At 44.4% G+C, this 288,358-nt stretch overlaps 5 protein-coding genes, 2 long non-coding RNA genes and 1 other non-coding gene across 14 annotated transcripts; 3 read left to right on the top strand and 5 right to left on the bottom strand.

Moving 5' to 3' along the window:
• The first annotated feature begins 81,476 nt into the window (after nt 1–81,476).
• KCNE2 (potassium voltage-gated channel subfamily E regulatory subunit 2) lies at nt 81,477–173,403 on the top strand. Of its 2 annotated transcripts, XM_021935532.2 has the most exons (3): nt 81,477–85,178; nt 93,486–93,561; nt 172,845–173,403. In XM_021935532.2, the coding sequence occupies exons 2-3, from the start codon at nt 93,559–93,561 to the stop codon at nt 173,226–173,228; spliced, it is 387 nt and encodes a 128-aa protein (XP_021791224.1). In that variant the 5' UTR covers nt 81,477–85,178; nt 93,486–93,558; the 3' UTR covers nt 173,229–173,403. The 2 variants fall into 2 exon arrangements, with proteins under 2 accessions (XP_021791224.1, XP_021791225.1); XM_021935533.2 differs by lacking the exons at nt 81,477–85,178; nt 93,486–93,561 and having other exon boundaries at nt 172,355–173,403.
• Nucleotides 158,705–163,217, bottom strand: LOC108584896. The gene is made up of 2 exons (XR_001900477.3): nt 163,123–163,217; nt 158,705–160,270 (listed from the first exon to the last, which is right to left on the bottom strand). It is a non-coding gene; the product is annotated as an uncharacterized LOC108584896 (long non-coding RNA).
• A 4,414-nt stretch (nt 173,404–177,817) lies between the features above and the next one.
• On the top strand, nt 177,818–203,225 carry SMIM11A (small integral membrane protein 11A). 6 transcript variants are annotated; one of them, XR_002520830.2, is made up of 5 exons: nt 177,818–177,933; nt 182,059–182,169; nt 188,373–188,539; nt 202,566–202,632; nt 202,882–203,045. XR_002520830.2 is itself a non-coding variant. In XM_021935534.2 (4 exons), the coding sequence occupies exons 2-3, from the start codon at nt 182,158–182,160 to the stop codon at nt 188,535–188,537; spliced, it is 177 nt and encodes a 58-aa protein (XP_021791226.1). In that variant the 5' UTR covers nt 177,818–177,933; nt 182,059–182,157; the 3' UTR covers nt 188,538–188,539; nt 202,566–203,225. The 6 variants fall into 6 exon arrangements, 5 of the variants coding, with proteins under 5 accessions (XP_021791226.1, XP_009200559.1, XP_003895575.1 ...); XM_021935534.2 differs by having other exon boundaries at nt 202,566–203,225; XM_009202295.4 differs by lacking the exons at nt 202,566–202,632; nt 202,882–203,045 and adding an exon at nt 200,183–200,667.
• On the bottom strand, nt 200,591–201,644 carry FAM243A (family with sequence similarity 243 member A). Its single transcript, XM_003895527.4, has one exon. It carries the CDS (start codon nt 201,543–201,545, stop codon nt 200,790–200,792), a length of 756 nt encoding a protein of 251 aa, XP_003895576.1. The 5' UTR covers nt 201,546–201,644; the 3' UTR covers nt 200,591–200,789.
• Nucleotides 203,226–206,869: 3,644 nt separating the features above from the next.
• On the top strand, nt 206,870–208,796 carry LOC108584786. Its single transcript, XR_004183379.1, has 2 exons — nt 206,870–208,176; nt 208,555–208,796. It is a non-coding gene; the product is annotated as an uncharacterized LOC108584786 (long non-coding RNA).
• Nucleotides 208,797–221,228: 12,432 nt separating this feature from the next.
• SMIM34A (small integral membrane protein 34A) lies at nt 221,229–227,417 on the bottom strand. The gene is made up of 2 exons (XM_003895525.5): nt 226,407–227,417; nt 221,229–222,318 (listed from the first exon to the last, which is right to left on the bottom strand). The coding sequence occupies exons 1-2, from the start codon at nt 226,411–226,413 to the stop codon at nt 221,906–221,908; spliced, it is 420 nt and encodes a 139-aa protein (XP_003895574.1). The 5' UTR covers nt 226,414–227,417; the 3' UTR covers nt 221,229–221,905.
• A 21,189-nt stretch (nt 227,418–248,606) lies between these two features.
• KCNE1 (potassium voltage-gated channel subfamily E regulatory subunit 1) lies at nt 248,607–261,614 on the bottom strand. The gene is made up of 2 exons (XM_031665716.1): nt 260,628–261,614; nt 248,607–251,602 (listed from the first exon to the last, which is right to left on the bottom strand). Exon 2 carries the CDS (start codon nt 251,550–251,552, stop codon nt 251,163–251,165), a length of 390 nt encoding a protein of 129 aa, XP_031521576.1. The 5' UTR covers nt 251,553–251,602; nt 260,628–261,614; the 3' UTR covers nt 248,607–251,162.
• LOC116274791 lies at nt 258,049–258,176 on the bottom strand. Its single transcript, XR_004183565.1, has one exon. It is a non-coding gene; the product is annotated as a small nucleolar RNA SNORA11 (small nucleolar RNA).
• Nucleotides 261,615–288,358: the final 26,744 nt, after the last annotated feature.

Below are 288,358 nucleotides of genomic sequence, written 5' to 3' on the forward strand. Positions count from 1 at the left end.
CACTGGGTCACAGCAAGGCCGTGTCTTGGGAGAAAAAAAAAAAAAAAAGTTTTAAGTGGTTTTCATGGTACCTCAAGGCTCTTCTGCCTGCAGGACTGACTGCTGTGCAGGGCTCTGGCCCTGGAGTTTAGATTAACAGCAGGAAGCCTCTTGTTTACATGGATCCACATGGCTGCAGCTTCCTAGCCAAGGGACCTCAGGACAGGACAGTACATGGTTCCGTTCCTGGTTGACGCTCCAGTTGGTGCTGGCTGTACCTCAGGTTGCCTGAGTTTTAGCTATATGTTTGAAAAAGTGATGCCCTAATGATCCGCTCTAGAAATAAGGTAGAGAGAATCAGCAAATAGGGTTTTTAAGTTGCTCAAACATCTCTCCGTAGATTATCACATTTACTGCTTGGGCAGATTTTTTATCTATTTTATTTATTTAGAGACAGAATGTCATTCTGTCTCCCAGGTTGGAATGCAGTGGTGTGATCACGGCTCACTGCAACCTCCGCCTCCCGGGTTCAAGTGATTCTCCGGCCTCAGCCTCCCCAGTAGCTGGGATTACAGGCGCCCGCCACCACCCCAGGCTGGGCAGGTATTTTTATTATTAGCCCCATTAAAAAGTTTTTTTATTGAGATGCAATTCACATAACATAAAAGTAACCATTTTAAAGCATGCACAATCCAGTGGCACTTAGTACCTTCACGATGTTGTGCGACCACCTCCTCTATCTAGTTCTAAAACGTTTTCATCACCCCCAAGGGAAACCCCATGCCCATTAAGCAGTGACTTCCTATTCTCCCTACCCCCAGCCCCTGGCAACCACTAGCTGTGTTCTGTCTCTGTGGATTTACCTGTTCTGGATATGTCACACAAATGGAATCACAATATTTCATCACATATTGTGTGGGGCCTTTTGTGTCTGTTTTTATCACTTAGCATGTTTTCCAGATTCATCCATGTTGTAGCAAGTGTCAGAATTTCCTTCCTTTTTTATGGCTGGGTAATATTCCATTTTCTTTATTCATTCATTGATGAACACTTGGATTGTTTCCACTTTTGGCTCTTGTGAATAATTCTGCCTTGAACATTTGTACACAAGTATCTGTTTTGGGTACTTGTTTTTAATTCTTTTGGGTATATGACTAGGAGTGGAATTGCTGGCTCATAGGGTAATTCTCCATTTACCTTTTGAGCCTCATTTAAAAAGTGAGGAGTCTGAGGCTCAACATAAATTATAAGTTGTCTAAAGTCACAGGAGAAGTATATGATGGGCCTGGCATGGTGGTTCATGCCTGTAATCCCAGTACTTTGGGAGGCCGAGGCAGGCCGATCACCTGAGGTCAGGAGTTTGAGATCAGCCTGGCCAACATGGTGAAACTCCATCTCTACAAAAAATACAAAAATTAGCCAGGCATGGTGGTGAAGGCTTGTAGTCCCAGCTACTCAGGAGGCTGAGGCATTAGAATTGCTTGACCTCAGGAGATGGAGGTTGCAGTGAGCTGAGATGGTGCCACGGCACTCCAGCCTGGGCAACAGAGCAAGACTCCATCTCAAAAAAGAAAAAAAAATGTATGACTGAACCAGGATGAGGAGCTGGAGTTCATACTACCTTCATTCAAGGGCCCTGACTGCCACGAACAGCATTCATTCACTCATCAAACATCTGGTGAGGGCCAGGACTGCCTTTGTGGCAGATTTAACCATAGCTTTCAGAAAGGAGCTTCCTAATGCAGTCACTGCAGGAGCAAATAAAACAAGGGGGCTATTTTAAATCAAAAATCAACACGACTGGCTCACACATAAATTCCATTAAGCCAACACACTATTTGAACATGCTGCTGAGCCAGGCGTCTTCTGTCTTGCTGCATATTTTAACTGCAAGGTGGCCATTTCAGCCCTCACAATAAGGTCCAATCCCCTTAGTTCTAATTTCCTGCCACCTTCTGCATTTCTTTTGTTCGACCCTGGGGGTGGGGGAGTACTGACTTGGTCCAGAATCACTGTCGCAATTGGGATTTGTGAAAGTCACTGCAGAAAGAGAATTTAAGGGGTTAAATGCCAGGGACAGGAGAGAGTAAGGTCCTGGTTTCAAATCCAGCTTAACTGGGGGATGGGGGAGATTAAGAGGAGGTGGGGAAGGGGGCAGGGTTTAGCTTGATAATCTTATTTTGCTGTCGTTTCTGGGGGGATTTTACAATGAAGAGGTAAATTCTAAGGTCTGCTGTCCACTGTTCCCTGCTCCCTGGCGCACTTTCCGTGCAGCGAGGGGACGTCCAAAGGCTGCAGCAGAGCTGGGTTAGAAAACAGGCTCCCACCCGCCCTCCACTCCCCTCCCTGGCCCCGCTGACCTGATTAATCAGAGCCCTGCAAAGCCCACTGAGGAGGGCTCCCTGGCTAATCTCATCTCCGCACCCACGCGGGGACAGACACCTCCGCTCGGCCAATGAGACGCAATTCTGCAAGCTCGGCTGAGCGGTGGAAAATTCCATGCGCTTGGCGCTGCCCTCGGTGGCGGCCCCTGGTGGGATCGCGCGCTCGGAATGCTGCAGCCTGGGGCCGCCAAGCGGCCACCAGCTGGGGAAGAGCAGAGCGAAACCGCCCGGGGTCCAGGCGTTTTGCCACGAGTCGCCGCGCGACAAGTTGGGGTCTCCCTCGTTCTCCCACCTCTCCGCACCAAAAGCTCTTGAAGCAAATCAAAGAAAGCAGGCGATGCCTGTATCATTGCGGAGTAGGGAATGGAGCTGGGGGACAAATGGTGACATTCTCCCTCCCTCCGTGTGTGTGTGTGTGTGTGTGTGTGTGTGTGTGTGACAGAGAGAGAGAGAGAGAGAAAGAAAAGAGAGAGACAGAGGCCACAGCCCTCCACCCCCACGCTTGCCCACCCAAGTTATAAATCCTGCCTGTAATTGTCCCCCTGCCTCCACCAGGCTTTCAACCCAGAAATTGTGGGGGAAAATGAAGGGAGGCACCTTTCTAGATCAATCCACCTGTGAACTGTGGTGCCCTTTTAGAAGTGGCCGGTGGGTCCTAGAGAGCAAAGGGTGATGAGTTCGCAAAGGTGTACGAAGGAGACCTAGAACAGCAGTCAAAACCAATGGAGCAAAACGGGTGCCATGATTCAGAGACGCACAGAAAATTCCAGGGCCACCGAGGAGGGACACGTTGCGCATTCTGCCAGCGCGGGGGAGGAGGGGATGGAGGCGAGATGGAGGATAGGACTTAGCCAGGCAGGGAAGGGGGAGGCGCCCCGAGCCTGCGTTCCAGTCCCCGGAGCTAGGGCCACAGCTTTTCCGCGAGGTTGGGCTGTGTTAGGAAATCCTATCTTTCTTAACTCTGCGTGAATTATAGCAATACCTCCCTATTATTTCAGAGGATCCAGGCCTGTTTCTGCTCCTTGCAAATGTGAAAGAACCTGGTGAACGCAGTCCAAAAATTTAGAATGCAACCTGGTGCACAGCAATGGCTGCTTCTGCCATCTGCATCCGGCAGGGGTGGGGAACTGGGGGCCCTAAGCTATCCGGTAGGAGGGAAGAGAAAGAAAGGGGGAAATACAGGTTCTTCTTAAAACAAAGTAGGACGCTTCAGCAAGAATCCACGGAATGGAGAAGCCCTAAGGTTAAGTCCAAAGCCCTGAGGTTTAGTAAACAAAGCCCAGCACTTGGGACCTCAAACCTGGATGCCCCGGTTCTGCTAGTGACCAGCTGAAGGTCCTGGCGAAATCTCACTCTTCAGAGTCTTAGTTTTCGCCTCTGTAAAATCAAGGTCATAACCGTTTCTGCCCCATCTAATCAAGTAAGGTCATTGATGAGACCCAAATAAAATAAAACTACATCTATGAAACAGCAAAGAAATATAGGGAAATATTTTTCATCCATGTGCACAAGCAATGTAAAATCTATGTTGTTTTAGTTCGATTAACTTCAAGAAAGAGCCCCAGCTAAATTAATCCATTAACAATACATATATTAATGTATTCAGTAAATATTTATTGAGCACCTACTAAATAGCAGGCACTGTTCTGTGCCTGGAGGTATACACAGCTGAACAAAACACAAAAAGCTCTGCTCTTAGAAAGCTTAGAGTGGAGGAGACTGGTGATAAAATAAATAGGAAAAATCTTTTTTTTTTTTTTTCCTACTTTTAGGCAGTGGTAAGTGATATAGAGAAAAATAAAGCAGGAAAGGGGGATGGGGGAACGTGGGGGGAGAGTGCTTTCGAATAGGGTGATGAGGAGGCCTCATGGAGAAGGTGCTCTTTGAGCAGAGACCTGACAGGGAGATGAGGGGGTGAGCTCCATGGATTTCTAGGGAAGAACATTCCAGAAGTGTACAGCCAGCAAGTGCAGTGGGTCCGAGGGGAGATGGTGGCCTTTCCTGTTGGAGGAATAGGAAGGCTGGCACTGTCCCTGGAGGGGTGTGAGTGACAGAGTCAGAGGCTGATGGGGGGGCAGGTCCTGGTAGAGTTTGTAGGGCCTTGAAGGTGACCTAAAGGGCCGACTTTTGCAGTGAGTGTTCCTGACAGCTGGGGGGGCACGGCTGAAGCTCTGCCTTGGGTCTTACCTAACTGTAAGGCAACTCCAGTTTTAGCTTGAATCCTAGCAGGGAACTAACAAGCATTTATTGGAAGGCTAGCTGTGTGTTCTTGGCTGCGCTAGGAGCTCTGTGAATATCCAGCGATGTAACACGGATCCTTAGCTTTGGGGAGGCCACAGACTTGCTGTGAATAAAATTTATCTGCAAAAGGCATTTAGTGACCAATGCAAGACTCTTTGTGTCACTTGCTGCATTGTGTGGAGGGCCTAGAAACATGAGGAAGCCTGGAGTTTTGGGAACCCCAGGGACACCTAGGACTGTGCTGGGATCATGGTAGGTGCTTTAATTGTTTGTGAACAGACTGAGTGATTCTGAGTTGCATACTCAGGGAGCTCTTCGTGGTTAATTAAGTCCTTTTCCTACCCAGGCCCAGGTGGCCAACAGCCCCTGGCAGCTGCACACATGCTGGTCAGTGTTGCCAACGCACAGCAGGGGCTGCTGCAGATGGTCCTTCAGCCACAGGGTGATAAAAGGCCTCCTGAAGAAGTAAATGACCCTGCTGGTTGCTATATGGAATGTTTCCCCCAGGGAAATTAAAAAATGGAATCCAACGTCCAGGCCTCAGCCTCATGTCTTTAATAGGCTGGTCAAGATCCTGGGGCCAGGGCCTAGGGCAGCTGCTTCCTGCTGGAGAGGCCAGTTTCCTTTCCCAGTCTCTGATCCTTCGCAGTTTTGTAATCCTGCTTGAGACCTCTCAACTCTCACCAGGCGAGGAAGGTGATCTGGGATAGGGAAATGACATGAAGTCAGTTCAGAAAATCCCACAATGCCTTGTCACCCAGAATCCTTTGCAGAGCTGGCTGGCTGGCCCCGGGCTCCCTTTCCGCCGCTCTAGAATGCAGCAATGGTGGGCTCCTTTGGGGGCCATCTAGAAGGGCCCTGCCCCTGGGCACCTGCCTCCCCACTGGGGAAGACCGGAGGCTACCTCGCAGCCCTGTATTTCCAGCTCTGGAACTGCCCTTGACTTCACTGGACAGGCCTGAGCAAGTCGTGTAACCTTCAGGGACTCAGCTATGCCCACCCCAGGCTCTGTGAAACCAAGACAACCTCACGTGCTCAATTCCTCAGCTCTGCGGGAGCCAGGCTGCTCTGGGGTAAGGAGAGGGAAAGAGAGGGATATTGTCCTATGCTTCCTTCACATAGCTGAACGTTTTATTTATTTAACTTTTTGGATAAGTAATGCATTGTATGGTTAAAAAAATCAACAAGTATGAGATGTTACACAGTGAAAAGTGTCCTTTCCCATCTGCTCAATTCTTTCTTTCTTGTTTTTTTTTTAATTTTAATTTTAATTTTTTATTTTTGAGACAGAGTCTCAGTCTGTCACCCAGGTTGGAGTGCAGTGGCACAATCCTGGCTCACTACAACTTCTGCCTCCCAGGTTCCAGCAATTCTCTTGCCTCAGCCTCGCAAGTAGCTGGGATTACAGGCACGTGCCACCACACCTGGCTAATTTTTGTATTTTTAGTAGAGATGAGGTTTCACCATATTGGCCAGGCTGGTCTGGAACTCCTGACCTCAGGTGATCCACCCTCCTTAGCCTCCCAAAGTGCTGGGATTACAGGCATGAGCCACTGTGCCCGGCCCCCATCTGCCCAATTCTTATCCCCGACCCTAAAGACATAGCCACTGTTATTAATTTGTTGTTTCTCCTTCTTGAGTTTTGTGGGATTTTTGCACATACAAGGAAATGGAATAGATATTCTTCCCCCGCTCCCAACTCTTTTTCTACTTGATTGGTTATACACAGTGCAGTGTTCCTTACCTTGCTGTTTTCAGTTGACAGTGCATCTTAGAGATCTTTTCATTACAGTACATAAACTATTTCCTCACTCTTCTTTACTAATGCTTGCTATCTAAAATATGCCCGAACGATCCCCTATAAATGGACATTTAAATTATTTGCAGTACTTGCTTTCAAACAATGCTGCTGTGGATAACTGCAATTCTTTGTTCAGCACACAATTATGTTTATGCATAAGGTAAATTCCTAGAAGTGGAACTGCTGAGTTAAAGGGTAAGTGCACCTCTAATGTGGACAGATGTTGCCAAATTACCCTCTACAGGGGGTATGTCAATTTATGCTCTCAGCAGCAACATATCAGAGAGAGTGCCTGTGTTTCAAAGCTTACCAACAAACTTGGCTTTTAAACTTTTGGATTTTTTGCCATTCAATACATTTTTTAAAAACTAGTATGGTTTTAATTTGTATGTTTCTCATTGTGATTGAAATTGAGCCTAGTTTTACATGTTTAAGAACCATTGTATATTTCCTGTGAGCTCTCCATATCCATGCCCATTTTTCTATTGGTTTGTTTGCCTTTTGACTCATCAATTTGCAGAAGCTTATTATATACTAGGGAAATTAATCCTTTGTGATGTGACTTACACACCTTTCTCATTTTGTCATTTATTACTGATTTTTCTTAGTGTGTGTTTTTTTTTCAATTGCTTTTTGCCATGCAAAAGCTTTTGGTTTTCGTGCAGTTGAAATTATTCACCATTTATTTCGTGGCTTCTAGATTTTGAGTTGTAGTTAGCAAGGCCTTCCTCATTCTCCCATTTTTATTTGAGTATTATGTTTTTTCTTTTTACATTTAAATCTTTGACACAGTCAGAATTTATTCCACTATAAATGTGAAACCCATATTCAAAATCCAAAAGTGGTGGTTATCAACACCATTTATTGAATAATCTGTCTTTTCCCCATATAGTTGAGGTGCCACCTTAATCCTAAACAAAATCATTGCATGATTTGGATGTTTTTCAGGATTTCAATTCTGTGCCATGTGTCCATCTGATAAGTAATATGCCACTACTATAATGTTTTAATTGTTGAAGATTTTAAATATATTTAATATATAGTATAACTATTCCTCATTTATTTTATCAGAAATAGCTGGTCTATTCTTATTTTTCCATGTAAAATTTAGAATCACTTTGTAGAGATAAAAACTTCTTTTGGCCGGGCGCGGTGGCTCAAGCCTGTAATCCCAGCACTTTGGGAGGCCGAGACGGGCTGATCACAAGGTCAGGAGATCGAGACCATCCTGGCTAACATGGTGAAACACCGTCTCTACTAAAGAATACAAAAAACTAGCCGGGCGAGGTGGCGGGCGCCTGTAGTCCCAGCTACTCGGGAGGCTGAGGCAGGAGAATGGCGTAAACCCGGGAGGCGGAGCTTGCAGTGAGCTGAGATCCGGCCACTGCACTCCAGCCTGGGTGACAGAGCCAGACTCCGTCTCAAAAACAAAACAAACAAACAAACAAAAAACTTCTTTTAGAATTTTACTGGGATAACAGTTATATGTTAATGTTTGTAAGTTAAGGGAAATTGACATCCCTATGAAGCTAAGTCTTCCTGTCTGGGAACATGATAGGGATTTTTATTTATTCAAGTCTTTTTGTTGTTCTGAGTGTTTAAAAGGTTTCTTAATGTCAGTTTCCATGTTTCTTTTAAACTTATTTTTAAATATTTTATCTTTGTTAGTGCTTTTGTAAATGAAGTCTTTTCTCCCATTATATTGTCTAACTGAATTTGTTTGTATCATATAAACAAAAGCTATTGATTTCTATTAATTTTACATATCCTACTATCCTATTGAATTTTCTTCATGATTCCATAGTTGTTTTCACTTATTTCTCTTGTTTTTTCAAAGTATAAAACCAAATCGCCTGCAAGTAGTGATAGTTTTACTTCCTTCTATCCATTTTTTATATTTTTGATTTTGTTCTCTTTCTAATTGTGTTGGCTAATATCTCAAGTACAAAATTAAATAACAGCATGATAGTGAGAAAATGCTTGTCTCATTCCTGACTTAAGGGTAAAAGCTTTTAGTATTTCTTGATTAAGCATACTTTTTGTTTTTGAGGTTGAGACACACACACACACACACACGTGCACACACACACACAATATTTAGGGGTTCCTATGTTATTGACTATGAAAAATCGAGAATGGATTTTTAAACTTTGTTGAGTTCTGTTTGCACATGTACAGAGGTGATTACATGATTTTCTCCTTAGAATTATTATCATTTGAATTGGATTTTTTAACACTGAACCATCTTTCTATTCCTGGAATAAGGCCCATTTGGTCAAGGTGAACATTATTGTTTCATTTGCTGATGAATTCTGTTGGCTGACATATTTGCTAACATTTTATTTATAAAAGTGCACAAATCTTTTACACAAAGTATAGAGATATGAAGTATACAAATATATGAATTTATACATATACATGCATGCATTTATATATGCAATATATACATAAGAATTTGAATATAAATAGTAAAATAAAAAGCTAATAGATGAGAAAAATCGAATAGAAAAATACATGATCCATCCTGAAAAAGGCAGAAAACAAGAAACAAAGGAGTAGAAAAGATGAGATAAATAGAAAATAAATACCAACATAGCAGGACTTAATGCACTTATATCAGTAACTAAATATAAATGCAAAACAATCCAATTAAAAGAAAAGGTTGTTGGATTAAATGAAAAGAATTGAGACCCATATGTATACTGTTTACAGTGAATACATACTAAATATAAGGACAAAGTTAGGATGAAAATGAAAGGATGAAAAAAGTTGTACCATGCAATATTGACCCAAACAAATTTTGTATGGCTACGTTAATATCAGAAAACTATACATTAGGGGAAGAAGTATTACTAGAGAGAAAAAGAGATGCTTTGTTATAATAAAATGATCAATTTGACAAGAATACCTAAGAACTGAAACTTACATGCATCTAATAACATCATTGAAAATATAAATCAACAAAATGAAAGGAAGAAAGAACAAAGCATCCATCATGGTTGAGGATTAATCATGTATTTTTCTATTCTATGTTCTGATTTATTAGCTTTTTAATTATACTTCGTATGATTGCCCTAAAGATTCCATTATGTATCCTTCACTTATTACTTTCTACCTTAATTTGTTACTTTTACTTCTTAATAATAATGCAATAACCTTATGACAGGTTAAGTCCATTACTCCCTCCCACGCTTGGTGACCCCACCCAAATCTCATGTTGAATTGTAATTCCTAGTGTTGAAGGTGAGATCTGGTGGGAGGTGATTGGATCATGGGGGCAGAGTTCTCATGAATGGTTTAGCACCATCCCCCCTTGGTACTGTATAGTGAGTGAGTTCTCACCGGATTTGGTTGTGTAAAAGTGTGTGACACCTTCACCCTCTCTCTCTCTTCCTCCTGCTCTGGTCATGTAAGACGTGTCCGCTTCCCCTTCACTTTCTGCCATGATTGTAAGTTTCCTGAGGTCTCCTCAGAAGCTGATGCTGTCACTCTTCCCATACAGCCTGCAGAACCATGAGCCAATTAATCCTCTTTTCTTTATAAATTACCCAGTCTCTGGTATTTCTTTAAAGCAGTTTGAGAACAGACTGATGCACTTGGGGTATTGTTGTTGTATAATTTTATCTTGACATGTATCATAAAGCTCATAAGACATTATTGTCTTTTTTGCTTCAAACAAAATATTTTTTAATCTTTTCCTACATGTTTATTATTTTCAGTGCTGTGTGTTTCTTCCTCAAGTTCTGTGCTTCTGTCTGGAAACATTTTTCTTCAGCTTGAAAAAAATTGTTCTATAGTATTTCATGTAGTGCTTCTCCACTGAGGATGAGTTTTCTCATCTTTTCCCCCGCTGCATTTGTTTTTATTTTGCCTTCAGATCTAAAGAACCTTTAGCTGGATATAGCATCCTAACTTGATATTTTATTTTAACACTTTAAAGATATAATTCCATTGTCTTCTGGCTTTCATGCTTTCTGTTGAAAAAGTCAACCATCAGTCTTAACTATTGATCTCTTCAAGTGAATACACTTTTTTTTTTTGAGACAAGGTCTTGCTCTGTCACCCAGGCTGGAGTGCAGTGGTGCAATCATGGCTCACTACAGCCTCAACCTCCTGGGCTCAAGCAGTCTTCTCCCCTCAGCCTCCTGAGTAGTAGCTGGGACCACAGGCTCATTAAAAAAAGTTTTGTTGTTGTTGTTGTTGTTGTTGTTGTTTTTGTATAGGTGGGGTCTTGCTATGTTGCTGTATTAGTCTGTTCACATGCTGCTAATAAAGACATACCAGAGACTGGGTAATTTATGAAGGAAAGAGGTGTAATTGACTCATACTTCCACATGGCTGGGGAGGTCTCACAATCATGGCAGAAGCTGAATGAGGAGCAAAAGGACGTCTTACACGGCAGCAGGCAAGAGGGGCTGTGCAGGAGACCTCCCATTTATAAAATCATCAGATCTCATGAGACTTATTCACTACCACAAGAATAGTATGGGGGTAAATAAAATACTGCCCCCATGATTCAAGTATCTCCACCTGGTCCTGCCCTTGACATGTGGGGATTATTACAATTCAAGGTGATATTTGGGTGGGGACACAGCCAAACCGTATCAGTTGCCCAGGCTGGTCTTGAATTCTGGGCTTAGGCAATCCTTCCACCTTGGCCTCCCAAAGGCTGGGATTACAGATGTGTGCCACTGTGCCTGGACTACTTTTTCTAGCTGCCTTTAAGGTTTTCTTCTTCATCTTTGGTCTTCAGCTGTTTAACTCAGATATGTCTTGGTGTGATTTTCTCTTTATTTATCTTCCCTGTGGATCACTGAGACTCTGGATCAATGGGTTGACATCTTTCATCAGTGTTAGAAAGTTCTTGGCTATTATCTCTTCAAATATTGTCCTGCCCTTACCTCTCTATCCTCTCTTTCTTGACTCCAATTATGCATTTATTAGATCTTTTGACTGTGTCCCAGATTTCACTCATGTTTTATTTTGTTATTTCCATTCATTTTTCTATCTGTGCTTTATATTGTTTTTCAGTTTACTAATCCTGTCTTTTGCTTTGTATAGTTTTCTTTCAAAACCAACAAGTTATTAATTTCAGCCATTGTATTTTTAGCTGTGGAATGTCTACTTGATTATATTCTAATTGTTACATTCATAGATTCTAATTGTTTTCTTTAACACATTCTTCATGTATATATATTTTTGAGATGGAGTTTCACTCTTGTCACCCAGTCTGAGTGCAATGGTGCGATCTTGACTCACTGCAACCTCCACCTGCCAGGTTCAAGCAATTCTCCTGCCTCAGCCTCCTGAGTAGCTGGGACTGCAAGCACCTGCCATCACGCCCTACTAGTTTTTGTATTTTTAGTAGAGATAGGGTTTCACCCCGTTGGCCAGACTGGTCTCAATCTCCTGACCTCAGGTGATCTGCCCACCTTGGCCTCCCACAGTGTTGGAATTACAGGCATGAACCACCGTGCCTGGTTCATTTTTCATATTTTTTCAGAATCATAAAGTCTGCAGATGATATCTCTACCAGTGAGGGTTGCTTTTTCCTTCTTTTAGGCGGATAAGATGAAAAGAGGATTGTTTCAATCCAATCAGGGACTAAGTGGGCTTAAGGCTGGATTCTACTTTAGTAGATGATTTTTACCCCTGATTTGCCTGGAAAGTTCTGTCTTTTGGAGGTTTTGAGCTAAACAATCATCCCAAGAAGGTTAAAATTTGGCAAATGTCTTGAGGGAAAGACTGGCCATATATTTTGCAGGTTTCTCCCCCTGATGAGATTTCATTTCCTAAACACCTACAAGACTGAAGAATATTTCACTCTGCCTTTCTGACCCCGTTCCCCTCTGGACACCTCAGAACTTAGCAAATGTCTCATGGGAAAAAATTGCTTTGTGTTTTGGGCTCTTGTAATTTCTAATCCATTGCATTAACTGAAAGCTTTGCTGGCTTCTCTTCCCATGTAGAGTTCCTCTGTTTGAGACAAGCTGATTATTAGTTCACATCCAACTGGTGACGTTCAGCTCATCTAGGATGAGCTCTTCCTCTTCTGGAATTTTTCTTTACCTAGTCCTTGTTGTTTCCGTGATTCTCTACACTCTTTAGAATATGATTATTTCTCATTTACCTGGCTGTTATTACAGATTGTTGATCTTTCTGACTTACGGTATTCCACAAGTATGTAGAGTACAAGAAGGTCAAGTATCCTGTTTATCAGTCTTTTATATTTAGTATTTGTTGTTGTTGGTTCGTTTGTTTGTTGCTTCAGTATCTATAAGTGAAATTAATTTATGAGTTTTTGTGTGCAGTCCTTGTTAGGCTTTCTATTGTGGTTATTTCAGAAAGACCATTTGAACATTTTTCTCATAAAAATGCTCTGGCACAGTTTAAATACCATTGGACCTACTGCTCTTTAATGAGAAACGAACATGGTTTGGAGCTTTTATTGGCAGAGGGTGGCAGGGAGAAGCTTTTGGGCAAATTTCTTTGTTTCTCTATGGTATTAGTTTATTAGATCTTCTTGTTCTTCTAGTGTGTTTTAACAAGTTATATTTTCTTTTACAACTTTGTACAGTATAAGTTGTACAGTACATATTTATATTATACAATATAAATATAAAGCTGTATATAGGCAGAGGCAACTTAAGTTGCCTATATAAACAGAGGCAACTTATAATAAAGCTGTTGTAAATGGAAAATATCATAAGTCAAAATGGGTTTAATATACCTGACCTACTGAATGTTATAACAGCCCAGCCTACCTTAAATGTGCTCAGAACACTAACATTAGCCTACAGTTGTGTAAAATCATCTAATACAAAGCCTATTTTATAATAAGGTGTTAAATATTTTATGTAATTTATTGAATACTGTACTGAAAGTGAAAAACAGAACGGTTGTATGGGTATACTCAAAGCATTTTATCTACCGATTGTGTATTGCTTTCACACCATTGTAAGTTAAGGACCAGCTGTACAATTTTACATTTTTCTGGTAGCCATATTTTAAAAGTTCTTAAAAAGCAAGTGAAATTATTTTAAATAATATTTTATTTAACCAAATATATCTAACATATTATAATTTCAACATGTAATCAATTGAAATTTTTAATGAAAAACTTTTCTGTTTTATTAAATCTTCAAAATTTAGTGTGCATTCTGTGCTTACAACACATCTCAGTTTAGACTAATTACATTTTAGGTGTTCAGTTTTCACATTTAGCTAGTGGCTACTGTATTGAACAGCTCAATTCTAGAACATTGTCCTTTTTATCCATATATTTGAAAATTTATTTTTATTATATTGAAAAAAGTAATTCTGTATAATTTATTTAATTTCCATAATTTCTCTGGTTGTTTGAGTTTATTTAATCTCATTTTTTATATTTACTTTCTTCTTTTTTCTTGATTTTGTTAGCCAGAAGTTTATATATTGCATTGTTATTTTGTTTTTCAATGAAACAGCTGTTGTATTATTTATCAGTTAGTTCTATAGTCTTCTGTTTTATAATTTTTTTTTTTTTTTAGTTTCATTCTGTTGCCTAGGCTGGAGTCTAGTGACGTGATCTCACTGCAACCTCTGCCTCCCCAGTTCAAGCAATTCCTGTGCCTCAGCCTCCAAGTAGCTGGAACTACAGGTGCATGCCACCATACCCGACTAATTTTTTGTATTTTTTTAGGTAAAAATGGGGTTTTGCTATGTTAGCCCGGCTGCTCACAAACTCCTGGCCTCAAGTGATCCACCTGCCTTGGCCTCCCGAAGTACTGGGATTACAGGCGTGAGCCACCATGCCCGTTCTGTTTTATAATCATCCTATTCTAACTTTGTCACAGTTAACTTATTCATTCAGCCATCCTATCCTTCAGTTAATGTGGTTGCTTTTTTATGACTTATTTATTATGTTGTTTCATTCACTTTTTAAATTTTTTAATGCTTATTAATACAGTTATATAAGGCTCTGTGTTTTCACCAAGTACTGCTTTAGCTGCATTGCTATAGGTACTGATGGCAGTGTCTTCCTTATTACCACCTTCTGTTATTTTGTATTAATGTTTGCAATTTTTTCTTTGACTCAACAGTTGTTTAAAAGAGTATTTAAAGTTATCCACATAGTAATGGCTTTTTGTTTTTTTAATTTTTGATGTTATTTCTACATTGTCATTAAAAAGTTTTTTGTTCTATTTTTGTTTTTCGAAAATTTTGAGGTTTTGTGTTGTGGTCACTTGACAAGATGGTCTCTGTTTTTTGTTTTTTTTTTTTTCTTATTTATTATGTAACTTAGTTCTCTTTCAACCTTGGTAATATTTTCACACGTGCCTTGTTCAGCTTTAGTGTCTATCTCTCTTTACCTATGGTATTCTGTAGTTTCCTATGATGTATTTCAGCATGTAGTTATTTGAACTACCCTTCTTAGGTTTTGTTATATTTTTTTAAACTGAGGGTTCATATCTTACTTCAATATTCAAGAGTTTCTCAGTCATTAACTCTTTGAATATTGCCCAATTCCTTCTTTTCTTATTGGACCTTCTCTTAGACATACGTTGTTTCTTCTCATTTAAATGTTCATGTTTCCTCTCTCTCATATTTTCCATGTCTTTGTTTTTTGAGGCATGTTGGGTAATTTTGTCTAACCTTCCAGTTTCCTTTTTTGTTGTTGTTGGAGAGAGTCTTGCTTAGTTGCCCAAGCTGGAGTGCAGTGGCCTAATCTCAGTTCACTGCAACCTCCACTTCCCAGGTTCAAGTGATTCTTGTGTCTCAGCCTCCCTAATAGCTGGAATTACAGGCACGCACCACCACGACTGGCTAATTTTTGTATTTTTAGTAGAGATGGGGTTTCACCATATTGGCTAGGCTGGTCTCAAACTCTTGACTTCAAGCAATCCTCTTGCTTCAGCCTCCCAAAGTGCTGAGATTACAGGCATGAGCCACTGCACCCAGCCATCTTCCAGTTTCCTGATACTGTCCTTATTTATGGCAGATATCCTATTCAGTACATCAGTTGCACTTTCCTATAGAAAATATATATGTTTTCTGTCTCAGACTTCTGTTTGGTCCTTTGACAATATGCCTGTTTTATTTTCATTCTGTTCATGTTTCTCCCTTTATCTGTTTAAACATATTAAAAATCTTCCTTTATTTATTTAAACATATTAAATTTCTTCCTTTAGCTAAACATATTAAAACATGTTAAATTTAAACATACTGTCCTGTTATCTTTGGTTCTTGATATGCAATTATTCCTATTTATTGGATCTGTGGATTTTCCCTCATGGTGATTCATTTCCTCAAGCAGTTTGTTAGTTCTGCTTATCTTTAGTGTGGCTCATATTTTTATGGTAAGCCCCTGTTCCCTGGGTTTGGGGATCCCCTCTACGAATAGGTTTGCATTTTTCTCTAACATGGTCCTTGTGGATTTCTTGAGTTCTGAACTACTTTTTACATTGATTTGTGGCCTGAGGCTATCGTGCTAGGCAGGTAGTAGTAAGTCACTATCCCAACAGTGCTGGCCTGGATTCCAATTTCTAGTATTTTTCTCTTTTTCTTCCCCAAGTTCCAAGTGCATGGCAAGCTTCCTTTTGACTTCTCATCCTGGTGAGAATTTTTCTTATCCGTGTTTCTTATTTTAAGTTAGAAGCAGCAGTTTATGAAACCTAAAATCCTATGAATTTTAGCTCTTTGGCACAGCTCTTCCTGTGCGCACACTAGATTCTGCCCAGGCTCATTTCTCATGTGGGCATTAAATCTGCACCTCCCAGCCTATGTCAAGTCCTGCTTTTCCATACGTCCCTCATCTTGAGCTCCTATCATCACTTTCACTTTTCACGCCTTGGAGGCTATGAATATATTTTTTTCTTGTTAAGTTTTATCCAGAATTTTAATGTGTGAAATAGGATTGAGGGATTTACCAACATAATGTCCAGACATCCATAAGTAAGATTTGAAGAGAAAATTATTTTTTTTACAATAAATTAAATATGACTCTATTATTGAGTAAAAATTTGAAATTTGCCTTAATTCTTAAGATAGTCTGAACACTAAAGAAATTTTGTTTGCGACAGAGGTTTGGGCCAGTTGCCTTCATCCCCTGAGGCTACATGTTTGTTCTATTTTGTCATAGGGGGTACTTCTGTGGAAAAGTTTGAGAGGCCTTGCCCCGAGGTGACCTTGACTGCTAGGATGGAAGTCATTCCGTGGGCAAGTCCCCTGACACGTAAATTATCCACTTGCTGGCTCAGTGGGCTGTAGCTGGTGTTTTGCCTAGGCCTGGGCTAAAACGTCAGGCAGCAGATTTTTAAAAATTATTGTTACTCATGACAAAAAGCTAAAACACTACAAAAGGCTGTAAAGTGGAAAGAAAAAGAGCCCTAACCAGCCTCCCTAGCGTCCCCCTCCTATTCCCATAAGTCCTCACTGCTAACAGCTTCTCACAAATCTTTCCAGAAATGTTATATTTGTAGATATAGATTTCTTCTTTTTTTAAAAAAAACCAAATGAAATCATAGTATACATGTTCTGCAGATTTAAAAAAAATTCATCAATGCATTTTGGATATTTTTCCATACCAGCACATGTAGCTTTCCCTCGTGTTTTCAGCAGCTGTAGTGGATTTCCTGTACATTCATAGATGTAGGGTTTCTTTCCCATATGTGTGCTATTTATGAAAACAATTTCGGGAGCATACTTGTGCAGACATCTTTTCGTTAAGTGTGTGAGCAGATTTGTAGGTTAAATGCTGGACCAAAGGTATGCGCCTTTCAGCTTTTGATGGACAAGTTTGAAGTGCTTTCCAAAAAAGCTGCAGCAATTTGTATTCCCAGAAACGGTAGAAGACCCGCCCAGTGAGCAGGACTAAGGACCCTTCAGATTTGTCCTTTCTGCCTGCCTGGCATTCCCAAAGCATGCAGGGATATTGCTGTCTGACACCCTTCCTCCCGAAGCTGCACTGGCTGTCAAGAATGAAAATCTGATTATCGATATCAAGATCAGATGCTGCTTGATTTTCAGGAATATGATTGCTTGAGTGGCTTTGGTATTCCAAATGGAGACCAGGCATGGGCCAGAGGCTGGCTGGGGGGCGTAGGGGACAGTGGATGAAAAAACAATCTATTCATGGATTCACCAAACTCTTTATTTCTTAACACATATTGTTTTTTGATAAGTAAGACATTTTCAGCGTTAAAAAGGGGGGAAATATGAAAACACACAAAGTCGTTAATAAAGCTACTGATATGTGAGTAATTAAATAATGCTAATTAAATAAAACTACTTTGTATGTGGGATAACTGACACCCCAGTTAACACAAATAATTCCAGTACTGAGACAAACACTGTGTTCAGTCATTTCCCTGAGCCACTTCCCAGCTCTCCTAATTCCCCAGCTACCCAGCGCCTCTCCAGGACCTCCCAGACCTCCTTATGGTTCAGAAACTAACAGGTCAACACCCAGTACAGCAAAACATGGCCTTTTGTTTTTTTATTCTGGGTGCATATGCGTATGTGTACACCCTACACATAGGAATGATAGAGTCTTTAACAGCTGGTTCAGCATGGACACTGACCAAGCAGGGTGGACAGGAGTCTGGGAGGCTGGCTTTTGCTGTACTGGATGTTGCCCCATTAGGTTCTAGACCATGGGAAGGTCTGGGAAGTCCTGGGTGGTGGGGGAGTTAGGAGGGCTGGGGAGTGGCTTGGGAAGTGACTATCATTTATTATGAAATGTTTTTAATATTTTATTTTTTTGAGACGGAGTTTCACTCTTGTTGCCCAGGCTGGAGTGCAATGGTGCGATCTCAGCTCACCACAACCTCTGCCTCCCGGATTCAAGCAATTTTCCTGCCTCAGCCTCCCAAGTCACCGGGTTCACAGGCATGCGCCACCACACCCCGCTAATTTTATATTTTTAGTAGAGATGGGGTTTCTCCATGTTGGTCAGGCTGGTCTCCAACTCCCGACCTCAGGTGATCTGCCCACCTTGGCCTCCCAAAGTGCTGGGATTACAGGCATGAGCCACTGCACCTAGCCCTGTTTTTAATATTTTAGCACCCTCTGTGTCCATACTGGTGCATACAGGCAGTTCTAAGTGTGCATTCCAGTTTGTGTATTTTTAAATATAATTAAAAGCATATATTGCACCAACTATTTGCTGCTTACAAGAGGTATGCTTTAATGATAAGCATGCAGAAAGTTTGGAAGTAAAGATAGGAAGATACACCATACAAATAGTTACCAAAATGTATACTGATCTTAATGATTTGTAACTCTCTTTTAACTTAACATTGTCCCTATGGTAAAACATTCTTCTGTGTTGTTGCGTATTATGTTATGGAATGCATGTATCATCATTCATTTAGCTAATTAAAATATTATTAGATGTTTTAGTAATTTCTAGCATTTTATTTATTTATTTATTTTGAGATGGAGTCTCACTCTGTCACCCAGGCTGGAGTACAGTGGTGCGATCTTGGCTTACTGCAACCTCTGCCTCCTGGGTTCAAGTGATTCTCCTGCCTCAGCCTCCTGAGTGGCTGGGATTACAAACGCCTACCACCATGACCGGTTAGTTTTTGTATTTTTAGTAGAGACAGGGTTTCACTATATTGGCCAGGCTGGTCTCAAACTCCTGACCTCAGGGAATCCACCTGCCTCGGCCTCCCAAAGTGCTGGGATTACAGGCATGAGTCACCGCACCTGCCCTAATTTCTAACTTTTTAATATAAAAAATAACACTAGGTTGAATGATTTTGAGTGTATGGTACCACCTCAGGTAATTCTCCATTTCTTTCCTCAGGATACATTTTTGGCTATGGAACCATGATTTTAAAGGTGATGTACATTTTTAAGTCTTTTTGCTCTATTTTGCTAAATTGACCTCTAGAAAGGTTGCATGGATTTCTAGTGCCATTAGCAGCGCATAACAGTCCCAGTGCCACCTCCCATCTCTGTGTGGTATCCATCACTATTTTATGATGAAGCAAATAAGTGAACAAAGCAGAAAAAGAAAAAAGAAAAAATGCATCTATTTTTTAAGCTTTCCTTTTTTTGTTACTCATGAGTGGTAGCATTTTAATGTTTTTTATGTGCTATGAGTTGTATACACTTTATATGTGTGTTCATATTTTAGAGATTGGTCTGTAAGAGTTCATGATAAAATAAGGATATCAAACCTCTGTCATAAATGTTGCAAATATTCTCCTCAGTTTTTTGGCTATTTCTTGATAGTTCTTTTTGAAAAAGGTATATGACATACAGTCAAGTTTTATCTTTTTACTTCTCACCTGTGAGTCAGCTACAAGTTCGGAGTTGCCTTTTACTAGGGGAAGGATGCCCTCAAGTCCTAGGAGGCTTAGAAATACTGGGGGAGTCTCTTTGTCCAACCCATTAGAAAAGTCTGTTAGTGGACGACGGAGATTTTGTAGAATCCGAATGAGATAAGGACTCTGGGTACAGCTTCCTTTACTGCTGCCTGGATTGTTTCTAAAGCTTCTTGCTATTGGATCCCCCTCAAATGTGGCCACTTGCCTAGTGATTTAGGATAGAGGCTGAATTGAAGCAGTGTGAAGCATACTGTTTTCCAGTTTCAAGGAAGCCACTGTGATATGGAGCCTTCTTTTTATTGTTGGTGACTTCAGGGCAAGCAGACTGTCTTTTCATAGCCTATAGCATGTCTCTTTAGATCTAAATGTCACTTTGGATATTGGGAGCTTGGATTTTGTCCTCCCTCAAAGCCCATCCATCTGTAGTCAGTAGTACTTGAGTGGCTCAGAATGCAAAGCCACTTGTTTTCTTGGGGGAGATCATTAATGAAATGCTTAGAATTCACACCGTGGTCTTGATACCAGATGGAGAATGAAGCCCACACCAAAAGCAGAGATGGAAACAACTGGATCATTGCTGACATTCTTAAACCACTGATTCAACTGTCTCCAAAACTCCCCTACAGAGCATTTGTATTATATAAGAGAATGCATTCTATTATTGATGATGCTGGTTCAAGCAGGGGTTTCTGTTATTTGTAGCCAAAGCTTCCCAGTAGGTGGAGTAGCAATATTGCCAAAGCCCCATGAGGCCCCATGGCTTCTTTGTACGCCCCAGAGCAGAATGTAAAATGCACAGATCCATTGCTCTTTTGCAGATCTTCGAGCTGAAGTGTCCTTGTGGCCCTCCTGTAGTGAGCCAGTCCTTTCTCCTCAGCTGAAGTTTCCCCTTCCTTTCAGCTCTCACTCTTTTGAGAAAAACCAGAAGAACCTCCCGCCCTGCGCTCATCCCCCCTTCAGCCTCTTGTTTGTGGGGAAGCACGACTCGCTGCTGTGGAGTAAAGGGAAGGCTCACCCGTGTGGGGGAGTGAAGAGGCAGTTGACTCACTACTTGGGAGGCAAAGAGTATTTCCAGCCAGAGAAGATTCGGAGAAGACTGGTCACGTGGAGTGTGCTTGGCTTACAGTGTCTCCCTGTCTGGGAACTTTAAGTGGCCTGGGATACTGCTTTCGGGGGCTACTGAGAAGCTCAGAAATAATGGGCTTTGGAATCATTTAATAGCTACTTCACCTTGATGGTGGTGTCTCTTTCCTTCTCTCTGCTCTGTCATGCTTGGTATTGGCCCCATCCTCGTAGCTGGCTTCAAGATGACGGCATCAGCTCGAAAAATAACATCCTGAGGAGTGAAGGACACTCTTCCTGTGGCTTCTTCTCAGAAGAGAAGACATTGCCAGTCCTCACTGTACCCCCACTGCAGGTTCTATTGACATGGTAATGGCCATCACTGTGCCTTAGGCTTACCTTGAGAAAATCACTGGCTACTGGGAATAGAGGAATGGAGGGCACTTTCAGGCTGTTCCCTGAGGCCCTGCCCTGGGCACACAGCTGCATGAGAGTGGAGCAGATATCTGAACAAAATGGGGATTCTTTGAGGAAGGAGGATGGTGATAATGGATACCATGACAATCAAAGGCACCATCTATAAATACCATTTGTGGAGTTTCACCGTGTTCCAGGACTATAATATTTCTAACACCCCCTCAACCTCAGCAGTGAAGTCATATTGTTGTCTGGTTTTACAGAGGAATAGACTGTGCTCAAAGGTCAAGACCTTTTGATATTATTAAATGAAACTTTTTCTAAAATACTGTGGTAATAGAGTTTGCCAGTGGGCAGCCCAGGAATAGAACTTCCTGGGTGGTGCAGGGACTTCAGCCAAGTGCAATGTGAGACTTGTCCCCTGCACCTTTCATTGAGCTCCTCAGATACTGGTTCCCCACTGGATGCTCCTTGGCTCTCACCATAGAAAAATCACAATCAGCAAAGCCAGGCCTGTTCCTAATATGAGAAGGCTTGCCAGGCACCAGGTGGACTTACATTGGAGGACAAGGTCAGGCACAAACCTTTATAGATTCACATGTCTTCCCTCCCCCACCCCAGCCCACTTGGGGCCACCCAAAAAATGATGCCCTGGAGCCTTGGCATGCCATTAAAAGTGAAGAAATGCTTAATCAAATCACGCCACTTGAAGTGAGTTGAGCTGGAATGAAAAAATTGTGCAGCGCTGCCCGCAATGGAAATTTACCAGGCCAAAGTGGACACCAAATACTCCCAGGTTGTTTTGAAATAGATACGGTTGTGTTCTGTAAAGTTCTGAGATCCGTTTCCAAATATTTGAAAATCTTTCCATTAACTAGGATTGCTTTAGGAGAACACACACACACACACACACACCCCTCCGCCACCCCAAAGGCTTATACTGTGTGCATGGAAGAAACAGAAAACTCTAGACACCCCAAATATCTCTTGAAATTGGCAGAGATCCATGAATCCCCTCTGTTGTCCATTGAGACAGCTCTCATTTTTTAAAGTTTATTTGCGTATTCCCCCCTCAAAAATGTCATGACTAACTTTCCATTCATTATCAAAATATTCTTTTGCCACTAATTTCCCTTCTTGGTTAAAATAAACAAAACAGAGTGAATGCTGTTGGCATTGCATCTAGGATGCACTCAGCTGTAAACAAGAGGACATTTTCTTAACGGATCTTGAAAAGTCCTCCCATGAGAATTTCCTGTGCAGTCTGTCTCTGTTTCTTAACTCCACTTGGCATGGAGGGCAGAGACTCAGCGGCGGCAGGAAAGCGGAGGCTGCCGCAGGCTTGCCAGGGTCCAACGTCTTATCCCCCATGCCCAGGCCCCTGCAAGGTACCCGTGGAGTTGTCACATGACGTGGACACCGGGACTGGCTACCATGTGACCTCGGGTGGCCATTTAACATCTTTGGACCTCAGTTTCCTCAGCCATAAAATGAAGCCATTGGATCTGATGACCTCTAAGCTCCGTCCTGTACCAAAACTCTAGGACTCAAATCTAGCAATGTCTAACTAAAACCAAAAAAATGTGGAGAAGATACTTGAAAAAAAAATCTTAAATTTTAGGATTTGTGAATATGCAGTGAAGGGCTCCATGGGTGAGAGAAACATTTCATTTTTAAAAGGTAGAACACAAGAAAAGTAGGGCAGAAAACCAGCTTGTCCAAAGCTTCCTTTCCAACAACACAAACAAGAGCTTGTGACCCCCCAGAATATACCCTGTAAGTGGAGGAGCACACAGGGCGTGCAAAGCAGGCCTCCTCCACTTCCCGGAGCTGGGGGAGCAGAGTTCCTAGCTCTTTAACTCCTTCTAGTCCACAGCCTGATTTGTGTGGCTGCTGCAGGCACTCTGGCATGTGGGGCAGGCCAACAGTCATTTTTGCAGAAGTTCCCCAGGCCTCCTAGAGAAATGAGGAGAGGTCTGAGGTCTGAGGGTGGGAGTGAGGATGACTCTCAGTGCAAAGAGAGGGCCAAAGGTGTCTGTCTCGGGAGAAACTCACCTGAAAGTGACAAGACGCTGAGTCCTCCCTTGATTAATACGGCCACTGAAAGAGGGGGCACTACCCAGTGTTTCTCAGGGAGTCTCAGGGGTGGTCTCCTGAGGACTCATCCTCCATGGAAGGATGTGAAGCAGGAAGAAGAAATGCTAGTGACAAAGGTGTGACCCTTCAAGGTTGGCCACAAAGAGACATCATCATCTCTGCTGGGGAGACTACCCTGTCTGGAACACTCTTGGGAGGCAGCAGCAGCCCTGTGGCCGAACTTCCTGGAGACCCCTGATGTCATGTAAAGGCCCAAAGTGGGATGGGGAGTGCAGCCACAGCAGTGCGTCCCAACTGCACAGGACCTGGTCAATCCTGGGCATTTGGAAATGGGAAGGGACCTGAGAGGATGGAGGCATGGATTTCTATATTAGTACCAGGAAGAGCCTGGGAGTCAATAACACTGGGAGCTCTCGTAGTCACCCCCTAAATCAGATTGGCTTAGGGAGCTGAAGATGACATTGGTAACACTCTTAACAGCCGCTCCTCAAACATGGCTCCCAGTTCAGGTCAGGAGACCAAGGCTTGGCGGCTGCACCAGTTTCAAGAGGAATGAGATAAACAAGGATGAGACAGTGGTTTCTTCCATACGTCTACATTCATTTCACTTAAAAGACTGTTCTCTATTCTGAGAGGATGTCTTCCCCAATTGTGGCATTAAAAGTGTCCTTTTATGAAATAATGGCAACAGGTGTTAGGTTTAGAAAAAAGGTTTTTATTTGACAAAAGAAATTGGTAAATTTTGCTGAGCCCTATGGCCGATTCTTGTAGTTTTCTCTCCATATTGGCTTTCCCCTTTTTTATTCTAAGAGGAGTTTAAAGGGGTATGTGACCATCCAAAATAAATCTTACAGTTCCCAGGTGTCCCTTGGAGCTCAGTGTGTCCATTTACCCAAGTTCTGGCCAATGAGATGTTGGCAGAAGTGATGTATGCAACTTCTGGGGTGTGTCCTCAAAGGGCAAGGGTCTGTCTGTTCCCTGCCACTTTTCCTCTTCCCAAAGGCTGTAATACAGATGTGGTGGTGAGTTATCTTGACGGTGCAGATGAATGCAATATCCCAGGGGCGGCAGAGCAGCAAGACGTGGGGAGCCTAGGGTCCACTATCAGCCCGGGATGCTTATGGAATGGGAGAGGGAAATAGCCATTGATATACCATGTCTTTGGAGAGAAAATGAGTCTGCACTTACATGATATTTGCAGAAATAGAGACAGTTGGGATCAACCAGGAATAGAGAGTAGAGGGCGACAAGAACAGTGCCTAGCATGGAGCCTCAAGACCTCCACCATATAATAGTTATAGCTTGGAGGAAGAACCCATAAAGAGACCGAGGAGTGAAGCCAGAGAAACAGGAAGAGAAAACGGTGTGAAGAAGCCAAGGGGAGAAAGTATTTGAGAAATAAGGGAGTGGTCATCCTGTTTCTGTGATGCTGAGAGGCCCAGTAAGATGAGGCCCCAAATGTAGCCATTCTGTTTTAAACAGAGATGATTGGAGACCTTATTAAGAATTGTTTCCTTAAAGTGGTGTGGTGAAAGTCTATGGGAATGGGGTCTGGGGTCAGTGGGAGGTGAGGGAGACACAAGGAGTGTGGCCACAAAGGCAAGAGTAAGAAAGGCTGGGTGCAGTGTCTCATGCCTGTAATGCCAACACGTTCTCCCAATGGGTGGGTGGATCACTTGAGCCTAGGAATTCGAGACTAGCCTGGGCAACACGGTGAGACCCCGTCTCTATCAAAGATTCAAAAAACAAAAATTAGCCAGGCATGGTGGCATGCACCTGTAATCTCAGATACTTGGGAACCTGAGGTGTGAGGATCATCTGAGCCCAGGAGGTTGAAGTTGCAGTAAGCTGTGATCACACCACTGTACTCCCACCTGGGCAATAGTGCAAGACCCTGCCAAAAAAAGACAGTAAGAGAGGATAGGAGCTGGAGGAAGAGGGGAGTCTTCTGGTCTCTCCTTCCCTTCTCTCCCCTCTCCCTTTTCTTTTTCTTTTCCCTTTCCTTTTTCAAAGATTGCAGCTACAGGGATTTTTATCTATTTATTTATTTTTTTGAGATGGAGTCTTGCTCTGTTGCCCAGGTGGAGAGCAATGGCCCGATCTCGGCTCACTGCAACCTCCGCCTCCCGGGTTCAAGTGATTCTCCTGCCTCAGCCTCCCAAGTAGCTGGGATTACAGGCATGCACCACCATGCAAGGCTAATTTTTGTATTTTCAGTAAGAGATGGGGTTTTGCCATATTGGCCAGGCTGGTCTTGAACTCCTGACCTCAGGTGATCCGCCCGCCTCAGCCTTCTAAAGTACTGGGATTACAGGCGTGAGCCACTGTGCCCGGCTGCAGCTAGGGGGTTTAAATGCTGATGGAGGAGATGGAAGGAACAAGCTAGAGAGGAACTGGTAGCACCAGGCCCTCGAGAAGGCAAGAGGCACAGGGTGCAGAGGGCATCTGTGAAGGAGCTGGCCCTGTCAGCAGGAGGAGGGAGAGTTGGGTGCAAACTCAGGGACATCCGTGTGTAGATTTGGTGGGACAGTTGGTTCTCTTTTCTCAGTACAGTAGAAGACAAGGTTATTTGCTGAATGCGAAGGAAGGAAGGAGTGGTTTTAGGCGTGGTGAGATTGGAGAAGGTTTGAAGGATAAATTGTGCAAAGTAAGAGCCTGTATTGACCGAAGGAGCCCTTTGTGGCTCCGATTACCAGGCAGTCCTGAGGGCATAGCCAAGACGGGTGGCTGTGCAGTTCTGGGATGTCCCTCCAGCGGCGATCTGCTGGCCAATAGCAGGTGTAGAGAAGGTGAATGCTGATGTTCACCCAAGACTGGAATTTTGCTAGATAGGTGAGATGTAAGGACAGAGAGGAAGGGAATGTCTAGTACAGACGGTCTTGACTTACAATGGTTCCACTTACGAGGTTTTGACTTTGCAATGGTGCAAAAGTGATACACATTCAGTAGAAACTGTACTTCTAGTCCCCATACAGCTATTCTGTTTTTCACTTTCAGTGCAGTATTCAATAAATTACAAGATACCCATCACTTTGTTATAAAATAGGTGTTGTGTGACATGATGTTGCCTGACTATAGGCTAATGTGTTTTGCGTACATTGAAGGTAGGCTCAGCTAACCTAGGATGTTTAGCTGGTTATCTGTATTAAATGCATTTTTGACTTACGATATCATCAACTTAGGATGGGCATATCAGAATGTAACCCCACCGTAAGTCGAACAGCATCTGTATTTGGAGGACAGTAATTAAAAGATTGGACCGTTGAATGTAAGCAGGATAAAATGGAAGGTGAAGCAAGTAAAAGTAGTAGATAAGGAATATCTGGGGGATGGTCACTGGACTGAAGGCCTCAGTGGGCATGAGAGAGAGGTTAGGACAGGATCTGTGGTCAGAGAGTGGGGAACTTGGGTTTGAGATTTAGGAGTGAAGGAGCTCTGAGTCTTGGCCAGATCCCAGCAGTGAGCATGGGAGTGGGTGCTAAGGTGGAAGAAGGGAGGTGGTCACTGATCACGGGGGTACAAGGGGCTGAAGGGCCAGGACCTTGGCTGGGCCTTACACAGGGATGCTGAGGCCCAGCATCCTTGAATGGGGTTGGAGAAAGTTGTGAATCATTTGCTAAATATTGGTTAGATGAGGAAAGGTGCTAAGGGAAGTACAGAAATGTCCTAGACAAGGGCAGTGAAAATCCAGGATTGACCCTAGACCTGGTTGAGCAGATAATTTGCAGGACTGGAATTTCCAGACCACACAGAGAAAAGGTCTGGAAGAGACTCTATGGAGCCAGGAATACAGGAGCCCAACTTCTGGTTCCAAAAGTTTCCATTTGAGAGGGCTGCAACAGATGCAGTATCTCTTGGTCAGCCTGGGGCAGCTCGGTCTCCTCAGCATCTCCTGGTGAGCTTTTAAAATGCACATTCCAGGACCTTACCCAGGCTAATTAAATCTGAAGGTTTAGGGCAAGTACCTGGGCACAGGGCTGTTCCATGGCCTTGGACCTGGGCAGTGGAACTCAGATGGGCCCTGTGCTTGTTTTAATGCTCTGCTGCTGCCATCTTGGAAATCCTTAATGTTTGTTGAATAAGAGACTCTGCATATTCATCTTGTACTTGGCTTTAGAAATCAGGTAGCCAGCCCTGTCTGGGCAGGAGTATCTTTTTAAACATTTCCTCAGGGGATTCTGATGTGAACCAGGGCTGGGAATCACTAAGTTAAGCCAAGAGTTGGAGGGAACATTTGGTGAGATGGCTGAGATGCAAAGGTAGAGAGTTCATGATCATGGAGCAAGAATGTGGAGAGCAGCCTGGGAGGCAGGCGGGAGAGAGGGATGGCAGATTGAGTCAGGAGGAAGATGGCAGAGGGTGGGATGGCAGAGGATGGATGGGTATGGAATTCCCACTCTAGGTTTCCACTTGGTTCCTTGGAGAAGGATGAGTGCTTGGGCATAAGAGAAGTCTGCTACAGCCTGAAAGGAAGACCCAGTGGTGGGATGTGGAGCTGGAGACCCTTTGTCTCGAGGTCTTCTGGGGAGTGCATGCATGCAAGGGTGGGCTGGGGCGATGGATAGGAGAGCAGGGCCTTTGCAGGGCTGGGCATGAGTATGAGCAGCCTGGGCACATGGCTTTGGGCTGGTTGTTCTGCATATAGGGGTTGTGTGGTTGGGAGGGTCTCCAGGTCTGCTTGGAGCTGACTCATGATGTTTTGGCTGGAGGACAAGAACTGGGAGCAGCCATTACATAGCTGGGGCATAGAGCAATGTCAGCCTCAAGTGTGGGTAACTTGGAATACTCAGGGAATCTTATCAGGGTTGTGGCATGTCCATGGGAATCCTATTTTTCCCTGGGAGTCCAAGAGGAAGTGAGTGGTACAGAGGAAGCCAAGACAGGGCTCTGAGAAGAGGAGACTCCCCAGAGAAGCGAGCCATAAACACAGGCGCCACAGGGTCATGTATTCATGAAATGTTGGTTGTTTTTCTAAACTATGAGAGATAAGAGGCAGTGAAATCTTCCCTCTGCTTAAGCCCTTTAGTGTAAATATTTCTTTCAAAATCAACCCAGATGGGACTGGGCCTGGAGAAGCAACCAGGTGCACAGTCGTGTTGCTCCACCTCTGTGAGCTGCCTGATCCAGGTCCCGCCATGAAGGGACAAGGCTGGACCAGGTGCCTCTGAGACCCCCGAGGCTCCTCCAAGAAGGATGCCTCCCTAAGACCAGAGGAGAAGCTTCCCGAGGGAAATTTCATCTCCTGAGCTTGTAGCTTGTAGGTTGGTCAGGAGAGCAATAAGCACCATTGTCACTCTCCCAAACTCAAACATAGCTGAGCAGCAGGAGAGGGTGGCGAAGGGTGTCTTCTCCAGGACACCATGCGAAATCAAAGCTAGGAGCAGCTATCCCTCTCCTCCACCCCGACCCTGGATGCTTAAAGTCTTGCACTTCAAGGTTCCTCTCTTGCTGAGACTTGCCAGAGCCTGTGAGGCTGCACTTGCTAGAAGAATGTCCACTCACTCCTCACCAACCTTCATACACATTAAAAAGTCACCTTCACTTATTCATTTCCAACATCTGAGTTCCCTTTCACCGCAACTGGCAGGGGACGCCATTCTGGTGCATTCTTTTCCTGGTAGAAATCTTTGTGCCCTTGCAAAGTTGAGAAGTAGCTCCTTCCTCCTCCCCTGAGTGCATGGGTCCATACAGCTATGTCACCCACCTGTTCACGAGGCACATTCGTCTCCAGCTCTGGGCTGCTCCATGTCACCTGGCATATCGGTTGGCTCTCCCAGCACCTTCTGTAAATGTCAGCATTGGTTCCTCTGCCTCAGAAGTTTTTTCTCAGACCTCATGATCACATCACTTCATCCCTGGAGGCATTTTCTTGTCCAGAATGCCTCCACAGTATCTGTCTCTGGCTGAAGATCAGATATAAGGATATATAAGGACTCCAGCACCCCCTGTTTTTGGTTGGCTAGTGTCACTTATCTATCTGCAGCCCACGCCCTAAATCAGTGGTCTCCAAACCTATCTCACTATGTGACACATTTAGTAAAATGGGGGGCAGGGCTGGGCACAATGGCTCACGCCTGTAATCCTAGCACTTTGGGAGGTCGAGGTGGGCGGATCACAAGGTCAGGAAATCGAGACCATCCTGGCTAACATGGTGAAACCCTGTCTCTACTAAAAATACAAAAAATTAGCTGGGCGTGGTGGCGGGTACTTGTAGTCCCAGCTACTTGGGAGGCTGAGGCAAGAGAATGGCGTGAACCTGGGAGGCGGAGCTTGCAGCCAGCCGAGATCGCACCACTGCACTGCAGCCTGGGCGACAGAGTGAGACTCCACCTCAAAAAAAAAAAAATGTTAGGGGGCACATAGGTTTACTTATCAACTATATATTATGTAAATCATAAGACATACATACAATTGAAACTAAAAGGATGAACAAGATGAAATAAACAATATTTTGAGTGTCATTAATTGTGACAGCTTTGTATTACCATTCGTTAGTACCTGAAGGCATAATATAATTTAGATTTAAGGCTCATTGTTAACGATAAAGGTTATAGGGCCTGGCTCACGCCTGTAATCCCAGCACTTTGGGAGGCCAAGGTGGGCGGATAACGAGGTCAGGGGATCGAGACCATCCTGGCTAACACCGTGAAACCCCGTCTCTCCTAAAAATACAAAAAATGAGCCAGGTGTAGTGGCGGGTGCCTGTAGTCCCAGTTACTCGGGAGGCTGAGGCAGGAGAATGGCGTGAACCCGGGAGGCGGAGCTTGCAGTGAGCCCAGATTGCGCCACTGCACTCCAGCCTGGGTGACAGAGCGAGACTCCATCTCAAAACAAACAAACAAACAAAACACAAAAAACAATAAGGGTTATAGACACGCGTTTGAAGTAGTCTTCTTGTGAATTTCTATCTTCTTTTGACTGGCTTCTTGTCAGATCTGAACAGCTCCGTGCATTTTTATTTATTTGTTTATTTGAGATAGGGTCTGGCTCTGTCACCCAGGCTGGAATGCAGTGGCACAATCACAGCTCACTGCAGCCTCAACCTGGGCTCAAGCAATCCTCCCACCTCAGCCTCCTCAGTAGCTGGGACCACAGGTGTGTGCCACCATGCCTGACTAATTTTTATTTTTATTTTTGTAGAGACAGGGTCTCACCGTGTTACCCAGGCTGGTCTCGAACTTCTGGGCCCAAACGATGCCCCCACCTCAGCCTCCCAAACTGCCTTGTATGGCCTCAGAGAAGCTTCCCCTGTCTCAGTGTGAGGAGAGAAGTCAGTACTGCCTTTTCTTTTTGCTTTCTGTGGTGGCCAGGTCAGTATTGTCCCCAATGAACTTTTAAAATAGTAATCTACTAAATCTACCCATTCATTGCAAGAGAATTGATTACATTACTATGAGATGGTCTAATCTATAAATCCACTTACCTGCCTGCAGGTAGATTGCTCTGGCCACTCTGACCAGGAGGGGGCTTGTCTGTCCCTCTGGGTGTGGCTGTTCTACTCCCTAAGAGGCTTCAAGTCCTGCATGTGAGGGACTAAGTGAGAGGCCCCACAAGCACCTTTATATAAAATATAGTATATTAGCTTGCAAGGACTGGTCTGTCAAAGTACCACAAACTGGGTGGTGTAAACAACAGAAACGTAGTCTCTCCTACTTCTGGAGACCAGAAGTCTGAGATCATGGGTGTCCACTGGGTGGGTTCCTCCTGAGGCTGGGAGGGAGGATCTGTTCCAGGTCCCACTCCCCAGCTTCTGGGGGTTGCTGGCAATCTATGGTACTTGTGGACATGGCACCCCCACCTCTGCCTTCATCTTCCGTGGTCTAACTCTGTGTGTGTGTGCACATGTGTGTGGTCCAAATTTCTCCTTTTTGTAAGGACATCAGTTATGTTGAATTAGGCCTCACCCTACCGATCTCATTTGATCATCTCTATAAAGACTTTATCTCCAAATTAGGTCACATTCTGAGGTACTGGGGGTTGGGATTCCATCATATGCTTTTTAGGGGAATGACATTCAACCTATAACACTCTGTGAAGCTCACTTTTTTCTACTTTCTAGATAAAATAAACAGAAATAGAGGTTCTAATGGCTTCCTTTGGCATCCCCACAGACAGTGGTCTGTTGCTTCCATGGTGTGTATGTACTTTCCTATGGAGGCCACTGCCTCATCAGTTCTGGCCTTCCTCCTCCCCTTGTGATCACTCACCCCTAGTTCTCACTGGGAGCGGGGGATGTGGGGTGTTGATACTGTTTGGCTGTGTCCCCACCCAAATCTCATCTCGAATTGTAATCCCCATAATCCCCACGAGTCAAGGGAGGGACCTGGTGGGGGGGTGATTGGACCTTGGGGGTGGGTCCCCCCATGCTATTCTTGTGATAGTGAATGAGTTCTTAGGAGATCTGATCTGTTAAGTGTTTCGCAGTTCCTCCTTCACATGCTGTCTCTTGACTGCCACTTGGTAGACGTGCCTGCTTCCCCTTCGACATGATTGTAAGTTTCCTGAGGCCTTCCCAGCCATGCAGAACTGTGAATCAATTAAACCTCTTTCCTTTATAAATTACTCAGTCTTGGGTATTCATATATAGCAGTGTGAAAATGGACTAATACAGGTGTGGAGTAGACCAGGCCTGTAGGAACTCCACCTGAGATCTTCAGAAGATTGATGTCATGGGAAACTTCTGGTGTTAGGATAGCCAAGTGAGCCACTGGCTAGCCTCCTCTCTGTCTTCTCCCTTGCTCAGAGAAGTACAGTATTATTTCTGAGACCCTCAGAAATAATACTAAAGTTGTGTGTACCACACAACTTTTTTTTTCCAGACAGGGTCTCACTCTGTCACCCAGGCTGGTGCAGTGGTGTGATGATCATGGCTCACTGCAGCCTCAACCTCCAGGGCTCAGGTGAGCCTCCCACCTCAGCCTTTCAAGTAGCTGGGACTACAGGTGCACACCACCCTGCCTGGCTAATTTTTGACTTTTCTGTAGAAACAGGGTTTCTTCATGTTGCCCAGGCTGGTCTTGAACTCCTGGGCTCAAGTGATCCACCTGTCTTGTCCTTCCAAAGTAATTACAGACATGAACCATCATGCCCAGCTCAAGACATAGTTTTAAGTGAACACATAACTGTAAACAAGAAGGGGAAAAAAGGTTTTGCAATTCTTCAAAAAGTTAGCCATGAAATGATCATATGACTCAGCTATTCCACTCCTAGGTATATACCCCACATAATTGAAAATGTATTCAAATAAGAAATTGTATACGAATATTCATAACAGCAGTATTCACAATAGCCAAAACGTGAAACAATCCAAATGTCCACCGGTGGAAGGATAAGCAGCATGTGGGATAATCCATATAGTGGAATATTATTCAGCCATAACAAGGCATGAGATACGGATACATGCTACAACATGGATGAACCTTGAAATCATTATGCTAAGTGAGGGAAGCCAGACACAAAAGGTCACGTGTTGTATGATTTCATTATATGAAATGTTCGGAATAGCTCAATCCAGAGACAGAAAGCCAATTTGTGATTGCCAGGGGCTGGGAGGAGGGAAGAATGGGGATTGACTGCTTAATGGGACAGTTTTCTTTCGGGGTACTGAAGATGTTTTGGAACTAGATAGAGGTGGTAGTTGTGCAACATTGTGAATGAACTAAATGCCACTGAATTGGACACTTTAAAATGGCCAATTTTAAGTTGCATAAATTTTACCTCCATTTAAAATATAAAGCAAGAAGGAGAAGTCTTGGAGAATCAGAGACGTGGCCTCTATAACCAGGAATGGCTTCACATGTGATGGGACTCAGTCTCCAAGTTGGTGCCATCCAGTGTAACAAAGGTCCTACAATCAGCCTGGGCAGCCTCCACCAACTTGGTCATGTGAAAATTCTAGCAACGACATGGATTTTAAAACAAAAACAAAAACAAATGGCTTGATGTTGTCTGCTGTTCAGAGCTCCAGGACAATGTCAACATATTAATAACCGCAATTTACAAGACCCCTTCCTGTCTTTTCTGTCTCACTTCCAAACCTTCAAATCTTGTATTTAAGTTCCTCCTGTTTTCTCTGGAATGCAGTTAATTGACTTGGAATGACTATAATCTCCGGTAGAGAATAACATGCTTACTGGGTCAATAGCTCTTTCTCAAAAGAGCTTCACAAAGCAGATTATGTGCGAATTCAGAGAATGCTCTTTGGTGCCAAGCTGTGTTGGATTTGAAATGTCCTGTCAAGTTTCAGATTCACAGCTTGACATTTATATGGTTATTTATGTCACTTATTAACTGTGGTGTGTTTGTGGCAATCTAGTTATGATTGCCCTCCTAGCTTGTGAATAGCAAGAAGAGATTGCTTTGTGACAAGAGGTCACCCTGGGATGTTCTGTTGAACACAACATGGGGAGGATGGGGATCGAAAGCACCGATGGCTTTGTCATGTATTCTTTTTGCTCTGTGATGTTCTAGAAGCTTTTGCCCCAAGAACACTGGTTGCCAGGTATTCTGCTGCTCTGGGTCCGGGAAGAGGCAGGAAGAAGCTTCTGAAGCTGCTTCAGGTGTGTGGTCTTGAACAGCCTTTGTTTCTAGGAGATGCGGAGGCACTCAGAGAAAAGCCCAGGATTTCTTTAAAGTGGTTTGGAGATTTGGCCTGAGTAGGGGATTGTGGAGAGCCAATATTCTGCTTTTGGAGAAATTTGTCTTAATTTTTTGACATTCTGGCATTAAAAACAAAGATGTTAAACTGTGATTTTTAGCTTTTGCCTGCAGTGCAGGGGTAATGCTTTGTGCTGATGGGTGGGTCCTCTCTAATGCAGACCTGGAACGAAATGAACTCACATTCCAAGGCTTCTGGTTATAATGTTTGCCCTCTCTCCACCTTCCCCACCCTGTGGAGCTTTACGGTGAAATGGGTTATGAATGGCAGACTTGGTAGGATGAGGGAGAGGCTGGGGAAACAGAGGAGAAGAGCTTTGGGTTCAGCTCAGAACCAAATCTACTGGGTTCCTCCAGCTTCAGATGAGGTTCTTAAGAGGGCACTCCATCCTAACACTTCCAGAAGAACCAGAAAAAAATTTGTAAAAGCTTATCTGGGCCAGGCATGGTGGCTCACACCTGTAATCCCAGCACTTTGGGAGGCTGAGGCAGGCGGATCATGAGGTCAGGAGATTGAGACCATCCTGTCAAACATGGTGAAACCCCATCTCTACGAAAAATACAAAAAGTTAGCCAGGTATGGTGGCGGGTGCCTGTAGTCCCAGCTACTTGGGAGGCTGAGGCAGGAGAATCGTTTGAACTCAGGAGGTGGAGGTTGCAGTGAGCCAAGATTGTGCCACTGCACTCCAGCCTGGGCAACAGAGCAAGACTCTGTCTCAAAAAAATAAATAAATAAATAAAAAAGCCTATTTGTGCTCCTATCAAACTACTAATGACATTCTTCACAGAATATGAAAAAACAATTTAAAAATTCATATGAAAGCAAAAACGAGAATAGCCAAGGGAATCCTAAGCAAAAAGAACAAAGCTGGATGCATCATGTTACCCAACTTCAAATTATATTACAAGGCTATAGTAACCTAAACAGCATGGTACTGGTACAAAAACAGACACATAGACCAATGGAACAGAACAGAGGGCCCAGAAATAAGGCCACACATCTACAACCATCTAATCTTTGACAAAGTTGACAAAAACAAGCAATGAAAATAGGACTCCCTATTCAATAAATGGTACTGAGAGAACCGGCTAATCATATGCAGAAGGTTGAAACTGGATCCCTTCCTTACACCACATACAAAAATCGACTCAAGATGGATTAAAGACTTAACTGTATAAACCTAAAACTATAAAAGCCCTAGAAGATAATCTAGGAAATATCATTCTGGACATAGAAACTGGCAAAGGTTTCATGACAAAGACACCAAAAAGCAATTGCAACAAAAACAAAAATTGACAAACAGGACCCAATTAAACTAAAGAGCTTCTGCACAGCAAAAGAAGCTATCAACAGAATAAACAGACAACCTACAGAATGGGAGAAAATATTTGCCAACTATGCATCTGACAAAAGTCTAATAGCCAGCATCTATAAGGAACTTAGACAAATTTACAAGCAAAAAACAAACAACCCCATTAAACAGTGGGCAAATAACATGAACAAACACTTTTCAAAAGGAGAGATACATGCGGTCCACAAGCATATGAGAGAAAGCCCAATATCGCTGATCATTAGAGAAATGCAAATCAAAACCATAATGAGATACCATCTTGCACCAGTAGAATGGCTACTATTAAAAAGTCAGAAAATAACAGATGCTGGCGAAGTTGTGGAGAAAAGGAAATGCTTATACAGTGCTGTTGGGAGTGTAAATTAGTTCAACCACTGTGGAAAGTGGTGTGGTGGTTCTTCAAAGAACCTGAAACCAGAATTACCATTTGACTGGCCATCCCATTACTGGGTATATACCCAAAGGAACATAACTCATTCTATCATAAAGACACATGTATGTGTATGTTCATTGCAGCACTATTCACAATAGCAAAGACATGGAATCAACCTAAATGCCCATCAATGGTAGACTGGATAAAGAAAATGTGGTACATATACACCATGGAATATTACACAGCCATAAAAAGAATGAGATCATGTCCTTTGCAGCAACATGGATGGAGCTGGAGGCCATTATCCTAAGCAAACTAATGCAGGAACAGAAAAGCCAGTACTGCATGTTCTCACCTATATGTGGGAGGTAAACAGTGAGAACACATGGACACAAAGAGGGGAACAATAGACACTGGGGCCTACTTGAGGGTGGAGGGTGGCAGGAGGGAGAGGATCAGAAAAAATATCCATTGGGTACCATGCTTATTAGCTGAGTGATGAAATAATCTCTCCACCAACCCCTGTGACACACAGTTTGCCTATGTAACAAAACTGCACATGTACCCCTGAACCAAAAATAAAAGTTATGATTAAACTAAAAATAAAGAATAAGCCTGTCTGAAAAGAAATACCACACTGAACTGCAAGACACTCAGTAAAAGGATGATCCCCAACCCTTGCTCTCACTACTGGTTGGGAATGGATTGTCTCACACCCATCTGGTTACACCCTGGTGACACTGTCCTCCTCTTGACCCTTAGGACTTCAGAATCACTCAGTGTTTTGGGGCAGGGAAACTTATTCACATTTTGCCACCTTCTTGGAAGGTGACCTATACTGTTGGTTTCCACTTTTAGAAAATCTAATTGAGGGCTGATTGACACTTTCCCTTCCCCAAACTATCTTCAGCTCTTGCTTTGCTTAAGTTAGAATGCCATTTTCCACAGACCTGTTGCTTTGCAACTGGGTGAGAATTTTGGCGCAGGCTACTTGAATCAGTGACTACGTATCTATCCCGAGTCTCTGAGACTTCAGACAGGCACGACCACTGGCATTCTGTCAGGCAGAGGAGTTTCTGTAAGGGAAAACAGATGAGAAAAAGTTAAGTGAAGACCCACACAAATATGTCAAATTGACTCTTTTTAATCGACCGGTAGCTCACGCCTGTAATCCCAGCACTTTGGGAGGCTGAGGTGGGCAGATCACAAGGTCAGGAGTTCAGCCTTACCAACATGGTGAAACCCCGTCTCTACTAAAGATACAAAAATTAGCCGGGTGTGGTGGCGTGCACCTGTAATCCCAGCTACTGGGGAGGCTGAGGCAGGAGAATCATTTGAACCCTGGAGGTGGAGGTTGCAGTGAGCCGAGATCGCACCACTGCATTCCAGCCTGGGTGACAGGGCGAGACTCCATCTCAGGAAAAAAAAAAAAATTATTTCAGAGTCTGATTCTGTTGCCCAAGCTGCAGTGCAGTGGCATGATCTCAGCTCATTGCAACCTCTGCCCCACCGGGTTCAAGTGATTCTTGTGTCTTAGCCTCTTGAGTAGCTGGGACTACAGGTGTGAGCCACTGCACCCGGCTTTTGACAAAGATAAAAAAGCTACTCAGAGGAGGAAAGATGGCCTTTTCAACAATCATGCTGGAGCAATTTATATCCCTCTGTAAAAAAACGAATCTCGACCTAAACCTCACACATTAGACAAAAATTAACTCCAAATATATAATGAACTTAAGTTTAAAATATAAAATTTTAGGGAACTATAAGAGGAAGTTATGGGGATGTAGTGATTGATGACATGTTCCTAGACTTGATACCAAAGTATGATCCAAAAAGAAAAAATTGATAAATTTTACCTCCTTAAAATTTTAAAAACTTTAAAAACATTTGCTCTGAGAAAGATCTCATGAAGAGAATGAAAAGACAAGCTATCTCCTGAGAGAAAATATTTGCAAACCACATATGTTAGTCTATTTTGCATAGTTATAAAGGAATACCTGAGGCTGGGTAATTTGCAAAGAAAAGAGATTTACTTTGGCTCATGGTTCTGCAGACTGTACAAGAAGCACGGTGCTGGCATTTGCTTCTGAGAGGCCTCAGGAAGCTTCCAATCATGGCAGAAGGCAAAGGGGGAATAGGAGTGTCACATGGCAAGAGACGAGCAAGAGAGAGAGAGAGGAGGAGGTACTAGACTCTTTTAAACATCAATGCTCACAGGAACCAATAGAATAAGAACTCATTCATTACTATGGGGAGGGCATCAAGTCATTTATGAGGGATCTGCCTCCATGACCCAAACGATCCCACCAGGCCCCATCTTTAACTCTGGGGACCCCCTCCCCTCCCCTCCTCTCCCCTCCCTTCCTCTCCCGCCCGCTCCTCTCCCCTCCCTTCCTCTCCCCTCCTCTCCCCTCCCCTCTCCTTTCCTTTCCTTTCTTTTTTTTGAGACAGAGTCTTGCTCTGTCACTCAGGCTGAAGTGCGGTGGTGCATTCTCAATTCACTGCAATCTCTGCCTCCTGGGTTCAAGCAATTCTCCTGCCTCAGCCTCCCGAGTAGCTGGAATTACAGGTGTGTGCCACCACATCCAGCTAATTTTTTGTATTTTTTTTTTAGTAAAGATGGGGTTTCACCATGTTGACCAGGCTGGTCTCGAACTCCTAACCTCAGGTGATCCGCCTACCTTGGCTTCCCAAAGTTTTTGTTGTGAAGCTCCCAATCCACCCTGGGAGCAGGTGGAAGAGAGCCCAGAAACAATGGGGTCTACAACTCTTCCTGTCTCACCTAGCCCAGTGGTTCTTAGCCCTGGCTACACATTAGAATCACTGGGGAAGCTTTGAAAAAGCTTACAGGCGTGAGCCGCCATGCCCCATCGATCACATTTCAACATAAGATTTGGAGGGGACAAACATCCAAACCATATCACTACATATTAGACGAAAGACCTGTGTAGACTGTATAAAGAATTCTCAAGACTCAGCAGTGAAAAACCCCCAAAATCCAATTAGAAAATTGGGGAAAGATATGAACAAAACTTTTCGTTGAAGAGAATATGCAGAAGCACATGAAAAGGTACCCAACACCGTTAGCCATTAGGGAAATGCAAATTTAAACCACAATGAGATATCGCTGCACACCTATCTGAATGGTTAGTGATAACACCTGGTGCAGGCAATGATACGGAGAAACTGGATCACTCACACCTTGCTGACAGGGATGTAAATGGTACAGTCCCTCTGGAATAGTTTGACAGTTTCTTACAGAACTAAACATGTGCTTGCCATATGACCCAGCATTTGCACCCGTGAACATTTATCCCAGAGAAATGAAACCCTACGTTCACACACAAAAACACAAAAACATCTTTACAAAAATATTCCAAGCAGCTCTACTTGTAAGAACCAGAACCTGGAAACAATCTCAATGTCCTGGGGTGAGTGAATGGTTAAACAGCCTGTGGTCCATCCATACTAGTGTCAGTTTCTCCGGGGTGACACTGCACTATAGTTGTGCAAGAGGGTGCAGTTGTTGGGAGAAGCTGGGGGAAGGGGTCTTCCTGAACTATTTCTTACAACTGCATATGAATCTATAGTTATCTCAAATAAAAAGCTTTTAAAAAGTCAAGCGATTGTAGGCCGGGCACAGTGGCTCACGCCTGTAATCCCAGCACTCTGGGAGGCCAAGGCAGATGGATTACAAGGTCAGGAGTTTGAGACCAGCCTGACCAACATGATGAAACCCCGTCTCTACTAAAAATACATAAATTAGCCGGTTGTGGTGGTGGGCACCTGTCATCCCAGCTACTCTGGAGGCTGAGGCAGGAGAATCACTTGAACCTGGGAGGTGGAGGTTGCAGTGAGCCGAGATGGTGCCACTATACTTTAGCCTGGGTGACAGGGCAAGACTCCATCTCAAAAAAAAAAAAAAAAGTCAAGCAATTGTAGATACTGAGGGCAGCGGCCCCAGCACTGGGCTTTTTAAGTCCCTGTGGTGCTGGGAGCTGAGGAAAATGGAGCCTTTGGTTGAAAATGGAATTAATGAGAACACTACCTCTTACCACATGATCTAGCTATCATGCTCTGTGGTATTTACATAAATAAACTGAAAACTTATGTCCATGCAAAAACCTGCACACAGTTTATAGCAGTTTTGTTCATAATAGCTGAGACTTGGAAGCAACCAAGATGCCCTTCAGCAGGGGAATGGATAAACAAACTATACATCCTGGCCATGAAATATGACTCAGTGCTAAAAAGAAATCAGCTACCAAACCATGAAACGACATGGAAGAACCTGAAATGCATGGTGCCACGTGAAGGAAACCAATCTGAAAAGGCTATCTACAGTCATGCACTGTATAGCAACGTTTCGGTTGATGACCGACCGCATACATAATGGTGATCCCATAAGACTATAATACTATATATTTACTGTACCCTTTCTATGTTTAGATACACAAATCCCATGGTGTGGCAATTGCGGGCAGTAGTCCCTGCTGTAATATGTTGCACAGGTTTGGAGCCTAGGAGCGATAGGCTATGTACCATACAGCCTAGGTGTGGTGTAGGTTATGTCTCTAGGTTTGTGTAAGTACACTGTATGATGTTCACACAACTACATCACCTAATGGCTGATTTCTCACAATGTTTGTCTGTCATTAATAAATGCATGACTCTCCTGTATGATTCCAACTCTATGACATTCTGGATGAGGGAAAACTATGGGAACAGTAAAAAGATGAGTGGTTGCCAGAGGTTGGCTGGGAAAGGAGGGGTGAATAGGTGGAGCACAGAGGCTTTTTAGGGCAGTGGAACTACTTTGTATGACAGTACAATGGTGGATCCATGTCATGCATTTGTTCAAACCCTCAGAATGTACGACACCAAGAGGGAACCCTGATGTAAACCTGGACATTGGGTGATAGTGATGTGTCAGCGTAGCTTCACTGATTGTAGCAAATGTCCCACTCTGGTGTGGGATGTCTACAGTTGGGGAGTCTGTGCCTTGTCGAGGCAGGGGATATATAGGAATTCTTGGCACCTTCCACTCAAGTTTGCTGTGAACCTAACACTGCCCTAAAAAAGAAAGTCCATTTGAAAATAATATTAATTGCTTCTCAGCCTTTTGGCTAAGATCAATTATAAAAATAATATTAGCAAACTTCTATTAATATTTTTCCACAGGTCAAGGTGCTTTTAAGAACATTTTCTCCTGTAAGCCTCATGACCATCCTCTGGGGTGGGTGGAAGGTGGAGCATGTTAAATGATGGTGAGTGCTGTGTGCAGAGTACATGCAGCAAAGGCCTAGGGAAGAAGTGTGCCTCGCATCCTCTCACTCTCATAGACGGCAGGAGGAACCCATGTGGTCAAGGACACACTTTTCCTTCAAGGATAGGGATAAGGCGAGGGTGGGGATTGGGGTTCACCAGTGGAATGAGCTGGGGGTGGGTGTTGAGGCTCCAGCCCAGACAAGCTAGATAGAGGCAAGGAAAAAAGGTGTGTGGTCCAAGCATGATGGTAGGACCAGGTCAGGGAAGTGCTACGTACCAGCTGGGTCACTGGCTGCCACAGCTTAGCATGTCAGTGGGACACCACTGTCCTGACAAGGAAGGGAGAGGAGGAAGGCAGAAAGAAGGCCAGGAATGGGGTCCAGTAAAGGACATTATGGATCTCAACATGGAAGGGGTATGAGTCTGAAATCTGGGATGGATCCAGTAATAAACCCAAAGTGCTGATTTATGTTGGGAATTTATATGTAGTCAGAAAATGGGAGAGGACACGGTGGAAGTGATTTTTCTTGGTGCCATGACTAGGTCCCATGATTGCTGGCTTTCCTCCTTTATGCCTTCTGAAGTTATCTCTTTACCAAGCATTTGTGCTGGGCACGTGGTTGGGTACATAGGCATTCCTGCTCCAAGCTTGGTGGAGAAAGCTGTCTCCTTCTTGTGGTCTCCTGGGGAAACCACTTGGTCCTCTCTTGCTGAGGAGAGACGGGCTGGGATTTTGGGAGCCTTCAGAGGCCACCTTGGTGCTTCCAGGTGTGAGGCCACTTCTGTACAAGAAGCACACAAAAATTGCGAAGTAGAGCCTGGGCTTGGCTCTTTCTTGGATATTTTAGACCAAAGGGAACTCACGGGAAACCTGAAAATTGGGGGAAGTGAAGAAGAAAATGAACTGCAGATGGGGCAGAAGATTCTAGAGCCTCAGGGGCTAACTAGTGCTGCTGCTTTGGTACAAGGAACAAAATGTTTGGAAAGAGCCAGGCAGGGAGTGCTTTATCCTCCACGTCCTCCTTTTGTGAGCAGCTCTCCTGACCCCATCCGAGATGACCAGGGATACCCTCTTCCTATGCAGTGTGGCAGCAGAGTCCCACTCTTCTGCAGACTGTAATGATGTTTCCTTATGAGGACAATTACAGTGATTTGAGAGCAAGCAATGGCAGTCTAAGTACCTGTGGTTGTCTAATTCCTCATAACAGGACCAAAGTCTTGGATTTCCTTGACATCCTTGGAGATCTGGTGTGGTCAGCAGAGGTGTTGACTTGGGCCATGTGGCACAGGTGGCCAAGGGGCCAGTGCTCCTGCCTCCTGGGGCATCCCAGTCCATCTCAGCTTTGGGGGATCCCAAGGTTGACCTCATCCTTACTAGTGACTGAATCCAGAGGTTAAGAAAGGAAAAATGCTGATGCTTACTGGAAAGAGATGAAGGAGGTTTGCCCTAGTGGCAACTCTGTTTGGAACTTGAGGAAGTCAGATTGGATGCCCCTGGGAAGCAAGCCCCTCCAACTCCGGGGATGAGGAGCCACTCATCTTGGTGATCTACTGCATTCGGGTGACCTTTAATCACTGCAGGTAATGGCCCATGGCCTGTCTTTCTCTCCCTGCTGATCACGGGCTCCAGGAGGGCAGATCAGGTCCCCTTCACTGGGTCCTCTCTAGTGAAACTCAGCTGTGCCAGGCTGACGGGCTCAGCTTTTTCACCCTTGTTATGATGCACTGAAACCCAAGACAGTTGGTGAGCTTAATTAGAGCCAGAGGCTCTTACCTATCTGCATCTGCTGCCTTTAATCCTAAATGAAGATGTTTTAAAAATCCCTAGACATTTTGCTTTTGCATTTCCGATTTCATTTTATTTTAAACTTTTTAGTTTGAAAATTTTCAAGCCTGCTGAAAAGTTGCAAGAATAGTGCAATGGACATCTGCCTGCTCCTGACCTACACTTACCAATGGTGAACGCTGCCACATAAGTCTCTAGCTCTTTCCATATGGAAACTTATTACTATAATTTACTGAACCATTTGAGAATAAGTTGCAAACACCATGATCCTTCATTCTCTAAACACTAAGATGAAGAACACTCATTTTCATGATCACAACACAATTATTACATTCAGAAATTTCAACACTAACACAGTACTAATCTGTAATATGCAATCCAAGTTCATATTTGACCAATGTCCCAAAAATGTCCTTTATAGTAATTTTCTTTTCTGATCCCAAGTAAAGACCTTTTATCCTTAGTGTCAACAATTGTTGAAAAGGTGGATTTGGCTACATGCACACTCACGCACCTGCGTGCACACACACCCATAAACACATGGTTTTAGTTTATTTACTCATTTATTTTTTGGTGACAAGCAACCTCCCCTGCTGCTGCAGTCTTCTAAACACTCTCTGGGCTTATTCTTCTCGGTGCTGGAGAAAAAGACTCAAGGGCTCTGTCTCATCTTGTGTGGTGGGAGGAGGAAGGGAGGATGAATTCAAACAGGATTTGAGGCCTGGCCCCAGTTTTCCTGCAAGGATATTCTGCTCTTGAATTATCAATGGGATTCAGGGAGCTTTTGCTTTTAATTTACCATCATCCATGTATAGAATCAGAGAACACGGAGCTGAAGGAGTCCACAGAGGTCACCTGCTGCTCATCTTTCCTCCTCATTCGACAGAGAAGAAAACTGGAGTTCAGGGAGGTGCTGTGACTTTGCCAAGCTTACTTAGACAGTGCTGATATTTTTTTGAGGTGTCCAGCTGTTTTTCAGACACCCAAATCTGGGAAGCAGGGATCACAGAGAGAGAGAGAGTGGTCACCAGAGAGAATGAGAACCAGTGGCATGAACATGCTTCTTGAAAGATGAAGAGGCAAAACTTTGGGTGCCATGTTGCCCCTGTGACTTGTAGCTGCAGGGGAGCTGGGTGTCAGGCTTGCTACCTCTGAGGGGTGAGGGGCCAGGCTGAGGTGGTTCCCGGGTTCTTGGTGCTTTCAGGGGAGCCCAGGCAGGCAGAGGGCTGTGAGACTGTCTACGCTTCTTGTCTGTTCCAGTTCCTAACCACTCTGGGTTTTGATGTCCTACTTTGGCTTGGAGTCTACCATGAAGAATTGGCCATAACCTGCTCTTCTTGCTTTTGAACTCACCAAGGGATGAGACACTTGCTCAGAGTGAATGAAAAGTCATATTTAAAATAATCCTTTCTTAAGTCATACCCAATCTTACTTCATACAATGTGGATCTTACAGGACTCAACAATTAGTCAAAAAGTCATGAGCTAACAAAATAGGAGCTTTCTGCCAAGAACCCCAGTGCTGCAGGTTTTAGGATTGGAATCAGTTGCTTGATTTATAGAGATCCCATCCACTGGGAATGCAGAACCCTGTGCCAGAGTGGTGGAGCATCATTCCTCCTGAAGATGGCTTGGAGGAAAGCCTGTCTAAGCTGCATCTGTTTTGCAGATTAAGAGAGACACACACAAAACAAACTATTGTGTCCCTGCACTTCCATGGCCCGTGACGGCCCAAGCAAAGCTGTGATGGCTGAGCGTTAACATGCAGTGAATGGAACTTAGCCATCTTTGGAAAAAGTCTTTTTTGTTTTGAAAAATATTTGAACACCATATTCAAAAGTTCATGACTACCGAGAGGGAATTTTGGGCAAATAATCAGCCCCTATCCGCTTTTCAGGATAGATTTTCTGTTTTAATTTCCAACAACAAACAGCATGATCAGAATATGGACATGTATTGAGAGTTTTCTATGTGCCAGACACTATTCTAAATGCATTACCTATTGTTTTCTTCGATCCTCAGCACAATCCTATGAAATAAGTTCCCATTTACAGATGAGGAAACCAAGGCTGAGAGAAGAGGTTAAGTAACTTGGCTAAGGTCACACAATAATGAAACAGCAAAGTCAGATTCAAATACAGGTAGTCTGGTGCCCGAATACACACTGTTAACTACTATTCTGTATGTTTTCTTAACAAATTCATCGTTCTGTTTTGAGTGAGTGAGTGTTAGAGGTGGGATGTGCCTGGAATGCAGATTCCTAGGTGATTCTTCTTGTGTGTAGATCTGATATGATTTTGCCAACTTCCTAACCCAATGTGGGGCATTCAGGTCACAGGACTGGATCTGTAGTGTGGTGTTGAGCCCTGGTAGGTGGTGTGGCCTCTGGTTGAGATATCAGCACTGCTTCATTTACCAAGTGAATATTGGGGAGGAGAGTGGTAGGTAGCCTCCAAAATGGCCCCCAGTGATCCCCAGGTCTTGGTATTTATGTCCTGTGTAATTCCTTCTCCTTCAATGTCAGCTGGACTTAGTGACTTGCTTCTAACACATGGAATGGGGCAAAAATGATGGAATGCCACTGCTAAAATGGACTTATAAAAAGACAGTGCTGGCTGGGTGTGGTGGCTCATGCCTGTAATCCTAGTACTTTGGGAGGCTGAAGTGGGCGGATTATGAGGTCAAGAGATCAAGACCATCCTGGCCAACATGGTGAAACCCCGTCTCCACTAAAAATACAAAAATTATCTGGGCATGGTGGCACGTGCCTGTAGTCCCAGCTACTTGGGAGGCTGAGGAAAGACAGTGCCTTCCATCTTGGGTGCTCATTTTCTACTGAATCACTCGTCCTTGGGGAGTCCAGCCACCATGTTGTAAGGTAACCCTGTGGAGAGACCTACACAGTGAGTGAGTGAGATCTGCCAAAAACAGAATGAGTGAGCTTGAAGATGAATCTGTCTGACCCCAGTCAAGCCTTCAGATGAAACTGCAGCCCTGACTGACAGCTTTACTGCAACCTCATGAGTGACCTTGAGCCAGAGGCACTCAGCAAAGCTGTGTGTGTAATTTTGCCAGCAAAGTTGGCAGTAATTTTGACATGGTAAACGTTTGTGCGTTCAGCTGCTAAGCTTTGGGATGATTGGTTACACTGCAATAGATAACAAATGCAAGGAGCAGCTCGGACCCATCTCCTCCTTTAGGTGTCACCTGAGGTGCTGGGATGGACTAAGCCTTGGCCAATCTGCAGGTTTTCACCAGCCCCTCTGGTGGTTCCTGGGTGTGCACAGAATGTGTATGTTTTGCTTGATGTCTGAGGGTGGCAGGAAGGAAAGTGAGTTTGGAGCAACCACCAGGGTGTAGACAACTGGCCTGGCCATTGAAGGCCCTGTCTCCCTCCTCCATTCTGAACTTGGATGAGGAGACAGATCATCCAGGCTTGTGGGAGCCACAGCCACCCAATAAGTTTTACCTCATGCTCTTGCCACCCCAGTACCGTGATTCCCTCACCAAAAAATAAATCTTTACTGAAAACTCTAAATTATACACAGCACTTCCATGTACATTCTCCTTTGAATTCTTATAATTGCCCTAGGACACAGGTAGATGAGGAAACTGAGTCTCCAAGGCTGGTGTAACTCTCTGTATTGTTTACAGGTTCTTTTACTTTTGAGGTCTCTCCCAAGACATACTTATGTTTGAGCTCAGAGGAGTTGAAAGAACTGCTGGAGCCAGGACCTAAACTCAGACAAAAGAAAGAGAGCCCTGGCATAGCACCCTCCTGCCCCTGCCTGGCTTCTAAGCCTCTGTGTACCTCTGAGCCTCACCCTGCCTCTTGGGTACCACAGAAGAAATATTTCTCAGGAGAGACCGTTTGGAGAAGGACAGCTGAGGAGTTAGGCTCCCCTCAGAGGGGGTTCTTTAAAAATTCTGAAACGATGTCATTGAAAAATATGCACACACACAAAAACAAAACCCTCTGAAAACCACATTTTTTTCTAGTTATAAATTGAGGATAATAACATTGTGTTTGATTTTGAGGGGTTTTATGAAGATTAATTTTTATGAAGAGTAATTACTTGGTTAATTAATTCAGTAACTCAACAAATATATAACAGAATGTTTTCCATGTCCCAAGTATTATTCCAGATACTCAGAATGGTGGAGCACAAGATCCAGAAAATTCCTCCCCAGTTGGACTTGTATTCAAGAGAAAAGATGTACTTACTCTGCAGGAACTAAATATCTCTATGGTTGTAATTAGTGGGCAGAGGTGGGTTACTTTTTTCACTGAATTTATGTCATATGTAGTGTTGCACAGGTTTTAGTCACTTCATTATTAAATAATTTAATTGCTACCATTTACTTAATCTTGCCTAATTGATGGGCATTTTGATGTTTTTAGTTTTGACCATTATGAACAGAGTTTCTGTAAACAATTCTGTATAATTAACTTTCAACAATTCTTTTGAATTATTTCCATAAAATAAATTCATTGGAGGGGATTTGGGCTAAAGGATGTGAATTTTTTTTACTCTTTTTAGATAATACCAGATCATGCTCCAGAAATTATCAAATCAAATAACTATCAACAAGGTATTTTTTTATACCCAGCATTCTTAGCATTGGTTTCTTGATCATTTAATTCCTTTTTGGCTAATTTCACAGGTACTTGAATTTTATGAAGTTGAACATTTTCTTTCATGTCATATAAACAAATCTAATTACATTGGATTAAGATGTGGTAATAACATCTCAAAAGTTGTAGTGACGGCTGGGCATGGTGGCTCATGCCTGTAATCCCAGCAGTTTGGGAGGCTGAGGCAGGAGGATCACCTGAGGTCAGGAGTTCGAGATTGGCCTGGCAAACATGGTGAAACCCCATTTCTACTAAAAATACAAAAATTAGCCGGGTGTGGTGGTACACGCCTGTAGTCCCAGCTCCTCAGGAGACTGAGGCAGGAGAATTGCTTGAACCTGGGAGGTGGAGGTTGCAGTGAGCGGAGATCATGCGAATGCACTCCAAACTGGGTGACAGAGTGAGGCTCCGTCTAAAAAAAAAAAAACTGTAGTGACTTAAAATGACAAAGGTTTATTTCTTGCTTGTGCTAGATTCCCACTGTGAGTTGACCTGTTCCTGTCCTCATTCTAGGGGCCAGGCTGGTGGGGCAGCCACCATCTGAAATGCTGCTGGTCACTGAGGCAGTAGACAAGGGAGAGTAGCAAATCATGTATAGGTTATGAAACAGTCTGGCTGGAAGTTACACATGTTACTCCTTCTGCCATTTCATTGGCCAAAGCAAGTCACATGGCCATATCCTACTTCAAGAGCAAGGGACCTTTGATTCTCCCATGGGACCAAGAGAAGACACAGAAAAACCCGGAAGGTAGAACTAATGACCATCACATAATGGTTTAGTATTTGTGAATTTTCTCTTATAAATTGACTCTTGATCCTTTTATTGCCTTTGGGTATGCAGTGATCCAGAGAAATGAGTATAATGTTCTTTATTTGACGCTTTTCTCTGGGAATGTTATGTTCTCACATCATCACCCAGTGCAACTCTGATATGGCCTTTCCTCTTCTTCCTGTTCTTTTACCAACCAAGATCAGCATTAACTGGGGGTGTTTCTTCCTTTGTCTTCCCTTTTCCTTTTTGCTAAGTCAGAATGACAACCTTGAGAAGCATCCAGTCATCTTTTCCCCATTCTTAATGCCTGGGCATTGCTCCCTCAGGTTTTCCTGTAGTCTTCAGACTAATTGGCATGAAGCCTGAGGAGTCACTTTGAGCCAAAATGACAATGGACCTAACTAAGTGGTGATTACACGATAGTGAGTTACTTGTTCCCTTTCAAAGGCAAGCCAGTTTGGCTTCACTTCTGGTTAACTGGTGCTTCCTTTGATGTCACTTGAGTAAAGAGAGTGTCATTAAAAACAATCGAAGCTGCCAGGCATGGTGGCTCACGCCTGTAATCCCAGCACTTTGGGAGGCTGAGGCAGGCGGATCACGAGGTCAAGAGATCAAGACCATCCTGGCCAACACGGTGAAACCCCTTCTCTACTAAAAATACAAAAAAAATTAGCCAGGCGTGGTGGCAAGTGCCTGTAGTCCCAGCTACTCGGGCATCTGAGGCAGGAGAATTGCTTGAACTCGGGAGGTGGAATTTGCAGGGAGCCAAGATTGCACCACTGCACTCCAGCCTGGGCGACAGAGCGAGACTCCATCTCAAAAACAAAACAAAACAAAACACAAACAAAAAGAACAATCGGAGCATATTTGTGCTCCATTTAAAAAGCCATTTGGTGCATTTTTCATTATCTGACCAAGAGTATGTATTTGTTTTAGATCAATGCAGATCTGATTTTCCTTTCAATATAAATCTGAGAACTCGAATGAGCTGACTCCTGTCTTTCTCATTGGATCTAGCACTTCATGTACACTAATTAGAAAAGAAACAGTTTGATGAGGTAAAGATGTGGTTTCCATCTGGGGGAGAACCTTCAGGAAAACAATGCTGTTCTTAGTAGGGATTCCTAGCATTGGCTGGAATATCCCCATTTGGGGAGGAAGATCTCAAATAGAGAAAGAAGGAGGAATCACTTATGGTAAGAGAACAATATGGGTGGGTGTGTGTGTGTGTGTGTGTGTGTGTGTGTGTGTGCCTGTGTGTGCACGTGGGTCTGGGAGACCACACAGACACTGGCAAAAGAGAAGCTGAGAAGGTCAACTCCACCCAGGTCTGGAGAGGCAGGTCTCTAGCACACATCTCTAGTGGCTGAATGCTGAGAAATGCCTGCTTGGGTCAGCGGGCTTGAAGGCGGACAGGGCTGTCTTCCACTTGCTCCCAGGGTGGGTTGGGAGCTTCACAACAAAAACAATGGGATCTACAACTCTTCCTGTCTCACCTGGCCCAGTGGTTCTTAGCCCTAGCTACAATTAGAATCACCGGGGAAGCTTTGAAAAATATTGATACCCAGGCCCCATCCTCTAGAGATTTGTATTCAGTTGGTCTGGAGTGAAGCCTGGGCTTCTGCATTTTGTTCAAGTGGACAAGGTTGAAATCCAATGAAGCACAAATGTATCATGCCCCTGCTTGTGCCCAATGTGTCAAAATACCCATTCACCATCAAACAACCACACTTGGGGGTGTTCGGTTTTTCTCATGCTTAAGAGGGGCAATTATATTAACCGTTTTCTTTTCAGTTCCTTGGAGTGGTGATGTGGTTTGACTGTGTCCCCACCCAAATCTCATCTTGAATTGTAGCTCCCATAATCCCCACATGTTGTGGGAGGGACCCAGTGGGAGGTAATTGAGTCATGGGGGTGGATTTTTCCCGTGCTGTTCTCATGATAGTGAATAAGTCTCAGGAGATCTGATAGTTCTATAAAAGGGCAGTTTCCCTGTACATGCTTTCTTACCTGCTACCATGTCAGATGTGACTTTGCTCCTCCTTCACTTTCCGCCATGACTGTGAGGCCTCCCCAGCCATGTGAAACTGTGAGTCCATTAAACCTCTTTTTCTTTATAAATTACCCAGTCTTGGGTATGTCTTTATTAAGAGCGTGAGAACAGACTAATATAAGTGGTTTGAATGGTGGTCCCCCAAAATATATGTGAATGTCCTGGATTCTTTGAATGCGACCTTATTTGGAAAAAGAGTCTTTATTCATATAACTAAGTAAAGTCAGGCAGCTTGAGATAAGATCATCCTGGATTACCCAGATGGGTCTTAAATCTAATGACAAATGCTCTTATAAGAGATAGAAAATGAGAAGACAGAGACACAGAGAAGAGGGTATAGCCATGTGGAGATGGTGGTAGAGGTTGGAGTGATGTGGCCACAAGCCAAGGAATGCCTGCAGCCTCTGGAAGATGGGAAAGGCAAGGAAGTCTCTTCCCCTAGAGCCTCTGCAGGGAGCACAGCCCTGCTGACACCTTGATTTCAGAAGTCCACCCTCCAGAATCATGAGAAAATAAACTTCAGTTGTTTTAAGTCACTAAGTTTATCATAAATTATTACAGCAGCCACAGGAAACAAAACATATCCTATTGAATCCCTTTTCCTTTATGCATCCTTTCCTTAGTGCTTTTCCAGATGTCTTGGCTGTTTTTCCAGAATAAAGTTTACGAAATTTCCATTTTTTTTTTCTGATTTCTACACACTCCTCTTGACTGATGCATACTGGTGCAACAACTTGCACACAGCAGCAGCTGATGAAACCCATGGCTGTGGCCCTGTTGAAGAGCCTATCTAACTGGAGTCTTCGTAGTACTAAGTTGATCCTTCAGGTTGCAGAGAGAAGTGGTGGCAGTAGAGCTAGGAAATAGGGAGAGGGAAACTCTAGGGCATGAGGCTAGGGCCAGAACAAATTTTATGGGCCAAATGCATGATTTGCAGCTGTTTATAAGAAAGGATCCTTGTGCATTGCCTTGGGGGAAGGGCAAGGGTATGTTGGAACTTTAGAGCCTGAGAATGTTCTAGTTCTTCAGAGTCTGAGAAAACTTTAGATCTTCTTTCTTGGTAAATCCCTCTCAATGTCTTATGTAGAAAAATAGCTCCTCCTACTAAAATGGGCAGAAGCAGAGTTACAACACAATATTTCTAAGTATTTATTGGCATTGAGTGAGGGCTCACATTAACCATGAACATCATGCCTGGGACACCTGGAGAAAATGATGTGAAGGACAAGGGGAGTCCTAGCTGGGTCATGTGCCAAAGAGTGGTGGAAGAAGGGGAACCCAGGTGGATCCAAGGAACAGATCTGGGCGACCTTGAACAGGAAGTCTAGAAACAACACGGGCCAAGAAGAGTGGGGGAGTAGTCAGGTCGGTCATGGCCAGCTGGGGAGGGCTCAGACCTCTCCTCCCCACTTCCCACACCAGGGAGCTGCCAGTGTAACTGGAGAGAGAACTGGCTCTGCTGATATTGGGTCATTTTTTAAAATAAACTTTTAATTTTAGAATAGTGGAGATTTGACATTTGTGGATTTGAGATTTGTGGAATTGTTGTGAAGATAGCCTAGAGTTCCTATGTGCCCCACATTCCCTCTTATTAATATTTTACATGTTCACTAATTAACATTAGTATGATACATTTGTCACAATTAATGAACAGATATAAAGGCATTATTTTTCATTAAAGTCGATCCTTTGTTCAGATTTCCTTAGTTTTTCCCTAATGTCTCTTTTCTGCCCCAGGATTCCATCCTGGATGCCGCACTGCATTTAATTATCATGACTTCTTAGGCTCCTCTTGGTTGTGAGAGTTTCTCAGATTTTCTTTGTTTGTGACGACCTTGACAGTTTTAAGGAGTACTGGTCAGGTATCTTGTAGCCTGTTTCTCAGCTGGGATTTGTCTGATGTTGTTCTCATGATTAGACTAAGGTTATTGGATTTGGGGAGGAAGACCACAGAAGTGAAATACCATTCTCATCACATCATATCAGATGTACAGACTATCAACATGATTTATCACTGCTGATTTTAACCTTGACCACATGGCTGAGACTGTGTTTTTTTCATATTTCCACATTGTAAAGTTATTCTTTTTCTCCCCTTTCCATTTTGCACTCTTTGGAAGGAAGTCATTATGTACAGCCTACACTTAAGGAATGGAGAGCTGTTTACCTTCTTGAAGTGTACTCTACCCTACAGAGATTATTTGGAATTCTTCTGCATAAGAGATTTACTCATTCTCCCCCATGTATTTATCTGGGCATTTATTTATATGAGTATGATCTCACTGATATTTATTTTATACATTGGGTTATCATCCAATACTACCTTCTAAATTTTGTTGCTCAAATTGTCCCACCTTTGGCCATTGAGAGCTCTTTCAGTTAGTTCCTGTGTCCCTTTGACATAGAAATGTGGGGGTTTTGTTCTTGCTTTTTTTCTTGAGCACTTTCATACTTTTTGGCCCTACAAGATGTCCCAGGATTATTTTGTATGTTTATTTCCTGCTCCAGTCCTAGAAGCAGCCATTTCTCTAAGGAGGCCTGGTTCCTTTTATTGGAGAATGCTATTATAAACCAAGATCTAGGTGGTAGGTGTGCTCATTGCAACTGAGTGGTCATTGAATCTAGACCCCCTCAACTGACAGAGTAAGGATATATGTATGTGTGGTATACTAACTTGTGTATTTACACATATCTTAAATATTTTTATATGCAACTACCTGTATCTATATTAAGCCAAATATGAGTTCATACTCATGTCTCCAACTCCAATCTATTACTACATAGATCATTCTAGACTCTTTCCCTTTCCTGTCTGTAACCTCCCACTCTAACAGTAAGAAACCTGGCTCTTACCATCTGCCATCCATTTACTTAATTGTTCAGTTTCAGTATATATATAATGATTTCAGAGCTGTTAACTGTACCCTCATGGGAAACAACTTTATCAGCTAGAGTACAGTGCTGGGCTTATGTACAGTTCCTTAACCTTCAGTCTTACAGACTCCACTCACTTCCAAAGTTACTGTACCTTATTCCCCTACATTCTGCATTTCATCCTGGGATCTTCTGATTTCTAAAATGATTTTATCCCAGCTTCAATTGAAAAATGCCAGAAAAGGAATTACACTTGCACCAGCCCTTGTAGTTAGAATAATTGGGTACTTTGATCATCAGGGACTGTGTTGGTTGCCCTGTTCTGTGCTGACAGACGGTGTTGGGTTGCTGAGATTGTCTCTCTGTCCATAATCACATGACTGGTATGGAAGAGGAGAAGGTCCCACAAAGGAAATGGGGTGCGGGACAGACACAACAACAGATGCCCACAGTATTCCACTTCTTAGTCCCACAGCACACATGCACACATCCATCTTCCCACATTTATAGCTAGAAACCTAGCCTTTCCTAATGAAATTTATATGTCTTCTCTCCCCAAAGGCAGCCAAGTTAAAATCCACATAGTTACTATAAGCAGCTGCAAGTCCAGGAGCCCTGAGTGATATGTTTTGTTCTCATCAAGATTTGAATGTGGCTCTTCAGGGTCAGGCAAATTCCTGCCCAAAAGTATTTGGATTCTAACAAAGAAGAAAAAACAGGGTAATATTTAACTAAAGATATAAAATTTTAATAGAAGAATAGCAAGAGAAATTTTCTTGATCAGTAAACATTTATACTTTTGTAATTCTTTTCATATAATGCTGTGTAGATACTTAATGACTCTATCAATGTTTTAGCCTGGGTCTGTGGAGAAGGCAGACAGTGAAGGATATGGATTCGTGTGTTCTGGAGACATCAGTTTCTACCCTCAGCATTGCTTAATGTGTGTTCTAATTTTGTTTGCATACAGGGTTCATTTCTCAGTGCTAATTGAAATTCAAATAAGTATCTTTTGTATTCTCATGATAGTTTCATTTAGTAATCACTTTGTGTCTGTCAAGAATTTTATGTATGTTCTTCTTTAACTCCATTAATCTTAGCTGAATTTCAAAGCATTATAATTAAATTGTATCAAATTGTTTACTTTGAAACCCTTTTAAAAATGTCAATGGACTGGAATTAAATTCTATTAATTGGTACAGAGTGCCTGCAAAAGCAGAATGAGTTGCAATATGCGACCATTGCTAATATGATGAGACCAGAGTTGACATTAATAAAAGAACTGTAATAATTTACCATCTGTTTGATCAGCTGATGCTTCTTAGCATACCATAAAAGACTACAGAAAGAAGAAAGCTATTTTCAGTTCATGAAAGGTAATGATGCTGTGATTCCAAGCAGAACATCTCAGTGGTTGCATCTTTATCACTTCCATTCTTTTAAGAATTCTGCTATATATCACACACACAGACAGTTTCCAAGTCCCTCAAATGGTGGAATATTTTAAATATTTCCATTTAACAAATCAATGTTTTAAACATGAAAATCCAAGTTGAATATAATTGTGCCACCCACAAAAATGATAGGGTTTATAAAAAGTAGGGTTTCATAGATATTATAGGTTATGTAGACAAATATTAGGGCATAAGTTTAAAATCTGCTGAATAAACATCCCTCAATTCTATCAATGTATTGCTATGACTGGATATATGAGCTCATTTGGAAATAATGTCAAAAGCTTCAATTTAAGACTGTTCATGAATGTGGGACCCTGCCCTCTGCTACCTGGCTTCCTGGCCTCCCCATAACAGATAACTCTGATTAGTAGTACTTCACAGCTCAAAAATCTTCAGTAATTCCTTAATCTTCCACCTATGGTCTTCCACACTTTGGTTATCACTTGCCCATTTCCCTTATTTCTCATCCATTATTTTCCTTCTCCTATTCTTTCCTCTGCCTGGGAACCCCTTCCAAGTTTTGTCTAGTGGCTCCTGAGGGCAGTGACCCTGTCTGGCTCATGGCATAGCTCATGGGTGGTTATAATATTTCTGTGGATATTTGCCAACAAATGAATGTCTATTTACATTCCACCCATTTTTCAAAACCAGGCTCAAATAATGCCACTTCTAAAAAGATCTGTCTGATTCCTTCATCTGGAACTAACCTCTATGTCCATACATTGTGATCTAGAACTCCTTTGTTATAGCACTTTTTACATGCGGACATCCTCTGCTGATAATGTCTACTTTCACATCTTTGAGAACATGAGGTAACATAGAAATTCCTTCCTCTTTCCACAGAAAAAAATCACCAGCCAATCTTATGTTTGCCCCACATATTTGCTGCTTTTTTTTCCACAAATGACAATATGACTCTTTTCCTACCAAAGTTTACCCCCTCCACGTGTGTTCTAGAACCTACCGTTTCTTCTTTTGATAAGGTACTTGCTCCCTCTAGCTCCTCTAACATCAATCTATCAGTCTTCTTCTCTTTACAGCATCGTTTTCACCAGCACTCAAATATGTTCTAATATTTCCTGTCTTAACAAATAATTCCTGTTGATGTCATATACTTTATGAATCACCATCACATTCTCTTTCCTCCCTTTAATAGAAAAACTTTTTGAGTTGCCCATGGTACCTGTTTCTCATCCTCATCTTTTATTCTGTCCTCATCCCATTTATACTGGGTTTATAACCCCACCAGTTCACTGAGGTTGTTTCTGCTGAGGTCACCAGATTGACCTCTATGTTGCAAAACTCTACAATCATTTTTATGTCTATATTTATTCAAGGTCTCAGAGGCATGTAACATAGTGTTGATTACTTCAATTTTTTTTAAACTATTCTTTTATATTGACTTTCATGTCACCACACTCACCAGATTTTACTTCTACCTTTTTAGTTGCTCACCAGTAATGGAGATAAAATGAATCATAAAAAATTCTCAATTAATTCAAAAGAAGAAAGTAAAACAGGGGAAAGTAGAGTGAAAAATAGAGAGGACATATAAGAAACAAACGGAAAGATGGTAAACTGGAATACTACTATATGGATAATTAAAATACATGCAAACGGTCTAAATATCCCAATTAAAAGGCAGACCATCAGATTGGATAGTAAGACCCCGTTATACGCTGCCTGCAAAAAACTATACAAAGACACAGATAGATTAAAAGTTAATGGATGTAAAATACATACTCTATTAACACTAATCCAAAGAAAGCAGAATTGTCCATATTAATATTAGACAAAGTAGACTCAGAACAAGACTATTACAGGGATGAAAAAGGAGAGTTCTTAAAGATAAAGTGATCAATTTATAAGGAATACAAAACAATTTTCAATGTATATTCATCAATAACAGAGCTTCAAAATACATGAGGCAAAAACTAACATAACTGAAAGGATAAATGGACAAATTCACAGTTGTAGTTGAACATATCAACACTCCTTTCTCTAATTGATAGGACAGGAAAATCAATAGATATATGTAAGATTAGAACAATATGTGAACAATGTGATATAACTGACATTTATAGGAAGCTCCCCATGACAAAAACAGAACACTCATTCTTTTAATTTTCATATGGACATTCATTAAGATCATACGCTAAAGCATAAAACAAGTCTCAATAATTTAAAAGACATGAAATAATATGGAATGTGTTCTCTAGTGATAATGGAACTAAATTAGAAATCTATCACAGAGATTGCCCATGGGGAACATGCAGAAGGACAGGAAATATGGTCCAAGATTAAAACTTTGGGGAATACCAACGTAGTGGTAGTAGAGGAAGAGCTCTTCAAAGAAGGCCAATGAGAAGAGATCAAAGAAGAATAAGGAGAACCAGGAAAGAGGAGCCATGAAGATAAAAGAAACAGAGAATTTCAAGGAACAACAATGTTATATCTAGAAGTGTCCAATAAGATGAGGACTGAAATAAATCCACTGGATTTGCAGACTTGGAGATTACTGGTGACCTTAGCAAGAGAGCAATTGATGGGAAATGAGGAAGTAAAGGCAGTGAGTATCTATTCCTCTTCCAGGCAAATCTCTTTTCTTCTTAGGAAAGCAAAAAACATGAAAACAAGGCAGTGGCTGGAGACAGTCAGGGTCAGAGGAGGGAATTTTTTTCTTTTTTCTTAATTAATTTGTTGTTATTTTAAAGATAAGAGAGATTTGGACATGTTTGTAGGCTGAATATTAAGAGCTGGTGGTAAAAGACAGTTGAAGATACAGCAAAGGAGTTACTTGTTGGAATGATGTTCCCAAGGAGGTGGGAAGGAATGGACTTATTACTATAGGTGGGGGATTCATCTTGAATACAGATATAAGAGGCAAAAATATAAGGATGAGTCTAAATGTAGACGAATTTATAGGTGGCCATGGAAATTGCTCACACAAAGCACCTTCATAGATTTATCTTTTACCTTTATGCTGACTCCCAAAATTTATTCCTTCTCTTAGCTCTTGAGCTCCAGATCCAACTTCCAGTTTGCACTTACCATGTACAAAAATAAGCTTGTATTCTCCCCAAGTTCCCTTCCTGACTCCTGTCTCTTCCTTTTGTCCCCTTTTGACCCAGACAATTGGAAACTTGAGTTAGCCTCATGTGTGGCACATTCTAACCTTTTTTCAGATGAAAACTTGGGTTTCACTTGTCAAAACTGCAGAGCGTGGAGTGGGCTGCAACGTATGGGATGGGTTGGAGAGTGGATCATAGAAAATGGGTTTTGAGATGATGACAAATCAGAGATGGCCAGGCTACCTGAGAGTGTTGCTCATTCACAGAGGTGAGACAGATAGAAGATTCTAGGTAGAAAGACAGCAAAATGAAATTCTGTGAGATTAAAAAAGAGTAAAGAGTTTGGAAGGTGGGAAGCAGACCCTCGAGAAAACTCTGAGCTGGTGAAATTCTGGATATAAGCCCTGTCCATGGTGTTCCTTTGAATTTGAACATGAGCTTGGATGGAATCACTGAAAGCACCAAGCTGATATGGACTCCCCAAATCTACTGAGGCTTCCAGCATTCTTCCAGACTCTGGGTTTGAACTGTGGGCTTTCCTTTTTTGGTTCCTTTTCCATCTTTCGTCCCATCCCAGTAAGATTCATTTTTGAGTGCTAGATATTCTTCCTCTGCAATCTCTCTCTACTCTGGCCTCCAAATCATACATCTCTCTTTTTTTCTCCTCTTGCCAACCACTATCTAGATGCCTTGCACCTTCTGTTTCTAGTCAGTTTAGAAATGTTAAAAAAAAAAAAAAAAAAGGCTTTTCTCATAGTTTTTCTACTCTTGGCAGAGTAGACCTGGCCAGAAGCCAGTAGTAGCAATGTGCATGAAGATGGAAAAAAAAAATATATATATATATATATAAAATAATGAAGCGAAATACTGATCCAACCTTGGAAAATAACTTCCCTAAAAATTTAAATTTATAATCTAGGCCAAGATGTCGATTGCTGTTTATTTTCTCTGAGCCAGACTTAGTGGCTACAAGTTGCTTGGCTGTCCAAAGGTTCTCACAACGCATGATAGCCATGCCTCAGGCCCCCTGCAGAGTAGATTTAATTAGGGTAAATGATACTCATGTTTTGGCCTGGAGACCTCTTGCTGTGGTCCATTTGCCCCACTGTGAGGTTGGGAATCACCCATGCTGGGCCACTCATGTGCTCCTGTCAGTTAACTCTGAATTTCACACATGCTTGGTTGCGTGAGCCCTCAGAAAAATGTCCTCTTTCTTCCTTCATCTTGACCACCTGGGATCACCTGTGGTTTTGAGACCACTGTGTTTATACCATTCACAAACTGGCCAGCCCTTCTCTCTTTGAAATTATTAAGTTTTTCAAGGACAAAACCTCCATTTTGTGGTAGATACAGCTGCTTTTGACATAGAAGAGTCTGGAAACAGGGTCTTGTCAAAATTCAGTTCAGATATGTGGCTGTGTTTACTCTAGCCTTGGTCGGGTGGCAGCAGTATGTCTGTTGAGAATAACAGAGCTACCAGTCATGTCAGCACCCACTCCTGGCCCCCTGCTCACATAATTAAACTGTTCATTCACCCTCACATCCTCACACTCAAGAAATGTAAAAGCCCATTGGGGCATTTATTAATAACAGCTCTTTCTGGGTTCCACTGTAAAGGAACAGGTGTCTCTGATTATCATGTGAGGAGAAGAAACCACGACAGATGCTGTCACTGAAGCTATGAGAGGTAGGGAAGATGGCAACATGGCCGACCCCTCTCAGCCCACCCGAGACTGAGCTGGGTAGGGTGGGCGACACGGAAGGCAGGCAGCTTAGAGACTTGTAGGAGAAAGCCCCAGATTTCACCATGCCATCTGAACCACCCATGCTCAGGATAAATTTGGGGGGCAGAGGCTAGGAATAGCTTCCAGGTTCCATGGCTGGTAACACAGTGGTGCATTGGTTCCTGTTGATTGTCCCAGACCTGGGTGTGACTGAGGTAGAAGAAAGACACAGCCCTGGGTCCCTGACTCCTTCTGTTCTGGGGTTTCCCCTGATAGTGGTTATTACCAGGGACCACCTCTTTTAGGGGAGTGTTTGGAAATGTGAAAGGGGCATTTTAGTCGCCATGTGCGGGCACTGGCATGACAGGCTGAGCATAGAGGCTAAAACTCAGCAAGACCCAGGATAGTGGCACCAACAGGAAATCCTCCTGCTGGGATGTGTCCCTTTGATAAACATGCAGATCCCAAGGCCTCCCAAGGAGGAGCCCTCCGCGTTTGGACAGACTCTGAGGCAGGTCTGAGTTTAAACATGGCGTCCGGCCCCTGCCTTTGCCTGACTGAAGGGCATTGCCTGTGAGGGCACAGAGCTCACTGCAGCTGAAAAGAAGACCCATGGCTCAGCCTTTCAGGAGTGGGCACTGCTCCAGCATTAGCTCGGAACACAAAGTGCCTGTAGAGGTTTGGAAAAGACTGCAGGCACTGGCAAAACAAGCCCCCGAAGGTGATGAGACCATCCTTCACTATCACCAGAGCAAAGAATGTCTGTAGTTCTGTTACTTCCCTGAGAGGAGCACCAGGTTCTCTGGCAGGATTCAAGATGAGACTGGTGTTAGAGGGATGGATGGCAAACAGTATTAGTTTACTATACCACCTGTGGCCCTCAGAAAACAAAGGTATCCCCAGAGATAAAAGTTCATTCAGCTTCTAGAAGGCTCTAAATGTTTGCACAACTTGGCTCTTCTCTCCCAGGCTCTAACCTCTACTCCTGCCCAGTTGTTGGTCTGTCAGTCTCTTTCCTCGAACCAGAGCAATAACATTTTGACAGTGTTTAGAGCCAACCTTGGAAACAGAGGTAGACAAGGTTCTGGCTTCACTTTCTGAATTTCTTTCTCTTTCCCTCTGTCAAGGTAAGAGCATAGCCTGCCAACAGTTTGCTAATTGTCTCCAAGTGAAAAGATTGTTTAATTCAGAAGAGATTTTAGACTCCCAGGGGCATGACACCCGTCATTTCACAATGGAGAATTATTTTTGTGGTATTTATTTTATGATTCCTGACCCTTGTTCTAAATCTTGCTGATGTGTTTTCATTTAAAATGTATTAACTGAGACTTGGCATAGTCACTTGGCTCCATTAAGCTCTACAACAGCTTAATCCAGATTTTATTATATTGGGACTTGAGTATACAAACTTTAAGATGAGAGGAAGCTGAGGATAAATAGAGTAATTTTAATACTTACTATGCATTTAACTCTTTTGGTACCTTCTGGGAAATTATCTGGAGTGATTGTGATTGGACTTTAACATTTCCAAAATGTGGCGACAGTGACTGTTAAGTCTTCCTGAGACGAGGGTTCCTGGGAGCCCCAGGGTAAGTGGCAGACTAAGGTGAGCATTTAGGGTTCTGTGATTGCTTTAGATCAACAGCCATGCATTGGGCGTGTCTAGTGGATGCAGAGCCCTGCCAGGCATCACGGAGAAGGCAGCCTTGACTCTCCTCTGGGCTTCAGGACATTAATATCTAACGGCCTCCTTGCCAACTCTGTTTGCTGCTCTCCCAAACTCCTCAACATTAACACTTCCAAGGTGGATCTCCTCACCTTGTTCTGAAACCTGACCCTCCAGTGTATTCCCCTTACAAAAGCAAAGTCACTGTCCACCTGTTTTAGTTGCTCCTGCAGCACTATCTCGTGCATCACAACTAGAGCCTGTTGGCTCCTCCTCAGTATGTCTGCAATCTGTCTACTTCTCTCCATCTCGACTGCCCCTGCCAGGTCCAGCACCAACAGTTCTCACCTAGAGTCCCCCACCATTAGCCTCCTACCTGTCTCTTCACATCCATTTGTGGCCTCCACTTCTGCAGCTAGAGTGATCTCCTCTAAGTAGAAACCAAATCAGCCTACAACCCTGCTCCAAACCCATCAATGGCTTCCTACTGCACTTGGCTTAAAACGGAAGTGTTCGCACTTCCTGAAGACCCTGTGGATCTACCCCTCTTTACCTTCCAGCTCCTTGCATGCCCTCGTCTCCACTTCTTACTGGGCTCAGTCAGACCCCATCAGTCCCCAAATCATTCCCTGGCTAAGGCTCCTTCATCATTCAGGCTATTTCCTCTGCAAGGCCTTTCCTGACCCCCTCCTAACCTAACTGAGGCCTCCATTATACTCTTTACTAGCACCCTGTGCTTCTTTTCCAACCTCCACGGTTCTTCTTTCCCACACACTAACCCTCTACTCCTGCCCAGTTGTTGGTCTGTCAGTACAACCACGGTGTGTACTTTTATATTTATTGTTGCAATTGCAAATTTAACACCTGTCCCTTCCACCAGACTCTAAGTTCCTTAAGGGTTGAGGACCTATCTGTTTTGCTCAGAACTAGAAATTCAGCAACTGGATCAGTGCCTGATACATCCTCAATAAATATTGGTTGAATCCATAAATTTAAAAATGGAATGGTTGCTGCTTTCAAGAAGTTGATGATCACTGCCACCAGGAAAAACCTGCTGAGCCTCACCCATGTCCACTCTAGACAAGGAGAAACATAAATATCTGAAAAAACTCAAAAACTGCTCAAAGCATTGTGAAACAAAGTGAAAACCCATATCTTGGAAAATCCAAAAGACTTATGATGCAGTCTGGTGAGTCTTACCATGTTAAGGTCATGGACTGGTGGCAGGTGGGGAGAGAGGTACCTTTCTCAGAATGATGTTTGCATCCGTATCCTCAAATCTCAGAGAGCTGAGCAAAGGGCTGAGTGGAGAGGGAATCCACAGAAATGTGTGTGTTGGCCACCTAGCTAGGTCCTGTTCTGGGTCCTGTTGGAAGTTCTCTTGTTAATCCATTAAGGTCTATGCATTCGTGGTTTCAGGCATACTCCTGGGGAAACCCCCAACCACACCCTCCAAGGAGATGCAAGTCTGCTCTCATTTCCTGTCCTCTCTGGATTTCTGGAGCCCCCAGGTTGAGTGTCATGGGGGAACTCCATGGATACTCAGCAGCTACTGGTAGGAAGTCCTTCTTTGTCTCCAGCTGCCTGCTGGAGCTGAGATCTTTTGGGCTGGGCTCCTTTTCCAGGAGGTAAAATAAAATGTGCTTACTTGTTCCTAGCTGCAATTGTTTAATTGGCTTGTTTTCAAGTTTTCATGTGGGCCTAGAGAGTTCATAGATGAAGGAAACTTTTTATTTATTTATTTATTTATTTATTTATTTATTTATTTATTTATTTATTTTTATTATACTTTAAGTTCTAGGGTACATGTGCATAACGTGCAGGTTTGTTACATATGTATACTTGTGCCATGTTGGTGTGCTGCACCCATCAACTCGTCATTTACATCAGGTATAACTCCCAATGCAATCCCTCCCCCCTCCCCCCTCCCCATGATAGGCCCCGGTGTGTGATGTTCCCCTTCCCGAGTCCAAGTGATCTCATTGTTCAGTTCCCACCTATGAGTGAGAACATGCGGTGTTTGGTTTTCTGTTCTTGCGATAGTTTGCTGAGAATGATGGTTTCCAGTTGCATCCATGTCCCTACAAAGGACACAAACTCATCCTTTTTTATGGCTGCATAATATTCCATGGTGTATATGTGCCACATTTTCTTAATCCAGTCTGTCACTGATGGACCTTTGGGTTGATTCCAAGTCTTTGCTATTGTGAATAGTGCTGCAATAAACATACGTGTGCATGTGTCTTTATAGCAGCATGATTTATAATCCTTTGGGTATATACCCAGTAATGGGATGGCTGGGTCATATGGTACTTCTAGTTCTAGATCCTTGAGGAATCGCCATACTGTTTTCCATAATGGTTGAACTAGTTTACAATCCCACCAACAGTGTAAAAGTGTTCCTATTTCTCCACATCCTCTCCAGCACCTGTTGTTTCCTGACTTTTTAATGGTTGCCATTCTAACTGGTGTGAGATGAAGGAAACTTTTAATAATGGGTTGAAAACAATAGTTTATAGAAAATTAGAAAGAAAAATACAAAGATTGATGAGGGCCTTTTTCTTCATGGCTGCTGGCTCATTCTAAAGGGATTCAAACACATCACACTTTAGGGCCATATCTGTCTGCTTTTCCCAAGAGCAAATACGATGCCACAAATTTAGGATGGTGGGTTTGTGCTATAGACAGAATGTTTGTGTCTCCCCAGATATTTGTGTTGAAGCCCTAACTCTCAGTGTAATGATCTTTGGAGGTGGGGCTTTTGGGGGAGTGATTAGGTCATGAGGGTGCACCCTCATGAATGGAATTAGTGCCCTTATGAGAAGAGACTCTAAAGGGTGCTCTTTCCCCTTCCTCCATATGAGGACACAAGGAGAGGTTGGCAGTTTGCAACCTGGAAGACAGCCCTCCCTAGGACAAGACACAGATCTTAGACTTCCAGCCTCCAGAACTGTGCAAAATAAATGTCTGTTGTTTATAAGCTACGCAGTCCATGACACTTTGTTATAGTAACCCAAAAGGACTAAGACAGTTTGTAAAACACTAAAGGGAGAGAGTCAGGTATTCCAAAAAGATGTACACAGTCTTTTTTTCATCAACATTTTTAGTAATGGGCTATTCAGGGCAAAGCTTGACAAGCTAATGGAGAATCTAGATAGGCCCCTGGAGGCCCAGGCCTCAGCTTAATCCTCCCAGGGCCCACACTGGGTAACAGGATAAACAGAAGTAAACAGAATAAACTTTTCCCCAGCCAGCTTCCGGGAGGGCAGCACTTCTCCACCAGCTTCTTGAGCACCTCTTTGTTATGTTATGCTGCTGAAAACTGAAAGGGAATTGCTATGGTGTGGATACTTGTCCCCTTCAAACCTGATGTTAAAATTTGACCCCCAGTGTTGGATAATGGGAGGTGTTTGGATCATGGAAGTGGATTCCTTGTGAACAGGTCAATACCCTCCCTTGGGGGTAAGTGAGTTATTTCTCTGTTTGTTTCCTCAAGAGCTGGCTATTGAAACATGCCTGGTACCTTCCCCGTTGCTTGCCCTCTGGCCATGTGATCTCTGTACAACAGGCTTCACTTTGCCTTCTGCTATGAGTGGAAGCAGCCTGAGGCCCTTGCCAGAAGTAGAGCAGATGGGGGTGCCATGCTTCTTGTACAGCCTGCAGAACCATGAGCTAAATAAACCTTTCTTTACAATTTACCTAATCTCAGGAATTCCTTTATAGCAACACTGAACAGACGAAGATAGGAACATTCTTAAGAGCTCTTCTAGCCTGACTCTTTCACTTCAAAAAGGAAGTGAAGAATAAGAAACACTTTGTATAGTTGGATCCAAAGAGGTTAAGTGTGTGACTTTTGGCAAGGTCACACAGCTAGCAAACAGCAGGGCTGATGCTAGAACCCGGCCACTTTGAAGGCAGACCTATTTTCTTAACTCCTACATCATATCCTGCCACAAGTCTACCATCCATGGTCCTCAGTATTTGGTGTTATGGTTCAGTGTTTCATTGTTGTGAAATTCCCTCTTGTTTCTCTTCTTTTCCAACTACTCCCCACTTCCCACGACTCCCTAACAGTCCAATATGAAATAAAACTGGAGTAGCTTTCCTTTTAGAGAATGTTCTAACCTCTCAGTCTTCCACCCCACCTCCCTGCCCATCATAACAGTAATTGGAGACATGCTGGACTGTACATGTGCATGAATTGAGAGGTCTTGACACCAAGGTTGAGAAACTAAAGCATTTAGAACTTCATGACTGCTCCTCACACAAGACAATTCCCTTTCATTTGCTGTGCAAAAATGTGCCTGAAACATGGAACATAATCTTCCCTATTTCCAGAGATACTATGCTGGGCTTCTGTTAGCAGCATTATTTTCTTCGGAGCATCAGATACGTATACAGAAGGATTTAATTATGTTTTAGCAAATCTCAGTGAGAAAGACGTAGTACAAAAAGTCTATCTCATTTCAAGTAAAGGCCATATGCAAAAATTTTATCCAATTTTAAGTCATACAATCTTATTATATTTTAAGTGGTTTTATAAGTTGCTTAAAATGTTTTAGACAAAATGGTAGGCTGTTTAAGTAATAAAATATATATGCGCGCACACACACACAAATCTGAATTCACTGGGAGCAAATCTATAAAGGGTAAGGATACCGGAATTAAGAACATAGAACTAGGACCTAAAATAATATTTTTTCTTGAACTAGTGATAAAAGGTGATATGTGCTCTTTTCCCACTGAAACAAAAAGTAATGTTAATTAAGGAGCCACATATAATGTGAAATGTGATCGTGCCTGTGATCTGCCTAAGTCGCTACTCTACTTTCAAGGTAGGAGGATGAAAATTCTCAATCCCTTTCCCTCTCCATCTGCTGTATGTATTCTGTGAGAGTGTCAGGAACGATTTGATGCCTCACAGTTGGGTTCCTCCCTCTGGTGCTGCTCTGTGCATTCCCTGAGAGGAAGCCACCTGCTTACTGTCTTCTCTAACTGCAGGGTTCACCCAGCTACCTCCCTTTCCCGAGAGTTCAAATGGGTAGATTCACAAATGGCACAGATGGAGAAACAAATTAACTTTAGTACAGATGCTGGCATTGATATTCCTGGGACTGAACTGCTTCCAAGCCAGAAATAATCCTCAAGCTTTCAAAATTGGAAAATCAGATGCAATTTACTCTCCTTGTCAGATGGCTGGATGTGGTACAATGCCCACTGGAAAAACAAATGGGAAAAGTGTGAGCCATTCAGGTGGCTTGGATATGAATAGCTTTAAAATTAGGCACACTATTGTGTCACTAGGATTTTCTACTAAGCTATCAGATGATTTTTTTTAATTTGAAATATGGACAACTGATTGGATTCTGAGCCCAAAACGAATTGTCTCTAAAAGCCAATTGGTTTATGCATTTATTCAATAAACACTTACTGCATATATGGTAGGTGATATAGGCCAAAGGGAAGTAAGACATGATCCTTACACTCACTGCACAGTGATTCATGTGGGAGATGAGTGTGGACACAAATGGCTATGCTACTTCTTGATAGTGTGCTGTGATTGTCCCCACCTGGGGAGGAAGGACAGCTTCCTGGCTGTCAGGAGCTGAACTGTGGGTCTCCCTCAAATTTATATGTTGAAACCTGAATCCACAGCACCTGAGACTGTAACTATATTTGGAGATAGAGCCTTGAATAAGGCAATTAAGTTAAAATGAGATGGTTGGGGTGGGCCCTTGTCCCATCTGACTGGTATCCTTACAAGAAGAGGAAATTTGAACACATGAAGAGACACCAGGGGTGTGAACACACAGAGGAAAAAGACCATGTGAGGATACAGTGAGAAGGCGGCCGTCTGCAAGCCAAGGAGAGAGACCTCGGAAGAGACCAACCCTGGCAACACCTTGATCTTGATTTCCAGCCTCTAGAACTGTGAGACAATACATTTCTGCTGTTTAGGCCACCTGGTCTGTGGTATTTTGTTACGGAAGCTTGAGCAGACTGATACATCTGGACTCACCCCCTCCATCTGATTACCCATTGCTTTATTTTATTTTTGTTTCAGTATGTGTTGCTATTTGAAATTACGTGTTTATATTCCATTTCTTTCCAGTAGAATACCAACTCCACAAGGGCAGGGACTTAACTTTATTCATCACTCATTCCTAGTCTCTGGAATAGTGCCTAGCACATTGTAGGTGCTCAACAAAAAGGTATTACGAGCAAAGGGTTGTGGCAGTGGCAAGGAGGGAGAGATTTCCTGGGGCAAAAGGATGGCAGTGAGGGCTGGAGGGAAGAAGCATTCCCTAAGAAGCAGCGTCTGGATGGTTGAGTCTTACTGGGCAGAGAAAGTGAAGCAAACGCATGCCTGGAAGAAGAGACAACATAAGCAAAGGCTCCAAGGTGTGAAAATGATGTCAGATGGAAAAGTAGGACACTGAGATGGGATTTTAGGTGAACTGGGGGCGGGGCAGGAGAGAAAACTTCAGGGAGAAAGGTCAGGCCAGATTATGGAAAGTTCTAGCTCCTGTACAAAGTGAAAAATGATGTGGATTTACCAAGTTGTCAGAAGCATAATGGCATCGTTCTGTGACTATATGGAATACATACATCTATTCTATAAGGAATATATTTATGTCTATATTCCATAAAGTCACATATAGTATATATTCACATCTATATTCCAAATAGTCACATATATAGTATATATGTGTATACATGTAAATAAACTCTCTGTGTGTGCACTATGTGCACATGTGCCTGTGTGTGTACAACACATGTTCACTGAGCATTTCACACATGGCAAATAACTGGTGAAATTAGTTTCCTTGTATAGTATGTCAAGGAATTTATCCTACAGTGCTTAAAGGAACCCATGAGGTATTTAACAAGGGGAGGGGATAATTTTGAAAAGCACCAGAGAAAATATGGAGGATGGATCAGGCAAGAACCTGTAACAGGAAGGCCAGGTCAGAGGTGGGAAGTCACAGGTGCTAATGCCCAACTTAAGGCAATGCCAATTTGGAGAGGCAGGAAAGGTTCCTTTCAAGGGATATTGAGACAGTCAAGGGATAGGTCTTAGTATCCATGCAGATGTAGGGAGTAAAGGAGAAAGGAACCGAGGATGACTTTAAAATGCCTTGCCTTTCACCATGTTTATTGTCATTGACATTATAAGATATATCTGGTCTTTGTTTGCTCGTTTGTTTTGCTGACTGTCTTCTTGAGGCCTTTGGTGACTTTACTCTCTATCGTATTTCATGAATACGTGGCTAAAACTGTGCCTGGCTGATATTAAATATGCAATCAGAATTTATGACTGAATTAATGAATGAGTGGAAACATTCTTTGACCTAGATAAGGAATGCAGGAGAAATATCAAGTTTGGGTATAGAGGTATGAAAGAAAGCACAAAAATAAAGATCCAGGTGGTGACACCCATGGGCCGTTTTGCACCTGGAGACAAGACAGGATTTTGGCTACAGATGCATATTAATGTTGGAGTCATTAATATGTCACTGGTGGATGTGAATGAGATCACTCAGGGAAGAGACCCAGGTGGAGAATGAGAATATGCAGGAGGCTGAGGCAGGAGGATTGCTTGAGTCCAGGAGTTGGAGGTGGCAATGAGCTGGGATGGCACCACACTCCAGCCTGTATGACAGAGTGAGACCCTGGCTCAGCAAATAAAAAGAATGAAAATTGGGTGCACACAAATATGCAAAGGGGGTTAAAGGAGAGAGATGGAACCAAGGCAGGAGATGAAGACGGCTTACTGGAAGTGTCAAAGGAAAACCACCACAGCGTGCTGCCCTAAACCATAGGAGGAGAAAGCTTCAAAGAGGGTAGTGTCAAATGACCATGAAATCCTTTGACACAATAGTTTTATGATCCAAATTTTGATGGAGAGATGGGCTGGTGTGTTAGAGCTATGTGCTAGGGCTGAATTGCAAGAACTGATTATTAACTTTTCAGGAATTTCATGAGCTATTATTAAATTAAATTTTGTAATTCATTACAATTAAATTTTGATTAGATTAAAATTAAATTTATAAGCTTACAATTAAATACTTTTTTTTTTTTTTTTTTTGAGATGGAGTCTCGCTCTGTCACCCAGGCTGGAGTGCAGTGGCACGATCTCGGCTCACTGCAAGCTCCACCTCCCGGGTTCACACCGTTCTCCTGCCTCAGCCTCTGGAGTAGCTGGGACTACAGGCACCCGCCACGACGCCCGGCTAATTTTTTGTAGTTTTAATAGAGACGGGGTTTCACCGTGTTAACCAAGATGGTCTCGATCTCCTGACCTCGTGATCCACCCGCCTCGGCCTCCCAAAGTGCTGGGATTACAGGCGTGAGCCACAGCGCCCGGCCCAAATACATTTTTTTAAAAATGATAATGAATATTCAAAACTCTTCATTTTCTAATGATTTTATTTCATGTTACTATTATCTATACTTTATTGTCCCTGTGCGTAAATACTACATGATGCTTGTGCTATTGATTACGCACCTCTTCTCCTCTGTATTCAGTGATGTCATGTTGGTAGTTTGAAATCAACCATGATAAGAGTATTTACACCATGGCAATTGGCAAAGGCTGTAAGTCAGAGCTCTTCTTTCCAGAGAACTGGTTGTTAAACATGTACTGGCACACCACTGTCTGAAGGGAAAAGGAAAGATCCAGTGTAAGTTTCATTTAGATTAAGGACAATGGAGTAAGAAGCCACTGGAGATGGCAGTGGAGGAGCTGGCGACAGCTGGAACCCTGATGAAGCAGGACTCAGAGGAGGTGGTGGGTTGAGTCCCAGTGCCTGGATGTAGGAGGGCTCATTGTACACAGATATGGCAGAAGTTCCATTTAAGTATGTAACAAAACAATGAGACTGTTTAGTCATACACTCAGAGAATATTTGGTCCTCCATTTAGTCCACTGCCCTTAATAACATTTTAAAATTCCCTTTAAAAATTTGTCTTTGAGTGTATGACCATATTGCCACCTCAGCGAGATAGACCAGCAGGCTGTTTATCTCATATAAACTCTCTTCCTTAGCAAATTGTTGGATAGGCAATTCTTTTGTGTGTTCCTTGCACCTCAAGATCATTGTGGAAGGCTAGACTGCTTCAATATGGGCAGTTTCAAAGGAATATCTGCAGATCCAATTTACACGGCATTAAATAGTTTCATAAATACCTAGGACAAGTTAAAAGAGGGAACTTTTTCTCAACCTTTTAAAGCCTTGCTTTTGATAAACATACAAAGCTCACATTCTTTAAAAATATTATTTGAGCTTCAAATTCAACTATACATAATCACACACACACAAACACACGCGCGCGCACACACACACACACACACACGAAAACAATTGGGCAAATCATTGTATTTTTTTTAAACTATGCTTGCCTCTACCTTCTAGTATTGCCTCTCCCTTCTCAGGAGAGTGTGCTGCCTACAGATTGAGAATAGTAGGATTTATAAGCTAAGCAATGGAGGTCAAACAGGCCCATCTAAAAGGCAGGTGAAATAAAAGCTGAGGAATCCAGTAACTGAACTGCTACATCCCCAGTTCTTTATATCACACACCCTCCTATGGAGGCAGGAAATGTTGCCTTTCGCTCTGTGCATTGCTATGTTTTCTCCTCTTTCCATTTAAAATGATTTTGCATGATACTTCTCAGATTGCATAATCATCTCTATAATTGTCATTCCTAGTGACCACTTAATATTCCATTATATTAATAGAGCACAGTCTGCCTAAGCCATTTCCTCACAGTTGGGTACCTGGGCTGTTTCCAATTATTCATTTTAATATATGGAAGGGCTGAACACATCTTCTTACAAATATTTTTGTTTCCTTGGAATTATTCCTTGGGACATGTTTCTCCAAGAACCCTACTGGGTCAAAGAGTAGGATAATTTTTATGACTTGTCACATATTGCAAAATTACTCTTGAAATGATTTCTTTTTTCAATTTATGGTGCCACCAGCAAAGTTGAGTGTGTCTTCTTCCCCAAAGCCCTGTCAACAAACAATTTTGTCATTTCTATTCATTTCTCCTGTTGTTCTCCTGATTGTAGCACAATCCATGTAGCTAAGGAGATGCAATCAGGAAAAAACTCTCCCCCTAATTAAAGCCTGGTGCAGCAATATGTGGGTGGTTTTAATATATATCATAAAGAGTTAAGAAACATTCTATCATTCAAGAACAAAAATGAAAAAAACATAGGTTTATTTTTTTGGGGTTGTCCTTGTAAAAGGTTAGGAACAAAAGAAAGAACATACATAAGACTACACAAACAGGGAAATGATGAGAAGCATTGTATAAAATAAAACAAGAATGTAAATATTCTTGCTTTATTTTCAGCATTTCACGAAGCAAAAGCATTACTGGAATCACTAAATCTTAAAAAGTAAAGCTGTAGAGTAAGCCTTGTCTTTGTTATTTCTGTTATAAAATATGTTAAATTAAACACAATATATGGGGTATTATCTTTCTCTCTATTTGGCTTGAAATCTGTTTTCTTTCTCAATAGACATAATCCAAAATAAGAGCAATGAAAGCACTATTGAATTGGATTTTGCATTTTTAAGAGTGTTCATTATTTATATAGTAATCCCTAAAGACCTCATGTGGTACCTCTGGCGTTTGTAATGGACAATGGACGTATACAGCACATTCCTTCAAGAGGACTGCTGTATTTATACTTTATTATTTTTGGGCATTTAAAAAAGATTTCCTCTAAAGGAATGAGACTTGTGTTTTTAGGTTTCATGGAGAATCTTCTGAAAGGAAACAACTGCAATCAAGGTCACTGCCAGATTATTTCACAAATTGCAATTTTATATTCCTAGGGTAGAAGGAAATGTCTCTAAGGCTGCATATGTTGTACTCTCCTTTTAGTTGCTTATTAGAGTTTTAACTTCTATGATCTCAGGCTTTTAAATTGTTGACTATTGAGAAGTTTCTGGAACATGTTTAGCGCGGCGAGATTTCCCAACACACGTTTTTACTGACTGGGCGCCCCTCCTTGGAACAAAGAGCCTGTGCCTCCATAGCACAGTGAGGTACAACATTGAGCCACCTTCTAGGTAACCCAGGCCAGGAGAACAGTTTCTGCCCCAAGTAGTGGGCTTGGTTTCTCTTCATGAGGTGGAATTAAATTCCATTACTGTCACTCTTTCTTTCTGAGAAGTGACTTATTTTTCTCTGTTTTAGCCTAGCTAACATCCCTGTCTGAGAAAGGAGAACTTATTTTTCACTATTTTAGCTTAGCCAGCAACCCTAATGCATTGGACATACACTTCCCTTTGGGAAATGGCCCCATCTTGGTCTCTGAGACCTTTTTCTCTGGTTCTCCTACCCTCTGGGGACTTCTTTTTTTTTTTTTTTTTTTTTTAATTTTTTTGAGATAGAGTCTCTCTCTGTGATGCCAGGCTGAAGTACAGTGGCACAATCTCAGCTCACTGCAAGCTCTGCCTCCTGGATTCATGCCATTCTCCTGCCTCAGCCTCCCGAGTAGCTGGGATTACAGGCACCCATCACCACGCCCGGCTAATTTTTTGTATTGTTAGTAGAGATGGGGTTTCACCTTGTTAGCCAGGATGGTCTCGATCTCCTGACCTCATGATCCGCCCACCTTGGCCTCCCAAAGTGCTGGGATTACAGGCGTGAGCCACCGCACCCGGCTCTAGGGACTTCTTATCTGGAATCATTTGTGGCTCTTCTTCCTCCTCCCACCTTCAGATGCCAGTGTGTGCCAAGCTTAATGCTTCTTTTCTGTATGTCTTTCTCCAGAGAGCTCATTCATCTCAAGGCTTCTTCTGCCAGCTGTGGACTGAAACCCCAAAATGGACATTTCCAATCACATTCCTCTGCCACAGGCTCCAGCCTCGTATCCCCTGACAGTTGTCCACAATGTCACTGCTGTAGACCTTTCCCCTGCTGCATCTCCCGGGCCATTGCCTCCCATGCAGCAGGTTTGAGAACTCATCATCCTTCCCAGGATGTTCAGGTCAGCTCCTTCTCTCAGCAGCAACTCCCCTCTCAGCCAATCAGACTTACCTCCTGCACCTTTAATGGGCCCTTCTCTGAATCTCCAAATCTGGGTGCCATATTGTGCTGGGTTTACTTTAAAATATCCCTCATATTAGTCTCCCCATCTCCACCCAATCTGTCGCCCCAATTTTAAGCTCCTCTTCCCGCCCCGCCTTTCAATGCACACTCCTTCCCCAGTCTGTCTCCTGCACCCCTCTCCAGCTTCCTGAAACATCATGGCAGCTCCACGCTTGGGGGCTCTCAGTCCTACTCCATTCCCTCTACACCAGGTTCCTCGTCTTTCTTGGTCTTTGTGATCTGGCTGTATGAAGCGAATGTTATTTCCCTCAAACCTCCTGCATGAATCATTCCCGTGGGATGGCTTTCCTGTTTTGGATCTGGGCCATAATCATGTGCAGGAACTCTCTCATACAGGCCCCCAAGAGCCTGCGCTGAGATGTTCAGGAAGCTTGTGAGCCATGGGTAAACACTGTTGTCATTATATAGTAAATTATATAAACTTACAATTAAATAAATTAGGTTTAAAAAGTTAATGCATACTCAAAACTCATAGCTTTCAAATGGTTTCACCATTATCTGTACTCCTAAGATCATTCATGGTGGTTGTATCTTAATGGTGGAAATACTCTATAATGGTTTGCTAATGCCCATCCCTTCCAACTACCCATTCCGTGATGTCATGCTGGTCACTTGAGATTAGCCATATTGGGAGTGTTTATGCCTTGGAAATTGGCAAATGTTACTAATCAAGTCCCTCATCCACCAACAGAGGGTTGCTGAATGTTTACCAGCACACCGCTGTACTATGCATGCCTTATATATACCCTCTTTGGGATTTTGTTCTTTTTTTCCTCCTATCAAGCATAGCTTCACCTTTTACCTTGACATAAAATGTTTACTGATCTATTAATATCCAGTTAAGTCTCTCCTCCATGACACTTCCTCTAATGATAGTCACTTTAATTCGTCTGTTTTCCATCCAAACCCCTTTATCCTTGAACCATAAAACCTAGCCCTTCATAGTATGTTTCCCATTAATTCATTTTAAATGATTGATCCAGTCTCTCATTATTTCATTACGTTCCTTATAGTGAGTGACATGCCCTACGCTGGTTTCAGTTCTGGCCCAAACCATTTATTACTATTTCATATATTTGGGGGGTTTCTGCAAAGACACTCATAAACCATGGAAAGCCACCAATACTGCACTTGAACATAGCTTTTGGGCCCTAGCACAATACTGAGCCACTAACAGGAGATGAGCATCTATTTGTAAATCGATACGACGCTCCGTAAATACTAGGTGCTCAAGGATTAGTGATGGTGACTATGGCTGCATTTCAGAAAGAACGCATTCATTCGAGTTGCTCAAATCTTTTGTCTCAAGTGCTCAAGTTTCAACCCCAAACCTTGCACAGGGGGAGGAGGAGAGACTCAGTTCACACTAGTCCTCAGCTCCATTCTTCAGTCTTTGTATCCAGGTGATGCTATTTGTTCTGCTTGCTGACTTGGTTGCCAGAAAATGTATAAAAGTGCTTGTAAACTGCTCTTCTAACATACAGACCAAGGACCCCAATAGCCACATCCTTCACCATACTTATGCTATGTTCTTCCTCCAGTCATCTGTAAGCAAGAATAAAAGGACTAATTTATATTGATTACACACATGCTTTTCCTCTTTCTTTCCTGAGATAAGGAAGAAGAAAGCCAGGATCGATATATAAAATGTTGACTAGAAAAGACAGAAGCCTGGGCCTGTTGTAGTTATCGCCCCACCTCTCTGAAGATCGATTGTGTCCAAAAATTCTTCCATAAATACAGCACCCACAGGTGCTTAATTTTGATGCATTTGGCCATCCTGCACAGAGAGCAGGGCAGATATTATTTTTATTCCTGTTTTTTAATCAAGGAAACTAAGTCTGAAGAGGTTCAATGACTTTCTCAAACTTGCATGGCCATCGAGTGGCCAAACCAGGATGAGAACCTATAGGTCCAGCACAAATCTATAGACGCCTGTTGTCTCACTCTAAACCATTCAGCAACATCACTCAACTTTCCATCTTTCTATGAAGATTTAGATCCAATTGCCTGTTTGCGACACAGTGTAAAGAACTCACTTTGGGAGTCACCCGGATTTCTTTGGAGCATCTCACACCACCATGGTGTGCCCTAGAGGCTGACACATCTGTCAAAGGAGATGATTGTAGTTGTACCCACCTCATGGGGCTTTGAGAGGATAAAAGGAACTAGTAGGTGTGACAGTCCTTTGAAAGCTAAGTTGCCACATGAATACAGGACAACACAAAAAATAACAATAGTTCTGTCTCTTTGAAGTGGCTTCTAGAGAAGTTGGTGAATGAAGAAGATCCAAGTGCATTGTACTCTTTGGCTCTGTTCTCTTTGGTTTTCCCTGAGTTTTCCTGACGGCATCGTCCATACAAAGGGCATTGAGAAATCCACATGGCTGTGTTCCCTCCTTTTTATTTTGAGACAGAGTTTCGCTCTTGTCACCCAGGCTGGAGTGCAATGGCGTGATCTCAGCTCTCTGCAACCTCTGCCTCCTGGGTTCAAGCAATTTTCCTGCCTCAGTCTCCCAAGTAGCTGGCATTACAGGTGCCCGCCACCATGCCCAGCTAATTTTTGTATTTTTAGTAGAGATGAGATTTCACCATGTTGGTCAGGCTGGTCTCGAACTCCTGACCTTAGGGGATCCACCCACTTTGACCTCCCAAAGTGCTGGGATTACAGGCATAAGCCACCACACTCGGCCTGTGTTCTCTCCTTTGCAGAGTCTTTAAGACGGTTATGGCAGTTTGTCTGAATACCTTTTCATCATGTGGCAAAAGAGATCAGCCATAAGTTGGTAACTTTGTACAACTGTTAAGTCAAGCCCCATCTGTCATTTCTGACATTGAAAAGACATCATACTGTCCCTCAAGTTCCTGTCATAGTCATAAGTACCCGGTTCTCGTTGTGGTGGGGTCATATGATGGTTGTAGGGTCTGACTAGACGGTTTGAGAAGTAGCAGAGACAGGGATGAGTAATCATCCCATGGAGACACCAGGTGGGGCAGGCTTTGGGCCTTTGGTGAACCCATTCTCATCCACTAAAGTTTTCGTGTAGTTCTGAGAACAGAAGCAAATAAGGCTGAGGACAGGCATTTGACTGAGTCTCAGTAATCGATTTATGAAATGGGGATAGGATTTTTTGGTTTTTGGTTGTTTGCTTTTTGTTTTTGCAAACTACTCATGTGCTTTTCCCCTTGGCATTTTTGTGGGCAGAACTTCCCCCCAGTTCTCCTTATGCAGTTTGAGCCATCTGTTGCCCCTCAGGGAGGATGGGAAATAATCGGAATTGTTATGTCAGGATGCACAGAGAAAGGAAGTTTATGACATCCAAAATAGAATTTTTGAAGGAAGACAATAGTCCTGAAATCCAGATTTTGCAGAGAGGAAGAGGACTCTCAAAATTTATTAAATTTTAAAACCCAGAAGTGGAAGACTGATATTCTAAAATGTTTCCATAATTATGGAAGAGACAGACTTCAGCCTGTGGCAAGTAGGCTTTGAGGCTTGTTGCTCCTGGGCAGGGGAAGGCTATGATCTATGAGAAGAGCTTGAAGGCCACCCTATGTGGACCTGCAATTGTGAGTGCAAAGAAGAAACAAGAAGGAAGACAATTGGGTCAGGATCAGGGATCTTGATCACAAACTTGTATCCCATGGGGCCACCAAAAACATCCAGATAGCCATGAGAAGGCCAAAACATCAAGACTAGTGACATTCCTTCATAGGTATATAAAAAGGGGCTTCAGGCTGAGCATGGTGGCTCACGCCTGTAATCCTAGCACTTTAGGAGGCCGAGGTGGGCGGATCACTTGAGGTCAGGAGTTCGAGACTAGCCTGGCCAACATGGCTAAACTGCATCTTTACTAAAAATACAAAAAAACCCAACCAACCAAACAAACAAACAAACAAAATTAGCCAGCCATGGTGGCAGGTGCTTGTAATCCTGCTATTTGGGAGGCTGAGACGGGAGAATCACTTGAATCCAGAAGGCAGAAGTTGCAGTGAGCAGAGATCACACCATTGTACTCTAGCCTGGACAACAGAGCGAGACTCTGTCTCAAAATAAAAATAAAAAAAAAAGGGTGGGGTGCTTCAGACCTCTTGGAGGACCCCAGCTTTTGGCCACTTCCATAGGTGCAGAAGGATTGGCAGAGGGCTGACAGTAAAAAGGGAGGCAAGAGACCAAGCCCCAGCCCTAATATCCCCTCTCCTTTTCACACTCCCAGAGTTGATGGTGGTGGGGGACTGTTGGGTAAACTGAGAAACACCATTTAGGACTCTAGCAGGAGATTGTTTCATAGCCTGTCCCTGCACCAGCCTGGGCAATACATATGAGTTCACTGGGTCAGGCAGAGGGAAAACCAGAGATTAGCCTCTTTAGATGCCTTCGACACCAGTAGGGAATGGACCAACAGAAGTGCCTGGGTGCCCTCAAAGGGTCAGGCAGAAGTTGATAAGGAAATCTGGCTAGGGGAGCTTTCCAGAAGAGGGGTTCAGAGATGACTCTCCCTCCCACTTCAAAATCATGAAAATTCCATCTTTCCTCCGACACTGGCTGCCATATTGGAAAGTAACAAAGCAACCACAGGAGGAAATCTGAGCAGTCCTATATACACTATTAAAATATGAGCTATCCTAAAGGGAATTGAACTTGGAATAAACGGACTCAACATTTAAATTGAAAGGAGGCAGTTTAAACTGGAAAAAAACCTGAACTATTGTCAATTGGCCAGTCTTAGTAGCTCCTACTGCCCAGCAGGCTAGCCTCTCATGAGAAATATCAGATGAAGCTATAGAGACAGTAAAGAATAGTTTCTTTGAATCTCTGAGTTGTAATGTGAATAAATTCATGGTCTCCATATAATTGCATTCTGTGTCCCCGCCCCGCCAGCAAACATTCTGGATCGGCTTCCACCCTCCTGCAAGCTTCTCTGAAAAATGGCAACTGCCTAACCTGTGTTGCTGTTCATAGTTAGTGATGTCCTAGGCTAAGGTGAAAAAATTGGCTGGTCACGGGGCTCTATTGGAGGTTTCAATTTTCCCTTTGCTGACAAAGGTTAGACAGGGTGACTGAAAGCCTCACTATTAGAGTCACATATTCCTTCAAGGACAAGAGAGGGGAAACTTTCAACCCTCCCTAATCCACAGAGGAGGAAACCCCATGGGCATGACACATACTCATACACAAATGCATGTAAAGTAAATATGTCCAACTACATAATAGTTTGCATTCACCTGTCAAGGGCATGGGCTGAGGGCATTCATCCCTGAAGGAGTATGACTTTGCAATCTTACACGTCTCCCCCACTGCACCAGAAGTAGGGAACAGAGTAGACTTTCTGTAAAGCATTCCGACACCATTTAGGTCTTGTGGCAGCTATTTTGCCCTCTCAATTCCTACAGTGTTTTCTTACTGGATTACTTTCCTATTTCTCCCAAAGCTGTACGCTTGCTGCTAGTGGGGTTATGATCCTAGCCCTGGCTAAGCTAGAGTGGAGACAAAGTGACCTGTCCACCCTCTCTCTCCTCTCTCTCTCCTGGGCCCTGGCTAGGTTACCAGAAAGGTCTGGGGTCATTTCTTGGCACGGCTGCTCACCAAGGGCTCAAACAGCGACTGGGAATTCTTTACAATATGTAGACTAAATCCCAAATTAGCTTTTAGCTTTCACAGGGCTCCCAGGAACGCTGAGATAGAACAATCTGGGTTTAGTCCTTAGGATTAAAGTCTTAAGATATTAAAGGTACAGTTCGTTATCACATCAGTATTCACGGTGGGGCAATACTACCACGAGGTACTACCCAGGATGCTGACATAAAGAGCCCCAGGGGTGTGGTTTTGAATTTAAACATGTTCTTAAAATCTCTTACATTTTTAATGTAGGATTTTGATGTTTTTGCGGTAAAATGGAAGTCTCTTTTGGGTTACGTACATTAATACATGCACAATTTTTAGAACAATGCTTGTCCCATAGCTTGATCAATATTAATCACATATCATCCAGCGTTAAGAAGTTTCTATCTGGATTGATGCACAGTAGTGGGCTGGTGACATTTACTGTTTCCTTGCAAGGCTGGGATAAATGATTTCTGGGTACAGGTATCAACATGCATGAAGCACTTCCTCTGTAGTTAACCTATTTTCCCTTTGGCCTCGTAAATGGGAATTTGAATAAATATTTACTGTATTGATTAGTTTATGTGGAGCAGGAGTCACTGAGCAGTGCAATGAGTTTAAAATACAGCCCTCTAGCAAATATTTCAGAAACGGCCCCTTGCCCTTAATTATGTCAAAATACACTCATAAATGATCCGACCCTGTCTCTTGCCAAATGCAGGGACTGTCTTGGAGATTTTTAGGCCCCTTGGGAGTGTCTGCCAACAGGCAGTTGTCTTCGCTGGGCAGTGAGGATACCACAGCCCCTCCATGTCGCCAGTTCTGGTTCAGACAGACGGGCTTGTCTTCTGCCTCTGAGACTCCTGGGTCTTAGCCAGACTTTGGGGTGAGTTGGGGAGTGAGGCTGGGGTGGGGTAAGGCTGCCTGGGGCTGGAAGATGAATGGTTTCATCAGTTTGACGGAGGAGGAGGGAGATGGGCTGCAGGGCTTGCAAAACATCACATCTTGGCAAAAATACTTTACAAAACAGGAGATTCCTGGAAAGCAATCATGCTGACAGTGGAGAGCCAGTTTCTGGTTCCGATACAGAAGGGGTGCTGAGTCCGAGAACAGGCTGGCCTCTCCCGCTGTCTGCAGGCGCTATTTTGGCCACAGGCAACTGCCTTCAGCTCCTGCTCTTTCTGGGGCATGTAGCTCTGGGGATGCTTTCAAGCAGCACTCGGTCTTTGCCTTTGCTTGGGTCAGAACAGGCCTGAAATCTGGTCATTGTACAGGCTGTGCCCCCCACTTCTGGGATCCCCTCCCATTTACCCACAGCCTTCCAGACTCAGCTCAACGGCCACCTTCCCCCAAGCGTTTCTCACCCGGGCCTCGGGTCTGACCCTCCTCTAAACGGTGCCACACCTTGTTCCATCTTGCAGTGTTTTCTCACCAATAGCAGTGCTTCTCTTTGACACAGATGTAGGTATCTTTGCCCTTTTAGAGTAGATTTCCTGAACTGTTCTGCCTCTTCCATTGTGAGGGTCAAACTAATTCTCTTCGAACAGCTGCATGCAGCCTCCAGCAGGCTCTGGTCGGTGCCTGGGCCCGTCTCCGCATGGGGCCCTCCATGCGGCCTCCTCTGTCCGATGAGATCACATGTGCTCCAAGCCGGCCTGGACCGAGTGCTTGGGTCCCACATGTAACTAGAGCACTGCAGGCACAGCAATTTCTGTCACCTGGAGTGTGTGTGAATGCTTTGTGAGATTCTTCTCTGAAGGGTGGGGGGCCACGGCTTTGAGGCAGGGTGGCTGATCAGTAGAAGGCACTAGGTGATGCCCACCGACAAGGGAGATGGGGGTCTAAACAGGTGAGGACCCGAGCCTGCCGGTTATTAATTGCCAACACTTCTTCCCAGTGAACTTTCTACCAGAGCTGTGAACCAGAAACAGCTGACTTAACTGAACTTTCTGTCTTCCCTAACTCACTCCAACTCATGAGGAATACGGCAGTGGGTAGTCTGGCTCTGAGGCGAGGCGCAGGAGGGCTTGGACTTCCACTGGGTGCATGCTCTGTGGCTGTCGTGGGCTGAACTGTGTCCTTACAAATTCATATGTTTGAATTCCTAACCTCCAGGACCTCAGAAGGGGACTGAATTCGGAGATAGGGTCTTTAAAGAGGTAACCACAGTTAAATGAGGCTGTTAGGACGGGCCTTAATCCAATCTAACTGGTGTTCTTATAAAAAAAATTAGGGTACAGACTCACAGAGGGATGAGCATGTGAAAATATTAATACCAGAAGCAGGTGGCCATCTGTAAGCCAAGGAAAGAGGCCTCAGAAGGAAACCAACCCTGCTGACACCTTGATCTGGGACTTCCAGCCTCTAGAATTATATTTAAAACAAAACAAAACTGTTGTTTGGCCGGGCACAGTGGCTCACACCTGTAATCCCAGCACTTTGGGAGGCCGAGGTGGGCAGATCATGAGGTCAGGTAATCGAGACCAGCCTGGCCAGCATGATGAAACTCCATCTCTACTAAAAATACAAAAATCAGCTGGGCGTGGTGGTGCGTGCCTGTAATCCCAGCTACTTGGGAGGCTGAGGCAGGAGAATCGCTTGAATCAGGGAGGCAGAAGCTGCAGTGAGCCTAGATCGTGCCACTGCTTTCCAGCCTGGGCGACACAGCAAGACTCCATCTCAAAAACAAACAAACCAAAAAAACCCAAAAAACCCCCCAAAAACAAAAAAGCTGTTGTTTAAGCCACCCAGTCTGTGGTACGTCGTTATGGCAGCCCTAGCAGACTAATATAGTGACATAGGCATGTGTCACCATGCATAGTCCTGAATCATCTTAAATATTCACATCTTGAAAAGTTTGTAAGCAATACAAGTGTCACTCATCCAAACTCTGGACAATTCCTCTCTTGGGGCTGTAGAGCTAGCAGGGGAATTCCAGAAAGGAAAAATACAAGTGAGTTTACGGTCTAGAGTGGGAAGCAACATAAATGTGTTGCTTGTTCTGCGTGCCCAGGAGAGTCTGATGGAAATAAAGATCAGAGGCCAGGGAGGGTTTGGACCTGGGAGGTGCTTGAGGGTTACTTACCGTCCTTGAGATGAGTTAGGCTTGGTGGATTACAGAAAGGATGTGTGATGCCACCTATCCCTAAGCTGGCCCCAGGAGTCCTCTGAGACAGGCAGGAAGACCTTGGGTCAACCGGAGACTAAAGCAGGCCTGAGGACTGATCACCGGGGTGGATTTTCCACAGCTTCTGCTGACAGCTTCCTGGGGCTTATGAGGACCAGGCACTGTGACTCCATTCAGAAGGTCACAGAGGGCAGGCTGTGAGCATCGAAGGGATTTCATTCCCCATCTGTGGTTTCTGAAGTTTGTCACCCTCGAGCTTGCCTGAGAGTGAGTTTGTGGCCTTGGTATGACACTGCCAGTTCTTGTATAATTTGCAAAGATTGAGGCAATTTATTTTAATTGAAAACCTCTAGGTATATTTCCGGCAGTGATATTCCCCAGATGACCTCCTTGGTGGATGGGAAGCTAAACAAGAAAATGTGTGTGTTTCAGGAAACCTGATGATTCCAGTTTCAGATAAGTCCTTCCAGTCCATCCTCCCAGTCCTGCATCTGCTAATGTGCAGATGAAAGGCTCTGTGTAACTTGGATCTACAGAAACTGTCAATTCTGAAAGGCTGCCTTTTGGTCTTAAAAGGTGTCCTTGAAATTGCTCCCAGGTTTTGGCCCTGACTGACTTTCCAGTGAAATCTAATTGGCCGAGTTTAAAACACAGCTGTGAGGATTTTGAAGCTGCTTTTGAAAGTGAACTGCTGGTGCACTATTGCAATGAGGACATGCACAGAGATCCCAACCAGAGCTCAAGAGTAATAATACTGTGATACCTTTTGGAAAATGTTGTTGTCAGGTAGACCCGGTGGGGTGGGAACCATAAGCTGGTTTTCAGGTAGTTCATCTTCCTCTCCTCAGTTCTCATCACCTTTGTGTGACTAATGGACTAATCTGCAGATAGCTGTCAGGCAATGGGTGTCATCTCTGGCCACAAGCAGAGAAAGTTAATAGACTCCGAGAAGACCTGCCCCATGGCCCGAGCTTCATTATGTCTCTCGGTTTCTAGGCATGTGAGTCGACCATAGACGTACAATACCATGCAGATATCTGCTCATGACAGAGCATCCCATGTGCCTGCTAGGACGTCCTGCCAGCACCTCACTTTTACAGTGGCCAAATCCAAACATATATATTTTCTTTGACCAAATTCATATGTTTCTCCTACCCTCCTAACTTGTTCTCCTACCCTCCTTGTTTCTGCTAATGGCCCCACCATCCTTCGGTCACCCTGGTCAGAAGCCCTTGGCTGCTTGTCCATTGCTGGCTTTTCCTTCATGTGTTATTACTTGTTTCATTCTAGATCAAGTCCCTCTAGTTTATTCACTCATCACCTCTCTTTGGCAGAATCTCTGCAGCCACCGAACTGGTTTTCATATCTCCCACTTCTCCTCTATCTAATCTGCTGATTCATAAATTTCAATGTACATTAAAATGTACATTAAAATCTGGGAGACTGTTAAAATATAGATTCCTGGGTCCTACACCCAGAAATTCTGACTGGAGGTCTTGGGTGTTCCCATTTAAAATGATCCTGGGGGGTTCTGATCCAGTTGGTAGAAGACCACATTTTGAGAAGTTTTGCTGTTATCTTTCCTGGCCCCTGTAGTCAAAGAAGTATTCCTATGGCACAGCTGTAATTGGGCTTCTTCTCAGCTCAAAAGTCACTCAAGTCTCCCCAGTGCTTAGCACACCACTACTGTACTGAGTCAGGCTTTCAGGGCTTTGTGTATGTCAATAGTCAATGGCCTAATTTCCCACTTTTCCCACTAACCATGTGGTCTTTTCAGTAAATTTCAAACTTATTTAGGAGACAGACAATTAAAATAACTATATAAATAGTGCAGAGTCAGTATCCTATACTAAATTCTAGTTTAGACAACTGGTCATAGGGACCAAAGACATTTAAAAAATTGTAAAGGGCACATATGTAAAAATTTTTAAAATTTGATTATTTACTTTGATTTTGGGGGAAAAAGCAGTATTAGCACTTGTTGATATTCTTTGAGCAATACTTTGGCTCAACCCTTGAGATATTAGGATGCAGAGGGGGTGCATAGTTCGGAAAACATGGCCTAATTAAACATGGCTACTTGGCTGTGATGGTTAATTATGTGTCAACTTGACTGGCCACAGGGTGCCCAGATTAAACATTGTTCCTGGTGGAGTCCGGAGGATGTTTCTGGATGAAATTAGCATTGGAATCAGTGCACTCAATAAAGAGAATTGCCCTCCCAATGTGGATGGGCATCATCCAATCCCTTGAGGGCCTTAAGAAAACAAAAGGGAGGGGAGGAATTTGCTTCTTTTGGCTTCCTGCCTGCCTACTTGACCTGGGACAGCTTCTCTCATCTTCTCTGACCCTCTGACTGGGATTTACACCTTCAGCTCCCCCTTGTTCTCTGGCCTTTGGAGTCAAATGGAATCACACTAGAGGCTTTCCTGGGTCTTCAGTTTGCAGACAGCGAATGCTGGGACTTCTCAATGTCCACAATCATGTGAGCTAACTCCTCATAATAAGTCTATATATGTACATCAGTATCAAAATCCACATTGGAGTTTTCCAGAGGACCTACATGAGAGTTCTGTTTCTGTGGAGAACCCTAATAGAAATTTTGATACTGAGAGTAGTTCTAGAGGGCCAGAATTTTAAATATGAATTTTCTAAAATAAGTTCTTGGGTTTCTGAAATTGAATCTCTAATCTGATTAAATTTAAAGACACTAATTATGCTATTTCCAGTAGTAAAGAGAACAATGACAGTCCATGGTATAAACTGTTTATAGAAATGCACAAAATACCTGCATAGAATACACTTAACTACCTATGAGAAGCAAGGATATAGGTGAATCTGTATATAATACTTTCAAATATTTCTGGAAAATGAACAAATATAGTGAATTGGTTGGTTGTTCCTAATGAGCTGAGCTCAGGGACTTGAAGTGCTGAACAGGGACTCCCAGTACAAGTGCTACATAAATGACTCAAGAGCTTCTTGGTATGCCCTAAAAAAGACCCTCATCATGTGTAGCCACAGAGCTGAAATGCTGAAAATCAAACACAGAATCTTATCTTTCAGCTGGCTGAATTACAAGACAAATTGAGCTCCCAGCCTCACAGGGTAAAAGTGAGGGCATTGATTAGGAAAGAATGGGATCCTGTAAATTGGGATAGGGAGGTGTGGGAAGACCCTGATGAAGCTGGGGACACTGAGCCCCTAAATTCTGATTATTTTGCTTTGCAAGTGGCAGACGTCTCCCTATCTCCAGTGGAATTGACCTCCTTACCCCCAGCAGAAGTGGCCTCCTCAACCCCAGTGACCATGGCCTTCCCACTCTCAGGTAATGGCACCATCATCTCAGTGGTATCAGCCTGTCCACTTGGGTCTCAGGAGGATTAACCCTGCATTGCCTGAGGAAGTTGTAATGACTTCACTTGAGGCAGTTGCCTTGGAAGACAATGCTGATTCTCTTCAGGACCCACTCCCACCATCCCTCTTTGCTTCCAGACCTATAACTTGACTTAAGTTCTAACAGGCTCCTAAAGGTGAACCATGTGTGACCCAGGAGAGTAATTATAATTAGAAGAACTGCTTGAGTTTTTAAATTACTGTAGGCAGAAGTCTGTGGAACATGTGTAGGGCTGTATACTAAAAGTGTGGGATAATCATAGAAGGAACATAAAGTTGGATCAGGCTGAATTTATTGACATGGGCTCACTAAGCAGAGATTTTGCATCTAATATTGTAGTTCATGGAGTTAGAAATGGCTCTAACAGTTTGTTTGGTTGGTTTATTGGTTGAAACATAGATCCAAAGGTGTCCCACTGTGAGCAAATTGGAAATGACCTACCTACCTTAGTTTAACGTAGAGGGAGGGAATCCAAGGCTTAGGGAGATTGGAATATTAGAGCGGTTTTGTCATTTAGGATCTACTCACCCACACTGGGAGGCTGTAGAAGACATACATTTCACCAATACTGTGAGGAGTAAATTTGTGAGAGGAGCCACAACATTCTTGAAGACCTCTGTGATTGCTCTTTTCTGTAGACCACACCTCACAATGAGAACCACAGTTACTGAATTGGGGAACCCAAACACAATGGGAATAAATAGATTCCTGGGTGGCAGAGACCAGGTAGTGGCACTAAACAGTCAAAGGTAAGGTGGGCAGGGTTACTGTAATGGACAGCAGAGTCAAAGCAGCAGTCAAAACAGTCTTCTCCTACAGACTCTGGCATTAGCTAATTAATCAGTGTTCATAGAAGTGAAATAGATAGGAAGCCTACTAAATTCTTACTTGATCTGTATAATCAGAAAAGTTATAGGTCAAGTGAACAAAAGTCTAATTTGAATCATAAAAACAGACTCATGACCCCTCAATCAATTCCCAGACTTGAGCCTTTTACAGACTCAGAACCCCTTGAGTGAGACTGGGCCCGCTCAAGGAAGAGCCCTCATTATACTATAGAACATTTATACTGTTCATCTTTTTCCCAGCTTTCCCCAGAGGAACACACAGCCTTAACAGGGTAGTTATATTAGGGAAAAGGAAATAATCAGACCTTTTGGGGACTGCTGGACACTGACTGTATTAATCTATTCTCGTGCTGCTAATAAAGACATACCAGAGGCTAGGTAATTTATAAAGGAAAGAGGTTTAATTGACTCACACTTCCACATGCTGGGGAGGCCTCACAATCATGGCAGAAAGGGAAGGAGAAAAGTAATGTCTTACATGGCAGCAGGCAAGAGGGCATGCACCGGGGAGCTCCCTTTTATAAAACCATCAGGTCTTGTGAGACTTATTCACTATCATGAGAACAACATGGGAAAGACCCACCCCCATGATTCAGTTACCTCCCACCAGGTCCCTCCCATGGCACATGGGATTTATGGGAGCTACATTTCAGTATGAGATTTGAGTGGGGACACAGCCAAATTATACAATTGTGCCCCTGGCCCCTTCCAAATCTCATGTCCTCACATTTCAAAACCAATCATACCTTCCCAACAGTCCACAGAGTCTTAACTCATTTCAGCATTAACTCAAAAGTCCACAGTCCAACGTCTCATCTGAGACAAGGCAAGTCCTTTCTACCTATTAGCCTGTAAAATAAAAAGCAAGTTAGGTACTTCCCAGATACAATGGAGGTACAGGCATTCGGTAAATATACCTATTTCAAATGGGAGAAATTGGCCAAAACAAAAAGGCTACAGGCACCATGCAAGTCTGAAATCCAACAGGGCAATCATTAAACATTGAAGTTTCAAAATGATCTCCTTTGACTTCATGTCTCACATCCAGGTCATGCTGATGCAAAATGTGGGCTCCCAAGGTCTTGGGCAACTCTACTGCTGTGGCTTTGCAGGGTACAACTCCTCTCCTTGCAGCTTTCATGTACTGGTGTTAAGGCTCTGTGGCTTTTCCGGGGCACGATGCAAGCTGTCAGTGGATCTACCATTCTGGGGTCTGTAGGACAGTGGGCCTCTTCTCACAGCTCCACTAGGTACTACCCCAGTGGGGACTCTGTGTGGGGGCTCTGACCCCACATTTCCCTTCTGCACTGCCCTAGCAGAGGTTCTCCTTGAGGGCCCCACCCCTGCAGCAAACTTCTGCCTGGACATCCAGGCATTTCCATACATCCTCTGAAATCTAAGCAAAGGTTCCCAAACCTCAATTCTTGACTTCTGTGCACCCACAGGCTCAATACCATATGGAAGCTACCAAGGCTTGGGGCTTGCATCCTCTGAAGGCATAGCCTGAGCTGTACCTTGGCCCCTTTTAACCATGGATGGAGCAGCTGGGATGCAGGGCACCAAGTCCATAGGCTGCACACAGCAGGGGGGCCCTGGAGCGGGCCCAGGAAATCAGTTTTTCCTCCTAGGCTTTAGATCTGTCATGGGAGGGGCTGCCATGAAGGTCTTTGACATGCCCTGGGGATATTTTCCCTATTGTCTTCGTGATTAACATTTGGCTCCTTGTTACTTATGCAAATTTCTGCAGCAGGCTTGAATTTCTCCCCATAAAATGTTTTTTTTCTTTTCTATGCACTGTCAGGCTGCAAACTTTTCCACACTCTTATGCTCTGCTTCCTCTTGAATGCTTTGCCGCTTGGAAATTTCTTCTGTCAGATACCCTAAATCATCTCTCCCCAGTTCAAAGTTCCACAGATCCCTGGGGCAGGGGCAAAATGCTGCCAGTCTCTGCATAGCAAGAGTGATCTTTCCTCCAGTTCCCAACAAGTTCTTCATCTTCATCTGAGACCACCTCAGCCTGGACTTTATTGTCCATATCACTATCAGCATTTTGGTCAAAGCCATTCAACAAGTCTCTAGGAAGTTCCAAACTTTCTGACATTTTCCTGTCTTCTTCTGAGCCCTCCAAACTGTTCCAACCTCTGCCTGTTAGCAGTTTCAAAGTTGCTTCCACATGTTCAGGTATCTTCATAGCAGCACCCCACTCTACTGGTACCAGTTTACTGCATTAGTCTGTTCTCTCTCTGCTAATAAAAACATGCCCAAGGCTGGGTAATTTGTAAAGGAAAGAGGTTTAACTGACTCACAGTTCCACATGCTGGGGAGGCCTCACAATCATGGCAGAAAGGGAAGGAGGAACAACGTCATATCTTACATGGTGGCAGACAAAAGAGCATGTGCAGGGGAACTCCCCTGAATAAAACCATCAGATCTCCTAAGACTTATTCACTATCACAAGAACAACATGGGAAAGACCTGCCCCATGATTCAATTACCTTACACCAGGTCCCTCCCACAACACGTGCGAATTATGGGAGCTACAATTCAATATGAGATTTGGATGAGGACACAGCTAAACCATATCACTGGCTCTGAATGGAGAGACCCCAGATTTCTCAAGGTTGAATTATCAATGGAGTTTTAGCTCAGGTCCATCTTCCAGTGGGTTCAGTAGACCTCTTAACCCATCCTGTGGTTATTCCCTGAGTTCCAGAATTCACCACTGGAATGGATTCTGCCAGCTGGCAGCTGACAGAATCCTTACAATGGTTCCCTGAACATGTTGAGTGAGAACTATTATGGTAGGAAAGGCTGAGAGCCATTAGAATGTTCTCTACCTAGAAAAATAATAAATTAAAGGCAATACTGCTTTCCTGGAGGGATTGCAGAGATTAGTACCACCATGAAGGACTTGAAAGATGCGGGGGTAGTGATTCCCGCTGTATCTCCATTCAACTTTCCTATTTGGCTTGTGCAGAATACAGATCATAGAGAATGACAGTGGATTATGATACACTTAACCAGATAGTGGCCGTTTACCAAAAGTTGCTAGTTTTGAGTGGGACCTAGAAAAAGAAAACACTCTGCACTAGATCCCAGATGCTGTGACTGCTGCTCTGCTACTCAGGCTATATGATCCAGCAGATCCAATGGCGTTTGAAGTGTCAGCGTCAGATGGGGATGCTGTTTGGAGCTTTTGGCAGGCCCCTGTAGGCAAATTGCAGCACAGGGCTTTAAAATTTTGGAGCAAGGCCCTGCCATTATCTGAAGGTAACTACTCTCCTTTTGAGAGACAGCTCTTGGCCTGCTACTGGGCCTTTAAATAGAGACTGAATATGTAACCGTGGGCCACCAAGTTACCATGAAACCAGAGCTTCCCGTCATGGTTTGGGTATTTTCTGACCCATCAAGTCATAAAGTTAGGCATGTAAAGCAACACTCCATGATCAAACGAAGTGGTATATATGATTGGTCCCAGGTGGGCCCTGGAAACACAAGTAAGTTATGTGAAAAAGCGACCCAAATGCCTGTGGTTCCACCCCTGTTATGCCTTCTCTCCCAGCTTCATGGGAGTTTCCCTATGGCTTCATGTAGGGAATCAGTTGAGAGGGGAAGAGAGGACCCAGGCCTGGTTTACAGATGGTTCTGCACAACATCCAGGCACCACCTGAAAGTGGATGGCTGCAGCTCTACAGGCCCTCTCTGGGCCATCCCTGAAGGACAGTGGTGAAGGGAAATCCTTTCAGTGGGCAGAAATCTGAGCCACACTGCTGGTGGTTCACTTTACTTGGAAGGAGAAATGGCCAGACATGCAATTATATACTGATTCATAGGCTGGGGTCATCCTGACTGGATGGTCAGGAACTTAGAAGAAACAAGATTAGAAGGTTAGTGACAAATATTTGGAAGAGGTAGGTTGGACATACCTCTATAAATAGGTGAAAAAAGTGATTATATTTGTATCCATATGAATGCTCACCAAAGGGTGACCTTAGCAGAATAGGACTTAATAATGGGTAGGATGACTTGTTCTATGAATACCTGCCATCCTTTTTCCAGCCACCTCTGTCATTTCCCAGTGAATTCCTGAGCAAAGTGGCCATGTTGGCAAGGGTGGAGATTGTGCATGGGTTTGGCAACATAGACTCCCATTTGCCAAGGCTGACCTGGCTATGGCCACTGCTGAGTGCCTCATCTGCTGGCAGTAGAGACCAACACTGTGCCCTTGATATGGCATCATCCCCTGGGGTGATCAGCCAAGTACCTGATGGCAGATTGATTACATTGGACTGCTTCTGTGATGGAAGGGTAAACATTTTGTTCTTACTGGAATAGATACTTATTTTGGATACAAATGTGTTTTGCCTGTATGCAGCTCTTTTGCCAATACTACCATCCATGGACTTACAGACTGCCTATTCAGCACCATTATATTCTACACAGCATTGCTTCTGATTAAGAAACTTAGTTCACAGTAAAAGATGTGTGGCAATGTGCCCATGCTTATGGAATTCACTCTTCCTACCATGTTATCCACCATCCTGAAGCAGCTAACTTGATAGAACAGTGGAATGGCCTTTTGCAGATGCAGTATTAGTGTCAGCTAGATGGTAATACCTTGCAGAGTTAGAGCAAGGTTCTCCAGAAGGCTCTCTATGCTTTGTATCATCCTCCAATACATGGTGCTACTTCTCTGATAGCCAGGATTCTTGGGTCCAAGGAAACTGGAGTGACTCACTATTACCCACTAGCAAAATTTTGCTTCTTATTCTTATGACCTTATGCTCTGCTGGGCTAGAGGTCTTATTTCTGGAGGAAGGAATGCTTCTACCAAGAGACACAGTGATGATTCCATTGAACAGAAAGTCAAGACTGCCATCTAACCACTTTGGGCTCCTCATGCCTCAAAAACCACAGGCAAGGAAGGGAGTTGTGGTATTGGCGGGGTGATTGGTCCTGATTACCAACAGGAAATTATACTATATCTCCACAATGAAAGTAAGGAAGAGTATGTCTGAATTATAGGAGATACCTTCTGGTATCTCTTAGTATTACTATGTCCTGTGATTAAGGTCAATGGAAAATGACAACAGTCAATCCAGGCTGGGCTAGTAATGACCCAGACCTTTGGGGAAGGAATGTTTGGGTTGCCCCACTGGGTAAAGAACGATAACCAACTGAGGTGCTTGCTGAAGGCAAAGGGAAAACAGAATGGGTAATGGAAGAAAGTGATTATTAATACCAGCTACAATAATGTAACTAGTTACAGAAATGGACTTAACTGTCACAAATATTTCCTCCTCATTCTGCTATGAATGTGTGTGTGTGTATGTGTGTGCATGTGTGTGTATCTTTGTTTTCTTTCCTCTCTTGTTCACTTACCATGCCACATAAGATCCACTGATTTTTGTCATAGTATTTAAGTATTGTGAATTTTAAACTGCAGTGTTTAAATTAGAGGTATCAAGGGAAAGAGTAAACATTACTCAAGGACTTTACTTCATCTTCCGGGGAAGGGGTCAGTGTATTTTTCGTTGTATGCAGGATGATTGTATCATGTTAGGTGGAATTATGACCTCATTATTACCTTTATTTGGAGATTAAGTATGGTTTAAGGAGATATGTATGGGTGCCCAAGTTGACAAGGGGTGGAGTTGTGATGGATAACTTTATGGATAAATTTGACAGGCCTCAGGATACCCAGATTAAGAATCATTTCTGTGTGTGTCCGTGAGGGTGTTTTCAGATAAGAGCAGCATTTGAATTGATGGACTCCATAAAGTAGATGGCACTCCCCATTGTGGGTGGGCACCATCTCATATCTCATCTGCTGAGGGTCTCAATAGAGCAAAAGGAAGAGGAGGCAGGAATTTGGTCTCTTTTGCTTCCTGCCTGTCTGCTTTAGCGTAGATAACGTATCTCATCTTTTTTGACCCTTGTACTGAGATTTATACCATCAGCTCTCCTGGTTCTCAGGATTTTGGATTCACACTGAATCACACCATAGGCTTTCCCAGATCTCCAACCTGCTGACAGTAGATGCTGGTACTTCTTAGCCTCCATAATCACACGAGCCAATTATTGTATCCTGCTGGTTCTGTTTCTCTGGAAAACATGAGTTCAGTGTTAGCATTCCCAAATAGAAAGGACATGGGCCTCAGAGTCAGCCAGGTCTAAATTCAAAATGTGATTCCACAATTTACCAGCCTGTAGCCTTTCGTCTGTGACCTGTGACTTAGCCTATCTGAGACTAAAAAATAAGGACAATAATGTTTCCTTTGGGGGTGAGGTGAGAATTAAAGACAATGTAGGTAAAGGAGAGTCAGTGTTAGTGAGCAAAGGGTGAGAGGCTGGTGGGGGAAGAGAGGACTATGGCTTGACCCTTAGGCAGCAGATAGCTCCCTGAGTTGAAGGAATGTGATCAGCTGAGAGGTCCCAGGAGCATAACCAGCTGGCAACGTGAAGAGAGATTAAAAGGCGGATCACAGCAAGAGAGACCAGTTAAGAGCCACACAACACACCACACCTGAGGCAGTTTGGGCCAACCAAGATGGTGGCGATGAATGAGGTAGGAGAGGAAGGCTTGGGGAGACACTTCAAACTGTTTCTTTTCCCATGAATGCTGAGATTATAGTAGACCTCAGGCCTCTAGTGGATCATTTAGCAGATAACAGCTGTTAACACAGCAGAGGCAGTTCATAGCTCCTAATTGTCCTGTCATCTTCCATTCTCTCCCAGGTTGAATCTGTTCTTCAGGAAACCTAGAATGAACTTTCCAAAGCACAAATCTTACTGTACACTTCCCTGTGTTCATCTTCCTTGGGCTCCCCACTGCCCACAGGATAAAATCGTACTTCTTTAGCATGACCTAGATGAGGCCCTTCATAATCTGGCCCTCGAGCTTCCTTACTGAAATTCTCCCTCACAAATATCCTTCACCTGAATTCTATGGCCACATGGAACTATTTGTTCTGACACTTTGATACCTTCATGCCTCTGCATATGCTTTTTCCTCTCTGCTTGGAATGTCCTTCCACCATTTTCTTCTTTGAAAACCTTTTTGTCCTCAACTAAAATCTCATCTACTATGAGACACCTTTTCCATTGCTTTCAGAGAAATTAAAATACTTCTGTTGGGCCACATGGTACTCCCTGTGTACTTCTATTTAAGCTCCCATCACAGAGTTTTGTAAAGATTTGGGTAAAGCATTGATTTCTCCTAGGAGTCAATGCCTACTAGGTATTCAATAGTTAGTGCAAGTGTTGTTTCTTCGTGTCCACAAGTCTAGATTCCATCCTTTGCTATGCTCTTTCATAGACCTGAATCTTTCTCTCAAAATCTGCATGTTCATGAGACAGATTATCCAACCAATGTCCCCTTTTCTCCTAGGCTGCAAGCATCAGGAGAGCAGAGACCAGATTCATCATTGAATCCTCAACATCTAGCACAATGTGCCTGGCATATGGTAGGAGCCCAATAAATATTTTCTAAATACATGGATGAATGAATGAATGAGTGAATGGTTGAAGAGCACCTCCTTTGGGTACTGTGAAGATCAACAAATCCCTTCCTCTGGAACTACTTTCTTCATTGGATAGAGTTCTTCTGGTTTCAATTTTAAAAAACTCGAAAAGTTGAAGCATTAACAGAAATTTATTAGAAGGTTGCTTGGCAAATCATTTCATTCAGGGAAGAGTTGAATGAGTCCACTCAAGAAAGACAGTAACTATGCTTTTCCAGTGATGTCAACCTCAGGAGTTAATAGACCCTTCCTCTGGAACTTTGCTATTAATGTGGTTGGTCCTCATCTCATCATCTCTTTCTCTCATTCAAATTTCAGATTCCTGAAAGAGAGAAGTTGATTGGCCCTTTTAGGTCAGGAATTTGTTCCTATACCAGTCAGCCCTCAGGAGGCAATTTCATGCAGGATAAACATAGCTGCCAGCAGCCCATTTCTGTGGTTCCCAGAGAAAAAGGAATTCCCATGAGCAAAAGAGGTAGAGTTAGCAAGTCAGGTGTGCAACTCGGTCTCTTGATTCATATCTAGGATGATTTCTTCTTTCTGTCTCCCTATTTCTTTATATGATTTATAATGATGGTGATGGAGTCTGTAGGGGTTGTAGTAGGGAGAAGTGACTGTGATGGAATGAGGGGCAAGAAACAAACACAAACTGGAGTGTGGTAACATTCTGAAAGGTGTGTCTTGAGCATCATCCTCTGCATTGCGTAAGGCAACACTAGCTGCCATAAAACCAAACCCAAGAATGTGTTAGGGCTCAAACACCATAGAAATTTGTTTCTTGCTCTCCCAAATTCCAAATATGTTCCTGATCTGCTGGTGCCTCTCCTCCAAGAATTGACTCAGGGACCCAGGCTCCTTCAATGTTGTTTTTTTTTTCCCCCCATAATATACAGAATCTGCCAAGGTCACTATATTAATATGCATCAAGTCAGTGAAGGGGAAAGAGCAAAGCAGATAAGACTTGGAAGTGATGCCCAACACTTTTGCTCATATCCCACTGGCTAGAACTAGGTCACAGGCCACATCTAGTTCCCCCAGAGACTAGGAAATAGAGCTAATCTGTGAGCCCAGGAGGAGAAGGAGTGATGTTAGATGCACTGTTCCCCCATCGATGGACTGTTAGCTGGATATACCTATAGTTGTTTCTCCCGGCAAGTGGGTGTGTGCTTGTACCTGTTTGTTCTGCACTGCGTTACCCGGGGGCATATCTGGATGCACAGGAAGGTTAGAGTGTGCTGAGTGCCCAAAAGGATGGATTTTCTCTGGACTTGTTCAGCTACATAAGGATTTTCCTCTCTCTAGAAACTTCCCCCTAAACCATAAGATCAAAACCCTACAGGCCTTGCTGATACTGCATGACCTCCCTGGCCTGGGCACAATTGGTTGGCACAGGGTCAGATGCCTGAATGATCAGTCAGATTCTCATCTGGAAATCTGAAATTCAATCAGGGAGTTAGATCTTGGAGGTGGGCTGTGGAGTCATCTACGTAGCAGCTGCACGGATAAAGAAAGCCCTGGAAGAACTGTGGCTCCAGTCCTCCCAAGGCCAGTTGCTCATGGCTTCCTTGGCTGGGAGTATCTGAGGTATCAAATTATTTTATGTGTAAGTTACTCACATTGGTATTGGTGGCTATTTCTTGCAGCCAAAATAATTTTAGTTAATAAAGAAAAATGTCATGTTTATTTGACCCTGAGCAAATTACTCTAACAGCCACAGATTTCTCAGATATAAAATGAGAATAGTTTCATCTGCTCTGCGTACCTCTTGGGACTGTTGTAACAGTTTAACGGAACAAAGTACATGAAATGCTTCAGGAACAGTGAAAATCCATACAGACATTAAGTGGGGCTATTTGTCCACAGCAAGAAGAGTTTTAAGAGCTTTCTCCAAGTATGAAATAGATTTTCTTTCTTTCTTTTTAAACTTTAATAGCTTTGTGGTCAATCCCTCTCAAGTTCAGGAAGTCTCCATAGTTGGAGGCTTACTTTTCTTTTCTTTTGCTAGATATTTAATACTTTGATTACTTCTGACACTGAAATTACCCATTACGGTGTTGCCCTTTGCCAAACCAAGCCTGATTTTTGTATTATTATTGCTGTTTGGGGCCATTTTCTGCAGCCCTGCTTGACAGTCTGAATAGAGGAATTGTTCTCAACCACATCATGCCCAATATCCTCTTTGTATAACACATTTCACACCTCCTTACTTTTCTGGAATGAAATTGTATTAGTTTGCTTGGGCAGCCATAACAAAGTATCACAGACTGGGGTGGCTTAAACCAGGGGTCTCCAGCCCCTGGGCCATGGACTGGTACTGGTGCATGGCCTATTAGGAACTGGGCCACACAACAGGCAGTAGGTGGTGGGCAAGCGAGCATTACCACCTGAGCTCTGTTTCCTGTCCAATCAGCGGCGGCATTATATTCTCATAGAAGCGCAAACGCTATTGTGAACTGCGCATGTGAGGGATCTCGGTTGCACGTTCCTTATGAGATCGTAACTAATGCCTGATGATCTGAGGTAGAACTGTTTCATCCCCAAACCATCCCCTGCCCAACCCCATCCCATGGAAAGATTATCTTCCACAAAACTAGTCCCTGGTGCCAAAAAGGTTGGGGACTGCTGGCTTAAACAACAGAAATGCATCGTCTCAAAGTTCTGGAGGCCATAAATCTTGTCATAAGTGTCATCAAGATTGGTTCCTTCTGAGGCTGTGAGAGTCTATTCCAGGCCTTTCTCCTTGGCTTGTAGATGGCTGTTTCCTCCCTTTGTCTTTTACACCATCCTCCTTCTATGTGTGTTTCTATGTCCAAATTTCCCTTTTTAATAAGGACACCTTTCATCTTGCATTAAGGCCTATCCTAATGGCCTCATTTTGCCTTGATTGTCTCAGTAAGGACCCAATGTCCAAATAAATATGTTCTGAAGCCCTGGGGGTTAGAACTTCAGCATATCTTTTTTGGAAGACACAATTCAACCCAGAACAGAATTATGATTCTGTTGTAATTAATTGTAATTAATTACATATATATAATTACATATATAATTAATCATATAACCTCTCTACACATATTATTTTTAAAAGGTGGACATAATGCTCTGACTTAAAAATAAATGGAAAGTTATTTATAATAAAACAGTATGTGTCTCCATAGGTAAATGCTCAGGCAGGAATAAAGTAGAAAATATAATACCCAAGTTGATACCTGGGCCACTATGCCACCTCCCTGAGAAAGAAACAGATAGAAATGCAGCCTGCTCAAGTGAGCTATGTTGCCACTCAAACACTGTACAAGGGGCACTGCTGTCAGTAACATGGTGTCCCAAATGGTGAATGACTCTTAGCAAACAAAATACAACCCTCCCTCTGTTGACATGATAGTCACATTCCTGGAAAATTCACCATATTTAAAAACCTTCCAAGAAATGCTTTGTGTTTGTATGGAAAACACAACAGAGATTTTACCTACATAAAGCCCTGGTGAAACATTTGAACATTAGGCATTATGTGGATGACTCTTCTCTGCAGGGGACTGTCCTAAGCATTGCAAGATGTCGAGCCTTCTTTGCCCCCACCAAATAATTATCAGTAGGACATCCTCCAGTCATTGTGATGAATGAAGCACACAAATCACTAAAATGGTTCTGACCCATTGAGAGCCCTTGGAGGAGAGAGGGCTTCAAATTGTCCAGGGGAGCAACTGCAAAGAAAAGACAGGTGTGAGAGCCAGTGGGGTGTGCCATGCTGAAAGTATTTTGTCTGTCTTCCAATCAGACACTTGGAACCTCCAGGGTTAGGAGGATGGCAGAGGACACAGCAACCTGAGCTTTCCTGTCTGCCATGTCATATGCCTATGTGGGACTTGGAGGTCTCAACTCTCTTCTCTCATGAGTCAGATGTGCTAAGCCCAGCAAAAGACAATTGCTGATTTCAGAGTGTATAGTCTAGTGATGAAGAAAGACTCAAGCAGGTATATTACAATACAATGTGAATTAAGTATTGGGTACTGTGGGAGTATGTAAAAAGGGATACTGTACCCGGTCTGGGATGATAAGGGAATTCTGGTCAAATATTAGGGGGCGACAGAAAGAGTGCCCCAGGGAGCAATGTACTGCTGTGGTGTTGCTTTCCTTCTCAGTGGGGACAGAAGATGATGACATGAACAGAGAACCCCAGTTTCACAAATACGAAGCAGGATGTGGGGTAGGGAGCTGGGGTGTCCCCTTGGACCCCATTCTCAATCCTGGTGCCACCTGAACTTCAATCAATACCTGGAACTCCCAAAGTCTCCATGCCCAAGTCACATCCCATTCTTCTTCCTGTTTTGTCACCTCTCTTAACTCTGCCTTCTGGATGTAAACTCTACCCTAGCAGCAGAGAACAAATATTCAAGGGTGGCATATCCTGGGGGTTCAGGTCTGGTTTGAGCTTTGGAGAACCTGATCCTCTTGGGAGTCACAGTAGGCTCCTGATTCTCTAGACAGCCCCTAGATGCATCTTCCTGGGGCTTGCACCTATAAAGATATGGGTACAATGTGCTGTACCATCTGGCATCTCCTCCATAAAGGCAGAAGGAACTGCCCTCCCTTAGTGCACCCCCACGTCCCATCTGTCCTCTCCTCAGTTGCACATGTTCCCAGCTGTGTTCACCATCAGGGACGTTTACATCCATGTCCAACCTCCTAACAAGGAACTCTGGATTCCAGCTACAAGATGGGGACAGAGACATGTTTAAATGCACTCCTAATGTCAACAAGAAGAATCAAATTAAACAAAAAAGCTTCTGAGTGGGGTCCAGGGCCTCAAGAACACATCTTTGTACTATGACTTGGACAAAGACTTTGATGAAGGGAACGAATGGGGAAAATGCAGTCCCTGCTTGCCCTCTGTGAAGCTGAAGGCGGCATAAACACTTCCAGGCATTATTTCTAGCCAGGGAAAGATGCTGACCAGTTGCCCAAAGCCAAAGACTGCCAGGAGTAATAAGAAAACTCTTTAAGTATGATTTTCCCATCTGTTTAATTTCTTACGCTGAAAAAGAAGAAAAAAAATATAAATAAATGATTCAGAGAAATGTCACATGCAATTACCTCCACCAGGGAAAAATAAACAAAGCTTCACTTCATTAGGAAGGTTCTCATGTGACCTGCGTCTTCTGGTGGAGTGCTGTTCCTCCCGGCTGGAGGTCTTCAACCTAGGAGCTTCCAAGTTGAGTTGCTCAAGCTCAACTTTGGCGGAAACTTAGCTCTGGCAGCCAGGCAGGACCGTCTCTAAGGGTATCTATCCCACAGGCACCTTCCTCTCTCCTCAATCACATTGTCCAAAGATGAAATCAAATGCAAGGGTGCATCGGAGCAGCCTAGAGTATGAGAAGTCAATGATGGGCCTTTTGGTGTTGGCTCAGGTGTGCTGGTGCAGGGAGGCAGGGGCTTGCCCTATGGGTGTGTTCACCAGCCACCATCTTTTTTAATTTAAATTTTAATTTTAATTTTTTTCAGCACCAGTTGTGAAAACCAGCCTTTAGTCCCTTAGTAGCATCCCTGGGATCATTAAGATCAAATTACAACCTGGTGTCAGTTGGCAAACACTCTGATAGGCCATGCCGTTGGGGTTAATTCTGTCCATCAACCTCAGAGCAAAGAAAGCCAATTTGTATCTTTAACTTAAATCTAGTATTTCGAGGACAGTGAGTGTTTGCCATCCTTGTAAGCCAGAAGCAGTTGGTTATTCAACAACTCCCATTAAAAACAGCGTCCTTTAAAAATGCTCTCTGCAGAGCACTGAGCCCAGGGTCTTACAGGCATGGGTCTTCGGTGAACACTGAAGATGGCGAGTGTTAAGTGGTGGTTGCTTCCTGTGCTAAGATCTCTGCCCCCATGTCTACCACAAGCAGAGGACCACACCACTAGTTCTTCAGAAAAAGCCAAGGTCAGGTTCCACTAGCTAGTTCAACTTTTCTGTGTCATATATCATAGTTTTTCTAGATATTTCCTTCCCTTTTTATTTTCTTTCTCTTTTATCTCAGAAGAAGGAAAGAGGAGTATGTGTGTTCATTTCCTTTCAGACAAGACCCTAACCTATGTATTGGTCTCATCTGCTCCTTTCTCATTTGGGATCTTTCTCCAACAATTCATTTCACTTCTTCAAATTCTCCCTCTCTACTGCCTTCTTCCACTTTGTCTGCAAATGCCTCTAGCTTTCCCTTCATACCTCAAACTTGGCTTGTCTAAAAATGCAGTTGTGTTTTGCCTTACAAAACCAGTCCATCTTTCCAATGGGAGAAGGTTCTAAGCAACTGAGACCAAACTTTGGAGTTATTTTTGATTCATCTGCCTTCCTTGCATGTCTCTGCATTCAGCCCTCTTTTCCATGACCACTGACAAACTTAGCTCAGGTCCCCATTATCTCACATTGGGAATACCAATGATAATGACAATTGTTTATACAGTGTTTGTTCTTGGCCGGGCACTGTGCTGCATACTTTAGATGCATTATCTTACTGCTCATATTAATCTTAGGAAGTACTTTCTATTATTATCCACCTTTTGCACATAGGGAAACTGAGGCTTAGTAAAGTAGCTTATCCAAGGTCTGTATAGTTGACAAATGGAAGAGCTAGGATTCACAAGTAGGTCAGCCGACCCGCAGCTTGAGCTTTTAACTATTAACACCAGGCTGACCACGGTGGTTGCTTCCAAATCAATCTCATAAACACACAGGTCTTCTGTGCTTCCTCTAGTCTACCTTCTTTTCTTTCTGTAATGTACCATTGGGACTACATCTTCCCTGGCTCAAAATGTCTTCTTGGCTCTTCATTGCCTGCAGGATCAATTGCAAACACCTTAGCTTGGGTATTCAAGGTTCCAGTTCAAAGAGGAGATAAATACCTATCTTCTCTGAGAAAATCCCTTCTTAGCTTTGTCTACTGAAATCTTCTGTCTCCTCCAAAGGCCATCACAAAGGCCTTTATGAAACATTTTCTTACCACAGTAACTGGAACAATTGTTCTCTTTGTTTAAACTGACATTGTGCTTAATTTGGGCCACTCACATGGTGCTTGTGCTCTGGACAGATTCATAATATGATTATTTGCATATGTGTGTTATATTCTTGAGGTCAAGATTATTTCTGTTTATTTTTGCAGCCCTCATAACATCTATCAAAACATCTTAAACATAAGAAGTGTATTAATCAAAGTAACTCTGGCTTCTGTAACAGGTAGACTCCCAACATATTAGTGACTTAACATAATGCAAATTTATTTTTCACTCATGTAAAGTTCAACTGATGATAGGGGTGGGAATAGTGCTCTGCTCCACAGAGTCATTCAGGGGCCCAAACAGATGGAGACTCTGTCGTCTTCAAAATATGGCTCCCAACTTTGCTTTAGACATTGACAGCAGATGTAGTAATACAGAGGATGAGGAGGAAGATGGCATGGGAGGTTTCATGGCCTGGGTCTAGAAGGGGCTCATTCCATTGGCTGGAATTCAGTCTCATGGCCACATAAGCCATAAGGAAGACCAGGAAATGTAGTTCCTGAGTGTTAGGAAGGAGAAGAAATAGATTTGGGGAATAGCTAACAAGTCCATATTTGTGGAATAAATAATTCATATGTTGCTATTTATTTATCAGGGAGGGAGCTGAGTTAGGAATGGTGGTCTCCGAAACAGGGTAGACACACTTCATGTGCTCAAGATAATCCATTGCTATGAAGAAAGGTGTAGTAAAAGATCTTTTTTAAAAATCTAAAATAATAAGAAAGAACTTCAGTGTGGCTGACACTCAGTATATGGAATGATACTGCTGCTTACATTTGGTCCTCATATCACTAGTCTCATGTCTCCTCCAACACATGAGTTGCCTTGAGGAGAGAATGTGCCCCTGTGTGCAGGGGATGACAGCAGCCCCTGTAATCATTCACTTGCATTCAGAGCCTTTTGACAAATTGCAAAATCTGTGAGCTTGAGTAAGTGGGTTCATCTTGTTTTTAACAAAACCAACCTCCATGAAGTGGATGAATAGCTTTCAATAAACCTGTAGAGAAACTGCTTGCTGCAGATAATACTGATGCACACTCTTTTTGGCCACATTATGTGGCAGAACCATATGAATAGAATCTGTTCTGGCAAAAAGTCACACACACACAAGAATTAAAATGACAAAAAAAAAAAAAACAAACCCAAACCTGCTTGAAATATGAATTTACATTCTCTACCATTAACAATGAAACTCAAGCTAAATACATATTGCAACATGTGCTATCAATTAAAGCTGGTGTGAAGTGAACATTATTTGCAAAACATTGAAAAATGTGTTATCTAGAATGTGAAAGTAAACTTTTATAATTCTTTGAATGTTTATAGCCATTCATTAATCATTCTCAATCCAGCACTTTATCACAATCACAATAAATTTGATGATCACTGTTTCTTACTTAATAGTAAAAGGTGAAAAGCTATATGCTGTGAAGGAAATGCTTGTTTTTTTGTTTGTTTGTTTGTTTGTTTTTGTTTTTTTTTTGAGAAGGAGTCTTGCTCTGTTGCCTAGGCTGGAGTGCACTGGCACCATCTTGGCTCACCACAGCCTCCGCCTCATGGGTTCAAGCGAATCTCCCACCTCAGCCTCTTGAATAGCTGGGATTACAGGCACACACCACCACACCCGGCTAATTTTTGTATTTTTAGTAGGGATGGGTTTTCACAATGTTGGTTGGCCAGACTGGTCTCCAACTCCTGACCTCAAGTGATCTGCCCGCCTCGGCCTCCCAAAGTGTTGGGATTACAGGCATGAGCCACCACGCCCAGCCAACACTTGTTATTTCTGTTGTAGTGGCAACAGCTGCAAACTAATGTGTAGAATGCAAACTGATGAGTAAACTAAGATGTATTCTTGTGTTGGCAAATGCAGCTGGAAGATGCCTTGAAAACATCACTAAAGAGTTGAAGAAATAAATACTAGGAGAAATGAGACAGTGTGGGAGGTTTACTCCATAGTTGGATTGATGTACGGATGTTTCTAACATGTGGAATATGTTAGGAACATCTTATGGAATTTGCTAATTTCACTCAGTAATGGAACACATCCGGGACTACCTTCCTTGTGAACCTCTAAAAGAAAGATGGACTGGAGAAGATAGTTTTAATGCAAAGTGACTTTTGTAACAAGAACAATGGTTTATGAGAGAACAGTATTAGTGCAACCATAGATTTGGCAGCCAATTTGACCAGAGTATAAAAGGAATCCCAGTATAATCCTACAGAGACAGGTCCAAAGTGACTTTCATTTCCCATTTCTTTCACAGGCAAGCTATCATTACGAAGAAGTTGTCCCCAGAGGGTACAAAGTTTTAGAAGACAACAGTGAAGAGGCTAACTTTCAAAACAAAATGAACCAATGAAATAAACACAAAAAACTTTAATATATGCAAGACATTTTAGAGTATTCTGTAATAGAAGGGGAAGTGATGGTGAAGGTATTTTGTATCACACAGAACTTTGCTAGTTATCTGTTGTAAAATACTTGAAAGAGTTGCCCAACTTAGAGATGAGGTATCTAGTTTATTTTACTACGACTAGCATTGCACATCACAGACACTGTCTGTGGCATGTGGCTGTCAGTGAGGTGGCAGATATTTTTGAAGTAATAAATAGATATGATCTATAAAGAAAAAGGGGGTATTTTAACTTTGAGTAAGAACATTACTGATTTTCAAGAGTAAATCACCCTACAGAGACAGCATTTTGGGAACAAAATGCTTAGAAATATCTTTACTACTTTGCTGTATTGTTGTTGAAAATGACGTGTTACTATAAAAATTCATCATCTGCGTATTTTTCAAATGGGAAACCATTTTTAGTCTGCTCAAAAAGCTTCCGGAGAAAGAATTTTAGAGCGTTTTTAATGTATTTGTTAAAAATATTAAAATGTCACTGTCCTCTGACTAGATTGAAAGAAAATTTTACTGAGTCAGGGAAAAAGAAATTAGTCCAATTTCAAGAAAACCTTCATGATGATTAGTATAAAGGATTGGATAATGAGTGTTCTGATCCAGCAAGTACGTACAGATATGTGCATGGATCTCTTGTATTTAGACAGTAACTTTTTTAGTCAGGCCATCCAGTAAAACCATGTCTCTAAAACCAGCATTTTGTTGTTTCACAAATAATGAAACTAAGACCTGCAAAAATAATGAAGTATATTCAATCATCTTGCTCTCATTAAAGATTTTTTAAAAGTCTCCTTTAATTATCAGTGCATATTCTATGGGAGACGAGTGATGATGCTTTATTTAGTTTATAAAACTCTTCCAGATGCATGACCATATGTCTTCCTGGCATCTCCACACCAGGTGACTGTAGAGTCATCGACAATAACAAAGTTTCTTAGCAATTCGAGGAGTTTAATAGTTGGGCTCCAAACTAGGTACAAGAAGTTTTCATTCTAAAACAGTCATCGCTGGAAACAATTAACACAGTGAAGAGACAACCCATAGAGTGGGAGAAGATACTTGCAAACTATACATCTGATAAGGGGTGAATATCCAAAATATGTAAGAAACCCAAGCAACTCAATAGCAAGAAAAACAGTTAGCCTGATTTTTAAAATAAGCAAAAGATCTAGACAGACATTTCTCATAAAAAGACATACTAATGGCCAACAGGTTCACAAAAAAAAAAAAAAAATGCTCAGCATCACTAATTATTGGGGAAATTCAAATTAAGCCACAATGAGACATCACCTTACACCTGTTAGAATGGCTATTATCAAAAAGATGAAAAATAAGTGTTGACAAGGATGTGGAGAAGAGGGAACCCTTGCACACTGTCAGTGGGAAAGTAAATTAGCACAGCCATGATGGAAAACAATATGGAGATTCCTCAAAATATTAAAAATAGAGCTACCCTATGATCCAGCAATCCCACTTCTGGGTATATATCAGTTTGTCAGAGAGCTATCTGCACTTCTATGTTTATTATTCACAATGACCATGAAATGAAATCAAAGTAAGTGTCCATCAGTGAATGAATGGAAAAAGGAAATGTGGCATACATACACAATAAAATATGATTCAGCCTTAAAAAAGAAGAAAATTCTTTCTTTCTTTTATTTTTTTTTTTTGAGATGGAGTCTCGCTCTGTGGCTCAGGCTGGAGTGCAGTGGTGCGATCTCGGCTCACTGCAACCTCCGCCTCCTGGGTTTAAGCAATGCTCTGCCTCAGCCTCCCAAGTAGCTGGGATTACAGGCACATGCCACCATGCCCAGCTAAATTTTATATTTTTAGTAGAGACGGGTTTTCACCATCTTGATCAGGCTGGGCTTGAACTCCTGACCTCGTGATCTACTCGCCTTGGCCTCCCACTCCCTGGCACCACGCGTCGGGGGCCCAAGTCCTTTTGATTGAGGCCCAACAAGTGGAAGAAAATTCTTTTATTTGCAACAGCATGGACAAACTTGGAGGACGTTATGCTAAGTGAAGTAAGCCAGGCACAGAAAGACAAATACCCCATGATCTCACTCATACGTAGAATCTAAAAAAGTCAAACACATAGAAGTAGAGAGTAGAATGGTGGTTACCAGAGGCTGGGGGAAAGGGTGGCTGAGGGGAACGGGGAGATGTTAGTCAAAGGGTACAAAGTTTCTGTTAGGTAGAAGGAATAAGTGTTTGGGATTATTGCACAGCAGGGCAACTATCGTCAATGATAACATATTGTATATTTCAAAATATTCAAGATAGTCCATTTCAAATGTCTCACCACAAAAAATGAACAGTGAGATGATACAGGTGTTAATTAGCTTGATTTAATCATTCTGCATTGTACACATATATCAAAACATCACATTGTACCCCACAAATGTATACAGTTATGATTTGTCAATTGAAAGCAATATTAATTTTAAAAAGCTATCCACTGACTTACCCATGCTGAATTGAAATTTGAATAATGCTTAAATGGATAGGTAAGGTGAAGGAAAAATACCCAATAATGTCTCCTGCACTGATTCAACACTTGCTGGTTCTCTCCCATGTGGCGGACATTGTACGTACAAAGATACCTAAGATAATGTTCCTGCCCTCACAGAAATTATAGCCCAGATTAAACCGACGACTGAACGTGACAAAGTCACACCAAAATGCTGACTACAAATATTTCCTCCTCCTCCTTTTTTTTTTTTTTGGTTGTTAAATTTCTTTTGGAAAGTGGCGTAATTCCACCTCTCCTCCAAATTCCTGTCATTGTGCTTCTGGTGTCCCTGACAGGAACCAGAGAAGCCTGTCATTCCAGAATCATGACACTTTCCTGTAACTAATTAAGGTTCTTCTAACTGTTCATCTGTTTTTAGCCCGAATCTTCTTAAAATCTAAAGATTTGTATCTCCTGACTCTTTTTACATTTTCCTCACAACTTATTCAATGTTCGTCTCGAAGCTGCTGACAGCGCTCCCTTACCTTCCTCTGGTAGGAAAACAGAGTGGCAGGCTGGATTGACCTACGAAGGGCCCTGGAAATAAACAACCATGATTTATGAGCATTTATTGTGTTCTAAGTATGAGGCTGAGCACTTTACATATTTTATTTAAATTTCCTGTGGCTTTACCAAATGACTCAGTCCCCAGGAAGACATCCACTTTCAAGGAAGAGGGCAGGACCAGAGCCTCCGTCCGCACGACTGTGAGCAGGTGACAATGCCTATCCCTGAGTGGGCATTCAACGTTTCTTCTCCCCACTCTTGTCATCTCCTGTCATCCCGTACCTCTCCCTTGGAGAACAGCACTTTGTATAGCGCAAGTGATTATCATTTCCAAATAAGCCAAAAGACTTTAAAAAATTAGCATCCAAAAGTATTTAGTGGAAAAAGTAAAAACTAAACCCAAGGCTTATTATTCCTCATCTATGGATAAAAATTCAAAGACTGCCAAACACTACACAGTCATAGGATGGCTTTCCCATAAAAAGAGAGGGGAGGGCGGGTGACAGGCATAGGAATGGTTGCCTGTTTCACCTCCCCATGCTCCTCTAACCCAGTCTCGGTTGGACCTTAGGATCATCCAGAGACCCTTCCCAGACTAATTAAGTCAGAATCTCTGGGCATAGGGCCAGGGCATCATGATTTATTTAAACACTCCCCTGAACTATTCCAGTGCCCAGCCAGGGTGACAGCACGAACCTTGTCAGTTTGTATCCCACCTCTCAGGGAATGAACTTCTGGAAGTGAATTCCTGGTCCCCAGTGGCCACATCTCCACAATGTCCTGTTGGCTGGTCTAACCCAATGAGACAGACCCCCAGTGTAAACCTATGCACCTGTCTTCCTCCCCATGAGGGCTTCATCAGATGCCAAGAGGACATAGCAGTGCTGGAGAGATGGGCTAAGGGAACTCCAGGTCCATGGCCATGGTGTTCTGGACTTCTTTAAGCCCCAGGGAGAATGGACTTCTGGTGGAGCTGCCAAGGTGAGAACCTAGTTTCTCAAGGACAGGTCACAGGTCACCTGGTAGCTATCCCCCTGCCTCCTAGAATCAGTGATCCAATCCCAGCTGCTGCCTGACCAGCTCTCTCTCCTCACCCTGCTCCCCACGCCAGATATTTTCCTTACCCTGACCCAGTGAGTGATCATCCTGCGTGACCCCTGCTCCCCTTACTGCCATCCTGAACTCTGCCTTAGGCTAAAATTCGGATTCAGATCAACCATCTGTTCTCAGACTCCCTGGCCTTCTGGTATGGAGGTCCCCAAGCAGAGATCCATGGCTTCCCCTGAACCTGGGGGTCTGTCTGTCTTCCAGTTCTGGTGTTTTCCAGCCCCCCTCATTCCCCTTCCTGTCCAAGCTTCGCTCATGACATTTTTCACAATTGTCTCATCCAAGGTTTCCACAAGGAACCAGATCTGGTCCCCACAAGTGTGCGGTGAGCTTTAAACAAACACTGACAGTGCCATGATGGCCACCAACTTTAGCTCCCAGGGAATGGGTGAAAACTCAGAGCAGAAGAAAATGTGGTTTCCGGCATCAGTCTTGTAAGTGTATAAGTATCCTGGTGAGTGGTAAAAGAACCCCAGCTGTTTATTTTACTTCTCTCTCAACTCAAGTTGAAGATTTCTTGCCTAGAAACTATGAAGATGCAAATTACTGTGGCCATTTTGTGGGCTTTTCTATTATAGCAACCACTCGTTTTTATGGTGGTTCCACATTATGCAGTTTTGAAATTTTAGGTGAAAAACTTGATGAACTCCCAGCATTCCTGTTTACACCAGTGGAATTTTACCAAGCTTGGGAAGGGCAATTGATCCGGACACTTGTGGAAACTACAGAGAACCAGCGTTGGGCACAGTTTGGCGTCCACTGTGGCATGCTCTTGTGGTCAGCAGCTAGAGGCTGCAGGAAGTTTGTGGAGACAAATTTCCTGAGGGTCCTGGCCTGGGGAGCATACTTTAGATTCTCGCAACTCAAAGTGTGGTCCGAGGACCAGCAGCATCACCTTCACCTGGGAGCTTGCTAGATATGCAGAGTCTCAGGCCCCACCCAGTCCTACTGAACCAGTCAGGAGATTAACAAGATCCTGAGGTGACTCAGGTCCCGTATTTCCAGTTCAAGAAGCAGCAGTGTTTTCAGCCCCTTCTTTCTCTTTCCCTGAGGGTTACTATTCTCTCTCAAGGAAGTACTTGATCCAATAGCCCCATTTACCTAAAAGCCAAGAAGACAATGATGACTGGGTTTCACCTGGTCTCAGGTTGCCTGTCAGGAGGGCAGTGACCCTGCAATGAGGGTGGGTTGGGGCAGGGCAGGCCTTCGTAGATATTGTGCCCGCAAGAGATGTGTCCTTCTGCAGAGGTCAATGTCATCAGGGGTGAATAGACAGGAGGGTGCCTGCCTTCCCCTGCTAGTCCTCCACATCCGTGAGAACTTTAGCATAAGCACTCTGCCCCTTACTGCCCTCATCCTGTGCACCTACACGGCAGAAGACTCTTTGGGCTGAGGTTTCCTAACCCATCAAACCATAGCTCTTTTTTTGAGGCAGGGTCTTATTCTGTTGCCCAGGCTGGTGTGCAGTGGCATGATCACAGCTCACTACAGCCTCAACCTCCCAGGCTCAAGCCATCCTTCCGCCTCAGTCTTCTGAGTAGCTGGGACTACAGGCGCTCACCACCACTCCTGGCTAATTTCTTTTGTATTTTTAGTAGAGACGGGGTTTTGCTCCATTGCCCAGGCTGGTCTCAAACTCCTGGGCTCAAGTGTTCCTCCCACCTTGGCCTCCCAAAGTGCTAGGATTATAGGTGTGAGTCACTGCGCCTGGCCAAATCTTAGCTTTCTCAGTTCCTTAATCCTTTGCTCATGTAGGTGGGCATTACCAAAACCCTACGTTATCTGACAATTGTTTACAATAAGATGGATTGTTCATGAAGTATGCTTCCCTATCCATTCAGATGGCTTCACATTTGGTTATTTCACTGCCCAGTAGCTCCTCTTCCAGGAGGGAGATGAGGGAGATGAAAGGAAAGGAGGGATTTTTTTGGACTTATTTGACTTTGACTTATTTAGGTGATTCCACTAACTCAGCAAAATAGTCCTCCCCACCCCCAAACTGTTCTCAGTTAGTCTGCATAATCAAAAATAGCATTCAATACAGAGTTTTGGGAATTTGTCAGGTTTTCTCCATATTTGTTTCACCAGTGATAAAATAAGGAAGGCAGGCACCTGTAGTACAGTAGTTCTTACCTGAATGAAGATAGGAATCACTTGGGAAGCTTTTTAAAAATACCAATGCCCAGGCCCCCTTCCAGCCCTATTAGCTGGGAGTCTTTGGAGGCAAGGCCAGGCAATGGTATTGTTATCAAAGCTCCCCAGGTGATTCTAATGGAGAACTCTTAAAATCATTAGGGGCCGGGCGCGGTGGCTCACGCCTGTAATCCCAGCACTTTGGGAGGCCGAGGCAGGCAGATCACGAGGTCAGGAGATCGAGACCATCCTGGCTAACACGGTGAAACCCCGTCTCTACTAAAAATACAAAAAATTAGCCAGGTGCAGTGGCGGGCGCCTGTAGTCCCAGCTACAGGGGAGGCTGAGGCAGGAGAATGGTGTGAACCCGGGAGGCGGAGCTTGCAGTGAGCCGAGATTGCACCACTGCACTCCAGCCTGGGTGACAGAGTGAGATTCTGTCTCCAAAAAAAAAAAAAAAAAAAAAAAAAAATCATTAGAAGGTTGAGAACCTCTGGTCTAACAAACTAGTCAAGAGCATTAGTTCCCAAACTTTCATGCATGTCAGAATCTTTCCAGAGGCATATGGGGCTCAAGAAGTTATTTATTTATTTTGAGACAGAGTCTGGCTCTGTCACCTAGGCTGGAGTGCAGTGGCGCAATCACAGCTCACTGCAGCCTTGACCTCCTGGGCTCAGCAATCCTCCCAACCTCAGCCTCCCTAGTAGTGGGAACTACAAGCGTGTGCCACCATGCCTGGTTAATTTTTGTATTTTTTTGTAGTGATGGGGTCTCGTCATGTTGCCCAGGCTGGTCTCCAACTCCTGGGCTCAAGTGATCCGCCTGTCTTGGCCTCCCAAAGTGCTGGGATTAAGAAGTTACATCTTTAACAAGTTCCCAGGTGCTGCTGATGCTGCTGGTCTTTATTCCAGGACCAACTTTGAGAATCATTGGTCAAGAGACCTAAGATGAAATTCCAACTCTGCTGCTAAGTTGTCATATGATTGGAATAATCAATAGCTCCTCTTTGATATTCTACAACTGGAATAGGCAAACATTTTCAGTAAAAGGCCATATAATAAATATTTTTAGCTTTGCAGGTCATACGGTCTCTGTTGCAACTTCTTAACTCTGCCATTGTGGTATGAAAACAGTCATAAACAACACCTAAACAAACAGCATGACTGTGTTCCCATAAAACTTCATCGAGGTGGCAGGATCTGCTGACCCCCATCCTACAGTCTCACGAGTGATGTCTCTAAGTGAGGATTTCTTTGTACTTATCTAATTTGGTGCTCTTTGGGCTTTCTGAATCTGAGGGTTGATACCTTTCATCGATTCTGTAAAATTCACGGTTATCATCTTCTTAAATATTGCCTTTTCTACATTGTTTCTATTACCAATTCATGATACTCAGATCTGGTAACGTGTTAGACCGTCTCACTTTATCCTCCGTGCCTCTTAGCTACATATATATTTTCTACCTCTGTCTCTCTGTGCCACGTTCATGTCTATTTTTTGTTTCTCGTAGTACTTGTTGGCTCCTTATCAAGTCTACATATTTTGATAGTCTCTTATATCTTCATCATTTATTCAGTCACCTCATTTATTTCCTGAAACATTTTCATATGAAAATTTATTTCATATTCTGTGTTGATTTTTCCAATATCTGTGATCTTCAACGGCTGATTCTGCAGTTTATAATTTCTGTGGATTTTCATTCATGATAGCTCATTTTATTCATGATGGCTTGTTTCTTCATGAGTTTAGTGAATTTTGATCCTGACCTCTAATTCCTTGGAACTTTATCTATGATAATTTTTTGAGTCTTAGTATCCATAAGGCAGTGCATTAGTTTCTTTTGAATGCCTGGGGATGCTCCTTTATACAAGTTGTTGGCTTTAGAGCTCCCCAAGTAGTGTAAAGTTTGGTTTGCTATTAGAAATTGTCAGGTGACACATTTCTTTCCTGCCACTTCCTAAGGTAGAGACAGGCAAGTTCGTTTCTTGACAGGCAAGGAGGGGCAAGTACTTGGTCTCTGGTTCAGTTCCTGAAGGTACTGCTCTTTAGTGGTCTTAGCCTTATGCGAGGGGTCTCCCAGCCATCTCCTCAATCCCTGGTGCCTGCAGAAACCTGGGCCAGGCCAGTAAGATATGGCCCATGCCCCACTTGGTGACCAATGCCTTCAGCATTAGCTCTTCTCTCTAGATTAATGCTCTCTCAAAGTTTCTGACCTCCTAGGTATGACTTGTTTTGATGCCAGTTCAACTGTGCTTTAAAAAATTATTTTATTTAAATATCATCTATAGTATTTTGAGTGGCCTCTTTGAGAGTGGTGGCATAGTATTCCCAGGGACACCAGTAGGTAACCAACCACTTCCAATTTCTGGTTCCTCATCTCTGAATGGAGAAACCAATAGAATCAGAAATGTTTCTTCAATACTTTTTTTTAATGAATGAATCAGTGTTTGTTTTATATATATACTGTTCTCAGTATTCTTATTGTTTATTGTAACTATGCCACTATGCAATGTGTAGGATAGGCTAATGACATGTTTCTCCGATTAGATTAGGTTAATAATATGAACTAACTTCATAAGCTCTTTTTTAAAAGGTGCTGTATAGAATTTGTGGACCTATAATTTGAAGTTTTGAATTTCCCTGTGTGATTCGGAATCCCTCATTTGGCTGAGGCACTGATATGAACTAATTACACCATGAAGCTTGTATTGGGAGCAAATCATTTACCATCCTCCATCCTCATCCCAGTGTGGGGTGCAGATCTCCTCTCCTTGACCACTAAAAGTCTCTTGAAATTATAAAACTTAGAATTTTCATGTATGTGAAAAGCAGTTCTCAAGCAAGAGCTAGATGTTTTGTGCGAGTTGAAGAGGCAGCTAGGCAGCTAGATTGTGGTGTACGAGATGCTCAGGAAGCACTTAACTCCCGATGGAAATATGATTCGGGAAGGCGCCAGGAGCCTGTACAAATTTTCCACATTCTTGAGTTGGGGAATTCTGGAAGAATCAAGAGTGCTATCCCATGAGGATTTCAAGCGCCTACTATTACTACTATTACTGCATATTAATACGTAGCTTTGTGAAAAATAAAGTGAGGCAGAAATGCCAAATTGAAAAGGAATCTGCACAGTTTAGCATTTTCTTACAAAACTAAACATACTCTTGTCGTACAATCCAGCAATTGTGCTCCTTGGTATTTACCAAAAGGGACTGAAAACTTATGTCTGCACGGAAATCTGCACACAGATGTTTATAGCAGTTTTATTCATCATTGCCAAAACTTGGAAGCAACCAAAATGTCCTTTGGTAGGTGAATGGATAAATAAACTGTGGTACATCCAGACAATGGAGTATTATCCAGGGATAAAAAGAAATGAGCTTTCAAGTCATGAAAAGACATGGAGGAACCTTAAATGTATATTGCTAAGTGTAAGAAGCCAATATGAAAAGCCTACATCCTGTACGACTCCAACTACATGACATTCTGGAAAAGGTAGAACTACGGAGCCTGTAAAGAGACCGGTGATTGCCAGGGGTTAGTGGGGAGGGAGGAATAGGTGGAGCACAGAGGATTTGCAGGGCAGTGAAACTGTTCTGTATGAAGTTATAAGGTGGATCCATGTCATTATGCATTTGTCCAAACCGGTAGAATGTACACCATCAAGAGTGAACCCTGATGTAAACTATGAACTTTGGGTGATAGTGATGTGTCATTGTACGGCCATTGATTGTAGCAAATAGATGACTTTGGTGGAGATATTGATATTGTATGGAGGAGGCAGGGGGTGTATGGGAATTCTTGAAGTTGCCACTCAATTTTGCTGTGAACCTAGAACTGCTCTAAAAAATACAGCTTATTAATTTTAAATAAAGGATTTTGCAGAATGGAATGAGATGGTACCTTGGCTACCTCTTTGGAGTAGCTGTTACATGCTGAGAAAAACAATCAAGTTCAAGTCACACACAAGGCCTAGGCAGGCACCTGGCCCGCTGTGTGTCCCTGCCTGGCTGGAGAAAAGACCTTAGGCCCCAGGATGGAGGCAGGAGCAATGGCTTCTTGGGGCTTAGAGGGCGTGGAATGGAAGGAGGACCTACTCCTGAAAACCTGGGCATGCCCACTGCGGAGGGGCCAGAGGGCAGGAAGAAAGGAATTCATGCCTTTGGCGTTTCCTGCCTCCCCAAGCACTGCAGGAGTGGTTTGCTGGGAAGGCTGGTGTTGGACCAAAACCTGCACCTCTGGGAGTCAACAAAGAGAGGCTGGAGAGGCTGGAAGGGCAGCTGGAAGATCCCATCTCTGGAATCTTTGCAAAATAAGGACCTACCTGTAGACACACACTAGCATACACATGAGAAAACACACAGATTTAAACAGGTGAACAGGCATACAGTGACACACACGTACCAGCACACACATGCACAGTCAGATGCCTGTATACATTCAGAGTTCACATCTGTTGTAGAAACACACACAGATGATCAAGGCAGCTTGCCATTCTGGAAGCACATCATAAGCAGTAGCTGCTGATAAACATGGCCTCTTGATAGCCCGGGGAGCAAATTGTTCTAACATGTGTCCCCTGAGAATGCAACAGCCTTCCAGAACAATTAGCCCTCCCTTCTCCATCACTCAGCTGCACTTGGTGGAGCTCTGTCTCTGTCTGAAGCTCCCAGTATGGTTTCTGGCAAATGCGCAGGTGTGTTCATCTCAGCGTGCCTGCAGGCGGCTTCCCACCCATGCGTCTTCAATGCTCTAGGCAGGTTGTAATTTAGTGCTGTCAGTTCATGGCAGTCACTTTATCCACATTGACACTGGAGGTCTTTGGTGGTGAGAACTTGCTGCCCACGCTGCCTGAGAGGGTCAACAACAGAAGCAGTGAAGGAACTGAATCTTGCTGGGCCACAGGAGCTTTTGTTTCCTTATGTCCCCTATAGCGTTGCCCTTCCGACTTGGGGCCTTCCTGTCAGTTGTTGCGTAAGCTGTGGGAGAGAAATTGGGGGTAGGAGGCATTTTCAGTAGTTTGGGACACATCTTCCTTGGGGCAGCACTAAGTGGAAACAGGCCCATTTGCACATTGGCAGATGGAATCCAACTGAATGTGGAAAAAGCTCTTCCGCAGAGGGCTCAAACCAAACATTAACCAAAACAACACCTTTTAAGTTTAACAAGGACTTAGAAGCTAGGTTGAAAAACTTCTGGTACTAATAGACAGCTTTTTAAAAACCAATTTAAAAGCTCTTCTGTTGAGTTAAAAAGCAAGAAGGCTTTCAATGCTTCCATTCTTTTCAGATTCTCTGCTTTTGAACATAATCGGATTATTTTCTTTTAAAATTATTTCACTGAACTGTTTTGCAACTGCGGTAGACAGAATAATGGCCCCCAAAGAACTCCATATTTGAATCCCTGGAACCTGTGAGTGTGTTACCTTGCATGGCCAAAGGGACTTTGCAGATGTGATGTAGAATCTTGACATGGGAGATGACGCAGGATTATCTAGGGAATCCCAATGTAATCACAGACATCCTTAAAAGATGGAAGAAGGAGAGTCAGAGAAGGGGATGAGACCCTGGAAGTAGAGGTTGGAGTGATGCACTCTTAAGGCAGAGGAAAAGGCCATAAGCCAAGGACTCCACTCATCCTCGATGGGCTAGAAACAGCAAAGAAATGGACTCTGTTCTGGAGCCTATAAAAGGAAGACAGCCCTGTGAATACCTTGATTTCAAGGCTGGGCACAGTGGCTCATGCCTGTAATCCCAGCACTTTGGGAGGCCGAGGCGGGCAGATCACTTGAGGTCAGGAGTTCAAGACCAACCTGGGCAATATGGCGAAATCCCGTCTCTGCTAGAAATACAAAAATTAGCTGGGCATGGTGGCAGTTGCCTGTAATCCCAGCTACAGGAGGTTGAGGCAGGAAATCACTTGAACCTGGGAGGCAGAGGTTGCAGTAAGCCGAGATTGCACTAAGGCACTCCAGCCTGGGTGACAGAGCGAGACTCTGTCTCCAAAAAAAGAAAAAAAAAAAGAAAGAAAGAAAAACAAAACAAAGAAACAAAAAACCCCTTGATTTCAGGATTTTCAACTTCCAGAACTGTAAGACAATATATTTGTGTTGTTTTAAGTCACATTTGTGGTAATTTGTTACAATGACAGTAGGAAGTCAGTACAGCCTATTGGGTATGGGTCAGATCCTGCCTGCTAACTTGAAAAAAAGACCAACTTACTGAGAAATAAATGAACCCTTTCACTGGACCTCATATAGTTCTTTGGTTGCCTTTCTCTGTTCAGGTGAGCTTGTAGTATGAATTTTACACATATTCCCCACTGTGCTAAGTGGAACATTCATGTTAGGAGGGTTAAATCTAACTATATCTGACTCCAAGCATCTTTGTCTATCTTTGTTGGGGATTATCCTATTGTATTAGGTTGCTCGGGCTGCCCTAACAAAATATTGCAGAGTAGACAGCTACAACAATAGGCATTTATTCTCTCACAGCTCTGGAAACTGGAAGTCCAAGATCAAGGTACTGGCTGGGTTGGTTTCTCCTGAGCCCTCTCTCCTTGGCTGGCAGACGACCGTCTTCTTGCTGTGTCTTCACATGGTCCTTCCTCTGCACATACAAATCCCTGGTGTTTGTATATCTAAATTTCCTCTTCTTATAAGGATACCAGTCAGAATGGATTAGTGACCACCCTAATTGACTCGTTTTAACCTAATTACCTTTTTAAAGGCCCCATCTTTCATTAAAATCTGAGGTACTGTGGTTTAGGGCTTTAATATATTAATTTTAGATGACACATTTCAGCCCGTAACACCTACATTGACTACAGCTAAGAGAGGTCTGTACAAGCCAAGAAGAGAGGACCGTACTACTTAAGTGGCGTGTCAGGACTATTGTCTATTATCCATGTTTAAACTCAAGTTTACTGCAATATGCAGCAATTGGAACTATATCACTTAGTCACCTTCTGGCCCACAGGAAATGTATTCCAAAGACCATTAAGCTAAGATGAGAACAGGCCAGCTCTTTGAGTGGCAGAAACTCTCTCATAAAAATCTTATGGGGTTGGGGGTAGGGGACTGGCGGAGAAGTGGCAACATAAATGCAACTGAGTCCCTACCTCATACCATACATCTTACACATAGGAAAATACACTACACCTTACATCAGTAGACCAAAATGTAAAAAACATACTTCAAAATGAATAAAGAAAATAAAGGACCATATCTACATGATCTTAAAATAGAGAAAACTTTTTTTTTTTTAAAAAAAGAGCTCACAAAGCCCAAAGAATAAAGAAAAAGAGATAAATTCAACCACTTCAAACTTTAAAATTCTGTACAGAAAGTGTAAAAAAAACTTCTGTTGGCAAAAGTTTAAAAAAGATGCTTGCAACCACATTAAATAGACTAGGAATTTGTACATAAAACACAGAATAAGAAAAATAAAAGTAGGAAAAAATAAATTAGCTGCCAGAAGAGTAAATGTGAATAGCCAATAAAAAACAAAAAGATGCTCAAGGTCAGGAAAGGGAAAGAAGAAGAACAGAGAGAGGCCATATCCCACCCATGGTATTGGTAAAATCAAGTTATCAAATGATCTCAACTGTTGGCAAGGTTCTAGGGGAAATGGTACTCTCATAAATTGTTGCTGGAAATGTAAATTGGTAAAGGCATATTGGAGAGAAATTTGAGAGCATCTAGGAAAATGGAAAATGTGCCTACCCTATGTCCTGGGAATTATGCTTTGGGATACACATTGAACAAGCTTCTACATATTTCCATTAGGGTCCTATACATGATGGTGTCTGTTGCAGCATTTTTGGTAATAGCAGGGAAAACAATGATCCCTTAATGTAGAAAGGAGTAAGTAAAACGTAATGTTTTCCTGTGATGAAATACCATATAACAATTGACAGTAAATATGAAGTTTATACCAGCCTGAATAGATTTTAAAAACAAGGTAGAATATAAAAAGCAAGATGCAAATTGATAGGATATTTACAGATGTGGATATTTTTAAAAACAAAATCATACAATGTGTGTTTTAATTAATGCATATGTATCTAGAAAAAAGTTATTCTTAAGGAATGCAATGGATACACGACCATTTTAGTGTCTGGGGAGATGCAGAGAAGAGTGGGTGCTGGTGGTTTAGGGGACATGAGCTGGTATCTCTCCTTGCCTCACTCCTCCTCTTCCCTTCCCTCCCCTCCCTCCTCCCCTCCTTTCCCCCATTCCTTCTTTCCTTTCTTCCTTTTTTCTTCCTAAAAATTGGCAAGAAGGAGATATGGCAAAAAGTTAGCACTTGTTAATTCTAAATTGTAGGAATATGGAAGTTATTTTAAAAATTTTATGGTAACTTCTAAATTTCAGAAGGCAGAAACCAAACCAAACAAAAACCCTAGTATTTATAAAAATAAAATCATAAACTATAAAACTCTACTGCAGGATATCATTCGTACTCCAAATCTCAGCATCACGGAATATATCTTTGTAATGAATCTGCACATGTACCCACTGATTCTAAAATAAAAGTTAAAAAAGAAAAAAAACTCTATGAAGGAAGCAAAGGAAGACTTGAACAAGTGAAGGAAAGGATTATTTTGCATCCACTGTCTTCCAGAGGGCCAGCCACTTCCCGGCATCATAAACTGACCCCTCAATGTTGAGAGTCCTCACTGGCTTTTGAGTTAGAGAGAACCCTATCGGCTATTCTGTGTTGAACCTCTCTTTTCACCTCCTCCATGGATGCCTCCACCTTCTTGAAGTACTGTTACAGGTGTCTTTTTTTCAGGGCCAGTAACTGGCCCCACTGTCCTGAAGCAGGGAGTTCCATTTTTAGGCAGCTGAACCTATTAAGAAAAATTCTTCCTTATTTTTTAGAAGAAATCTATTCCTGTAGACTCTACCCCTTAGTTCTAATTTTGGAGGAACAGAGATCAAGTTCAGTGCTCCTTTAGCAGCAATGTCCTTCAAAATGTAAAGACAGCCCAGGAGGCCGAGTTTCGATCCTGCATTTATAAGTTTTTAGATCTAAAAATGTAGAGGGTTTCTTACACAAATCCAAACTCATGAACCTCATATGGAGAGATCACCCTAAAATATCTAAACAGCTGTGAAATTCAACTTTTAAACTTCTCTTTGGTAATATGGAAGAACCTAACCTGAGAACACAGAAAGACAGGCTTATCTCAGGTAGTGGATTTTTCTCTGGGCTTGGAGGTGGAGGTGTCTTCCCTGGGAGGGAGAAGTACATAATTCATGAGCCATGCTTATCAGACTCCAAAGGAAAAGATACAGAGGGGAACTGGATACCTGGTTAGAAACTGATACCTCAACAGACATAAGAGGGAGCTACACGATCTCCTTATGAATGACACTGCATATTTTATAAGGGAGTAGCAATGGCTTGCCAATTTCAGTGCTAAGGTGGGTTTACAAAGTTTGACTTAGAGGTAGGCTCTGGAGACACATTCCCCACTGGGTTACTGTTTATCAGCTGGTTTCCTTTTCACCTGCTCGAGAAGTAACCGATGAATGAAAAAGGCTATTGGCACTCCGTTCTAGAGAAGTGATTGGTTGATGGTGTGTCTGAGTTATGTGAGATGTTGTATATCATTGTGGGAAAGAGGAAAGGAGAGGAAAGGAAACTGAAGCTTATGTTCTCCCGTTAGTAGTGAAACAGGGATCGAAGCTCAGTCTCCTGGGCTCAAATGTTCTTTGTTTTGTTTAAACCTTACTACTTTCACAGAGACTGTAAAGGCATCAATAGCAAATACAAAAAATATTTAATGACTGGTACCAGTCAGTCAAAATGGACTCCAGCTGCTTTATGGGCATATGTTGGTGAGATACCTGTTCCGCCCACAACCATCACCAACCACAGCCCAAAAGATGCTTTCAAAGGTGAAACAGAAGGAGCATTGCTCAAGAAAATTATAACTAATTATATTGTCCTTGTCTTCTTTGATGAAATGGCTTTGTTTCCACCCAGGCATGGTGGCTCATGCCTGAAATCCCAGCCCTCTGGGAGAGGCCAAGGTAGGAGGGTCACTTGAGCTTGGAAGTTCAAAACCAGCCTGGGCAACATAACAAAACCCCATCTCTACAAGAAATACAAAAATTAGTAGGGCATTGTGGTGAGCACCTGTAGTCCCAGCTACTCAGGAGGCTAACATGAGAGGATTGCTTGAGCCTGGGAGGCAGAGGCTGCAGTGAGCTGTGATTGCGCCACTGCACTACAGCCTGGGCAACAGAGTGAGACCCTGTCTCAAAAAATTTAGAAAAATGGCTTTGTTTCCCAGTAGATCTCTCTGAAATTATATTCTATGCATGAAGCCATTTCTTCTTAAAACTTTTTGTAGGAAATCACGTCAACTCTGACTGTGAATGCAAAAGAAAGTAAAGGAGAATGGATACAGGGAAGGGATGGCTTCATTTTTCTACATTTTGAGGTGGCTGACAAAACTTGCTCCTTCTTAAAGTCCTTCAGTGTCCTGAGTCAAGAGAGGAGATGCAAACATCCTTTAACTCTCTCTTCCCATAACCTCCAGCCCCATGGTTTTATCTTTGGAGAATGTTCCCTTCTTTAAACCCTATCTGCCGTCTCCACCTGTTGCCATCTTATCCTAAAATCATTTCCAATAGGACATCCACTGCACAGCCCTCCTCGTCGCCTTGCCAGGTTCTATCTGCCTCTCCTTTCAGTCATGAATACATTTCCCAATCCTGACTTATCCTAGGAGGGTAAATACATCTTCAGGTGATAGTTCCCAGACAGCATCCCTAAATTTGGGGTTGTCTGATCACCTACAATGGAAGACAATTATTTTACAACCTTTCCCTCACTGCCCTCCCACCCAGTGCTGTATGTTTGTTTTTGACTAGAGTGAATTAAAATCAGTTTTGTTTGGAAGATTTCACAACACTCCTTGACATTTTTGGAGTTCCGATGGAGAAAGATTGAAGGCGGAATGAAACCTAAGGGCCTGCTGCATCGCACGTGTTTGGGGGTTTTCTGTTTCGTTGTGCAAACTCAGTCCAGTGGGAGACAGGCATGACTGCTGTGGGGAGGCATTTCCCCATTTGCCAAAAAGTAATGGTGCGGAATAGTTTGAGAGACCACAAAATTACATTTCTCTACTCAGCACTGTGAAAAATTGTCATGGAAAAGTATATTACCCACTCACATCACCTGGATCTACTACAGCCAGAGGGCAAAAGAGATTTCAACCCAGTCACTGATACGTAATGGATTAACTCACCCTGAGTGTTTGTTGTGTCTCTCTGCTGTCTTTTGATTCAAACACATAATTGTCTAAATTGAGCAGTGAAGATTGCCTGGCTCCTTAGTTCTTGGGCTTCTATCCCTTTGAATTTGTGTCATTCTGATTAAGGGAGAGAAGAAGGCAAGCAGGAAGCTTCCAGTTTGGGATTAAAGCATCAGCCCCAATTTCGGCCCCAGCATTTCAGGTGCATGAACACCGGCTGGTCTCTCCAGAATGTCTCTGGTCTGGGATCCATTTGAGAAGTTTGCTCTCCAAAACTCAAGCCTCAATAATTATAAAAACGTATTAGAAGTGTTTTCAATATTTTTGAAACTGAAAATATGCCCATATATTTTAAGCAACCCCAAAGAGATCAAGAATGGGAAATGGCAGGGCTGGACAAGAGGCAGTCTGAAGCTAAAAGCCCAGGTGGGAAGGTGCCAATGTCAAATTATTGGACAACAATCAAATATTTGAGGCCTCCAGCATTTGTGGAAATTATTTTAGCAGGGACAGTGGCACCAACACAATGATTTGTTTTCTCCAAGTCCAAATAAAGAAATTGTGTGGCTCCATGTTTCTCTTTTAATTAAGAATATAACCTTTTCTTTAAAAGACTCTACCTGAACTACTAAGCCCACAAGACAGGGCTCTGCATTTTAAAATGTCACAGAGTCTTGAAGACCCAAAAAACTGCTTAGTAATTGATGATCAGTGATAGCCAGCCTCGAATGACTTCCACATCTATAAATTGTAAGCCAGAAGGAGACACTAAAGAGAAGAACAGAAGGGTTTGTTGGGAAAGTACCACAAATAATTAAAAGTTATGGGAACAGAGAAGAAAATAAGACATGTTGATTAGAAACATCAGGATGAATTGGCATTGATTTTGCTGTACAATAGAAAACTTGTTTCAAATTTTCTTCCAATAGATGCATAGCATGGGGAGTGAGGAATTGAATTTTATTCCAGGTTCAAATTTAAGTTTGGAAATGAAATTTGGGAAGGTATGCCTCATTTCACAAAAACTAAACAACTTTTTGAATACTCTTACATAAGGAATCCCACAGAAATGGGTCTAATTCGATTATCCAGTATCTCTGTAGGCTCAGAAAAATGTTTCTCTTGGTTTTGAATTTTAATACATGTTTAGCCCCCTTTTTTTGTTCATTTGCTGATACATTTAATATTCTTCCTTGTGAATCTTTGCAGGTCCTGTTACAGTCTGGTTGTAAGTGCTCATCCCTTTTAAAAACAACCAACATTTAAAATAAATTCCTTGAGAAAAATAATTGCTTGTTATACGGCTACACAATATGAAAGCATACATTCTGTGTGGTTGAATTGCAGCTGTTACTTTTCCTTCTGGTCCTTAATAACTGGACCAAATATAAAAGTCACATGAATATTTTATTTGTCCTTTTAAATGAAGAGTTCGTTAGCACTATCAGTTTTCTACCACATTCTTTTTTTTTTTTTTGAGATGGAGTCTCACTCTGTCGCCCAGGCTGGAGTGCAGTGGTGCCATCTCGGCTCACTGCAAACTCCGCCTCCAGGGTTCACACCATTCTCCCGCCTCAGCCTCCCAAGTAGCTGGGGCTATGGGCGCCCACCACCATGCCCGGCTAATTTTTTTTTTTTTTTTGTATTTTTATTAGAGATGGGGTTTCACCATCTTAGCCAGGATGGTCTTGATCTCATAACCTCGTGATCCGCCCACCTCGGCCTCCCAAAATGCTGAGATTACAGCTGTGAGCCACCATTCCCGGCCTCCACCACATTCTTAACATGTGATTTGACTGCCTGTGGAGCTAACATTTTTCTCAGAGGGATGGGTCCACATGATCTCGTGACAAGGCCGACCTGTCCTCCAGCCTGCCAGAGTGCAGGCACAACACTGGCCCTTGGCACGGCTTGCAGATGGGCACAGCCTCTGGGCTGTGTCACAGCTGTTCCCCTAGACGTCCTATGAGAAACTGGTGCCCCAGAGGGGCTGTCCCCACCCTGAGCTCTCCTGTGGCCCCACTGCTTAAAGGCCACCCACAGCTCACTCCACTGGCCTTCCTCTGCCCTAATTCTCAGCTCAGGAGCACCTTCACTCTTAACAGGTCCTTCCTTCCAAGTCTCAGAAGGACTTTGCTCATGGGTGCCTGTTTGCAAGGCTGGGATTTCTGCACAACTGATCATCAACTCCAGAGAGCTCCTAGTTCACTGCTCATGGCAGTTACTCCTGCCCCCAGGGCTCCCCTGGGCCCTCTGGGCAGTTATCACCTCCCATCTTATTCTCAGCAGATACCTGGATCCACTAGAAGATAATGCAACCCACTAGAAGCTGAGAAGCACCATGAGGGATCATGATGCATGTACTGATGTCCCCAGTGCTTAGAAGAGCACCCAGGATAATGCCTGGCTCATAATCTGTGCTCAACAGTGTTGTTTCCTATTGGACAGACCCTCCTGTGCACTCTTTTTCTCCTCCCTCCGTTCCCTTCAGAGAAGCAGACACAGTCGCTCTCCTAGCAGGAATGACCTTTCCCTGCCCTGTCATGCTCTTTCTTCTAAAACCCTGGTCCTTCCCTTGCTTCTTTCTCAGAACCATCAATGTCATCCTCACCTTGCTTCCGGCATTGACTCCCTCTCTAAGTGACACTCTATTTCTCGCCTTCTCTCCTTCACATTCCATACCAAAAGTTGCAAACTTTTTTTAAATAGGGTAAAGAAAAGTGCCACCACTTAAAGAAAGGATAGGTTCTCTAATAAGGAATTAAGAGGAAAGTTTATGGAAGAAGTGTCATTGGACAATAGCTTGGAAGCATTCTTAGAATGTTTGGAGTTACTTGCTGATGTGGTTTGGATGTTTGTCCCCGTCAGACCTCACGTTTGAAATGTGATCCCCAGTGTAAGAGGTGTGAGGGTCATAGGCGCAGATCCCTCATGAATGAGGTGGGTCCCCTTTCCAAGGTAATGAGAGTTCTTGCTCATGAGATCACAGGAGATCTGGTTGCTAGAAGAGCCTGTCACCTTCTCTGCTCCCTTCTTGCTCCCTCTCTCACCATGTGACAGGCATGCTCTCCTTTGGCTTCTGCCATCAATGGAATCTTCCTGAAGTCTTTGACTAAAGCAGAAGCTGGCACCATGCTTGTACAGCCTGCAAAACTGTGAGCCAAATAATCTCTTTTCTTTATAAATTACCCAGCCTTAGGTAGTCCCTCAGAACAACGCAAAATGAATGAATACAATTGCCAACATTATAAAAAGAGAGATTTCAGATAAAAATCAAGATTTTTGCAGGCTTCTCCTGAAAAATTAGAAGCTCTGGTAATGCCTGGCCAATATAACCACACCTTAACAGCCACAAGAAGCTCAGGAGCAACTGTTACTGTCAAGAAGGCCTTGCACCAAAGACACATAAAACACATCCCACATCCTGCGTGATCCTCTGCAATGAGGAGCCATCAAGAAATACCACCCTGCCATCAAGAGATGGAGTCAAATTCTTCTCCCCTTGAATCTGAACTAGAATTGGTGATTTGCTTGTTACCAATAGAATGCAGGAAAAGAGATGCTGTATGATTTCTGAAGCTAGAAGAGGCAAGGCCATGCAACTTCTGCTGCTTCTCCTAGACACTTCCTCTCAGATGTCCCCTCTTGGAATCCAACCTCCATGTTGTGAGGAAGCCCAAGCCATGTAGAGAGGCCATGTGTAGGTGCTCTGGCCACCAGTCCCAGCCAAATGCAGGCCTTCAGTCAACCCAGTCCAGAGGTGAAAAGCCTACAGGTGAGTCCAGCTTCAACACCATCATGGATCAAGTCTTGATGATCAAGACCATCACAGATCACAGACAGATGATCACTGCTGAGTCCTATTCAAATTTTTGATCCACAGAATGCAGAGCATAATAAAATCATTGTTGTAGACCACTGAGTTTTGAAATTTTTTCTTACCTAGCATGAGATAACTGGAACAACATGTCTTTATATTTTCCAGGATTTTTAGTACAAGGTCACTGGCAGAGTAGTTGCTCATTATTTTTTAATTAATTGGGTCTTAGAAAGTAGAAGGTAGTTACAAAGTGTTCACCTCTGTTTTTTTTCTTCTATAACAATTACGTTTTAACATCTTGGGATGCAAAAAGCCAACACTCCACTAGAGAGGAGAACTATTTCCATGGTTGGCATGTAGAAACAGCACTTCTTAATTTTATTTACAAAGACATCATCAGCTACACAACCTTCCTGGACAGAGACCCACTCTGGCTTCTGTTTGTATAGCTGATAATTATTATTATAAACTTGATTGTAGACTGTTTGCATTACAGGTGAAGAGAAGAAGAGTATGAACTACCACTAAACTCATTTCCCACTGTCCTGCAATCAAATGCAACGACCTTCAGCTACTCTCACCATTCTCTACCAAAAACATCCCAACTATCTGGACAGAACTCACCTAAAGTTCCCCAACATCAAATAAACCACATTCCAAAAGATTCAGAGCCAGAGAGAGACAAAATACCCTTTGTTGATGAAGCATTTACTCAAGCATACAAACATGTATGTATATATATATGTGTGTGTGTGTGTGTGTGTATACATTTATATACACACACACACACACATATATATATATATGGTTTTTTTTTTTGAGACAGGATCTCTGTCACCCAGGCGGGAGTGCAGTGTGCAATCTCGGCTCACTGCAACCTCTGCCTCCCAGATTCAAGTGATTCTCTGCCTCAGCTTCCCAAGGAGCTGGGACTATAGGTGCATGCCACCACGCCTGGCTAATTTTTGTATTTTTTGTAGTGAAGGGGTTTCGCCACATTGGCCAGGCTGGTCTTGAACATTTACTGATATATTTTTGAAGGATTAATTGACATCAGAATATAAAAAGAGGCTGTGTGCAAAATGCCCTATATAAAAACATATATTTAAAACCTTGATTACAGACATAGTTCACATTCATTGCAGAAAACATAGAGAAGCACAAAGAACAAAATTAAAATTACCTCTAACCTCAACATCTAGAGGACAGCATTGTTAACATTTAGGCCAAACCTTTCCTTTATATTTATTCATATAAATGGAACAAATGATGTTCCATGGATCAGATCTCATTGTAACCCCTGTCCTGCATCATAATACTGTACACATTTACCCATGTCATTAAATAGTCGTCTACAGTATAATTTTATGCGTAGTATTCTGTTGTATGAATGTATCATAATTTTTGTAATTATCTCCCATTGTTGGACATTCAGGTTGTTTCCAGTTTTCTCTTACTGTCTACAGCATAGCAATAAACATCCACCCTTGTCATATATTTTCATATGTCCATGATTATTTCCTAGCTCAAACTTGTCCAATCCATGGCCCACAGGCCATATACAGCCCAGGATGCCTTTGAATGCAGCCCAACACAAATTTGTAAACTTTCTTAAAACATTATGAGGTTTTTTTTTTCTTTTCTTTTCTTTTTTTTTTTTAGCTCATCAGTAATCATTAGTGTTAGTGTATTTTATGCATGGTCCAGAACAATTCTTCTTCTTCCAATGTGGCCCAGGGAAGCCCAAAGATCGGACACCCCTGTCCTAGATAAATGTCTAGAAAGGGGTTTACTGAGTCAGAGGTATGATATCATTAAGGCTTTTGGCACTTATTGCCAAATTTTCCTCCAGAATCACATTCCCCAGGCAGTGCATAGGAATTTTCATTTTACCAAACCCACACCAACTGGAAAACATTTATGGTCTGGGAATCAATGGTTGTAGTACCTTGGACTCAATAATAATACACCAACAGACAGCTCCCAAGCCCTGAAGATGGGAGAACAGAAGAAGTCTCTGAGAATGCAGAATGGCTCCTTTACAAAGGAGAAGACCGAGGGAAGTGATTTTTCCAATGTTATACAGATAGTCAGTGGGTGTCTCTCTGACATTCGACCTGGGTGTAGTCGTTGGTCTGGTCAGCACAATGACCAAATCTGGTTACAGTGTGGAATCAGTTAATGATTGTCCTAGGCTTACTTGACCTCCCCTTGCACCTTCCATTTTAAAGCGTTGCATTTAGGCAGCTTCCCATACTGGTCTTGATGGACCACGATGACTAGAAGTTCTCTGGGACCATGAAACTGGGCTGGATCCTCTTCATCTATGCTTATAAATGTATGTTCTGTGTCTGGTCACATTTGCTCATCATAAGCCTGTATCAGGCTCAAAAATGGGCTAAATAATCTGTGAGCAAGAGTGGCAGGTTCCCTGAAAAAAAGTGCATGCCCCCATATCTCCTCGAGTTCAAGATGCATGACAAGTTGCAGACAGAGGCAGCTGGTAGAGACTAGAGAAGCATTGACTGTTAGTATTTATGGCCTCTGTCCCTTGAAAGCCTGCTGCCTCATTTCTAATGACACAGACACTGGCTCATCCCTGGCCCTGTGGCATTTGGCATCCCAGACCGCCACCCACACTTCAGAAATTTCTTTCCTCCTCTGACTTCTGTGACATCCGTATCCCTCTCCTGGCTTTTGTCTTACCTTCTTGTGTCTGTTTCAATGTCTCTACTTTTTCCTTTTAGTCTTAAATATGTGGCACGAATCTCAGGTCATGAACTCAGAAATGTTCATTATTTTTAATTTTTAAAATAACCGATTTTACATTCTGTTACAAGCTCTTACTGTGCTAGATGGTGAAAACTAAAATGTCGGTGAACCCAGAGTCATCTCAGAGTCTTCCTCCCTGCCCTGTTCTCCCTTCCCTTGGAATGCTGATGGCTTCTGGTGGTTGGGGAGCAGGAGGCTGGCTCCAGGTTACCATTCATTGTCTTCCATGCACCCTGGTGCACCCTGAGGCTTCTGTCATTCTTGTCAGGTCCCTGTTCTCAGCAATGTAGGTCAATGCAGCAGCCTCCCTGGGCCCTGAGCGCCTCTCAGAGCTGGCATGCTCTCTATTGCTTCGGTGCAACTTTGGGCACCTGGGAGATATCTGGCTACTCTCAGCGCTGATGTGGGTGCAGGGAAGTTGAAACGTTATCGAATTGTCCACCTGGACATGTGTCCCCCAACTTTTGCTTCTCATGACTGGCATAGAGCATAGAGACACCCTCCGAGGCTTGCTGCCTTTCAGGAATCCTCAGAAGTCATTTTTCCTAAGAAAGATTCCCCACACTCTTCCGGCACTTCTGTCCTTCCTATTCCTGCTCTCCATCCTCCCCTTCGTATATCTCCATATCACCCCCACCTTGGCTGTATCAGATTGAAAAGTCCTAACTTTGCAATGCCCTAATTTATAGAATAGAAGTTGGCGAGCAGAAAGGAATGTGTAGAACTAATGTCTAGAATTTAAAATACTACTTTAAATACTCAATATTATTTTGATGTGACTCATGAATCCATCCTCAACCGGGGACACTCCGAAATTCTAAGAGTGTCTTCACTCTGCTCTGATCTCCCCACATCACCTCTGTAGGGTTCTATTCTCAGCAGTTACCCCTAATGGATGGTGGCTCACACATGACATAGCCAGAACAGAAATCAATGTCTGCCTCTCTTATTTTGTGGAATAAGAGTACATCCTCCACCTCCACCCTCTTAATTCCCTAAAGTCTACCCTGCCACTCTGCCACTGTCACTCAGTAATGGCTTCCTTCTTAAGTCCCGTAGCACTTACTGTCACGTGTGCACATCTCACTAAGGACGAGCTGCTCAGAATTGTAGTTCTGCAACATATTGCAGAGGCTGTGACCTGCTAAGGGGCAGAGACCTTGCTTCCTTCACTGCTGTGTCCCCAGGGCCTGTTGTAGCATTGGACACACAGTAGGAATGAATCAAACTTTTAAAAACGAGTTTTTTAAAACATTGAAGAATTCTGTTAACAGGGTTGAAGGCTCCTCAAAAGATGGGCTCGTGTCATACACGAGTCCTTAATATGTGTCTGATATTGAGCCTGGAGAAATGGAAAATGGAAAAGAAGTGAAGACTGTTTCAGGGGAAGTGCTTATTTTCCAAAGACTTAACAGCCTTGGGAGTCAAGGCATAAACACCCTAAATAACAAAGAGCAAAAACTTGCTTCTGCAGCAGAGACCCCCAAAAAGGGGCCTAAGCAGCTAAAGAATTGAGAGATGAGAAATCCCCACAGGGAACAATGAAATCTTCACAGACATGATGATGCTTGGGTTGGACCTTATGTCATTAGGTCCATAGTAACATAAACATGCCCTTGTGGACATCTAAGGGCTTTGACCAATACTCAATACTATGTGTACTTAATTTAATACATAACTTATTAGTCCCATAAGCCTATTAAATATTGTTCTAAAAATTTAAACGCACCGAAATAAGAATGCTTTTATACTGTTGGTGGGACTGTAAACTAGTTCAACCATTGTGGAAGACAGTGTGGCAATTCCTCAAGGATCTAGAACTAGAAATATCATTTGACCCTGCCATCCCATTACTGGGCATATACCCAAAGGATTATAAATCATGCTGCTATAAAGACACACGCACACGTATGTTTATTGTGGCACTATTCACAATAGCAAAGACCAACCCAAATGTCCATCAATGATAGACTAGATTAAGAAAATGTGGCATATATATACCATGGAATACTATGCAGCTAGAAAAAAGGATGAGTTCATGTCCTTTGTAGGGACATGGATGAAGCTGGAAACCATCATTCTGAGCAAACTATCACAAGGACAGAAAACCAAACACCACATGTTCTCACTCATAGGTGGGAATTGAACAGTGAGAACACTTAGACACAGGGTGGGGAACATCACACACCAGGGCCTGTTGGGGGTCAGGGGAGGGAGGAGGGATAGCATTAGGAGATATACCTAATGTAAATGATGAGTTAACGGGTGCAGCACACCAACATGGCACATGTATACATATGTAACAAACCTGCACGTTGTGCACATGTACCGTAGAACTTAAAGTACAAAAAAATTTTAAATACACCCAACTGATAAAACTTATGAATTTACAAATTTAAAAATTCCTCAGTATTTAAACATTAATTGTGAACTTCTTTAATAAAATTTTTCTAATCACTCAAACTCACAAGTCTAATACATTGGATTCATTTAGATGCTTTAAACCATTTGGATATTATCACAATGATAATGAAACTTCATTACAGTTACATTTAAAACAATTATAAAGGTACTAGTATTATGGACCTGATTTTTTCATTATATTTTTACTAATTTTTGTGCTTTTCTGATCCTGAACTTGCAGTGACTACATAAGACAGAAATTCCCGTACCTTCCTAGGTGTATTAGTCTGTTCTTGCATTGCCATAAAGAACTACCTGAAACTGGGTAATTTATAAAGAAAAGACATTTAATTGGCTCACAGTTCTGCAGGTTGTACAGGAAGCATGACCGGGAGGCCTCAGGAAACTTACAATCACGGTGGAAGGTGAAGGGGAAGCAGGCACGTCTTACATGGCTGGAGCAGGAGGAAGAGGGCAAAGGGGGTGGTGCCACACACTTTTAAACAACCAGAGCTTGTGAGAACTCACTCATTATCACAAGAACAGCAAGGGGGAAATCCACCCCCATGATCCCGTCACCTCCTACCAGGCCCCTCCTCCAATATTGGGGATTACAATTTGATATGAAATTTGGGCGGGAACACAAATCCAAACTGTATCACTAAGGTAATGATAATTTATCAGATTCAAAGTAAAAGTATGATCTCAGCCTAGTCAAGGAAGCAAGCTCTAGGTTTTATATCAATTAGTTCTTAGGATGTAGGGTGTACTGGCTACAACATCCAAGAAAATTTAATTCTGAATTTGTCAGCTGGGATCCTTTTTATAGTTGAATTTTTATTTCTGTGCTTGCTGCATATCTTCTCTCTACCCTCCTACATCTGCTTGGTGCCCTGTTCTCTGCCCTGGGAGCCTGCCCTGTATGGATGCACGTATGGGATCATGGAGACTCTGCCTTCTGGTTGGGTTCAGCTAGTGGGGTGCCCAACATGAGATCAGAGGCAGGCAGGAGGTGTCAAGGGCTGGTCCCTTCCTGCAAAGTGGTTTAGGTTGGCTGTGTCCCTCACTACTCCTCTCAAGGTGGCCTGCTCTGTGTAACCCTCCCATACCATGTTTGGGTACTTTACATTCCTTGTCTCTTCAGTATGGGTCCATAACAGCACCAACACTGCTAACCCTGGTATCCTGCACCACCTCAGGTAGTTTTACTACACTCCCTCCTATTTTTGTAATTATTCCATCATTGAGTGATCTCGTTTTGCCATGCCACGTGTTTCTTATTGGGATCCTGACCATGGTGAGGGGTTTAGGAGAGGCAGAGATGTGCTTGACTGGTCTGGACGCCCAAGGAGGTTAACTCTGCCTGGCCAGCAGAGGGCAGGGACAGGAAGGGTGTCTCCATGCAAGTGTGCTGATTTTACAAGATGGTGTCCAGTTTGGTCAAAACAGCCCAGAAAGCTTCCCTCAGGAACAGGCCTGCTGCAGATACCCCCAGGAGTGAGCGTACAGGAGACCATGGAAAGGCATCCAAGATGACAAGCTTGGCTGGGGGACCAAGACGATCCTCAAGGTGGGAATTACAACTTCCAGCATTACTGTAGACAACTAGCATAAAAAGCATTCATCAAACCGACTGCCAGAGGAATTGTCCTTAAATACAAGTCCTTAAACACCAAGCAGTTGCGGCAGCCAGCTGCTCAGCAAAGCCTGGTTCTTCCTTTCTTAAATCGGCATTATCATTACTATTGTTGCCCAACTTCGAATGTGCTGGCTTAGGTGAGTGGGTGATTTGCTGAGGTCACGTCTTCATGGACTAACTGAAGAGCAAAGGCAATTATGCAGATAATTCACGCAAGAGCCTCACTTTGCTGAAGTTCGGTAATTACCTGAAGAGTTTGTTTTTCAGTGTCTCCAATGGCACATTCAGACAAAAACAATTCTGTTTTCTGGATGATTGCCTCGCTTCTTTGGCTGTGTGACTTTCGCCCCAGTGGAAAAGTGATATTCATCATATTATGGTCTGTGAGCCTGTGAAATCAATAAACAAGGCGCCGTGATCTGGGCTGGTAACAGCTCCAACTGTGCACGGCAAAACCCCCAGAGCTGTTCGTTCTCCCACCATGCAATTCCCCTCTCGTTCTGTAGGCCTGAGGCCAGTGGCCCAGCCTCTCTTTTGTTGCATTTCTGAGATGATGGTCCCCATTGCAGAGGTAAATCTTTTCACCGAGCTAATTTAAACAGCATATGAACCCCCACTGCATATCTAATGAATTAAAACCTTGAGTTCAGTGTTGGTGAGAGGTGATTGGACACTTTGTGAAAACCAGCTCATGAGGCTATTCCTTGGGCTCCTCAGTGTGGCCAGCACATGTGGGCAGCTGCCTGGGGGATATGATGTGGAGAATGCAAGGAAGGACTCTTGGCCTTCCACAGTGCCTGCGATTCTACTGTTAGAGATATACTTCTTTGGCTCCTAAACTAGCGTTTTCCACTTTTAAGAGCCTCATACTAAAATGTTACCTCTAAGAGAAAGGATATTTCCTTAGGACTAAATGAATGCAAATAATGACGGTGATGCTTGTTCTGTGCTTACAAAATCCCTCTTCATCCTCAGAAGCTCCGTAAGAGGAAGGTACCATTATCATCTCCATTTTATAGACACAGCATCCAAGGCACAGAAAGGTTCAGTAAGTTGCCCAAAACCACATAGAGAATAAGTGTGGGGTCCAGGACTGGACCTGGGCAATCAACTTGGATCACTGCTCCTTTCTTCTGCTTCTTGGAAGCTGTTAGGTGAGTGCAAAAGGAATTGCGGTTTTTGCATTATTGGAACTTGCTGTTTAATATTGGAATATATTCTTAAATAAGTGTAGTTATGTTATACATCATTTTAATGGGCATTTCTCACTTTTTTTTTTTGCCAATGGCATTACTTGCTGTTTATGTTTATTTTAGACTATGGGAATGATGTTAGACAAAAAGCAAATTTGAGTGATTTTCTTATTCGAGCTCAAAACAGGTCATAAAGCAGTGGAAAAAACTGGCAACATCAGCAATGCACGTGGCCCAGGAACTGCTAAGGAATGTACAGAGCAGTGGTGCTTCAAGAAGTTTTGCCAAGAACATGAGGGCCTTGAACATGAGGAGTGGAGTGGCCGGCCATCGGAAGCTGACAATGACCAATTGAGAGCAATCATGGAAGCTGATCCTCTTGCAACTACATGAGAAGTTGCCAAAGAACTCAACATCGACCATTCTATAGTTGTCTGACATTCGAAGCAAGTTGGAAAGGTGAAAAAGCTCGATAAGGGGATGCCTCATGAGCTGAGTGAAAATTAAAAATGTCGTCCTCTTGAAGTGTCATCTTCTCTTATTCTATGTAACAACAATAAACCATTTCTCAATCAGATTGTGATGTGCGATGAAAAGTGGATTTTATATGACAACCAGCGATGACCAGCGATGACCAGCTCAGTGGTTGAACTGAGAAGTAGCTCCAAAGCACTTCCCAAAGCCAAACTTGCACCAAAGAAAGGTCATGGTCATTGTTTGGTTGGTGATCTGCTGCCGGTCTAATCCTCTGCAGATCCTGGATCCTGGCAAAACCATTATATCTGAGAAGTAGGCTCAGCAAATTGGTAAGACACACTAAAAACTACAACCCTTCAGCTGGCATTGGTCAACAGAAAGGGTCCAATTCTTCTCCACACATCACACAACCAATGGTTCAAAAGTTGAACGAACTGGGCTACAAAGTTTTGCTTCATCTGCCGTATTGACCTGACCTCTCACTAACTGACTACTACTTCTTCAGGCATCTTGACAACTTTTTGCAGGGAAAACAGTTCCACAATGAGCAGAATGCAGGAAATGCTTTCCAAGAGTTCCTCAAATCCTGAAGCATGGATTTTTACACCACAGGAATAAATAAACTTATTTCTCATTGGCAAAAATGTGTTTATTTTAATGGTTCCTATTTTGATTAATAAGGATGTATTTGAGCCTGGTTATAATGATTTAAAATGCATGATCCAAAACTGCAATTACTTTTGCACCAACCTAGTAAGTCAAGTCCCTCTCCAATGGTGACATCAGCAGGAGAAGTAGAATGCACCCTAGCTGGCTTTGGGCAGGGGTGGCGGGGGCTGGTGGGGGAAGCTGGGAGGGAACAGAACTCAGGACAGGGAGGAAGAGGTCAAGGGGTTTCAGCCATAAAGGTCCTGGTCTTCTTCAGAACTGCCTGGGCCTCCATGAGAGAGGACATGCTCCACTGGTCCAGGGTTACTCTGGGCAGGAGGAGCCTCCTCTCACCCAAGGGCATGTAGTCAGACATACAGACATGAGGTAGAACATGGGTAGTTCTTTATAGCAATGCAAGAACAGACCAATACAGACTCTTTCTCAATTTTTAATATATTCTCTCATTCCTGGTCACTCACTGCACCCACAGAATTGTAAAGAAGGCTGTTGTCATGAAAAATGGACTGTCTTCATTTTCTCCAGCTATCATCATCTGTCTTTGGTGATGACTTCCCTTCATGTCTGGCATCTTCTCCTTCTACTTGGCCTCAGGAAAGCAGCATCCCTGCCTCCACAGGGCCCACTCTGTACCTGAACTCTGGTCTGGCATCTGCCTTCATGTCAAGGGAACTTCCTCTCCCTTCTCACACATAGACTCTCACATTACAAAACCATCTTCGTAAGCCTACTGTGCCTTCCCAGTGGACTCTCACACCTCCTCCCCAGTGGGTTCCTACAGCCAAGATTCCTGATCACAGGGTCTCTACCCAGCACCACATCTCATAGCCACTCTTCACTCCTGAATGTCTGTAGTCTGGCTCCTGTCCCATCACCCCATCAAATAAAATTCTTCATTCCAAGGCCAAAGACTGAGCCCCTAGGCAAATCCTTACTCCAGGGAGGGAGGCAGGAGAAACACAAGGCTATGAGCAGGGAGATTAGAAGCTGTGCCTGGCTGAGATGCTGTGTTTTGGGGGCAAATCACAGAATCACACACAGTGAATTTCCGGACAGTCAAAATGGCACCTGGAAGTCAACAGCCTGTTGCTAGAGGTGTCACCTCCTTCCCCTCTCTGTGCACCATGACTTCTGCCAACCCATATCACCCCACCCTGTCCTGCACAACTCATTTCCCATCTCCTCCAAGTTTTCCTTACCCTTCCCCAAGTCTAAGTGAGCCCCAACTTTCTGAGTCCATCAGAGATCCCCACAGCCCACTCTGCACTGCCCCTCAGCTCTGCACCGCTGATAAGCATGTAAACCAAAAGCATCTGAGACAGATGCTCAATCCATTTAGAAAGTTTATTTTGCCAAGGTTAAGGACATGCCTGTGACCAGCCGTAGGAGGTCCTGACGACAATGTGTCTAAGGTGGTTGGGATACAGCTTGGTTTTAAACATTTTAGGGAGACATGAGACATAAATCAATACATGTCAGGTGTACATTGGTTTGGTCTAGAAAGGTGGGACAACTCAAAATGGTGGCTTCCAGGCCGTAGGTAGATTCAAAGATTTTCTGATTGGCAATCAGTTGAAAGAGTTATTATCAATAGAAAGGAATGTCTGGGTTGTGATAAGGGGTTGGAGACCAAGGTTTTATCATGCAGATGAAGCCTCCAAGTAGCAAGCTTTAGAGAGAATAGATTCTAAATGTTTCTTATCAGACTTAAAGAGTCTGTTCTATCAGTAATTCCAAAAAGGAGGAGGGGATAATGAGGCATGTCCAGCTCCCCCTTCCCATCATGGCCTGAACTGGGTAATTTATAAAGAAAGGAGATTTAATTGGCTCACAATTCTGCAGGCTGTACAGGAAGTACAGCTGGGGAGGCCTTAGGAAACTTACAATCATGGCGGAAGGCAAAGGGGAAGCAGGAATGTCCTACATGGCTGGAGCAAGAGGAATAAGGTGAAGTGGGAGATGCCACACATTTTTAAACAACCGGATCTCATTAAGTCTCACTCACTATCATGAGAACAGAAAGGGAGAAATTTACCCCCAGGATCCAATCACCTCCCACCAGGCCTCCCTTCCAATACTGAGGATTACAATTTGACAGTCGATTTGGGCGGGGACACAAGCTCAAACCATATCAATCATCAAGCATAATACCGAACACTTATCTATGGTGTTACCATTGACTGCGTGTTTGTTTTTGCCTCATCTCACTTAAACAGAGACAAGAAATCTGAAATCGCTACTGTGGTGAGACAACTTTGCAGGACCTGAGCATTTACAGAAAGTTTTGTCCAAAAAGAGAAACTCGACAAGGAATCTGTGGCTGTCAAAAATGGAGGGTGAAGAGGGTGCCTTTCACTTATTGTTAGTAAGGTACAGTAATGGTATTTGGCCAGGATCCAAGCCACTGTGGTTGGGAGACCTTTTAGGTTCTCCCAGATTGGAGGTTTAAGTTCGGAGATGGCCGATGTCCAGTATTTTCTAAGCCAAACAGACTAAATGTAGCTTAAGGGCCAGGACTGTGGGTGAGGGGTGTAACCTGTCATCAATGCGTGGTCACAGTGTCCCTGGAAACCCTGCTGCATAGGAGAAGGCTCAATGTGTAAGCCTCCCTGCTCTAGTCCTCTAGTATGTTACATGGTACAGGTATGAGGGAGGACAGAGTAACCAATTCTTAAATACAAATAATTTCTTTGGGGAAAGAAAACAGATTATATAAGGACAAAATCACACGTGACCAATTTATTAGAGCTTGACATGAAGGTAAGTAGCCTGGTGGCTATAACTTATATAGACTTTCAGCAAAGCTTTATCTTGTCCGTGGCTGGACATGACATACTGACTTGCTTTATTTATTTATTTATTTATTTTTTGAGACGGAGTCTCGCTCAGTCTCCAGGCTGGAGTACAGTGGCACGATTTCGGCTCACTGCAACCTCTGCCTCCCCGGTTCAAGCAATTCTCCTGCCTCAGTCTTCCAAGTAGCTGGGACTACAGGCGCATGCCACCATGACCAGCCAATTTTTGTATTCTTAGCAGAGATGGGGTTTCACCATGTTGGCCAGGATGGTCTCGATCTCTTGACCTCGTGTTCCACCCACCTCGACCTCCCAAAGTGTTGGGATTACAGGCATGAGCCACCGCGCACAGCCACTGACTTGCTTTAAAATTGGTGAGGATGTAAAGTCATGAAGAGGGAATTGGTTTAGGGGCAACACACCTGTGAGTGTGCCCTCCAGAGTTGTGTGACATAGTGGCCCAGAGAGAGTGTGGAATCTCCAGGGCTATCCAAAACACTAAATTCTTTGGTACTTACTCATTGAATCAATGGAGAGCCTTGGGGATGGCATTTGGTACAGATCTGTAAGTAACATATGAACAGCCATTGGTCTCTAATAGGAAGAATGGCAATTTTAGCCATCAGAATTATTTAGCCTGCGCCTGCTCTGTGCACAGATCCTGTGCCATGTGCCCTGTCACTCTTAACCCTTACAAGAGCCTGGGAATTAGAGATAATACTCATATTTTATAGACCAGGAAACTGAAGCTTGGAGAGAGAGAGTCAGAATATCTGATCTTATGCAGTGTCTTAGTCTGCTCCGACCGCCATAACAAAGTATCACAGACGGAGTGGCTTCAACAACAGGCACTGATTGCCTAATAGTCTTGGAGGCTAGAAGTCCAGGATCAACTGTTGGAAGGACTGGTTTCCCCTGAGGCCTCTCTCCTTGGCTGGCAGGTGGCCGTCTGTGTGCATCCCAGGTGTCTCTCTGTGTGTCCAATTTTCCTCTTATAAGGACACCAGTCAGATTGGATTAGGACACACCCTAAAGACCTCATTTTAACCTAATCACCTCTTTCTCTAATAAGAAAGGCCTTATCTCTAAATATAGTCACATGCTGAGTTACTTGAGGTTAGAGCTTCAACATATAAATTGGGAGGGGTGGGGTTCAGAGATACAACTCAGCCCCTTTCAGACAGCAAGTAGGATGAGTTAAGGAGAAAAATGGGACTAAGGTGGCCATTAGGTCTCATTAGGTCCCCTCTCAGAAGCCAGGCCTGGGGCCGGGGATGTTTAAGGGTAAGAACACCCACATGAGGCTAGGAGGACAGAGCATGTCTCTCTCCTTCCTGCACTCCCTCCTTCCATCCCATACTAACGCATCAGTCTTCCCTATAGATCAAAAGTATTGAATGGTTCAGTTAATTTCCTTCAGCCTAGAACCTAAACTCCAGTTACAATGAGAGACCCGTTCGCGCCCACTGTGCACCGGGGCCAGATCGGAGCTGACGGGGAGCCATGCCAAGCACAACAACATTCCTCAGCGCATAGTTGAGGTGGAGCATGTGGAATGGGCCTGAGGTTCCTTGAATTCTTTTCGAGGCTGAGTTCTATGCAGCCCTCTGGCCCCAAAGCCCTCTCTCTGCATTCAATTTGTAGGAAAGTAAACAATTTGTAGCCAGTAAACAGGGAGTCCATTGTGACAATGTTCTGGGGACTGGGCTTCAAAGAGATCTTTGTTCTAAGTGATATTTAAAAATTCTTCATTAGCTATAAAAAGTTGCTTTAAAAACTCTTTCCCAGACACCCAAATACCTCTCAGATGAAAAAAAAACAAAAAACAGAAAACAAAAAAAAAAACCCACAAAGCTTATGAATAACAAGGAATGGTCATCTGTGGCCCAGACTTCTAGTGTGGTCAAGTCAATGGGGTGTGCGAGGCTCAAAGAGAGAAGTTGCAGGCGAGGGAGCTGAGCCTCCTGCTGTGACAGGCCTGAGGAGCAGTTGGGGACAGGAGTAAGACCATGAGCAAACCAAAAATGTCTGCAGTGTCGAGCCCTGTGATATGTGCACTATTGCTTGGGGACAATTTAAAGAAGGCAGGGCCACTGGCTCCCACTGTTGCAGGGGGCATCCTTCATCCAGGTCAGTTATCTCAACTGCAGTGTGAATGTTGCCTCTGCAGGGGAGTACACCCGGGTAAACCTGAGCCAGGTACAGCAAAAAGCTCTAGAAGAAGAAAGCAGGGGGCACCTGAGCTAAGGAGACTGGGCATGCCTTCTGGAGGGGTTAGGACTTGAATGGGTGCTTGAGGAATTTGGGCAGGGAAGTCTGCTTTTCTGGAGGTCTCCCTAGGGACATGGAGAACCCCCAGCATCTATGCTACTAAACCACCTATATGACCCTAAAATGCTCCCAAGGGCACCATGAGAGCAACTGTTTGTAAACAATGGCCTTTCCCCTAGGGCCCATCCTATCTCCAAGGCTGGACTCTCTGCAGAGCAATATCGCTTGGGGCCTGAGAAGCAGGCTAGCGATGAAATGATGAAATCTCCGTATCTCCAAGAACGTGCCCAGTTACTTCTCAGGAGCTCACGGGAAGCTCCTGCTGCCCTGCTGCCCACAGACTGGTCAAGAAGCAGGAAGGTGCATTCTCCGAACACCCAATTTTGCAAACGTGATGGTCTAGTCATTTCCCTAATTATCTCTTTCAGCGATAATCTTTGCATCCTTTTTTTTTTTTTTTTTTTTTTTTTTTTTTGAGTCAGGGTCTTGCTCTGTCGCCCAGGCTGGAGTGCGTGGTGCAATCATACATAGCTCACTGTAGCCTCAAACTCCTAGGTTCATGCGATCCTCTGGCCTCAGCCTCCCAAATAGCTGAGACTACAGGCACACACCACAATGCCCAGCTAGTTTTTAAATTTTTTGTAGAGGTGGGGTCTCGCTATATTGTCCAGGCTGGTCTCGAACTCCTGGCCTCAAGCAATCCTCCCTCCTCAGCCTCCCAAAGTGGTAGGATTACAGGTATGAGCCACCACACCTGGTCTGCATCCTATTGTTACTGAGATGTTTGAGACTCAAATGCATTCTGAGAATTCTTAGATAAATTTCACTCTTTATGTACCAGTGGAGGAACACTGCAGTCACCTAAGTCATGCCCCTCCTTACGCCAGTGAGGAAACTGAGGCCAAGACAAGGAGCCCAATGCCCAAGGCACTCCCAACAAGTTAAGCGACTCTTCCAGTGCCCTCCTCCAAAGCACTGTTGGATACATCAGCCTGACTCTTGCCTCCTGCTCCCAGCTCATTCTTCAGTTTTCCCAGTGAGAATTCCAACACTATCTGATGGCATTTATTCCCATTATAATATAAATATATTAACATTTGACCTGTGATCAGATCATTTCCTAAGAACAGGTTTTGGCAGGAGAGAAGGGAAGACCCTAAACTGTTCTCGTTGGTGCATGTGTGTATGTGTGTTTGTGCTGGGGGTGTGTGTGTATGAGGCAGACCAGAAGGAAGACGTGCAAGAGTTAGGGGACGGACAGAGAAAAGGCAGAGACAATTTTGCCCACTGCACAATATTGCCTCCATTTGGCCTGGCTTGGATGATCTGAAAGACACTGATATGATCCAGAAGACTGGGGGTGCTGACCAAAGATTTCTCCAGGATCTCAGAAGTTGTCCTTCCAAGCATATTCCTTGGCTCTCCGAGAACCACAAGTAATTGATGACACCTCCCACCCCAGCCCCGCCTTCTCCACATCCTATTCTTTCCAGCTTCTGGGCAGATAGATGTGCTTGTTTGTAGACTCATTCATTCCAGGCTTTGCAGTAATCTCAGACTTGACAAACACAGCATGGTCGCATTCATCGTGGTCACCTGGTCCTCATTAGGGCCATCGGGGAGGCCGGTGCCTGGCTTTGTGATGAGCAGTTTCTCCTCCACGTGGGCTCCAAAGCGCCCAGCAGCCTTTTGTTGTCTGCATGAAGGCCTTGGGTGACTCTGCCAGGCTCGGCTCAACATTTTCCACATGACCGATGGCATTCAAAGCTTTGCATTGCCAATAGGCAAATGTCTTGACTGGCTTTGTTTCTTGTTGGTTCAGGTGGAATAATAAGGTTGATTCTGCCAGAAATGTCAGTGTGAGGCTGGGAGGTTGGTGTTTGTTCGTAAGGAGGCAGGAAAGCAGATAGTTAGGTGCCCGGGTGCCCCGGGGCCTGGGTGCCCAGTGCCAATGGTCAGAAAGGTTGCTTTGGTGTTTTTCATTGTTAGTGAGACAGAGATGGTGTGCCTTAGGGGTAGCATGGGCCAACAAAAGGGGTCTTCCTGGGGGGTTTGCAAATGCCTTATGCTCACTGGCCAGGCTGTTGTGTTTTTGTTTGTTTGTTTGTTTTTGAGACAGAATCTCACTTTGTTGCCCAGGCTGGAGTGCAATGGTGCAATCTTGGTTCACTGCAACCTCCGCCGTCTGGGTTCAAGCGATTCTCCTGCCTCGGCCTCCCGAGTAGCTGGGACTACAGGAACGTGCCACCATGCCCAGCTAATTTTTGTATTTTTAGTACAGATGGGGTTTCACCATGTTGGCCGGGCTGGTCTCTAACTCCTGACCTCAAGTGATCCTCCCACCTCGGGCTCCCAGGATTACAGGCGTGAGCCACCATGCCTGGCTCAGGCTGTTGTTAAATTCTGCTTCATGCAGTCTCCCAAAGGCACGTGGGGCCTGGGGATGGGGTGGAGGGTGATCTGGGACTTGTCTTTCGTTTCTGCAGCTGTGAAAATGGCTTGGCCTCAGCCACAGTTCTCCCATTTTTCTCTTGCTTCATTGGGACATTTCCGGAACCAAATATATTCAGCTAGTCCTCAGCGTCAGGAGGTAATCAAATATCTGAATGCTGGTCCTTCCATTGTCTGATGACCAGATCCAGCTGAAACACCCAATTTTGTAAAATATTCTGCTCTGGCATTTCCATAATTATCTCCTTCAACTGCAACGTGTTCACATCCTGTTCTAAGTGAGGTGTTTGGGACTCACATGCATTCTAATAATGATGATAAATTCCTCCTTTGTGCACTAGAGTCATCAGGTGAAACTGCTTTCGCTTAGGGTGTTTTGTTCTACTGTACTTTGACATGGATTCCAAAGTCTGCATCGTACAGAAGACAGGCGATTGTAATTATTATTTTGAAATGGACACATTGCTGAGCTCCTGGAACTGAGCCTAAAGATAAACATGAGGACTCAGGGGCCTTGAAATCCATACCAGGCAGCTTCCTGATTCTTGCAGGCCCGTTTGGTCACTGCCAGACTAAACAGAAGCTGCCCCTCCCCTCCCTGGGCCGGCACTTTGGGGCTTTTGCTAGTTGGGCAGGAGTGCAAATCCTTGAAGACACTCTCTGTGGAAAGCCCGCTTCTTTACACTCTCTGGCTGAGACCTTGGCCAGTGCTGGCAACGTGGCCTCGAGCTGCCCTGGGGTTCCTTGACATTTCCTCCTTTGGGCCTCTGGGGTCTTTGCTCCAACTCAGCTGTGTATCTCAGGGGGCAGGAAGGAGCAGTAGCCTATGGTCTTGTTTCTCAGCCTCTGGAATTGGGAGGAAGCTTTGGAGTTAGGAAGAGTCCCAAGCCACAGGCCTTGGCCAGTTTCTGACCAGAGAGGTAGAGGGGCAATCAGGGAGGTGGGCTTTGGAGTGGTGAGGGGGCCTGGGGGCAGATGGCAAGCAACAGGGAGCGTGTGTTTATTACCCTGTGCTAAAGGTGTATCCGACGTCACTCAGTCACTGAGCGCCCAGGAAGGTTACCGTCATGTCCAGCCAAGCACCTGCAGACACATAGATTCATTGGCTCTCAGCCACATATGGTGATGGGAAACTCTACTTTGTCCCATGTGGTGGCATTTCAGCGTCTACTGAGTATCACCGGCAACCCTCCCGCACTGTTCCCTGGCAGGTCCTGGCGCTGCAGGTCATTTTCTGGGGCGGCAGTTCTTTCCACAGGGTTGCCTCCCTCCTCCTGCCTGCCACGTCTCCCACTGGCTTCTCTTACGACTTTCTCTATCTCCAACTCTCTTCCCTTTCCAGAAAGACACCAGAGAAGAAGGGAGGAAACCCTCCCATCCAGGGAGTTCCCTCTTTTCACTCCTTTTTCTTTGGTTCTTAACCTCAAGCATTCCCTTGTCCCACCTGGGTGACCCTGCTTCAAGGTAGCTCGCCTTTGGGGCCTGTTGTCCCTTGTTTTTGGAAAGCAAGCCCCAGAGGTGAGTCAGCATTCAAATATAGAACATGTTCCTCGGAATAAAGGAATCCCCGCTTACATTGTGGCTGGTGACGGTGTGGGGCACAGATGTGTGGAGGGCGGGCACACGGAGAGGGGAAGGGACGTGAATTGGGTTAGGGGAGGCCAAGTGACCCCACCATGTTGCAGAAGAACCTCAGCTGCATCACAGGAAATGGCATCTGGGAGTCACCATGGAAGCCACAGTTTAAAATGTCAGGCCACCTTCCTCACAGCTGAGGAGGGGCAGATAGGCTGATGGGGGAAAAGTGCATGAATTTTTCTGGTTCCATCAATGCCTCTGAGAATCAGTAAAGAACAAAAAGAGCAAAGCCCAGACACTTGGCCTGGTTGAGGACCCTTGCACTCCTTGAAGGCAGGAATCAAGCCTTGTTCACGTTTGCATTTCAACACCAAGCACAGTTCCAGGCTCCAGGAAGCGCTGGCTGCCCTGAAGGTGCTCGGTCTGAAGGTGTTGGGCCCTGGTGTAGGAAGCAGAGCCAGAGGACCAGGATGGGAGGCACTGGGCCCAGGGTGGTGAGTTTCTGCAGATGCCGTGCTGAGAGGGCCATCGGCAGAAGAAAAGCATGGAAAGGCATTTTGATGACATTTCTTCTTAAACATTTTTAAAATAATGAGCATTCATTTTCACAGTACACATCAGAACAACACAACGATGTAATCAGAACAAGTTGTCCTTCCCTTCCAACCCTTTGCTCTCCCTTAGAATTCTGAGATTTCACCAAGTTCTGTCTAGGTGTGTGTGATTTAAAAAATAACCCTGTCTGAGACTTGGGCCTTTCAATATGCAATCTAAAGTCTTCTAGCAGGTCAGGGAAATTTTCCTGTTATTTTTTAAATAGCATTTCTCTTCCATCTGTTCTCTCTTTCTTTCTCTCTTTCCTTCTGGAACGTTTACTATTTGAATGTCATGCCTCTCGTTTTGTCCTTTAAGTCCCTTACTGTTCCCTCCTGGGTTCCACCTCTTTGTGGAAGAGAAATGCTATTTAATGTCGTGAACTTGATCTTCTAAACCTCAAATTCACTACCCAACAGTGATCCTCCTCTCTTCAGTCCATTTTCTGAGTTTTTTAAAATAAAAAAAAAGAAGGTTTTCTTTTAGCTCCAAGAAGTCTTCTTCTCAGACTTAAATGGTGTCTTCTTGAGCATTCTCTTTTTACTTGTTTTTCAAGCCTCTTTTACCTCCACGGGGGTGCTCCCTGGGATGGAGATTTGGTCCCTCTCCCCCTCATCACAGAGGTCCTTACGTGCCCACGATTTTGCAGGCCATGGACAGGCAGATCAGGGCATGAACATTCATCAGGCAGCGGATGTCACAGACATTTCTGCTTTTCAGAGCCAGCAGCAACAAACCAAGTGACCAGCCACTTCTCTGCAGATCAGAGCAGGGCATCTTCTCTGCTTTGCACTCTTCCTGGGATTAAAGTCCAGTTCTTGAACATGGAGGGATAGGGAATTATGAGAGCAAAGGTGGGAGAATTAGCTTCAAAGAGCTAGGGAGGGGAATATACCTTCTTGTGAGCCTGCAGGACTGGCAGGAGGGGTTGCAAATGTGGACCCTGTAGATTTCGGCAGTAAGTTGGGGGATTTCATGGTCAATGACAGAGATGGGCTCAAGGCAGCCATTTGAATGTTTCCTCTAATTCAGAGAGGAATTGCCCCTGAAGTATTGGCTTCAACCTCCCAGAGCTTTCACCTATCCCAGGCAGCCCAAACAATTGACTGCTGTGGGATGCTGAGGAGACTCAGAGGCAGAGATCTCACCCCCACCTCACCTGCTTCCCTCACCCTTCAAGGTGGTTTAATTACCACCTCCTGAATTCTCCTTCATCTGAGCCGTCAGAGGCTTTGGTCGTCTGTCCCTCTGTTTGCTCCCTCTCTGGGGCTCTGGGAGGATGCTACAGCGGCCCTGGGGTTAGCTCCTCCACACAAACACGGAGGAGGTACAGGGTGGCTTGCAGGTAGACCCCCGGGCTTTCACCTTCCTGAGCTGCCCTTGGTTTATGTGTGGTGAACATAGGACCCAGGGGAATTGAGGATCTGGTTGGGGTGGGATCTTGGCAAGGAGAGCCCAGGGGAAGTCACAGCCAGAGTCCCTCTAAGGGGAGGCAGAGTCCTGGGGAACAGGAGGCCTCTGACAGAGCCAAGTAAAGACTGAGTACACAGCCACAGCCTCTGGAACACCATGTGCAGTGTGGCAAGATGCAATCAGAAGACAGGACATGGCCCAGGAGAAGGAGGAGGAGGCGGTGGCGGAAGTCCGCGCACCACAGAGGCTCAGGCGTCCTCTCTGCTTTGGTTGCAAACCCACCACCACCCCACACTTTCAGAGGCTGTGACCACCTTCAGGCCAGGGAAGAAAAACCTCAGTGACTTATAACTTGTGTTTGTTTTGTTTTTCCTAGAAAGTCTGAACATAACTGCGAAAGCTGTTTAAATTTAGGATCTAAGTTATAAAGCAGATAGCACTAAAAGTTCTTTTTCCTACTAATCAGCAGTAAAGACCCAGAAAGAAGACAAATAAGTTTTAGACAAAATAAAGGGACTTGACTTTATTTCCTGCACATCCAGGTTGCACTGTGAATTGGAATTTGCAACCCTCCCCTACCCCACACTTTCATGCCTTTTTTTTTTTTTTTTTTTTTTTTTACTTTTTCCAGACCCCTTGGCTAGCAAATGACCTAAAACACATCGGAGAAACAACAAAAAGAGAAAATGCTCATTAGAAAATGAGCATAAGACGTGAATAGACATTTCTCCAACGAAGATAAACAAATGGCTGATAAGCACATGAAAAAGATGCACTATGTCATTAGTCACTAGGGAAACACAAATCCAAACCACAACAGTATGATAACACTTCACACCCACGGCGATGGCCACAATTATTTTTTATTTTTTATTTTTATTTTTATTTTTTATTTTTATTTTTATTTTTTTTGAGACAAAGTCTGGCTCTGTCTCCCAGGCTGGAGTGCAGTGGCATGATCTCGGCTCACTGCAACCTCCGCCTCCTGGGTTCACACCATTCTCCTGCCTCAGTCTCCTGAGTAGCTGGGACTACAGGTGCCCGCCACCACGCCCGGCTAATTTTTTGTATTTTTAGTAGAGACGGGGTTTCAGTGTGTTAACCAGGGTGGTCTCGATCTCCTGACCTTGTGATCCGCCCGCCTCGGCCTCCCAAAGTGCTGGGATTACAGGCTTGAGCCACCGCGCCCGGCCCCACAATTATTTTTTAGAAAGGAAAATGTCCGGATGCGGTGGCTCACGCCTGTAATCCCAACACTTTGGGAGGCCAAGGCAGGTGGATCACTTGAGGTCAGGAGTTCAAGACCAGCCTGGCCAATATGGTGAAACACCATCTCTACTAAAGATACAAAAATTAGCTGGGCGTGGTGGCTGGTGCCTGTAATCCAAGCTACTCGGAAGGCTGAGGCAGAAGAATCACTTAAACCCAGAAGGCAGAAGTTGGAGTGAGCTGAGATCATGCCACTGCACTCCAGCCTGGGCAACAGAGTGAGACTTTGTCTCAAAAAAAAGAAAAAGAGAAAATAACAAGTGTTGGCAGGGATATGGGAAAATTAGAACCCTTATAACATTGCTGGTGGGAAAGTAAAATGGTCACTATAGAAAAGAGTTTGGTGGTGTCCCAGTAATTTAAACACAGAATTCCCATATGCCCCAACAATTCCAGCCCAGGTGTAAACCCCTACAATGAAAACAGGTGTTCAAGTAAAAACATGTGCACAAATGTTTATAGTATCTCCGTTCACAATAGCCAAAAGTTGGAAGGAACCCAAATTTCCATCAACAGATGAATAGATAAACAAAATGTGGTATATCCTATCCATACAATAACCTATTATTTAACCATAAAAGGGAGTGAAGTATCAATGTATGTTATAGATGGAGGAATCTTGAAAATACTATGCTAAGTGAAAGAAACCAGATGCAAAAGCCCACATACTATATGATTCTATTTATATGAAATGTCCCAAATAGGCAAATCCATAGACACAGAAAGCAGGTTAGTGTAGCCAGAAGAAAGGGGCAGGGGAGAAATAGGGAGTGACTTAAAGGGTGGTGAAAAAGTTCTGGGACTAGATAGCAGATGGCTGCACAGCATTGTGAAGGTACTTAAGCTACTGAATTGCACACTTCAAGGTAGTAAATTTGGTGTGTGTTGGTGCACACTTGTAGCTCCAACTACTCAGGAGGCTGAGCTGGGAGGATGGCTTGAGCCCAGGAGTAGAAGCCTGCAGTGAGCTGTGATTGTGTCACTGCACTCCAGCCTGGATGACAAAGGGAGACTCCATATCTTAAAAAAAAAAAAAAAAAAAAGTAAACGTTAAGTTGTGTGTACTTTATCACAATTAAAAAAAAAAATCCATACAGAGGATGCTATCGCTGAAATATTGACCTCATATTAAGAATAGCCTGCATTCAGGCCGGGCGCGGTGGCTCAAGCCTGTAATCCCAGCACTTTGGGAGGCCGAGACGGGCGGATCACGAGGTCAGGAGATCGAGACCATCCTGGCTAACACGGTGAAACCCCATCTCTACTAAAAAATACAAAAAACTAGCCGGGCGAGGTGGCGGGCGCCTATAGTCCCAGCTACTCGGGAGGCTGAGGCAGGAGAATGGCGTAAACCCAGGAGGCGGAGCTTGCAGTGAGCTGAGATCCGGCCACTGCACTCCAGCCTGGGCGACAGAGCGAGACTCCGTCTCCAAAAAAAAAAAAAAAAAAAAAAGAATAGCCTGCATTCAGTAAGTGTTCAGCATGTGCTGGGCATTTTGTGTGGACTATTTGTTTTGGTTTGCCCAGCGATCCCAGGAGATAATATCATTATTCCCATTTTGCAGGTGAGGAAACAGACTTAGCTCAAGGGACAGCCCAAATCCCAGAGAGTCTGACTCAGAAACTCAAGCACTTAGCCCTCCCAGCATGCAGCTAGGTGGGAGGGAAGGAGGGAGCTGCCAAGGCTTCCTTCCTTCTTAGGACCATAGGTTAGAATTCAGGGCACAGCACCCAACTTGGATGGCACAGGGTGCTCCTTCCTGGCCTCGGGCTGAAAAGAGGGTGGCACTATTATAATTGCTTCCAGCTTTTGTCTCTAACATATGGAAAAACAGCCTGGGTAAGGGAATCTAGAAGGAGACATCCTCCTAAAGCCCGTTGGAAGGACGCCCGAGGTTGCAAGGACCCTCGTCCATGAAGGAATAGCTGGTGTTACCTGGCGCCTGAATGTAGGGCCTTCTCCTCTCTGGAGAATGTGGGCCTGACCCCAGGGAAGCCACTTGTTCACCATTTCCCAGCCCTGGAGGCTGCAGTCTTCTCATGCCATCACTTCCCATTAGCTTCCAACAATAAAGAGCCCAGACTCAGCCTGCTGAGCCGGAGAGATGAGGAGGCATTGGCTGGAAGCCACTGCGGAGGGGGCAGCTGTCTCTCAGAACTGACTTTGGGGTGGTGGCTGACTCTGTCCCTGCGGTAGCCAAATGCGGGCAAAAACTCCAATTGAAGGACAAGTTTCAAGGGCGGGATGGGGTGAGTAGAAAGGATGAGTCCCTGGCAGTGGCTGTCCCAGCCCTGGGCCACCGTGCCTGGGTCTCCAGTGAAATCCTGTCCAGTGGTCATCATCAGAAACCTAAGCCCTGACTCCAGGATCAGAGGTGACTGTGACTGGGGTGGACCGACCCAGAGGGGTGACCACAATGACCAGAGGAGGCTTCTGGATGGGGAGGGGGTGGAAACACCATTTGAACTCTATCCTGAACATTCAGCTTTGGGCAGGAATTGGCATCAAAGCCACAGTCCTGAAGTAGGGCAGGATCACTTCACTCTTATCTTCAAGGAACTTTTTTTTTTTTTTTAAAAGAGACAGGGTCTTACCTTCTCACCCAGGCTGGAGCACAGTGATGCACATGGCTTACTGAAGCCTCAAACTCCTGGCCTCAAGTGATCCTCCCGCCTTGGCCTCCCAAAGTGCTGGGATTACAAGCATGAGTCCCTGTGTCCAGCCAGAAGCTTTCTGATGATATTATAACTTTCTGACAATATTATAACGATATTTAGGCCTCTTGTGAGTTACTAAATTGAAGTGGCCAATCCTGTTCAGCTCCCATGCCAGCTTCTATCAATTTGTTATGCCTTCCTGGACCACAGGATTGAGAAGGATTCTGAGTCTAAGCCTCAGTGGAAAAGATAACCATTGTTGATTAGTGATGCCTGCAGTGGGCACACAGCAGGAGCAGCAGTGGCCATGGCTAACTCCTGCAGCATGGGCAGCAGCTCCTGTTAAAATGGTGGCTCAGCTAAGGATTGGGATAAGCATCCCTGTTATCACACGTGTTCATGGGAATGATTACAAGGGAATTCATGACCTGGACAGTTTCTGGAGGTGACGATCACCCCCTTCCATCCAGAAAAATAAATCCTCCCAGAAAGACTACTTCCTTTCTTCTCCATTATCTTGTGCTCCCAAGAGGGGCAGCAGGTCAAGGAAAAGGGCTATCTCCTCTTCTTTCCCCAGGAAGGAACCAATGATTGGCAGGAGGGGGCCTCTTTCTCCAAGGCTGTTCTGGAGCTCTTGCTGGCCGAGGGCAGCTGCAGCCACACAGCTCATTTCTTGACAGGGAAAGCTGAAACTTCTCGGATCCCAAGCTAAATACCGCTGCTGCGGAACAGCCAGTTTTTTTTCATGGGCCCCTGGTGAATTAAAACCCAGCAGCCAGAGGCCCACCTGCCAATTATTGCAGTTAATTCTGTGCAGGCTTGACTCAGGAACCGAGACAGAGCGTTCTGTTTGCTACCGGGGGTGTGCAGGGCGGGCGGGTGGGAGCCGGCTGTGGCCACGGTGCTGTGAATAACCTCTGTGTGTGCCGGGCTAGGCCTGGCAGCCACAGTGCCCTCCCTTGCACCGTGAGCTTGGCATCCAAGTGTGACTTCAGTGGGGCCTCTTTCTCCTTGAGTCTGCCTAAGATCGAAGATTCCGTCAGGAGCTTTCCTTCCTTCTGCTACATGTGCAGCCCCCCACAGACCCCTGAGGAACTCAGTGACAAACACTTTTATTTTTTCCAAGGAACAAGCGAAAACAGCACTCAGCTTAAAACCGTGGGGTTTTTCTGTGGCCTTTTCTCCTCTGACCCAATTGCCTTGAAAGATCCCGCTGGTGTGGGGAGAGAACAGTCACCCTTTGTTGCCCAGAAGCCCCTTTTGTAGTGGACCACCTTTGAGTCCCGGCTTGGTCTTGCCTCAAGGTGACATCAATGCTGGTTGGTTGCTCAAGGCTCTCCCTGCTGGGTTCCTCTAGGGCCCCTTCGGTCGAGTCATTGGTTTATTTATTAGTTCATTCATTCCTAGGCCCTGGGAAGACCGTGGAGGAAAAGATGGAGTTCTTGTCCTCTAGGAGTCAAGCAGGAAAGTAGCAAATGGTTGGGTGCTGATAGTGAGGCCCAGGGAGCCGAGGCTGGGCTCCCCGGATTCGACCCTGTCCCTGCCGCCTGCATACAAGTCACACAGAGCAGCAGCCCCTGGCATGTGATGGAAACATATAAGGAGGGGCTTCATCTAACTGAGAGGGAGACGCTACCCAGGAAGTTGTCCCTAAGGAGGGGGGTTTAAGTAGAGACCTGAACAGTGAGTAGATGTAGCAGGGAGTGGAAATGAAGGGGCAGGAAAACAGGCTCAGGGAAGGACACAGGGTACAAGTCCCCCAGGGCACAGGGATCCTTCTAATAACTGAGAAATCCAAGAGGCCCGGAGTGCAGATAGCTAGGAGAAGCCCAGCATAGCATGAGCTAGGGCGGGTGCCAGGCGGCCATGCCTGGCCTCAGAAGCCAGGATAAGAATGTTGGCCTCCTTCTTCAGGATGCAGGGAATCAATGGGATGAATTAAGCATCCCAAATTTTGAACACTGCACCACAGCTCCTGCTCTTGTCTTTTGGACTAGATACTTGGTCCCCTGAACATTGTCTTCCAATGACTCAGAGAGATAAGCCATGTAACAGTGGAGTTGCCTGTGGTGAACACTATACCAGGGCCAAGGCTGGTGGAAAGATCATGAAACCTAAGCCCTGACTGCAGGGTTGGAGGTGACTACGAGTGGAGTGGACTGACCTAGAGACGGGTGACCACAATGCCCAGGGGAGGGAATAATGGCTTCTTCTGGATGGGAAGGGGCTGGAGAACATTTGGAGAGGAAATGCCATTTGAGCTGCATCTCGAAGATGAGGCTCTTGGATGAAGGCCATCTGAGTCACAAGACCGGGGGTGCAGAGGTGTGAAGGCAATGGTGGGTTCAGGATCAGGGTTCGGAGGGAATGTTTTATTGGGCTGTGCATCTCCTGGCCCTGGAACATTCGAGCCTCTTTACTGACCCAGACAGTGGGTGGCTGATGAGAACCATATGCTGGAAGTCTTCTGGTGGGCAGGAGGGGGCCTCATTCCAAACCCCATGCTGAGAAAGGAGCTGGCTGTCTCGGACCCCTTATTGTCCCCTGCTGGGAGGGGTGATGCTGCGGCTTGCTGGACTAGTTCCCCTTTGATGAAGGATTCCATCCTCTGGGATGGGCAGCAAAGAAAGGGCCAGCCTGTGACTTCTGTCAGCTCCCCCTTGCATCTTAAATGTGCCTATCCTGGGAGATTTCCGGACCAGAAAACTCATCTTTAAAAAACTTCATACCTGCCCCAGGTCCCAGGGGATCCTGTGTCCCGTGCTCCCCTCTGGCCCCAGCTGCAGCAAATGTCTCCTCACAGGGGCCCAACTCCCAGTAGCCACCTTAATCACATGGCGGGAGTGTCTATTTTCGTTACGTAAACAGAGTTGTCTACATTTGGATTCCGGGGCTGGCTACAGGAATTTGTAAACAGCATGGTGTACGTGTTTCACAGAAAGTTGCCAGGCCGTGCTCTCTTTCCCACTGCCTGTTGTCCAGTTTTCCCTTTTATAGAGAGTCTGACTGGGAAAGAGAGACAGAACTTATTTGGGAATAGAGGACAATCTCTCAGGCGAATTCCTCTCCCCCAACCCTAGTCACCGCTACCTCCTCGGCTTCAATTTTGAGGTCTGATGCAAAATTAAGACCGCTTCTGAATTATGAATCCCTCCTAAATGCTAGCTTCTATAAATATAAATATAAACCTCATGGAAAACAAATTTGGGGAGATTTTATTCCCAGAAGGGTAACGAGGAATTTTGAAGTTTGAGGTAGATTTTAAAAACTCTTGGACACTGCTGTCCCTATCTGAGCTGAGACCCCATGGGACATCATGACATTCTACTGGTCCCCTCTTCTACTTCCCCCAGGAGCTGTCTTGAGCTTGCAGCAGAAGCTTTTAAGGCTCCAGAGTGAGGGCAGTGGTAGCCCCAAGGAAAAGGTGGCTCACACCTGTAATCCCAGCACTTTGGGAGGCCAAGGCAGGTAGATCACTTGAGGCCAGGAGTTCGCGACCAGCCTGGCCAGCATGGTGAAAGCCTGCCTTTACTAAAAATACAAAAATTAGCTGGGCGTTGTGGTGCACTCCTGTAATCCCAGCTACTCAGGAGGTTGAGACAGAGAGTCGCTTGAACCCAGGAGGTGGAGGTTGCAGTGAGCCAAGATCGCGCCACTGCACTCTCACCTGGGAGACAGGGTGAGACTCCATCTTAAAAAACAAACAGACAGACAAACAAACAAACAAAAACCTGCAGTGAAAGGTGGACTTGTTAAGAGTCACTGAGATGGATTTGGGATGGCAGAGTGGATTTGCTGAAGGAATGAATGAAAAATAGGTCTGTGACTGATAATGAGGCCTGTTACAGTGGTTGAAGTTGAATCTGAATCTTAAATTCAGCATAGGCTAACTTTTGCTCTAACCAAAAGCTAGGGCCACAAGCCATCCTGCTTTGCCTGGGACTAAGGGGATTCTCAGGACACAGGATGGAAAAGTTCTCAGGCAAACTACTGCAACTTGGTCACCCTACTTAAAATTCAAAGAAAAGAGAATGAGGAAGAAAAACTCCTGTATAGGAACTATCCAAACTAGGAAAAACAACCACAAGAGGTCACTGGGACATGAAGCATATATGAGCAGTTCTTTTTCTCCTTTTATGGGAGAATGAAGAAAAAGAAAATAATCTATCCATGTAGAAAGAAATAGAGGGAAATTAATGGGTTATGAGAAATCGGGCATTGGCAATCAAAACAAAAGGGCTTAGGTTCTCAGAACATTCTCGAACAAACCTGGCATTAAACAAAGCTACTGATACATTTTAACTTCATCTGCACAGAGAACTGCAAAGAAATGCATGGCTTTTAATCACTTCAAATGCTGTAAGGGTCTGAACACATCCATTTCCCAAGAACATCTGTGTTCAGAAAAGGTGAAGTTAGCATAAGCAGCAGTTTAAAACGTTTAATAAGAAAGGTTTTACGTTATATCTAGATGTTGTATTTCTTTACTGGTTGCTGTAAAGTGTATCCTTTCCAGAAAGATGTGCAGATGTTAATAGTTAATGATTTTCAAGGAAGCAAGGATGTCTGCTATTTTAATAAAGAGCTTACTGTGCTAGAAATGTCATGGTTAGTTCCGCAAGCACCGTGATGTCAAATCAGTTAAGGGCTGTGGGAAAGTGTAGCCGGTCCCCTGGATTAATAAAGCTCTGCTTTGGCGCCACCTGGCGGCAGCTACCCAAATTTCAGGTACAGAACCCAGGAAGAGAGAATCCCACCGCGCTTTTAAAAGTTTAGCAAGCAGCAGAAGGCCAGGCGCGGTGGTACCTGCCTGTAATCTCAGCCCTTTGGGAGGCCGAGGCAGGAGGATCGCTTGAGCCCAGGAGTTGGAGGTTGGAGACCAGCCTGGACGACATGGCGACACCCCATCTCTACAAAAAATACAAAAATCAGGCGTGGTGGCGCGTGCCGGCCTGAGGTGGGAGGATCTGTTGAGCCCAGGAGGTCAAGGCTGCAGTGAGCCGTGACTGCATCAGCCTGGGTGACAGAGTGAGACCCCGTCTCAAAAAAAAAAAAAAAAAAAAAAGCAGCAAAGGCTATTTATATCACCAAAAGCAATATTTTCTGCATTTTGAATTGTGAGGAGTTGTGCAAAAGAACCTGGGTCCTCTTGTCCAAAACTTTTCATTCAGAGTGTGAGTTTTCGCAGCCTTTTTTTTTTCTCAGCTGTCAGATGAGGTTCTTTGTAACTACCTTGCAGGGTTGGCATAAAACCAGAGCCATGGTATATAACGTTTCTTACGACATGAAATACTACGCAGCCATAGAAAAGAACAAGATCACGTCCTTTGCAGGAACGTGGATGGAGCTGGAGGCTATTATCCTTAGCAAACTAACACAGGAACCGAAAACCCAATACTGTGTGTTCTCACGTATAAATGGGAGCTAAATGATGAGAACTAATGGACACAAAGAGGGGAGCAACAGACACGGGAGAATACTTGAGGGTGGAGGGTGGGAGGAGGGAGAGGAGCTGGAAAGATAACTATTGGATACTAGGCTTAGTACCGGGGTGACAAAATAATCGTTACAACAAACCCCCATGACACAAGTTTATCTATCTAACAACCCCTGCCCATGTACCCCTGAACCTAAAATATACGTTGTTTTTTTAAAGAAGCTATTACTTAAAATAAATACATAAATACATAAATACATAAGTAAATAAGGTTTCTTGCACATTGCCTGGCACTCAGGAATTGCTCAATAAATGGGAGTAGCTGAGCCGGTAGCAATGGCTGCTGACGTTACTAATGGGCAGGGTGAACCTTAAAGTGCTGGCTGTGGGCTGTAGGTTCAGATTGCTTTTGAACTTTGCTGCCGTCAGTAATTTCCTGAGAGTAGATAATGCAGGGTTGCTTGAAGAGTCGAGACACATGAGAATCTGAAATTGCTGCTGGAGCCTGAGCTCTCTAACGGAAGCAGAGCACAAGGTCAAGTTTCCTGGGCAAGACCTTTCCCAGAGGCTCCAACAAGGACCTAAGTTCCTGCCCAACCTTTGACAAGTTTCCAGAGATGTTATGAAGAGGAGACAGTTCTTTCTGAGACTGGGCAAACAGGGAAGGTAGTGAAAAATACTAATACTTTGTTTTGGTTTGGTTTGGTTTTGAGACAGAGTCTCGCTCTGTTGCCCAGGTCGGAGTGCAGTTGCACGATCTCAGCTCATTACGACCTCCACCTTTTGGGTTCAAGCGATTCTCCTGCCTCAGCCTCCCCAGTAGCTGGGACTGCAGTATGCACCACCACAGCAGGCTAAGTGTTGTATTTTTAGTAGAGACAGGGTTTCACCATATTGGCCAGGCTGGTCTTGAACTTCTGAGCTCAGGCAATCCGCCCACCTCAGCCTCCCAAAGTGCTGGGATTACAGGTGTCAGCCACCACACCCAGCCTAAATACTAAGAATTTTCAAAGAAGGAATTGATGCTTATAGAGTTTTGGTTCCTTTTTCTGTGGAATCAACAGGCTGGACTAGATCATCTTTAAGGCCCCATATAGCTGTTTTGTACTTTTTTGAGACATTGTCTCACTCTGTTGCCCAGGCTGGAGTGCAGTGGCGCAAGCACAGCTCACTGCAGCCTTGACCTCCTGGGCTCAAGTGATCCTCCCCACTCAGCCTCCTGAGTAGCTGGGACCACAAGCATGCGCCACCACACCTGGCTAATTTTTATTTTTATTTGTAGAGATGGGAGTCTCACTGTGTTGCCCAGGCTGGTCTCAAACCTGGACTCAAGCGATCCTCCCACTTCTGCCTCTTGAAATCCTGGGATTACAGGGGTGAGCCACCATGCCTGGCTAATTCTAACATTCTTGAATCATAAGAGTTCATGACCAAGGAATACAAACAGCACAGCTTTGTGGGTGAGGATTTGGAGCAGCTGGATCTTCATTCATTGCTGGTAGGGATGTAAAATGGTCTAGCAACTCTGAAAACTCATTTGGCAGTTTCTTATAAAATTAGTCATGCACCTGCTATGTAACCGAGAGATTGCCCAAAGAAATGAAAATGTATGTTCACAACAAAACCTGTACATGAACTTTCATAGCATCTCTATTTGCAATAGCAAAAACTGGAAATAACCCAGAGTAACAGATATTTAATGGTTAAATATTCATATGATGGAATACTAGTTAGCAATAAAACAAAATTAGCTCTTGATATACACAACTCGGATGGATGTCAAGAGCATTAAATAAAGTGAGGAAAAGTTGATCTCAAAAGGTTGCCTGCTGTCTGTTCTTATTTCTCTAACGTTCTCAAAATAACAGATACATAGAGAAGGATACCTGATTAGTGGTTACCATGGCCTAGGGATTGGAGAAAGGGTTCAGTTATTAAGGGGGTGGCACTAGGGAGTTTCTTCAGGGTGATACAGCAATTTTTTTCCTTGGTTGTGGTGGTAGTTTCCCAAATCTGTACATCAGATTAAATTATATCAAGGCTGGGTGTGGCGGCTCACACCTATAATCCCAGCACTTTGGGAAGCCTAGGAGAGAGGATCACTTGAGACTAGGAATTGGGCAACCTAGCAAGATCCCATCTCTATAAAAAATAACAATCACAAGAAAATTAACTGCGTATGGTGGTATATGTCTGTAGTCCCACCTACTTGGGGGCCTGAGGCAGGAGTATTGCTTGAGCCCCGGAGTTTGAGGTTACAGTGAGCTGTGATCATGTCACTGCACTCCAGCATGGGTGACAGAGCAAGACTTTGTCCCTGGCACACACACACACACACACACAAATTGCATCACTGGGTGTAGTGGCTAACACTTGTAATCCCAGCACTTTGGGAGGCTGAGGCAGGTGGAGCACCTGAGGTCAGGAGTTCAAGACCAGTCTGACCAACATGGTAAAACTCCGTCTCTACTAAAAATACAAAATTATCTTGGAGTAGTGGCAGGCACCTGTAATCCCAGATACTTGGGAGGCTGGGGCAAGAGAATCACTTGAACCTGGAAGGTGGAGGTTGCATGAGCCAATATGACGCCACTGCACTCCAGCCTGGGCAACAGAGACTCCATCTCAAAAAAAAAAAAAAAAAAAAAAAAAAGCATCAAATTACACACACACACACAAATGAGTGCATGGAAAAAATGGTGAAATGTGAATATGGTCTGTGGTCTATGTAGCTACAAGGATTGTATCAGCATCAGTTTCCTACTTTTGATATTACACTATAGCTGTGTTCCATGTTACTATTGGAAGAAGCTGGGTGAAGGGTACACACAACATCTTTGCAATTTCCTGCGAATCTATAAATTCTTTGAAAAAATAACTTAAAAAGAGAGAAATGTACAAAATGGTTGTATCCTGCGTTCTCTAAAACTTGAAAAAAATTGGAAAAAAAGAAAAGCAAATTCCAAAGCCTTTCTCTGGGCTGTTGGCAGCCGCTGCAGGCAGCGGAGGGAGCGCCACCTGCCCAGAGCACGTGAGGTTGGTTTTCATTGTCACTGCAGAGGTGACACCTCTGGACTTTGCTGCTGCTTAGGAACCAGGCACACTCGGCAGCACAGTGGGGACACAGTGTGGCCATTTTGAACACCACAGCCTGAGATTTAGATTTTTCTTTCTCTGGCCCTAGCAAAAGGGACCCCTATGCTAAACATGCTGCCTAGAGAGGCTTGAAAGAGAATAAACGAGACTGTGGTTGGCAGAGGTTCTCCAGATGTGGACAGCAGGCTCTCCTGGGCCATGCCCTTTCTGAATACTCAGTCCAGCTGTGCTATCTCCGTGAGGTTGCTAACTGGAAGCAAATTCTGAAAGCCACCCCACTTTGGGTGGCTTTCTGGGATTTCAGCCAATCCCAGAGAGGCCTGGAGATGAGCTTCCTTTAAGACAAGGCAAGGAACCATGGGTTTGTTCTAAATTTTCAAGGACATGGAATCCTTTGAAAAGATCTCTTAATGGAGAAGGTGCTTGACTTTGGCGGACATCCCCCGTGGAGTCCAAACCTGAGAGCATCGGGAAAGCAGAAGGTGGGAATTCATGGTGAGGGGTGTGTGTTCCCAGGGAGAAGCTGGGGGCGCTTTTCCTGCCCTGAACACTCTCCATCCTGGGTTTCTGTCTTTGAATTAGAAACAAAAGTTCCAGGGAAAACCCACTTCAAAATCTGCCCAAATAAAGGGCTGTGACAATAAGGAGATGTTGTCAAAAAATATGTCTTTATGGTTTGGATCTCTGTCCCCAACAAATCACATGTCGAATTGTGATCCCTAATGTTGGAGGTGGGGCCTGGTGAGAGGTGATTGGATCATGGGGGTGGATTTCTCATGAATAGTTTAGCACCATCATCCCCTTGGTGCTGTTCTCGTGATAGTGGGAGCTCTCGTGAGAGCTGGTTCTTTTTGTGGGAGGGGGGAGGGGAGGGATAGCATTAGGAGATATACCTAATGTAAATGATGAGTTAATGGGTGCAGCACACCAACACGGCACATGTATACATATGTAACAAACCTGCACGTTGTGCACATGTACCCTAGAACTTAGAGTATTAAAAAAAAAAAAAAAAGTGTGGCACTCCCCCCCCCACCTCTTCCTTTTGCTCTGGCCATGAGAAGTGTTGGCTCCCCCTTTGTCTTCCGCCATGATTGTAAGTTTCCTGAGGCCTCCCCAGAAGCTGAGCAGATGCCAGCATCATGCTTCCTGTATAGCCTGCAGAACCATGAGCCAAAGTTTAAGAGGTTTAGCCTGTTTTCTTTATAAATTACCCAGTCTCGGGTATGTCTTTATAGCAGTGTAAAAGTGAACTAATACATACACATCTGTCAGAAAAAGATACAACATTTAATAAAGATGGAATGTAAACATCAAGTATTTTTATTTACAAACAAATAAAAGTTTTAAACTAGAACTAAAATAATTTCTATAACACATGTTTTCACTGTTCTTCAATATTTCTCTTTTAACTTTTTAAAGATTTTCTTTTTAAAATTTTCTTGTAGAGATGGGGTCTTGCTATGTTACCCAGTCTGGTCTCGAACTCCTGGCCTGTGATCCTCCCTCCTTGGCCTCCCAAAATGCTGGGATTACAGGCAAGAGCCATCACACCCAGCCAAGATTTTCTTTTTTATTGTCTGCATTTATTATATGCAACAAGATGTTTTGACGTACATATATGGAGTGATTACCACAGACAAGCAAATTAACACACCGTTAACATATTACATGCACCATTAACGTGTCCTTGTTCTTGTGTGTGTGTGTGGTGGGGGGTATGTGTGGTAAGAGCACCTAAAACCTACTCTCTTGGCAGATTTCCAGTGTACAATGTGTACAATGCTTATAAACATTTTTCTCTATTAAAACAAAACAAAAAACCACCACATATATGGAAAGGGCTGCGCTGGATGCCTGAAGAGGAAGCTTGATGGTTCTAAGCAAAGAACCAAAAGGAGCCTGATCTACAGAAAAATTGGAAAGCCGGCAAAGTTTGCTGTGAGAGCCCTTTCTCTGCTCCCACCTGTGCTGATCTCCTTTCTTCCTACAAGAGCCCATTGGCCTTTTATAGTTCCTGGGAAAAATGAAGCCGCCTTGAATTCGAGACTTCCCCCTCTCCTTCCCATCCAGTTTCAACCCCCACACACCTGTGGCCTGCACACTGGGGGTTCTTTTCTGTTTGTTTTGATCATCTTCCTCTTTGAAAATAACCTTCGTAAAACAAACCGAATACGGCACCATTTCCCTCCAGATTCATGCTCCAGGAAGAAAGGGTGCTGGAGGCTCCCGGGGGCCTCACAGCCCACATGATCTCTGTGTTACATTCATTTTCCACTAACAAATCACAGAACATACCCTGCCATTAGGCTCATGCCAGGCGTCTTTGTTAACTTTGGGTCTTGCTGAAGTTGAGTAATGTCAGGGCAAATAGAACACAAGGAAGCTGAGGCGTTCTCTGGCTTTCCGTTGCAAAACAGACCTGTTGATGCTTGGTGACAAGCTTCTCAATTCCAGAAGCATGAAGCCAGCAAGGCTGGGAAAGTCCCTTGGGTGAAGGCTCCATCAGAAGAGAATAAACTTTATCAAAACGTGGTTAGCCCTATCACAGCAGCAGCATTTCAGAAGCATCCTACAAAGTTGCTTGTTTCGTTGACAAACTCAAGAAACCCCACATGTTTGGAGAGTTCTTGGTGAAGCCTGTTCATTGGAAGTGGTCATGCTTGTGTGTAGCTTAGAGGAGAAGAAAATTCCAGTGGTTCCTCAGTCAAATGGTGTAATCCACTCCAGAATCATTGCCATCTCTTCTAATATTCTGAACCAGGCATAGAGAAAGTAGAAGCTCAGTGCACAGCTAAATGAAATTACCAGAGATTCTCAAGGCCGCCATTTCCAGCTTTTCACAAAACCACTGTGCTCACATCAAGAGCATCAAGGAAAGCTTCCTATTCCGTGAGCTCCACTAGAAACGTCACGTATTGTTCATGGTTTTGAAAAGGTGAAAAGTTTCTTTTCCAGAATATTCTTCATTGGAATGATAATCTTGGTACCTTGTAAATCAGTGGCATTGTTTATTTCATCACAGCCAGAATCTAGAATTATCACCATTCTTTTGGGATACAGTGAGAGCTTTTTTCCAGCCAGACACAGAATGAGCAATACAGGTAAGGTCCCTGTTGTCATGGAGCTCAAGTTCTGTTAGAGACAGGAAAGAAAAAAACAATCAGTAAAACAGGATAACTTCATAATTCAAAGGCGCCATGCACAGCTGTGAGGCTATGCACAGGCTCCATTCAAACTATAGACTAAGTGACTGCTACTGCCTGGATTAAGCCCTGCCCTGCCTGGGCAACAGTACATGGCATCCCCACACAATTCAAATAATAAAAAGCGCTATCAGGAAGATAAAACGGGGTAGCCGATGACAGTGTGGGAGTCAGTATTGTATATTGCACAGGCAAGAGAAAGCCTGTCTGAGGAGGTATCATTTGACGTGAAAAAGGAAGAAGCTGTGCCAAGATCGGGGGAAAAGCATTAAGAGGCAGAGAGAGTAGCGTATGCAAAGGTGCTGAGGCAGTCTGTATAACTGCACCATGAAGAGGTCCCTGTCCGAATCTCTGGAAGCTGTGAATATGTTACCTTACCTGGTAAAATGGACTTTGCAAGTGTGATTATTAAGTTAAGGATCTTGAGATGGGAAGATGATCTTGGATTATCCAGGTGGGACAAATGCAATCACGAGGCTCCTTATAAGAAGCAGGCAGGGGGCTCAGAGAGTGGGAGAAAATGTGATCGCAAAAGAAGAGGCTGGGCTGGGTGCGGTGGCTCACGCCTGGAATCCCAGTGTTTTGGGAGGTTGAGGCAGGCAGATCATTTGAGGTCAGGAGTTTGAGACCAGCCTGGCCAACATAGTGAAACCCCATCTCTACTAAAAATACATGAAAATTAGCCTGGCATGGTGGCGGGCACCTGTAGTTCCAGCTACTAGGGAGGCTGAGGCAGGAGGATCACTTGAACCCAGGAGGTGGAGGCTGTAGTTAGTTGAGATTGTGCCACTGCACTCCAGCCTGGGTGGCAGAATGAGACTCAGAAAGAAAGAAAGAAAGAAAGGAAGGAAGGAAGGAAGGAAGGGAAGGAAGGAAGGAAGGAAGGAAGGAAGGGGAAAGAAAGAAAAGAAAGAGAGAGAGAAAGAAAGAACGAAAGAAAGGAGGGAGGGAGGGAGGAAGGAAAGAAGAAAGAAAGAAAAGAAAGAAAGAAGGAAGGAAAGAAAGAAAGGAAAGGAAGGAAGGAAGGAAGGAAGAAAAAGAAAAAGCAAGCAAGCAAGCAAGCAAACAAGCAAGCAAAGCAGAGGCTGGAGGGATGCCAGGATGCCACGGAGAGGGCCAAGAGCCAAAGAATGTAGGTGGCCTCTGGAAGCTGCAAAAGGTAAAGAAATGGATTCACACCACCCCCCGGCCTCAACCCCCAGAGCATCCAAAAGAAACTCTGCTGCCATCTTGATGTTAGCCCAGTGAAATCCACTTTGGACTTCTGACCCCAGAACTTTAAGATAATATAATAAATATGTGTTGTTTAAGTCACTTAAGTTTGTGGTCATTTGTTATAACAGCAATGGGAAGCTAATACAGATCCAAAGACAAAAACAAAACAAAAAGCAGAGAAGCAGGATGAGACTATGTGAGAAGAAAGTGAGCTCGCAGAAAGGACCAGCGGCCAGCTTTCCCATGGCCTGGCCAGCTGCACTAAGCAGTCTGGATTTTATCTTCAAGGTGAAAGGAACCCAGTGGAGAGTTTCAAGCAGGTAATCATACCTGGCTGATTACAGGTATGAGCCACCATGCCCAGCCTCTTTTCCTTTTAATGAATTCATTTACTGTATAAATTTGCCTCTAATGTTCACATTGTCTACATCCCAGAAGTTTTCATATATATTGCAGTTCCTTTGTAATTTAATATCGTATTATCTGTGTGTTTTCCTCTTTATCCATATGTTAAGTGTGATGCACTTATTTTTTGGTTTTCAGATATATTAAGGTGTACAGACTATATTTTTGTTGATTGATAATTTAACAGCATTGTGGTAATAGAACCCAGTCTATATAAAGCTGATATTTAAAAATGTGGTTGGACTTCTTTTGGACCCAGCACATGGTGAGTTTTTAAAACCGTTTTATGGACACTTGTAAAGAATGCACATCATTTATTGGTTAGGTGTGGGTTGTCTCTATCTATTCATTTTATAAAGGTAATTAATTCTATTACTCAAATATTCTATATGTTTGCTTTTTAAAAAAATGTATCAGTTTCTGAAACCTAATTCCTACCATTGTGGATGCCTCAATTTCTTGTAAACCTGCCTGTTTTGCTTTGGATATTTTGAGTCTACGTATAAGCCCATGATTTTACTATCTTCCTCGCAGGTTGTTTCTTTTATTAAATTATAGTGACATTTCATATCCTATGGATCACCTGAAATTTCACTTTTTCTTAGATTTCTGCATTTTAGCCTTAGCTTGGTATGTTTTTTCATCACTTTATTTTCAAGTTTTCATTTGCTTTTATTTTGGATGCGCTTTATTTTGTATTTTATTTTTTGAGAGAGAGTCTCGCTGTTTCACCCAGGCTGGAGTGCAGCAGCGTGATCTTGGCTCACTGCAACCTCTGCCTCCCAGGTTCAAGTGATTCTTATGCCTCAGCCTTCCAAGTAGCTGGGTGTGCCACCATGCCTGGCTGATTTTTATATTTTTAGTAGAGATGAGGTTTCACCATGTTGGCCAGGCTGGTCTCGAACTCTTGTCTCAGCTTCCCAAAGTCCTGGGATTATAGGAGTGAGCCACCGCCCCAGGCCTAGATGTTTATCTTTTAAGAAGCATATAGCTAGATTTTATTTTGTTATTTAATTTAATAATAATTCTTTTCATAGGTGCTTATTTTATTTAAGGATATTGTGATTATAGATATATTTGAATATTATCTTAGTCATTAGGGCAGTCATAGTAAAAATTATAAACTGGATGACTTATAAACAACAAAAAGGTATTGCTCACAGTTTGGAGGCTGGGAAGTCCAAGATCGAGGCACTGGCAGAGGCGGTGTCTGGTGAGGTCTCCCTCTTTGGTTCATAGACGGCGCTTTCTAGCTGTGACCTCACATGATGGAAGGAGAAGCAAACTTCCCTGCAGCCTCTTTTAAAAGGGCACTACTCACATTCACTGGGTCTCCATCCTCTTGGCCTAACCACTTCCCAAAAGTCCTACCTTTTAGTAATATCACATTGGGAGTTAGGATTTCCCTATATGAATTTTGGGGGGACACAAACATTTATGCCACAGCAGATTTATTTCTACCACCTTATTTGGTGATTTCTGGTTGTTGTTTTTTTTAGACAGAGTCTTGCTCTGTTGCCCAGGCTGGAGTGCAATAGCATGATCTCAGCTTACTGCAACCTCCGCCTCCTGGGTTCAAGTGATTCTCCTGCCTCAGCCTCCCAAGTAGCTGGGATTATAGACGCCTGCCACCACGCCCAGCTAATTTTTGTATTTTTAATAAAGACGAGGTTTCACCATTTTTGCCAGGCTGGTCTTGAACTCCTGACTTCAGGTAATCCACCCGCCTCAGCCTCCCAAAGTGCTGGGATTACAAGCATGAGCCACTATGCCCAGCTGGTGATTTCTGTTTAAAAATTTTTTCTTAAAGTGTTTTTCCCACTTAGTTTTTCATTGAATGGGTAAAACATTCTACATTTGCTTTTATTAAAACAAGAAATGAATTTTGTTGCATTTCAATTTACAGATTGTATTTCTGTTTCTCGTGATCACCCACACGTTGTTAACATGATAGTACGTGCCATGTGAGGTCAAAGACTGCTCCACGCTGGGAGAACTCATTCAAGCAAAACAGCAGAGCTGTCCCTTAAAATTGATTTCTGGGAAGATAAGTTACTTTTTATTTCATTCATACAATTTAATTTTATTTTAATTCATTTTTAAGGGAACATCACATTTCGTATGAAAAAAACAAAGATTTTTAAAAATATTCTCCTTATGGGAAATAAATATATTTATAATTACATGCCTGTAATTACCAACGCGTAGTCAAACATGCTGCTTTGATTCTCCTCTCCTGGGCACCGGGGAATTCAAGAGTGAAGTTAAACCACAAGGGCTGAGTTAGAAGATTGACCTCAGTTCCCTGTTCCCACCAGCAGGTGGCACCGTCTCCTAGCGGAATTCTTACTAGAACGTTTTGCTTCCGTTTCTGCAGAGGCGTGGTGAACTGAGTTGCACCATCCAAGTGTTCCTCCTGGCTGAGTTTGCCTATCTTGTTCAGTGAAGGCAACTCATGAGGACAAATGGTGTTAATGAGAAGCTTGTGCGGAGTTAAAGGGATCCTTCTATTTCTTTAAAATACACGTAATAACGCTAACTCTGCAATAATTTGTAGATCATTTTAAATCTTAGCCATCTTCCTCTTGCCACCCAGTGTGCTTCAAGCCACATGGTTCAGAGCACCATTTAATATGAAACTCCAATTTTAAAACAAAGTGAACCTTCCTCTTACAAAACCATGAGACAAGTTACAGAGTAATGACCACCCACATGATCTTGAAGTGATTTTGAGTGAGTGAATGTAACTTCCGTGGCTGCCATTTAAACTGGATTCAAATCCAAATGGCTCCATCTCCATGTCATCGGACCTCTTGTGCCCTGATTCCCTTGACTAAGTTCATAGTACCTTCTACATCGGGTTGTGGTAATGGTTACCTGAGGTTAATCATTAGCACTCCTAAATGACAGCCAATATAAAGACTCAGTTCTCCCAAATCCATGATACTAAAGGATCTTTTGGTAAATAGAGTTTGCTTAGCTCTTGCTAGGTCTTTAAATACTTTGCTGGGGGCCAGGCACCATGGCTCACACCTGTAATCCCAGTGCCTTAGGAGGCTGAGGCTGGAGGATCCCTTGTGGTCAAGAGTTTGAGACCAGCCTGGGCAAGAGAGCAAGGCCCTATTTCTACAAAAAATAAAAATTAGTCAGGCGTACTACACACTTGTAGTCCCATTACTTGGGAGGCTGAGGCAGGAGGATCCCTCAAGCCCAAGAGTTCAAAGCTGCAGTGAGCTGTGATGGTGCCACTGCACTCCAGCCTGGGTGACAGAGTGAGACAGAGTAAGACTCTGTTTCAAAACAACGACAACAACAGCAAACAAAAACGAAAACCTCAAAACCTCTTTGTTGGACTTACTTCCGTCTCCTCCATGTAGTACTTTAGTACCCTTGCGGCTCGTTTCTCTTTTACAAGACAACAATGTTGTTATAAAGTCATTTGGAAATGGTCCCATGGAGGAGTATTTACACAAAATTTAGCGTATTTAGTATCTTCAGAACATGGCACTTGCCTGGAATTATACTGACCTCCTCAACCCACACCAACCACCCAGAGATGGCTGTTCTCGACTCCTCTCCCTGGGGCCCTGTCCTTCTCCTCCTCCTCCTCCTCCTTCCTCCTCCTTTCTTCTTTCTTCTTTCTCCTTCTCCTTCCTCTTTTTTTTTTTTTTTGAGACAGAGTGTCACTCTGTCACACAGGCTGTAGTGCCATGGTGTGATCTCAGCTCACTGCAACCTCTGCCTTCTAGGTTCAAGTGATTCTCCTGCCTCAGCCTCCAGAGTAGCAGGGACAGAGTAGCATTTTTTAAGTAGAGATGAGGTTTCACCATGTTGGCAAGGCTGGTCTCGAACTCCTGATCTCAGGTTCTTCTCCCGCCTCAGCCTCCCAAAGTGCTGGGATTACAGGCGTGAGCCACCGCACCCGGCCCTTCCCACGTGTTCTGGCAGGGAATGCTGTTGTCCCCCAAGCCTACCCTAAGAGGAAGACTTCTTCTGGGGAGAGATGCTCACTGTGCCCAGGTCCTTCCCTGGCTGGAGCTGGCAGGAAGGGTCCCAGAGCAGGGACTTGTGCCACTCTGCCCAAAGCCAGAGTCCCTGAGGCACCCCCTCCATGAGGCACCAAGGTGAATTCCAGCTGCCAGTTAGTATTTAACTTTCCACATACGATTAGATTAAACATGTGGGTTCATAAAAGCCTAGGATTGCAGACTGCAGTTGCAAGGGCTTAGATGGTCGTAAGGTGAAGGTGCCTAGCAGGCTGAGGCTTGTGTGCAACCCACAAGAGAGCTCGCTGACACCAGCAAGAAGGTTCAGAACAGCCTGGCTTTGGAAAGAAATTTCATCCTGCCCACACACTGCATAGGTAAGTCTTAGCACGCGCTCTTTATGTTTTGAGGAATTAAGTAACAAAGTTATCTATTTGCCTTTTCCAGAAAATGATAAAAGGAATTATTTTCCTGGTATATGGCCTGGCTCCTCATCCACTCTTCCTTCTTTCCTTCCTGTGTTTTCCGTACTCATGTCTTTGTTAATTGCCTTAGAACGAAAATTTTGAGAGTTTTTTTAAATGGAGGATTCATGGTAAATGCAGGTAATCATATTGTTTTCTCTTCTTGATATGAACATGAAAGACTTTGCTGCCTTTTGTAGGCCCGGGTGATGCGAGTAATCTACCATGTTTCAAGAAAAGAAAACTTTGGGGCCAGGCGCAGTGGCTCACGCCTGTAATCCTAGCACTTTGGGAGGCCAAGGTGGGCGGATCACCTGAGGTCAGGAGATCGAAACCAGCCTGGCTGACATGGTGAAACCCATCTCTACTAAAAATACAAAAAAATTAGCCGGGCTTGGTGGCTGGCGCCTGTAGTCCCAGCTACTTGGGAAGTTGAGGCAGGAGAATGAACCCGGGAGGTGGAGCTTGCAGTGAGACCAGATCGTGCCACTGCACTCCAGCCTGGGCGACACATCAAGACTCCATCTCAAAAAAAAAAAAAAAAAGAAAACTTTGGACTTTGGGGTCAAATGAATGTTACTTTCCTAATAGTGTCCTGATTGCCCTTGTCATGAATAACACACATTTGTGACAGGAGTGGCTGGAATTAGGGGATCATTCTGTAGCCTAGAGACAGGGCACCACTAATGACATGTGTAAGCTCAAACCGTGGTCTTGATCTTATGTCTTGTATCCAGTTAAGCCAACTGGTCACAGCAATGAAAACAGAGTTATTGGAATGTGTGACCTCTGCTAGGACAGTCAGTGCTGGCCCCTGGTTTGGGTGATGTGAGTTCTAGTCCAGGCACTGCAGCCAACTTGAGAGGCCTGTGATCTTGGACAGGTGACTTAAGCTCTCTAGGCTATAGTTATTCAACCTATCAGAGAGCAAACCAGCCTAAATGATCTCCAGGGCCCTGCCTGTGCTAGGACTCAGCAAGAAGCATTCACTGGAAATGGAGGTCCTCCTAGGTTGATATACATTAATTGCCCATATTTGACCATTTCTAACTTGTATATAAATGGCCATTTCATATAATTCCAGAGAACATAAATAATAGCTGTCTTACCATTACTAAAGTAAATGCCTATTATGATACTCTACTTAGGGGTAGGATAAGTATGTATACCAAATATGGCTTGTTTTGTTTTGATTTTTGAGACAGGGTCTCACTGTCACTGCTGAGTGCAGTGGTGTGATCATGGCTCACTGCAGCCTTGACCTCCCAGGTTCAAGCTATCCTCCCACCTCAGCCTCCTGAGTAGCTGGGACTATAGGAGTGTGCCACCACATCCAGCTAATTTTTTATTTTTTGTAGAAGTGGTGTCTCACTGTGTTGTCCAGGCTGATCTCAAACTCCTGGATTCAAGCGATCCTCCCGCCTCAGCCTCCCGAAGTGCTGGGATTACAGGTGTGAACCACTGCGCCTCCAAATATGGTTGATGTCTATCAGTTAAACAGTAATTCTGGGAATAAAAAATTGAAATCAACCCACTTATAATTTGAATGTCTTGGTATAATGTCCTTCAATGGAACTGTTTTCACACACTGTGATTTGTTTTTTCCCTGTGGTCATGGAGCAGGCGTGGGCCACTCAGCCACATCTCATGCATCCGTATGCAAAAGCCAAATCCCTTTTGGATCCTGTTTATTTGGCCTGGCCAGGGGTCAGCACTCAGGTATTTAATCCCCATAGGCCCTTTCATCTCTGTGATTAAGTCTTATCAAAAAGCACCTCCTGACCTGCTTAGCAATGGGGCCTTTGTTCACATTAGAAGGCTTGAACAAATAACGGGCAGTTGGGGCCAGTTAGCTCTAAAAGGCTGGTGAACGCTGCCATGCCTGCATCTGGAAACAAACCCAAATGACTCCAGTGGAATCCAGCACTGAAGTCCCTCATCTCAAAGACCTTTTGTGGCAGAGATTCTTGGATGGGCCTTAGGGGGCCCAGGAGTCCCCTGAAATTGAATGTAGAGTTTCCTATGTGCATATGTATACTTTCTTGGGGAAAAATAAAGTCACATCATTTTATTTTACTTTTCGAGGGATCTTTGGCACCGCTCCTCCCCCACCCCCAATTCCCACACCCCTTAAGAATAAATCAAGAATCACTGTTCTGGTAGTTTCGAATTGAATTCCACAGAGAGAGGAACTGTCATTCATTCATACATTCATTCAACAAACTTTTAGTAAAGATTTGCTACGTACCCATCGCTGCGTACGGTCCTGGGATTCAGAGATGAGTAAAGCAATCCCTGCCTTCCAGGGGCTCAAGCTCTCCTGTCATCGGGACTCAGTTACTTAATCTCAATAAATATCCTGAAGGTAGGAGTTTATAGAGTGGTTTTGAGGATCACATGAATAAACACACAATACATGGGTAATTGAAAAACGAAAACAAAACCAACATGGTCGTTTGCAGAAGGGGCACAGAAAAAGGGCCTCTGCCTAGACCTGGGGAGGTCAGGGAAAGTACTGTGGATTGGTAACAGCTGGCGGGGTTCCTACGAGAGAAAAAGAACTATACCCACAGAACCAGACCCTGTCTCTTTAAAAAAAAGGCGTGGCATGGTGACTCAAACCTGTAATCCCAGCACCTTGGGAGGCTGAGGCAGGGGGATCACTTGAGGCTGGGAGTTTGACAACATAGTGAGACCTCATCACTACTTTTTTATTTTAAAAAAGAGTTAATAAAAAATAAAATTAAAATAAAAGGGTAAAAGAGCCACTGGCAAAGTCTTGAGTGGATTAAAGCCAGCTCAGCTAACTTTCACAGCAGACTATATCATTGAAAAGGGGAAAAAGCACATGTCTGTTACATTGCTTAGGAAATGTGCTTGGTATATACCCTGGGACAATCTTATCTATATTTGTTAAGTTTCCTTCCAGCCCACTAGTCTGTGTGACCAGAAGAGGGAGAGAAAGATCTGAGAGCTCTCTAAGTAATAGAACTTAAAACATCAGACAGAGGAGAGTATATTATCTTGGTGACGGTAATTCTCAATGAGGAAGATCTTGGGGAGGGATGTTCTATGGGAGAAATGCCTGCAAGTTTATTTGTTTAATAGGTTTGTTTATTCAGTTTATTGAAATTCCTTTCCCAGATGGGGAGATCTGAAACTTCTCTTTTTGTGAAGGAAACAAAAGTCGCATGCTAGAGACGGCAGGTCTTTAGAACGGCAGCAAACCCACTGCTGGGATGTTGGGGCTTTTACTAGTGGCCAGTCACAGGTTTACCTCCTGCCTGTGCTCCTTCCAGCTGCGTTGAAACCCACTTGCCCCATCTGTGAACCGTGTTCAGCTCCATTTTCTGAGCCCCCTTATCTTTCTGTCCATACCTGTTACAACTCTTTACACATTGCATCGTCTTTGATTTGGTCTCTCCCATTCAACCCAGCCTCTCACAGAGTTCCTGTCATCTCTGCAATTTCATCGCCTAGCATAGTACCTGGCACTTTAATTCATGCATCAAACGTCCATTGAGTGCCTTCTATGTGTCAGAAATCTGCTATACCGAGCTAGACAAAGTTGGCAGACATGACAGCCGAGTTGGAAAGATGAGACCCTAAACCAATAATCACACACACACACACACACACACACACACACACACACCATATATATGTATGTACAAAAAAACTTGGCCGGGAGCAGTGGCTCACACCTGTAATCCCAGCACTTTGGGAGGCCAAGGCAGGTGGATCACGAGGTCAGGAGATCGAGACCATTCTGGCTAACACGGTGAAACCCGTCTCTACTAAAAATACAAAAAATTAGCTGGGCATGGTGGCAAGTGCCTGCAGTCCCAGCTACTTGAGAGGCTGAGACAGGAGAATCACTTGAACCTGGGAGGCAGAGGTTGCAGTGAGCTGAGATCATGCCACTGCACTCCAGCCTGGGTGACAGAGCAAGACTCTGTCTCAAAAGAAAAATAAAATAAAATAATAAAATAAAGTAAAATCTTTTGCCTTGCAATCATTTGCCTTGATGTCTGAAGCCCCACAATTCTCTAAAAACAGAGATGTATAAAAAAGCTCACGTACATAATTCTCTGAAAACAGAGAATATAAATGAGTAATTGCTCCATTTAACTAACATTTGTTGAGTGCTTGTTAAAAATATGGCATGATTCTAGCTGGTGTGAGGTTACCAATCTTTTTTAAACAAAAGTAATATAAATATATACACACACATTTAGTTACTGCATATGTGACGTGTGCTTTTGAAGAAAAAGGAGATGCTGTTGGAGGAAAACGGTGCTGGTGGTGGGAAGAGATTTAGAGTAGGGCCAGGGAAGTATTCTCAGAAGGGACAACTAGCTGGAAACTAAACAATGAGGAGGTTACAAAGATTGGTAACCTCACACCAGCTAGAATCATGCCGTATTTATAACAAGCACTCAACAAATGTTAGTTAAATGGAGCAATTACTCATTTATATTCTCTGTTTTCAGAGAATTATATACGTGTGCTTTTTAATACATCTCTGTTTTTAGAGAATTGTGGGGCTTTAGACATCAAGGCAAACATCAAGGCAAACGATTGCAAGGCAAAAGATTTTATTTTATTTTATTTATTTATTTATTTATTTTGAGACAGAGTCTTGCTCTGTCACCCAGGCTGGAGTGCAGTGGCACGATCTCAGGTGGAAGAGAAAGGCAAAGGTGTTCTAGGTTGAGAGAACAGGATGTGCTAATGTCCTGAGGCAAGAGAGCTTACTGACAGGGAGGGAAGATGTCAGGTGTGACCGAACTGTAGTGAGCAAAGGGTAACTGAGGAGGTGGTCGGGAGCCTGCTCAGCCAATGGGGTAAATGTTGTTAAGGAATTAGGACTTGATTTTAAGAACAACCATCGCATCATTTTACAAGCAAACAAATGACACTATAATTTCCCTCTTCAAAAAGGCACACTGGCCGGGCACGGTGGCTGATGCCTGTAATTCCAGCACTTTGGGAGGCCAAGGTGAGTGGATCACCTGAGGACAGGAGTTCAAGACCAGCCTGGCCAACATGGTAAAACCCCATCTCTACCAAAAACACAAAACTGAGCCAGGCGTGGTGGAACGTGCCTGTAGTCCCAGCTACTCGGGAGGCTGAGGCAGGAGAACCGCTTGAACCCAGGAGGCAGAGGTTGCAATGAGAAGAGATTATGCCACTGCACTCCAGCCTGGGCAAAAGCGAGATTCCGGAAAAAAAAAAAAAAAAAAGGCACATTGATGGCTATTCAAGGCAAAGAGGGTCACATATAACCCCAAAGAGATGGCTCTGGGGAGGGTTGTGTTGTATTACATTGTTGGCATTGTATTATCCAGGTGAGAGATGCTGGCGGCTGGGCAGTGCCAGTGGGAATGAAAAGCAGAGATGGATTTGAAACATAGGAATAATCTCTCAGATTGTTTCTTGGCATCACTTACCTAAAATGCTTCTTTCAAATATGGATGTACACACCCCTCCCTTTAGGATACTTGGGACAATGTGCCACCTAGACATAGGGGATGGAACAAATTGGAGAGTCCGTCAATGCCCCCTGCAATCTTTTCCCTCCATGTTATCTCATAATGCCCCACAATTCTCTAAAAACAGAGAACATAAATGAGTCATTGGTTCATTCAACTGACGTTTGTTGAGTGCTTATGAATGTGGCGGCATTATTCTAGCTCTTGTGAGGTTACCAATTTTTTTTTTTTTTTTTTTTTTTGAGATGGAGTCTTGCTCTGTCACCCAGACTGGAGTGCAGTGGCGCGATCTCGGCTCACTGCAAGCTCTGCCTCCCGCGTTCACACCATTCTCCTGCCTCAGCCTCCTGAGCAGCTGGGACCACAGGCACCCGCCAGCACTCCTGGCTAATTTCTTTTTTCTTTTTTTTTTGTACTTTTAGTAGAAACGGGGTTTCACCATGTTAGCCAGGATAGTCTCCATCTCCTGACCTCGTGATCCACCCACCCTGGTGAGGTTACCAGTTTTTTAAAAAACAAAAGTAATGCAAGATTGCTGATGAAAATTTGGAATATGAGAAAAGCATAAAGAAGAAAATATATCTTTAAGCACACCACCCACTGTTAACATTCTGATCTATGTACTTCTAATATTTTCTCCATTTTCACATGTATACATACATTTATTTACATGCATATGTAGATATCAAAGTGTATATATATAATTTTGTCTGCCTTTAACATTTTTATTGTACAATAATCATGCATTATAAAAAAAAGAAGTGAAAATGTATACAATCAGTTTAAAGACTAACAAAATATAGATTCAATCACCAGCCAGGAGATGAAGAAATACTATTACTTCTCCCCTGGCATCTCCCTCCCACCTTTACATAGCCAAATCCAGAAAAGATCTGTTTTCCTAACCTTGTTTGCCTATTGTATTATCTAAATTGCAGCAGGAGGGAAGCATGTCTACTTTATCCAATTTCACACAGACGCTGGAAGACGTCTTCCAAAGGATTTTTATTACTTACATGGACAATTGGCGCCGGAACACGACAGCTGAGCAAGAGGCCCTCCAAGCCAAAGTTGATGCTGAGAACTTCTACTATGTCATCCTGTACCTCATGGTGATTATTGGAATGTTCTCTTTCATTATCGTGGCCATCCTGGTGAGCACCGTGAAATCCAAGAGACAGGAACACTCCAATGACCCCTACCACCAGTACATTGTAGAGGACTGGCGGGAAAAGTACAAGAGCCAAATCTTGAATCTAGAAGAATCAAAGGCCACCATCCATGAGAATACTGGTGCGACTGGGTTCAAAATGTCCCCCTGATAAGGGAGAAAGGCACCAAGCCAACATCTGACATCCAGACACGAAGAGATGCCAGTGCCACGAGAGTAATCCAAATTGTCATTGCTTAGAAGAAAGCGAGTTCCTTGCTCTCTGTTGAGAATTTTCATGGAGATTATGTGGTTGGCCAATAAAGATAGATGACATTTCAATCTCAGTGATTGATGCTTGCTTGTTGGAGCAATAGTTTGTGCTGAAGACCTCTTTTGCTTTCTGGGCAAGTAAATGTCATTTTAATCAATGTCAGTGGTGAAAATAAAGTCAAATTTGAAGTAAAGTGTCTGGGCAGTGGCCGTGGGGATAGAAAGGAGAGATTTACAAATCATTGAATCTTCTTTCTCATGAAACATCATTTGTGTGTGACAAATTCAATTTATAAAGAACCCAGATGTATTATGTAGAAGCTGAGGCTCAAAAGCTATCACTTGCTTACCAGAGAGACATAGGAGCATTTATCTATAACATTAATTCATGAGTGTGGAGTCAGAAGAGATGAATAAGCAAACCATAAGGTTACTTTATATTTATTGTTTTCCTGGCCTTTAACCTATTTAGAAGTCTTAAGACAGAACGAACATTCCTCTTTTTTTCTTTCTCTTTTGAGACCGGGTCTCGCTCTGTCACCCAGGCTGGAGTGCAGTGGTGCAATCTCAGCTCACTGCAGCCTCAATCTCCCAGGCTCAAGTGATCCTCCCACCTCAGCCTCCCTAGTAGCTGGGACTACAAGCACGTGTGCCACCACACCCAGCTAATTTTTGTATCTTTTTTTGTAAAGGCAGGGTCTCACTATGTTGCCCAGGCTGGTCTCAAACCTGAACAAACATTTCAAAGGACAAACAATCCATACCAGAGAAGTCAAATATTTAAGAACTACCCAGTATAACAAGAACACATTTTAAAACTAACATTTAAAGTTTTGCAGAAAACTAATCTTAAAAAGTTCTCATTAAGAAAAAAAAGTTACAATTGTTGCTTTATAAATGTATTCTTTTAACTCAATTTAGTTTTCCTCTATTTACAATTACTTATTTGCATTTGTGTTTAAGAAACTAAAGGATACAGAAAGGGTCTAAATTGCTGATGCCTTCTGAAGACCTAGACAGGAACTACTTAATATTTTACACCATGTGGGGCAGGATATCATAGAATGTCAGGGCTGATCATTCTACTGTTGGCAGAGACCACTTCACTTACAGATGAAAAAACTGTAGTCCACTGAGAGGAGACGATTTCATTCACTAATTCGGTCAGGCAACATTGACCTACTTGGTTCACTGGCCTAGACCCCAGGAGCATAAGGATGAACAAGGCTGGGCTCGGGGGCTCACGTCTGTAATCCCAGCACTTTGGGAGGCCGAGGTGGGCGGATCACCTGAGGTCAAGAGTTCAAGACCAGCCTGGCCAACATGGTGAAACTCCGTCTCCACTAAAAATATAAAAATTAGCCGGGTGTGCTGGCAGGTGCCTGTAACCCCAGATACTGGGGAGACAGAGGCATGAGAATCGCTTGAACCTGGGAAGGGAAGGTTGTAGTGAGCGGAGATTGTACCACTGCACTCCAGCCTGGGCGACAGACGCTAAACATCATAGTACAATATGACAAGGTCCTAACAGAGATCAATGCAAAGGGGACACAGCCAGCCAGTACAAGGACAGGAGGACATGTCTAACGCAGGTCAAGATCTTCTCTCTCAGAGCAGTGGAGAGTAGCAGGTCAACGGCAGCAGAGAGATGTGGGGCCTCAGCATCCCATAGCTTTATGCCTCCTAGTCTACCCTGTTCTTCTCCCTACACCCCAGCCAAGGCACAGCAATGATGGGCAAGGCCTCAAGCCTCAGGGTGCTAGGACAAAATTTAGAAAAAGAGGCTCTTCTTCAGAGAATGCTTATAGAACTCCTTATTCTAACCACAAGGTTTGTCTCTTTAAAATTACAGAGTGAGATATACACAAGGTATCTACTTCCTAACAGATTTGCAATTATGCCACGTGAAGCATTCAGTACAGTGTTAGAGAAAACTATCCATATTCCAAGAGCAGATGTAGGAAGAGTGACCTCCCTCCTCAGATCAGAAACCCAGAAATGCTGTCCCACCCAGAAACATCCATCTCAGAGAGGCCAGAGCAGCCATCAGGCTTTAAATCCCAGCCCTCTGCTCTGCATCTAGACAGAAAACCGAGGTTTCCATCAGGTGACAAAGACCCTCTCCTTAACCAAATTTTCAGGCTCCTCTGAGCCCTCTTCCTGACTACAGCCCAACAGTGCGCTATAAAAACTACAGACTCTTGGCACAAATGATTTCGCCCACCTTCGCACACACTAAGAGACTTAAACGCTAGCATAGGTTCTAAGAGCTGAAAGCTAAAGTGCCTGCCCGAGAAAAGTGAACGCCGCCTGAAGAATTTACCATTTGTTCCAACCAAAACCTGGTGACAGGCAGATAGTCCCCTGATCCCTCTCTTAAAGCAGTTACTTTAGAAAGTTTCAATTATAAATCCTTTCTCTCTCCCTTGAGATGTAAATCTTCTACCATTCAGAACCGTACTGTCTCTTTGAAATGCAAACATTCAAACTCTCTTTGCTGGATGGGTGCCTTGCTCTAACTTACTGCCCCCCATCATAGGCAGAAGTTTGCTTCTCCTCTAGATATGAGCCAATTAACAAACACAGATCACACTGACCAACCCCTTCCCACTTTTTATGCATTTCCACTTCCTTGACTCTGCTCAAGCCCCATCCCCACTCAGTTACCTTTGCACAAAGGGAAGTTGAGCTGGGCCTCTTCCCTCTGGCAATAGCTGATGATTTCAGTCAATCCTTACTGCTTTAACTAGTGACTGGCTTTCTTTACCTTTGGCACAGGTAAACACATGGAGAGCAAAATCAAGGTTTTTCTGGCGGGGTGCAGTAGCTCATGCCTGTAATCCCAGCACTTCGGGAGGCCAAGGTGGGAGGATCACTTGAGGTCAGGAGTTTGAGACCAGCCTGGCCAACATGATGAAACCCCATCTCTACTAAAAATACAAAAATTAGCTGGGTGTGTTGGCGGGTGCCTGTAATCCCAGCTACTCGGGAGGCTGAGGCAGGAGAATTGGTTGAACCTGGGAGGTAGAAGTTGCTGTGAACCGAGATTGTACCACTGCACTCTAGCCTGGGCGACAGAGTGAGACTCCATCTCAAAAAAAAAAAAAAAAAAAAAAAAAAAAAAAAAAAATCGAGGTTTTCCTAATTAAGTACATTTTATTATCATCACTGAAAGTACAGGTGATAACATAGAGGGTTATCAGCCAACTTCACTTTTGGGGAATGAGAAATGCTGAATCTCTCCAAGCATGTTGGGTGTCTAGTGGTTGAAGCCATCTGCCAAGATTGACACTCTAGGATCCACGCCCACCCAACCTGGGCTTTTCACTTTCAACCCAGCAACTGAAAATGTCAGTTCAAACAACTTGCTGTTTTTTCCTACCCCATTTGCTTTTAAAGTTCCTTCTGCCTGTTCTACTGGCTCCATATGACCGGAATATCACTTATTTCGTAAAGCATAGTTCAGATGTTATTTTAAAAGGAGCCCAGGATAGTGGCTGATTTGATAGAATCTAGACCCAGATTACCCAGGGTCAAGTCCCAGCTCTGGTACTTGCGGCCTTTAAAACCACGGAAAAATTACTTTAATCTCTTTGTGTCTCCATTTCCTCATTTGTGAAATGGTTCTCATTATAGCACCTCCCTTACAGCCTTGTTATGAGACTTAGGCAATAGCCACGAAGTGCTTAGAACAAAGCTATTTTTGTAACGTTCTCCAGGAACACTTCCCTTAACAGAACCAAGCCCTCCACACCCTCTACCATTCTAACATAACCACAAAGAGTCCTGATGGGATTTGGAGTTACACTGCCTGGGTTCGAATCTCAATTCTGCCACTGCCAGTCGCGCATTTTCTATTGCCAGCCACCTTACTCCCCCCGGCCTCAGTTTCCTCATCCTTAGAAGGGGAGCAGAGCACATGGTGGTAACTCCCTGCACATTCCTCTCGTTCCTTGTATTGCGTGCCCAGTTTGTGCCCCCCCCATGGCGCTAGCACTGAGTGGGCTCAAACTCTGCAAGCGTTTACTAAGCATGTTGACTGAAGAAATGTGGGAACCTAGTACCGGGGCACCATACCGTTACCCCAAAGGAAAATGCATGCACTTTGTCAGAGAAGACGAACACCGCGTCTGGAAACCTCTTAAGGGCACCCACATGTCCTCGGCTGCAGACAGCAGCGAGGAGACACCCAGGTAATGCGAGACAGCGGAAGGCGGAGAGGTCCCGCGACAACCCACCCTCCAGCTCAGGTGAGTTCAGAGCGAGAACACACCGTCAGGCTTTGACAAAGGCACCCGATCCACACCCCAGCGCCTCCCCACCGGGTCCTACGTCGACTTCAGCCTCCCGCCACAGGACCGACAGCTGCTGGCCAGGGCTGCCCGCCTGGGCTCATTGCGCCTGCGCATGGAGCGGCGCGCCCCAGGACGGCTGCCCGAGCCCACTGCGCCTGAGCACGGAGTAGTGCACCCAGGTCGGCTGCACTGGCCCATTGCGCCTGCGCACGAAGTGGTGCATTTCGGGACATGTAGTTTTCCCCGGCAGGACGGTGGAAGTCGTGGTTTGTGTGCGGCCTGGCGCGGAAGGCTCAGCCACCGGGATCAGTAAGTGTGTGACGTTGGGTTAGGAGGGTGTGACCCAAACTCCAAAAGCTCTTTGGGGTGCTGCGATCTCGCGGCCGGCCCTGCGCTCGCGTTTTCCCTCCTAGACAAAAGTCGGCGGGCGCCCGGTCGCGCCGGGGCGGGGATCCGGAAGGTGAAGGCCGCCAGGACCCACAGCGGGGCGCCCCAGCCGGACCCGGCAGTCGGGCGCCGTCAGCCCGCTGAGCAGCATGTTCCGGCTGGCACGTGGCCCGGGCGGGGCCCATGATTGGTTCAAGGCTAAGGTGTTGGTCTCCGGCGGGTCTAGGGGGACGAGCAATCCTCTGGAATGGTGGGGGAAGCGATGACAGCCCCTGGCCCTCATCTTCCGCTTTGGGGGATGGGGGGGTGGGGAGGGCAAGTGTTGCTCCCTGAGTGTTGGGGGAAGGGGGTGGGGAGAGGACCCTGAACTGGCCCCCGGGTTACCCAGGAGGAGCTGAGGCCCAGAGAGGTTCAGCGACTCGCCCAGGGTTGCACAGCGAGCACAGGCACCGACGTTGCCCTCTGGGGCCTGGACTTCCAGCAGGGAGAGACGCAGACACCTGTCATCGCTTCTTGGCGGATCCCTGAAATGTTGAGTTGTGGAGTCTGGGCAGCTGAGATCGGGCAGGGCTGGTTTCTTGAAGGTCAAGGCCCCCGTGTAGAGGGCCAAGTCATGCCCAAGGTTCACCTGGCAGCCCCCTCCCTGGACCTACCCCTCCTTATGATTGGGTGAAGGGTTGGGTGAAAAGGGTAGAGACCGGGAATGAGAACAGTTTCAGAAAGTTCAGACAGAGGGCGCAGCGTGATTAGTGACTGGAAGGAGACAGCAAGCAGTAGACTGATCCTTGAATTTGTTAGGTGTGCCAAGAAGAAAAGGTATTAATAGATTGTGGACGACACGTTATCCATATTGCTTTAGTTGGTCTAATCAAAATAAGCGAATAGCTTTTTTGTTTCTAAGAGAAACCTGACAAAGGAAGACAGGGTATTCTTGCAGTGAAGGAAATAGAAATATTTGGAGTTGTATCTAAGCCACTTGTTACTTTTGTGTTTTAAGCTAAGATCGTGGATAGTTCCAGGGAAAGTTAAAAATTTCCCGTACTTCATAGATTTTATGCCCCTCAAAAACGTCCCCACCTTGTTGGCTTTTGCAGTTCAAGCCTCAGATACCAGCTGCCTGTTTTCTTTTTTTTTTTTTTTTTTTTTTTGTTTGAGACTGAGTCTGGCTCTGTCGCCCAGGCTGGAGTGCGGTGGCCGGATCTCAGCTCACTGCAAGCTCCGCCTCCCGGGTTCACGCCATTCTCCTGCCTCAGCCTCCCGAGTAGCTGGGACCACAGGCGCCCGCCACTTCGCCCGGCTAGTTTTTTGTATTTTTTAGTAGAGACGGGGTTTCACCGTGTTAGCCAGGATGGTCTCGATCTCCTGACCTCGTGATCCGCCCGTCTCGGCCTCCCAAAGTGCTGGGATTACAGGCTTGAGCCACCGCGCCCGGCCTGTTTTCTAATATTGCATTGGGTGTACATATGGCAGCAGAGTGATACTTTTAGCTTTTTTCTTCTCATTTGCCAAAGGCTCTATGAAAATGGCTGGCTTGGGCATGTAATTGAAGGGAGGTGGGGAAAAGTGGTAATTCAGAGGGAGTGGGTGGAAATGAGCAGGGCAGATCAGGGTGGTTCACCCTCTTGACTCCCACCTCACTACAGCCCTTCTGCTGCTATTGCGGATTAAATATGTTTCTTTCCTAAAGAGCTTGAATTTTATCACTCCAGGTATGAAGTTGAGGTAGCTGCCAGTATATTTTGGCAGTCAGGTTCTGTGATATCAGAGAGGATGGTGAATTGTGAATTCCAGAGTTGCAGAATTGTTCTTTAGATTCTGATTGTTTAAATGACAGCACTTTGGTTGAGAGGGTTAATGACTTACCCCAGGTCATATGCCACTCCATGGGTGCCACCAAGAGTAGAGCTCAGATCTCCCGTTCTCCTGGTCCTCAGGCTACTGATCTTTATTCCCTGCCCTGCTGTCTTGGAATGACTGCGTTTTGCCCTGGATGTCACTAGCCTATATCCTTCAGCTTGGCGTGTCCAGTCATGGAAGGAGAGAGATTTAACATAACAAGAATGGCTGACATTCAGTGCTTTCTATGTGTTGGCCGTGGTGCTTAATGTTTACAGTCTAATCTGCAAGAGAATTTACAGATGGGCAAGTTGAGGCTGAGAGAGGCCAAGTGACTTGTCCAAGGTCACACTGCTAGTGCACATAGCACGTGTTTTCCAGAGGGCCAGACCGCTGGATGGTTTTTCATTCATTTCCTCCTGTAAGATCGTTGGACCTATTTCTTGTTCTTGACTTTGGGAATCAATATTCTACGTACATCAATTCACTGGGTATGCAGTTTTGTCTCAGAAAATTTTCAGGGAACAGCCAGACTCATCTACTATATCTGTATACAACTCAATTAAAGCAGAAATTGTAAAAATAAAATTTGTAAGACCTTTAACATTTTAATATACAACATAGCTATTCACTAAGATTATTAGAGATACTCAAAGTGAAAATTGTAGCAACAGGTTATAGCATGTTAGCAGCATATTTCTTTAGGGCAGGTCAGAATCTGCTGCTCTTTAAAGACAAGTGGGCCATTTACACATGAAGGTAACGAGCACGTTCAGCCACCATCATTACAGTTAAACAGAGCTACGATTTAAATTCCTATCGCTACCTTATCTGACTTTGAAGAAGTCATGGGGAAAACTTGGCTACCTTGTGCCAACTGCTAGCTTATTTTCAAGATATTATAATCTTGAATAGATGGGAGATCTTTGTAATTGAAAGTTTTTAAAAAAACATCTTGCCTGAAGTTCATCTTCTCCCCGTTCTAAAGGCCTCTGACATTTTCAGCCACTTTTCTTAATTATGATGGTAAGTACATTTCAGAAGTGTTTCCCTGACTTTTGAATGCAAAGCTCTCTGCCTGTGTCAGGATAGTGCCAAGGTTAGAGCCCTGGAGCCAGACTGGATGGGTTCGAATCCCAGGCCCCCCTGTGAGACCCTCGATGTGTTACGTAAATTTTATGTCCTCCTCTCTAAAGTGGAGGCAGTAAGCTGTCTCATGGGGTAGTTGTGAGGGCTAAATGCCTTAACCCGTCTAAGCACTTTAGCCACCTTTTTGTGTCTGACACAAAAAAGTTAAGCTATGATTATTGTGCTATAAAGCACTGAATTTCAGAAAACGTAGGGGCAGTGAACACGATCTGCTTGACGCCTTTCTTCACCTACAGATGGGACTGAAGCCCCAGTGGAAAGTCACTTACCAGAGGGTGTAGGTTCTTCATCCAGAGCTCAAGTCTTCTTGGGGTATGTGTCATATTCTAAGAGTAGTGACCTACAAGACCTTGGAGGGAATCCCAAGGCTTGGGCTGCCTGCCCTGCCTTCTTCCTTCCATATGCCACGGTGTGGCGTATGACCTGGGGTAAGTCATTAACCCTCTGAACCAAAGTGCTGTTATTTAAAAAATCAGAATCTAAAGAACAGTTCTGCAACTCTGGAATTCACAGTTCACCATCCTCTCTGATATCACTTCCTTCCCCATCTTCTACTAGGTCTCCCTCAAGCTTTAGAGAAGATTCTGCATCTGAATTGCATCCGACAGTTTTTCTGCCCTATCCCTTATTCCCTTGCTCCCAGATCATCTTTGAAAAACCAAATTGAACTTAATTGACACTCAGAGGACTTGACAAAGACTCACTCCCAAACGAGCTTGTGTTTCGGTCTAGAGGCAGGTGGAGGGACGGATTTTAGACTTGGGCTCTTAGGTCCACAGATGAATGGGATGGGAGCTCATGTTCCCTCAGGAGAGATGCTGTGCTGCTGGGGGCTACAGAGAGCTGCTGAGGAGAGCTTTCTGCTCAGCAAGGGCCAGGCCTGTCTGGGCCCTCGCCCAGCCCATCCACTTCCCACCAGTCTCTCAATCGCCTTGTCAAGGACACAGCCCACCTCTCTGCGGAGTTGGCTTTCTGTTCCCATGCCCTCTCTCCATCAGAGAGACACCTTTCTAAGCTGGTCTGCCCTAGGAACTCCAAACTGTCCTGTTTCTTCCTGCCCAGATCAGACCTTCCAGCTCCCTGGACTTGACCTTCCAGCTGCCTCTCATGTACTTGTCTGTTGGGGGTTTGTGTTGATCAGGAGTGAATTCACAGTCTACCATGAACTGGAAGGTGAGTGTAGTTTTAAATATTTATGGCTTGGGGTGTTTTTCTTCCTTCTGATTGTGAAAATTCAGAATAACAGTTCTATACAAGTAGACTGATTAAAAAGAAAAAGTAGGTGAAAGCATAATATTTATGTTTCATTTTAAGTTAAAACGTAAATGTACATTTACTCACTGGACTTCTGGAAGAAGGCCAGGCCTTTTCTTTGAGTGTACTTCCACTAACTTCAAATCTTCCTCACTTTTGTTATAAAAACTATATACCTTTAAAGCTTTACCTGCAATTTTGCATTGTGCTTTCTTTTTTTATGCTTTTTTTTTTTTTGTAGAGATAGGGCTCCACTATGTTGCCCAGGCTGATCTTGAACTCCTGGACTCAAGCCGTCCTCTCGCCTGAGCCTCCCAGAGTGTTGGGATAACAGGATTGAGCCACCGTGCTCGGGCCATTTTGGTTCCTTTAAAGTAGATGCAGTGGACTGAATATTTGTGTTTCTCCAAGTACATGTGTTGCAACCATAGTGCCCAGTGTGATAATATTTGGAGTTGGAGCTTATAAGAGGTAATTAGGTGATGAGGCTGGAGCCCTAATGTTTGGAAGAGTGACTGTATTAAAAGGGCTCCAGAGCGCTCTCTTACCCTCTTTCTGCCGTGTTGGGGGTACAACAAGAAGCCAACCGTCGGCAGTCTGGAAGAGGGCCCCGCTAGAACCCCCTGTACTGCACCCTGATCCTCAGGCTTCCGGCCTTCCAAACTGTGATAAGCACCTCTTCAATAAGTCATCCCGTCTGTGGTCCTTTGCTCTAGGAGCCTGCATTGACTGAGACAGTGGATTAAGATCTTATGAGCAGTGCACACACAGAATCTTTCCAGCATTTCACGCTCTTCCCTCACCTTTCACAGTTGTCTTGCCAACAGCATTTTTTTTCCAACTCAAACTTGAGTCTTTCAAAGCATTCAACTTAGTTTTCATAAAAACTCTTGCTTTATACAGTCATATTTCACAAGTGTGATGTTTAAATAAGTTATGGAACATAGCACCAAGTACAACTTAAATAAACTGGTTGGCGAGTAAACACACCTGACCCCTGTGAAACATTAGGTTCAACTGGCGGGAGCAGAAGTTCAAGGGCAGCCAGGGAGTAGGTCAGCAATCAGGTTTCACCGAGAGAAAGGAGAAGGTCGTTGTAAGTCCCGGAAGTCAATAAGGTGAGGTGGAGGTTGTTTAAGAGAGCAGCCACTAAAATAATGTTTATTGTAGTCACTTTGCAAAGTCTAAAATCAAGCAAAAGTTGTACATCGTCTCACCATCTAGAAATGGCTACTATTAACAATCTCGGTATATTCACTTTTTCTGTATATATGTGTGGCGTGTTTCCATACATAGGATCTTATTCTGTGTGTTTTTTTCAATTATTATAAGCATTTTCTTCAGAACATCCAGTGGTTTTCTATCGCAAGGAGAAACTGGAAAGGTCTGGAAGCAGGATCCGGGAGGCAGGAAGGTAGCTTTCCCATCTTCCCCAGCTCTGTGGGGCGAGGGGCTTGGCAGGCCCTGCAGGAGGGCCGAGGGCCCAGGACCCGGTGTAAGTTAAAGATGCAGAGTGAGTGTTCTGTGAAGGGTTGGAACATATAGGAGAGTTTGTTTAGAATGCCTTGAGGATCAGAGCTCACGGTGGAAAGGTTGGGAAGGAAAGAAGAGGCAGTGAGAGGATGGAGAGGGGAAGGAGCGGAACACAGTGTGGGCCGAGGTTTAGGGAGGCCATTCGCCCACTGCAGTGGCTAAGTCAGTAGAGGAGAGAGGTAGTAACTGGTACTAAGGGCTAAGGTTCAAAGCATTAAACCTAATGCCTCAAGGCTGTGTTTCTCACCCCTGAGCACTAGTTAAGGCAAGGATTTCGAGCCCGACTCCAGAGTTTCTGATTGGGTAGATCTGGCTGGGGCCTGAGAATTTGCACTTCTCACAAGTTCCAGGCAGGGCTGGTGCACACTGGTCAAACGCAATGCGTGGGGAGTTTTCCTCTTTAATTGTGAGTGACACCAACCCACGTGACCACTCGGGCCAGTCTTGCTTGTGACAGTTTTTTCTGCCATCAGGAACAAAATCTGCCCAAACCTTCCCAGCTTCTGCACCGTGGCTTCCAGGGAGCAGCTTTGTGTTTAAACACAGCCCCATCTCATGTAGTGTTAGAAAGGAATGGCCCCAGGCCGGGCGCGGTGGCTCATGCCTGTAATCCCAGCACTTTGGGAGGCCGAGGCAGGTAGATCACTTTGAGCTCAGGAGTTCGAGACCAGCCTGGACAACGTGGCGAAACCCTGTCTCTACAAAAAAATACAAAGGTTAGCTGGGCATGGAGATGCGTACCTGTAGTCCCAGCTACTAGGGAAGCTGAGGCTGGAGAATTGCTTGAGCCTGGGAAGTGGAGGTTGCAGTCAGCCGAGATCATGCCCCTGCACTCCAGCCTGGGCAACAGAGTGAGATCCTGTCTCAAAAGGAAAAGAAAGACATGGCCCTGATTGCAGAGAGCTGCGGAAGGTGGAAGGTTTGGTAGCCCCCGGTGCATCTGGTGGCCTTCCCCCTCTGGCTCAGTGGGCCATGGCCAGCAGTGACAGTCTACAATGCTACCTGTGCATTAGCAACAAGTGTGGCCCCATTATTTAAAAACTTAGTTATTCGCTGAGGCGGGCGGATCACGAGGTCAGGAGATTGAGACCATCTGGCTACACACGGTGAAACCCTATCTCTACTAAAAAATACAAAAATTAGCTGGGCGGGTGGCGCCTGTAGTCCCAGCTTACCGAGGCTGAGGCAGGAGAATGGCGTAACGGAGCTCTTGCAGGAGCCAAGATCGCACTCACCGCACTCCAGCCTGATGATGGGATGCAGACTACCCCCAAAAAAAACTTAGTTATTCCCATTTCACAGGTATTAGGGTTTTGTTTTTAAAAGTTAATGTAGATCTGGGCCAGGCACGGTGACTCACCCCTGTAATCCTAGCACTTTGGGAGGCTGAGGTGGGAAGATCACATGAGCCCAGGAGTTCAACACCAGCCCTAGGCAACATAGTGGGACCCCATCTCTCCAAAAAATCAGAAAAAATTAGCTGGGCTTGGTGTCATGTGCCCGTAGTCCCATCTACTTGGGATGCTGAGGTGGGAGGATGGCTTGAACCTGGGAGGTCAAGGCTGTGAGAAGCCGTGATCATGCCACAGTACTCCAGCCTGGTTGGAGTCTCAAAAAAAAATTCATGTAGATCCAGTCTACCCTGGCAGCATTCATTTTCCTCCCCGAAGGTCTGTATGTTTCAAGAGATGTAAGGGATTTGTTCAAAGGAAATTGGAGGAAGGGGTTTCATACCACTGAAGGTTAGTGCCTAAGAGGGGGCAGGAAGGGGCTCTGGAGCCCTTCGCTTTACCCTATGAATGTTCTTGACCCCTGCTGCCCTTGTGCTGCATCCTTCTCAGTCCACACTTCTGCCTCTTGCCGTGCCTCTCCACTGCCTGTAAAACAAAGTGAACACTGAAACCTCCCACCGGCGTCCAATGGCTGATATGTTTCCATTTCCACGCATTTTCTAACCTCTGGATGAGAGAGTACATTCCTGCAATTGCTAAAGCTAAGTTTCCTATTTGGATTGTAGATAGCTATGGGCAGTAATGTGGTCTTCATTATATTAATAATAGGGCCCTGGCCAGGCGCCGTGGCTCACACCTGTAATCCCAGCACTTTGGGAGGCCGAGGCGGGCGGATCATGAGGTCGGGAGTTGGAGAGCAGCCTGGCCAACATGGTGAAACCCTGCCTCTACTAAATGTACAAAAAATTAGCCGGGCGTGGTGGCACGTGCCTGTAATCCCAGCTACTCGGGAGGCTGAGGCAGGAGAATTGCTTGAACCCAGGAGGTTGCAGTGAGCCGAGATGGTGCCATTGTACTCCAGCCTGGGTGACAGAGCAAGACTCCGTCTTGAGAAAAATAATAATAATAATAGGGCCCCATTGGTTTATTCAGAGAGACTGAGAAAGCTGGAAGAGAGTAGCTTTTCCCAGTGTGAGTCAGTGCGTCAGGTAGCCTGGAAAATCCTAGTAAACAAAAAGAAGTTTATACAACAACATTCTTTTCATAGCTGGTTTGTAGGCATGGCACCAAACCTTCACCTCTAAAATGCAAACCTTCAAGGAAACAGGATTTCAAGGTTTACTGGAGGGATGGGATTAGCCTAGGTCTGAGGGAAGAAGAGCCTGGAAACGAAGTCAATGTTTAAAGCTACTTATATTTACCAGAGTAAAAAGTTGAAAAGTTTCACTTTCGGAACTTTTTCAGTCTTTTATACTGATGCCAGAGTGATCTTTCTGAAGTACATGTGTCGTGCTTATTCTTTACTGTTAAAACAATTTCATGGTTGAAAACTATTAGCTAATTACTGAGTGTTCTTGTGTTCTTACTGTTTTAGTAAAATTGCAACGATTTAAGTATTTGCATCCCTGCCTCCTCCCATGATTTTCATTGTATTTCTATCATATCATGCTATATCCCTTCTGCAAATATCCATACATAACCAGTTAAATGATTTCAGAGGTAGCGAGTCCAGTTGCCTCTGGAAAATTCAGTAGCCGAGCCATAGTGTATTTGCATATTGTAAATGTGAAGTGGATGGGTGTGAGGAATGAATCATATACAGTACAGGACAGTGTGATGCTACAGAGTTGGGCTTTGGAGCATTTGGAGCTGGGTCGGGCCCTGCCTCGCTGACTGCTGGCCTCCCCGCCTCTGCATTTTCTCAGCTCCCCCACAGTCAGGACGAGCCATCTGCTTCTGGAGGTGGCTAAGGGCAGAAGGGAGAGAGCCGCGTAAGGCAGTTTGCACGCCGTGAGTTCCCAGTCTACAGCAGCTGATGCTACAGCTTCTAAGTGTGAAATCCACATCTAGTTCTGAGTCATAAAGAGTTTCGATACAATCATAGGAACATTTATCTACATACATTGTGATTTCATGAATTGCAGTTTATTGAAAATCAGGCTTCAGTGGAAGGGAGACTGGCCCCGGGGTTAGACTGTCCTTCCAACTGGCTCCTCACGAGGGAGCTGTGGGACGCCTCAACCGTTCAACCTCCAGGAGCTCTACTTTCCTTGCTCATATAAACAGCGGGTCGATTAGGTCCCCTTGGAAGTTCTTTCCACCCCCTGGTCCTATGAACATGTTGTGCACACTAACTAGGTTCAGATCAACTTCGGTTAGACTATAAGAGGGAGGTGCACATGTATCCCCCGTGGTGGAATCTCATTCGTATTTCATATAATAAGTGATTGGCAGAAATAAGGATTTCATTGGGATAAAATCCTACCTGGTCCTCTAAAATAATGATTGCTCAAGCAAAGCATACCTTTTCACTATTTGGGAGGGAATTTTTAATCACACAAAAAGTACATGATTATCATTCAGGTCATACGAACCATGTGTATGGAACTAATATTTGCTTTGAGGTACTATTGCAATATATAGAATTTCACACACACAAAAACCTACTAGTGCAAAGAGTGAGTAATTCAAATCCATAGTTTTTCCCTAGACTTTATTTTAGTGAATGGGGTTGCAAGAGCAGTTAGGAAGTAGCTATGTTTTAATGTTTTGACTTCTGTTGTGTTTTATTTTACCGTCAATTGCCATTGCTAATGAGTCTCTAGAAGCAAAAGAAAATCCCAGAATACTAAAGCTGCAGTTTCCAGAAGCAAGGTCTGATTCACTCTTACTTTGCAGATGAAGGGGCAGGAGCTCAGAAAGCAAGCAAGAAAAGAGCTCATTGCCTGACCCAGGTCACAGTCAGTCGGTGGCAAAGTAGAGCTGTGACCCAGGCCTCCGGGCTCCAGCTCCTTTCACTGGATCTGGCTGCTGCCTCAGAAGCAAGGGCCTGGGTGATCAGCAGGTTGCACGGTTGAGCTGTGAGAGACCAGAGTTATCACGCCTGTAGATGACTGGTGATCCCCTCCATGAAGCCAGTTGCAAGCAAGCAGCAAAGAGCAGAGCTGTAACTTGACTGTTGGTCCTATGTGGATAGAGACCTTTTCTGCCTGGTCTCCCATGTAGCCCCAGCCCCCTATCCTCGTGCCTGTTGCAGAATAGGTGCTAAGTAAATATTTGTTGACTGAAGGAACATAAGAGAAACCTCCCATGTCAGTGATGGAACATTTAGTTAACATGGCTTCTTTCTTCTTGAAGGTTCTTGAGCATGTGCCCCTGCTGCTGTATATCTTGGCAGCAAAAACATTAATTCTCTGCCTGGCATTTGCTGGAGTGAAAATATACCAAAGAAAAAGATTGGAAGCAAAACAACAAAAACTGGAGGCTGAAAGGAAGAAGCAATCAGAGAAAAAAGATAACTGAAGGTGAGTCCACAGTACCCGGCCTTGCAAGTGGGAGCTGGCCAGTGGGTCAGCGTGACCGACCAGTGAACGAGAGAGGTCTGAGACTTCCCTGTCCTTCGGGTCTGAAGGGCTGCGTGGGGGCATGTGGCCTCTCACCTGTTCTAAGGTAGAACCGCTCCATAAAGGGCCAGGTGTACAGATCCTGGTCCTGGGATCTGAGTGCTGCTGAGCCAAGGCGCACGGAGGATGAGTTCATCCTTCTCGAAACCTGCAGTGGCAGTGGTTCTTGCCAGGTATTGGGTTAAAAATTGAGGACTTAATGACAGCTGTGGACCTTCTTCCCAGAGAAGCACACATGCTAAAACCGTCTGCGTTTGTGTGTGGGGAGAAGTTTGCAGAAGTGAGGCGTCCAGGAGTACAAGACCAGCCTGGGCAACACAGCAAGACCCCTTCTCTACTAAACATTGTTTTACAAATCTAGCCAATGTGGTGGCATGCTTTTGTAGTCCTGGCTACTCAGGAGGCTGGGGTGGGAGGATTGATGGAGCCCAGGAGGCTGAGGCTGCAGTGAGCCGAGATTGTGCCACTGCCCCACTCTAGCCTAGGTGACAGAGTAGGATCCCATATCTTAAAGGTCATTTGAAATTCCAAGATTAAGAAACCCTGTTATCTTTAAGATAAAGTCTGACTGCATGGTATGACAAATAAATCCCTTCCCAGTCTGGTCTTAACCCAGACCTCATTTGCCACTTCTCTCCACTCCCCATCCCCCTACAGGCCATTCCTCTGCCACCATGGCCTTTGGCCTTGCTTATTAGGTTCTTCCCAAGGACCTCCTCACTAGGCTTGAGGGTGCAGTCATCATTGTCACCTAGTGCCTATCACAGTACACACTGGCGGGCTTAGAACATACTTGGGGAGTTACAGTACATCAAAGTACCAGAAAGTTACTGGTAAGCCCCTACAGATTTAACACATGACAATTCACAATTACCTTGATTCCAGTGTGTTGATGCCGTTTCTTCACTTTGCAGGTTGAGTGCTGTACTTTAAAAATCAGAGGATTCAGCAAGGTGTGGTGACTCATGCCTGTAATCCCAGTGCTTTGGGAGGCAGAGGTGGGAGGATCATTTGAGCCCATGAGTTCAAGACCAGCCTGGGCAACATAGTGAGACCCCATCTCTACAAAAACTTAAAAAAAAAAAAAAAAAAGCTTAGCCTCACGCTTATTGGGTGTGGTGGCACATGCCTGTAGTCTCAGCTACTTGGGAGACTGAGGTGGAGGATGGCTTGAGCCCAGGAGTTCAAGGCTGCAGTGAGCCATGATCACACCACTGCACTCCAGCCTGAGTGACAGAGCGAGACCCTGTCTGAAAAAAAAAGGATTCAAATGTGGTGGTGGTGGGGTTCTAGGTCAGTGGTTCCCAAACCTGGCTAATGATCAGAATTGCCCAGGTGTTTGTTTAAATGAAGATTCCCAGGCTTCAGCCCAGAGAGATTCCATAATGGCTCTGGTTAGGTTTGGGTGTCTGGGTTTTTTGTTGTTGTTTTTAGGATATGGGATCCTACTCTGTCAGCTAGGCTAGAGAGGTGCAGTGCCACAATCTTGGCTCACTGCAGCCTCATCCTCCTGGGCTCAGGCAGTCCTCCCACCTCAGCCTCCCGAGTAGCCAGGACTACAAGAGCATGCCACCATGCCGGCGAGGTTTTTAAAACAATTTTTAGTAGAGAAGGGGTCTTGCTGTGTTGCCCAGGCTGGTCTTGTGCTCCTGGGCTCAAGCGATACTTTCACCGCAGCCTCCTGAAGTGCTGAGGTTACAGGCGTGAGCCACTGTGCCCAGCCTCTGCTCTTTTGAAAACCCATTAGATAATCCTTAGGTTGTCTTCTCAGCAACAGGTAGGAACCACTGGGCTAAGTGGCCTCCCAAACCCAGCCCACTCTGAGATTCCACGCTTCTGTCAGTAGGAATACCTTTGCAGTGCCGTCAGGCTTGTTGAGGCTAAAGGCCTACTGATGAGGAATAGTAGCAACACCTACTGAGTGATTATTCTGTGCTGGGGACTTTGCTAAGCATTTCATGCACAACCGTGTTATTCAGCCCTGATGACTCTGTGAGGCATGTTCAGATTGAAAGAATGGCTCACTCTACATGGTGAAGAACAGAACCAGAAATCGATCCCAGGTCAAATGCATTCAATCAGCACGGCCAAGCCCAAGCTGCACTACCTTCCTGAATACAGGCAAGTGAGCTCGTAGGGACGCTTCGCTCTCTGTTACCCACCCCTTCTGGCATCTGCGCACTTGCTGGTCCTCAGTGAACTGTAGGCTTTTGCTAGATAGAAGAAGTTACTTACTTTCTTTTTTTTTTAAGGTGTTTTATTGACTGAAATTTAGGAGTAGGCATTACGATGGGGAGGAGAGAAATTAAAAAGGGTGAGGGAAGGCAGTTTAGATTAAAATGTTGCTGATTGAATTTATATTCCTGACAATCCCCATTTTGTGTGCTAAACTGATCAAAGGAAGAAAAGATGAGATGGAAGATCATAAAGGCGTTGTCCCTCCCACAAGCATCACCAGAGCCCTGCAGTTAAGTCAGGGCTGGATGGCTTAGAAGCAGCTCAGGGAGCTGGGCTTCTTCTGTAGGCTGGCAGCTTCTTAAAGACTAGAGACTTCCTTCAAACTAAAAGGGTTTTCAGGCTGGGCGCGGTGGCTCACACCTGTAATCCCAGCACTTTGGGAGGCCGAGGCGGGTGGATCACTTGAGGTCAGGAGTTCGAGACCAGTCTGGCCAATGTGGCGAAACCCTGTCTGTACTAAAAATATAAAAATTAGCTGGGCGTGCTGGCACGCACCGGTAATCCCAGTTACTCGGGAGGCCAAGGCGTGAGAATCACTTGAACCTGGGAAGTAGAGGTTGCAGTGAGCCAAGATTGCGCCACTGCACTCCAGCCTGGGCGACAGAGACTCTGTTTCAAAAAAAGTAAAAAATAAAAGGGGGGTGGGGTGTTTCAGATGGAAGGGAAACTGTGATACATTCGTTAATAAATAGACTTGAGCAATCGACTTGAGTGGTGTCCGCTTGTTAAGTTTAAATGGCTGAGCAGAGGTCTTTATGCTGAGCAGTAAACCTCAGGTATACTCTTATCAAACATTTCCTACTCATCCCTTTGGTTTTCCCTTCTAGATTCTGCCATGTAAATGTCAGCTTGAGTGGACTCCAGCTGAGAAGAAAGAGAAGAAATACTTAATTATTGAATACATTGTCAGAGGATAAACTCCCAACCTAGACCTTGCACTTACAATAGTGTGAATTTGTCCATGTTTTTAAAAGAACCAGTCCTGGCCGGGTATGCTGGCTCTTACCTGAAACCCCAGCACTTAGGGAGGCCAAGGCAAGTGGATCGCCTGAGGTCGGGAGTCTGAGACCAGCCTGGCCAACATGGTAAAACCCCATCTCTACTAAAAATACAAAAATTAGCCGGGTGTAGTGGTGCACGTCTGTAATCCCAGCTACTCAGGAGGCTGAGGCAGGAATTCTCTGCTTGAACCCGGGAGGTGGAGGTTGCTGTGAGCCTAGATTGCACCACTGCACTCCAGTCTGGGCAACAGACCAAGTCTCTGTCTCAAAAAAAAAAAAAAATTAAAATTGAAATTAGAAAAATAAATAAAAGAACCAGTATTTTGTTTACTAAAATAAAATGCCTTTGTAAAAAAAAAGGTGTCGTGGCCTTTGGAATAAGTCAAATTGTATATCTCTTTCTCTTTCTCTTACACAGCACCCTCCACCCCATGTTGTAAAGGGGGGTGGTTTGTAAACCCACAGCTCCCCCGCCATCTCAAGCTGGGAATTCCCAGGTGAGTGGCTTCCACAGAGGACAAGGTGGTGCAGAAACATCTGCTATGGAGGTGGGGTCCCCAGCACTGGGTGCCTCGGCCAGCTACCCCCGACCCCGGGTCCCCTCATAGGCTGTCCTCCATACCCTCCTTTCTCCTCTTTTCCTCCTACAGGTGCCAGAGCCCTGTGAGAGTGTTTCAGAGTGTTTTCATTGTTAGGGTGGAGGGAGGCTGTGTGCGTCCAGGTGAGCTGGCCCCGGGGCAGTCGTGGGAGCCCACCTGTGTGCCTCAGAAGTCCAAGGCGGGGGATCTGCTGACCAGTAGACACTCATGTGCTAAACACAAGTGCTCTTCTAGGCTTTGGGATTTAAAGCTACACTTTGGAATTTGTGGAAGATCTGGCCATCTTGGAAAATTAGGTAGAAGATGACATAAGGGCTGGACTAAACCACTGATCATGCCAGCGGTGCCCACGGCTTTTCTGTTGTTTGTTTTTGTTTTTTTGGAGATGAGGTCTTGCTGTGTCCCCCAGGTTGGAGTGCAACGGTACAATCATAGCTCACTGCAGCCTCGAACTCCTGAGCTCAAGCTATCATCCCACCTCAGCCTCCCGAGGAGCTGGGACTAGGCCCTGCTAATTTTTTTATTTTTAGTTGAGACAAGGGTCACGCTGCACTGCCCAGGCTGGGTGTAGGTTTTTTGTGAAGAGCATTTGGGAGTTTTGTTTTTGCTTTGATACTTTTCCTATACACTCTTCGACCACTAGGGGGAGACGATTAATCACTAATCGAAGGGATTTTGTTCGTTTTTTATGTTCTGAGTTTTTTTGTTTGTTTTTTTCAATAAAGAAGGAGTTTAACTGAAGTAAGGCAGGCCACGCAGGAGATGGAGTTATTATTCACATCGGTCTCTGAAGGCTCAGAGGTTAGGGGTTTTCAAGGTGGAGTTCTTGCTATCATTCCACTTCTTAGGTACATAAAGTCGGTAGATGTGTAGTTTGATGTTAAATTATTGGTCAGATGCATGCACTGCTGGTTGTAGAGACTGGTAAAGCCCACTAGCAGGACCCCACCTGGACCACAGTGATCCCACAACCCTCTGGACCATGACCGAGAACAAACACAAAGGACCTGAGATGTGTTGCAAGGCCAGAAGCCGACATCCGCATTCTCCACCCACGGAGAGCCCCAGAGTCTCTCATGCACATCCTGCTTGATCATATTACACACATTCACACATTCCGAACACATTTGTTTGGTTTTCACGCTTACAACATACTAGAAACGGGAAGGAAGAAAGACTTGTCAGCAGCAGAAATACCTTTGAGCAAGAGGGACGGTCTTTGAGAAGCAGACTTGAGAACTCACCGTGTGCTCTTCATGTGCCAGACACTGCAGCAGCCACAGCGTCCCACATGGGATGCCGCGTGTGATGATGTTATGCTCCTCGTGATGACCTCAGGCATGAAGAAGAGGTTCAGCCGTTTCACAGTCTGTTTAACAAGTACATACATAACCCAGACGTACATGAGGAATCTCAGAAACCAAATAATTCAAAGAGTCTGGGATTCTTTCAAAGGAGTTGCCTCTGCCCAAGCTTTCTTCAAATTCTGTCTATAGGGAAACATAGCTGTCAATGTCTCATTCCCGAAGCCTTCCAGATGCCTGGATCTTTAGAGTTCCCTCCCTCACCCTGAGCTGAGTACACAAATGTTCTGGAGGTTTGCTTAGTGCCCTGCTCTGTGCCGGGCCCCACAGGCAGAGGTGGCAGGTACCCAGGCCTGACATTGGAGAGCTCCTGCGCCACTGCCGGAAACACACACACCGTCACACCGTGAGGGAGCTCCCCGGTGCAGGTCTCATCTGTGTCACAGTGAAGCCAGAGGATGGACGGCGGAGAGTCCAGGAGAAGAGAAAGGAGGATGGATGTTCAAACATGAGCAAGCAGGAGAGGCTGTTTAAAATGCAGACCCTGGCCTGGTGCCGTGGCTCATGCCTGTAATCCCAGCACTTTGGGAGGCCGAGGCAGGAGGATCACCTGAGGTCAGGAGTTTGAGACCAGCCTGGCCAACATGGTGAAACTTTGTCTCTACTAAAAAAAAAAATTAGCTGGGTGTGGTGCTGCATGCCTGTAATCCCAGCTACTCGGGAGGCTGAGGCAGGAGAATTGCTTGAACCCGGGAGGTGAAGGTTGCAGTGAGCCGAGATCACATCACTGCACCCCAGCCTGGGTAAAAGAGTGAGACTCGGTGTCAAAACAAAAAAACTAAAAACTAAAAATAAAATGCAGACTCCTGGGCTGGATTCCAGGTCCAGTGCATCAGAACCTACGGGAGAAGGACCAGGAATTTGTGATACGAACATCCCCAGGCAATTCTTGACCCTCCTTTTGAGACCTACGCTGTAAAGGATGGGTAGAGGGAGAGGCAGCAGGAGCCCAGCCTGGGAAGGAGCCATGGGGGTAGGTGGGAGGAGGGGCAGGAGAGAGTGTGTGCGGCAGCAAATCATTCAGCCCTTACTCCCCAAGAACTCACAGCAACCTGCATGGAGGGTAATGGTATCATTATCCCCTTTTCACAGATAAGGAAACTGAGGCAGAGAGGCCCTGCCTAAGGTCACCCAGCTGGTGGGAGGCAGAGACAGGCACCAGCCCTCATGGTCTCACTGGGACTGGACTCTTCACAGCTGTGCTTTCGAGTCTGAGCCAAGTAAAGAGTAAAGAGAGGACTAGCAAGAATTTTTGTACTTCGAAGTCTGGGACATAAAATCTTCAAGACATCACAGTGACACGATGGTGACAGAGGCCAGCATTGCTGGAAGGATCCTTAAAAGGGACAGGATGGGCCCTTCTTCCTCCCTTTCTCCTTTTTGGCTGCTGGAATACTAATGCAATGGCTTGTTCCACAGCCACTTTGGACTCAGAGCTGTCTTTGAGACCTGAACCAAGTCTAGGACAATGGAGTAAAAAGATAGGATCCTGGGCTCTCAATGACTATGGATCCATTATTTCACCCCTGAACTGATACCTTGATACTTCTTATTTTTGGTGGTGGTGGTAGTGGTGTAGCTTCTATTTCGTTGGCATCTCTGTGATCTATTCATAATTCACCAGTTTTAGCTGAAACATGGAGCCAGATAGAGATGGGCTCAAGGGCTTCCTGATAGGAAGACTTGGATTCTGGTCCTGACCCTCCTGTTACTACTGTTATGTACGTGGTTAGGTACAGGTTAGACCCCAGCCTGGCCTTTGTAAAATGAGCTCAATGATCACTGCCCTCCCTACTGTACAGTGTTCATCTGAACTGAATGAGGTCAAGCATGTAAAGATGGTTTGCACGTGGCAGCACAATCACAAATGGAAGGGTGTATACTGCCTGGGTGGGCAACTCAGCCACCAGTTGGCCAGGCAGGGGCTCCATCCAACCCAATTGGATTGAGCCAATGGCCAACGAATCCCATTTGCTAATTTACCTCTTGGCTCCTTCTAGGGACAGCAGTTTCCTAATGTACCTCCACCTTGGAAGCCTCCTTGGTCCGTGGGAGGGAGAGGGGCTGTGGGTGTTAGTGATGGGAAAGGTCAGAGAGGATGGGATGTTCCATCAGCCAACCACTCAGAAGGAGAATAATGCCACCAACATCAGGAGCTCTCTTCTAGTGGACATGTCTAGAGATACGTGGCTCAGCTCGGCGTTGCTGCTTGTGGTCACCCGCTCTTGACTAAATACAGTGCTCTAAATACGGTTGCTCCCAAAGAGACTGTGGGCTGTCCTCACCAGCCGTCCTGTCCCACTCCCACCAGAAGAAACCTCTTCTTATTATTAATTCCTTAACCAATTGCAGATATTGCAGATGGTCTTCAAGGAAATGCCAGAGAACAAAGTTTCCTCTGATCAAAGTATCTTAAGATGTGTCTACTCTCATTAGATGCCAGTGATAAAAAGGAACAAAAGTTTTTCTCAAAGAATGTAAAGGAAATGAGATCAGTGATGATAGGTCTAATTGTGGACATGTTTGCTTCGACCTTAGCATGGACACTCACTCAGTGGGTGCCAGACATGATGCAGTGGCTTGGCGCAGGTTATGTGATGTTTTGTTTTGTTTGTTTGTTTGTTTGTTTGAGACAGAGTCTTGCTCTGTCATCCAGGCTGGAGTGCAGTGGCACGATCTCGGCTCACTGCAACCTCTGCCTCCCGGGTTCAAGCAATTCTTCTGCCTCAGCCTCCTGAGTAGCTGGGATTACAGGCATGTGCCACCATGCCAGGCTAATTTTTATATTTTTAGTAGAGATGGGTTTTTGCCATGTTGTCCAGGCTGGTCTCGCACTCCCAACCTCAAGTGATCTGCCCACCTTGGCCTCCTAAAGTGTTGGGATTACAGGTGTGAGCCACTGCACCCGGCCAGGTTATGTGATTTTAAAAGTCCCACTGTATTTTATTAAGGAGTTGATTGAGCCTCAAGGAAGTAAAGCAACTTATCCAGAACATATAGCTACGAAGCTAGAAACTCAAGATTCCAACTAGGTCCATCCAATTCCAAAAGCCCGGTTAATTTTCTATTACTTTCTATGGGAAGTTTTCAGGTTTAGTATAAAGCAACATTTCTTAATTATGAATACAATCTTATGTAACAAAATTGCACATTAAAGCGTAGTCCTTTTGATCCTTCTTTCTTCTTTTCTAATAGTTTTACAAGGCCTCAAAGGAATAGAACTCTAAATCTGTTTTATTAAATTGCTTTAGTTTTCAAACAAAAATAGCTCCTGTTGGTTTATCTTTAGCTGTTAACCTAAACACATTCCTTTTTTTTATCGCTGCAAAATAATGTGTATTTAAAAGATATTCTGTCTCCTCTTTAATATTATGTGGAAATAAAATTTTCTGGTGTCCAGGGGGAGTTGGCCATTTTGACGACTGGTGTCTCATCTGAGGTCAGAGGTGAGCCTTGCAACATAGAAATGACGGGGGTGAAAAAGGAAAAGCTCAGCTTCAATAACTGAGCTAAGCACGGCGGTGAGGAGCACAGGCTTCAGAATCTCACAGCCCTGGTCCTTGCCAGCGCCTAGTTTCCTTACCTGTAAAACAACTGACAGGATTAAGAGAATTAAATTCTAATAGCTGTGTGTTAGTGGCGAGGCAGCATGAATAATGGCTCTAAGTGTGAATTCTGGGTTGATTCTCTCTGTGCCTCAGTTTTCCACATCTTTTTTTTTTTTTTTTTTTTTTTTTTTGAGAGGGAGTCTCGCTCTGTCGCCCAGGCTGGAGTGCAGTGGCACAATCTTGGCTCACTGCAACGTCCACCTCCAGGGTTCAAGTGATTCTCCTGCCTCAGCCCCCTGAGTAGCTGAGATTACAGGTGCTCGCCATCACACTTGGCTAATTTTTGTATTTTAGTAGAGATGGGGTTTCACCATGTTGGTCAGGCGGTCTGTTGCCACCTCAAATGATCCGCCCACCTCGGCCTCCCAAAGTGCTGGGATTACAGGAGTGAGCCACCGCGCCCAGCACTGTTGGTGCTACACACTGAGTGTAGCTGTTGGTGCCTATTATTCCAGAACCCCGAGAGGCGTGGCATAAAACAGGATGTAGGGCAAAACCCACTCATCTCCCAAAACTCAGGCCACCCACACATGGGCCGGCACAATGAGAGCACATTGAAGTGACCAGGGAAGTTTGAGTACCATGGTTAGCTCTCAAGGAACTTAAATCCTAAAATGTACATGAAATCCTGAGGGAAAAAGACCTCACAAATATACCACACAATAGAAGCTGTTTCTGGGTTAATTGCCAATGAGAAATGCAATATTTCTATTGACAGAGCAAGACTTCCTTTAGCACCTGTGGCTTGCTGAATAGTGGCCACCAAAGATATCAAGGTTCTGTTCCCTGGAACCTATGAATGAGAGTCGAGACTCCTATCTTACCAATACATTTGGTAAATGAGCCACCCAGCCACTGTTCCCTCCTTCCCTCCCTTCCTCCCTCCATTCCCCTCCCTTCCCTTCCTCCATTCCTCCTTCCCTCCCTCCTTCCATTCCCTCCCTCCTTCCCTTCCTCCCCTCCACCTTCCTCCTCTCCCCTCCCTCCCTTCTTTCCTTCTTCTCTCTTTCTTTCTTCTTTCTCTCACTCTCTCTCCCCTCTCCCTCCTCCTTCGCCCCCCTCCTTTCTCCCTTCTCCCTTTCTCTTTCTTTCTGTGACAGGGTCTCACTCTATCACCCAGGCTGGAGTGCAGTGGTGTGATCAGAACTCACTGTAGCCTCAAACTTCTAGGCACAAGCGATCCTCCTGCCTCAGCCTCCTGAGCAGCTGCAACCACAGCCACTATACCTGGTTTAATTTCTGTTGTTTGTTTTAAGTCACCAAGCCTGTGGTAATTTGTTTTCAATAGCCATGACAAACTAATATAGCACTGTTGACTGTCAAGTGAGGCCTGCAACAGTGGAAACTTTATAGTTCTGAGTGGTCAGCTGTTTGAGGTGTGATTAATCTCCAGGAAAAATGTTACCAGGATTCCCTTTTTAACCATGACAAAATACTGTGGAAGTCCACCACTTAGTTGCTGAAAAGCACTGAACATTCGCCTTCATCTGACAAAGTCTTTCTGAATAATACAGGGAGGTTCAGGAGGGAAAGAAGGCAAGCAAAGGATGGGATGCCTTCTGCACTTGGCTGTCAGGAAATTCTGGGTAGAAATTCTTTCTTTCTCTCTCTCCCTCTCTCTCTCTCTTTTCTTTTCTTTTGTTTTTGAGACAGGGTCTGACTTGTTACCCAGGTTGGAGTGCAGTGGCGTGATCTCTGCTCAGTGCAACCTCCGCCTCCCAGGGCTCAAGTGATTCTCCCACCTCAGTCTCCTGAGCAGCTGGGACCATAGGTGTGCACCACCATGCCCAGCGAATTTTGGTATTTTTTGTGGAGATGAGGTTTCGCCATGTTGCTGGCCTCAAACTTCTGAGCTCAAGTAATCCTTTCACCTTGGCCTCCCAAATTGCTAGGATTACAGGCATACGCCACTGTGCCCAGTCCAGAAATGTTCATAAATTTTTTTCAAAGACCTTATTTTTTACAGCCATTTTTTAGATTCATGCAGATTTGACTGAATTGAGTGGGTGCCCCACCACCCACCACCACTATCAACATCCCATATAAGCTTACAAGGTTTTTTTTTTTCTTTTCTTTTAGAGACAGAGTTTCACTTTGTCACCCAGGCTGGAGTGCAGTAGACAAACATAGGTCACTGTAGTCTCCAACTTCTGGCTCAAGTGATCCTCTTCCCTCAGCCTCCCAAGTAGCTAGGACTATAGATGCATGCCACTCAGCCCAGCTATTTTTAAGTATTTTTGTAGAGATGAGGTCTTGCTATGTTGCCCAGGCTGGTCTTGAACTTGTGACCTCAAGCAGTCCTCCTGCCTCGGCCTCCCAAAGTGCTGGGATTACAAGTGTGAACCATTGTGCCCAGCCATAAATTATTCTTTTTACATGCCTCAGAATGATTACCTCTAAAATTACTGTCTGAATATACATAACCAAGAGTGAATTTTATGATATGTTTAATGGGGGTCAAGCCTTTTTCTATAAAAGTGAAAAAGACAACGACAAATTCTTACAACAGACATCGGCAGCAGCCCCAAACCTACATGGGGGGTGTTGTCCCAGCTGCAAGTGGCTCAGCTACAGGGTTTCGAGATGAAACTCCACGGCACAGTCTAATGACCTGCTGGGCTTCCTGGAGTTAGTGGGGAGATTGGCTGAATAAGTGGTCTCTGCAGACCCCCATGCATGCCACCCCTTTGCCCACCATAGCCCACTTGAACCCACCACTGTCATAACTTTCCAGGTCCTAATTGGGACCACCTACTCCCCTTGGAGGGTCCGGATGGAGTCTTCCCTCCACGGATGCCTCTCTCTCATCCTCCACCACTTTGCCGACAAGGAAGGAAGGATAATCGGCAGGAGGGAGTCTTGCTTGGTGACCATCTGGACAATACCTCACACATGGCAAGCTGGATGCCTGTGGGTGACTTTGGTGGGTGGAAACTGGTTGGCACGCTATTTAATTTGGGCTTTTTGTGGGATGACTGCACACTGGTTCTCTTTTTTTCTCAGACCTAAATTTTGACCACACAACCTTTCAGCCTGCTCACCCCTGCTTACCGCCATCCTCCTTTGGGCTGGGTTAGACTAATCCTCCCCTTGACAAAGCCTTCAAAGCAGCCTTCACAAGGTAAGAGTCGAGACCCCTATCTTACCAATACATTTTAGTGAAACTTCTAGTAAACTCAAAGTGCTTGCCAACATCCTTAGGAACAAGCAAGTTCTTGCAGCGCCCCTGTGGGGTCGCTGTTGAAGTATCTTTGGCTGCAGTGGTGTAGAATCCATCTCAACAGAGTTGACGGTAAAGACCAGACATGTAGCAGCCTCACTGCTTGTTGGAGGAATCGCCCTTAGGAAAATTTCCCAAGATAGTAGTTTTCCCATCTCCGTACTTTGCTAGTTAATGTTCTCCACTTGCTTGGGTTTATCCTTTCAATTCCTTTGCTAATTAAACTGCTGAAAAGTATACATTCGTAAGAATAGACACTGTCAATGGACTGCAAACAAAACTCTTTTCTGTTATTGATGATAAACCATTTCAGAGAAGACCAGGCTGAGTCTAAAGGGTTCAGATAATTACAAGGGGAAGGCAGAGAGAGTAGTTCATGGCCATAGGACTTGGCCACCTCTGGGCAACACGCAATGCTTGCTAAGTTAATGACTGTAGGGATATAGAACTGGCCCTCAGCCTCTCTGTCTTCCTTTGGCCTCTGCTCTTCCTGCTGTCTTCTCTCTTTGACCACGATGACACACTTTCCATAGGCCTTCCTCACCACATCACAGAACTCAGAGAAGAGGCTGTCTTCTGGTTTGATACACAGCTCATCTCTTAGGAACATCCGATATTTCCAAGGCACCCATCCTTGACTACCCGCAGCGTGCACAATACACCAAGTTGGGGTTTGTATGAAATATCCATCACTAATATCTTCCCCAGTTACTAGACTTTCTGAGATATTGGTTTCCCCGAAATATACAGTCTTAAATCCATCATACTGCAGCGTTCTCAGTGTTTTCAGATACTGGAGGCATTGCTTCCTCTTGATGCCATCAAATTGACTTCTGATAATGACGTTTCTTAAAAGAGGGCTTGCAAAGCGAGGCATGGTGGCTTCTCAAGTGTTTTTAAAAGCTTGCATGTCTGCATCTGGGGAGAGATGGCAAGTGGGGATGATGACCTCATAAAGGGCTTTCTTACAGCGGTGCCAGTCCTACAGATACACTTCAGGTTTCAAAGCATCATGGAATAAATACTCAGAACAACTGCCTTCTGACCCATAAAATATGGAAATTGCAGATGCTACCCATAAAAAATGCTACTTTGACATCACTTCTTCAAAAGGTCTGAGACAGAAGTTAGCAATCTATTAATAGTGATGAGCCTACCCATTTGGCTTAAGATGGGGAGAAATGTTTACATTCATTTATCCATTTCAAAAATATGTACTGCCTACCTGCTATACACCAGGCATTGTGCCAGACACCAGGGGTATGGTCATGACACACCTAGGGAGTCCTGGACTTACGTGTTGTGTGTCTGTGTATGCATAGAATTTGTGCCAACTGCCTTTCCATTTGCACAACTAAGAGTGATTTTTTCCAGTGGCAGAAGGAAGGTATGGCAAATAGCAAAATAAAGTCAGTCTGCACACCTAGCTTCCACTGGAGCTTGCAGGTATTATTATTATTATTATTTTTTTTTTCTGAGAGGGAGTCTCTCTCTATTGCCCAGGCTGGAATGTAGTGGCGCAATCTCAGCTCACTGCAACCTCCACCTCCCAGGTTCAAGTGATTCTCCTGCCTCAGCCTCCCAAGTAGCTGGGATTATAGGCGCCCACCACCACGCCTGGCTAATTATTTGTATTTTTAGTAGAGATGGGGTTTTACCATGTTAGCCAGGATGGTCTCAATCTCCTGACCTCATGATCTGCCCGCCTTAGCCTCCCAAAGTGCTGGGATTACAGGCGTGAGCCACCGTGCCCACCAAGAGCTTGCAGTTATTGAGCTAATTCAATACCTCACCTTGAAAGCACTTTTAATTTTATATACTCAGGCAAAATGACAGTTTGCTTCAATCTCTAATAGTCTCTTCAATTTCCTTTGTATTTTCTTGCCTCTTTAATCAGAGCTCAAGATGTTTCATAAAATGGGCATGAAGGATTCCCTCAAATGAAGATGTAGACAAAATGATTGGTGAGGTCCTTTGCTCTACTGTTGAATGGAGGAGGATTTCCCCCCCCCACACACACAGGGGTTTTCTTGGAGCTCAAGTTTGGACAACCCCAGACAGTAAGATAATCTCATCATGGTAAAGTTAATAAGAAATATGTGGTCTCCAGACAGCCTCTCCCGGAGGCCAGGATCAGCAGGTTTGGGTGGATAATTGGCTTGTGGTCATTTTCTCTTAGGATTTTTCTTTTAGTAGTGGAAACTGTTTTTCAGATCAAATTTGGATGCCAACTATGTGGAACAGAAGTATGGCTGCTGTGGTTGAATTGATCCCCCTGTCAGCCACACCCTTTGTCTCCCCCTACCCCAAGGGACTCTGTGGCCTGGAACCGCAGTGTGAAATGCTATATAGTGCAATGAAGTCAATTCTAAGACAAGAGTTCTTTGCCTCTCTCATCTAACTTTTAGTTATGGAGATGAGACACTTGTTCAGAAGTATGGAAAAGTATATATAATATGTTATCTTTTAGATATGTGTGTAAATATGCATATGTATACAATGTGCTTATATTTTAACGCATAAACAACATGAATAAAGCAAACACTCTAGACTTCTCCAAATGTATCTTGTTTTATAGTTTTCACTTTGGAAAATGTCAACATTTTTACATTAAAAAATATTACTCAGCCATAAAAAAGAATGAAATCACGTCTCTTGCAGCAACATGGACAGAACTGGATGCCATTATTCTAAGTGAAATAATTCAGAAACAGAAAGTCAGATACCACATGTTCTCACTTTTAAGTGGGAGCTAAATAATGTGTACACATGGGGACAGAATGTAAAATAATAGACTTTGAAAGGGAGGTTGAGGCAGGAGGACCATTTGAGGCCAGGAATTTGAAACAAGCCTGGCCAACATGGTGAAACTCCTTCTCTACTAAAAATGCAAACAAATTAGCCGGACATGGTGGCTGACACCTGTAATGTCAGCAGTTTGGGAGGCCAAAGTGGGTGGATCACTTGAGGTCAGGAGTTTGAGACCAGCCTGGCCAACATGGTGAAACCCCATCTCTACTAAAAATACAAAAAAAATTAACTGGGCATGGTGGTGCATGCCTGTAATCCCAGCTACTTGGGAGGGTGAGGCACGAGAATCATGAGCTGAGATTGCACCACTGCACTCCAGCCTGGGTAACAGAGCAAGACTCTGTCAACAAAAAAAAAAAAAGGAAGAGGAGGGCGAGGGATGAGAAATTACTTAATGGGTACAATGTACACTACTACACTCAAAGCCCAGACATCACCACTGAGCAACCAATCCATTTGACAAAACTACACACCTGTACTTGTACCCATTAAATTTATACAAAAACAAAAAACAAAGGCAAATCAAAAAGGAAAATGAAACAAAGTGATCTCTAAACAACACAAACAGTAACTGATGAACCTAGCTGCGTATCATCGTGTCAGTTCCAAAATCACACAGAGATGAATTGCTTTCGAATGACCCTACAACACAGTATTTTGATCATATATTCTCCAGTAGGGTATAAGCTAAGGACAAAGAAAAACACATGAAATCTTAGATGGTACCCGGTAGTTTTATTGTTAATAATGATGCTGGTATTATTATTTTGAAACTCATGTCCATTTCTCAGCTACCACTTGATACTAATTTTTTTTTTTTTTTTTTTTTTTTTTTTTGGAATTTTTCTTTTTCTCCCCGGCTGGAGTGCAGTGGCATGTTCTCAGCTCACTGCAACCTCTACCTCCTGGGTTCAAGCGATTCTTCTGCTTCAGCCTCCCAAGTAGCTGGGACTACAGGCGTGTGCCACCACACCTGGCGAATTTTTGTGTTTTTAGTAGAGATGGGGTTTCGTCATGTTGGCCAGGCAGGTCTCAAACTTCTGACTTTAGGTGATCCGCCTGCCTCAGCCTTCCAAAGTGCTGGGATTACAGGTGCAAGCCACTGCACCCGGCCAGTGATTTTTAACCTTTATCAATCTGATAGACAAAAAGATCATTTCATTGTTTTAACTTCTTTAATTATGAGTAAATCTGGCAATATATTATGAAAACAATGACAAGAATAATTTGATACAAAATGCACAAAATCAGACGTCCTCGAAGATCATTTTAGAGGCAGCATGAAGTGGGGGCAGCGCTGGCGGTGGGGGCTGGGTGTGGAGAAAACCAGCCAAAGGAGGACTCATGGGATCCTGGAGCTTTTGACTGGGGTTCACTTGGAGCCCAGACTCAGGCCGGTTCTGACAGGAGCACCTGCCAGGCCTCAGCTTAGGGGCACAAGGTGGGACACATGGACTGGGTGTGTGGTCCCAGAGCCTAAGAGGCACCAACAGAGGGGTCTCTGCAGAGACCAGCGTCTGGCCAGGAGCTGCTTTTGCACAAGGAGCCAGAAGTAGTTTGCCCCAGTAAGTGGGGGCCTGGACTCACGCAAAGCATTGCACCACGGATAGCCAGAGAAACTCAGAGAATCTTCCTGTGCTTGTTAACATACTCTCTCACTTCCTCTGTAGCCTCCGCCAAGCCAAGCAGTCAGCTCCTAGGACTCCCCTCCCTCCACCTGAGGCTTCTTCTCCTCCTTTCCTCAGGAGTCTCCAGCCTCCTGGGGTTTCCCCTCCCCGCTGCCAGCTCCAGCAGGGGCTGCCAACGGCCTGGGAGAGAGAAGTGGGCTTCCTGGGGCCACCTCCCCGACTTGGGAGTGTTCAGAAGGTGATGGAGTGACCACCAGGGGGCAGTGTGGACAGGTCTCCATAGGACTGGTCAAGCAGACTCCTTTGCAGCGACCTCGCAGGGCAGGAGCCCTCCACACACCTTTCCCACGGGAGCTTCTCCCTCCACCCCGAGTCACTACTATCTGCTTTCCTAGAAGGCGCTTCTTTACTTCTAATTCTTCTCCACTCTCCAGGTACCTGATATTCTCACATGGGGCACTGTAATTTGTTTAATTCATTTAAATTGATTTCATGTAATTGGGAGATCAAGATTGTTCAGTTGCAAGACAAAGTCTTAACTTGAACTCTCAGGACAGGGGTGGGTCCCTCAACTCAATGCGTGAGTGTTGCTGCAGGGCTGTTGGGCCATTTTCCACCTGCCATAGATCATATTCTTCATCAAAGAAGAGGGAATATTTAGAAACTGGCAGTACAAAAACAAAGCAAAACAAACAAACAAAAGAAAACCAAAACAACAAAAAACACCAAATCACCAAAAACAAACAACAACAACAAAAAAACGAAACAAACAAACCAAAAAAGCCCAGAGAAGTTGCTACTGTAAATAGATGTGTGTATACATGTGGCTAGTATGAATCTTATCCACAAATTCAGTTTTGTGGGAAATATCACATTTATTTATTTAAATCAAGTCATATTGGACTCGGGCATGGTTGGAGGTTCTTACCCCACTCCACTTCCCAAAGCCAGCGCACAGGCAGGGCCTTGAGGTCACCCTTGGGTCTAGGTGCCCAGATCCAAGCCTTTGTGGTCCCATCATGTGGGCACTGGCATCTTTGCTGAGGCTAAGAATTTCAAAGCCAGGATCCAGCCCATTTAGGTAAACCCGAAGTCACTCTCCCAGGTGGCCCAGTCATCTTCATGAGAACAAGAGCCATGAGCCTCAGTTCCCTGCCTCAAGAGCCTCCGTTCAACCCTAGGCTTGTGGCCAACTCTGCCTCTTCTCTCCCCTCAGTGTCACGGTCCCTGTCCCATCCCTCTCTTGAACAAGTACCACAACCTCCCCACCACACACAGGGAAAGGGCCAGCCCTCAGGTTTTTGGCCTGGCATCTTGAATCTCCTCCCAGGCAACAGGCCACAGAGGGCCTGACATTCTCCTGTGAAAAGCTGGGCGGAAGGGAAACACAGAGAACAAACCCACAGAGAACAAACCCGCAGACAACAGACCCACAAAGAAGAAATCCACAGAAAACAAACCCACAGAGACCAAAGAAAAGACGCATAGACAACAAACTCACAGACAACAAATCCTTAGAGAAAAACCCACAGACAACAAACCCACAGACAACAAACCCGCAGACAACAAACCCACAGAGAACAAACCCACAGACAACAAACCCGCAGACAACAAACCCGCAGACAACAAACCTATAGACAACAAACCCACAGACAACAAACCCACAGACAACAAACCCGCAGACAACAAACCCACAGACAACAAACCCACAGAGAACAAACCCACAGAGAAGAAACCCACAGAGAACAAACCCGCAGAGAACAAACCCACAGACAACAAACCCACAGAGAAGAAACCCACAGAGAACAAACCCACAGACAACAAACCCACAGAGAACAAACCCACAGAGAAGAAACCCACAGACTACAAGCCCGCAGACAATAAGCCCGCAGAGAACAAACCCACAGAGAATAAACCCACAGAGAACAAACCCACAGAGAAGAAACCCACAGACTACAAGCCCACAGACAATAAGCTCGCAGAGAACAAACCCACAGAGAATAAACCCACAGAGAACAATCTCACAGACAACAAACCCACAGACAACAAACCCACAGAACAAGCCCACAGAGAACAAACCCACAGAGAACAAGCCCACAGAGAACAATCTCACAGAGAACAAGCCCACAGAGAACAAACCCACAGAGAACAAACCCACACAGAACAAACCCACAGACAACAAACCACTTGAGAACAAACCCACAGACAACAAGCCCACAGAGAACAATCCCACAGAGAACAAGCCCACAGAGAACAATCTCACAGAGAACAAACCCACAGAGAACAAGCCCATAGAGAACAAACCCACAGACTACAAGCCCACAGAGAACAAGCCCACAGAGAACAAACCCACAGACAACAAACCCTGAACAACAAACACAGAGAACAAACCCGCAGAGAACAAACCCACAGACTACAAGCCCACAGACAACAAACCCACAGACAACAAACCCACAGAGAACAAACCCGCAGACAACAAACCCACAGAGAACAAACCCGCAGAGAACAAACCCGCAGAGAACAAACCCACAGAGAACAAACCAGCAGACAACAAACCTACAGAGAACAAACCTATAGATAACACACCCACAGACAACAAACCAGAGAACAAACCTATAGATAACACACCCACAGACAACAGACCCACAGAGAACAAATTTATAGATAACACATCCACAGACAACAAACCCACAGAGAACAAACCTATAGATAACAAACTCACAGACAACAAACCCACAGAGGAACAAACCTATAGATAACACACCCACAGACAACAAACCCACAGAGAACAAACCTATAGATAACACACCCACAGACAACAAACCCACAGAGAACAAACCTATAGACAACAGACCCACAGACAACAAACCCGCAGAGAACAAGCCCACAGGCAACCAGCCAAATTATGCCTGCTGTGCATCTCAGCAGACGATGCTGCCACCGTCTGTGTATGAGCATGTGTGTGTCAGACTTTCCCATAGTCTCCAAACTTGGTTTCAGAATAATGCTTCCAGTGAAATGAGCCAGCCACATGAGGTCACAAAGCCCCCACTCTGTTCAGCACCTGGGGTAAGTAAGAATATTTTGGAGCACCTAGTGTGGGGAGTAGCCCTGACCCCTTTACATGTCATGTCTTAGTTCATTCTTGTTGCCATCCTTGGAATTGAGACCAACATCATCTCCCCATTTGCCAGACAAGCTGCTCGGGAGGAGAGGGCCACAGCCCCTTATCTCCTCGCCAAACAGGAGAAGATCCCCAGTTGCTTTTTTTCCTATGAAAGAGATTCTTTTAAAAACATTTTTTTCATGGGAAAAAAAAATCTGGAAAAAAAAAAAAAAGAATGAAACCAACCCAATAATCCCATAGACAGTTTTTGTTTTGGAAATTGACCCTTCTGGTCTTAAAGCTTGAAACTTAAATTTGTTTTATCTGAGTTCCTTCCTCAGGAAAGGAGCCCAAGTCCTCTCAAAAAGTATCAGAGAACTGACACTCACCACATCATCTTGTCTAGACAATGAGCCGTCGGGCCCTGCATTCATCATGACTGCTTCCTTACCCCGCCCGAGTTCCTGTTACATCTCTTCCCTGCTATAGAAACTCCTAATTTTAGTCGGTCCAGAAGATGGATTTGAGACTGAGCTCCATCTCCTGGGCAGCATCACTCAATTAAAACCTTCTTCCCTGGCAATATTTATTGTCTCAGTGATTGGCTTGTTTTCTTTTCTTTTCTTTTCTTTTCTTTTTTTTTTTTTTTTCTTTCTTTCTTTCCTTTCTTTCTTTCTTTCTCTTTCTTTCTTTCGTTCTTTCTTTCTTTCTTTCTCTCTCTCTGTCTCTCTGTCTCTCTGTCTCTTTCTTTCTTTCTTTTTGAGATAGAGTCTCACTCTGTCACCCAGGCTGGAGCACAGTGGCTCTATCTTGGCTCACTGCAACCTCTGCCTCCCAGATTCAAGCACTTCTCCTGCCTTAGCCTCCTGAGTAGATGGGATTATAGGCACCTGCCACCACAGCTGGCTATTTTTTTTTTTTTTTAATAGAGATGGGGTTTCACCATATTGGCCAGGCTGGTCTCAAACTCCTGACCTCAAGTGATCCACCTGCCTTGGCCTCCCAAAGCGGTGGGATTACAGACGTGAGCCACCACACTAGGCCTCCCAGTGATTGACTTTCTGTGCAGCGAGCAGCAAGACTTAGACCAAACCCCTGGTGTTGCAGTAACACTTTATGGAACTAAGGAGACCTGACCAGGACCAAGGGGTCTTCTTCAGCTTTCTTGACCTCTCTCCAGGCCTCCTTTTCCTCACATGGAAAATGAGAGAACTGGACCAGGCAAAGGCTGAGGTTCATTCGCCCTAACGTCTGGCCTTTCTCTTTCTTGTGAAACTAGAAAGGTGTGTGATTGTGCATGTAAGCGCGTGTGTGTGGAGTGTGCATAGGTGTGGCAAAGTATGTGTGTGCCTGTGTATATGTGGGGTGTATTACCCATGGGAGCGTGTGTATGTGTGTGGGAGGTTGTGTGTATGAATGTGTGTGTTTGTTTTTTGAGACGGAGTCTCATTCTGTCACCCAGCCTGGAGTACAGTGGCACGATCTTGGCTCACTGCAACCTCCACCTCCCGGGTTCAAGCGATTCTCCTGCCTCAGTCCTCTAAGTCACTGATATTACAGGCACCCACCACACCTGGCTAATTTTTTGTATTTTGAGTGGAGACGGGGTTTCACCATATTGGCCAGGCTGGTCTTGAACTCCTGACCTCAGGTGATCCACCTGCCTCGACCTCTCAAAGTGCTGGGATGAGAGGCGTGAGCCATCATGCCCAACTGAGTATGTGTGTCTGTGTGTATGCTTATGGGGATGTGCAAATGCATGTGTAAATGTGTGCATGTGTCTGTGTGAATTGTGAATATCCGGGACTTGAGCAAAACTCAGCTCCTGATGCACTTCCTGTTTCCTCAGCAGCCGAGCTCTGGTCTGGCAACGAGTGACAGCACACCCGGGCACCCCTCCCCCCGGGCACCCCTCCCACACCTACTTCCCACGGCATTCCCAGCTCCCATCACTGGGAAGGAGCTGGAATCATGAGTCAGGATAATCACCCAATTCTCTTCGACCTTCCTCAGCTCCTGGTTTGTTGAGCCAAACCCCCATCTCTGGCTTCTCCTGGGCCCTCACCTGGGAAAGAAAGAGGCAACCCCGGAGCTGGAAGCTGCTTCAGGGCTCGCCCAGAACAGCAGACTCAACCTGGGCCCATCCAGGCATCACCTGGGAGCTTCACGCAGCTGCTTCTGCCTGGCAGCAGCTCAGAGGTTCTGACAGAATTGGCCTGGGGTGAGGCCTGGCATCCATGGGATTTTTACAAGCTTCCAGGTGATTCTATGGGGAAGCCAAGGTGAGAACCCCTGTCCTAGAACCAGGGGCTGGCGGGGAGCTGTGGGTGGAGAACATTAGTGCTCCCAGAGCCTCGGGGTTGGTTTTGAAAGGAATATAACACATTTTCTTTTCTCACATAGACATACAGAGGAGACGTTTTAAAATAGACATATAGGGAGAGATGTTTCAATAAAGAGAGGTTTGGGTTTATATAAGTAAAAAAGATAGAAAATAGGGAATGAGATTAGGCTTCCCCTCGCTCTCAAAAAATGGTTTGAGAGTCTCGGAACTGGTTCCACTCTGTGACAGCGATGAGTACTGTTCCCCCAACTTTTGGCTGTCAGCCTTCCAGGCGCCCGTGGGATGGGACGTCCCTGCCCCTCACGGTTGAGAGGAGCCGTGGGCTTATTCTAGCCAATGAGTGGTGGACGGACGTGATGCATGCCTCTCCCAGGCTGGAGCATTTCAATGTCCAGGTGAAATACTCAGGGACTCGTCCCTCCAGTGCAGAGAATGGCAATGTTTCCAGAGGGTCTGCGGGAGCAACCTGATCTCAGAGCACAGCCCCCAGAGGATCTGCTGCACACATGCGGTGGGGGAAAGAAAGAAAGTCAGCTGTCTGCAGCCACTGAGAGTCTGGGGTGGTTGTTTTTCATGACAAAACCAGCTCACCCTGACTTATACAAGGTCTTTGAGTTACATAGACGGAGAATGAGGCTCTCGGGTGCCTCTGTTCTCACAAAGCAAGAGTCTAGCTACATCCATCTATCGAGGGAGTAGAAAAGGGGAGGTGCTGGCTTGCACACCCTAGACAGCTGTTCAAGAAGCAGGACACCAGGCCTGGAGTGATACTTCGGCCACCCTTCTAGTGGAGGGTCTTGAGGCCACACAGACAGGAGGTGGCAGAGACGGGACACACATTGGTCTTCTTACTCACAGTCTGGCCCTGAGCTGTGGGCTGCGAGGACACCATGCCCCCATACGAGTAGCCTTTCCACTCCTTACCTTGAGGGCAAAGTGTTTTTTGGACAAATACCTAATGGAAACATCACATGGGGCTTGGAATCTGTTAGACCTAGCTTCCTGAACTTCTTGCTAGCTGTGTGACAATACACACATTTCTTAACCTCTCTGAGCCTCAGTCCTCTAATTATACTCCCCTCATAGAGTTTCTAAGAGCATCCTGGGGCTGGCACGTGTTGACACACCCAGTATTTGATAGAGCTTGTTAAACATTGGTTATCCTCTCTCCATATTGCACCTCAAATGGTAAGCGCTGCCTGTCTGCTTCCATTTCCCCAGCAGTGCCCTGAGTCGTTCAGATGTTCATCCATCTTCCACGGAACTCAGGTTCTTTTGGAGGAAGCCACTTCAAGTCCTGCTCCAGGCTTAAGCCAGTTGGCACATTCCATGCTCTGCCCCATTGCCAGGGTTCAGGAGTGTGCTCGTGATCTAAGCATCCCCACCCCCAGATACATCTCCAGATTCTTGCTTGGACTTCTAGGCACTCAGGTTCCTCTGAGAGGGAATCAAACTTACTTCTCTCCATGTCCTTTCCTCTAGGAGATGCGTCCTTCATAAAATTCTCATCAACACTGTTCTGACATGTCCCACCCCAGCAGGGGACAGCCTGGGCTCAAGCTGGGATCCCTACTTTATTTATTTTCTGCTAATTAAACTTCCTAATATACTCCACGCTAAGTGTGCTTGCAAGGCAGGGGGTGTGGGATAAGCGGCCCTGCCTGACTGGGAGAGGGGCAGCTCCCTGCTGTACTATGTATTAATAAAGAGACACATGCATGGCAGTGCTTGTCTGGGCCTTGGTGGCAGCTTAGGACAGAAGGCACGTGACAATCAGGGTTTCAAACAACCCAGGAAGAACACTGCTTCAGGGAAGACAGCTCAGCATCTCCCTGGCAAAGAATAATGACATTGATAATACTCTCCAAAGAATTTCAGGATTTTGAGCAAACAGAAAAGCAACACAGAAATTCATGTCATCAAAACGATATGGCTTTATTGGACACTGAAGACTTTTACTGGAGGCTCAACAACATAATCCTGCTGGTTGGTTTTACTTCATTGATTTTCCACTGTGTCTAATTACATTGCTAATGCTGATGGTGGATGAGCTACAGCTCTTTTCCTGCCTGTGCTGAGCTTTATCCACCAATGTTTCGGTTCTGTGGTAAGATACTGTCCTAAGCCCCCAACATCTCATGCATGCTGTTTTTTTGTTTGTTTTGTTTTGTTTGTTGGTTTCTTTTTACAAAGAGTTCATAGCCTGTGGAAGACTCTCCTCCGTCACACACTTATGTTCCCTCCATACCACGCCTGGGAGGAGGAGTCTAGCTTGTGGGGACTGTACATATGCTGTGGCCCATGCAGAACCTAGAGAGGCCGTGACCCCTTCTAGAAGTGATCTGCCCTGAATCCTTCCCTCCATAGGAGGCATTTATTAAATGCCAGGTTCCTGAAAGGCTCTGAGATGGGCACTCCCTCTCCTGAGCCCTCCCTTCCATTACTGCTTTCCTATTTCTGGCCAGGGGTCCCTGGCCCCTCCTCCCTGCTCCCGTGGGACCCCAGTTCACCTCCACGTTTGCTCAATTGCCCTGCACTGTAGTAGTCCATTGGCACTCTGTCTTCTCCTGGAGAAATAGCTGAAGAAGTTTATAGGGTTTCCTGGGCCAGGGCTGTTGTGCAGTCACCGGGCAGCAGGAAATGACCCGTCAGGGCCTAGGAGGGTCAAGGCTAGTGGGCAGGTACAGGGGGAGCCAGCACTGCTGTCCACCACTGTGCAGCCTGGAGGCTGTTTCCCATGACCCTGCTGAGGGGACCCAAGGCACCCCAGGCCGCCCACTGCCCTGCCCCCAGCAGGCTGTCTGCACCCTGGCTTCCCTGCATGCCTGCTTGACATGGACAGTGCACCCTCAGACCACACTTGCCCTGCCAGTGAGCCGCCAGTGAACTGGGAACTCCACAGAGCACAATGACTCGCCCCAACACTGTGCTGAGAGGCTTCACCAAACTGTAGCCTGGCTTCCACCTGCACTAAGCTGCGTCCCCAAAGGTGACCCCAGCCCTGGTTGACCCTTGGCTCAAGACTTTGCAATGCAGCCAAACCACAAAATGCACCTCGTCCAGCTCACCCTGCTAAACCATTTTCAGTAGTTCTCCTCTCACCCTTCTGGAACTTTCCATTTCCACATGGCCCCCGTGTTCCGTTTTTCATTTCCCCTCAAGTCCCTTTTTGATCCCTTTCTGTTCTCTCTTTGAAGACCTCGGTCACCGTTTTCTCAGTTGGGATTGAGCTTGGTCGGTACTGGAATCTCTCCCCGCTACTGCAGGAGTCGGAGGAATCAGTCTTGCTTGCTCTAACACATGTCCAGCACTGCTTTTTCTTTGGTGAGTGTCTTAGTCAGTTTGGGCTGTTAGAACAAATGGCTTAGGCAACATACATTTCTCTCTCGCAGTTCTGGAAGCTGGAAGTCTGAGATCAAGGTGTTGGCAGATTCAGTACCCGGTGAGGACCTGCTTCCCGGTTCACGAGAAGGACACTTCGTGCTGTGTCCTCACATGGTGCAGAGAGATGGGGGGTCTGGTGTCTCTTCCTGGAAGGGCACTGATCCCATTATGGGGGCCCTGCCATTGCCACCTCATCTAAACCTCCCGAAACCTCATCTAAATCTCACCTCCATACTATCACATTGGGGATTAAGGCTTTAACGCGTGGATTTCGGGGGACAAAGGACAAAGCATTCAGTCCATGGCACATGCCCAGTGCCCTGACTCCTGCAAGTGCCACACCACAGCCTCGCCGGGGCTCTGTCCTGGAGGGGTGTGCCATGGGCCCTGTGTGCCATGGGCCTTGTGTACCATGGGCAAGGCGCACAGCAACCTCCCGGCCACCCCATCATCGAATGAGTTCCCGGCACCCTGGCTCTCTCTAGTCACCCATCTACCAGTCTTGTTGCTCCTGTGCACTAGAGGACCAGCTGCCTGGGGACTGTGGGCCAACTGTGGCCCCGGCCACCCGTGAACCTTCTCTCTGGCCAGTGGCTGCAATCACATCTTCTCTAAAGATGTCTGAAGCCTAGCCTTGGGGAGCCGAGTTGGTCCTTCCTTGGGTACTGAGCCCTAGGGAACCCTTGAGAGTTCTCTTTGTATCTTTATAGTTTCTTTCTCACCAAGCTTAATCATTTCTTTACAGGAAACTTCCTCTGTTCAAGTGACCGTATGGTTTCTGCCTCCAGCTTCGTTTTTGGGTGCCAAAAGAGAGGCAAGCAAGGAGCACGGGGGTGCAGGGGATGGGCAACTGGCAAGCAGGGAGACGCATGCAGCGCACTTAGTGCCTGGTACACACCAAGCCTGGATTTCATTATTTTTAAATGGGTATTGCTATTTTTAAAAGAACAGTTGCAAATATTTATTGTGTGTTTTGCAATAAGTGGGTCAAGATCAATAAGATATTGTTGATCAATTGATCAATAAGATACCTTTTATTCTTAAAAGTCATATTCTTCTGGTTCAGTGGGGAACACACTGCCGACCTGTATTTGCAGCGTTATGTGGTAAGTGTTCTTCTTTTCGGGTGTGTATTAGTCTGTTCTCATGCTGTCAGTAAAGACATCCTGAGACATTTTTATAATATAAAGGAAAGAGGCTTAGTCGACTCACAGTTCCTCATGACTGAGGAAGCTCGGGAGACTTACAATCATGGCAGAAAAGGAAGCACACATATCCTTCTTCGCATGATGGCAGGAAGGAGAATTGAAGAGCAAAGGGGGGAAAGCCCCTTATAAAACCATCAGATCTTGTGAGAACTCACTCACTATCACGAGAACAGCATGGAGGTAATTACCTCCCACCAGGTCTCTCCCACGACACGTGGGGATTATGAGAACTACAGTTCAAGATGAGATTTGAGTAGGGACACAGCCAAACCATATCAAGGTGCCGCCAGCAAGCACCTACCTCCACCCCTCCTTCATCCTTGTCCTCATTCTACAATGATTCGGTGAAATCTGGTCTCTGCCTCAGTTTTACAGCCTCCCCATGACTCTGCTTACTTCCTGATTAGCTTAAACTAAACCTAACTAGGTTACCCCAGGAAAGCATTTCTGTTCCTGACACCCCCCATCTGCCTGTTGCTTCCACTCCACCTGTATGTGTCTGGGCACATCCCTGCGTCCCTTTGCTGGCTTCTAGCCCACTCATTTCAAGCGTTTATCCCATGAGTTTCATAAAATTGTAGAAGATCAGGGCTTGAGGCAGTGGTGGGGAAATGAGACGAAAGACGTTTCTGGATGTATTCTGCCATCCTGCAGATCCCTAAACCACCTCTCCCTCTCCTTTCCCTCCCTCCAGAGAACAGCTTCTCCTTGTCTCCCGTGGAATAGTTCCGCCCACATTCATGGGCCCTTCCTGTACCAAAACTGTGCAGGTCTCACTTCCTGTACCAAACACTTGGCAAACAAATGTCCCGTCCTTGGAAAAATTCTGTTGAATAAAATTTTCTCTCTTTGATCCATCCAAATGTTTACAAAGTGCTACAGAAGCCCTGGAGGAACAAGTAGTTCTGCCTTAGGAATCAAGAAGATTTCACAGAGGGGTGATATCCCCGAACAACCCAGTGCTTTTAGTTTTTGTTTTTTTTTGAGGCGGAGTCTCGCTCTGCTCGCCCAGGCTGGAGTGCAGTGGCGCGGTCTCGGCTCACTACCGGCTCACCTCCCGGGTCCTTCCGATCTCCCATGCAAGCCTCGAGTAGCTGGGACTGGCCGCCCGCCACAGCATGGCTGGTGTATTTTTAGTAGAGACGGGGTTTCACCATGTTAGCCAGGATGGTCTCCATCTCCTGACCTCGTGATCCGCCCACCTCGGCCTCCCATCGTTTTTGTTTTTGTTTTTGCTTTTGAGATGGAGTCTCGCTCTGTCGCCCAGGCTGGAGTGCAGTGGCGCAATCTTGGCTCACTGCAACCTCCGCCTCTCAGGTTCAAGTGATTCTCCTGCCTCAGCCTCCTGAGTGGTTGGGATTACAGGCGCCTGCCACCATACCCAGCTAATTTTTGCATTTTTAGTAGAGACAGGGTTTCACTATGTTGGTCAGACTGGTCTTGAACTCCTGACCTCAAGTGATCTGCCCACCTTGGCCTCCCAAAGTGCTGGGATTACAGGCGTGAGCCACTGTGACCAGCCAACAGTGCTTTTAATTGGCATTTTCTTCAAAGACTTTGATGCCCTGTAGGAGGGGGCCCATGACTCAGCCTCAGCCAATCAGATCACTCCATTCCCTGGGCCACCTACACACCTGCTCTTCCCTGATCCACTGCAATGTCCTCACCCTGAGATCTGAAACAAGAGGCAGACATGGGAGCTGAGCTGTCTTTTGGGAGAATCCTAGTGAGAAGGTTCTCCAACTGGGGCCACCAAGTGAAGGCCTCATGGCAGACTAACTCCTCCCCTTCCTGAGGCTGGGAGGAGCTGCTGCCCTTTTGTTTCTGTGAGCTACCTCAGTTGCCTTCCCCAAAATCACACACACACACACACTTGCATGGGCTAGGTAGAGCTCTTTTCTGTAATTGCCAACAGAACACTAACTGTATTTGAAGAATAAGCTGGCATTCTTCTGCTCTGGTAGAAATCAAGGTAATTGGTTATGAGAATCAGAGCCCACCTGTGACCCCAGGAAGAGATGCATAAATACCAAGAATTTAGTCTCTAAATTCTTTCTTTAAATCATTTTTTAGAAATGTGATGAGTATATCACACAGGAAAAATCAAATTGTAATGCAACCGAGTTGATGCAAGTTTTATTTAGGAAGTGGGTTACAATCACCTGGGGAAGCTCTAGTTACCTTGATTTGGTTTAGTACAAACCCTGGTACCGTCAACCACAGATCCCCGGAGGAAGTCATTCCTGGATGACTTCCTTATCGATTTTCAATAATTTCCATTTCAGAGGAAGGCCTTTATCTGACCTGATCCCCTGAGTCTTGAGGGGAAACTTACATAGGGACAAAGACAGTAGGTGTCTGGAATGTTGAGAATCAGTGTGTTCTGTCACTGTCTCCTTCAGGGCTGGTGGCACATGCAAATCTCTTTCCCACTCTCCGGTTGAATACTAACGCCATGGTGCCCACACCTTCCCTATTAGTCCATGTACATGGGGTTTGTCAAGACAGTGGTTCATGGTTCTGACCCTGAGCATGTCAGATTTCAGGGGCTTTACGCAAAATATCCATACTACTTGGGACTATTTCTCATCAGTATTGCTCACAATGGAGCCTACACACCCATAGTTCCCATCCAACACATCTCCAAGGCAGACTCTCAGACCAGCTCCCAGAAAGGGAGAGAGTTTAGATCAGGCAGCAGAGAGGTGGCCTAGGAAGGCGTCCTTGGAGCTCATGCACCTATGTTTGGGCGCCAACAGGAAGACGGTGGCTTTTGCTCTTTGGGAGATACCTTTGGAGCCAGTCTCTGACCACATGTCTAACAGGGCAGGCATCCTTGGAGTTTCCATGGCAGTCTACTGACAGTCAGCGGTGAGGATTAAATAGTATAGAGTCTCACTGAGTGCTCTTTGAGAGGTCAAACAATGAGAAGTCCTACAAATGATCATTGAGCTACAGTAAGAAGTGTACTGAATCTGTTTTTTCCCCTATAAATATAAAAGCCTATAAATATAAAAATCTTGGTGAAAAAAAGTGATCCCGGCCTCCCACACAGCACATCACACATCTTCTCTTTTCAAATTTGACTCCAAGGCCCACTTCCTTCAGGAAATCATTTATCCAATGGTATCATTTAGGATATTTTTGGTTGTGAGGAACAAAAGCCAAGCTCCAACAGACTTAATAAAAAGAACTCATGGGTTCACAAACTGAAAAACTCCGGTGGTAAATGAAGGCTCTGGGTACAGTTCGTACAGGCTCTGGTCTCGGTAATTTCCTCATTCTGCTCCCCTCTAGATGCTGTTTTTTTTTGTTTGTTTTTTTGTTTTTTTTGTTTTTTTTGCCTTCAAGTTGGATTTCTTCATGGTGGCAAAATGAATCCAGCAATTCTGTCAGAGGTTTTCGAACCAGAGCGACTCCATCTTAATTAAAGGCTGTGTAAAATGAGGATGAGACCTGCTGGGCGGCATTCCAGGAGGGTAGGCATTCTTAGTCACAGGGTGAGACAGGAGGCCAGCAGCACTGGCATCACAAGATACAGGCCACAAAGACCCCGCTGATAAAACAGGATGCAATAAAGAAGTCAGCCAAAATCTTTATCAGAGGTGATAAAAGTGACCTCTGGTTGTCCTCACTGCTCATTATATGCTAATTATAATGCATTAGCGTGGTAAAAGACACTTCTACTAGTGCCATAACAGCTTACAAATGCCATGGCAATGTCCAGAAGTTACCCTATACAGTCTAAAAGGAGACCCTATATAGTCTAAAAGAACTGAGGGTTCTGAGAAATCCCTGGCCCTTTCCTGGAAAATCTATGAATAATCCACCCCTTGTTTAGCATACAATCAAGAAATAACCACAGTGTACTCAGTCAAGCAGCCCCTACTGCTGATCTGCCTATGGAGCAGCCAGTCTTTTGTTTCTTTACTTTCTTAATAAACTTGCTTTCACTTTACTTTATGGACTTGCCCTGAATTTTTTCTTGGGCAAGATTCAAGAACCCTCCCTTGGGGTCTGGATCAGGATCCCATTCCCGTAACAATTCCAGGCTCAGATCTGCTTTTAACAGCATCCAGAGCAAGAGAAAGCCTTTTTGTTCCAGAATTCCACATTAAAGTTCTTCTGGTCATTCTTATTGGGTTGTGTCACTTAGGTCAGGTGTCCATCCTGGTCCCAAGCAATGAGGCCAGGAGATGGGATGCAATGACTGGATCAATCTAGGCCTCTTATTCCCACTTCTTAAAACACTTATTCTTATTATTTTTAAAAAATTATTTTCAGTCAGCTTTCTCATGTTGAAACTTATTCCAATTCTTGAACTGGGGGTAGTTTCAACTTCCCTAGAGCTGTATGGGTCCTCAAATGAAAATTCGGGGCAGCTGGATTAGAGGAGGGGGAAATGCATGCTGCAGGGCCAACCAACAAGGGGGGATTGTGCCAATTCACTCTTCCTATCCTCAGATTCACCTAAGTTCTGGCCATTCAGCCCGATTTGAATGCATTCTGCATTCCTATGACTGTGGATTACATTTTTGTCTACCCTTGTGTCTCCTGCTTTGCCCTGCCCTGTAAGCATCTCAAACATATGCATAAAGACTATATAAACTATATAAATAAACTAACGCTTCTGTTTTCAACCTGTAGGATGATGACAATGGTGACAACGACAATGATGATGGTAATGATGTGGAAAATGTGAAAAGAAAAAGAAATACTTGGAAATATATCTCACCCTCCATAAACAAAGCTCGGAGTTTAATTCCGACCATTATGAGTTCATGGGGTGAACTGCAGACCACTGTCTGTGGACAGGAAAAAGATATTTCATCTCTAGCCCCAGGGACATCTCCAGAAGCTGAACTAGACGAACTTTATATAAATTGGTACAAAATATAATTTTCTCTTTGCCTGCTGAAAGCCACTTGTAGAAATTCTGTTAATCAGAATCTCCCTAAGTTAATCAGTCATCTAGACAAGATCTTATTTCTTTTTTAGACAAAGAAAAGTATTTAAGTAACAAGTATTTGTAAAACATTTGAGTGAAGCATATGGTATGTAATGTAAGCAAATCTAAGAATGTCCACATGGGAAATCTCGTGGATTCAATTGATAGCACAGGTCATCAACTGACATGCAGATGGAATTCTCTTGTAGAACAAAACAACACAGCCATTGCTTAGAGACTAATTGTCAATGAGTTAGTCATTTCCTGTTTCAGAATAGCATCATGACCACCACCTTCAACGCCAACATCAACCACCATCATCAACATCATAACCACCACCAATAACATCACCAACACCAACACCGCCATCAACATAAACCATCGCCACCATCAAAACCATTGGTATCGCCTAGCACCACCAGTCACCACCATCACCACTCACCACAACAAGGCTTATATTTACATACTTGTTTTACTTTTCAAAATTCATTCACATGCATGGTTTCATTAGATCTCATCTACTTGGTAAGGTTGGCAGATCTGACATCATTAGCCTCATTTTATCTGTACGGAAACTGAGTTCTTGAGAAGCGAAGTGATGTGTGAAAGGACACTGGAGTGGTTGATAATCAAACCCAGACTAGAGTTTGGTTCTTCTGACTCCAAAATTAATGCTTTTTTTCTTTAAAAAAATTATTATTATTATTATTTTTTGAGACAGGGTCTCACTCTGTCACCCAAGCTCGAGTGCAGTGGCATGATCACAGCTTACTGCAACCTCAACTTCCCAAGTTCAAGCAATCCTCCCACCTCAGTCTCTCAAGTACCTGGGACCACAGGCACATGCCCGGGTGCGGTGGATCATGCCTGTCATCCCAGCACTTTGGGAGGCCAAGACGGGTGGATCACAAGGTCAGGAGATCAAGACCAGACTGGCCAAAATGGTGAAACCTCGTCTCTACTAAAAATACAAAACAATTAGCCAGGCGTGGTGGCACATGCCTGTAGTCCCAGCTACTCAGGAGGCTGAGGTAGGAGAATTGCTTGAATCCAGGAGGCAGAGGTTGCAGTGAGCTGAGATTGTGCCATTGCACTCCAGCCTGGCAACAAGAGCAAAACTCCGTCTCAAAAAAACAGGGTCTGTCTAGGTTGCCCAGGCTTCACTCAATCTTCTAGGCTCAAGGGATCCTACTGCCTCAGGGTCCCTAAACACTGGGATTACAGGCATGAGCCACTACACCCAGCTCCAGTGCTTTTTTTTGACGTACCTAATTCTTTCAATGAAAATGAAGAATTTCCAACTTCTGACATTAACAACTTTGGTCCTATATTCAAGCCAGAGTCTTTCAAATAAAACAGCCTTTTAAAACCATCTGTCCCCAAACCCTAGATGTTCCAAGTGAGGAACTAGCTGCTCAGTTTATGTGACGCCCCAGAAGTTGAATTTTAACCCAGGACATTCGACTCCAAATTCACTCTTCTTTCCATGACAAGGAGCCACCTCTTTGTATGACCCCAGGAGTCTCCGGATTCCTCGAGAACAGTGGAACAGTGCCCTTCCCCAGAGCACGGGCTTTGCCAGTGAAGATTGAATTTGGCTAGAAACCGCTGCCCTGCTCTCTCTTCTCGAAGCACCTGGAAGCCTGAGGAGGAACTGGGTGGCTGGCTCTGGTCACAAACTAGCAGCCAGAAGCACCCCTGGTCAGCGATGCACCCGCAGCCCCACTCAAGGGCTCCAAATAAACCCAAAGCTGCTCCCCTCCAAGAAGTCTGGGGCCATCCTGGGGAAGGCCTCCTGGCCTTGACTCTCAGGGGGTCTCTGGGGTTGCGGTTTGGGGCCCGCTGCTCCCGCCCTTTGCCCCCAGGTGGGCCTGGCAGGGCTGTAGCACAGCTCTGTTGCTAATGGTCAGTGAGGAACACTTGGCGACCTTGCCCTGGAGTCCTTTCATTTTGAGTTCAGAGGTCAGATTTGAGTAATAAACATCTTCTAAGGACTTGTCATTCTTTCTGAGAATGTTGCTGGCCAGCCGGAAGACGAAAATCACCGCGTAGATGCCGATGATGGTGAGGATATACCAGGCGGCGCTAGTTCCATCTGGCACCTTCAGAGCCCTGGTGGAGTTGGTGTCATTCCTCCCCTTCGTGTGGTCATCCAGTAGGAGCCTCAGGAAGGTGCTGGCCTGGGTCTGGTTGGAGGCTTCATGGGGAGTCCACTTGGCCCCTGAGAAACAGAGAGGACCAGATGAGACCCAGCGTCCTGGGCTGAGGGCTGCCTGGCCACACCAAGGAGAATGGAGCCCTGGTGTCCATGAAAATGTGGCGCTGCTCAAGAGGACTTCTCTGAGGCATGAGCAGGAGTGTAACGACAGGTATGTCAATGTATTTTTAAAAATCAAAGGAGTCCAAAACACTATGTTTTTGTTGTTGTTATTGTTGTTTTGTTGTTTATTTTGCTTTTTGTTTTTTGCTAGAGAGACAGAGTCTCGCTCTGTCACTCAGGCTGGAGTGCAGTGGCATGATCACAGCTCACTACAGCCTCGAACTCCTGGGCTCAATCGATCCTCCCGCCTCAGCCTCACAAATAGCTGGAACTATAGACATGCAGCACCATGCCAGGCTATTTTTTTCTTTTTTCTTTTTTTTTTGTTTTTTGTAGAGATGGGGTCTCACCATGTTGACCAGGCTGGTTTTGAATTCCTGGTCTCAAGAGCTCTTCTCACCTTAGCCTCCCAAGCACTGGGATTACAGGCATGAGCCACTGTGCCCAGAAAAACACTGAGTTCTTGAATAGGAGACACAACATCATAAAGATGTCAGTTATCCCCCAAATAATTTATACCACAAACATAATTGCAATGCAAACAACAACAGGATTTATTTGTGAAATCAATGCACTATTCATTTAGAAAAATCAACTGTTGGCCGGGCATGATGTCTCATGCCTGTAATCCCAGCACTTTGGGAGGCTAAGGTGGGAAGATTGTTTGAGCCCAGGAGGTTGAGACCAGCCTGGCCAATGTGACAAGACCCTGTTTCTATAAGAAATTAAAAAAATTAGCCATGTGTGGTATGCAGGCCTGTGGTCCCAACTACTCAGGAGGCTGAGGCCAGAGGATCACTTGAGCTCAGGAGGTTGAGGCTGCAGTGAGCTGTGTTCACACCGTTACATTCCAGCGTGGGACCCCATTTAAAAAAAACCCAAAAAAACAGAAAACAGAAAAAGAAAGAAAGAAAAAGAAAAAGAAAAATCAACTGTCAAGGCTAATTAGAAAAAAAATCTGAATAAAAAGAATGATTAATGAATTAGCCTAGCCACAAATTTTAAATCAGCCAGGCAGCAAAACTAATTTACATTTTTTTCAATGAATGAATGCTTTATATGCACACAGCCCAGCTGGGACTTGCTGGGCTTTGCAGAGTGTGTGGGTTGGGTGTTCTTCAGAACCAGGTACAACTCTCCCTATAAAACTACAACAGCACTGGGCACGGTGGCTCACACCTGTAATCCCAGCACTTTGGGAGGCTGAGGCAGGCAGATCACCTGAGATCAGGAGTTCGAGACCATCCTGGTCAAAATGGTGAAACCCCGTCTCTACTAAAAATACAAAAATTAACCAGGCGTGGTGGCACACGCCTGTAGTTCCAACTACTAGGGAGGTTGAGGCAGGAGAATCGCTTGAATCCAGGAGGCGGAGGTTGCAGTGAGCCAAGATCGGGCCACTGCACTCCAGCCTGGGCAACTGAGCAAGACTCCGTCTTAAAAAATAAAAAATAAATAAAATAAAACTACGACAGCTAAAATAGTGTGATGCCGAAAACACAGGCAAGCAGACCAATGAAACAGAGTAAAAACAGCATCAATAGCTAGGAATTAGAATTTGACAGCTAGCTAATAAAGGAGCATTTCTGATCGGTGGAAAAAGATGGATTATTCAATATGTAGCATTGGGGAAAATAGCATTAGATCCCCATCTTTCCACCATATGACCAGATAAATCAGTCCAAATTAAAAAAAAAAAAACAGCCCAGATAAATCAAATATTTTAACATAAAAAGTGAAACAATTTATAGTACTAGAGTACAGCATGGCAGATTTTTTCTTTATCATCTCAGGGTGGAATATTCTTTTAAGCATAACAAAAATTCAGAAGAAAAAAAGAAGAACTATAAATCAAATTCAATGACATAAAAAAATTTAAGCTATTTCATATCATAAAACCAAGAGGCAGATGACAGAGTGCAATTTATATTACTGATTTTCTAAATAGCCTCCAGTTCTGTAAGAAAAAGTTTAAAACTGCGGTATAAAAATGTGCAAAAGATATGGACAAATAGTTCATAGGGAAAAAATGAATATTTAACATAAGAAGAGCTTCTCAATATCACTCATGTAAGAAAAAAGCAAATAAAGATAATAACTAGAAAGCATTTTGTCACCTATTGGATTTGCAAATTCATGGTGTTTCAAAATAAACTAACAAAAAATTGGCTTTTTTGTTCTTTTGTCCAGGTTAGAAGAAAGGTGTTTAAATTGGGAGCAAAGGTGGCAATGACGTGGACTTGACTCCAAAAAAAAAAAAAAACTTTGTAAAAGAAAAGAAACAAGTGCCTCTGCATTTCAGGGGGTCAGGATTGGCATTTTAAAAATGTCAACAAATAAATGTTCACATCCACACTTGACATTTTTTCCAAGGAGAATTTTAATTGTATAATTGCTGGTAAATTCATACAACCAATATGGAGGGCACACGGACAAGATCTATGAGCATTACAAACGCACTTACCTTTGACCCAGCAATTCTATCTCTAGGAATCTATCCTAAAGATGCTCCAGAACATCTAGAAACAATATATGCTGCAGGTTAGTCATCGCAGTCCTGCTTGTGATGACGAATGCTTGGGAGCAGCTTGAATAGCACCAACTGAGAAATGGCGAAATGCATTTGGAACCTTCATGCAGTGGAATACTATGCAGTCATAAAAAATAGTAAGGAGTTTTTATGGTACTGAATGTTAATAAGTGAAAAAATAATCTAATGGTGATATGCTATGCAACACCACTTGTAAAAAAGGGGGAGGTTATATGTCATTTGCTTGTAGTTTTTGTATGTATAGAACATCTCTGGAAGAATGCATAAGAAATTAGTATCGTCAACTGCCTCTGGGGGAGAGACCTGGGGGAAGAAGATATATTTTTCACGGTATGCCCTTTTGTACACTTAGTACTGTGTGTACTTATTTTTGAAAAGAAAGAGTGTACAAGTTGGTACTTTTCTGGTCTCCCTGGTGAAGTGCCCCTGGGTAAAGACGTTGTGTGCCCTTGTAAGACCAGAAGATTAAGATCTCAATTGCTGTTTAATTCAAAACTGTTTTCTCTACTTGGATAGTCAGTGGAGAAAATGAAACAATGAAAACCAGAGATGTAGGGTGCAATCCTGTGAGAAGTTTCCCAGTGGGGCTTTACTGGCTCAAACCCCCATTTCTTGCTCTGTGTGAACACAAATGTATTTTAAAACACATCATAGGATCAATCTCGTAGGCCACTGGGTAGACCAAAGGTGCTCCAAAACGCTTCCCATTTGATAGTTGTATGTTTGTTGCTAATTCATTTTGCTAATGCAAGACTCAGAGAGGCTAGTATTTTTTATTATAATTAGTTTCCAGAATGAGTGACTAGGCTTATTACTGTTAGATGAAGGAATAAACTATTTAAAAATTACTTTTCAAACTACACGTGACAAAGCCCAGGACAAATGAACAGATTTAATTACATAAAATTAGTCACTCACAAGAAACACCACCACAAGAATAAATTTTACGCCATTGTTTGGTGGAATGGTTTGAGACATTAAAGTAAGGAAGGTGAAAAATTCCCGTAATTATTACAACAAACAGCAAATCAACCCAACAAGAACACAATATTCTTATATTAGGGCAAGAGAACTTAGTGAAACTCAGAACACATGTACAAACTCATAGAACTTTCTGGAAATTGTCATAGAACGATGCAATATATTCAAATACAAATAAAATATTCCCAACTAAGGACGACATATAGAACATTAAATTATTTAGAAACCAGTCCATTTTCTACATGAAAGAAACTCACTATATTAATTATTGCAATACATTACATTTTACCTTTTTTACAAAGGTAAAAGTAAGTTAGGTTGTACCTTAATGGACAAACATATCCTGTAGAAGAGAGAAACTTTTTCCTCCATGCCATTTGGTACTTGTAATTTAATGATGTTAAATCTGTAAGTAAATCTCAAACTGCCCAACCTTGCATTGTAGCTGAGTACTCACATTCCATGGGATGGTCTTGTCCTTGACTCTTGGAAGGGCAAGTTCAAGCGGCTGCCATGCACAGAAGGGGAAGATGATGAAAGGAGAACTCCTTCTCCTAGGGAGGGATCAGTCCTACTGCAGTTGGGCTGCACTGAGTTGCCAGAGCAGGAAGTAATATGATCTTCCAACAATCTCAGGGCAGCACCAAACAGAAATTTAGTAAGTGGATGACTTTGCTCTCATGCAATTAATCAGAAGATCCGATTTGCTGTGTCTTCTGTTGCATCAGAACAGAAAGCACTTCCCAGCTTTGACTTGTTAAGAAGTTCTAAATCAAAACAATTTTTTAAAACATGCTGGTATTAAGGAGTCTCCAGCTCTTCCAGGTCCCATCATGAGCTGAGGTGGCCAGAAGCTCTCCCTGAGGCTGGCTTTCAGCTTAGAGCTTGGATGGCTATTGAATTCCCCTGCGTTCTGCACCTGTTGCAGGTGTGGTAGATGGCCAGGTGTGGCAGAGATCTGTCATCATAGGGCCAGGAAACTCCATGGTCAAGAGTCACCAGCTTCCTCTGGACAGTCTCCCAGATGAGGAAACCCAGACAGGAAGGGAGTGACACCCCCAGGGTGACACACCTGAGGGGCCTCGGGCTTTCCCGGCTTTCCCTGAGGGGTCAGTGGGCAGTGGGCTCCCGCGCCAGGTGGTGAGAAATGGCTCTTCTCTTTCCCAGAGTCACAGACTGCATTGGAGTTGAGGTAGGCTTAACTGGAAGGTGCTAGGGTAAGCGTCTGGGGGTAAAGTTTCCCTAGGAACAGGGAAGGAAAAGTTGGAAGACTGGCAAGTTCAATCATCCAGCCATTGTTTCCAGTTCCATTTCTTCCTAATCCTCACTCTAGGAGTCCAACCTGCCACAATTGTGATGGTTGGTTTTTAAGATACAATTTGATGAAATTTCCATCAATGGGGTACTGGGTAAGTAAGTTATAAAATAAGCCATATGATCCAGCAATTCCACTCCTGGGTATCTTCCCAGGAGAAATAAAAACATAAGTTCACACAAAAATTTGAACCCATATGTTCAAAGCAGCATTATCTGTAATAGCAAAAAATGGAAACAACCCAAATGTCCATCAACTGATGAATGAATAAATAAAATGTGGTTTATCCATACAACGGAATGTTATTCAGCAATAAACAGGAATGAAGTACTGATATATGCTGTAACATGGATGAACCTTGCAAACATTGTGCTAAATAAAAGAAGTCAGTCACAAAGGATTATATATTGTAGGATTTCATTTATATGAAATGCCAAAAATAGTCAAATTTACAAAGATAGAAAGTAGGTTAGTGGCTGACTAGCGGGAGGGATTGGGGGTGATAACTAAGGGTATATAGCATTTTTGGAGGGGTAATAAAACTATTCTAAAATTGTGGTGCTGGCTGTACACAATCTGTGAATATACAAAGAAATTGAATGTATACTTTAAATGGATGTATTTCATGGTATATGAATTATATTTCAATAAAACTGTTAAAAATAATAATATACATATACGATGGAGTATTACACAGCTGTGAAAAAGAATTAGGAAGTTATTTATGTACTGATGTATAAAGCTCTCTAAGGTGTGTTGTTAAATGAAAAAGGTAAAGAAGAGATCATATTATCATGTATCAAAAAATTGAGAGGAAGCATATATACACACACACACACACACACACGCACACACACATATATATCTGATTTTGCCGCTGTAAGCATTTAACACACCAGCAGAATGTCCAAGAAATTAAGAAGAGGAGTTACCTAGTGGAGGAGAGAACCAGGTAGATATATGGCAGGTGTGGGAGGGAAAGCTCTCACTAAATATTTTTATGCTTTAAATATTTTTAACCGTATGTGTATTACCTATTCAATAATAAATGCATCCACTTGTTAGATGTCTTTGTTGAAGTTTCATTTGGCTCCTGCTGTCTCTGGCTATGGGATGGACCGTGGCATTCCCCCTCTGCCACACAGACAAGGGGTTTGGACCCTGCCGGTGAGGTGGGAGGTGAGAGCACCTGACCCGCAATAATAAGGGGCAGGTGGCAGTGACGAGGTCTGGGAGTCAGGGCTCTGGCCCCAGCCACAACCTTGCTGCATGACCCTCATCTTTGTGAGCCTCAGTTTTCTCATCTGCAAGGTAAAGGTGGTGAAGGATGAGCAGGGTCTTACGTCCTTGGTCCCGAGAAGGCAGGAGAGAAGCCTAGCGCTCCGTGTGGAAAGAGCCACTCTCTGGGGAGGTATCTGAGTAGACAAGGGAGAGCGCACCAGGCAGCCGATGTGCCAGAGATGGAGGCTTTGGAGAGCATGTCATTTGTGAAGTGAACAGATTTAACATTCCGCTCAGCAGGACGTCAGCGTGAGATGTGGGGAATCATAAGCTCCAAAACAATCGTGAGAAGGAAGGAAAGATGGCCTTTTGTGGAGCAGCCATTCTGCTCCACGGAGAGTCCTGCCTAGTCCGCGTGTCGAGGGGCACTGACATTAGCGAATAGATCTGTGTCAAGTGCTTCCCACACCTCCCAGAATCCTGCGAGGCAGGACTGTTATCCCCATTTAAAGAGAGGACACTCAGGCTCAGGGAAGTGACTGGCCCAATGTCCCATAGCTCAAAGGTGCCAGAGGTGGGTCATCCAGACCAAAGTCATTCTCCTTCCATACCCTGAATGGTCACCTTCACACGAGACCCGGGATCCTGTGTGGTGAACTGGTGACCTTCACGCCAGACCCAGGATCCTGTGTGGTGAACCTGTCACCTTCACGCCAGACCCGGGATCCTGTGTGGTGAACTGTCTCAATCACTTCCCCAAACGTTGAATCATAAACTCTCACTGCCAAGGCACATCCACGACCTTAAGCTCTCCCTGTTGGGCAAAACCAATCTCTGATGTTAAAAGGCAAGATAGTGGATACTTTTCAGGGAAGGGTAAATGACGAGGGCATGAGGGGGACTCTTGGTGCCAGTCATATTCTGTTTTACAGGTGTGTTCAATTTGAGACACTTTGTAGAACTGTAGCCTTGTGAAAGGGCACTTTTTTGTATGCATCGCCTGCTTCAATATAAACCTCTCCCTGTTGTCTTGTTGTTGTTGTTGTTGTTTTTCTTTTTCTCTTCTTTTCTTTTCTTCTCTTTTCTTTCTTTTCTCTTCTTGTCTTGCTCAGTCACCCAGGCTGGAGCGCAGTGACGTGATCTCGGCTCACTGCAGCCTCCACCTCCCAGGTTCAAGCAATTCTCCTGCCTCAGCCTCCTGAGTAGCTGGGATTACAGGGGAGCGCCACCACACCCGGCTTCCCTGTTGTTTCTTTAATGTAGAAAACCCTGATAGATGGTGGGAAAACAAAGTTTAAAGTATTCATGGAAAAAAACAAATATTATTTTTAAAGGATTCTATATCTGGCCACATGGTATCATCACATGAAGAGTGTTCCCATCCCTTGGTGGGGAGTGGTCGAGATCATGGTCAGGGTAGGGCCTGCAGCTGCCTGCTTCCCTCTGCTGTGTGGATGACGCCCACCTCCTGTCATTCTCCAGTGCTTACATAACAGTGAAATGGAACAACCTGTATCAGCACGAGGGCCAAGAATTTTCTTCTGACTTGTGGATACCTCCTTGCTTAGGCCTCTGGTTCAGTCTAGACAAATATTGCCCTGAACGCAACCAAGCAAAGCCACTCACCTGGTAAATATTTGTGTGAGCTACAGTTCTGGGAGAATGAATTCCAATATCCTGCAGTACCCTTGACATCAAAGACCCAACTCTCCCAGAGGGCAATGGCTTTTTTTGTCCACTGAGAAGCCAGTCAGCTTCAAAGAAAGGTGTCTAAATTGGGAGCAAAGGTGGCAATGATGTGGACTTGACTCCAAAAGAAATTTTAAAGAGAAAAGAAACAAATGCCTTTGCATTTCAGGGGGTCAGGATTGGCATTTAAAAAATGTCAACAAATAAATGTTCATATCCACACTTGACATTCTTTCCAAGGAGAATTTTCTAGAGGAGGCAGACCTCATCGGTCAGCTCCGATGCCCTGCAGCGCAAAAAGACATTAAAAATGATGGAGAAGGACCCCTGTAGAGAACAACTGAGTCTCTTCCTTGCCCTGCTTCTCCAGATAAAGGACCCCTGCATCCCCTCCTGGCTAAGAGCACAGACTCCAGAGGCCTTTCCCTCTGCTGGAGGTTAAAGAGGCATCGCATATGTTTAAAATCTTTAATTTATATGTCACCTTTGTCTTTCCTTTTAACTTCATTTTTCTCTTCTCTAGCATTTAGGGACTCATCTCTAGGGAGGTTCAAAGGAAAGCTCACGGCCTTTAGAACTGGAAGAACCATGTTCCAGTCTGGACTTGATCATTTACTAATTGCGGGATTGCAGCCAAGTCACCTCATCCCTCTGCCGTTAAAAAAAAAAAAAAAAAAAAGGAATAAAAATGATGACATTTGTGGAATGTCAAGCCCAAGAGGGCAAATATTGTCACAGCTCATTTCTTCTCTCAGTTAATTACTTGCGTTCTCGGCTGCCTGGCTGGCAAGACAACCTATATTTGCCTCCCTCTTAAAGCCTCCCGGGTTGGCCAGGACTGCCAGCGGCTTTGTCCAGAATGAGGAGAGTGGTTGGCCTGGCCTCCTCAGCCCATCAGAGAGGACTAGCATCTGAGCACTCCTCTGCGCTGTTGCTTCTAGCTGCCACATGGGGCCACTGTTGAACACTGGCCTGGTGCAGTTGGCCAGATGATGCTTCAGGGTCTTCTAAGACTTCAAGAATGTGCCCACAGGGAAGACATTAGCTCTAAACACTTGCCTCTACTAGTTTACATCACAGAACAGACAGATGAGACTATTCTGCTCCCTCAGCTCTCTCCTTTTCCTGGCTTCAGTCCTGGGGAGTTCAGAAGCTACAGTCTGTTTTTTGTTTTTTATCTTGATGGAGTCTTGCTCTGCTGCCCAATCTAGAGTTCAGTGGTATGATCTTGGCTTACTGCAACCTCCATCTCCCAGGTTCAAGCGATTCTCCTGCCTCAGCCTCCCGAGTAGCTGGGACTACAGGTGCCTGCCACCACACCCAGCTAATTTTTGCATTTTTAGTAGAGTTGGGGTTTCACCATGTTGGCCAGGCTGATCTCGAACTCTTGACCTCAGGTGATCAGCCCACCTCAGCCTCCCAAAGTTCTGGGATTACAGGCGTAAGCCACCACACCCAGCCAGAAGCCACAGTTTACAAATCTGGGGGGTTTGGGGCATGGATGTAGAAACAGAAGAGTCCCAGTGAAAGGAAGATGCCAGCTGAGCTGCCCACTCTCCCAGCTGCAGTTCTCCTGCCCACAGCAGGTCCTAGCTGAGAGAGGGAGGAGCGCCAACCTTATATCAAATTCAGAATTTTGCTTATGACATGAGACTGCACATCTTAATTACTGAATTAAGACTGTATTTTCCAACCTAACATGACTATAGGGGCAGGGCAAGATCAAACTCCAGTATATATGGGGCCCACAGAAGAGATTTAAGGAAACAGTGGAGGCAGAAATAAAGCTGTGTGGTTATCAGATCCCACGAATCTTGTCTGTAAGGATGATAGTTACAGTCGGGATGCTCCAGAGTGCACAGCCACATCTCAACCAGAGTTAACAACAAGGGAGAGTTTACCAGTTCATGTGAGGAAGAGAAAGGAAGGGGAGGGCTAGCCAAGGGGCTTGATGCCAGGAGGAGAGTCCCCCAGGGTTCTCTGTCCCCCTCCTATCTTCCATCTCTGCCTCTCTCTGCAGGTTGGCCTAATTTCCCCTGACTGCAGAGAAGCACACAAGCTGTGGCATTTGGTGCTCAGATTCACACCTCAACAGTTCCACCAGTAGAAGGCGGAGAGGCACTTTCCTGCCTGTTCAGCCAGGAAAATCCCAGGGCATGGCTCTGACCAGCCTGATTGTCAGGAACCTGCTGTGGGCAATCGCTGTAGCATTAAGATGGGGGCCAGCGATGGAGCTGGTCTGCAGCACATGCTCAGCAAAAGACAAAAGTTGTCTGTTTTAGATCACTCCAGCTGCATCACAGAGTGTGGATTGAACAGGGACAGAACTGGAGGCAGAGAAACAAGTTAGGCAGCTGCAGGCATAATCCAGGCAGGAGATGACAGTATTTGAAAGAAGGAGTGGGAGCAAGTCTGGAGAGAAGTCGATGGATCCAAGAGGTTTTTAGAAGGTGGAATGTGCAGAACTTAATTAGTTGCTGCAGTGGATTGAATGGTGTCTCCTTAAAAGATATGTCCAACTGGAACCTCAGCATATGACTTTATTTGGAATAAGGGCTCTTGCAGAGGTAAGTAAGGTGAGAATCTTGAGGTGAGATCATCCTGTATTACAGCGGACCTTGTACATAATGTTCATATCAGCACTATTTGTAATAGCCCCAAATTGGAAGGAATCCAAATGTCCATTAACTGTGAATGGAAAACCAACATTCTTACAAATAATTCAGCAATAAACATGCATGAACCTTAGAAACATTATTCTGAGTGAAAGAAACCAGACACAGAAGACCACAAGGTGTAGGACTGTATTTATTTGACATTTCTAGAGAAAGCAAAACTGTAAAGACAGCAGATCAGTGGCTGCCAGTGGCTAGAGACGGGGGCAAGGATTGATACAAGCAGGCGGGAGGTTGCTTTCTGGGCTGATGCAAATGTTCTTACGCTGGATTGTGGTAATGGTTCACAACTGTATAAATTAATTAAAAATTATCAGACTATACCCTTACAATGGTATGTAAATTTCATCCCAGGAACTCTGCTTTAAAATGTGAAATTAAGCACCTAATGATGTTAAGAAAAGAATAACAAAACAAACCCAAAGAAAGCAGGAAAACAAAGCAATTGGAAAGGATGAGAGAAAAATAATGAAAAAATAACATCAATAATACACCAGTTGTTGGTTCCTTGAAAAAAAGAAAGAAGATGAATAAATTACTAACTGTCCTAATAAAGAAACAAAGGAGAAAGAACAAATATACAAAATGAGAATTGTGAATGAAATAATCGTAGACACAGAGGAAATCAAATGAGTGACTCCTCAATCTCTCTGCAAATAGATTGAAAATCTCGACCAAATAGATGATTTTCTAGGAAGATATAAATTACCAAAACTGACCCCCAAAGAGATTTTAAGAACCAGAAAATATCATTTACCTCAGAGAGGGCAAAAGCCTTGATAAAAAGCCAATAAAAGAGTCCATTTACAATAGGAACCCCCAAAGATAGAACACCAAGAATATAATAAGTGCACAAAATTTACACAAAGAAAATCTAAACGACAGAGGGACAAAATGGAAGATTTGACTAAAAGCAAATATATTTCCTAACCTTGGGTAGAAAGACTCATTGTATAAAGATGACAATCCTCCCTGAATTAATCTATAAATTTAGTATAATTCCAATGGAAATTTCCTTTGTTACGTTGTTGTGCTATTGTTGTTTTGTTTTCCAGACTACGCTGAATGCCAGATATTCCATTTCGTGATTTTATTCTTCCTTTTTCCTTTCCAATGGCATATTTTTCGCTTTTCAGACCCACCTTTCTTTCTCTCGGTACCAATGAATAAAGTTCCAGCTTTAAGGCTTGAAAAATCACAGCAAAGTTGCAGCAAAATTAAAAGGAAAAAGTGTTCCTTTTCCCCCTGCAGCTGCAGAGAGTGGCAGATAGCATCCTGCATGATACACACCTATTCTTGGCTGGGCATGGTGGCTCACGCCTGTAATCTCAGCACCTTGGGAGGCCAAGGTGGGAAGATCACCTGAGGTCAGGAGTTCGAGACCAGCCTGGCCAACATGGTGAAACCCCCTCTCTACTAAAAGTACAAAAATTAGCTGGGTGGTGGCAGGTGCTTGTAATCCCAGCTACTTGGGAGGCTGAGGCAGGAGAATCATTTGAACCCAGGATGTAGAGGTTGCAGTGAGCCGAGATCGCGCCATTGCACTCCATCCTGGGTGAAAAGAGTAAGACTCTATCTCAAAACAAACAAACAAACAAACACCTATCCTTGCCTATGTCATTTTAACAAAGGAGTAAGTAAATCCCCTGGATTTCAGAGGTTGATGCTATGCCCAAGAAAAGCAACCCTAATTTCCCCAAAGGCTAAAATTCAGACTGATTGGCTCTGGCAGATGTATTTAAATTGATACCTCTGTTTCCTCAAAGGTATGAACCTTTGCGAACTTTCTTTGGTTTCTCTCTTCTCTCACAGGAGTCAGGGGATAAACAAATATGTTAGATTTCTTATTTAAACAAAGAGCTTGAGGGTTTTGCCTCATTGAAATTAACAGAGACAAGCTGATGCTAATATTTTTATGGAAAATTGAACGTGCAAAAATAGCCAAGGAAATTCCAGGGAAAAAGTAATGAACAAAAATATCACCACAAGATGTTAAAACATATTGGAAAGCCACAGAAACTAAAAGTGTTTGATCCTGGCATATAAACAGGCAGACGGGGGCTGGGCATGGTGACTCACACCTGTAATCCTGGCACTTTGGGAGGCCAAGGCTGGTAGATCACACAAGGTCAGGAGTTTGAGACCAGCCTGACCAACATGGTGAAACCCTGTCTCTACTAAAAATATAAAAATTAGCCAGGCGTGATGGCACACGCCTGTAATCCCAGCTACTTGGCAGGCTGAGGCAGGAGAATCGCTGGACCCTGGGAAGCAGAGGTTGCAGTGAGATGAGATTGCACCACTGCACTCCAGCCTGGGTGACAGAGCAAGACTCTATCTCAAAATTAAAATAAATAAATAAATAAATAAACAGGCAGACAGATCAGTGGAACGAATAAAATCCAGAAATAGACTCAAAACATTCAGGAAAACAGTATAAAATAAAGCGGACATTTCGAATCAACGGAGAAAAGATTAGTTACCTCAGAAATGAGTGGGACAACTGAGTAGACTGGGAAAGAGTAAAACTGGAGCTCTACACACACCGAAATACATTCCAGATGAAGTTAAGATTATATATATATGTTTAAATAAAGCCATGAAAGAACTAGAGCAAAGATGAGAGATTTATTTCTATAATCCCAGATTGTGGCAATCTTTCCAAGTGTGGTACAAAAGTCAGAAATCATTAAAAAACAAGACTGATAAATCCAACTACACAAAGTTGGACATTTCTTTATGGCAAAAAATGCTATCAAAAAGTCGAGAGATCAATGATAATGGGGTAAACATTTGTAACACATACAATAAACTGTCCAATTTTTTTATAGTCAAAGACTTTAACATTAAGAAACAGACCAGCTGACTGGGCATGGTGACTCGAGGCTGGGGCATCACTTGAAGTCAGGAGTTCAAGACCAGCCTGGCCAATGTGGCGAAATCCCGTCTCTACCGAAAATACAAAAATTAGCCGGGCATGGTGGCGCACACCTGTAATCCCAGCTACTTGGGAGGCTGAGATTCGAGAATCGCTTGAACCCGGGAGGTGGAGGGTCAGTGAGCAGAGATCGTGCCACTGTACTCCAGCCTGGGTGACAGAGCGGACTCCATCTCAAAAAAAAGAAAAAAATACAGACCAGCAACTCAGCAGAAAGATAAAAGACATGAACAACTAACTAGTCACAGAAAAGGATATACAAATGTCTCTTTTTTTTTTTTTTTTTGAGATGGAGTCTTGCTCTCGTCACCCAGGCTGGAGTGCAGTTGTGTGATCTTGGCTCACTGCAACCTCCACCTCCTGGGTTCAAGCAATTCTCCTGCCTCAGCCTCCTGAGTAGCTGGGAATACAGGCACCCGCCACCATACCCAGCTAATTTTTGTGTTTTTAGTAGAGATGGGGGCTTCATCACGCTGGCCAGGCTGGTCTCGAACTCCTGACCTCAGGTGATTCACCCACCTCTGCTTCCCAAAGTGCTGCGATTACAGGCGTGCACCACCGTGCCCTGCCACAAATGTCTTTTAAATAGATAAAAACATGCTCATCCCCACTCGTAATCATATACATGCAAATTAAAATTATCAAGAGATTTCATTAAACTACCAGTAGATGAGTAAGATCATCTGTAAAATGGGGCTACTTGCAAAGCCCCATTTTACTTGCAAAGCCTTCTCCACAGTTTAGTTCACGTATCTAAGGCAGTCAGAATGGTGTCTGACAGGTGAAGCTCATAGAGGTCAGTTATTATTATTGGCATGCTTAAGGATAATTGGCATTATTGAGATGTATACCGTATTCTGTTCAGTCATTCATCTTCTAGGAATTTGGGGGCCTAGGTATAAGCCTGTTTAAAGGATATAGGCACAGACATAGTCATTGACCCATTGTCTCCATTGTTTGTAACTGCAAAAGATTGGAAACTACATAAATGCCCATTGACAGAGAACTGATTAAAAACACTATGAAGATCCATGCAATGGGCTCCTGTGCAAGCATTGAAAGAAATAGGAAATGGCTGGGCTCAGTGGCTCACACCTGTAATCCCAGCACTTTAGGAGGCTGAGGTGGGTGGATCACCTGAGGTCAGGAGTTCGAGACCAGCCTGGCCAACATGGTGAAACCCAGTCTCTACTAAAAATAAAAAAAATTAGCAGGGTGTGGTGACCGTGAGGGTCCTGTAGTTCCAGCTACTAAGGAGGCTGAGGCAGGAGACTCACTTTAACCCATGAGGCAGAGGTTGCAGTGAGCCGAAAGTGCACCACTGCACTCCAGCCTGGGCAGCAGAGTGAGACTTGGGAAAAAAAAAAAAGAAAGAAGAAAGAAAAGAAAGAAAGAAAGAAAGAAAGAAAGAAAAAGAAAGAAAGAAAGAAAGAAAGAAAGAAAGAAAGAGAGAAGGGAGGAAGGGAGGGGAGGGAGGGAGGAGGAAGGAAGGAAGGAAGGGAGGGAGGAAGGAAGGCAGGAAGGAAGGAAGGAAAGAGAAAGAAAGGCATGGTGGTGCACACCTGTAGTCCCAGCTACTTGAGAGGCTGAGAGGGAAGGAGGCCTTGAGCCAGGAGTTTGAGGTCACAGTGAGCCATATCACCCCACTGCACTACACTCCAGCCTGGGCAACAGAGCGTGACCTCGTCTCAAAAAACAAAAGAACAATCTTCCATATATTGCTAAATAGGGGGAAAATAAGTACGGGGCCCATTGGTGTGTGCGTATACCATCATTTGTATATAAAAGCTAGATATTCTTGTATGTGCATAAAATATTTCTGAAAGGAGACGTAAGAATCCCTTTATTACCTGTAGGCAGTATTTTAAAAAATGGTTTATTTGTTTATTTTTACTATATGTCTATTATCTATTGAAAAGGTAGATTTTTTTTTTAAGTGTCAAGAGTTTACAACAAACATATTAACTCTTTCAGGTAATCAGCTGTTTCTATGAGAGTATGTTTGCAATTCTCGCTTCAAACATCTTATTAAATTGGTTTTAACTTCCATCTGTCTGCCTGATGTGCCTGATTTGCATCTTCTTGCAGGAATGTTCCCCTGTATAAGAGAAACAAGCTCTCCCTTGCTGTGATCTATTGAAAGTCAGCTCTCAACACAAGGTTGTAAAATAATAATAATAATAATAATAATAATAATAATTTTAAAAAGAAAAGTTTTTTAGAAGAAAAAATAAAAGAAAAAAAAGAAACATGCTGGTTCACATCAGACAGCTAAGTAAACTGCGTGTGCAAATTGTCCTGACTTTAACCCAAAAAGCCTTGTGAAATTCAGTGATTCCGTCTCCCTCTGAGTAAGCACCCCGCGACATTGTTGGTGTAGACCCATAGGCTCTGGAAGCACTATCCGAAGTCACTCTGGGACCTGCGGGATTCTTGCACAGCAAGGCTACGTGGTACCCATGGATGCTCTGCCCCCCTGTGGCGAGAAGCTGCCATAACAATGGGGCCACAGCCAAGGAGCCCCCACAGACGGATTCCCCGGGTGTCTAGGCCAAGGGTTCTCAATAGAGGGCGCCAATGAGGCAGCCGGGAGCTATGGACAGAATGGGAGCTATGTATGTTAGAAAGCGTAACTAACAGTTAGATATGTGGATTTGACACATGCACATACGAAAGCAATCAAACACGTAAGTGCTTAATTCTGGGCTTAGTAATAGTTACTGGTTAGCTTTTTAAACAAACAAAAAACAAATTCTGGTATTTTATATTTAGACAAACTTCTCCCGAAGAACCGTGGCATCTGCTGAGCCAGGGCCTGCCTCAGTCTGACTGAGGGAGTTCCCACGGTGCGTGGGAACCCGTGGCTCCGGTGCTTGGGTGCCCCAGAAAGTGCATCCGTAAGGCCATAGAGGACCAAAGGGGCCACATGTGGCCACATAGTCTAAAAGTTCGGGATGATTCTAGAACAGAGGTCAGCACGCTCTTTTCTGCAGAGGGACAGGTACTAAATATTTTTGGATGTGTGGTCCATACGTTCTTTATCACAAGGACCCAACTCGGCCTTTGCAGCGTGAATGCACCCATGAATAATATTAACATAGAAACCAAGAGTGTGTCTGTGTTCCAATAAAACTTTATTTACTAAAACAGGTGGTGGGTGTGATGGTTAATACTGAGTGCCAACTTGATTGGATACAAAGTATTGATGCTGGGTGTGTCTGTGAGGGTGTTGCCAAAGGAGATTCACATTTGAGCCATTGGCCTGGAAAGGCAGACCCACCTTTCATCTGAGTGGGCACCCTCTAATCAGCCGCCAGCTCGGCTAGCATAGAAGCAGGCAGAAAAATGTGAAAAGGAGAGACTGGCCTAGCCTGCTAGCCTCCATCTTTCTCCTGTGCTGGATGCTTCCTGCCTTCGAACACTGGACTCCAAGTTCTTCAGTTTTGGAACTCAGACTGGCTTCCTTGCTTCACAGCTTGCAGACGGCCTATTGTGGGACCTCGTGATCGTGTAAGTTAATACTTCACAAACTCCTGTTTATATTATGTGTGTATATACACACACACACACACACATACACACACATATAATGGAATATATATATATTCACTCCATTAGTTCTGTCCCTCTAGAGAATCCTGATGAATACAGTGGGCTACACGCCTTTTAGAATGGCCCAAACCCAGAACACTGACAACCCCAAATGCTGGTGAGGATGTGGTGTTTTGTATCCCCATTCATTGCTGGTGGTAATGCAAAGTGGTGCAGCCAGTTTGGAACACAGTTTGGCAGCTCCTTACAAAACGACATGTCCTCTTACCATACGATCCAGCAATCATATTCCTAGGTATTTACCCAAAGGAGTTGAAAACTTGCATCCACACAAAAACTTGCACACAGATGCTCATAGCAAGCTTTATTTATTATTGCCCAAACTTGGAAGCAAACAGGATGTTCACCAGTAGGTGAATGGATAAACTGTGGTGCATCCACACAATAGAATATTATTCAGTGCTAAAAAGAAATGAGCTTTCAAGACATGAAAAGACATGGAGGAAACTGAAATGACTATGACTAAGTGAAAGAAGCTAATATGAAAAGCTACATATTGTAAGACTCCAATTATGCGACATTCTGAAAAAGACAAAACTATGGTAAAAACATCAGTGGTTGCCAGCGGTTGAGACAGGTGTGGGGAGGATAACCAGGTAGAGCACAGAGGACTTTTAGGGCAGCGAAAATGCTCTGTATGTTACTATGATGGTGGATACATTATACAGCAGGTCCTTGGATGACACCATCTCGCTCAACATCATTTTGCTATAAAGTTGATGAGAAAAAAAGTCTATTCCTAGCCAGGCCACTGTCTCTGTAGAGGGTGTGCATTCTCCCCAGGTCTGTGTGGGTTTCCTCTGGGTCCTCCAGTTTCCTCCCATATCCCAAAGCTATGCCCAGTAGGTGAACTGGCATGTCTGCATGGTCCTAGTGTGAGCGAGTGTGGGAGTGGGTGAGCGTGCCTTATGATGGAGGAGGACCCTGTCCAGGGCTGGTGTCTGCCTTGACCCTGTGCCTCTGGGATGGGCTTTGCCATCCACGGCTCTGAAGTGGAATAAGCCAGTCAATAATACTCTCGCTTGTATTTTTTGTTGTTGTTGTTGTTTGTTTTCGAGACAGAGTCTCACTCTGTTGCCCAGGCTAAAGTGCGTGGCACAAATTCAGCTCACTGCAACCTCCACCTCAGGGTTCAAGTGATTCTTGTGCCTCAGCCTCCTGAGTAGCTGGGACTACAGGCATGCGCCACCATGCCCAGCTAATTTTTGTATTTTTAGTAGAGACGGGGTTTCGCCGTGTTGGTCAGGCTGGTCTCGAACTCTTGACCTCAGGTGATCTGCCTGCCTCGGCCTCCCAAAGTGCTGGGATTACAGGCGTGAGTCACTGCGCCCAGCTCTCACCTGTTTGTATTAATCTTTCCTAAATGTATTCATTTAGGAAATTCTTTTGATGAATTCAGATCAACTAAACATTCATTTCGATATTTAGTATTAGAAGTGTTTGAGGTCTTTCTAAGTTTGGTGATGTTTTTGTGACCAGAAACAGGCCGCGCTTAACAACTCTTGTTTATATTAATTAGCTTATGGTAAAATTAGTTTCTTTTTTTTTTTTTTTTTGAGATGGAGTCTGGCTCTGTCACCCAGGCTGGAGTGCAGTGGCCGGATCTCAGCTCACTGCAAGCTCGGCCTCCTGGGTTTACGCCATTCTCCTGCCTCCAGCCTCCCGAGGAAGTAGCTGGGATTGCAAGGAAGCACGCCACCTGCTCAGCTGGTTTTTGTATTTTAGTAGAGGCCAGGGGTTTCACGGGTTGTGGGATGGTGATCTCCCTGACCTTGTGATCTGCCTGTCTCGGCCTCCCAAAGTGCTGGGAAGTTTCTTTATATGTCATTTTGCTTCATGTTGCAAGAACCTATTGATGACGCGAAGTGAGAACTTACTGTACAACACCGAGAATGAATACGAAGGTAAACCGTGGACTCTGGGTGACAGTGATGTGTTAATGTAGGTTCATGGAGTATAGCAAATGTACCGCTGTGGTTGGGGAATGTTGTGGATGTGTGGGGAAAGGGGGTTTATGGGAAATCTCTGTACTTTCCATTCGATTTTTCTGTGAACCTAAAACTGCTCTAAAAAATTAAGTCTTCATGAAAAAAACAAACATAAACCAATGAAAAACCAGATGGCAGGTCTGATTTGTCCTGCAGGCTATAGTTGGCCAACCCCTGGTCTAGAATGTTCATTCCTGTCTCTGAAACTCAGTGATGCTGTATCTCGTTGAAAATGTGTGATGTTTTCCAGTCTCTGCCCCAGGAACTGAAGGCAGCTCAGCAGAGGGACGCTCATGGTCATTGGCTAATGTTTGCTCAGTTAGTGTCCAGGCGTCTCGTGGCATAAATACACATAAGTATGACCTCTATGAGCTGTGGGGCAGGATAGGGTGAGAGCTGACACATTGAATCCTTCGGTGCTGTACAGTAGAAGGCCCCAAAGTCCTTGATCCTAGAAATTCATTCAACTAATACAGTCATCTGGCCGGGCCAGTGGCTCACGCTTGTAATCCCAGTACTTTGGGAGGCTGAGGCAGGCAGATCACTTGAGGTCAGGAGTTCGAGACCAGTCTGGTCAACATGGTGAAACCCCATCTCTATTAAAAATACCAAAATTAGCCAGGCTTGTGGCATACAGCTGTAATCCCTGCTACTTGGGAGACTGAAGCAGGAGAATTGCTTGAACCCAGGAGGCGGAGGCTGCAGTGAGCTGAGATTATGCTGCTGTCCTCCAGCCTGGGCGACAGAGTGAGACTCTGTCTCAAAAAAAAAAAAAAAAAATTGTTGTCAACTGTTGCCATCCTTATCAAAACACATGGCTGCATCAAAACGCACAAAATTTCCATGCCTGCTTCAAGTTCTCCCCACATCCTGTGAACACATGTGTACAAAGAAAATACACCTTCTACCTCCTTTCCTCCATGACTCCACGAGGGTCTCTTGCCTCCCTTTGCCCTATCTGGTGGTGCGTTTTGCTGTGGACTGAGTGTGCTCCCTTGAGATTCCTGTGCTGAGATCCCAACCTCCAAGGTGATGGGATTAGGAGGTGGGGGCTGTGGGAGGTAATCAGGCCATGAGGGTGGAGCTTTCATGGATGGGAACAGAGCCCTTATAAAAGGGACCCCAGAGAGCTGCCTTGCCCTCTTCCACCATGTGAGGACACAGTGAGAAGATGGCCATCTATGAACCAGGGACTAGAGAGGGACCCCTCACCAGACGCTGAATCTGCCAGCACCTTGATCTTGGACTTCCCAGTCCCCAGGACTGTGAGAAATAAATGTCTGTTGTTTATAAGCTGCTCAGTCTATGGTAGTTTGTTACAGCAGCTGGAATGGACTAAGGCACCTTTCTTTTCCTCCTTTCCTATTTCGCTTCTCATGCAGCATCAGCCTTTGAGTGCATGACCTCAGCTTCTCCATCAATTCATAAATTCCTGTCTGGGAGGGGTTCAGTCCTGCTAGCTCTTGAGGACTTGCTTAATAGCTAAAACTTTGGAGATTTCTCTCTTCTCTCTCTGTTTAAACCAAAGGTATTAGAAAGACAACACTTTAAGGCAAAGTAGGCAGAAAGCTTGGATCTGGTGTGTATTCAGCAATCAGCCTTAGGAGGTATCTCTAAACTCTAAGGAACAGCCCATGTGGTTTAGCTTACACTTCATCCCTAAATACATAATTCTGCTTCTCATTCCCTACTTAAGGGAGTCCATGTAAAGATTTGTAAGGCAATAGGCTGTGAAGCAGTGACCAGGTGGCAAGATCACACCTTTTCCTTTGTTCCTGTGGCTGGTGGCTTGCTGCAGTCTGCAGCTCTGTGTTTTCTTAATGTTCCCAGTTAGGGTTCTTTGGTTTTTACACACATGTTTAATCAACTCTTCTTGTTACTTTCTCTGCTAGAATAAATGATGGAATTTCTGTTTTCCTCACTGGAGCCTGACTGATCAACTATAAAATAAGTGATGAGGCATGTTTGTGTCAGGGATAAGAATATGCAGCCAAAACTTCACTTGAGAAACGTCACAGTTGGGTTTCTGATAGTAGCTTTGATTTGGTGATAGCAAATGATCCTGACCTTGTGTCAAGAGCTTGGTATGCCCAAGGCACTCTTCCAAACCCTTGGCCTACAACCACTGTAGGTATAGTAGGGCTGTGGTGTCATTTTTCTTTCCAAATTCCTGTCACCCAAGCATGTGGCCTTATTTGGAGATGGGGTCATTGCAGATGTCATGAGGGTAAGGATGGAGATGAGATGATCTGGATTAGAGTTGGTGCTAAATCTAATGATGAATGGTTTTATAAGAGACATGAAAGAGCATACAGACACACAGGAGAGGAGGCCACGTGAAGATGGCGGTGGAGGCAACAGTGATACAGCCACAAGCCAAGGGATGTGAGGGGCCACCTGCAGTTGGCAGAGGCAGGAAGGATCCCCAGAAGGCATGGAGCCTAGGAGGGAGCCTGTCCCTGTTGGTACCTTGATTTTGGACTTCCAGCCTCCAGAACCACAAGAGGTTACATTTCCGTTGTTTTCAGCCACTGATTTTTGTGGTCATTGGTTATGGCAGCCACAGGAAATAAGATAATCACCCACTTAATTTTCCTAGGAAAGCTGTGTTTTGAAAGTCCTCTTGAAGCCTGGGTTCCTCTCTCTGCATCTCCCAGGTTTCTCTCAAAGCTTGTGGACTCTCCATTCCTCACATTAACTCAGGCCTTTCATTGCCAAGTGACCCCGAGCCCCGCCTTCCCGGGTGCTGGGGGAGCCTTCCTGACCCACTGGAAGTGGACCTGCTCATCTCCTTGATGTGAAACTGCATGAGGGGGCCTGTGTCTGAGGATTGTCTGGCGTGAGGGGAGAGACACCACGTGGGGAGAGAGGAGTGAATGAGCAGGCCGGGGCATGAGGGGGCCGTGACAGGAACCTGGCCTTCCATTCTGTGGAAGCCTGAGACAAGCAGCAACTTCTCTCATTCCTTCTCTCTATGAGAACACAGGAACTGGGACACTCAGCTTACTACCCTAATTCACTGAGCCTCGGAAGAAAAGCAGCTTAGATTTTTAATCCCATCCAAGGTGGAGTCCCTCCTGCTCCCGCTGCCTTGTTCTCACCCACTTTCGGGATGTGCGAGGCCATCAGAAGGCGTGAATTGCTCCACTGATTCCCCTAATTGTCCCTTTCTCCCCACTCCTGGGGAGGCCCCAGTGGTGACCTCATCCACCTTCAGAGGCAGGTGCTGGAGGAGGAAAGGATGTGGGAGTTCAAGCTGGCTGCAGAGGCCCAAGAGCCCAGATGGTGTCCTTCCAGCTAACTGGAGAGGCATTCCTCCTACCGGGCAGCCACTGCCCCACTCCAGGGCCCCTGGCTCAGCTAGGGAAGCGGGGCTGGGTTTCATCCCCTGCTCACCCCCCTAAGCCCAGTGCTGGACTCAGTGCAGAACCTGCCTAGCCATCTCCAGCAGTGGCTTAAGGCCTAAAATCAAAACCAATGTTATGTGCTGCCTTGACATGTGGTAAAATGTGGAGGACCTCAAGTGGCCTAACTGCAAACTCCCCTCCCGCCTCTGTTCCCATAAATAGAGTCTCCCTGCTGGGCAACCCTTCTTATCCCAGGGACCAGATACCACCCTTGTTTATTCCCAAGTAGCAGGCTTCAGTTCCCTACCAGTCTACGGAATTATTTAACAACCTCCTGCAGAAACCAGGGGCCACTCCACCCTCTGTATTAGTCTGTTCTCATACTGCTAATAAAGACATACCTAAGACCGGGTAATTTATAAAGAAAAGAAGTTTAATTGATTCACAGTTCCATGTGGCTGGGGAGGCCTGAGAAAACTTACAATCATGGTGGAAGGGGAAGCAAACATGTCCTTCTTCACATGGCGGCAGGAAGGAGAAGTGCTGAGCAAAAGGGGGAAAAGCCCCTTATAAAACCATCAGATTTCGTGAGAACTCACTCACTATCACAAGAACAGCATGGAGGTAACCCCCACATGATTCAATCACCTCCCACTGGGTCCTTCCCACAAGTCGTGGGGACTATGGGAATCACAATTCAAGATGAGATGTGGGTGGGGTCATGGCCAAATCATATCACTCTTGTTACTACCAAGCCTGCTGTCCACCACCCCTACTGTTCACTCAGCTCTTGAGCACCACCCCATGTGGCCCTGCATGGCCTGCAGTGGCCCTTCCCCTGGGCTATGAGTATATGTGACTGACACATTGCCATGGGTCTCACCTATCCAGGCTTGGGTGTTGTGAGTCCCAGCCCTAGAGTGGGACTCCTTCCCTCACCAATGGGGTGAACAGAAGGTGATAAAAAGGTCTGAGTCCAGGGATACCTAGGGGGTGGAATCCCTTCTCCATGCATAGCATGAGTGATCACAGGCCTGAAACCAAAAGGGACTTAGGTCTGGGGGAGAGATTATTTTCCAGGGGCTGAAAGGAGGGTACAGTTATTCCTGGAATAGGGGAGGGGGCTAAGCAGGTTCCTGCCCAAAGGAAGGGAGAAGGGGGTCCTAGCAACTTCTCAGAGATTCAGAGCTGTGACTCCAGGGCCTTTGTTCAGAGGAGCTGCCTTGCAAGGAACTTCTAGAAGAATGTATCTCTTTCTCAGCATCCATCCTCCCATTTCATAGTCGTGCCCACAATGGGTCCTGTCACCCTGAACTTGATGGCTGAATGGAAGTGTAACCTCCCAAGGGCATCTAAAGGCACTCAGAGCCCCCCACCCAGCCCCAGCAGGGACCTGCCTGGCTGCGCGGTCCTCAGGGCTCCCCGTGCCTTGAGCAATATCCTCAAAATGACCACCAGGGGACAGCAGCACCCAGACTGCCTTCCACTGCACCGGCAGATCAACAAATTCCAGTACTGTGGGGGCATATCTGGGATACTTGGCGACCGCTTGACTGACCTCAGGTAAACAGACAGACCAATGTGCTTGAGGGGCCAACTGCTTTAAATCTCCTGACTCGTTTTTTGTATGAAGATTGGCTTTATGTGTCCAATGATTCTGTTTACTCAAAGACTTTACCAGAAGCCGGGTGCAGTGGCTCATGCCTGTAACCCCAGCGCTTTGGGAGGCCAAGGTGAGAGGATCGTTGGAGCCCAGACACTGGAGACCAGCCTGGGCAACATAGTGAGACTCCATCTCTACAAAAAAATTTAAAAATTAGCTGGGCGCCGGGCATGGTGGCTCAGGCCTGTCATCCCAGAACTTTGGGAGGCTGAGGCAGATGGATCACCTGAGGACAGGGGTTTGAGACCAGCCTGGCCAGCAGGATGAAATCCTGTTTCTACTAAAAATACAAAAATGAGCTGGGCGTGGCGGCGGGCACCTGTATTCCCAGCTACTCGGGAGGCTGAGACAGGAGGATTGGTTGAATCTGGGAGGCAGAGGTTGCAGCGAGCCGAGATTGCGCCATTGCACTCCAGCCTGGGCCACAGAGTAAAACTCAGTCCCCCCCACAAAAAAATTAACCGGGCATAGTGGTTTGTGTTTGTAGTCCCAGCTACTCGGGAGGCTGAGGTGGGAGGATGACTTGAGTCTGGGAGGTCTAGGATGCACTGAGCTGTGATTGCACCACTGTACTCCAGCCTGGGTGACAAAAAAGAAAAAGAAAAGTACCAGTCCCTATCTACCCATTGATAGCTTTATGTCCATTTCTTCTGTCTTCAAGCGCTGGTAGCCTTTACTTATCTCTCCTCGCCTGATCTAGTGTAAACATCTCATTTTATGTTTGCGCCCACAGAGAAGTCATACACCGATGTGGATTTTAGACAGGGCACACTCTCAAGAGAGCCACATGCATTATTCTGTGCTCACACAGCCTGGCCTGGAGATGCAAAGATTGTGGAATCCAGAATCTGAATGAGAGGGTCAGATGAATGGGATGTTCTCACTGTGTCAGGTAAGGACAGCCTGATACAGCCTTTCATCATGAGGCTGAGACCTCTGAGTCCCTTGGCCCCAGGACCACACTCGAGGACATGCCTGTTCCTGCACCATGGCTTGGCAGAGTTCCCCTTCCTTCCCTCTTTCCTTCCTTCCTTCCTTCCTTCCTTCCTCCTTCCTTCCTCCTTCCTTCCTTCCTTCCTTCTTTTTAGATGGAGTCTGCCTCTGTTGCTCCAGGCTGAGGCAGTGGCACACTCTTGGCTCCACTACACCCTCTGGCCTCCCAGGTTCAAGCAATTCTCCCACCTCAGGCTCCCAAGTAGCTGGGATTACAGGTGCCCGCCACCACACCTGGCTAATTTTTGTATTTTTAGTAGAAATGGGTTTCAAGCATGTTGCCAGGCTGATCTCAAATTCTGACCTCAGGTGATCCACCCACCTCAGCCTCCCAAAGTGCTAGTTACAGGGTGTGAGCCACCACGCCCGAACCTCCTGAGTATGTTTATGGGTCTCTCAGGTGTGGCATGGCCTGCCTGGGGGCTATTCTCCTCTGTGTAAAGCACAGGCAGTTAATCAGTGGTTCTGAGCAGAATCCAGCTCAAGGTTATATTTTGTTTGACCCACTCAAGTTTTAAAGTAAATTAGTTGCCAACATGCAAACTTTATAAGAGTTCAAAGCTTTTCCAACAACATCGGTAGTTCGTCCAGATGGTGCCCACGTTCCCTGCTCCATCTAGATGGTGCCCACAGTCCCTGCTGTGTGTCTAGACGGTGCCCACATTCCCTGCTGTGTCTAGACGGTGCCCACATTCCCTGCTCTGTCTAGATGGTGCCCAGATGGTGCCCACATTCCCTGCTGTGTCTGGATGGTGCCCAGATGGTGCCCACATTCCCTGCTGTGTCTGGATGGTGCCCACATTCCCTGCTCTGTCTAGACGGTGCCCATATTCCCTGCTCTGTCTGGATGATGCCCACATTCCCTGCTCTGTCTGGATGGTGCCCACATTCCCTGCTCCATCTGGATTGTGCCCACATTCACTGCTGGCTGCAAATGCCAGGAGTTGACAGCAGCCTCCCCTTTACAAGGCAGGAGGGTGCTACAGTTCGCCATTGTCTCCCCCCTAGGGCTTCACTTGCTTTCTAACTGCAGGTATCAGAGGGACCCACATCTCTCTGTTCTGACATGCTGTGTGTTGATGGCAGAGTTTAATTATCCATATGCAATCTTACTTTCCATATTCCCAAGTCCATGGGGCTGCCTTATCAAAGCATTGCAAGACTGATAACCATCTTCCAGAAGTATCATAGTGATATTAAGAACACACATCACAGATCATAGTAAACGGCTTTAATTTTTTAACGAAATCTCAATACTGCAGAAAGCATTGTTGTCCTAGCTAATGAATGCATAGAGTATTGCTTGCAAAATAATAATTGAGATTCTATTTTTAAAGAGCTTAGAACAGTACACGGTGCATAGCAAAGACTGTGTATGCAAAGCTGAATTTTAAAATATGGTAACAAGTGTCTGAAAATATGTGGTTCAATTTGTCTCCCGGTTACTTTTCCCTCTCCCCCTTTAAAATGAAGTGGAAGGGGAGGGAGGAAGAGATAAGAGGTTTGTGAGTGAAGACAAGGGCCCTTTAAGACCTGGGAAGACTAAAGCCACAGGGATCTCCCTCTGCCTTAAAAGGCACAGGAATCTTAGTGGGGAAAATGAAGTGGTGATAAAAAGCCAGTCCGTGTGCCTGGAATATCCAAGTCAGTGCACGCCAGGGATCACACTGCAGGTCACGTGCACTCTGGGTCTCTCTCTGCAAACCTGCCCTGCCTCAGTCCGGAAATATACAACTGCCTAAGAAGGGTCTGGCTCACACAGGGGCCGTGAGACACAGCAGGCAGTCCGGCTGCCACTGGTCATGAACCCTGGACACGGTAGGCAAGATGTAGTGTCCATATGCATTATTCGGGTGGGGCAAAGATCACAGCGCTCTCTGGACTTTCAGACCCAGAGAACCACTCATCTCAAAGACTGTGGTAACTCAGGGGCTGAGCCATGCCAGTGTTCATTATGTGAAACAAGGACTGGAACCTCACAAGACCAAGTCTGTCCATTTGAGGATGGCCAAAGATGCACACATGCTGCTTTTATCTTATGTGCAGATTAAAAAAAAAAAAGTTTCCTTTAAATATTCCATACTCTTCAGGAATGCCCAGGCAGCTGAGCTTTCAGGATGTCACATTGCAGAGGACTCCGATGCTACAGATGGCAGCTGGAGACCCTCTCAAGGCAGGTGGCAGAACGAAGTCCCTCTCTATCTGCTGGGGCGGCCCCTCCAGGTGCCCCGCTGGAAAGCAGAGCAGCTCTGTCTCTGGGTGGGTGAGAGGTGCTGCATGAGCTCACTATAGTATTCCAATACTGATGGCAGTAGGCTGCCAGAGTAGCCCAAGCTGGGTGGCTTCAACAACAGATACTCACTGACTCATAGTTCTGGAGGCCAGAAGTTTGAATTCAAGCAGGGCTGTGCCTCCTCTGAAACCTGCGGGGGAGGAGCCTTCGTGGCTTCTTCCCGGCTTCTTGGGATGGGAATGTGCATCCATCCTTGGCCTTCCTTGGTTTGCAGCTGTGTCACCGCACCCTCTGCCTCTGTCACGGCATGGTGTCCTCCCTATGCATCTGTGTCCAAATTTCCCTATTCCGATAAGGACTCCAGTCATATCGGATGAGGGCCCACCCCAATGACCTCACCTCAACTAGATCATCCGCAAAGACCCTATTTCCCAATTAGGTCACATCGAAGGTACCTGTCTTTTTGGGGGTACAATTCAACTCACAAAACCAGCCCATCACCTCAAAAGGACCTACCACCCCAGCGCCGTATATTCCTCTCTGCCCACAGCTGCTCCTTCCCCTGGCTCTTGGGGAGTGGGGACACCTCTTCCCACTCCCACAGTGACCGAGCACCTTCCCCTTGGTATGCATTCTGAAGGGGGCATTTTTTTCTCCTCCATCTCAGGCCTGTAGGAAGCAAGTTCTTTCTAGATTGAGGTGTGTGCGTGTGTGTGTGTATCTATGTATATGAGTGTATGTGTCTGTGTGTTTTTGGGGAGATGTGTGCAGGGTGGGTGCAAGGGAGGAGTGGGAGGCAGACGGGCAGGAGGAAGATAGAGCCACAGGAGTGAGCACAGAAGTGACAAGGGCAGAATCGGTGTGTGCGTGTGACAAGTATGGGAATGTCATCCCTTTAGGTTCAGTCCTATAAGGCAGGTGTATCAGTAAGGGCACTGATTCTGCAACCTTAACAGAGATCAGAATAACAGTGGCTTAAGGAAGAGTGGAGTGGATTTCTCTCTCCTGTACATCTGGCCTGGTGGGTGGTAAGGAGGATCCACATCGCCCAGGCCCAGATGTGTATGGCTCTTTGAGTGCCCCATTCTTTCCTAGACTCAGAGCTGCTCTCCACCTCCTCCACATCCAGCCACTGGGAAGCAGGACAAGGGAAGTGAAGAGTATGTTCTTTTCTTTCCAAGGATTACTTGGACATTGCAGTCTTCACTTCCATGCCTACTGGCCAGGGCTTAGTCACACAACCTTGCTAGCTGCAAGGGAGTCTGGGAAATGCAGCTGCTATTCTCAGAGGCCATGTCCTCAGGGATTCTGCTAAATGTAGCAAGGCAGGGACAGATATGGGGGAACCACTGACAGTCTATCACAGAAGAATGTGATTTTAGAGAAACAGTGAAACTGTGTCATTAACCCACCCCTCATGCCTTACAATAACCAAAGAGAAATCCAGTGGTATCCATCACAATAAAGAGTATGAGAGGAATGTGATTAGAAAATCAGGTTGCCAGGCAGGATGTGTCCAGTTTGAGCCAGTGATGGGGTTCATGGGGAAGGCTTTGTCTCAGGAAGTTGTGTATTGGGTTGTTCTACGGCCAGATGGTTTTCAACGACATAGCACGCTCTATAGCTCTCCAGGACCCGGGACTGGACGTAGGCCTTGTCCTTCTTTTGCCAGGCATCGGACTCGATGTAGACGTTGAATGGGTCGTTAGAGTGTTCCAGCTTCTTGGAGCGGATGTAGCTCAGCATGATACCCAGGGTGAAGAAGCCGAAAAACCCCAGCACCATGAGGACGTAGAGGGCCTCCAGCTTGCCGTCATCACTGCGGGGGGACCTGCGGGCCAGGCCCGACATGTTGCTGCCCTGCTGAACTGTCTCCTGCCACAGCTTGGTCAGAAAGGGCGTCACCACTGTGGTGTTAGACAAGATCATCCTGGGCTTTAAGGTTCCGCTGCTGGAGTTCCAACTTCCCAGGCACACCTCTTAAAGGAAAAATGCAACCCCAAATCAAAAAGTACGTATTGGCCAAAACCCACACTTACACACACACATGTACACAATTTTAAAATCTCAAGTGAGAGGGGTGAGCTGATACGCTCCCCAGCCCATGGTGTGTGCCATCTTGGGTCTGTGCAATGCCTTCTCTTAATTGATGAATGGATACATTGATTCCCTTCTATTTCCATCTACCACCCCCAATCTCCACCCCTATAGGTGACCATCAGAAGGAGCTTCTTTAACATGCATTGCTGCATATTGTGGCGTATGGGGTCACATGTGCATTTTGGCTTACCTAAATGGTATCTGGTCATCCAACTAATTCAGTCTCTTTCCTTTTCCTCACGACTGTGTTTTTGTGGCTCACTTGTGGTACTGGGTGTGTGCATTCCTTTACTTCCAATGGTTGTATACAACCCATTGTGAACACCCACTTCTTTTCTCTGCCTTCTCCCCTAGAGATGGACACTGCTGTGGTTGCTAACTCCATAAACAAGGGGGAGACAAACATCCCCATCCTTGCCCTTCTATGCACCTAAAAAAAATCACGCATCTCATACAACTAGTTCATGAGGGCTTATGCATGACCAGTCAGACTGGGGCGCTGCCAGGGCGCCCTTGGAGATAACATGCAATAAGTGTTCTGTTTCACCACGGAGCATCTCTCTACGAACAGTTACATTCATCTGAATGAAAAATCCACGCTATCACATGGTGGACTTCGGAATGTCTAGGGAGATTTCACAGAGAGCTCCCCTCGAAGAGGCCAGTGTTGCAACTTGTGCTATGTTTTTCCCTCCCTGCCCACACATACGCAAACACGTGTACACAATCTTAAAACCTCAGATGAGAGGGGTGAGCTGACGTGCTCTCTAGTCCATGGTGTGTGCCGTCTTGGGTCTACACGATGCCCTCTCTTGATTGAGCAATGGCACATGGATTGCCTTTAATTTCCATTCACCACTCGCTGGCTATGCAGAAAGTGACATTTTCCCTATCATTTAATCTTGATATCACTGTCCCTGTATACTCAAGAGTGGGCCTGGGAATTGGAAAAATTGTCTCCAAGTAGCTGTGAGATTCTGTCAGGGGTTTGGTTTGCTGTGGAAACCCCATCTAGGTGACCTTGAGATCATTGGTAAGCTAAAAAACAGGTCAGTTATTTGTTTGTTTGTTTGTTGTTTGTTTGTTTGTTTAGGTTTGAGCAAATGCCGGCTTCTACCTCCCGTTCCTGCCGGGCAACAAAAGCCCAGAGGCCAAGTTGTTGATGTCACACTCCAAACTCGAGCCAGAGAGGCCGCTGGGAGCTTATCACACGTACGTGCTCCCACTCAGTTCTTTCTTTTTCTGTTTTGTTGAGACACGGTCTCACTCTGTCACCCAGGCTGGAGTGCAGTGGCACGATCTCGGCTCACTGCAGCCTCAACCTCCCGGGCTCAGGTGATCCTCCTACCTCGCCCTCCAGAGTAGATGGGACTATAGGTATGCACCACCATGCCTGGCTAACTTTTGTATTTTTTGCAGAGGTGAGGCTGCCCTATGTTGCCAAGGCTGGTCTTGAACTCCTGAGCTTACAGGATCTGCCCACCTCAGCCTCCCAAATTGCTGGGATTATAGGCATGAGCCACCCTGCCTGTCCCCTACTCACTTCTTAGGAGCTTAAAGTAGCTAAGCAGAACATGGCCTGGAGTAGAACATGGCCTCGGGGGTACTGTTGTGACTACAGGTGATGGATGTGGGTGTGTTTGGGAAGACAGTTTATGGCCAGAATCACTATGAAAAGACAAATTCCAACACTTGCCAGGATGGTTCTGTCTTTCCCAGCCAGAATGGGGACTGCGACATCGAACATCATCTTGTGTAGGACAAATAACCTCAGAACCCTGGCTTCTCTCCAGCTTAGACCCAGAGCTATTTCTTCATTGAATTGGCTTAATTGTAAAACATACCCTGAACCCAGCACCAGGTGAAGATATCTGGTACCTTTCCCAGGTCCCTCTTCCTCTACCCGTCTCTGAACTGTGGCTGTGTCTCAGAGTTCTGTTACCTGCTCTCTTCGCTTCCCACTCTCCTCTGTTCCGGGGTGACCGCACCTGCTCCAGGCTCACCTGCATGGCCATGACCCAGGGCTCTCTTTAAGCTCCAGAGCCATGTGTCCAAAGACCTGTTAAGGGGACGGCTCCCTTTGGCCATCCCCAGGCTCCTTAAAGTTAACACCCCACCCTGTCCTGTCAGAGACTGGCCCCTTCCTCAGTAAGTTGAGTGACAACACCAGTCACCCCTAAACCTGCATCCCTCTCACTGATGACGGCAATCTCATCACAGCACTTCCCATCTTGAAGGCCTTCCTTGGCTCCTCCCTGCCTTCAAGGTGAAACTCCTGGTCTGCCTGGATACAGGCCCTAAATTTGAGAGTCTCTGCATCCCTCTCACAGTTGCCACTGTGCCCAGACCCTATGCTCTATAGTCCCTGCTGGCCCCAGAGCCTCCACACATTGTGCATCTCTAGCTCAGACTGCACCTTCTTCTTGGCCCATGAAACTTCTCAGCAATGCCTACTCATGCTTAAAATTCAGCCCAGCTCTCACCTCCTTCCTGAAGCCTGCTCTGATGCATGGAGCTGGGTCATCACTGTGCACACCATGACCCCCGCTAACCTCATCATGGTCAGGATCTCCAGGCCCCTTATCCCATGCCTGCCCTGCCCATCCAGCCCGGTGCTGGGCACACAGCAATACAGGAGCTGCCCTGAGTGTTTATCAAATAGATGCCACCAGAACTTAATACCTTTTGACCAGTGGGGCTTGACTCTTTATAACCTGCTTACTCCAGTGAACAAATGCCAATGAGCTGGCTCCAAAGCTTTAACTGACTCCCTTTTCCAGAAGGGCAGTCATCTTCTACCCTGAACTACAGTCTCAGAAGGCAGGAGTGAGGAGCGGAAACAGCTCAGATTTGGGGATTCCATTGCTACCCCAGGTTTGGATTCTAGCTTTGCTACTTCCCGGCCACACGATCCTGGATAGGTTCCTTAGAATTGCTCAGTCAAGTTTTTTTTTTCTTTCCAAAGTAGCGAGAAATACCGCTAACATATGCAGGCTGTTGAACCACTGAGCAGGTGTGTAGAGTGGCTGACAGCATGTGGCATGTGGCAGGTGCACACTCAGTGGTCCTGGGTAGGAGTTTATTGGTTTTTCTACCTTGTTAAGAAATTGCAGCCCAAAGATTTGGGACTTTGAGGGTTTAGACTTGGCTTTCCTGTGGCTGACCATGGCGGCTCTCTTCCCTACTTTGTGGAGAGATCAGACATGAATGAGAATCAAAGATTGTTTGTGGCCTTTCCTGGTTTCTAGGCTTTTGAGTCTGTTCAGAGATCTGTCAGGAGTCAAGCTGCCTGGGCTCAAGGAACTCAGGTACTTGTTCTTGTACAAAACTAGCATTTAGCCCCATCCTAATCATCGGGGTAGGCAGGAATTGTTTGGTAACAGATCCGAACTCAACGCTCAACCACTTCTTTTTAAATGACCCGAAACCACTTACAAATGCATAAAACCCTGCCCCAGAAAACAGACAGACCTGGACCTGATACTAAGCTGTAATTTCCAAAAACCCAGAGTGATCACAGCTGGCAAATAATTCTGCCACCAATTACTGTTAGAGAGTCTTTACCACTTCATGACCATGTGAGGGTAGAATTGTGGCAGGCAACATTTGAAGATCCACATGTTAATTGGTTTAAAACTGATAAATCCATACAGCAAAGTAAGAGTAATGTCTGCAATTAATTTATAATAATGAGTTCACCGAGAAGGCTTGTTACTTAGAACCAGACGGACTTTCCTATGGCCAAAGAAACAACTGGAAACATCTGCTTTGAAAAACTCCCAAGCCCAAACCATCCTCAGCCTTGTTCTTTAGAATGCTTTAGAATGACCTTGTTAAAATGCAGATTGCTCCTGTAATCCCAGCACTTTGGGAGGCCGAAGCAGGTGGATCACTTGATGTCAGGAGTTTGAGACCAGCCTGGCCAACATGGTAAAACCCCGTCTCTACTAAAACTACAAAAATAAGCCAGGCGTGGTGGTGGGCACCTGTACTTCCAGCTACTTGGGAGGCTGAGGCAGGAGAATCACTTGAACCCAGGAGGCGGAGGTTGCAGTGAGCCAAGATTGTGCCATTGCACTCCTGCCTGGGTGACAGAGTGAGACTCCGTCTGAAAAAAAAATGCAGATTGCTGGGCTTTACTTACAGAGTTTCTGATTCAGTAGAACTGGAGCAGGCCTGGGAATCTGCATTCCTAACACATGCCTACGTGGTGCTAATGCTTCTGGTCTGGAGGCCTTGCTTGGTGATCTATTGGAATCACTGGGGGAGCCTTTAGAACCTTTAGAAAATAATGGTTCCTGGATCTCACCTCCAGAGATTTTAATGTCATTGGTCTGGGTTCCTGCCTGCTTCAGAGACTTTTTAGAAACCTCCCAAATGACCCTAATTGGTAGCCAAGATTGAGAACCACTGGGCTGTGGTGTGGGACCCTAGGAAACTGACAAATCAGCCTTTTGTGCTGCTGGGTACCTGGAAGAATTTTGCAAGAATGTAAAATATGATTTCACTGACTATTTTTCAAACCTTCTTTGTTTTTTACATTTTCTTTTCTTTGGCATCGTTTGCCTCTGATACAGTCTGAAGAGAAACGGCAGAAACTCTCCGGTCTTCAGTGTAACCTCAGCTGTCCCCACTCTCACGCACGCTGGTGCCTTCAATTACAATTCACCTGTCAGAGCTTAAGTCAAGCTAATTAATTGCCTTTCAAATAACAACCCTATATTTTTAAAGAATTTTTTAAAACTTTACATGTAATTTATTGCATTGCTTTTGCTAAATGTCCTCCATACCCCCAATGCCTGCAGGCTGGGTCGCCAGGGTATTTTTGTGTAATGAGTCTCAAAATGAGTTGGGCAATGTCTTCTTAATAGTCGGCATGGTGTAAATGACAGTCTGGATCTGCATGTCATTTGGGATTTTACATCAGATTCTCTAGGTTCAGTTCTAGTATACATGATGCCGAAGCACCTACATGCCCTGTGGCTGCACTTTCAGATGGTTGGACTCAAACACAGTGGGAGAGCAACTGATCCAACAATCTTAATTTTCAGAAAACGGGGCTCCTTAGAGATGAGATGGCTTGCCAAAAGTAATCTCTCCTATCAGAAATACATATCCTCAGCAAATTAACACAGGAGCAGAAAACCAAACACCGCATATTCTCACTTAAATTAAGTGGGAGCTGAACAATGAGAACACATGGACAGAGGGAGGGGAACAACACTCACTGGGGCTTGTCGGGGGAAGGTGGGTGGGGAAGAGCAATAGGGAAAAGAACTAATGCATGCTGGGCTAGATACCCAGCTGATGGGTTGACAGGTGCCACAAACCATCATGGCACATGTTTATGTCTGTAACAAACCTGCACATCCTGCACTTGTACCCTGGAACTTAAAAAAATAAATACAAACAAAAACAACCAACCAAAAATTGTCTAAAATGTCATCTCTTAGCTATTGACTCACATTTTATTAGTGTAGAAAAGAGCAATTCCCAGGACCTTGTACAGAGGAAGCAGGCTCAAAATAGCTGAGGAATAGGCCACTTTCATCAGGTAGCATTGGATCCAGCCAAATGGGGGTTGGCTTCTCACCTGAACATGCCATCAGAAGTCATCCCTGTTCCTGTCCCCTCAGCTTTTTGTAGCTTGCACAGTCAGTAAAGGAATGGGGGAGGCAGAAATGGTAGGAGCCAGAGATGTTCAAAATCCATCTGATGCTCGGCCTGTGCTGAATATTCTCAAACGGTGGTCTCATTGGGCCCAGAAAGTGGGGTGGATTCCTAGTCATTTCTGCTGCTACTTCAATGTGAGATATGAATGCTGCCCCTAAACAAGGGTAGTGCTTTTTTTTTTTTTTTTTTTTATCTTAAAAGCTTAGACCCAGAGCTGCTGGTCTACTGGAAATCACTCAGGACACAGCGCTCTGGGCAGCTGCGCTGAGCGAGACACCTGCAAATGGAGACCAACGGGGCCTCCAGCACCCTGAAGTTCCATAAGGCCCCCAGCTGAACCCAGGGGAGAAGAGGGCAGTGGGTGGCGCCTCCTCCGGGCACACACCACCTCTTCTGACTTCTCCCACGTGCTCTGGCTGTGTCGCCTATCAGCACTGATAACAGCCTGGAAGCTTTCAGAGCAGAAGCTTTCCCATCATGGGAAACTCTCATTCTTTCTTTCTTTTTTTAATTTTCCAAAGCCTTTATTTCTAAGACCAATTGTGGCCTGCCCGTGCATAAACTGGGCAGGCTGTAGACAGCAGGCTTCCCCAGTAAATACTGCAGCCTTCCTCCCAATACTGAGCCCTGTCCCACTGATCCTGCAGGGGACATGAGTAGGGCATTTGTTCATGGGGAGGCCACAAGTTTGGGCCTCTCATCACTGTGACCTCAGACCCCTGTTGAGTGTGTTGTAAACAGAGGAGCCGTTCTTCAAGCCCCCTGCCCTGAGTGCACCCCTCTCATTCTTTTATTATTATTAGCAAATTCTCCCAGTTCCTGATCATTCTTTCTTAAGCATTTAGTGACCGGGTAAGGTTCTTGTGGCTGACTCCAAGCTTTCTTCTAAAAGGAATAGATTCTAGGGGTGAGTAGGGGAGACAGGAAGGTCGAAGTCAGAGCTCAGGAATCTGGGTCCCAGGTCAATCCTAGATAAACTACAGGGCTCCTTAACTTACTTCCCTAGGTTGACTATGGGTATTTTTATCACGCTTGACAGGACTCCTTAAGCATTTCTTCAAAAGAGCATCCAGTCTTAACATCATCATTTGGTCTCATTTGTTTTAAGAAGCAGAATCAGGGTAAAAGCAATGATGGATAAGCCTCATTTTGGTGAACATGATCTTATTGAGCCAAGAATTCTGAGTCAATTGTCCTTGGAACCAACTGTCTATTGTTTTCATCTTTATCACAGCACTATGTCCAGATTCTGGAAACATATCAAACATATCTCCCTCCTAGCTGAAAAGAAGCCACCCAGGGCCACCAGATGCTTCCAGGCACTTGGCCGGCTCTGTCTGGTCTTCTATCCTTCCCCTCTCCCCAGCGTCAGTGGGCACTAAGGTGGTCAGGGTCTCTCAAGGAATCAGGATAAAACCGTCCAGAGGCCCAGAATCAGACTGTCCTCTCTGATCAGAAAAATGTTTCCTGCCACCTCCCAGCGGGATGTGGGGTGTGGCTTGAGTCTGGTGCTTTCACGAGGAACTTCCTAGACCTCTCTATGGGTGATAGAGAGAGAGTCTGGGGTGTGAAGAATGGAAATAGAAACACTGAATACTCAGGGAGTCAGGCCAGCAAGCTGGTGAGGAGACTCCATCAAACTCAATATGAAAACATGGGCGGGCGTTTAGGGATGGATAATGAATGACAGCTGAAGTCACACATCAGGAGGGAAGGAAGGACTCTCATCTTCAGCAAATGACATAAATCCGGGGAGCCTCAGTTTCCTCACCTGAACAGTGGGAACGATGGAATCTACCTTGAGTATATATCCGAGGTCTTTGCGCAGCATGGAATCAGCCCTTGGCCTTCCTAGCTCTTGTTTTATTTTATTTTATTTTATTTTATTTTATTTTATTTTATTTTAGAGATCAAGTCTCGCTCTATTGCTCAGGCTGGAGTGCAGTGGCACGATCTTGACTTACTACAACCTCCTCCGCCTCCTGGGTTTAAGTGATTCTCATGCCTCAGCCTCCTGAGTAGTTTGGGTTTACAGGTGCATGGCACCATGCCTGGCTACTTTTTGTATATTTAGTAGAGACAGGGTTTCGCCATGTTGCCCAGGCTCAACATGACTGTGCTGAAGCGATCTGCCCACCTTGGCCTCCCAAAGTGCTAGGATTACAGGCGTAAGTCACTGTGCCCGGCCTCTTGTTTTATGTTTGCTGTTCTCTCTGTAGGTGAGGCATTCCCACCATATTCCCTTCTTAAAATTCTACTGGTCCTTCAAATGCCAGCTCATATCCACACTGTGCCTGACCCTGATCCAGAATCCCCTCCCCTTCTCTGACCCCTTGTATATATCTCTCCTACAGTGCCGGTCATATTCTAACTTCTAATCATTTGTAGACTTGTCTGGGCATTTTCTCCCAGGAGGTCCCAAAGGACAGAGACCATCTTGCTCACCTTTGTTCCCACTCCAGCACCCAGAATATTTCAGTAAGGTTTTCCTGAATTAAGTGGGAATGCAAAGTATTAGATTCAATACCACTACAATGGGAAAGTGAGTGAAGAATTGATAAAGTATACTATGCTCTGGAAATAGATTATTGAGTAATCAAAGCAAAACCTCTTGCAATATAGTATGTTTTTATATATTAAATTTTATATTATTTATATTTATATTATTAATGTATTTTTGTTATTCATTTTGTATATTAAGATTTACAGTATTCATATGTATATATATCTGCAACCCACCTTATTTCTAAAAAAATTTGGGCACTCAGTGATCGTTAATAGTAGAGCACAATTTTCTTCCCTCCTTACCACACTCCCAGTAACTCTTAACCTTTTTTCCCTCCTCCTTTTCCATAGTCCTTATCACCTTCCAATAAAATAAAGTTTTCTTAATTATGATGTTGATTGTTCAACGTTTGTCTTTCCCACCAAAATGCAAGCTATTGCAGGCAGGGATCTTTGCGTGGGTTGTTCTTCACTGCATCCCAAGCAGCTAGAACAGAGTCTGGCATATGGTAGGAGCGCAATAAACATTCAGTGAATGCAGGCAGGCATGCATGAACACATGAATAATAAGTGTTCCTTTCAACTACCAGAAAGCCCGAAACCACACAGAAGCTGTCTCACCCTCAGAGATTTAAGAAGATAGCAATGAGGCCCTCTGATGCCCTCTAAGTGAGCTTTATTTCAAAACAATTCATTTTCCAATAACCTGTCAAAAGCAGGTCCTACCTGAATATCCTTGACTATTTCCTCTGGATACAGATAATGCCTTCCTCCAGTGGATCCTCGGCTCAGCTGATGACTGGGTGAAACTGGCCAGAGAAAGCAGAGGGGTTTTGCCGGGTCATTGTAAATATGAGTCACGGCTGAATTTAAGCAACTCTGTGAACTCAGCAAAGTCCCCACCACCTGGACCATAAATGATAGCTATGGTTATTGACAAGATCCTTCTTTAATGGAGTTGGAACCTCCTTCTTAATCTAAATGTGGACTCAAATGAACGGTCAATTCACATAGAGCAATGGACAAATCCGGGGGGCAAAGTATTATGTAATAGATTTGGGCACATGCGCACGTCTCTGCTACTTAGTCAACTTTCTTCTAAAGTTTCCCACTTTTCCCATGACCACAATCAAGATCAGATATCAGTAATGTTCTCCGCGTCCCATGCCCTTTCCTCAGGGAGATGTCAAGGCCCAAGAGCTGGTCCCCCAAAAAAGCTGAAGGTCTTTGAAAAACAATGGGGACTCAGGCCCCGTGAGTGGTTTTGACTTTCTTTTCTTTTGAAAGTTGCATGTCAGTGTTTTCCAAATATTATACAAGAAGGTCCATAACTTAATAATGGAGAAATGTTTTCGTTATTCTATGTTGGTGAGATGCTTTCCTATGCGTTTGTTGTGTAAGTAAATGAGAACGGCAGAAGGAAAGGAGGGAAGAGGCTGATCATCCTACCCAGTCTCCCACTCCGGGGGTCTCGGCGCTTCCAGCCTGGAGCGCGCCCGCTGCGCGTCCGGAGACGCAGGTTCCAGGGGCCTCCGGAGTTGCCCGACTAGGCCACTTGCGCCCCGGGAGAGGGCCGCAGAGGTGGGAGCCCCTGACTTACCCGGGTCTGAGATGCGGAGAGCCGGGTGTGGAGCTGAGTGTGCGCCTGCCGAGCGCTGAGGCCACCGACAGCCCAGCCCCGGGGCGGCACCTTCTAAGGGCCTGAGCGCTGCGCGAGGAGCGGGGGCAGGCGGGGCCTCCCAGAGCCGCCAGGCGTCCCGCCCCACTCCGCCTACACTCACGGCCCAGCCCAGGGTCCCCCGGGACCACCCCAGACCAGCCCCGGCCCAGCCGGGTCCTCCGCACCCTGCACCTCAGACCAGCGCCTCCGCGTGTGAGGAAGCGCTTTGGATCCTGTTGGAGAGGCTCAAGGCCGGCAGAATGTCTGCATTAGGATCGAGAAAGCCGACCCACCGACAGATCTACCTACCTTCCTGCGGGAGTTTGAGGTTGCCAGGGAGGAAGCTACTGCAGCCAGGAGAAAGGCCGTCTGGGAGACGCCCCACCCTCGGACGTGACAGCCTTCAAATGTCTCTGAACATAATCACTCCAAAGACGGCTCAACCTCTGCCCCTCACCACTCTTTTCAGCCTCGTCCCGCACCTCAGCTGTGGCCACACATCTATTCGGCAAACATTTATGAAGCACCTACTTACTGAGTGTGCAGCCCTGAGCTGGGGGTGCAGCTGTGGACTAGACAGGAGGGGGACCGGAGTGGCAGGCAGTAGCTGGAGGCACCCGAGCCTTGGCGCGCACACTCTAACGTCCTTGGGGCTTTTCAGTCTGTGCCGTCCTTTTCCAGGGAGCAAACCGTGCAATGATCCAGGTGACTTCCCAGCAAATTTCATAGCTGTAGCTCACGGGTTTGGCAGGCAAGAGTGAGAAGGGGCAATCCCCAAGAGAGAATCCCATGAACCTTCTGGGGAATGGCGTCCAGGCTCCAGGTTCCTACTCTGCAGGTGGGTCGCAGAAGCAGGTTCCTGACCTAGGGCTAGAAGATACTCTCTAGCGTCACTGCCTCCATGGTCTTCCTTGGCAGATCACTTCTCCCTGGGCTTCGACCTCGGTGTTCTCATGGGGAAGAGGGTGATTGGAGGCTCTCCGAGGGGTGTACCGATGTATCCTGTGCACCAGGCAGAACCAGCATTGCCCTGCAGTCTGGGTGCACAATGAACCCACACAGCCACGTTGGAAAGTCCTGAAATGTTCATAGCCTATGACATGAAATTGCACTGTGTGAAATATATTTATTCTTTTTTTTTTTTTTTTTTTTTTTTGAGACGGAGTCTCGCCCTGTCGCCCCAGCTGGAGTGCAATGGCGCAATCTCGGCTCACTGCAATCTCCACCTCCCAGATTCAAGCGATTCTCCTGCCTCAGCCTCCCGAGTTGCTGGGATTACAGGTGCCCACTACCATGCCCTGCTAATTTTTGTTATTTTTAGTAAAGATGGAGTTTTGCCATATTGGCCAGGCTGGTCTCGAACTCCTGACTTCAGATGATCCACTCGCCTAGGCCTCCCAAAGTGCTGGGATTACAGGGGTGAGCCACTGCCCCCAGACTGAAATCTATTTATTCTAAGGATCAGAGCTGTAAAAAAATCCTTATGCATGTAAAAGTTCTTTGTATTTTTACTTACAATAACTAGAATCTAAACATGTAAAAATAGAAAAAAAGGTAATTATAGTACATATGATATTATTCTACATAGTAGAATAGTATATGGAGTCCTTAAAATAATGTTTACAAATAATTTATAACAACATGGGGCTGGGCATGGTGGCTCACACCTGTAATTCCAGCACTTTGGGAGGCCAAGGCGGGTAGGTCACCTGAGGTTAGTAGTTCAAGACCAGCCTGGCCAACATGGTGAAACCTGTCTCTACTAAAAACACAAAAATTTAGTTGGGCGTGATGGTGGGCACCTGTAATCCCAGGTATTTGGGAGGCTGAGGCAAGAGAATCACTTGAACCCAGGAGGCAGAGGTTGCAGCGAGCCAAGGTCATGCCATTACATTCCAGCCTGGGTGACAAGAGTGAAACTCTGACACAAAACAAACAAACAAAAAACCAACAGGGAAGATCTTTATATTATCATACTAAGTGAAAAATACAAAAACAGAAAACAAAACAAAATCCCCCACAAAACCCAAGGCCCTAAATTGTAAATATGAGATGCCAGGCAATATTTCAAAAGTCTATAAGGAAGCACGCCACCATGTTAACATTGTCTATTAGTGGTGGGCCTATCGGGGATTTATTATCTTATTTATGCTACTTCATGTTTTCCTTCCTTTTTTGTTTTGCAACAACTCTGTATTAGTCTGTTCTCACACTGTCACAAAGAACTGCCTGAAACTGGGTAGTTTATAAAGAAAAAAGGTTTAATTGATTCACAGTTCAGCATGGCTGAGGAGGCCTCAGGAACTTACAATCATGGCCGAAAGCGAAGCAAACATGTCCTTCTTTACATGGCAGCAGGACAGAGAAGTGCAGAGCAAAGTGGAAGGAAAAGCCCCTTATAAAACCATCAGATCTCATGAAAACTCACTCACTATCATGAGAATGGCATGGAAGAACCGCCTCCATGATCCAATCACTTCCCACAAAGTCCCTCCTGTAACACGTGGGGATTACAATTTGGATTACAATTCAAGATGAGATTTGGGTGAGGACACAGCCAAACCATATCAAACGCTATGTACTTTAATATTTAAGAAAAATTACATAACCTTTATGTGAAAATTCCCTGGATTTTTCGCCTCAAGGTCATGCTGTACATATACAGTATCCTCCTGCCTACCTCTCCAAATGGATAATGGATTGAAGCAAAAGGCTTGTCCCACCAACCATTGATGTGTAACCCTCTTAGTAACAATTTATAGACCAGGTAAATGTGTGGAGCAGCCCAGATCAGCTGGAGGGAGCATTATTCCCATCGGAATGTGGAGCAATGCCTGCCCACCTGTCACCTGGTTACGGTGAAGACAGTATGAATGGAAGCATTGCCAGAAACTAAAGGCTTATGTAAGTGATGCTGTTCTTATGTCTCCTCTTCCTCTCTATCTCACATATGATGAATTATTTTATTATGATCATTCTGTGGTTGTTATTTTCTTTTTGAAACGATAAGACATGATTACAGATGAGAAAGAGTGTATTTTGTAATCCTTGATGAACTTGAAATGGTTTCCTCTTTTTTTCCCTTTTTTCTTCTTCCTTCTCCCTTCACTCTTTCATTCTCGCCTCTCTCCATTTTATAGGTATGATTGATCTTGAAATAATGATAACAGAACCATAGCCTATATAGTCCTTGGGTCACTTCTGTCTCTATTTCTCTTTCTTCCTTCCTCTTTTTCTCTTGGTCCCTTTGCTAGAGGGGTGGTGAGCATGGCTCCCTGCCCCTCTCAGTGGGTTTATCTTCATTTTCCATGAGCTTCCACCTCACTGCATGTGACTTCAAAGCCAAAGCTCCAGCCACTTCTCATCCTTTCTTAGGAAAATCTCAAGTCTTAACTTGAAAGCTGAATGTCCTGCTTTTGTTCCTAACTCTGCTCATGGGATAACGGAGGAAGAAAAGCTCAGCCTGTTACTAGAAAGGACAGATCTGCAGTGTAACCCATCTAGTATGCAGGGTCATGTGCACAGTTCTTTACTCTTCCCTCTGACTGCCCTTCAGTTGGTGTCCAGATGCTCCTGTGTTAGCCTGGGGACATTCCTTGCCCTTTGGCCCCTCTTTTGTTGCCTTTTTCTTTTTCCTTAGACAAGGTCTAACTCGCTGCCCAGGCTGGAGTGCAGTGGTGCGTTCATTGCTCATTGCAACCTCGAACTCCTGGCTCAAGACGTTCTCCCAGTTCAGCCTCCTCAGTAGCTGGAACTACAGTTGTGCATCACCATGCCTTGGCTAATAAAAAAATTTTTTTGTAGAGACAGGAGTCTCAGGCTGGTCTCAAACTTCTGGCCTCCAGTGATCCTCCTGCCTTGGCCTCCCAAAGTGTCGGGGCTATGGGCATGAGCCATTGTGCCTTGCCCTTTGTTGTTTTTTCAGTCCTTTACCCTATGGTTTCTACTATCCTCAGGGACAACTCTCATTTCCCTGGGGCTTCTGGATCTTCAGCAAGACACACCCCTAAAGGCAAACAATCTTTAGCAGCAGCGGAGCATAAACTGAGTGCTGTTATGCTAAAAGCAAAATATTTCCCCCCCATGAGAAAGTCTAAGGGGAGCAAGGGCCCTGAAGTCCCCATCCTGCCCCCCTCCAGTGACAGGTGATGGGGAACGGAATGACGAAAGAGACCCCACCCAGCTACCTGGTGTATCAACCCCCTCACCCAGTGCTGTCCACAGGTCAGTCCCCATCCCACACGGTGGCTTACCACATCCACATCTTATGAGAGCCATTTGTTGCTCCCCAGTCTCTTCTGTCCCCCTTCTTTGACCAACATTTCCCTGTCTGATTTGCTTGGTCATAGGTGGCCTGTGTCAGTTTCCTCCCAGGACTCTCTTTGCCTGGGAATAAGTGCTATATGTGAGAAGCGTCCCTCCCAAGTGCTGCGTGCAGCCTCCTGGCATTCTCCTAAGACTTCCTAGAGGATTGCTCTGGTTCCAAAAAGAAACCAGCCACAACCTGTTTGGAGCCCTGCAGGATGTTCCAGCTCACCAACTTCATTCCCCACTACTCTGCCCCTCTAGCGGAGCTTCTAGACCAGCAACCAAGGTGCCTCCATTCGTTGTACATGACTCACCTTTCCCCCTTCCAGACCCTTCTTCATGGGTCTAGCCTCTGTTTCCAGCTTTACACAGCACAGGCTGATGCCTGCCACTGAACGGGACCCAGGACTTTTTCAAACCTCAGTCCCCAGCAAAGGTCTGAGAATGGGCACCCTGACCAGCTCTGAGCCTCTAGGCATAGGGTCTATTTGTTTACTTTAATTTTGAATTCACTTTTAAGATTTAAGAATTGAGAGCTCTCATATTCAACAAAATTCAGGGGATCTAGAAACATCATGCCCACTTTTGGCAGAGTAGCCAACTGGCAGAAACTGATGCTGACGCTGTCAGCTTCCTATACAAAATGCAAACCAGAGTTTACCACAGGCCCCGCTACTCCACATTCTCCTCCACAAGGACACTCAGCAGGCTCCTGTGCTGAACGGCCTGCCTGGTTCTGTAGGTGTAGGGTTTGTCACTCTGTTCCAGGACCTACTTTCCGCAAAGCGCCTTACCCGGCTGTTTCTTCCCTTGGCATACCTGAGAACTCCTTTCCTCATTGAATTGCTTTGACCTTGCTAATTAGTTGTGTTGCAAGTGCTTTTTGGCTATGTCAGCTATGTATGTTCTGTTTATCATTTTAGAGCAATGGTTATTAATTTTTTCAGATTCTTCTTGGGAATTTGAGAAAAAACTATGGTTCTCCTCCACCATCCTGCCCCCGCCCACCCCAATGCACACATGTGCAACATTTGTTCTACAATTCAAGAGCTCTCTAGACCCCTGATATGTTGGCAATTGGTGGCTGCCACATTAGGAACCCCTGATTTAGGGGAAGGACTGTTTTTTCCATTAGACAAACTCAACTGCATAGCATCAATTTCATGGGTCTCTACTGTGCACTGTGCCCAAAAAATGCCACTGAATGCTGCCTGACTGGTGGATAGTAAGACTGTCCATTAATGTGGTCATTTAGGCTGCCTCTGCCCAGGTCTTGGGGTCATTGGCACTAATTCACAGCACCCTCAAGTCACCCAGGGAAGATGAGATGCAGTTGGCTATAGACCCACAGGTTCGGGCATTACAACTGCCCTTGCAGTTGACAAATAACCACAACCTTCACATTGTTATGAAGAGAGCACAAATCCAATTAAGAAAGCTTTTCCGAAAGAAATAACAATGTTCCCACCCCCTCTGTCACTCCCCACCTGCTTTTTGTCCCAGAATAATGCTGTGCTGATAGGAACATGGATAAATTAATTACAGTCTGGAATGTTATTCATGGGTAGGAAAAAACACTAAATCTTCTCGCACAATGTTTGACATTTAAAGATAAACATTGCCTTTATGTTTTTTTTAAACCTCAATCAACCTAGTTTACGCAGACATAGGTATAATCCTTTTAAATGCTGTGGATTTTTAAATTGCAAAGGTAACAATATGCTGAGTGTTTTACCCAGTCAGAGAACCAGGAGATGCAGGAATGAGATTAGCATCTCTTTAGTTCCTTGCATATTTGATATTATTTTGGTGTACCTCCAATTCCTGATAACATAGAAGCACTCTTGTGACTGAAGTCCCTGAAATGGAAGGACATTGGTAACCCTGAATTTAAAACAAGCACAGGCAGCCTTTGTGGGAATGTGTGTGAAGGTCACTTTCTAGAAACAGGACGGTCCGTAGCCATTGCCAAGGTTTCTGTGTCGTTTCAACCAGAACCTTAGGCCTGGTAGTCTGGATGGATGTGGGTTGGCATGGTCCTCTATGGGCATTAAATGAATAAATGGATATAACAGAGGTGGTGTCTGGCATGACTCAAAGAAGGATGAGAGGAAACATATTCAAATGAAATTTTTAGAAAAGCAAATTTCAAAAAAAATGCTTAAGTATAAAATATTTTGATGACAACCATGATTTTCAAATTGAATCCTTATTCTAAGTAATGATCTAATCTGAACTTAGACCCCTTTTCTTAAGTTTTTTCTCAATAAGCCTTTGATGTCTAGTCAGTTCAATTCAGTATTTACTGAGTCCCTATATGGATAGGGTATAGGGCATGAATCAAATACATGTCCAGAATTGCCCACAATGCAGAGCACCCCACCCATATCTCCAAAGACTTCCCGGCAGAAGTGATCTCTGCCTGCTGGGACAGATGTATAGACTTCAACAGCAGCAAGGTGGCCCCTCTGACTACTGCCTTGGGATCCACATTGCTCTTAGAACTATTCCTCTTTTTTCATCCCTGAGGCCCCCACCAAAGCTCAGCCTGGATCAATTTTTTTCTAGGAATCTGACACATTTCCAGGCTGATTTCCTAACCTAGTCAGACCCTCTTCCATCTGTCTTTGGGTGGTCCATTTTCTACTTCATTTTCCACCTCACATGTTGGCCATTGATGACCACATCAGCTTTTCTATGCTATAAGCTCCCAAGGAACAGGTTCTATCAAATGATTGGCCTTTCAGCTCTCTACTGTGACCAGAAAGTTGCCTGGTACATAAAAAGGGGTTCACAGGTATTTCTCATGTGGATAACTGGTTACTTATCTATGCATGATTTGGGGGATCCCCCACTTCCTGGACTAATTGTAAACCACATTGTACCACCTGGGGGTGCCTGAGCACAACAGAGCTAAGTGAACATTTCATCAGTCTAATTGAATTCAGTGGAATGTTGGGGCCTGGAAATTTGGACTAGGAAGGTAAGCAGCAGGAATAAGTGTGAATGACAGTATCTAAATTAAAATCTGTTGCCATGAAAGATCAGACCTTTTCTCCTCTGATTTGTCCTTCTAGAAATCACAAGATGCCCAAAGAATCATAAGCAATGGGTAACTAGGCAAGGGAATTATCTTTGATAAATGCCATGATTGCTCAGTGTCCCATTTCTCTTGGAAAGAAGAGTGACCCAAAGACTAAACTGAGATTGGGGTTTGCAGCTAGCCTTCCATCTACTAAACCTGAGCTGAAGTACTTTGAGCTCTTTATTTCTTGTTTATCTCATTTGTCACTCAGATGAGAAGAATGCCCGCTCTGTTTGACTCAGTGTCAGTGTGATGAAGTAAAATAGCTTCTTTAAATCCCTCTGCAACAAGGCAGTGAATTGAAAATAAGACAGATAGGGAAGAACATTCTGGGCAAGACAGCTCAATGAGTTCATGCTTCGATCCATCTCTCAGCTCTGAACACAAAGCCATGACAGGCAGGTATAAAAATAGAAAGCTAAAAAGGGATGTCTGGATTAACAGAAGCAGAAGAGACACTGCCAGAAGCGTCTGACCTACTGGGCTCTTTGTCTAAAATCAGCAGGGAGTTTGGCCTCTGCTGGGCAATCCCAAGACGTCCCGCCCAAGATGGCAGGCAGGAACCAAGTACTTGCTTAAAGTCAGGAACTAGGGTGGGGCCCCGAAAGAAAGTCATAGCGCCTCACTGCTGCCTAGAGACCAAGCTTTTAGAAAAATAAGGTTGAGGGGCCAAGATGGCCGATTAGATGCAGCTGCAGTCCGCGGCGCTCATGGAGAGGAATGAAAACTGCCAGTGAATTCAGCACCTTCTACTAAAATATCCAGATTCTCAGTCCCACTCGGACTGACTAGGCAGACAACTAGACCCATGGAGGATGAAGAAAAGCAGACTGGGAAAACGGTCCACCCGAGAGCGACACGGAGCCAAAGGAACCCCCAACCCCAGCAAAGGGAAGTGGTGAGTGACTGCGACACCACCTGCAAAACCATGCTTCTCCCATGGATCTCTGCAACCCGCAGATCGGGAGATCCCGTCATGAGCCCGTGCCACCAGGGCCTTGGGTCAGACACACAGAGCTGTGCAGAGTCACGGCAGAGCCGCTACTCAGGCACACACAAAGGCCCTGGAGTTTTACATACTCCAGCCTAAGGAATCCCAGCAAGGCAGGGGATCCACTCATATATTCCCCTAGGAAGACAGCTGAATCCAGGGAGCCAAACAGCATTGCTCTCCAGGCCCCGTTTACACAGCACTTCACAAGTTCGGGCCCACTGGAATTTCTGCCAGCCAGTGGTGACAGCCTGGAGTCAGCCTGAGATGGACTGAGCTCTCGTGGGTAGAGGCAGCCACCATCTCTGCAGTTCAGTTGACTCAGCCATTCTCGCCTGCCAGCTCCGGGGAGTCCAGGCAGTCCAGACGAGGAGGAGTCTCCCACAACGTAGCACAGGCGCTGTGCCAGATCGTGGCCACACTGCTTCTTTAAGTGGGACCCAGATCCAATCCTCCTCACTGGGTGGGGCCTCCCTGTGGGAATTTCAGCAGCTCCAGCCAGGGTTATGTGGACAAAACTCTGCTCTCTCCTGGGACGGGGACCCCCATGGGAAGGGGTGGCCAACGTCGCTGCAGTTCAGTGCACTCAGTCTTTCCAGCCTGCTGGCTCTGGAGAGTTCAGGCGGTCTGAACGAGGAAGGGTCCCCTCAACGCAGCACACCCGCTACACCTGCTCTAACAAAAAGCAGCTAGACTGCTTCTTTAAGTGGGCCCCTGGTCCCGTTTCTCCTGATTGGGTGAGACCTCTCGATAGGGGTCTCCAGACACCTCCTACAGGAGAGATCAGGCAGGCAACAGGTCAGTACATCCCTGGGATGGAGCTCACAGATAAAGGAGCAGGCTGCCATCTTGCTGTTTTGCAGACTTCACTGGTGATACCTTCAGGTATGGGAAAAACCAAGGCAACTAGGGTCTGCAGCAGACCCTGAGCAAACCACAGCAGCCCTATGGAAGAGTGACCTGACCGATAAAAGAAAAACAAACAAACAGAAAGCACCACCAATAACATCAACAAGGAAAACCTCATTTAAAGGTGAGCAACCTCAAAAATCAAAGGTTGATAAGCCCACAAAGATCAGAATCAATACAAAAACGATGAAAACTCAAAAAGCCAGAGTGCCTCTTCTCCTCCAAATGACTGCAACACCTCTCCATTAAGGGCACAGAACTGGGCTGAGGCTGAGATGGCTGAAATGACAGAAGTAGGCTTCAGAAGGTGGGTAATAATGAACTTTGATGAGCTAAAGAAGCATTTTGTAACATTAAAAAGTGGGGAAATGACATGAACAGATACTTCTCAAAAGAAGACATTCATGCAGCCAACAAACAAATGAAAAAAAGCTCAACATCACCCATCATTAGAGAAATGCAAATGAAAACCACAGTGAGATACCATCTCACTCCCATCAGAATGGTTATTATTAAAAAATCAAGAAACAACAGATGCTGGTGAGGTTGCATACAAAAATGAATGCTTTTACACTATTGGTGGGAGTACAAATTAGTTCAACCATTATGGAGGACAGTGTGGCAATTTCTCAAAGATCTAGAGGCAGAAATACCATTAGGTCCAGCAATCCCATTACTGGGTACATATAGCATTCTATTATATATATATAATAGGAATACAAATCATTCTGTTCTAAAGATACATGCATATGTTCATTGTAGCACTATTCATAATAGCAAAGACATGAAATCAACCTAAATGCTAGACTGGATAAAGAAAATGTAGTTCATATGCACCATGGAATACTATGCAGCCATAAAAAGAAAAGAGATTATGTCCTTTGCAGGGACATGGATGGAGCTGGAAGCCGTTATCTTCAGCAAACTAATGCAGGAACAGAAAACCAAACACTGCATGCTCTCATTTATAAGTGGGAGCTGAATGATGAGAACACATGGCCACATGATGGGGAATAACACACACTGGGGTCTGTCAAGGAGCAGGGAGAGACAGCATCAGAAAGAATAGCTAATGGATGCTGGGCTTAATACCTACATGATGGGTTGATCTGTGCATTTTGTAACCAAATGTGCCTGTAATTTATGATCCAATTCAAGTTGAATTTTTTATAAAAGATAAAGGAAAGATTAGGATTATGTTTTTATATAGAAATTAGTTGTTTCAGTACCATTTGTTGACAAGCCTAATCTTTCTCACTAAATTAAGCTTAGAATATTACAACAAGTTAAGCCACCATTTCAAAATAAAAAGGCGAACTAAAGAGATTTTCAGAATTTCATAGATAAAGACAATTCACATTTGCTAAAATGTATCCTATTAATACTAATGGTTGTACTTCAGCCATAAGAAAAGAGGACAGAAGGGAATGTGTGAAAATCAGTATTAAATGATAGTCAATTAAAAATAAAATTAAAAATTTGAAAGAATAATAATCACTGAAACTGATAAATAATGTTAACATTTTAATAGCCATTAAATTCACAAAATAATAATAATTAGTTTTGGAATTTTTTAAAGAATAAGATGAGTTAAATGGTTGAAAGTTCAATAGATTAAGACAGTTTTCTGAGTCCTTGATGTGATTGGGAAGAAGACAGAAATATTTAACAACTAGAGATTTTGTATGAAATTCATAGTTTACTAAGTATGCTAAAATTTTAGATAATTACAAAAAGGACATAAGTAATCTACAAGTTGCAAAGCAGCAAAGTTATTTTCTTTGATATAAATAAAAGGGAATGTATAATGTTTTCTTACACCAATGAGAAATAGGAGGGAAAAATACTTTAAGAGAAAAAGTTGTTAAATAGAAATCAAAATGTAACATGATAAAAATATATGCCAGTACATCAATAATCATAATATCTTTAAATGGAGTAAGCACACAAAAGACTAGAATGACTACACTGAATAACAAAATAAAATCTAATTGTATGCTGCTTACAAGATATACATTTGAAATAAAACCAAATTGAAAACTTGAAAATTAAGTTGTTAAAAAATACTAAGCAAAGGCTAACCCACAGAAATCTAAGGTAACAATATTAACATAAGACAAAGTAAAAATTCAGTTGATTAATAGTATACAAAGATCACTCAATTTAATAAAAGGAAACAATCTGCTAGGAAGATATTACAATTATGGGTATGTAATTAACTATACAGACTCAACAAATATAAAACAATCTGGGCAGATTTATAAGACATTGATATATTTATCTATCTTATCAATTCCCTTAAGGGGAACTGAGTTGTAGGGAGACGTTTAACACGTTTCTCTCAGCAACTGATAGATCTGCCCGCCCCAACATAGTAAGCATATAGAATATTTCAGTAATGAAATTAACAAAGTTCATTAAATATATATAGAGAGAGAACACCACACCCAACCAATAGACAATATACATTTTTTTAGCAAGTGTTCATGGAACATTTTTTACAGTTTGGTCATGTACTAGGTCATGAAAGAAGTCTCAACAACATTTTAAATACTAGTTTTACATACACGCTTGACTCTATGATCAAAATGCAGTTAGGTTATAAATCAGCAATAAATTTATGGTCAATAAATCTTCACATATCTGAAAACCAACAACCAAGTACATGTCTACTTAACCCATTGGTTAGAGAAGAAAACATTTTAGAAACATAAAATACTAAATGCCATAGAAAATACTATATATGTAAGTTTCTGGGATGCAGCTAACATGGTTCTTAGAGGTAAATTGATAGCATTAAATGAATTTTTGAAAAGAAAAATGATAGAAAATAAGTTTAACTCAAAAAACAAAGGAGACATATGAAATAAACTAAAGAAAGTAGATTAAACAAAATTTTAAAAACAAAATTAGCAAAAATGAAAATGAAAAAGGAGAGAAGAGCTACTAGATGAAAAGCTACTCAAGGAACACAGTTTGAACATTTAAATGAGATGTATATTTTTCCAGAAAAAAATATAAACTTCCAAAGTCAATTTATGAATAAATAGAGCTTCATCATAAAACTGGAATCTGTAAAAAGTATCAGTTCAATAGATGGATTTACTAACATATTAGACACAGCTGAAGAAATTATTTATGAATTAGAATGTAAGTCAGTTAAAAATATTCAGGGTGAAACACAAGAGAAAAAATAACGAAAAATACAAAAAAAAAAAAAAGAGTATAAGAGATGTAAGGAAAAAGATTAAGACAAGTGCAGTTAGAGGCTGAGAAGTACAGAAGAAAGTGAACAGAGCATAAGAGATATTTGACGAGATAGGTACTGAGAATTTTCCAAAACTGATTTTTAAAAATGAAGCCACGGGTGAAGGAAGTATTTAAAATTTCAAGCAAAATTACTTTAAGAAAAATCAAACTTTCTTGGGTGCATCATATTAAAATGTTGAAAACAAAAAATAAAGAGAAAATCTTAAAATCAGGCAGAGAGGAAAAAGATATATAGGAATCACCAGTAAGATAGATACTGTACCTCATATCTCAAAAGAAAGATTGAATACTACAGAAAATTGAATGACGTCTTTAAAGTGCTGAAAGAAAATAACCACCCACCTAGAACTCTATACCTAATGAAAATATCGTTTAAAAATGAAGGCAAAATGAAGACTCTAATAATTCAAGGAGCATTCTGTAATCCCTAATGTTTTAACTAAAATAATGACAGAATGTATAAATAATTAATAATGGGAAAATATGAAACAAAGAAAAATACTTCATTAATCTAAAAAGGATAAGAAATAATAGGTACATAGACAAGTGTAACAAATAGAAACATTACAGAGTTGGTAGAACTATGAGGAGAAATAGATGAATCCACCATTCAACACAATTTAACAGAAACAGATACAGCACGCTAAAAATCAGTGCAAACATAGTTGAATTCAGTAGCACCATCAATCAACTGGATCTAATTCATCTAAAACTTCATCCAACAACAGCAGAATACACATTCTTCTCAAGCTCACATGGAACACTCACCAAGACAGACCACATTCTGCATCATAAAATATACTTGGCAAATTTAGAAGAATCAAAATCACCCTATGTCTGCCCTCAGACCACAATGGAATGAAAACTAGAAATCAGTGACAGAAAGATAGCGGGAAAAATCCCCAAGTACTTGGAGGTTAAACAATACACCTAATAATACATAAGCCAAAGAAGAAATCTCAAGGTAAATTTTAAAATATTTTAAACTAAATGAAAATAAAAATATATCTTGTCAAAATTTGTGAGATGCAGCAAAAGCAGTATTTAGAGGAAAAGTTGTAGCATTAAATGCAGATGTTAGAAATGAGAAAAGTTCTAAAATTAACAATCAGCTTTCAGCATGGAAAACTGGAGAAAGAAGAACAACTTAAACCTAAAGCAAATAGAAAAAAAAAAGAAATAAGAAAAATTAATTAAAAATAGGAAATAAGTGAAGAAAATCGACAAATCCAAAAGCTGGTTCTTTGAAAATATCAATAAAATTGACAAACTTCTAGTTAGGCTAAGAACAAAAAACAGGAGACACAAATTACCAATATTAGATATGAAAGAGAGTCATCACTACTGATTACATGAATATCAAAATTATCATTTAAAAATACTGAAAATAACATTATGCCCACAATTTTGAAGAACCTTGATGAAATGGACCAATTCTTTGAAAGACCCAAACTGCCAAAACTCACACAAGGAAAAATAGATCTGAATAGGCCCATATTTAGTAGATAAACTGAATCAGTAATTAATAGCCTTCCAAAAAGAAATCACCAAGCTAACATGGTTTCCCTGGTAAATTCTAACACCTTTAAAATAAATGATATTAGTTCTCTGTAGTCTCTTTCAGAAAATAGAAGCAGAGGAAACACTTTCTAATTCATTATATGAGGTTAAAATTATCCTAATACCAACAGCAGACATTACAATAAAGACAAAATACAGACTAATGTCTCTAATGAATGTAGATGCAAAAATCCACAACAAAATATTAACAAATCAAATACAATAATGTATATAAAGAATTATACATCACAAACGAGTGAGATTTATTTCAGGTATGGAAGCCTGGTTTAACATTTGAGAATCAGTTAATGGAACCCACCACATCAACAGGCTGAAGACAAATAATCATATGATCATATCAATTGATGAAGAAAAAGCATATGACAAAATCCAAACCTATTCATGATGAAAACTCTCAGCAAACTAGGAATTCAACTTCATAAAGCACATCTACAAAAACCTACAGCTAACATCATTCTTGATGGTGAGAAACTGAATGTTTTCTCCTTAAGATCAGGAATTAGACCAAGATGTCCCCTCTCACAACTCCTATTCAACATTATACTGGAAGTTCTAGCTTGTGTTAAAAACAAGAAAAGGAAATAAAAGACATACAAGTTGGGAAGGAAAAAATAAAACTGTCTTTTCCATAAATGACATGTTTGTCTATTTAGAAAATCCCAAGAATTAACTAAAATTTCTTGGAATTAGTAAGTGATTTTATTAGTTTGCTAGAACTGCCAATAACAAAATACAACAGACTGGGTGAGTTAAATGACTTTAAATTTATTTTCTCATACTTTTGGAGGCTAGAAGTTCAAGGTCGGGGTGTCAGCAGGTTTGATTTGTCTGAGGTCTCTCTCCTCCTCTTGCAGATGGTCACATTTCTGCTGTGTCCTCACATGGCCTTTTCTCTGTGTGTGAAAATCCCTGGTGTCTCTCTGTGTTTGTCCCATCTTCTTAGAGGGACACCAGTCAGATTGAATTAGGGTCCACCCTAGAGGCCTCATTTTAACTTAATTACCTTTTTAAAGTCCCTATCTCCAAATACAGTCACATTCTAGGGTACCGGAGATTAGGGTTTCAACACATGAAATTTGTGGAGGGACAAATTCAGTCCATAATAGTGATTATATCATAGCAAGTTTGCAGAATACAAGGTTGGTATAGGAAAGCCAATAGCTTTCTTATATACTATCAATGAACAATAAGAAATACAAATTTAAAAACACAATATCATTTACAATAGTCCCAAAGAAAGACATTAATTCTCAGGTACAAATCTACAAAAACACATACAGGATCTATATGCAGAAAACTATGAAACTCTGATGAAAGAAATCAAATCAAAAGAAAATAAATGGAGAGATATTTCATGTCCATGAATTAGAAGACTCAATGCTGTTTAAGAGACAATTTGCTGTAACTTGATCTATAGATTCAACATAATCTCCCCAAATTCAGCAAGCTTGTGCATATCAACAAACTGATTCTAAAGTTTATATGAAAAAGCAAAAGACATAAAATAGCCAATACAATATTGAAGAACAGAGTTGAAGGCTAACACTACTGACTTCAAGACTTAATATAAAGCTCCAGCAAGAAAGGCAGCACAGTAGTGGTGAAAGAACACACACTTAGGTCAGTGGAACAGGATAGACAGTCCAGAAAAGGACTCACACAACTGTATTATAGTCAACTATCTTTGATAAAGAACCGAAGACAATTCAACGGAGTGAGGGCAGTCTTTTCAACAAACAGTGCTGTAACAATTGGACAGCCATGTACAAGAAAACAAATCTAGACACAGATCTTACACCTTTCACAAAAACTAACTGAAATAGATCATGGATCTCAATGTAAAATACAATACTTTAAGACTTCCAGAAGAAAGAAAAAAGCAGAAAATCAATGTAACCTTGGATTTAGTGATGAGTTTTAAAATACAATGCCAAAAAGCATGATTCATGAAAAAAAAAATTATGTTACACTTGATTAAAATTAAAATATTATGTTCTGTGAAAAATACTGTTAAGAGAATCAAAAGACAAGCCACAGACTGGGAGAAAATATTTGCAAACCACCTATGTGATACAGGACTTGCATCCACAATACACAACTCTTAAAACAACAAGAAAGCAAGTAATGCAATTTTAAAATGGGGGAAAAATCTGAAGAGATACATCACCAAGGAAGACTCATAGAATGGCAGATAAAAAGATGTCCATCATAATTTATGGCTGGGCACAGCAGCACCAGCTGCTCAGAAGGCTGAGGCAGGAGGGCTCCTTGAAACCAGGAGTTCGAAGCTATTGTAGGCTATGATGTGCCTGTGAATTGCCACTGCACTCCAGACTGGACAACATAGTGAGACCTCATCTTTAAAATAAATAAACAAATGAATAAATAATTAATTTGTCATTAGAGAGTTCCAACTTAAAACAATAGCAAGATGCCACTACACCCCTATAATAATGGTTAAAATCCAAACACCTGACAATACCAAATGATGGCAGAGATGCAGAGCAATGGGAACTCTCGTTCATTGCTGGTGGGAATGCAGAATGGTGCAGCCACTTTGAAAGACAGTTTGGCTGCCTCTTACAGAACTAAATATAGTCTTACTACAGAATTCATGTGTTGTGCTCCTAGATACTTATCCAATTGATTTGAAAACTTATGTTCACATTAAAAAATCTGCATGTAAATGTTCAAAGCAGATTTATTCATAATTGCCAAAAACTAGAAGCAACTAAGATTCTGTTCAACAGCTAAATGAATAAACAAGCTGTGGTACATCTATACAGTGGAATGTGGAATATAATTCTGCAACAAAAAGAAATGAGTATTGAGCTGTGAAAAGATATGGAGGAATCCTAAAAGCATACTGCTAAGTGAAAGAGGTCAGTATGCAAAGGCTACATATTATATGATTCCAATTATATAATAGTATGGAAAATGCAAAACTGTAGATACTGTAAAGTGATCAGTGAGTTACAGGGTTAAGGTGGAGGGTAGAGGATGAATAGGTGAAGTGCAGGGGATTTTTAGGGCAGTAAGATTATTGTAATGTAAAATTTTAGGGTGGTAGAATTATTAAAATTATGGATATAAGATATTGGGTTGCATTACCTATGGAACAAAGCGTGAACCTTAATGAATGCAAATTTTGAAAAATCACTTAAGAGGTTGGGGGATCCCAGGAGAGAATGCAGACCATGACCAGAGAATTTAACTGTATTACAAAGGTAGGAAGCAGTCTCACTGAAGGGATGGGTCAGGGAGGGGAAGCGATATTGACCAAAGTATTTTGGAAATGAGTGCGGTCTATAAGACTAAAGGCAAAGGGAACTGCATGTGAGCACTGTACTCTAGTTGATAAAATTGTTTCCCACAGGGATACCGGTTAATAATTCTGATATTGCCACGTATGTATACTGGATTGGAACAATTACATGAATGGACGGCAGATGGTAGAAGCCAGGTTTCTCACCACCAGAGTGGCCGTTTATCAAGAAGCAGGAGGAGAAAGAATGATTCATGCGGTAACCGATTTGAGTTGGAGATAGCAGTGTGAACTCAGATTTAGCGCAATAGAGAGGCTGATGGTTATCTATAGAAGTATTTATAGATACGCATATATTCATAATTTAGTATAAACATGTATGTTTCTTGCTCTGTCCCTGAGAGGGCCTGAAAGAAATGACATCCAGTAACAGCAAATGTGCACAGCACCGCATCTTGGTTTCTTTTTTTTTTTTTTTTTTGAGACGGAGTCTCACTCTGTGCCCAGGCTGGAGTGCAGTGGCGCGATCTCCGCTCACTGCAAGCTCCACCTCCCGGGTTCACGCCATTCTCCTGTCTCAGCCTCTCCGAGTAGCTGGGACTACAGGCGCCCACCACCACGCTCGGCTAGTTTTTTGTATTTTTAGTAGAGACGGGGTTTCACCGTGGTCTTGATCTCCTGACCTCATGATCCTCCCGCCTCAGCCTCCCAAAGTGCTGGGATTACAAGCGTGAGCCACCGCGCCCGGCCCTTGGTTTCTAATACTATTCTCCACTTAAAGGAACCAGGACTCCTTGGAGAAATGGCTGATTCTAGGACTGGGACAGGAAGTATCCAAGATGAGCCTAGAGCATCTGCTAGTGCCAGAAAGTAAGGAGGTGCTCAAAAACAAAACAGAACCAAACAAAACATCGATGGGGTTAGTCAAAGGAGCACAGATGCCACCTGAAAGAGTTCCCAGTGGCCAAAGCTGGAACACTTTGTGGTAACAAAGTGAGTATTGGATTATAACCTACAGTATAAAGTAAATATGCATGATATAAATAAGCGATTAAATATATTAATAAATGAGGAAGCAGAGACAAATCTCTCATACAGAAGAATTCCATATATTTTACATAGATACTCTGTCTTCAAGAAGAGAGGATCAAACTCCTCACTCCTTCAGTGTGAGCTGTACATAGTGACTTCCTCCCAAAGTGTACAATATAGAACAGGGGAGAAAAAGAGGACATTTACAGTGGAGGAGCCTGACAAGCGCCACTTAGGCAGGCGACCAAGGCTAACTCATAAATCATGCCGACAGTAGGTATGCTTGATATCACGGGATGAAAACAGCATTTCACCTCTGCGATTTTCCTCCCAATAACCTACAACCCCAGTTTTCTCATGAGAAAAACATCAGGCAAATTCCATTAGTGGGACACTCTACAAAGTAACTAAGCAGTCCTAGGAACCCTCAATGTATCTGAAGAAGGAAAGGCGGAGAAACTGCCACAGACAGTAGGTGCCTAAAGAAACATGACAACTAAATCTAATGTGGGATTCTGGAACAGAAGGAAAAGACATTAAGTAAAGACTTAAGAAAAACAAAATTATGAACTTTCGTTAATATCGTATCATTATTTGTTTCATTGTAACAAATGTAACATACAAAAATGTAAGATATCAATAATAGGGCAAACTGGATGTGAAGTATATTGAAACTCTCTGTGCCATCTTCTCAATGTTTCTAAAAATCTGAAACTGTTGTAGCAAATAAAATCTATTTTAAACAGTTTAAATAAGCAAACTGCTCACTACTACATAAAAAAAGCAGAGTCTCTTCAGTATAAAAATGAGCAGAAGAAGCCAGACACAGCCTGCAAGCTCCAACTCCATTCACAGAGAGTTTGTAAACTGGCAGCGATGCTGTGAGAGCTTAGGAAATTATTTCGTTTGGGGAAGTGGAATAGACATTGACTGGATAATGTCACGTGGGGGGCTTCTGGGGTACTATTAACATTTGATCTCAAATCCAATTGGTGGTTATATTTTTGTTTCCTTAAATTAATAAGTATTAATTTATGAAAATTAATTGAAATGACACTCATCTTTGCACTTTTCTGTACAATTCAGTAAACTTCAATGATAAAAACAAGAATGAATCAGAACTGTGTATATCAACATGAATGAATCTAAAAAGCAATGTTGATTTTAAAAATTAAAAAATAGGGTCAGGCACAGTGGCTTATGCCTGTAATCCCAGCACTTTGGGAGGCCAGGGTGGGTGGATCACCGGAGGTCAGGAGTTTGAGACCAGCCTGACCAACATGGTGAAACCCCATCTCTACTAAAAAACACAAAAATTATCATGCCTATAATCCCAGCACTTTGGGAGGCCAAGGCGGGTGGATCACAGTCAGGAGTTTGAGACCAGCCTGGCCAACATGGTGAAACCCCATCTCTACCAAAAATACAAAAATTAGCCAGGCATGGTGGCATGGGCCTGTAATCCCAGTTACTTGGGAGGCTGAGGCAGGAGAATTGCTTGAACCCAGGAGGCAGAGGTTGCAGTGAGCCAAGATCTCACCACTGCACTTTAGCTCTGGGCAACAGAGTAAGACTCTGTCTCAAAAAAGAAACATATATATATATATATATACACACACACACACAAAAATTAGCCGGGCATGGTGGTGGGCGCCTGTAATCCCAGCTACTCGGGAGGCTGAGGCAGGAGAATCGCTTGAACCCAGGAGGCGGAGGTTGCAGTGAGCCGAGATCATGCCATTGCACCCAGCCTGGGTGACAGAGTAAGACTCCATCTCAAAATAAATAAAGCAATGTTGAATGTTAAAAAAGTAATTTGTCAAATAATAACTAAAATATACTACTTTTTAATGTGTACCTTCTGTAAAACAAACTATATTCTTCTTTATGACCTTAAAAAATTTAGCCTAAGTATCAAAACACACTTGAGATTATAAATACCAAATTCAAGATAGCAGTTATCTCTGCAAAGAGAGGAAAGAAAATGGAATTGAGGAGGGGGACTCACTTTTTTCTTTTCTTTTCTTTTTTTTTTTTAGACAGAGTCTCACTCTGTTGCCCAGGCTGGAGTGCAGTCATGTGATCATGACTCACTGCAACCTCTGCCTCCTGGGTTCAGGTGATTCTCCTGCCTCAGCCTCCTGAGTGGCTCAGAATATAGGCATACACCACCACACCTGTATTTTTTTTGTAGAGATGGAGCTTCGCCATGTTGGCTAGGCTGGTCTCGAACTCCTGACCTCAGGTGATCCACCTGCTGTGGCCTCCCCAAGCGCTGGGATTATAGGTGTGAGCCACCGCACTTGACCTACTTCTGCCTATACTGTTTCATGTATATATATTTAAAAATCCAAAACACATATTGCAAAATGTTAAGTTGTGATACAGTTGGGTTCAGCTACAAGGGCAACCATGACATTTGTCTATAACTGTTTCTGGTTTTGAAATACATATATATGTACACACACACACACACCCCAGTGTGTGCTCTATACGAACACATAATTAATATTGTATAGTGCAATAACAGCCTAGGAGAATTAACAAGCATTTTGCCATCAATACGTGTCCTGTGTGTTGCTGAGGATGAATGAATCCACAGATCCTTTGCAGAATGGAAACCGTTGGCTTCTTTTAAGAGTGGTTCTAACTCGAAGACTAATGACCTTTGCATTTCACCAGTCCCCTTTGTTAATCTCGTGTCTCTCATGACATGTAATCCCAAAGTTTCCTTGAAGATAAGTTACATTTGCTGACAGGACTCTTTAGAACCACTGAGAACAGTCAGATATCGGAGGTCATTGAGAAAACAATCCCACTGCTGATTCACTCCATAGCATGCACTGAGCACCCACATGGTCCATGTGAGATGTGATGGGGCTTGAACCAGTCTGGCTGTAGAGGGGAAAGAAGGAGAGTAACAGATCTGAGAAGCATTTTGAGGCAGAGCTGTCAGAAGTCACCAAATGGCTCTGAAGAACATGGCAGAGTCCAAGAGGCCAGAAGAGGAATCAACAACAGCCAGGGTTGGTGAGAGCAGCTGTGTGAAGGCTGGCACCATTAACTAGGGTAGAAAGCATGGTGGAGAAACCGGGCTGACAAAGCGAAGTTGCGTGTTAAATCAAGAAGTTTGTCTTTTGACTGTGTCATGGTTGAGATGCCTTTCAAAATCCAAGTCTAGGCCTAGTGAGGTGGCTCATGCCTGTAATGCCAGCACTTTGGGAGGTTGAGATGAGAGGATCGCATCAGCCCAAGAATTTAAGACCAGCCTGGGCATCATAGTGGGACCTCATCTCCACAAAAAATTTTTTAAAATTAGCTGGCTGTAGTGGCAAATGCCTATAGTCCCAGCTGCTTGGGAGGCTGAGGTAGGAGGATGGCTTGAGCCTGGGAGGTTGAGGCTGCAGCAAGCTATGATTATGCCACTGCACTCAAGCCATGATGACAGAGCAAGACCTTATTTCAAAACAACAACAACAACAAAACAAAATCCAAGTCTAACTGCGACCAGGTATGTTGAATCTGGAGCTCAAAGAGGAGTCAGACTGGAAAGATACACACTTGGGTGTCACGAGCATATCGATGTTGTTTCATACCATGGGACCCAGTGGGACCTCCCACCCTGGAGGAAGGGTAGTTAGAGAAGAGAGGTCTGAGGATCAAGTCCTGGGATGGTTAGAGTTTCACAGAGGAGCAGGAACATAAATAATAAAGGCCAACCACATAAGGAAAACAAAAGCTATTTATTCAGGGTGTACTGTAACAAGGGAGTCGCCACCATCACTTTCATTTTGGTAGAGACTCCAAGGCAGGAGTGGGAAAGTTTGATAGTGATGTTAACCAAAAACTGACAGAGGCAGGTGTCTCGATTGATAGAGGTTTATTTCGCCAAGGCCAAGAATGTGCCTGGGAAAAACTCAAGTCACAGGAACATCTATGACCTGTGCTTTCCAAAGAGGGTTTTGGGAATTCAGTATTTAAAAGGGAAAGAACAGACAGGAGGGAAAAAAGGGAGGAAGGGTGGGCAGTGAGGCAAATGGTAACATTATTGTGAGGTTCTGATTAACACTCAGTAAATCTACATTTTACATAAGATAAAGCAAACACGTGAAAAGAGGGAGTATGGGGAAAAGTCAATGATGCATTTATCTCAGGGTGGATGAAGGGATGATTTCTGGTCTTGTCCTTGTCCTCTTACCTGTGAAGGTAAGCTTGTAATTGACATTTTCAGGGTGAGATTGAACAGAACTCAGTTTCGGGGCTAGCTTATAGGGGGGATATGTATCCTGTAAGATTTAGGGGCTCACACAGAATTTCCTTGTGAGCAATTTGTGAAGGAGGCCAGCTGGGGAAATATGTGGCCTCCTATCGTTGTGGGAACCTGGCTTATGGATGAGGTTATGACACAGAGTTTTGAAATTACAGCTATTTGAGAACAAAAGAAAGGCAGTATTGCATGACTCAGTTCCCAAGCTTAACTTTCCCTTTGGCATAGTGAGTTTAGGGTCCTGCAATTTTGTTTTCTTTCACAGTGGAAAAAAAGTGAAGGCTTCAGGTGCACCCTGATGGGAGTCTGTTGGCACGGCGAAGCCCTAGGTGAGCTAATTAGGGGCAGGGTGTCCCATGGAATTGGCTAGGGATGCATATTTGGTTTTCTCTGGTTGGTCCTAAAATTAAAGTGAAGACAAAAATTAGGGGAGCTGTCAGTTATTAATCAAGTCCTGGTCATTGTGGACCAATTGTTACGGATATTGTTGTTTAACTTCCTGAATTGTTACTAGAGATAGCAATCTGGCTTTCTATGGGTCTGACTTATAGCAGGCTGGTTTCCTGGGTTGTTTGTTGTAGATTAAGGGGTTGGGTTCCTGGCAGGTAGCTGCAAGCTGTGAGTCACAGTTCTATTTATATATCATGTGGCCATTGTTCATTTGTATATTTAGTCTCTTGGGAGAAAAAAGCAGAACAGGAGACTGAAAGCAGCAGCTAGAGAGAGCTTAGGAAGATAAAATCCCAACAAGAAAGGGGTGGTTCACTGAAGCAAATGCTGTTAAAATGTCTGATAAGATGAGGATGTCAAAGTAGGTGAAGCTTTTTCAGGTGAAAAAGAGACATAGCCATCATTGTTACTGAATTCTCAAACACAGGAAACATTTCCCTGTGGCTTCAGGCAATGGTGAAATAGGAACCAACACGGTCAGTTAGGAAGAGAAACTCTGAGTGCCGCTAGCGGGGCACAGCATATCATACCTAAGAACTGAGCAGCAAATACCATCCCCTACTCTGCAGACGCATTTTCCAGCCCAACATGGGATTCTTAGATTGGTTAGATGGCAGCATCTGAGATCACAATTAACCTGAAACCCAAGCTTAGGCACCTGCATCTCCAAAGCCTCACACTCGATGCTCCGAGTTTAGGGACTCCTAACAAGTAAATTGGGAAATGGGTCGTTCTCCTTTGAAGACTGTTAGGAAAGAGGGACAAAAACAGGGAAAAAAAAATCAATCCCTGAGTTTAATCTCCAGTATTTCTTCCCAGAAACTTTAAGTTAACCACAAGAATATTAACCATGACCAGAAATTGTTTGATAATCAGATTATCATAAATTTGCTTTTCTTTTACTTTAGTAAACATTTACTAAGTGAAAAACATTTATAAAGTTGAGAATAGATAAAAGTGCTCATCATATGATCCAGCAGTCCTACTGTTGGACATATACCCAAAATAAAGGAAATCAATATCTTGAGGAGATACTGTACTTCCATGTTTTTTGTATCACTGTTTACAGTAGTTAAGATTTGGCAGCAACCTAAGTGTCCATCAACAGATGAATGGGTAAAGAAAATGTGGTACATACACACAGTGGAGTACTATTCACCCCTTAAAAAGAAAGAGATCCCATCATTTGCAACAACGTGGATGGACATGGAAGACATCATATTAAGTGAAATAAGCCAGGCACAGAAAGACAAATATTGCGTGTTCTCACTTATTTGTGAGATCTAAGAATCAAAATAATTGAACACATGGACATAGAGAGTAGAAGGATAGTTACCAGAGGCTGTGAAAGCTAGTGGGGGGCTGGTGGGTGGGGGAAGATGGGGATGGTTAATGCATACAAAAAATAATTAGAAAGAATGACTAAGACCTACTGTTTGAGAACACAATAGGGTGCCTATAGTCAATAATCTCTTAATTGTACATTTAAAATACCTAAAAGAGTATACTTGGATTGTTTGTAACACAAAGGATAAATGCTTAAGGGGGTGGATACCCCATTCTTATGATGAGCTTATTTCACATTGCAGGCCTGTATCAAAACATCTCAGGTTCCCCACAAATATATACACCTATTATGTACCCACAAAAATTAAAAATTAAAATTGTTTTTAAAAAGTGCCCAGAAACTCTGTACCCTAACATAGCCCTGTTAGAATTACTTAGCACTGATAGTCGCCTTTGCTGAGTGATGCAAGCAGATGTCTCTGGCCCTCAAAGATGAGGAGACTCTGCTGCTCTGCTTGATGTGAACGTAAACTCCAGTTCTTCTGGAAGCTGCCTTAAAGACAGCAGAAACTGAAGAGCAGAGACAAGTGGAAAGTGGCCAGGCACAGTGGCTCACGCCTGTAATCCCAGCACTTCAGGAGGCCAAGGCAGGTGGATCACGAGGTCAGGAGTTCGAGACCAGCCTGGCCAACACGGTGAAACCCTATCTCTACTAAAAATACAAACATCAGCCAGGCGTGGTGGCGGGTGGCTGTAATCCCAGCTACTTGGGAGGCTGAGGCAGGAGAATCGCTTGAACCTGGAAGGCTGAGGTTGCAGTGAGCCCAGATCGTGCCACTGCACTCCAGCTTGGGCAACAAGAGCAAAACTCCTTCTCAAAAAAAAAAAAAAAGTGGAAAGCATAACCTTTCATGATGGTGAAATTGAATCCCCACCTTCGTCTTTCTCAGATTTTTTTTTTTGAGACGGAGTCTCGCTCTGCTGCCCAGACTGAAGTGCAGTGGCGTGATCTCGGCTCACTGCAAGCTCCACCTCCCAGGTTCACACCATTCTCCTGCCTCAGGTCTTTCTCAGATTTATTCCCATCTTCCTACTCCTCCGACCCCTACCTTAGCTCAAGCCCAGATGGCTCTCACCTGCATTAACCTAACCATCTCCGAACCCATCTCCTCTCTTTGCTCCTTTCCTATGCACCCTCCACATGGCCAGCTGCCAGAGGATCTTTCAAAATCATTAATCTTGCTATTCCTCTCCCCTACAAAGCTTCAGAGGCTTCCAGTCTGGACTCCTTAGCAACACATAAAAAATTCCTCTCATGTTCTGCCTCTGGCTGGTGGCTCTCAACCTTGGCCGCACTTTAGGATCCTGGGAAGCTTTAAAAACTGCCCCGCTCTGGTTTAGTCAGTCCGGGCTGGGTCCCAGGTGTCTAGAGTTTTAGTTTTGTTTCCCAGGACCTGGTGACTCCTTGAACTATTTGCAGATTCCTGAACCCCTGTCCAAGAGTAAGCTGTGTTCTAATCTCATCAGATCTAAGGAGAGATGTAGGCACTTGCCTTGAGGCTTGAATTCTTTCTCCTTCTACTCTCCACTGGTGGTAGTCAGTCTTTTGCATTTCAGGGTCAAAAATAAGACGGCCTATTGTGTTTCCAAGGCTGGGGTCCATAGTGCATACGCTAGGTTTCGGAGGGAGCGATGTGAGTGGAGATGGGGAAAGAAAAATGTGGAAACCTGAGTCCAGGAAGTTGCTTGCTAAGTGTACTAGAATATGCCACCCCAAATATGCTCTTTGGCATATGACTATTTTGAGCTGAAGGCTATTGAGAACCAGCAGATGCAGGAAAGCTCTAAAACAGGGTCTAAGTCTTCCTTTTGTAAAGGATTGTAGAGGTGTCTCCTTCTCCCAGGAAGAAGACTCTTAACTACTCATCAGAGGAGAAAGGGCAGACTGAAATCTGCACAATACATCTTATTAAACACCTCTTGTTTACCATCCCTTTCCTGGTTAACTTCTCATAAGTTGCCTCCCCTATACAGAAGCCCCAAACCCACAGGTCATAGGTGAGGCAAAGCTTTGTCTAAAAATTTGGGATCAGTAGAAAAGAATGTCAGCTCTGGCTCATAGGTGTGACTTCCTCCAGGCTCCCCAGGGAGAAATTTAGAACAAAGAATGGTGGTCAGAATTCAGCCCTCAGTTCCTCTTTATCTGAAGTCTACGCACCAGTGGATCCATTTAGTGGATCCATTGGTGGGGGTCCAGGTTTCTGAAACGACTCTGGGATATATGTTAATGGCACAGGACATTTTTGGGGTGCCACTTCACCAGCCAGAGACCTCTGCAGCTGGCTGCACCCC

The sequence above is a fragment of the Papio anubis genome, chromosome 4, assembly GCF_008728515.1.
Source record: "Papio anubis isolate 15944 chromosome 4, Panubis1.0, whole genome shotgun sequence".
In the NCBI taxonomy this organism is placed as follows: Eukaryota; Metazoa; Chordata; class Mammalia; order Primates; family Cercopithecidae; genus Papio; species Papio anubis.

Bases quoted from the DNA above. Each gene is read 5' to 3' on its own strand.
- FAM243A (XM_003895527.4), bottom strand. From the start codon at position 201,545: ATGCCTCGCTTTGCAAGCCCTCTTTTAAGAAACGTCATTATCAGAAGT.
- KCNE1 (XM_031665716.1), bottom strand. From the start codon at position 251,552: ATGATCTTGTCTAACACCACAGTGGTGACGCCCTTTCTGACCAAGCTG.